The 288,358-nt window shown below is 43.5% G+C and overlaps 9 protein-coding genes across 17 annotated transcripts; 5 read left to right on the forward strand and 4 right to left on the reverse strand.

Annotated features, from left to right (window-relative positions):
* The first annotated feature begins 294 nt into the window (after window positions 1-294).
* On the forward strand, window positions 295-27,384 carry chfr (checkpoint with forkhead and ring finger domains, E3 ubiquitin protein ligase). The gene is made up of 18 exons (XM_080004368.1): window positions 295-401; window positions 1,108-1,232; window positions 4,232-4,331; window positions 16,964-17,073; window positions 17,171-17,230; window positions 17,336-17,527; window positions 18,157-18,243; window positions 18,665-18,830; window positions 18,951-19,105; window positions 21,545-21,707; window positions 22,011-22,219; window positions 22,674-22,790; window positions 22,925-23,008; window positions 24,286-24,356; window positions 24,594-24,681; window positions 26,283-26,390; window positions 26,495-26,567; window positions 27,273-27,384. The coding sequence occupies exons 2-18, from the start codon at window positions 1,124-1,126 to the stop codon at window positions 27,313-27,315; spliced, it is 1,935 nt and encodes a 644-aa protein (XP_079860494.1). The 5' UTR covers window positions 295-401; window positions 1,108-1,123; the 3' UTR covers window positions 27,316-27,384.
* A 23,372-nt stretch (window positions 27,385-50,756) lies between these two features.
* On the forward strand, window positions 50,757-74,099 carry golga3 (golgin A3). Of its 2 annotated transcripts, none has more exons than XM_080003470.1 (24): window positions 50,757-50,783; window positions 52,774-53,035; window positions 53,937-54,224; window positions 55,286-55,398; window positions 56,051-56,772; window positions 57,536-57,644; window positions 57,925-58,231; window positions 59,016-59,218; window positions 59,300-59,437; window positions 60,611-60,772; window positions 61,463-61,831; window positions 62,830-62,907; window positions 63,077-63,340; window positions 64,234-64,328; window positions 64,489-64,705; window positions 66,864-67,007; window positions 67,955-68,152; window positions 70,564-70,680; window positions 70,930-71,069; window positions 71,295-71,427; window positions 71,514-71,636; window positions 71,752-71,916; window positions 72,004-72,173; window positions 72,840-74,099. In XM_080003470.1, the coding sequence occupies exons 2-24, from the start codon at window positions 52,876-52,878 to the stop codon at window positions 73,024-73,026; spliced, it is 4,602 nt and encodes a 1,533-aa protein (XP_079859596.1). In that variant the 5' UTR covers window positions 50,757-50,783; window positions 52,774-52,875; the 3' UTR covers window positions 73,027-74,099. The 2 variants fall into 2 exon arrangements, with proteins under 2 accessions (XP_079859596.1, XP_079859597.1); XM_080003471.1 differs by having other exon boundaries at window positions 72,007-72,173.
* A 1,327-nt stretch (window positions 74,100-75,426) lies between these two features.
* On the forward strand, window positions 75,427-98,162 carry ankle2 (ankyrin repeat and LEM domain containing 2). Its single transcript, XM_080004356.1, has 13 exons — window positions 75,427-75,439; window positions 76,367-76,897; window positions 78,466-78,660; window positions 79,873-80,057; window positions 80,823-81,011; window positions 81,187-81,309; window positions 81,605-81,668; window positions 83,016-83,197; window positions 88,002-88,108; window positions 88,740-88,930; window positions 89,383-90,118; window positions 94,980-95,111; window positions 96,700-98,162. Exons 2-13 carry the CDS (start codon window positions 76,378-76,380, stop codon window positions 96,911-96,913), a joined length of 2,838 nt encoding a protein of 945 aa, XP_079860482.1. The 5' UTR covers window positions 75,427-75,439; window positions 76,367-76,377; the 3' UTR covers window positions 96,914-98,162.
* Window positions 98,163-98,297: 135 nt separating this feature from the next.
* Window positions 98,298-102,421, reverse strand: pgam5 (PGAM family member 5, serine/threonine protein phosphatase, mitochondrial). 4 transcript variants are annotated; one of them, XM_080003792.1, is made up of 6 exons: window positions 101,956-102,421; window positions 101,625-101,797; window positions 101,276-101,401; window positions 100,825-100,913; window positions 100,272-100,402; window positions 98,298-98,902 (listed from the first exon to the last, which is right to left on the reverse strand). In XM_080003792.1, the coding sequence occupies exons 1-6, from the start codon at window positions 102,183-102,185 to the stop codon at window positions 98,752-98,754; spliced, it is 900 nt and encodes a 299-aa protein (XP_079859918.1). In that variant the 5' UTR covers window positions 102,186-102,421; the 3' UTR covers window positions 98,298-98,751. The 4 variants fall into 4 exon arrangements, with proteins under 4 accessions (XP_079859918.1, XP_079859916.1, XP_079859917.1 ...); XM_080003790.1 differs by having other exon boundaries at window positions 100,272-100,405; XM_080003791.1 differs by having other exon boundaries at window positions 100,825-100,916.
* A 1,141-nt stretch (window positions 102,422-103,562) lies between these two features.
* Window positions 103,563-166,691, forward strand: zdhhc8b (zDHHC palmitoyltransferase 8b). Of its 2 annotated transcripts, none has more exons than XM_080003619.1 (11): window positions 103,563-103,764; window positions 148,814-148,935; window positions 155,058-155,215; window positions 156,289-156,461; window positions 157,940-158,042; window positions 158,392-158,483; window positions 158,997-159,129; window positions 160,905-161,001; window positions 162,570-162,676; window positions 162,915-163,990; window positions 164,587-166,691. In XM_080003619.1, exons 1-11 carry the CDS (start codon window positions 103,661-103,663, stop codon window positions 164,726-164,728), a joined length of 2,307 nt encoding a protein of 768 aa, XP_079859745.1. In that variant the 5' UTR covers window positions 103,563-103,660; the 3' UTR covers window positions 164,729-166,691. The 2 variants fall into 2 exon arrangements, with proteins under 2 accessions (XP_079859745.1, XP_079859746.1); XM_080003620.1 differs by lacking the exon at window positions 103,563-103,764 and adding an exon at window positions 104,048-104,159.
* Window positions 166,692-167,664: 973 nt separating this feature from the next.
* On the reverse strand, window positions 167,665-174,210 carry ranbp1 (RAN binding protein 1). The gene is made up of 6 exons (XM_080004666.1): window positions 174,092-174,210; window positions 171,644-171,771; window positions 171,285-171,442; window positions 170,335-170,463; window positions 169,454-169,522; window positions 167,665-168,926 (listed from the first exon to the last, which is right to left on the reverse strand). Exons 1-6 carry the CDS (start codon window positions 174,104-174,106, stop codon window positions 168,814-168,816), a joined length of 612 nt encoding a protein of 203 aa, XP_079860792.1. The 5' UTR covers window positions 174,107-174,210; the 3' UTR covers window positions 167,665-168,813.
* Window positions 174,211-174,695: 485 nt separating this feature from the next.
* trmt2a (tRNA methyltransferase 2 homolog A) lies at window positions 174,696-180,118 on the forward strand. 2 transcript variants are annotated; one of them, XM_080003994.1, is made up of 12 exons: window positions 174,696-175,179; window positions 175,743-176,363; window positions 176,572-176,680; window positions 176,882-177,063; window positions 177,162-177,276; window positions 177,762-177,877; window positions 178,025-178,136; window positions 178,265-178,387; window positions 178,600-178,675; window positions 179,123-179,239; window positions 179,477-179,573; window positions 179,736-180,118. In XM_080003994.1, exons 2-12 carry the CDS (start codon window positions 175,747-175,749, stop codon window positions 179,914-179,916), a joined length of 1,845 nt encoding a protein of 614 aa, XP_079860120.1. In that variant the 5' UTR covers window positions 174,696-175,179; window positions 175,743-175,746; the 3' UTR covers window positions 179,917-180,118. The 2 variants fall into 2 exon arrangements, with proteins under 2 accessions (XP_079860120.1, XP_079860121.1); XM_080003995.1 differs by having other exon boundaries at window positions 174,696-174,850.
* A 69-nt stretch (window positions 180,119-180,187) lies between these two features.
* On the reverse strand, window positions 180,188-189,248 carry dgcr8 (DGCR8 microprocessor complex subunit). The gene is made up of 14 exons (XM_080003993.1): window positions 189,160-189,248; window positions 187,822-188,839; window positions 186,433-186,595; window positions 185,796-185,938; window positions 184,871-185,183; window positions 184,213-184,410; window positions 183,961-184,062; window positions 183,691-183,789; window positions 183,490-183,572; window positions 183,198-183,298; window positions 182,973-183,079; window positions 182,637-182,764; window positions 182,197-182,310; window positions 180,188-182,051 (listed from the first exon to the last, which is right to left on the reverse strand). Exons 2-14 carry the CDS (start codon window positions 188,557-188,559, stop codon window positions 181,968-181,970), a joined length of 2,373 nt encoding a protein of 790 aa, XP_079860119.1. The 5' UTR covers window positions 188,560-188,839; window positions 189,160-189,248; the 3' UTR covers window positions 180,188-181,967.
* A 1,247-nt stretch (window positions 189,249-190,495) lies between these two features.
* tango2 (transport and golgi organization 2 homolog) lies at window positions 190,496-213,508 on the reverse strand. 3 transcript variants are annotated; one of them, XM_080004651.1, is made up of 9 exons: window positions 213,487-213,508; window positions 212,482-212,625; window positions 207,443-207,531; window positions 200,855-200,974; window positions 200,065-200,182; window positions 194,284-194,351; window positions 193,896-194,049; window positions 191,387-191,491; window positions 190,496-191,226 (listed from the first exon to the last, which is right to left on the reverse strand). In XM_080004651.1, exons 2-9 carry the CDS (start codon window positions 212,535-212,537, stop codon window positions 191,112-191,114), a joined length of 825 nt encoding a protein of 274 aa, XP_079860777.1. In that variant the 5' UTR covers window positions 212,538-212,625; window positions 213,487-213,508; the 3' UTR covers window positions 190,496-191,111. The 3 variants fall into 3 exon arrangements, with proteins under 3 accessions (XP_079860777.1, XP_079860775.1, XP_079860776.1); XM_080004649.1 differs by having other exon boundaries at window positions 193,896-194,052; XM_080004650.1 differs by lacking the exon at window positions 213,487-213,508 and adding an exon at window positions 213,357-213,474 and having other exon boundaries at window positions 193,896-194,052.
* Between the last annotated feature and the right edge of the window lie 74,850 nt (window positions 213,509-288,358).

The raw sequence follows: 288,358 nt of genomic DNA on the forward strand, positions 1-288,358 counted from the left end.
GTTGCAATAGTAATGATCAATTATTCAGAAACAACTGACGAGTGTTCCACAGCGCCTTGCACTAACATTTAATAACGCCTTAAATAATTCACAGATGATTTGCCTTGCTCGCTTTGCTGTTATTTTTTACGTTTTTTTTTAGTGTGATTCAAGTTCAAGGTGTCACAGAAATGAATCTGGCGACGGCTAACAATAGCGTCAACAACCTTTCAGATGATGATCATTTTCCGCATGACTTGAACGCAGCATCACTCCTCCTCCATCAGCTGATGTCGGGAATTAAACGCCCGTGCTCTGCCTGTCAGGAAGTGGTCCACGGATGCTGCTACCGCCCTGAAAATGACGAGACAAAACCCCGCTATCACGCAAAATCCCTGTACAGAACAACTGGGATGTTTATGGTAAAGACACGGTTTTAAGACATCATTCTATTATGCCCTCTCTTCGGCGTATCGTGTCCAACTCTTTTGTGGATGGCGTCACTAGCATGGTTAGCTGCTAACAAGCTAACGCTGATAGCACGTTAAGCCTCATGTTGCGAAAACAAAGTTGTGCCGCTCTTTTTCAAACACTTCTGTGCTCGCAAATGTGGCCACAAAGTGCAGTGACGTATCAACAGGCCGGGTTGTAGCAGTGACAGTCCATGTAAAGTAGTTTTAGAATTAGGAGTTTGACATGTTCTTTTAGCTACAATGCAGAGCTAGCACTAGCCTGCCTCCAGCAGGTTTTGCTTTCATTTTTAAAAGAGCAACAAGGCGCTGTTCACTCCTTCAATGCAAAAAAAATCGGTGGTGTTTTCAATTGGTGATTGTGAATTCCTGCCATCGGTGTTCACACTGGATAGCCAAAATATATCGTTTTTCTAATATTTCGTCTGTTGATCAATATAACGCAAGAGAAGAGAATCATCCTATTAAATTATTTATAGTGCAGCTAGTATGGGCAATATTTTAGTTTGTACCTATAATTCAATGTTTTTGTTTGTTCATTTTTTTAACTGAAAATGTGATGTTTTACTCAAAATTCAAAGTTATTTATTCATCTATCTATCTATCTATCTATCTATTTATTTAACCTAAAATGCTTTTTCTCCCACGTTTTATGTAGAAAATCATATCCGGAAATGGAGAGTCGAGAGAGAAGTCAACCGTGGGGAAAACTGGTTAAAGTGGATTCCTGTGAAACCCAAGTTTTGCTTGTCAACAAGGAGTACACAGTTGGACGGCGAAAAGGTGATTATTATTATTATTATTCCTTTTATTATTTTTTTATTTTTATTTTTTTCGGTGTGGTAGAAGCTGAGTAACTTCACATTGGTTTCACTTGAAGGTAGAGAAAATAAATGGGATTACTTTTTGATAAAAGGATACATTTTTGTGTATATCTATATATCTATATATATATATATATATATATATATATATATATATATATATATACACACACACAAATCCAGGCACTCAAGCAGGTTTGAAAAATTAAAAGGTTCTTTAGCAAGTAGGCTAAATATTATTGTATTTATCACAAAGAGTAAAGCTATGAAAGTATTAATACATGTAGTATTAATACTTTCATAGCTTTACTCTTTGTGGTTATAATGTTTCCTCTTTCCTTCTAAGTAGTTTGTGTACTTCCAATGAACATTATTGCAAGGAATTGGGCATTTCAGAGTTAGTTTTTAATTCTGTCTGTGTGTGTGTGTGTGTGTGTGTGTGTGTGTGTGTGTGTGTGTGTGTGTGTGTGTGTGTGTGTGTGTGTGTGTGTGTGTTTTTTTTATTTTAAGATTTATACGGTAAATAATGAAAAAAGGGGTAGTCCTCCTATTGCTGCAGACTTATCTGGCTGGGCAGTGTCTGGACCCTTTCCAAACACAAAGGCTCCTTCAGTTCACCAAACTTATATACCCCCTCTTTGCGACAACAAAAGGCGTCTATTGAGAACATGTGTGTGGAATATTAATTAGTTTTTTTTTTTTTTTTTTGTTAGGATTTCACACAGGGAAAGGTTTGGCCTTTACACATGGCCCTGTTTGTGTCTGCCTTTTTATATTGAGATGCTGGAGTCTACTTTGCGTTACAATGTGAACTGATTGGCCTTAATTGGCCACATGTCTGGGCAAGAAAAAAAAAAGATTGCCAATAGATTGACATTTCAACATAATTTTACCCACTCCTTTCAGTAGTGATTGTTAGAAAAAATATTTGAAACCATAAATATTATTGTCATATCCACTAAAAAAACAAATTCTGAAATGCACAATTCTTTGCAACAAGGTTCATCGAAAGTAGGCAAACTACTAATAAAGAAACAGGAAACATTATAATCACAAAGAGTAATGTATTAGCCTACTTGTTGAAGACCTTTTTATTTTTTCAAACCTTCTTGAGTGCCTGGATCTGTCACCTGAATGTTAATGTACTGCTGATAATGGGGTTCTTACCAGGTCCCAGAGGTGCTTGAAGTGCTTAAATTTTGTTCTCAGAAATTTAAGTACTGGAATACCTTGGAAAAAGCCCCTTTAGGGCTTAAAATGCATGAAAAGTCCTTGGAAAGAAAACACAATCATTGAAAACCTGTGTTATTCCACCTGGTTTCGTTTTTCAAATGGTAACGCAATAACATTTTTCCAGGATCGCTTTAACGGCATAGATGATGCCAGGGAAATGTAAATGTAATCCACCATGGTTGGAAATAGCGTTTGCTGTGGGTACAAGGGAGAGTGCGCCTTTCACCAGCATGTCCAGTAATTCCAAAGATGTAGTGATGAAAGTGGGAAATAAACCCAATCATCACTGACGGAATTTCCTCTAGTGTAGAGGTTCCCAACCACCGGCTCGCGGACCGGGCTGCGGGGTATTTGCCACCGGACCGTGAGAACACAGGCGGGATTTTTTTCAGCGATCTACTCCACAGCAGAGCAGCAACAGGAAACTGAGTAAATTAAATACAACTAGAGTTTTTATTTGCTTTGTTTGGAGAAAAGAGCACTCTGATCGGAGATTCAGATAGTAATTTTCCTTTTACTACCAGTGTTCCCCTCTGGCAAAAATAGCATCAGTTTGTCTGCACTTATTTTGGTGAGTAACTTATTACAAAGTAGTGTAATAAGTAACTTATTGTTTATTATTCTAAAGTCTAGTTTTGCTTAAGCTCTTAACTGTTTAGGTGTGTTGTTTAAATATTCTCATATTTTTGTTAATATTTATAATAAAAAAAGTTTTTTTCAGAAACAAGTGTTTTTCTTTACAAATCAAGACTTGATAGTCGAGCAATGGCATAGCCGTCAGTGCTATGTATTTATGTGAAATGTTTTCATAGTAGTCTGCCACAAATAACTAGCTCCGTGTATGACTGGGGGGAGGGGGAGAAGGGGGTTCAAGTTCATTGGTGGGTTGTTATAATTTGCTCAAGGTCATCTTATTGGAGGGGAGGTGTCTAGGATAGTGGGAAATTAAAGCATTTATTTTTGTTAATATATATTTTAAAAACCTTCGCAATAAAATTAAACCAGTACTATAGTTAGTTATTTTGTGTAGAACAAGTATGAACAGTATTTTTCACACATAAATAATAGTAAAATAATTTATTGACATAAAACTTCATAGTCAGACCAGTGCGTAAGCCCCTTCGCATTGTGAACCTGACGTGACACTGTGTGCGCTCCTTTTTAACCAGGACACCTCCTGGCCAGGGAGGTGCATGGACTCTCTTACATAGAGGGGGAAACATTTGCCGGTGGCAGGAGACGGCAACTTAAACAAACACAACATAAAACTGTAAAACTTGACAAAAAAAAAAGAACAGCTGATCACCCAGCGACCCTTCATTCCTACAAAAGAGCCGTTCAAAAGAATCGGATCATTTGTGAACGACTCGATACTAGTGCAAGTGGTAGCGAGTATCTGAAGAGTAGTCCGTACTAAAGAGGGACACGGCCATCCTAGGGGTCATTTTCCCACTGGACACCTTGATTGATTGCACTCTTTACAAAACATTTGTGTAGTTTTATCTACAGTTTATCTGGAAAAGGCTGCGTAGCCGTGCGCAGTTGCGGAAAAAAAATAGACCTCTCGTGCAAACATAGAGAAATGCTGCACGGACTCCGCACAACTGACGTTGCTGGTGGAGCTGTAACAGTGGAGTGTGTGTACTTAAAGGACTTGAAAGTCCCTGAATTTCATTTTGTACTTCCAGAATGAACCCTGTGATAACAATGTTTTATCTTTGCCAGGGTGCGATCTCTCCTTTCCCGCCAACAAACTAGTCTCAGGGGAGCACTGCAAGATCGTACAGGATGAGGGCTCAGGGGCGGTGTGGCTTGAAGACATGAGGTATGCTCCGTCCACCGAGTTATCTGAGCCCCAGAGCTCACAGCCAGTGGGACTTTGATCAGGGATGACATGTTAAATTACATGTGTTAGATTACATGTGGATTGGGCAAATCCACACTGTAGTGATAGATATAGATATATATATATACATACATACATACATACATACATACACACACACACAGTGGGACAAAAAAGTATTTAGTCACCAATTGTACAAGTTCTCCCACTTAAAAAGATGAGAGAGGCCTGTTATTTTCATCATAGGTAAACCTCAACTATGAGAGACAAAATGAGAAAAAAAAAAATCCAGAAAATCACAATGTCTGATTTTTAAAGAATTTATTTGCAAATTCTGGTGGAAAATAAGTAATTTGGTCAATAACAAAAGTTCATCTCAATACTTTGTTATTTACCCTTTGTTTGCAATGACAGAGGTCAAACGTTTTCTGTAAGTCTTCACAAGGTTTTCACACACTGTTGCTGGTATTTTGGCCCATTCCTCCATGCAGATCTCCTCTAGAGCAGTGATGTTTTGGGGCTGTCGCTGGGCAACACGGACTTTCAACTCCCTCCAAAGATTTTCTATGGGGTTGAGATTTGGAGACTGGCTAGGCCACTCCAGGACCTTGAAATGCTTCTTACGAAGCCACTCCTTCGTTGCCCGGGCGGTGTGTTTGGGATCATTGTCATGCTGAAAGACCCAGCCACGTTTCATCTTCAATGCCCTTGCTGATGGAAGGAGGTTTTCACTCAAAATCTCACGATACATGGCCCCATTCATTCTTTCCTTCACACGGATCAGTCGTCCTGGTCCCTTTGCAGAAAAACAGCCCCAAAGCATGATGTTTCCACCCCCATGCTTCACAGTTGGTATGGTGTTCTTTGGATGCAACTCAGCTTTCTTTCTCCTCCAAACACGACAAGTTGAGTTCTTACCAAAAAGTTCTATTTTGGTTTCATCTGACCATATGACATTCTCCCAATCCTCTTCTGGATCATCCAAATGCTCTCTAGAAAACTTCAGACGGGCCTGGACATGTACTGGCTTAAGCAGGGGGACACGTCTGGCACTGCAGGATTTGAGTCCCTGGCGGCGTAGTGTGTTACTGATGGTAGCCTTTGTTACTTTGGTCCCAGCTCTCTGCAGGTCATTCACTAGGTCCCCCCGTGTGGTTCTGGGATGTTTGCTCACCGTTCTTGTGATCATTTTGACCCCACGGGGTGAGATCTTGCGTGGAGCCCCAGATCGAGGGAGATTATCAGTGGTCTTGTATGTCTTCCATTTTTCTAATAATTGCTCCCACAGTTGATTTCTTCACAACAAGCTGCTTACCTATTGCAGATTCAGTCTTCCCAGCCTGGTGCAGGTCTATAATTTTGTTTCTGGTGTCCTTTGACAGCTCTTTGGTCTTGGCCATAGTGGAGTTTGGAGTGTGACTGTTTGAGGTTGTGGACAGGTGTCTTTTATACTGATAACGAGTTCAAACAGGTGCCATTAATACAGGAAACGAGTGGAGGACAGAGGAGCCTCTTAAAGAAAAAGTTACAGGTCTGTGAAAGCCAGAAATCTTGCCTGTTTGTAGGTGAGCAAATACTTATTTTACCGAGGAATTCACCAATTAATTCATTAGAAATCCTACAATGTGATTTCCTGGATTCTTTCCCCCCATTCTGTCTCTCATAGTCGAAGTGTAGCTATGATGAAAATTACAGGCCTCTCTCATCTTTTTAAGTGGGAGAACTTGCACAATTGGTGGCTGACTAAATACTTTTTTGCCTCACTGTGTGTGTGTGTGTGTGTGTGTGTGTGTGTGTGTGTGTGTGTGTGTGTGTGTGTGTGTGTGTGTGTGTGTGTGTGTGTGTGTGTGTGTGTGTGTGTGTGTGTGTGTGTGTACCCACACACACACACACACACACACACAGTGTGCTGTATATACACTGTGAGGAAAATGAAGAGAACAACCTGAGGTGCATTGTTGACACTTGAAACAAATCAGAAGCTACTTCATCGTTATACTAAGTTGATTACCTACATTGTAGAAGCCATTAATTATGTCTGTGTATTACTGAACCGTATGTCTGTTTATAATTGTAGCCTATATCAAGTTTACCACTGAGTTGCAGTGTAGAATTGTGTTTTAGGTAAAATCTATATTGGCACAGGTGCAAAAAGGCTAATCAGGGCATGGTTGACAGGGAGCTCTCACAGTTTTTACCGCCTGTACACCAGAAAGCCAGCCCAGCCATCATACAGGTGAATACAGTCTGGACATCTACTTATTGAAGCGCATCAAAAACAAGGTCTTGTCCCACACCCAGCAGAGTGGCTAATTGTAGGTCAGGATAAGGGTTGTCATGATTCAATTTGGCTTTTGATTCTAAGGTTTCGATTCCATTTTTGATTTCAACATAGGTTTTATTTTATTTTATTTTTTTCAGCAGGTATGCTATTGTTAAGATCCTTTCACACATAGTTCCCGGTAAATTACAGGGATAATCTTTCCGGCACCACTAGTGAGTTTCACTATTCACACATGCTGCTACATTCAGGAAAATTTCCATCTTTTCACACATGCCATGATAATGCCTGAATAGATGGGGAAGGGACAGTCCAGCAGAAGACACCCGGTGCGGTCCCGGTCCACACCCCCCGCGCTGAAAAGCGACAGACGGAATACGCAAATCAAAATAATATGCCTATGCAATAAATAAACAAGGCAATAATTACATAAATAAATGTAAATATATGGTCGACAGACCAAGCGGAGGCAGTGGTGCATCCGAGACCCCGACGCCGAATCTTTCATTCCGGCTCATTCAGATCTGTCGTCACTTTTATTGCGCAAAGTGAGAAAAAGAAACTCCTGCAGTCTACACTGCGGTGCCTGCGGTGCAGGTACACACTGCTCCCTCTCCCATTTGGAAAACACCACCGTTAGTTTTTTTTATTTTATTTTTAATTATGCTATTTTGGAAAACAGTAACGTTTTCAGAACATTTTGAATTGGACAATACAAAAAAAGGTTTTCGATTTTACTTCCGAAACGGAGACAATCGGTCATTTAGTCGGCACATTTTAACATTTTGTATATGTGTTTAAATAGCATAAATAGACTGTAAATTCCAATAAGTGTTTTATTTATTTATTTATTTGTTTATTTATTTTTCCCGCTGGGACCCCTCAGCGCCCATTGCATTTGTCTACCGGCGGATTTTGACTGCCCTAATTTGGCGACCATGTCAGACAATATTACCCACAAAAATACAGGGAGAATCGCAAACCTGCTTGTGATTTTGAAATTAATTTAGCTCATTTAGATACATTTTAGATTTTGAATTGGAATTTTATACCCCTAGTCAGGATAGTCGCTACACAAGTAAAAACCCAATCTCACCTGGACAATTGGAATCATTTGGGACAACACTCATGGCACTCCAAAGGCCATTCTGTTTGACTTCTGAATAATGGTGAATCCATCATCCTCCTTTAAGCTTCTGGGCCCTGAGGTTCTGAGTAACACAAGCCAAAGGCGGTCCAGTAAGAGCGCGTACACCTGTTTGTTTGGAACGTCATTGCACAGTATACACAGCAGTGGGCTGCTTTGAGGACTATGTTGAATTGCATTCAAGTCGTTATTCATTGTATAGACCTTCTATTAATTTGTGCAAATTGAAAGGAAAAGATTACTGGTCAACTCGTCATGTGATTACGATTGTGTTGTTTGGACAAACTGAAAGTGCACAGGCTTGTGCGCAAGCCCTCAACATAGTGCAACATTCCTTTTGAAGCACCTTCTCTTAATTAAAGCAACAGTACCCATTTGTTGAAAATGGATGATATGCACTATATTACTGTTGAAAAAGTCCACAGAAGTGCAATGTGATGTCACTGAAAAAAAAGGAAAGCCTACCTTTTAAAAGGAATCTCAATGGTAATTGAAAGCCTTCAAAAGGAAAGGAAAATCAAATTTGAACAAGTAAGCTAATTAAAGACAAAAATCACCACTCTCTTGGCTTCCAAGAAAATGTCTCTGTTTAACAAAATCTAAAAAGGTAAAAAAAAAAAAAAATGTCCATAACACATTGCTCACTACGTTTCCCCTTCGAGCAGGAGCAGAGAAAGCAGGAAGCATGGTTTCATTTAAAAAAAGGCTGGCAATGAAATATTTATTGAAGAAATATCAATTTGGTTGAAGGGAAATGGAATTTCAGATGATGATACAAATGATGATGAAAATGTAAAATCTGAGTGCCATGATAACATTAGTCCTGGATATAGTGTGTCAAGCAGAAGAAGCCACTCTAGTAGGCATAGGTTATTTGTTTCTAGTACCTCATCTGCACGCTTAAAGGCAAAGGCAGAGAAAGTGGCATGATGGGAGCAAGCTGCTCTGCAAAGGAGACATAAACTAGAGGCACAAGAGGAGAAACCCAAGACAGGAAGTAGAAAACTGAGGAAAATAAAGGAGCAACTGGAGCTCGATACACAAGTAGCCGCTGCTGCTGGAAGACAGTGATTTTGGAGGAAAGGTCCATTCAAATGGAATGCGTTCCTATGTGAGCAAAAGACTTGAATTCAACCCAATGACATATTAATTTGTACTGGAAAAGAACACCCTGACTTCTTATTTTTATTTATTTATTTTTTACCTGTGCTGTCAGCATGCTGGGCATACAACAGAGTATTTATATGCCATTGCATCTGGGACAGAGTTAGTATGCAAGTGGAGCTCAACTTCTCAACCTGCAATGCCACTCTTCATTCATCTTTAATCATCCAGAACTGCTGCAATAACTCTGTCCTGTGGACAACCTGTGGGATGACAAGAGCAGAGCTTTTTGTTGTACAGAACCGCTACCACACCCCATCTTTGGAGAACGATCTTACCATGTTTTGGTCTAACTAATCACTAGTCCAAGAGGGGGAGATTCACCACAGGTGAGACAAATAAACATAGAACCAAACAAAAACATGTACTGTACATGGAAAAACCTGTGTGTGTGTGCGTGTGTGTGTGTGTGTGTGTGTGCACTCGCGCCGAGGAGCATAAGGTGCAGCTCCTGGGCCGCGGATGCCAGGCACGAACCGCAGGCCTGGAGCCAGGTCCCGCACCGACAGACGGACACCCTGCCCGAACCCTGTGCAAAATCTTATATTGGACTCATTATGGAATTGCGGGTCAGAGAAAAGGTGTTGCAAATAAGCTACTCATTTTGGAATTGTGGGTCATAGAAAAGGTGTTGTTGCAAATAAGCTTCCACAGGTTGATATCGGTGCAAACAGCAGGGTCTCTTTCCCATTCCATGGTAGGTAAAAGATAAAGTGTCATCTATTTTTAATAAAAGTTTGTATATTCTGGAAAAGGGATTTTTTTAAATGACCTATATAAGTAAGAAGTTCAATCATCGGAGGTGGTTGTAGGATGTTGTTCGTGAATTTGATTTGAACTTTTAGGGACTGCTGTAGTTGAAGGAATTGCAGGAAACTGACCACTCATATTTTGCATTTGGGAAAAAGGTAAAATATGAGGTTGGAAAGTATATAAGCTAATTTTTTTCAAAAATGTGTTCCAGATCAGTAATTCCTTGTCCTTTCCAAGACCTAAAGATTATTGGTCTGTTTTTTTACCAGAAAATCTGGGTTGTGCCAGATTGGAGTGAATTTGTTTGGAGATGGAGTGTAACCTGCAACCTGACAGAGTTGTTGCGATGAATGGGTTTTTAAAGCAATTATGTTTCTTTATACATTCAGTAAGGAATGAGAGATCAAATATTGATAAATCCTGACATTCTGTTAGTTTGATGTCTCGCCATCCATGGCCCAGTGTTGTAAGCGATTCATTATAAATTGAAGATGGTTCGCTAAATAGTATCTAAAGGTTGGGGCTGCAAAGCCTCCACAGTCCTTGTTTTTCTGTAGTGTTGCTATTTAAATTATCAGTTTCTTGTGTTTCCAATATAATTTATTGATTATTGAGTCTAGAGTATTAAACCAGTTTGCTGTTGGTTGGACTGGGGTCATTGAAAATATATAGTTTATTTTTGGTAGTATATTCATTTTCACTGCTACCAATAAGTGAGATGGGTAGGTTGTTCCATCGAGTGAGGTCCTCTTCAATGGATTTTAGCAATGGAGTAAAGTTAAGGGGAAACAAATATGACAGATTGGTGGAGATATCAATACCAAGGTATCTAATGTTGCTCGTTGTGATGGTTAAGGGAAGTTTCTGGGTTACAGCATTCCAGTCTTTCCCCCTGAGTGCTAAGACCGTGGTTTTAATCAAATTTATTGAATAGTCTGAGATGGCTGAAAATTTAGATATAAGATTAAATACTTCCAGTAGGGATGATATTGGGTTCTGTAAATATAACAAAATATCGTCTGCACACAAACTGATTCTGTGAACAGAGTTTCCTGTTTGTATGCCAATGATATTACTGTTTGACCAATGGCTGCCACAAGGGGTTCAATTAAGATGGCGAATAGTAAAGGGGAGAGCGGACATCCTTGTCTTGTGCCACATTGTAGAGTGAAACGCTGTGAAGTGTAACTATTGGTGATGACAGAAGCACATGGTGAGTTGTACAGAATTATGATCCATTGAACGAGTAACCCTCCAAAGCCAAATTTGTTGAGGGTGGAAAAGAGATATCCAATTAACTCTGTCAAATGCTTTTTCAGTATCTAAAGAAGCATTAACAGTATTTAAGTTGTTCCTTTGAGATATGCAGATCAGACTGAATAAACGGCGCATGTTGCTGGATGAGTGTCTGCCTTCGACAAAGCCTGTTTGGTCTGGGTGAATTATAAATGGAATTACTTTTTCGATTCTGTTGGTTAGTGTTTTACTTATCATTTTGAAATTGCAATTAATAATGCTTATTGGTCTATAACTGGAGGTGAGGGTTGAGTCCTTATTGGGTTTGAGCAAAACCAAAATGAGAGCGGTATTCATGTGCGGAGGCATGGTGGAGATTGACTTAATCTCTGTAACCATTATGATGAAAAATGGGGATATAAGTGGCCAGAACTGTTAATAGAATTCCACTGGGTAGCCATCTGATCCAGGCGATTTATTGTTGGGCATAGATAAGAGAGCTTTCCTGAGTTCTTCTAGAGCAGGGGTGCCCAATACGTCGATCGCGATCGACCGGTAGATCGCGAAGGTAGTGCGGGTAGATCGCACGCCATTCAAAAAAAATAAAATAAAAATCTGCAAGGAAAAGACAAAACCGTGGTCAACATGATCATCTAGTTCAGTAGTGCAACTTCTGTCCTTAAAGCTGCAGCGCCATGATTTGGGGAACTTTCAAAACCTTGCATCAAAGCTGGAGACCCAAGGGAAGGCAGGGAGGGGAGGGGAGGGGTGCGAGGAGTGCCCCGACAGTGCGCGCTACACAGAGCAGATTGAAAACTGTCTGTCAGACTTTGACAAACAGTTTCAAGGTGCTTTACTCAAGCCAATTGCTACATTTATGTGCTTCCCATTTAGGGAAGATATTGAGGTTGATTCACCCACTTCAAAAATTGCAACACTGTTTCACCTGAACTCGTCTGCAGTGGAGGATGAGATGTTGACACTACAGGCTGACATTCAGCTCAAGTCCAGGGCTCATGGACCGTTTTGGAACTTACTCACAGAGGAAAATTACCCAAACATGAGGAAATGTGCTACCTCCTTGACTGCATTATTCGGCTCTGCTTATTTATGTGAGTCAGCCTTTTCCCACATGAAGATTATTGAGTCTAAATAACATTCCACCATGACGGATGATCATTTGGAAGCCTGCATGAGGCTGGCTATTAGCAGCTACTGTCCGGACTATGCAACCCTGGCTGGCTCCATTCAGTGCAAGTCATCAGAGTAAGGTAGTGACCATAAATGTATATAATGCTATTGTGCTGTAAGGGTTCATGCAGGGATGCAAGGTACGGCAACATATATTGTATATATGAAGTATACTCAGTATATGCATATAAATAAATATATTTAGCATTTTTTAATGAAGGTAGATCATTTTGACCTGGTCATTTTAAAAGTAGCTTGCAAGCCGAAAAAGAGTGGGCAACCCTGTTCTAGAGTAAGTGGTTGATCTAATGTAGTAGCCTGCTCTGTAGACGGTTTAGGGAGTTCGATATCATCGAGGAATGAGTTCATGTTTGATATATTGGGGCCATATATATTAGCTATGGTTAATTTGATGTTCCCAAAAATTCGGTTAATCATTATGTATCGCCCTTCTGTGTCTGATATTGTGGGTTTATTCTGGTATGGGAAACTTTTATTGATCAATCTAGCAACACCTAATTTTTTTAGTTATATGATGCAGAAAACATCTGATTAACCCATTGAGCTTTGAGTTTGAGGTGCTTGGATGCAGTGAGGTGAGTTTCTTGCAGTAGACAGAAGCTGAGGTTCATCCTGGTGAGGTGACTTAGTATTTTGCTACGTTCAGCTGGTGTGTCCAAGCCTCTCACATTCCAACTAGAAAACTTAATGGGTGGGATGTCATTTTTTGTTAGCTGTGGGGGATGGATGTGGATTTGTAGTTTTCCCATGCAGCAGCGCAGTGCATCCAAGGCAAAAGCTACACTACTATGCCCATGTTTTCCCATAGATAGGCCTGAGTTTTTCTCCTTTACATTCCTTTTTACTGTCCTAGTATTGCAGGAAGTTCGTAAGGATACATATCTACACAAACAAATGGCAAATAGACAACGATAAACAAAGAACATTGCAGTCAGACATGCATATAGTGAGAGTGGATAGAGTGAGAGAAGTAGGGAGCGAGGGATTAGGAAGGTGAGATGATGAGACTAGGCAATATTTACAATCCTGACATAGATAGGATGCTAATTTCTACATCTTGCATATCAGAATAATCAGGGGGTGGTGGAGGAGTCTCGGAATAACAGACCGTCTATATATATTTTATCAACAACCAACGATACCCGTTTACCCTTCTGCCAGTTCTCCTTCAGGATGGGGTACAGGACCTTCCGTCGATCGTTGATCTCCCGGGGGAATTCATACCCAGAGTGGTTCCTTTCCATTCTCGTCCCTTGCTTTAAACCAGCTCCTTGTACTTGAAGTGTTCAAACTGAGCAATGATGGAGCAGGCACGGTTCCCCACCCGGTGTCCCAGTCGGTGAACCCGGTCACCGACTGGGACACTGCTGATCTGCTTCACGGTGTCCGTGGGGAGTTTCAGGGCAGTGTGTAGGAAATCTTTCATCATGTTTTCTGGGGTCTCTGTGTTCTCAGGCATCCCGGGAAAGATGAGGTTATCCTGCATACTTCTGGATTGGATATTCAGGATAGTCTCTTTCATTAGGGTTAGGGGTTATTGTCTTTCTTTACAGCCACCATCTCTGTTGTGAGACGCTTCACACAGGTTTTTAGATCCATGTTGTCTTTTGGTATCACGCCGACTGTGCAGTGCAGGAAATCAAGCCTGGCTTTAATCTCGGAAATGACTCTGAGCATTGGACCAAGCATGTCCAGCTCGTTATTTATATCATCCAAGATACTAACCTCTACAGCGCTGAGAATTAAATGGTAGCTGAGTCTGCCTTCTTCCTCTTTGCTAGGTTGTTATGGTCCTTATCCTCCTCCACCACGTACTCGCCAAATTTATTTGACATATATACATTGTATACGCCCACGATCCACACCACGTGCACAGTTATTTTTGTGTACCGTAATTTCTGCACTATTAAGCGCACCTGAATATAAGCCACACCCACTGAATTAAAAAAAATATTTACACATAAATAAGCCGCACATGTCTATAAGCCGCAGGTGCCTACCGGTACATTGAAACAAATGAACTTTACACAGGCTTTAACGAAACACGGCTTGTAACAAAAATAAATAGGCTTTAACAAAACACAGCTTGTAACAAAAATAAATAGGCTTTAACGAAACACGGTTTGTAACAAAAATAAAACATTAGCATTAAACAGTAGCCTATTACATTTCACTGCATATATGTATGAAAGTATGTATATGTATGTGACAAATAAAAAATCTTGAATCTTGAATCTACCAAGAAAGTCATTGGTCACTATCTTCCTCCTCCTGCGCACTGAAACCACTGAAGTCATCTCCTTCGGTGTCGGAGTTGAATAGCCTCAGAATTGCTTCATCCAATGTTGGATCGTTTTCATTGTCGCTCTCTTCACTTTCATCCGGAGGCAAATTCCCCGCTGAGCTCATGCTGCCCTCTTCAACATGCAGCAGTCCAGCTTTTCCAAACCCGTTGATGATAGTGGATTTTTTGACAATGCTCCACGCTGTCAAGACCCACTGGCAGACACCACGATGGTCCACCTCTAAAATCCTTAAACTTCGTTGCGGTGGCGATTGTTTTGGCTTTCAGTCGGATCTGCACAGTTGAAACACCTCGGCCGTCTGCTCTCTGTGTGTTGACCCAGTCTTCAAGCTCATTTTCTAGTTCGGGCCATCTGCTTTTCTTCCCTCTAAAAGCTTCATGCCGCCAAAAAACTGAGCACTGTCACATAATGTGTTTTTTGCTGAGTTTTTTTGGCAGCATGAAGCTTGTGAAAGCGGGAAAAATCCATAAATTAGCCGCGTCATTGGATAAGCCGCGAGGTTCAAAGCGTGGATAAAAAGTAGTGGCTTATAGTCCGGAAATTACGGTGCAATGGGTATAAACAGTATTTTCACACATAAATAATAATAAATATAAAAATAACGTATTGAAATAAAACCTCACAGTCAGACCAATGTGTGTGTGCCTTCGCTTTGTGCACCTGACGTGACAGTGGGTGTGCTCCTTTTCAGCCAGGCCACCTCCCGGCGAAGGAGGAGCATAGGCTATCTCTTTCAGAGAAGAGGAAAAGTTTGCTGATGGCAAGAGACGGCAACTTAAACAAATACAACATAAAACTGTAATACTTGCCAAAAAGAAAAGAACGGCTCATCACCCAGCGAAATTATTTTCCATTCATTCCTACATAAGAGCAGTTCAAAAGAATCGGATTGTTCGAGAAGATCGTAATAAAGAGGGACACTTTTTTCCAACTAGACAACTTGATCGATGGCACTCTTTACAAAAACATCTATGTAGTTTTATCTTGTGTTTCTATGGAAAAGGTTGCGTAGCTGCACACAGTTGAAAAACGAAATAGACCTCTGGCACAAAAATCCCCTACACGGAGAAATGCTACACGGTTCCATGCGGCTGATGGGGTCGGCAGTGGAATTAATAGGAAGCAGCACTTACCAATTGCACCTGAACACTATGACGCGTCCGGTGGACTTGTACCCTAATAATGAAAAACCGCGGTTTATGTGTGCGTGTTCAACCAAAGGGGGCATACCGAACAGTTCGATAACATACTGTGTACCATTGCATCCCTCGTCAGGAAAGTCGCTACGTACATAGCACTATGGAGTTTTTATTTATTTATTAACCTGCATTTATTTTGATTTAATAAGTTTGAGGAAGAAATGTAGGTCAATGGTGAGTGGTAAAAAGCACAGTGACAACAGCTGAGTAGCTAAAGTGTGTGTGTGTGTGTGTGTGTGTGTGTGTGTGTGTGTGTGTGTGTGTGTGTGTGTGTGTGTGTGTGTGTGTGTGTGTGTGTGTGTGTGTTGAGGTGCGGAACATATTCAGTCAAGTGTTCTACATTATCCATATCACTTTGTTTTAATTCCAAATGTGTTTACAGGTAACGCACAGAGCATATACACCGATAAACCACAACATTAAAACCACCACTAATAACTACAAATATTGTGTATCTCCACCTCATGCCGCCATAACAGCTCTGAGTCATTGAGGTATGGACTCCACAAGACCTCAAGGTGTCCTGTGGTATCTGGCACCAAGACGTTAGCAGCAGATCCTTAAAGTCCTGTGAGTTGTGAGGTGGGGCCCCCATGGATTGGACTTGTTGTTCCAGCACATCCCACAGATGCTCAATCGGATCGGACCCTAACCCCAGGCATCCACATAATGTAGAAGAAAACATGATTCATCAGACCAGGCCACCTTCTTCCATTGCTCCATGGTCCAGTTCTGACGCTCGTGTGCCATTGTAGGGGCTTTCGGCGGTGGGTCAGCATGGGCACTCTGACAGGTCTACGGCTAAGTAGCCCCTTACGTAGCAAGCTGCTATCCAATGTATGTTCTTGACACCTTTTTATCATAGCAGCATTAACTTTTTCAGCAATTTGTGCTACAGTAGCTCTTCTGTGGGATCAGACCAGACGGGCTAGACTTCGCTCCCCATGCTCATCAATGAGCCTATGACCCTGTCGCCGGTTTACCGGTTGTCCTTGCTTGGACCGCTTTTGGTAGGTACTAACCACTGCAAGTCAGGTCCCACAAGGCCTGCTGTTTTGGAGATGCTCTGACCCAGTCATCTAGCCATCACAATTTGGCACTTGTCAAAGTTGCTCAGATCATTACACTTGCCCATTTTTCCTGCTTCCAACGCATTAACTTTAAGAACTGACTGTTCACTTGCTGCCTAATGTATCCCACCTCTTGACAGGTGCCACTGGAACAAGATGAGCAATGTTATTCACTTCACCTGTCAGTGGTTTTAATGTTGTGGCTGATAGGTGTATGTTATTCCATAAAAATTTCCCCTGCAGTACCAACGGCACGGTGATCAACATGTCCAAGCTGGTGAAGAAACAGAGCCACGTGCTGCAGAGCGGCGACGTCATCCACTTTGTGTACAGGAAGAATGAGCCGGAGCAAAGTGAGTGCTTCGATTGGACCGATGGGCGGTTTTACTTTAACATCTCAGAGCACACGTGCTGTATAACACCCGTCCTCTTGGTTTGTTTTTTCCCTAGACATTGCTTATGTCTACCATTCCGTCAACCTGGAGCGAGCGGCCTCGCAGGATGGATCTAGTGAGTAGCGAGTCCATGCGCCGTTGTGTTCCCACTCCCCTCCGTTTTATCGCGGCTTACCCTAATCACTTTGCCTAATCGATCTTGAATCTTGCAATCCTCAAGGTGCCAGATCGACGGCTACCGACACGGAGGGCAATGCCGCGTCGCCCTCGGATCTGTCGCTCTCTGTGGAACCAGTGCTGCTGCGGAGTGCCCCGCGGGACCTGACGCAAGAGGAGCCTCAGCCCTCCACTTCCACCTCCGTCTCCCATATCCACATTGAGGGCAGCACCACCTCAACCCCCACAGCCCAAGGTCGGTCCTATGTTAAGCCCCGTTGGTGTTATTCTATTAAGTTGTCTTGGTAGACACCATTTTTAGCTCTAAAATTGACAATATGAAATAAAGTCGCCGTGATGACCAGTGGAGAGCAACACAGCGCTGTGTTGCTGCATTTCAAATGTGAAATAAGAAATCTCATCCTTTAAACAAGAGACCGTTTTTATATAGATAGTAGATATGACACCGAAGTGCGTAAAGAAATCCAAATTGAATTGGGACCTCGGACTTGAAAGTCTAACTTTGCATTACACCCCCTAGTAGTTGTTGGTTGAGAACATATGATTATTTTAGTCATGTACTTTAAGGGTGCAGGTTACAAGGTACAAGGTTTTCCAAGGTTTTGATTATATCTGTCAGGAAGCTCTGGAGGTCTCAGTGGAATTCATGCAGTTTTATGGAAATCTGGTATAAATTCTTCTTCTACCAGCTACAATAAAGCTCTCGCACCATAGTGTATGTCAAAGGAACCAGCATTAAAAAAATAAATAAAAATAAATAAAAGTTAGCTCAGTGGCTGCTGAGCCTTGACAACTCATTTGTATCCAGGGATGCACTCTGTGAATTTAAGTGGCTTTACGGGCTTTTCTTTTCCATTTCACCAGGGCTGTCTGAAGAGCCGGTTCCGGCACTGGAGCAAGAGATAAGAGATGACCTGGAACCAGAGAGGAAGAAAAGGAGAGTGGAAAGCAGTGAGTGCATCAGCCGGAGCTTCTGCTGGGCCATATTTGTGCTTCACACACTGTATCTTCTATCTAAAAATGTCTTAAATTACCCCCAACCTGAGCAGCGCTCATTCAATACCACACCCAGACCATGGAACGCAGCTTTTTTTGTGCGTGTGTAGGGACGTTGTAAAGCCCGAAAGTGCAAATTTGCATACGATTACATTCTTGATAAATGTACTCACGTGATCCAAGCTGCCTGTTTTTCCAGTCTTAATTTTGATGAGAATATGTCTAAAATTCCTCATTATGCTGGTTCTGAAATATTTGGGGGAGTTTTTCTTGGGAAAATATTTAAAATCTCAGACTTTAGATCACCATAGAATGCATTGTGGTGAACCTTCTGCGTTTGACGTCAGAGGAAGGATCAACAGTGATCTCTTTCCAGGTAAGGTTCAGGATTCGGGTCTGCCGCATCCATCCAGGACCGAAGCGGCTAAAGGAAGCCTCCGCGATCTGCTGGGCAAACCTCCAGCGGAAGGGACCAAGACGGACAAGATGGAGGAATCCCTGACCTGCATTATTTGTCAGGACCTGCTGCACGACTGTGTTAGGTGGGTGTCTGGTCAGAGAGACTGTTGTTATTGCAGAGACAAAAGCAAAAGCTGAAATTCTATACTGTTGATATTGTAACGGATATGTAAACTTGTCTCAAATGTCCCATCTCCTCCTAGCCTGCAGCCCTGCATGCACACCTTCTGTGCCGCCTGCTACTCGGGCTGGATGGAGCGCTCATCCCTGTGCCCCACCTGCCGCTGCCCGGTGGAGCGGATCCGCAAGAACCACATCCTCAACAACCTGGTGGAGGCCTACCTCATCCAGCACCCAGGTCTGTCTCATCCAGGCTCTCTGTGCCGTGCTGACATACTTTGTTTTTCCTTGACACCCCCCCCCCCCCCCCCTATTGACTAAATTAATTTATGATGTAAAGGAATTGTGAATTTCACTAGATTTGAAATAGGCTTGGGCAGAATTATGATTACATCATCTATCAGCAATCGACTCCATTGATCGCGATTGACATTGATGACAGGCAAAATCTTTTATCCGCCAGTAAAAATCTGAGCTTTGAAACGGTGTAAGTGTAGTTTGCCGTGTTCTGAAACTGGAGCCGAGTGAGGGGAGGGGGGTGGGGGGCAAAGGCTCTCCCCCTCTCTCCTCAGAGCTGTCGAGTAACCACTGGTGACCCACTGGTGATGAGTCAGTAAAACTAAACAAGCGATATGTTGCTATGTTGATCACTCCAATAAATTATATTTAACTCAATTATTTTGTGTCTGTTATTATATATAAAAATGTTAGTAGTGTTTAATACTTTTATTAGCGTCTCGATGTCCATATCTGCACCAGACTTGATCTGCTACGTAGCATTTGACTCATTCTGTCGCGGAGGATTACAAAATGTTAAAATATTTAACTTGCGCAAGGACGAGTCATAAATATTCCTGTATGCGGGAACCAACTCTTTGAGTCTTTCCTCAAACTTCTCCATTTTGAAATGACCTTTGCACAAAGTCACAAAATTTCAGTGTTGCCCGATGTAGTCTAGGTCCCCAAGCGTCATGGCGCCGACCCCTGGTGATGGCATCAGCTTTTATGTTATCAATTAATCAACTAATTTTTGTTAAGGTTAACAACTATCGATTAGGTAGAAGCTGAAATCGCTTCCGTGTATAGGTGGACACCACACGTTGCTCGTCTATGAGAGACTGCAGGAATTCCAATATAGGAACGACACTGCAGCACAAGGGGTCGACATCACTGTTGATGCACCACCGTTCGAACATGTTCCACTTGGAGGCGTAGAGCCAAGAAGTGGACTGTGTGTGACGGTCCACAATGGTGGAGATCACAGCCTGTGACAGTCCATACTGTTCAAGCCTGCGCCATTCAGGAGACAGGCCAACAGAGGATGTCCCAGGATTGGTGACGAGGGTACCGAGCCCCCGGCCTGCGACTACGCGTTGATGGGGATCTGCCACGGCCCCGGCACGATCAGTGGCTGGAGCTCCGTGAACCAAAGTGACCTGGGGTGATGGGGGGCTACCAGTATCACCAACAGCCCCTCCAAACACACCTGTTATGAGTCTGGGCAACAGACCTGATGGTAGCAATGCCTAAAGGAGATCCTTCGGCCACAGATGGTGCGCGAACACGTCCACCCCCAGGGAATGCATCCACCCCCTGGCATGGATGGAGAACCATAGAGGACACTGAGCAGTCTCCCTTGGCGCTAATATGTCCACTTGTGCCCTCCTGAATAGTATCTACAACTGGAGCACTATATCCTAGTGGAAGCGCCAGTCTGCTTTGCGGAGTCCTCCCTGTGATATAAGGCCCACCCCCAAGTTCACCCATTGAGCTATGCCATCTCTTGGATTCATGTTCAGCCTGATTCCTGTGGCTGATCGACATCGTGGAACGACCCTACCATGTGGAGGATGTCCACCGAAGTCTTTGAGAAGTCCTCTGCCTCCCTGCTGGAGGAACGTTCCGGTGCAACGGAGGCCTGGTCCTCGTCAAACTGCTTTCCACTGGGCCCCAAGACAGATGGAGGAGGTGGCTGGGAGAAGATGTCCCCCTCATCTACAATGGGGGATTTGTCATCCTCCCCGTCTGTGATGTGGGATGGCAACGGCCCCATCATCTCTACGGTGGCATGGCCCGTCGGAACGAGGTCGGTAAAGAATTTTTTCTGGCGGACCCACTCGGCGGCTGAGACGAAGCGACAGGCCTCGCACGCTGGCTCCACGAGGCTGGCGGCAGTGGCGTGCTCCTGTCCCGTCGTGAGCATCGCCTGCTACCGTCAGCGTGGTGCAAATACAGGTGGCTCTAGTAGATTAGCCGTTTTTCAAGATAGCAAGTAAAAGTCTACTTGACAATGGTAATTTTGAACTTGTAAAGAGGTGATTGCTTGAATATCAGTCGCTGCTGAATTGGAAAAGAGGACGAAGAGGGTACTTCAGGGGTTTATATAGGCTATGCTGCTCCATCCTGATTGGCTGAAGCAAGTGCACGTTCAGTAGTTCCGCGACGCGGGGTTGGATGTGTATCAATAGGAGCATAGGCCCTAAGGAGCGGACCCTCCTGACATAGGACTAAAATGATGTATATTTATTGTGATTTAATGCAGTTTTATTTCTTCTGTAAAGCGCTCTAAATTGCACGTGTGTGTGAAATGTGCTTTACATGTGAACTGGCTTGCCTATCGATGAGGTGGTTATTTTTATACGTGGACACAAACAAGCAGGTGCTCTTGTTCCCACAGAGAAGTGTCGCAGTGAGGTCGACCTGAAGAGTATGGACAGCCGTAACAAGATAACTCAGGACATGCTGCAGCCGAAGATCGAGCGCTCCTTTTCTGACGAGGAAGGCAGCTCTGATTATCTCTTCGAGTTCTCTGACAACGACAGTGACGGATCGGACATCAGGTACAGGGGATGCATGTTATGTTTTTGCTTTTGTTGGCCGTAAAAAAGGCCCACCTATGAACAAAATTCATGCTTTTCCTCTTTGGGCGTGAATAATAGGGTTATTTGTGTGTTCAATTGAAGAACACTTGTGGAGCACTAGTCTATCATAATCCGATCAAAACAAATGAAGAACAGCAAGTCAGAATCGCTTATGATATGCTTAATTTTTTTAAAGAATAATAAAAAAATGAAATAATTTTTCATGGAAAGACCTAATTGTATTAACTTGCTGTTTGTCTGTTTGACCCCCCCCCACCCCAGTCAGCCGTTTGTCATGTGCAGGCAGTGTCCAGGCTACAGGAAGGATGACGGTCAGATGCTGTTCGCTACCGCTCCCAGCTACTGGGTCAGTGCTCCACCCACCTTGCCAGTTGTGACGGCACCGGTGCCTCCAGCCGTCCCAGAGACCGAGGAAGGGTCTGGAAGGCCCGCCGGAGAGCAGCCGTCTACCTCCACCAGTAACCCCCCAGGTACCCAGGGTATTTCTGTGAATTCCCTATTGACTGTGAATGGCTCAAAACACTATTGCCCCAAAAACACAGCAGACACACACACAGCGGCAAAAAAGTACAACATATCTAGATAGAAAAGAACCTGGTATTGTAACCTGGAAGTAAAATGGTTAACAACTGCTAGCTTTGGAATTCTCTCTAAGCACTAATGAAACGATCAACATCCCATGAGACATTGAAAGCCAATTTCGAGATCGTCTCATGAGTTTTGCACTAGTGTCAAATGTACTAGATGGAACATTGCCTGGAGATAATACTGCCGCATGCAACATTTTGTAAATAAAAGAAAATTGGCGCAAAATTACAAAAATAAATGGAGAATTCTACTATAGAGCATGATGCAGCAAATTCAGAGTTCCCAGGGAGATTTTCGAGATTGGCTTTGTATCTAAGAACGGTTTCCCCTCCGCAGCTGCCCAGGAGCACCGGTGCCCTCCGCAGGGCTGCCACGTCATCTGCTCCTGCTGCCTTCAGCCAATGCCGGACAGACGGTCAGAAGTGGGCAGCCAGCAGATCCCCGCACAGCAATGTGAGTGGTGGCCATTCAAATTTTAGTTTGCAAAACATCCCGGAGAAACGCAGATTAGAAACCTTTATCGAACCGGAAATTGTTATGTAAAAACATTGTAGGAGTCATAATGGCTACCTGTTGTATGTTGGCAGGTACGGTGTGCCAGCGGCCCTTCTGTCACATGTACTGGGGCTGCCAGAGGATCGGCTGCCAGGGCTGCCTGGCACGTTTCAGTGGTAGGTCTCCTCTTCAGCAACAGCTCTTGCGTGGGTTGGGGGGTATTTCACTGTTAGGCATGGGCCCTACGCGGTCCAGAGCTCGTGCTAGGATTTTTAATTACTAGCCAATGTGTCCGGGAGGATTACATTTTGTCGGACAAATAGTGTAAATACCGGACATATCTATTTTCTGCTCTTAATGACATGTTAGAGCATAATCTTCTATTTTAGCCTGAAAACTGAAAAATATATAGAGAAACGTGTTTATCCTTTTCTCAACTATTCAGGGTTTAATTTCTCAATAATGATCAATCTTAAAGGGGACCTATTATGCTTTTCCTTATTTTTCTGTCATATATATAATGTTACAATGTTGGATGTTTATATTAGATGTGTCCAAAGTGTCAAATAATGAGGTAAACTAATGACAAAGTAATTGCTGTGAGCAAAACACTCAGGCTTCCGAACGTTTGGAACGCTCGATTTCAAAGTTTTTTTTTCTACTCTCTGCACGAGCTGACGTCACCTTGTCACAGATTTCTTTCTTTCTTCCTTTATATGGTCATGAGTTCCGGATCAGCTGTGCATCTCTCCAAACAAAATCAATAAAAATGGTGTTTCTATTATAGATTTATTTATTTTCTGTATTTTATTTTATTTTCCGACTTAACATGAAACAAAAAATCCCCGCGTCCAAGTCCCGTGAGTTGTGGTACGTGTCCGTGTTCCCCACAAGCTTGGAGCATATGACTGAAAATTCAGCAGCTGGATTTTCGCTCCCATTTAAACTGACGCTGCTGATTTAAATGGAGTGTCAGGAACACAATAGATTTAGAGGCATGTTTTAGAATGGCTAAAATGCACAATCTAAGTGGTATTTTTAGCAAAAAAAACTTCAAAAACATGTTTTGGGGACCTCAGAGACCTTTATAACTTGTGTAAAAAGGAGCTTAACAAGTCCACTTTAAACCCAACTGCTTTTTCTACGTGGAATCTGACGAGGGTGAAAAGCTCACTTACTAGTAGTGTGCTCGGTACTGTAAGTGCAGATGGTGCGTTTTTAGGAAAGAGAATGTGAACCTCACACACATCTTGACTGAATGAACCAACTTGATTGGTTGAAGGAATCAAAGTAATACACGTACATGTTAGCACACCTTATTCAAAATCTCTTTTCTAAAAACAAATTTTAAATTTCTGGTTAATCACCTTATTGTGGTTTATGTGTGCATGGGGGAAGTATTAATGTCTTACTAAAAACACCACTATAAACTGATTATCCGTCTTTCATACAGATCTTAATCTGACCGACAAATGCCTGGACGGTGTACTGAACAGCAATAACTATGAATCCGAAATCCTCCAGGTGAGTTTCCCACCAAAATTTACATTTCTTTCATTTATTGAATTTTTTGTTCACGTAAGAAAGCCTGAGTTGTTGTCCTTGACAGCTGGAGGGACTTAAATATGTCACTGACACTACCTAGGTACTCGGAATGTCTGAAATCCTTGGCAGAACCAAAACAAAAAACTAGACGGTGGCAATTCTGTCAGAACCTACTGGATGACCAAAGATTGTGTTCTCTTCCCCGTCGTCCTCTAGAACTACCTGTCTTCAAGAGGGATGACCTGGAGGGATATGCTGCAGGAAGGACTGCAGGGCTTACAGCAAGGAACCTACTATCTCTCTGGTGAGTCCTGGAGTCAGCCTGGAAACCTGGAAACTGTCTCTCTGACACTTAACATACTGACGACTGAGAGCAAAAAGACTGTTAATGCTGAAACATACTTGTTGTTTAGCTTCAGCAAAGGGTTCTGGTTAAACGTTGGTCGCAGAGCCTCAAAAATACGCCGTCAAATCCTTCCTGCTGTCCTCCTACATCAGAGTGAAGGAAGAGGGCGGAGTCTGAAGGAACAAACACCTTTTAGGACTCTCCTTCTAGCCTTCAAATATCTTTAGACTCAGGTTCGGTGGAAAATCAAACCTGCCTTTGATGCACACCAATGCACCGATGTTTTTACCTACGTAGAAATATGCATTGGCCTTCATTTGGAAACGCGTTGTTCCTTCTTTTACCATGGTAGCTATTAAAATGTGGCTGAACTGTCATCTCCACTGCACTGCACTACACTACGCTACACTGCACTGCACTACACTGCACTACGCTACGCTACACTGCACTGCACTACACTACGCTACACTACACTACACTACACTACACTGCACTGCACTGCACTACACTACACTACACTGCACTGCACTGCATTACACTATACTGCACGGCTCTACACTGCACTACACTACACTGTACTACACTGCACTACACTACACTACACTGCACTACACTACACTGCACTGTACTACACTACACTACACTGTACTACACTACACTACACTGTACTACACTACACTACACTACACTGCACTGCACTGTACTGCACTACACTGCACTACACTACACTACACTGTACTGCACTACATTACACTACACTACACTACACTACACTGCACCGCACTACACTACACCGCACCACACTACACTACACTACACTGCACTGCATTACACTATACTGCACGGCTCTACACTACACTACACTGCACTGCACTACACTACACTACACTGCACTGCACTACACTACACTGTACTACACTACACTGCACTGCACTACACTACACTACACTGTACTACACTACACTACACTGCACTACACTGCACTACACTACACTGCACTACACTACACTGCACTGCACTACACTACACTGTACTACACTACACTGCACTGCACTGTACTGCACTACACTGCACTATACTACACTGTACTGCACTACATTACACTACACTGCACTACACTGTACTACACTACACTACACTGCACTACACTACACTGCACTGCACTGCACTACACTACACTGTACTGCACTGCACTGTACTGCACTACACTGCACTACACTACACTGTACTGCACTACATTACACTACACTGCACTACACTACACTGCACCGCACTACACTACACTACACTGTACTGCACTACACTACACTACACTGCACTACACTGTACTGCACTACACTACACTACACTACACTACACTGTACTGCACTACACTACACTACACTGCACTACACTACACTGTACAACACTACACTACACTGCACTGCACTACACTACACTGTACTGCACTACACTACACTACACACACATTGGTGCTTAAATGTACTGACTGCATTTCTTTTTATCTGATTTGAAGATTTGTTTTCAATGAGAACGCTGCGTGTGGCTCCTCTTTGTAGACTATCGCATCTCAGCAAACACCATCCTGTGCCACTGCTGTGGGCTGAGGGCCTTCAAGGAGCTGGCCTACAAGTTCAGGCAGAACATCCCGGTGTCTGACCTGCCAGGTAGGAGAGGGACGGACACCCTGCCCTGCCGTGGGATTAACGCAGGTTGTTGTTGTTTTTGTTTCTTTTTCTCATTATTTCTGTCGTTGTTCTTTTGTCCGCAGCCTCGGTGGCGTCTCGTCCGGACTGTTACTGGGGACGCAACTGCCGGACGCAGGTCAAGGCTCACCACGCAGTGTATGTTCATTTCAGTCCGTTGGAAACAAATTTGGTTTCTCCAGGACGATATCTCCGGGTGCTGTAGAGAAGGAGTGACTGTTTGTGTTTTTATGTTTACATATACTTTTTACAAAGTGAAAGCCTTATAGTCAGGGTTCTTAGAGGTGCCAGAGGTGCTTGAAGGGCTTGAATCTCTTCCTCAGAAATGTAAAGGATTAAAATACCTTGTAAAATAGCCCCTTGAGTGCCGAAGAGCTTGAAAAGTCCTTGGGAAAAAAAAACATGATAATTGAAAATCTGTGATATTTCCCCTGGTTTTGTTCTTCAAATTGTAATGCTAAAAAGAAATCCAGAATCGCTTTTACGACATAGGTCATTCCAGGGATATGTACATTTTATTCAGCATGGTTGGAAATAGGTACTTGTAATATTAGATGACAATGAGAATGGTAATAGATATACTCATATAAATAATAGACAATGAGACTTGAAGATTTTATTATATTTATATAAATACCATCATCGTCACAAATCAATTGAAATATTACTTTTAGGTTTCATGCCATAGTTCTCATTACGCCTGCATTTGTGCGGTTCCCCCCTTTGACCGCTAGAGGGTGCTGGTGTAACACAATTTATATTTATACAGTATTTATGCCATTTTCTGGTGGACTACATGCAGCCCCTTGAAATGTGTGTTTTTCTCTGTTTCTTTCCATTCAGGAGGTTCAACCACATATGTGAGCAGACGCGTTTCAAGAGCTGAAGGAGCGGGAAGTTTCATTCCACTTGCACCACCCGGGAATCTCCCACGCTGGAAGGAAAATTGACCATGATTCACATCCCTCACGGACACAACGCGGGGGCGGGGGGGCGGGGGGGGGGGTTGTATTGTTTTTTTTAGTTTTTTTTTTTTTAGATTCGTTCTCTATTTTTAATTTTAATTTTTTAGGCTTAATCCCTCCCGGGGTTGTTGCTCGTGATGCATCGTCTTGTTGCAGAAATAACAATCAGCATCCTGCTAGAATTATAATTAGTTGGTGGGTGTGTAACATAACGCTATGCACGCTAAATAGTTGAAGCTGCTCTTCAGGTCTGGGTGGGAAGTTGACAGCTGCCACTAGTGGAGGGGGAGGTAAATATTTGCTACGATTGGCACATTTGTCTACCTCACCTGGCAATTTGGCAGCGCTTGCCAGAGAACAGAGGAGGAACCTGTCGATGCCTGAACCTGTCGGTTTCCTGCTCCAATGCCATTTAGAATCATACTGGGATCAAACCCTCTTGCCTCCTATTCCCACATAAAAACAATGTTTTGGCTTCGAAAGACTTTGATACTGTACATCAAACCAGGCGAGTGACGCAATCTGCAATGGATAAGGCCATAATATACATATAGAAGCATGTGTAGGAGCTCTTTTTTTTTTTTAGTTTTCCATCATTCTGTGCCTGAATAATTCAGAGATTTCAAAGGCAATTGCCTGAAGCAGATTTTTTTTCTTCCTTTTTTTTTTGTCATAGAAATAATTTAAATTTTTTTTTTACTATACCGAGTGCTTCCTGCAACACGCACACACTCGCTCACCAGGGATATGGAGGATGTTGACATGTCTCACACACATCAGTGATTTCTATGCATTGCCGTCGAGTCGGGGGGTCTGATGTTAAAGCGTTGACTAGAAACCATATGTCCGACCATGTGTCAAAAGGTCTTTATGGATTTGGGGCGGGGGGGGGGGGGGGATTCTAGCGCAGTGCGACTTTCCCCTTTCCCAGGACGTTTCATGTGGAAAGCCCCCAGATTGGCCGTCGCGGCATTGTCTGATGTGAGGGGCCCCGGGGCCCTTGCTCCTGTGCTTTCGCTGCGGATAATCAACCCCCAAGCTGATTACGCCTGCGTATTATGGATGTTTGTTTCCCCCCTCGGGCCCTTCTAGTCGCCGGAGACGGAGCGCGTTTCGTTTGAGCGCAGAGATACTTGGCAAGCATTAAAACCAGGCGTCCACTCGAGTCGCTTTAGGACTTTGTACGTGCCAATGTTCCCGCGTAACGTGCTTTCGTTTTTTGGTCTATCTGAATTACATCTGAAATGTATTTCGTTTTTGTAATGTTTAATTATTTTTTCTTCTGTTAAGATATCAGGAGATATGAACGAATCTCGACTGTCTATAGGCGGATACGTTTAGACACAATCGTTAAATTGAATCAATTTTCCCTGGTTACTAAGGTAACCACAATTATATCAAAAGTAGTTTTATTTCTTAATTCAGTCCTCCGGTTCCTGTGTTTGGGGATAAGGAGACGGGGCGCTGTCGGCGTGTAGTGAGTGATGAATGTGGTTGACGTTTGCCAACTTTAGACTAATCAACCTACGTACATTTAATCCAGATTTAGGGCCAATCCTGAGGCTAGCCATTATTTTTGATAGACCTTGTATGTATTGAAATAATAGTTGGAGTTAATTGTTTTGTTTTTGTTTGTAAATTTGTAGTGTGAAGAAAATCTAGTGAGGGTAGGTTTTGTATGCAAGTCTTCCACATGTGTTCCAATCTAGAAATGGGAAAGTTATTCCTTAGCCAGAAGCCAGTACATTTTTTACATCTGTATCCTGACTGTGGATCATAGATTTGAGTCAGGTTTATCATTTTGTTCAATAATATATACAGTATATATATTTGAGTTGATATTGTTGTGACATGACTAATTCAGATCTTTAGTTGTAAATTAGGTGTTTTTCCAGCTTGTGTGTTTTACATATAGAGGATTCTTTTTTTTTTTTTTTGCTCATAACTCAGCATACACACATTTAAATGTCACATTTAAGCCGCCATATGCTTACAGCCATGATGAGGAAGGAAGCACCGACTATTTGTACTGCTGTGAGGTATCGCAATGTAATTCACCACTTGACTGTCTTTTGCAGACTGGTTTATTTTATTTTTAAATATGTAACTACCAGAGTATATCAGTAGTGATATCTGTGAATAATTGTTGGAATCATGCAACTGATTTTTTTATTTTTTTAAGAACTGCAGTGTACGCTCCTCAGTTACGTTTTGGTCTTATTTGGATACATATTCATCATTTTTTATTCTTCCGCCTCCCCAAGTGGTGGTGGCTGCACGCTGGCATTCCTTAGCGGCTCAGGCCCTCAGTGCAAGCCCGGCCCCGAGAAAACCAAGTTTTAATTATTCCTCCATCCAGGAATGAGATCTGTGCAAAACTAAGCCAGCAACAGTCGCGAGCCGCCCCAATCAGGACGTGGTGTTAGAGCGGCTTTAAGGGAAGTGCTTTGCATTCCCTTGGGGTGTTGGGGAGGGTGTATGTTGTATTCTGGGCCAAATATTTACTCACTTTTGCGCGAGGAAAACTAGGGACCACATTGCTCCGCTCTTTTAAATACTATTGCCGAGGGTGCGGGCAGGTTGAATTCTACCTCATCAAGGGACAGGCAGGTCTGAGCGGAGAGGCGTTCGTGGTGAATCGAAGCGATGCAGGGCATGCTGGGAAGCACTGTTTGAACAGTTAGTCTTAGAGCTTAGTCCCTAGAGTAGCAATAGGGCAATGCAGGGAAAAAAAAAATTCTATATTGCCTTTAGTGTCCCTGTACACTGTATTAGCAATGCTGATTTAAACAGATCTAACATGCCTGTTAATCTGCACTAATAAAAAGCCTGACTTAGCTTTGTCTCTGGTTTGGACCATGTGCACGTCTTCATTGTTTGGGGCTCTGTCCACATGAAATTTGTTACCAATTTATGAACTATTTTCTAAACAACTTTTGGGTATATTTGACTTCACGTCCCCATTCTGACTGTGTAATACATGATGTTGGTGTTGAATCAAGAAAACAAAGTAGTTGTATGACAAAGCCTTTATTGAAACTTCAAAGAGTTGATTATCTCCTTCCAAACACTATTGCAGATAGTTAATACCATTCATCTAGTTTTCTATATGCCAAACTGCTCTTCATACGATTATCAATTCCCTTTTTATAATTCAATCTCAGCTGTAGACAGACACACACGTTCAGACTGCTGCAACATGATATTGATGTTAATGTAATGAACTTCTCCTTGTATTTTAGTTCTAGCTTAAGCATGTATTACAAACTGAATGAAGACCGTTGGTGAGGTGCAGCACAAAATCCAACAAATGAGCTGATGAACGGAGGGTGCGAATGTTGGGACATTGCAGTTCATTGTACACAAAAAAAAGTGCTCATTATAGTTGGGGGGGTTTTCGTTTTTTTTCCTTTTCATGTTTTCCTTTAACATAAATGACACCATAGCAGTCAATGCCTTGGCACAGTAAGCAGCATTATATTCCATCTTTGTTCAAGGACAAAATATAAAAACAAAGAAATACACGGATCAGAAACAACATATCACTGGTGGGAAGCTACAGACACTGGATGTAGTAATAACTTCTTAAAAAGGTGTTGATTTGAGAAATCAGACAAGTAGGTTATGTTTCACAAATTGTGTCAAAAACCAGAGTTCACGAGTGCTTAACCGAGCCACCACAGAGTCCGAGCTCTTCCCATCCTCATGAAACTGCCTGCTCACATCTCCTTGCCAGTCACCACCGGCTGGCTGAGCGAGGGCGTGGCTGCGCCGTGCACAAAGGCCGTCTTTTCCTCAGCCGCGATGGGGCCGGAGGGGTGATGCGGGCCCCCCCCGGAGTCCTGGCTGGCCCACGGCCTCCACTGCGCTTTGGCGTTCTGCTGCTGCTGGGGATCGTTGGCCTGGCTTTGGGGGCCTCTCGAGGGAGGTCGCTTGCTCTCGAATGGCCCCCTGACAAGTCCATTTAGCGCGGTGGGGGCGCAGGCCTGGCCCGGGTGCTCGGCCGGGACCAGGGGCTGCCGGTCTTCCTCCTCGGAGATGGCGAACACCGGCACGTTGATGTGGTCGCCCTCGCCCTGGACCCGGCCGGTGGAGGGCGACCTGGGGCCCACCTCGGGGGGGGATTGCGCCTGGGGTTGCGTCGCCGCTGCCGCCGCCCCAGGGGTCTTGGTGGGGTCCGCCGTCCCGGAGAGCAGGCCGAAGCAGGCGCCAGTGAAACGGGAGCGCCGCAGGTTGCTGGTAGAGTTGAGGCAGCGCTGTCGGTGCGCGGGCTGCGTCAGCGGGTAGGAGGCGTTGCTTAAGGAGGAGTCGGAGACGGGGCTGACCTCCGGCTTGGACGCCAAGTGGGTGTCAGAGAAGACCTTCCTGCCGCCCTCCCCGCACTCAGTTGCCAGGCCGGTTGGAGTCTGCAACGATATGTGACACTTGATCTAAGGTAGTTTGACAACCAAATGCAGCTCTGGGGGTGCACAGCATCAGTAAATAAACACGACATGACATACTTACAGTGACCAGAGACGGGCATTGAAATATGCTACTTCAGTAGAATCACATTTACTTACATATTGTACCTAATGCCAAATAAAAATAAAATAAAAAATGATGGAATTAATTAGTTGTGCATGAGTTAGAAGTACTAAAGCCCAAAACCGGGCAGAATGTTAGATACTTTTAAAGCACCTATATAATCCTTGCCTCCACGAACAACATTCAGATGATAGGACAGGACACAGCCTCTACAGTATATCAAAAACTTTGGTCAAAACTCGAACGTTAATTACCAACCGGCAACAATATCGATCAAATCAATGAGATTTGATTTAATAACAACAACCATTGTTCTCATGTTTTCTTGGCCTGTCTTGTCCTATTTGGAGTATTTGAGCTTGTCTGATGGTGGCCGTGAAATACTGGTTGAGGAGCACATTTCAGACCCGAGACTGAATACTGTGTCAATCTCTGTTGCACTCGTTCTCGCGCTTAAATAAAAACTGTATGGTGTGGAGTGCGTGTGGGGCGGCGCTACTAACGGTGTCCACCAGCTTGGTGAAGGGACTAGTGGAGTTCCAGCTGCACCACCTCCTATGGAGCTGCGGCGGCAGGAAGTCCTGGAAGGTGCGGACGCTCCATGCCCGGGGCCTGCCACCGCCGCTGCCTCCGCCCTTGACGGACCTGGCCCCCACCAGGGAGGAGGCGCTGTTGGGGTCCGGCGAGGGCCAGTCGCCCACGGGGCCCGTGCCGGTGTCGCTGTGCCGGAGAAACCGCTCGCGCTGCTGAGGTACGAACAAAAAGAAAAACATGCAGATGAAACACACGGATGAAAGTAAATAAAAGAAAACACATTCAAAGGCACAGCGTGTGTGAAATACTGGACTTGAGCAGTGCAGTAGGGAACATGAAACTGGAATCTAAACACAACAGTAAAAAACAATATAAAAACTTAGAATATAGAAAATAATATTTTTATTGTCATTGTACAAGTGAAAAAAAAAAGGGCAGTAAAGCACAACCTATCATGATGCCCACACCTATTAATGAGTACATGAGTACCTTTTTCATATCGAGGATCCCCAATTTAATACACATATTTAATAAGATTGTGTCTCTGGGACCCTAACAGGAGAAGAATTTAGTAAGACAGGATTTAGTCCAAACTTCTATTGACGGGAGCAGAATCGACATCCATCCAGGCCAAGCGCGGGCGAAACATAAATAGCTGGCACAACAAGAGACGGCATTATGCTCAAGCACTCAAGTGCAGCTTGAATGGGTGCTGACCTATAAGAGGGAGGGATCTGTGGCCGCCGAACCTGGCAGCGGCCGGCGTGGGCGCAGACAGTAAACTTCATTATCTCATTCCACACCTTAATAAGACTAAAAGGTCGCGGGTGAATTGGGGTGGGAGGGGGAGGGTTGGAGATATTGGGTGGATTATCAGGCTCAAACGAGCGCGTGGGGCTTATAATATTTTGTCCTTGTTGATAATCACAGTAAAGTGGTCGCATTCGGAGTTTTATCTGCTCAAATAAAAGTTTGGCTCCACTTTCTCGCACGCACGCACGCACACCAATATAATGCAATAATATTGTAATAACTTTGTCTTTAGATACTGCTATAATTTAGGAATGCTAATAATTTTGATCTACTCATTGGTAGATCGCAGGGTGGGCGAGGGAAGACTTGCCGGTGAACGATGAACGAGAGTCAAGGGCTGGGTTGTTCTGGACAACCGGCTGACGGTGTAATCCATCAGCTGCTGTTGGCGCGCGCCACCATTTCCGAGCCGAACCTCCTTAATTGTTCCCTACGACCGATTGTGTGGCTGCGCTGCCTTAATGGATTATTAAGAAAGAACTGTACTGATTAGCCTGGCACACTCAGCCAGTCGCTCAGCCAGCCAGCAAGCCCATTCATTATTTAAGTATATTAAAGCTGTCAAGTGCGTGGGGGGCGGGCATTAGACTGTTTTCCTTTTTTTTTTTTTTTTTTTTAAACCCGTTGCGTTTGAACCGTTTGTGTGGATGGTTCGAGGAGTCCGTTATGGTTCCCCCCTCAGAGGCTGAGGTTCACACTCACCAGAGAGAGAGAGAGAGAGAGAGAGAGAGAGAGAGAGAGAGAGAGAGAGAGAGAGAGAGAGAGAGAGAGAGAGAGAGAGAGAGCCCAGATAATCCTTCCCCACAAAGTCACTAGCAGTTTGCTTTGTCTAGACAAGAATTAGGCGGGGTTTTAAAACCCAAGCGTTCTTTTTGGCCGATAAAGCCCCTCGCAGGACACGATGGAAACGTGTTCTTAATTGACCCCTCTGCCATCCTACTCGTGCGGGCGCACACACACACACACACACACACACACACGTACACACACACACACACACACACACATACACACACACACACACACACACACACACACACACACACACACACACACACACACACACACACACACACACGTACACACACGTACGTTCCGGTAAATAGACATTTCTACTGTGCACAGACCACACACAGACTGTACCATGACTGACACACACACAAACAATTGTGAGCTGGGAATCTGGCTCTGTGAATAATACTCCATTAGCGTGGGCTGCAGAAACGCTTGCCAGTCCTTCAAAAAAGCTGCCAGGTCAGTCTTACGCCAACTCTTATTCCAAGAGAATACAAAAGCAGGATAGGAAATAATGCTGGGTCAATCCCTTGCTTCTTTTTCTATTTCTTCTCTTCTCTTCTCTTTCACCGTGCTCCTTTCCCACGTATCCTCATCATTTTCGTCGCTTCAGGCTACGGCTGGGCGCCACCGTACAATTGGAACTCAGGGTTAAGTAAAGAACGGCTCAAGACCGCCCGATCCAGAGCAAGACCTGATTCTCTTTGATTTTATGCGTCTAGGTGTCTGAGACTGAAGGTCATCAAGTCTGAATCGATTTGAGGACTTTAAGTTTATGAGTCTAAGACGATTGTGGTTGAAAATTGTGAAAAGACCAGAACAGTACAACCTCAAAGTGAACACCATGGTTGTTGGTACTTTTTGGCCATTTTACTTCACCTCTGGTGTCTTTGGCCATCCTTGGACACACAAAAATTTGTAAGATGACCTTCGACAGCTTGTTTGAAAAACAAACCAACTGTTGGCGGGAAGGCGTGCCTCACCGTGTAGGGAGAGAAGGAGAGGCCGACGGGGCCAGGGGCCGAGGACGCGATGAACACCTCGTCCGTCCCCAGGTCCAGCTCAATCAGGCCGCCGGACGAAAGCTCCAGCTCAGGATTCTGGGAGATGTCGCCACTGGCGCTGACTAGGGAGACAGGAGAGAGGCAAGTGCGGGTAAGGGAATACAGCTTCACCAAATGCTTCTTGATCACACTATCAGATATCAAAAACAACTGCTGCCTTGATCATGCGTTTTTTGGACTCCGTTGGTAATAAACGCAACTTGGTTCAAATGTTGGAATTACCTAAATGGTACTTGCATTTCTGCACGACAAAACCTGCATGACCCTCCCCCTCTCGAACGTGGAGTGCCATATCCGTCATTGACTACAAAAGTTATGCAACTCATGCGACTTCCGTTTGGGAAGGGGTACACTGAGATATAATCGGATTAAATGTCTACGTAAGTGGTTCCCAAAAATTTTACACCGTGTACCACCTTAGAAAATATTAGGCTTTCCAAGTACCACCATTATGACCGACGTTAAAATACCCACCGGGTACTGGGTTGGGTACGATGTGGGTTGGAATGGGTGGGGGGGGTGGGGGCTGTGCTGGGGCACGGTTTGTGTCCTGGGTGGGGTCCGTGTGGCCGCTTCCCAGCCTACTGCACCCCTGCGTTGATCTGGTTGTGCTTTGCCTATCTCTCCCAGTTCCAGAACTCAAACTCAGTGCATACACCACACAATAGGCCTAGGGTTTGCAGGACGGGTGGTGTGTAAGCTATGTGGGATGTGGCGGGCGGCTGTAATCTTGCCCGTCACCTTCCTGCCCCGACGTGCTTCTCGTCCGTGCTGCAACTTTAACACTCACTCATATTAGCTTAGAAAACATAAATCTTACGCCGAACAACACTCCACCAGACCAGGGTCTGCGGCTTCGGGGCCATTTTTCTGCTTGGAGGCACTACAATATAATACCGTCCTCATACACCAGAACCAATTGAGATTACGCACGCACACACGCACACACACACACAATTTTAGGAAAATAATGAACACAAATAATGTTAAAAGTTGGCCAGCTGGCCGGCGGGTATTTACTACTTACCTAAGCCTAATGAGAAGGGTGCGCTTGCCTCTGCGAACACAGTCCTGCAATGTGTGGGTCAATCGAGGTTAGCTTCAGTCTCCAGTCTGGCTCAGCATCCATCTTGCTTCTGTATTTCATCTTGATGACGGCGCGAAGTGAAGAGAAGCCTTTCTCGCACAGATATGTGGTCGCAAAAGGAAGGAGAAAGCACCCAGCCAAAAGCGCAGGGTAGTCGCTGTTGTTGTTGTTCCTGACCACATCATCAATGGTCAGGTCGTTGTCAGACAGAAAAACTCTCCAAAGCGAGGAAAGCTGAAAAATCACCCAAAAATCACGGACCTCTCGGTGCAATTCAAAAAGCCTGGAAAGCACTTTCCCTCTTGATAGCCACCTTACGAATGCACGAAGCAAGAGTTGGACATGCTCGCTGCCCAGCTCATCGCAGAGCACGTGAAACAGTCGAGAATTCATCGGTCGGGCTTTAATGAAGTTCACAGTTTTCACAGCCGAGTCCAGCACCGACTTCAATTCTTCGGGCATCTTCCTTCACTGCCAGGGCCTCGCGATGGATGCTACCAGCGTGTCCATCGCATTTCGGGTGCCACCTCGCCAGTCTGCTATACCACTGTGGAGATCTGTCATAGCCCCGGCGCCGTCCGTGCAGACTCCAACACACTTTTTCCAATGAAGTCCATTCTCTTGGACAAACGCGTTCAGTAGCTGGAATATATGCTCAGCTGTAGTTCTTGGAGGCTGGCACGATACGAGGCTTCCTGTGCTTTGGCAGCGGGTGTAACACAAGCTTGAATCGTGGACTTGGACTGCTTCGGTTCGTCACGTTTTCTTTCCAGTAGGTGTTGTTGGACTCATATCTCTACTATTTTGCTGCTAGCAGGTGACACGGAGACTCCACTGGCGCTTGCGCTCGGTTCACTGTCCACTTCAGGTTTGACTGGGCAGCTCCAAATATTGTCCTCACTTATCCGCAATTCTCTTCCTAATAGCCACGATTTCAGTGTTTTTGAACGATTCCTTTTTACCTCAGCTGCTTTCCATCAGAGTTTGAGCTCGTAGAGGGAATGCCGGTAATCATGGACGCCACGAGAGAGATGTATGCATGCGCTACGTCCGTGAACAAAAATATGGCAAAGGAAAGAACGAAAAGGAAAGGCAAAACTTATTTGAAATTACTTTTCAGTTATCTCGTAGATTAAGTATTTTCATTCAAAATTTTGTCGAATTTTGATAGTGTGATATGTTTTTATATTAATTAATTAATTTTAAAATATATATTTCGGAGATTCCTCTGCGTACCACTAGAGGGAGCTTGCGTACCACCAGTGGTACGCGTACTATAGTTTGAGAATAGCCTACGTCTACGTAGTCTACGGCATTAAAGGATAACTCCTGGTACAGTATTCTTTGACAAAAACCTTACTTTCATGTTGTTCAAGTATTGAGAAAACAGCTTCGGCCCACTGCAATTTTGATCATGTCCTATACAAAAAATGTTGCTGTTGTGGAAACTCCTAAATACAAAGGAATAAAATAGGCGAAGGAAATGATTTTCAATCGAATGGACCTTGAGTCCTATGGCCACTTGTTGCAAAGAGCTACGAGGAAAAAGGTGGAAGACACAGCAAGACGTATTTCGACCAAGTATTTTGAAACATGTAGTATGCGAATTGTAAGCCTCCTTTTGGGAGCTTTAAAAAAAAGGTACAATTCATCATAAATTTCCTAATTTAATCAACAGCTCTTTGAACCTTAAAAAGAAAGATCTCTCCACAATTCAATGTTGAGATTTGGAAACGTGCATGACTCACTAAGTCTAAGGTACTCATATGTATCCACAGATGGGTTGTATGTGCGAGTGCATGTGTGTGTGTGTGTGTGTGTGACTTTTCCTGCTACCTCTGTGTGAGCGGCTGCGACTGATGTTAAGGTTGTTGTCGACCCGCTCTGTGGGCACCTCCAGGCCGAGCTCATTAACAGCCACCACCTGCAGCTCGCTGACTTCGGCCGCCGCCCGCTGCACCCCCTCCGGCACCTGCAGCACAGCACATTCACTGTAAGTAAGTATACACACACACACACACACACACACACACACACACAATTTTCTCTACGACTTCCCTTCTAACCCCCTCAGAGGGAATCAACCTCTACCTACTAAGCTGGACAACACACAGAGAACAGCATAATGGCCAGCTCACAAAATTCTACAATTGCCGCGGAGCCGTGGGAGGTGAGGGCCAAAGCCGAACAAAATGGAGGCGTTCGGAGAGGAAGGATTTCCTCCTTCCTTTAATTAACATGAATCAAAGTTCTTTGAGTTGACACTGATAATTAACACAGTCAGTTTTGGTTACTGAATGTATGACCCCCTTCGGGAAATCGATTGAAATGGTGGTGATAAGGTTAGGTTTAGAGTTTCGGGAGGACATTGTTGAAACTACAAATAACAGTGGAGGGTATTGGTCTGAGTAGCAAAAGATATTGAAGGAAATGTCCTGCGATCCAGGCAAAAAATCCTTTGTCCTGCAAAGAGGAATGTCTAGTCCACTCCCTCCCAGGAAGAAGCAGGACGGACATATGAGAGAGAGAGAGCGAGAGAGAAAGAGAGAGAGAGAGAGAGAGAGAGATGATAGAAGGAGGATTTATATAAACACACAGGGAGAAAAGATAACAGTACCTCAGAGTTGTTGGACACGCAGGAGTTGGCTCTTTTTGGACATAGTTTAGGTCTGGAAAACATAAAGCACCGCAGTTTAAAAATGGCTGACCTGGATAAACAACTTAAATGAATGTGTTAAGAATGCACTGGCGTCATCTTATATATCCCTTGTCGCTTATGTTGCGAATCTGACCCCTGAAATGTAAAAATGGACGCCATCCCCGTGCAGCAGCCCTGGCCAGGCTTCGAACAGCGTTGGCCTTCTTTAGGACCTAGTCGGCAACCTTCTGTCTACATACCAGCGCTGTAGATCCAGCATACCTGTGGCCGCTTCGCTCTCTCTCAATTGCTACTCTCTTGTGGTCTTGGACAATCGAGTGGGACGCGCCGCAACCTCCAGTTCACACCACACATAATCCGAGAATCCTAGACCCTGGCCGCTGCCAAACTGTCATTCCTGTTCCTAAACACTGTCCCACACAACCGCTTCCCATCTCCACGACATCCCATCCAATCAACTTCACTGGACCGCAACGGGCTTATTAAGTCAAGTTACTTGGACACAGAATAAAATGATTAGCACCTACTCCATCCTGTGGTCGCTGCACAAACATGCTTTTTGTGTCACTGGAATAGTCTGAGCTGCAAACATTCACACCTACAGCTTTTCCCACTTCTGGCCAAAGAACAGGATTATTTGAAAGGGGGTTGGTGGCACCCTTCTTAATGGAAAGAACTGAGTCACTCATTTGCCGAAGTCACTTGCATAAAAAGGGACATAAGACCTTTTTTTGTTCTCCATTCAGGATCATTGAAACTGTAATTTCTGCCCCACTGGTATTAAGATTCTTCGTTGGCCCTACGAACCAGACGGGGCCAAGCAAGTTGGTCAAAGCGCTGCATTCGACTTAGATCTTTGAGGGGTTCCAGCAAAGTCGTCTAAGCTAAGCGGGTGCATCTGAAAAGGGGAAGGGGAAAAAAAAACAAAGAAATACAGCTACTGGTCAGGCTACTTAAGAGCTTGGCGTTTCATGGTAATGCATTCCCTGGCTTCCTAATGACTTGTGTTGTTGTTCTTGTTAATTACGGTTTCCTTTTTATTGCACATCTGTTTCCAATTTCCCGGTCATTAAAAGTGAGGACCAGCAGACTGCGTGGCCTATTGTCGGCTCATATAAGTGTAGAACGCCCGTGCATCTAGTAGGAATTCTCATGCATTGTTATACATTGTAATGGTCTTCAAAGATAACACGAGGGTCAACATTGAGCCTTCAAAAAGATGTGATCTGTCAATGACCAACGACAGATATTATCGGAAGGGAGAGCACAGCGGCCTTTCTCCAGAGCTTGTCCGGTGGATTAGCCAGCGGGAACAACTTGTGAAAGATGGCTTTTGGGCAGTGTACTTTGGGCTCCAAGTAACACAAAAAAAACATTAAAAAAACCCCATAAAAAAACAATTGTAATTGTAATGGAACTCTCTTGTCTCCCTCCCCTTTCACTTTCAGACCAAACCCTGTGTTTTAGTGTGTTGGAATTGATGCCAGGTGCTGTACCTTGAATGCCCCGCTGTCGACAGTGAGAATGCTCCACATCAAGGAGGCTGCGTGCTTGCAGCCAAACCCGAATAAGCACCGGGGGGCGCAATGGGGGGGGCGTCCACATCACAGACTGGGGACTTCCAGCTGAGTCAACACACCGATGTGCATGTGCGTGTGTGTGTCTAGTTGTGTGTGTCTGTGTTAACTGACACTACTGACAGACTAACCCACTTTCATTCATGAAAGAAATCAAAGATTGAACCTTGCACGGATGTTCTCAGTTCCCATTTCTAGCTCAGTTTGGAATTATTTGTGGCCTAACCTGTCACCTGTTAAATTAAATAAATATGCATAAAGTTGCATAAAATACCCATAATTCTGCTTTTCTAAATAAGAAAGGCAATTCTTGAAATGTAATTGCTAAAACCAGAAAAATGTGATTTCCCTTAAGGAATCCATTCAGAAACCAAAAATTTGTGGGGGGTTTGGTTGCTGTGGTTACCTGAAAATGATGCAGAGGGTACTGGTGAGTATCATGGCGAAGAAGGCGGCTCCGCTCACGGCAGCGAGGAGAGAGTCCAACCTGCCGGTTGCGGGGGCGTGGGCGCGGCGGTCCCTGCCCGGCTCGGTACGGTTGTGGTAGTGGAAGAGGAGGGCGAATCCCCGGCCCCAGTGGGTGGTGGTGATGAGCTCCATGATCACCTCCACCATCTCCTGGCTGGAGCCGAACACCAGCTGGCTGCTAGGAGGCCGGTTGGAGCCGCAGAACCTGGAGGAGAAGGTGATGAGGTCGGATATGTAGAGGACATCGTGGGGGCAGGCGTCCAGCACCGACTGCTGGGTCTCGGGGCTGGCAGCCGGGGTGTCAGAGGGAGACGGGGGAGACGAGCTTGAGGCCCCACCGGGTTTTGGACTGGGGTTGGGGCGGAGGCCTCCTCGTGGGGGGACGGAGGATGTCACGGTGCCGGTGCCAGTAACCTTGTCTCCTGGTGGCTGGGTCCCGGGTATCAGGAGGAGAGAGGGAGGCAGTGGAGGAGTAGGATGAGTAGAGAGTAGATCAGAGGTGTTGTTGGTAGATCTTCTGGCCGAGTTCGAGACTTTCGTAATTTCGACCTTTGATAGTTCCTCCTGAATTACCACTTGCGTCTCTTTCTCACTACGGGAAGACTGCAAAAACTTTGACAGCCTCCCTTTGCTGCGAGGAAGGAAATCTTTAGCCGATGATGAATGCTCATCTGCTGCTGAGACGTCGGGAGTAAGAGCCATTTCTTTGCTTGCTTTTTCCCCCTCAAGAGGAACAGAGGCGTACTGCGCGGCAGACTCGTGACTTTCAAATACGTCAAAGTCAAATATCTCCAGGATGAGTTGGTAATCAATGGGCACAAAGAACTGCCAGACACAGTGTGTCCCTGAGGAGTAGTTGTAGGGGAAGCCGGGGGACAGAATGAGGCCTTGGACATCCACCACATCCACCTTGGCACCGCAGTCGAAGTAAACCTGTGGTATAAATTGCAGGACATCAATTTCGCCATAACTATAAAATCTTACCCCCACATAATTTTGGCACTGCAACCATGGTTGTAGCAGAGATTGAATTAGAATGGAACCAAGCATGTGATAAAGATTACTGTTCCATATGATATATATTCTGGTACAAATGTCACCATAGCCCGATTCTGACATGAGTCATGAAAATAATGGTCACCTAGTATTTCAGCTATCTAGTTAACAATATGTCTACTGTTACAACCAAGGGTTGTATAAGAAAATATTAAACTTGACTTGCATGATGGTCTCAAGGGTCTGATGCTTTCAGCTTTACCCAGGCTGGAGCTGAACTATTCAACCCTGCTGCACTGCCTGTGTTTCAAAGCTTGCGCTTTGCCTGTACAGCCCTGCTTGGGTAACCCTGGGGAGGGCATTTCTTCCAACATGCTGGCTGTAATTCTTCCCAGGTGTGTGGGGATATAGGGGGACCTGGGCCTTAAGCAGAGGCAGATGTGTGGCTGGGCCACAAAGCTCAGACCAGAACATTGTAGGGGTCCCATGTGTTTATGAGAATGGTCTGTGGGAATGACCCAGACCACACCACCAGACAGGTAACTAACCAACACCCCTCGGGCAGCAATGGTGCTCTGGAGTGGACTTGGAGCATGAGAACAAACAGTGAGGGAGCAGTCAAGATGGGTGGGAGAGAGAGAGGAGGCAACAGGGGCACCATGGGGGAAAGTCAGGGTCTACAGAGCCAGATGGGCGTTCTCAATGCCCCATTGGGCCATCTCTCCCCATGTGCATGCATTTATCAAAGGGATTTCTCTTGCTGTTTATTTTGAGTGGCAAAGTCTCAATGTACTTTTTCGTCACAAATGTAAGAAAAGCGTCGCCTTCAAACCCTGAGGCAGAACAGGCCAACCCCGCTATAGAGGATGCAGCTGACAGCCTTCCAAAGTATAGATACAGGCAGGTCAAAGAGGGTGGGAGGGGGCAACATGACCTACGTGTAGCCATATCAAAGAATTATTGCTTTTGTACCAGTCACATTTCTTTCCAATGTTCTTATTAAAGTCCAATGGGCAAGAGTCCTTTGGTGTTCTGCTGACATCTCCCAGCAAATTATTGTCACCACATTTTACCTCAACATTTCAATGACTTATAACATCAACCGTCCTGCTGAGCCGAACTGACAATAATTATGGTGTAAATAAATAAACAAAATGAGCCTTAGACTGCCAATCAATTTAAATCCCCACCAACCTAATTATAGCATAAAAAGGGACGTTTTATTTCATGTACATTTTATGTTCAACTGTGAAGACAACAAAGACTGTAGATGAATGGTGAATTCATTATAACTGTTTTTATAGCCTTGACAAAATTATGCCAAATCTTTACTTAAGCTCAATTTATGTCAAATCTCCTACATGCATTCAAATTCCATTGCATTCCATTCCATTTTGACAGAGTCAAAACAGGATTATTCAACCTCTTACTCCCTCAAATGACATTTAGAGGAAAGTGCATCGCAGCATGACGTGGTGCACTTGTAGCGGTCTCCGACTCACGGGAAATTCATGTGCAACCGCATGGAATTACATGGGTGACATTTGAACTGGTCAAATGCCTTTCCCTCCGAGCTCGGCGAGAGTAAGCCGATTTTGGGTTTTGCCTTGCAGCGTCGAGGTGGAGTTGTGCAACCTCCTATAGAATGCAGGGGTGGAAGCACTTCCATGACGTAGGGGTAGAGAGCGACAAAGTTAATCCTTTGGTTTTTATTCAGAAACTCAAAAACACAATAACACGAGTGGCAATGTTAGTTCCTAGTTGTGGAATACTGCAGGGGAAAGAAAACTCTGTCATGGGCGGAGAGAGAGTGTTGCCTCCGCCACTGGGACAAGCTGATTTGGATTCGGAGGTCCTCGCATCCTGTGCTGTGCATGCAACACCCCACATGAAAGGGCCTCCAGAAAACCACAGTGTCGGATGTAAGTGGAACATTCTTATAATGCCACACATCTCAGTTCTGTTACATCACAGGTCACTCCGCTAGCAGGCTGCTAATTATTTAGGAAAGCATTTTCTCGCACCCCGGCCCCCTGATATTTTAATAAAGCGAGGCTAATAAGTTCAAGGCAAAGTGAAAGTTTTTTTTTTTGTTTTTTTTTTGTTTTAAGAGCCTGACGGGGCTCCTGTCTGACAGTGACAGGGGGGTTCCCCCGGATAGAAGTAGCTCAACCAAGCACATAATTGTTGGAATGACTTGTTCAATGAAACATCATACCAGCCGCTGTCATTAGTCAGAGGCCCCTGACAAATGGTGATGGTTTCATCTTGCTTCATTACGTCCGGTTCTGAACCCGACCCCTTTTCATGTATTAGTTGTTGTGTTTGCAGTGCATCAGGGATCATGCAAATGTACTTTTTTTTTATATAGTAATACATTAATGTCAAATAGTTGCTGAGCATATTTGTTGTAAAATATGTGAAATACCTAAAATTTTTGGTTAAGTGCATTCTTGTGTTGTATAAATACATACTGATACATAATATAATATTGTTTTCGTTATCCCAAACACAATTTCTAACAAAAAAACAAAAAAGCCCATTTTAATACCATCTAACACAACTTTAACATTATGCCACTTTGTCCATTACAACACAGCAAAAACAAAACAAAACAAAACTACCAGCCTGATGACACCACGGCGCAAACTTGATAACTGAGGGGTCCTGCACTGTTTTAAGGTTCTCTGGCTCTCACTCCCCCTTCTCCCTTTTCCTCCGTCCCACATGCACAAACAGCCCCTGACTGGCTCATAAACAGCCAGGCGGGCCCCTCAAAAGGGGGCAGGGATCCTCGCTGGTCCTGTTTACTGGAGGAGAAAAGTGTCATGGCTTCACAGGCTATCTGCCGAGCCCCCCCCCATCCCCGGGGCCCGGACCACCGTGATGGGGTACCGCAGCGTGTCGGGCATTTTGACGCTGTGAGACCTTCTAGGTTGCTTCAGTGGAGTGTGGAGTGGAGGGAGGTAGGGAGTATCAGAAACAGAATACCATCCGTCACCTTTCCTGCTACGGCCAGAAAACCTGCTTCACTCTAGCGCCGGCAATCAGACCCGGATGAGAGCCACGTCCAAGCGCAACAGATGTTAAGGAATGTGTCCGTCCAGCGGCGTTGGGTGCACAATTAATCATCGACAAGGCACAAGGGCGAGGCGACCGGCGTCCTGTCCGAACCGAGCGAGACGTGTCGAACAGCTTCTGTGGGTCACTTTACAAAACACAAGAGACACAGAGGCCCCCCAGAGAGAGAGAGAGAGAGAGAGAGAGAGAGAGAGAGAGAGAGAGAGAGAGAGAGAGAGAGAGAGAGAGAGAGCCTTGAAGTCCATCTCCACAACTGTGAAGAGCTGCCGAGCCAATGACTTATCACATATCTGCCCAGTGATGTCAGTCCCCTCTCCCTGGCAGGCTCACGTCACATTGCCCACATTCAACCGATGGCGAGTTTACAAACAACTGCTGTGCCGGCCTGATTAAGCAGAGGCATTTTCTCTTTTTTTTTGAGAGAGAGGGCTGACCCTGTCAGCGCTGGCTCAGCGCCTTTTCCCCCATCAGTGTGTGCATCGTGAATGACTGTTAAAAAGCTTCGGGAGTCCAGTTTTTACACTAGCCCTCTCGGGCGCTGGGGGGGGGGGCGTTCTATGCTCTGAAATATCGAGAATAATGCAAATTCTCTCTCTCTCTCTCTCTCTCTCTCTCTCTCTCTCTCTCTCTCTCTCTCTCTCTCTCTCTCTCTCTCTCTCTCTCTCTCTCTCTCTCTCTCTCTCTCTCTCTCTCTCTCTCTCTCTCTCTCTCTCTCTCTCTCTCTCTCGGGAACTGTGGGAGTTCCCCGCTGTGCTCCCCACGGTGTGATCCCAACACTTCATGGTCCCACATGAAAAAGTCAATAAATTCTGATTTTGGATTCCAAATGGGATATTTAAGAGCCAGTGTCCGGAATCGTGCAGGTAAAGGGGCTCCCCCTAGGGGGTGGACCCCCAGTTTGGGAACCACTGCCCTAATTTATAGACTTTTTTAAATGAGGGGGACTGTAGGGCATGAGCCACTTAACGTGATATTTGCGTTGGTTGAATAAAGTAAATATAAAATCACTGAACACTTTATTAGGAACACCTGTACACCTACCTATTCATGCAATTATCTAATCAGCCAATCGTGTGGCAGCAGTACAATGCATAAAATCCTGCAGACACGGGTCAGGAGCTTCAGCTAATGTTCACACAACCATCAGAACGGGGAAAAATGTGATCTTGGTGTTTTAGACTGTGGCATGATTGTTGGTGCCAGACAGGCTGGTTTGAGTATTTCTGTAACTGCTCATCTCCTGGGATTTTAACGCACAAATGTCTCCAGAGTTTACTCAGAATGGAGCGAAAAACTAAAATCATCCAGTGAGCAGCAGTTCTGCGGCCGGAAACGCCTTGTTGATAAGAGAGGTCACGGAGAATGGCCAGACTGGTTCCAGCTGACAGAAATGCTGCGGTAACTGAGATAACCACTGTACAATTGCTGTGAGCATAAAAACATTTCAGAATGCCCAACACGTCTAACATTGAGGAGGATGGGCTACAACAGCAGAAGACCATGTCGGGTTCCACCTCTGTCAGCTAAGAACAGAAAGCTGAGGCTGCAGTTGGCACATGCTCACCAAAACTGGATGGTTGAAGACTGGGAAAACGTAGCCCAGTCTGATGAATCTCGATTTCTGCTGAGGCACACAGATGGTAGGGTCAGAATTTGGCGCCAACAGCATGAATCCATGGACCCAACCAGGCTTGTGTCAACAGTCCAGGCTGGTGGTGGTGCCGTAATGGTGTGGGGAATTTTTTCTTGGCACACTTTGGGCCCGTTTAAACCAATCAATCATCACCTGAATGCCAGAGCCTATTTGAGTATTGTTGCTGACCATGTGCATCCCTTCATGGCCACAATTTCCCATCTTCTAATGGCTACTTCCAACATGATGATGCACCAATTCACAAAGCAAAAGTCATCTCAAACTGGTTTCATGAACATGACAAGGAGTTCAATGTTCTTCACTGGCCTTCCCAGTCACCAGATCTGAATCCATTAGAACACCTTTGGGCTGTGAAGGGGGATTCGCAGCATGAGTGCGCAGCTGACAAATCTGCAGGAATTGCGTGAGGCAATCATGTCAAATCTTAAAGGAATGTTTCCAACATCTTGTGGAATCCATACCAAGAGGAATTGAAGCTCCTTTGAGAGAAAAGGGAGGCCCTACCCAGTATTAGTATAGTGCTCCTAATAAAGTGCTCAGTGTATACTGTCTCATGTAGAAATTGATTTGAAAATACAGTAAATACTGTGTAGAAGAACCACGGTCATCTCCTTACTTATTTCACTGGTTCACTTATTTTACTGGTGTTTCACTCACACTCACTATACCAATAACCCAAACTCAAGTTCTCTCTCTTGACCGAGGCATCCATCCGAACCCATCCCATAATAACACCACTGCACAGCATCCTGACAGGGCCTTTCAAATATCTCTGTTGACTGACTAATTTTGGGACGGGAATTAGTGAATTCACAGTTCACTGCAACTCCCTCAATTACAGCTGCATATTCTTCGCTCTTCGCCAAGCCAATTCTGATCGGCATTTTTGGAGTTGTGGCTTTGACAAACTTGAGTGCTTCCCTTTTCCTTTTTTTTCCGGGGGGGGGGAATAAAATTCCAAGCTTGTTTACGCTGTTCCAAAAATCAACTTAATACAAAAGGGGGTTGGAGGACAAAGCCATCATTTACAGTGCCCCCTCAGGCAGATAATTGCAAAGAAGTGAGCAGTGAGCACCCTATGCACAAAGAAACTAAAGCTGGGGACGCTGACAATTCAATTTACGAAGGTCTTTTGTTGTTGGGTTCTAATAATCTAAGCACTGCCGAGCCGTCGTTTCTCCATCGGCAGGACGGGGACAACTCCTGACAGTTGTAAGCCTCGGGGCGGCTCCTGGCTACAAAAAACAAACAAACAATAAAAACCCTGCAGCCACCATGTCTTGAGTGAGACCAGCAGCATCAGGGGCCGTCACTCCAGGGGCCATGACATGAGCCGTGTTCACAGGGACTGACGGTAAAAATTCACCACAAGCAAAAAAACAAGCAAAATAGGACAGTGGAAAAGTAGAACAGTCCTGCATTTTGAGTATCCTGAACAAATATAACTAGATTGTCCAGGTTTTTATATTTTATTTATTTATTTATGGACCAAACTAAATAGGGTCAGCCAGAATCAACAGGAGAGAATGCCCCTCAATACACAGAAATATTTATTTCTACAGCATAATCAGACTACAGCCTAATTATATTTTGAATATGAAACATAAAACAGAGGCATAAAGTTGTTGTTTTTTGTCTAGCCTCAACAACCCCGTTATTGTCAAAAGCCATGACAATGATAAATTAGGTTTCCTAAATGGATAGGCGCTCTTCATTAAGTTTGTTTATGTATGAACGAGGCAGATTGGAGAGGTTGTTTCTATTTTTATATATTTTGCTATTTTCTGTTCTCTATTTTTGGCTATTTGTATATATTTGACAACTTTTTTTAAATTTTAACCTACCTCTCTATTCTACCTTATTTTTTTAATGATTATTCTCCATGTTTTGTACTGTTAAGCTGTTTTCTAATGCTAATGGTCCGTAGAGAAACGCACCAAACCTCACCAGAACAAATTCCTAGTACAGTATATGTAAATGCACATGGAATAAACAAACAAATAAATCGATAAATAAATAAAATGGGCAAATAAAGACAAATAAATAATAGCAAATAATGCCATGGGCAGAACTTTAAAAAGGACCAAAAATCATAATCATCTCGAGACCCTTCTACTGTGATACTACAGGGTCCGATGATCTCAGTGCAAAAAGTAAGTTGTAAAAAGCCGCAGATGTGTCGGGGGAACTTTATTCACAGCGGAGGGGAGAAGAGCAGTTCAGACGGTCAACATGCTCCCAATGTGGTTCTCGTTTTGGCAGTTTTTGTTTTTCCCTCTTGGCATGCCATGCTCTTACTCAGGCGAACAGATGCGTCAAAACACCAAAACAAGCCTCCGAGAGCAACAGGAAAGTGCTTTAGTAATTAGCTGTGACGTGTTAGAATGCCAAATACATCTAAATATTGGGGGGGGGGGGTGAAGGCACGGGAATAACACTCAATATCAAGGCCAAGACATGCGTAGTATTTATTTATTTGTATTTTGAGTATTTATTATTAGTAGTATTTATTATAGGTATATTTTTCTTGTAGCAATGTGATTCTGCACGTTCCGCGCCACACATAATGGTTAAAAAATGTTTTGGGTTAATTTGCAATGTTAATAATAAAAACAAGTCAGTGCATCTTGATAAGAGAAACTGACTGAGATTGACTAGAATACTTTCAAAACGCCGGACGACTTATCTTTATATGATCTTCATCAAGTTGCCGCATTTCGTGCGAGTCCCTGATGCAGACGTTAACTAGTTCCCCCCCCCCCCCCCCTACACACAACAACAACAACAACAACAACAACAACAACAACAACAAGTTTCGCAACTTCAGAAGGCAGCCCGAGTTGACACCGTTGTCAACACGTCCGCTGACGGTTATTATTCCGCTGGGAGCGACACGGCGCGACTTACTTTCTGCGCCGCGCACCCGGTCACGAACAGCAGGTAGATCGCCACGGAGCCGTGTGCCAGGGGCGACGGGAGCGGCGTCATTTTGTGGGGCTGTTGTTTCCACGCTGCGCCCTGGACCCGCGGAGCCTCTTCTCTCCCCATTCACCTGGAGCCTCGGGAGCGCGCCCCCCCCCCCCCCCCCCGCCGCCAGCGCGCACGGGCACGGGCCAACGCACGGCCGTCGCGCCGCGGGGGCTGCAGTCGACACACTCTTTGTATTCGTTTCGTTTTTGTTTTACTTGTCAAGATTAGTATTTTGTGGACAATAAATCATGCCTTGCATATAAATGTTGTTTAGCTACCATCAGTGAAAATATTGAAAATATGTATTAAAAACCAAATAACTGATTTTTAATAACAAAGTTCAAATGAATAAAATACATTTAAGAGTAATGAAAACTGTAATCGTCATAACAATGAAGAGAGCGGAGCAAGGAGAAGAAATAAGGAGAAGTTTTGCTGGAGTTTGCTCATGATTGAGCGTTTCATCTGGAGGCTGTTTAAGGTTACCGAAGTATTGGACCCATTTGAACGTATTTACTTGTTAAAAAGCATTATTGGCACGTTTTCCTTTGCCTTTCTGGAATTTAAACACAGTTTGAAACACAACAGGAGAGAAGTGGGACGATGACGAGCTCGGGGCTTGTGTCCCAGAGCTGTAACGAATGGGCAAAAGCGACAGTACATAAAATATACGGAATGTTTATCTACATAATATAGAGGAAGCTTTGACACAACAACGATATTAATATTAATACATAGAAATACAATAATATATATTAATATGAACAAAATCGTGTTAATATTGCCATGTATACATATATGCAGTGAAATGTCGGGAACTTGAACTCGAAGTGTCATACGCCTGGTCCTCCACAAACTAGGTCGCAGTTTTACCGCATGCCCACAAGAGTGTAGCGCTGCACCGTTTTTAATTGATAAAATTACGCAAGAAATGTCAGTCGGTAACACGAAATATGAAACAGTTTTATTTTATAATAAATACGGTTCAACAATTCCATAATTCAAAAGCGAGATGATTTACCAGCGAGAAAACAATCGGAGAAAATAGGCATCGTTTTATTATTACGGATGGGAACCTTTTGCAGCCCTGTGTCAATTTCCAGTCGGAGCGACAAGAGTGACGGACTCTCACAGCCACGTAGAAGAAGGCGCAGCAGGATTAAGGTTAGCGTTTACTTTCATTTTTCCACCTCTTAGACACATTGTCACTTCGAGGTTTTTACGCACGCCCGCTGAGTCAGTCGCCTCCCAAACGATTATTTAATCGTTTTGTTAAAATACCCAAGTAATCGCCGCTTAATATTATGCGTACGGCGTCAGAAATTTCAGCTAGCGCCAGTGTAGCCTGGCTGTTTACAGTTAGCGTAAGTTAGCTAGCTAGCAGTGCGAGCCGCTCACCTGATCCATCCTCTTAATTAGCTGTCTGTCTGTCTGACAGACACACACTATGTATATATACACATGCTGTATATGTAACAGAATTTATTTGTGCAAACCTGGACAATTTCCAATTTTTGACTGGGTGAATTGATGATAGAGGTTTATTGTTAATTTTTAGGTCTATTGTATTATTTTTTGTGTTTGGATTTAGGTTTATTGCTCTACTATTAATTTATTATTGTTGCGTAGATGTGTACTGCTGCAACACCGCAACATCTAGATATGTTGTTCCTGCAAGCATCCAGCAATTTATTTTTGTACGGTGATGCAGTAGTGTGCAATATGTGCAAAGATGCGGGTGGAATAATGCATGAGTATGTACAAGATATATATCTTAATTTTTCTTGGCCACAGTACATGTCACAATATTTGAATAACTAGTTATTAAGATGACGTGGATTCCTCGGTCCTTGGCAGGGCGGATCGGTATCCGCCCTGCCAAAACGGCTCTGAACAGTTGAGGCACGGACTCCACAAGGCCTCTGAAGGTGTCCTGTGGTATCTGGCACCAAGATGTTAGCAGCAAATCCTTTAAGTCCTGTAAGTTGCGAGGTGGGGTCTCCATGTATCAGGCTTGTTGTTCCAGCACTTACCACAGATGCTCAATCAGTCTCAGATCTGGGGTATTTGGAGGCCAAGTAAACACCTGGAACTCTTTGTCATGTTCCTCAAACCATTCCTGAAACAATTTTTGCAATGTGACATCCGACTATCCACGTGATGTAAAAGAAAACATTATTCATCAGACCAGGCCACCTTTTTCCATTGCTCCGTGGTCCAGTTCTGACGCTCACGTGCCCATTGTAGGTGTTTTCGGCGGAGGACAGGTGTCAGCATGGGCACTCTGTGTGTGTCTACGCAGCCCCATATGCAGCAAGCTGGGATGTGTTCTGACACCTTTCTGTCATAGCCATCATTCACTTTTTCAGTAATTTATGCTGCATTATTTCTTCATTACGATCAGACAGCTAGCGTTGGCTCCTTACGCACATCAAGGAGCTTTGGGCACCCATGACCCTTGCTTGGGTTCATCGGTTGTCCTTCCTTGGGCCATTTTTGGTAGGTACTAACCACTACATACTGGGGACACCCCACAAGACCTTCTGTTTTGGACTTGCTGTATTGACAGCTTGTCTAGCCATCACAATTTAGCCCTAGTCAAAGTCACTCAGATCCTTAGGCTTGTCCATTTTTCCGGTTCCAACACATCAACTTCAAGAACTAACTGTTCACTTGCTGCCTAATATATCCCACCCCTTGACAAGCGCCATTGGAATTGGATCAGCAATGTGATTCACTTCACCTGTTTGGGGTTTTAATGTTGTGGCTGATCGGTGTATATACTTGATCTAACAGTAAACCTTACCATATATTTATGTTAAGTAATCCTTCTTGTTCAGCAAAGGCTAAATTTAACCTGCTGCAATCCACTTAAGCACTGGCTACCAGTAACTTGCTGTGGCGTCTAGGTTTGGTTTACATCTGATCCCATTTGGTTATGTAATGTTGTAACGAGATGGACATAGTTTCTGGCCTTAAAGAGTTACTGACTGCGAAAGATGCTTCTAGAGTGGCAGGTCTTCGTTTGTCGACACTCCTTTCATGCAAGACAATTAACTGCTGTTTAATCATGTCAGACATCATTCGTGTGAATACAAATCATGCTATAGATCAACCATAATGCTATTACTGATCTGCCAACTTATTTTCGCAGTTTTGAGGTGTTCCTGGATACAAATTACTGGCCGTATTACCTGCCTATTAAGAAGATGGTTTAAGACATTTTTCCAAGGAGCCTAATCAATTCCAACTTGAAATGGATAACAAGGCGGACACAGTGGCGATAGAAAGAGAACCTAATCATGAAGACATGATACTTGAATCCAAAGAAAATGAGTCTGATACTGTAGATGTGACTCCATTACTGAAACAAGGGCTGGAGAAGATAAAAGCCACAGTGGGGGATATCCATAATGGTGAGTGCAACAAACTTGACATTGGTCATTTTTATATTTCTATTTTATTTTATTTTTATATATAAAATTGATGTCTCTTTCTGATAGTGTGTGTGTGTGTGTGTGTGTGTGTGTGTGTGTGTGTGTGTGTGTGTGTGTGTGTGTGTGTGTGTGTGTGTGTGTGTGTGTGTGTGTGTGTGTGTGTGTGTGTGTGTGTGTGTGTGTGTGTGTGTGGGTTTCTGTTGTAATTTTTTTTTTCCCCTTTTAGTGCAAAATATACAATAAATGTTTCAGAGTCCTAGTGCTTTTGCATTGTTTCTTTACTAATGAAGCGCATGCTTTTATCATATTAACTCGCTGCTGATTACTGTATGGCCTAAAGTTGTTTACCAATCTCCATAATATAGTATATTTCATAGTCTAAATGTCCTACGCAATGACAATTGCAGCTCCATATTCACTGTTTTTACTGTGCTGATGATATAGGGGGAAAGTGTCCCCCTATATCAAATTGAGTGAAAAGCTCTTTACCCAAATCTCTGCAAATGCTCATCCTGACCGAGTTATACATTTTTCTTTCGTTGTAGGTCTTCGTAATATGAAACAATTTGCGTTGCAAGTTTACCCTGGCAATTCAAATTCATGGAAATGTATATAGGTGTGGCTATTGGTATTGGCTATTGTGGCTATTGGTACACATGGCTGCTGAGCTGTTGTCAACCACCCTTTCCGCTTCCCAGACAATACCTCTTCTAACTTGACAGAGCTTGTCAGGCCAGTTTGCTGCTAAAATTACACCAGCTTTTCCGGTGTAGCAGAATATGATTAATTTATCGTTGCTCTTTGTAAATCCTGTGTGGTGAAATCCATCCAGACTAGACTAACCCCTCCCCCCGGGTTCCTCTCGGATCCCTTCTCTCAGGTCCTGACAATCGACACGCGGTGCCGAACGGAGGTGAGAGGGCTGAGGGGGGCTTGGGCGTGGCTGTGGGGAACGGCCATCTGAATGGCCCCCGACCTCCAGCAACCCCCCCTGACAGCACCAGCTCCTCCATCGAGGCCCCGAGACCAGAGCCGCTCCCAGGTGTGGCAGCACTCCCACCCATGACGCTAGAGAAGTCTGAGGGAGCTAGTGCAGAAGTCACGGGTCACACGAGTGATGCGTTGCAGTCACTCAGACTCAGTATTCCTATGCAGGAGACTGAATTGTGTAAGCATAATGTTTGCAGTGAGTGCCCCTCCCCCTGCTGTAATCCAACCTCCTTGCTATGGATTTTTTTTAAATTTTTTTTTTAGTGGCTGATTAATACTTCCTTTTTGTTTAATCACCTGTACATCCTCTGTTGAATTAACAGATGGAAGTTTGGATATCCCGCTAATTGTTTTCCTTCTTTTTGTGCAACATTCAAAGTTGCTTGATAGGTCTTGGTGTGGTTGCTTTCTTTAAAACGGTAGCAGTGACTGTATTTCCAAGCAGATGCTTGTGTGGTGCGATGCTTGAATGGGTTTTGTCGATATCAGGCATGTAGTGTGCTTCCTCGCTTGTTGGGAGGAACTGGTTGACCGTAGGCAAATTCTCGTGCTTTTGATTGGCTTGCCTTTATGACTCTACGTGTAGACTGTACCATGTGAAGAATGCCCTAGCATCTACATTCCGTGTTGTATATTCCAGATGAACCCATTGTGCATCTGGGTAATGTGTCGCTGCAGTCAAGAAGTCCTCAATTAACCTCTTGTTGAACAGACTGTCACACCGCTTGTTGCAGATTCATCCGAGATCAAGGTTATTGAATGTGTTAAAACTAATGAAGCAAACACATTTTCATATCCTCGTTTTGGACAAAAAACAGTGAAGCAACCATGCATCCATGGAGTGCTTTTGTTTGTAATCAATGAGCTTCGGAAATCCATTTAATCTCTTAAAATCCAGCTCATACTAGACAAATGGTGGCGACATAGTCTTGGTAACCTTGGGACAGAAATGAGTATTGGTAAACAAGAACAAAAATATTATATTGAGTTTCTCAGGGTTTTTGAGGACACTGTTGGATGCAGCTTCACTACTAACCCTCATCTAACAAAGTCATGCCAATCCTCACGTTTTCCTTGTGCTGATCGATGATACTAACTTCCGTGTGGAATTCACATTTTATTGCTTCACATACAGAGCAATATAACTGGAGTTCGACTTAATGGAGTGTTGTGTATTAGGCAGTAGGGCATAGTGGGGAAATGTCTCCCTCTTTTTGTTCTAACATGCTTTCCATGTAGCTAACCAAGAGCCATCGCTGGAGATGGAGAACGAGGAGAAAATTCGCTTGGAAGCTCGCCGGCGCCTGGAGGAGCAGCTCAAGCAGTACCGAGTGCAAAGGCACAAAGAGCGGGTGAGTGTAGTGCTCGAGCTAATACCATTTAGATGATAAATGGGTACTTAATTCATCCCCGGAGGGACATTGCTGCATCAGAGCAGTGCACATCAAATAGGCAATAGAATTTAAAAAACAAAAAAAAACAAAAAAAACCCGGAACAAAATTGCACTAAAAGTGTGAAAAATATACAATAAAAGTTAACAGTTAACTATACACAATAAAAATATGGCAATATATACTAAACCTAATGATGTACATCAGAAATATCAACAAATTACTGCAAAACAATAAATAAATAGACCAAAAAAGTGGTCACATACAATTACTTATGATATAAACCTCAACAGTGAAGCCGACAGATAAATCTAAAGATAAGATAATAGTGGTAAAGTACAATAAACCCAATGAAAGCATTTAATATAAGTCCAAAAATTCTGCCCTGAAAATGTGCCGCCGACACACTTGATTTATGCTGAATCTTGATTGTAACAAATCTTTTTTGTAACTCAAGTAAACTGCTCCATTGACAATTCTTTGTTTTTTATATTGGTAGTTACCAAAGAGTGAATAACACATCCAGCACATTGGACTGCACCACCAAAATTGTTCTCTCTCTCTCTGTCTCTCTCTCTCTCTCTCTCTCTGTCTCTCTCTCTCTCTCTCTAGTCTCACCGCCCAGCCACAAAAAGCAGGCAGTTCAGCACCTTGGATCCGGAGCTAATGCTGCACCCCGAGGCACTGCCCCGTGCCAGCACCGTCGCCATGACCAAGGAGTACTCCTTCCTACGCACCAGTGTCCCCCGCGGTCCCAAACTGGGCAGCCTGGGCATCCCCCCCACCAAGGACCGGAAGTCCAAGCCCACCCGTTCCAGCAAAATCCACTCATTGGCCGATTACAAGACAGCTGAGGACGGAGGCAGCGGGAGTGGGGGCAGAGATGGAGTATGTGCGACAGACAGTACTGTGGGCTCCCTCCACTCCACCATGAGCTCTGTGTCTACCCTCTCTGAGGTCAGCATAGTGTCAGACATGGGGTCCCCCGAAGCTGGCGATGGCTCCCAATCCGCGGGGCTCCAGATTGGGGACAGCCTCTCCGAGATCGATGGTAGCGAATCGGGAATAAGGCCAGGGAACGACGGCAACGACAGCGACAGCTCGTCTTACAGCAGCGTGTCCACCAGGGGCACATACGGCCTGCTCTCCACCGCTGTGGAGAGGCAGAGGGGCTCCTACATGGTGGAGGGCAGGGAGGTGGCCCCCGAGGCCATGGGGCAGTTTCCTTCCCTGCAGGAGGTTCTGCAGGCTGCCAGCGATGAGCAGCGCCTGCTGGAGCTGGAGCGGGACGGCATGTCAGAGCCTCGCAGCCGCAGGGACAGCTTCTCCAGCAGGTGCGTGCTGACACATTCAACTGCTCTTGGTCAACTTCGTTAAAGCTGAATATGATGTTTTTTTTCACACGTGTTTTTTAAATTTTCACCTAAATAATGTAGACCTATAGTGCCTTAGATTGATGAAATGCGACCCTAATAACCACCTCATCTTTGTATGATTGCCTGTGTCTGTTCGAATAGTAACACTCACTGTAGTATTTTCCACCTGCCTACACGAATAATCAGAATGAACAAATCCAAAGCTGTGTCATGTTAGGTTACTGTTTTCATCTGGGCTTGTTAAACCCAGTTCCAAGAAAAGATTTGTATTTTTCTATTTATCGTTCTTTAAATTGAGTTTCCGTATATTTTCTTAATGATTACAAGCTGCAGTTTGAAAAGGGCCTCTTTAAATTTAGTAGCCTCTTCTAGTCAATATTCAGGTCTGTTTTACTTCAAGGTAAACAAAACAATTAGCTAAGTAAAAATCACATTGTTAGATTATTCAAATTCATACTACAAACAGCAGTTTAAAATTGTAAATTTGCTTCTGAATTTGCCAGTCTGCAATGTGGAGACAATGCTGTAATCCTCCAATGTTGTTTGTAGATAATCTTGGAAAACCTCAGACATCACAAATGTTTGAATTTAATTTTACCTCATAACGTTAATGGCTCTTAAGTGAGAATGTATCACATAATAAGAAAAATAATTAATGTCGCTCATTGTTTTGTAGTATCGCTATGCTATACACCCTAGTGACTGACTGTGTTGCCTCTAGTGTGTCTCTGGAAAGTTCAGTGATGGGCCACGACGAGATGCTCCAGGTGCTGAAAGAGAAGATGAGACTAGAAGGCCAGCTGGAGTCTTTGTCCTCAGAGGCCAATCGGGTAAAACAAAAAGCCAGATGTTTCAAACAAGCTTTAAAGAGTTTATTCTCAAACAACTCCCATGCATAGCTGGTAAAAGAGTCTTGGAAATGAAACATCTTTTAAGTGAATTAAAGAAGTTGATGAACTATAAATATTTTTGCTGGGGACCCACTGGAACGTCTATAAGGATCCCTGGAGGTTCCTGGACCTCACGTTGAGAATCATTGGTGTAGAGCATTTTCTATGGACTTCCAGAGTGGACTCTGTATCGCTGACTCTCCCTCCGTCTTGCACGCAGGCTCTCAAGGAGAAGACGGAGCTTCAGGCCCAGCTGGCCACAGTGAACGCTCAGCTCCAGGCTCGGCTGGAGGAGTCCCAGAGCAGCCAGGAGAAGCAGGGAGCCCTGGCCTCGGAGGTGGGCACTCTGCGGCAGAGCTGCAGCCAGCTGGAGAGGGCAATGGTGGAGCTCCAGGGCAGCCTGGAGAATAAGAACGCAAGCCTGGCATCACTGAGCAACGACCTGCAGTTGTCCGAGGAGCAGTACAGCAGGCTGATGGGGAAGGTGGAGGAGATGCAGAAGACAGTCACCTCCAGGGACAACACTGGTGAGCTGTGGAAGCGTTGATTAATGATTTATTCCCTTCAGAACAAACTTTGGATGAACTTTGTTTCCAAAGTTATAAATGTGCTTGAAATTTTTATAAACAGCCTGGAAATTGCTGGAATTATGTTCTATGATACTTATCGCTATATAAGTAAATGATGGAAGAACAACAAATTGGTTAGCATTTCTTTGATGTCGGCATCCTCTCATGGGAAATCAAGGAATGTGCGTATCGAAAGTGCTGGGAAAACTGCTTAAATATCAAAAACTTTTACTGGTACTGAACCTGAATATTGGAATTCGTAGATAAACTTGTTCAAAAATCGCCAAATGTTCACTAGCTTTTTAAGTCTTGACACAAGAGCGTCTAAAAAGAGTTGTTTTGTGTTAGGATGTTTGTACGGTGTTTGTGTCTGCTGCTCAGTAAGTCCGCAAAGTTCTTTTGGCAGACTAACCACCTAATTTTGATGCAAACCACATTAACTGCCCTGAAGATGTAATTTAACCTGGAATATAAACACCCAATTAAGGAAAACCAACAGAACCTCTAATGGAAAGGCTTTACTGAACTGGGTGTAGTTGTTATTTTATTACCTCTTCAGTGTTAATATCTACCCAGAGCAAATCCTTTTAGCAGGTGGATACACTAATCCTCAGATAAACAATAATTACAATAGTTTTCGGGTCTCACGATTACCTCAGTTCTATGTCCGATTGTACTCCCAAATCCTGAAATGGCAATTTTGGAGCTTGCCTCTGGTGTCATTTTGACTTTTCTGGTGCAGTCCAGGAGCTGCGTGTGCAGATGGGTGGTCTCCAGAGCCAGTTGCAGCAGGTCCAGCTGGAGCGCACCACCCTGCAGAGTCGACTCAAGACCTCCCAGGCCGAGATCGACTCTCTGCAGCAGGTCCGCCAGTGGTACCAGCAGCAGCTGGGGCTCGCCCAGGAGGCCAGGGTGCGGCTGCAGGGCGAGATGGCCAACATGCAGGTAGGCACGGTGGTGAGGGTAGAAAGGGTTTCAAACTGGTGTCAGGTTGACTTTTTTTTTTTTTTCCTTTTTCCTCTCCAGACCGGTCAGATGAACCAGTTCGGCATTCTAGAACACCTGAAGTTGGATAATGTGACGCTGTCCCACCAGCTGACCGAAACGCAGCACCGCTCCATCAAGGAGAAGGAGCGCATCGCCGTTCAGCTTCAGAGCATAGAGGTAGATCCTCTAAATCTCCTAACGGCATCTTCAGGTCTGGAGGAAATTTAAAATGCAGGGATATTCTGAAGAACTGCATTCCGATGGTTGGGCAAGGTTATTCAACATGTTACCAGCTCAGGGGCCTGACAAATTTGTAACCTTACACTTGCAAAACAAAATGCAAATGCAAAACCACCTTCATTTTTTTCAAAATGATCTCAGTGATATCATATAAATTTACAAAAAAAGGTTACAGTGATACTGCAGTTTTATTTATTTAATTTAACATTTTTGGAAATTTCACAGTCGCTAGGCTAGTTGATCCCACCCGCAGCATTGCATTGAGCTAACACAGTTAGCATGTGGGCTGTCGCTATCTCAGTTCTGGAGACACAGGAATTAACTTGGTATTGACCTTCTCACCTGAATCTGGTTGAGATGGACAAAAGACAAATTTCCCCCCAAAAACTGTAGTATCCATTGAAATGAAAATTAATTTTATGGTTTTCTCTCAGGTGTTATATTCGTAAAATGGAAACTGCCTTTGAATAGGCCTGGTATAAGCATTTTACTTTAAAAGGAAATACCTGCAAAACGTAGAACATCCGGTTATAAATTGATACTTCAATGCTGATTAACTTTTATATACAGTGGTACCTCGACTTACGCTTGCATCTACTTACGACTAATCCAAGTTACGAGTAGTGATAGTCGCGAAAATTTGTATCGACTTGCAACCGCTGCTCCAAGATACGATACGATCCACGTCGGCGGCCCGTCAGCAGTCAGTCAGCAGGCAACCTACATCGTGTGTGCACGTAGTTTGTGGCTTATCCATATTTTTTTGTGTTTGTGCTGTGTATTTTGTTTATTTTCACCTTTCATGATTTCATAATTTATATGGGAAAAATTACTTCGACATACAACTGTTTTAACATACGACCGTTCTTATAGAACCAACTACAGTTGTAAGTATTAAAGTTGTAAGCTGTAAAATTTTAGAGATGAACCATGACTAACCTCACATTTCAACCACCACACGTTTCAATTTAATGGAAACACATAGGGTAACTGTGTTAAACGACAACAAAAATCCCTTTATTCCCAAAGTCCATTGCCCATTTCTGGATCGTGGCGATGAGTGTTTGATGACACAGGAAGCTAACGCAGTGACTTCTTCCTCCAATGCAGGCCGACATGTTGACCCAGGAAGCCGCTTTCCAGCAGATCCAGGACGCCAAGACCATGGTGGAGCACGATCTGCAGCACAAACTGGAGGAGCTTGAGGAGGAACGCGAACACTTGCTAAAACTGGCCAATGCAGCAGGTGCTCTGGAGATAGAGTTGGAGCAGGTACTCTACTCATCTTGTTTTTGCCAGAAGAGAGAACCCATGCTCATGACTGTTTCTGTTAAGTTTCTGTTTGATTTCCATTTTAGACTGTTGTTTTTGGTTTGTATGTAATTTTTTGTGAATGTATTTTACATTTTGTCTAATGCATATAATTGCATGCATTATTCATAATTCATTATTTCTATTTTACAAAACTTGATATCTCAAATGGACAAGAAAGCCTCACTTTTAGCAGGTGGGCGGGATGAAGGAATTTATCACTCGAATCATTGGGACTTTTACACAATGTTGATGCAGGTCACAGTATCTTTTGATATTTGAAATTCCACATTTAAGATTGCAACTACACTTAAGTATTTGGTAATGTAAAGTGTGATATCAAACCAAACCTAGTTTTCATAGAAAACTCTTAAGATATTCATTTAATATTGAGAGTCCTGCAGAAAAAAACCAAGTCTGGAGATAAGAGGGAATATAAATGTTGTTGGGTGTTTTTGGGACTTTTTTTTATATGTTCAGTAGACCTTTTGGAATGCTAAATTATTGTAATTGAATTATTATTATTTTTTAATCTAGAATCCAAAATTGTCTTACTCAAACTGCGATTACTTAATAACACAATCACACAAATTATCGTCAAGCCCACAGTTCTATGTTAATGCTTAGGTTTCGCTGCCCCCCCGCCCTCAGGTGAAGCTGACCCTTTCCCAGAAGGACCTGCAGCTGGAGTCCCTGCAGAGGGAGCATCTGGAGCTGATGCGTCAGCTGACCACCACTCAGGAGAGCTTGCACACCAAAGAGCAGTCCATCAATCAGCTGGAGGCACGCTACCTAGAGCTGGAGGCTCAGCTGGCCGAACTGCAGGCGGAGAACGGCACTAAGGACGACAGCATTGAATACCTGCAGAACGAGAAGATCGTCCTGGAGGTGGCTCTGCAGGCGGCCCGCGCCGACAAGAGCCAGCTGGACGAGGGCGCCGAGCGGCTGGGGGAGGAGGTGCTGGTGGCCTCGGACGTCCTGGACCAGCTGCGGCAGGAGGTCCAGGTCAAAGCCGCTCAGGTGAGAGGCAATGTCTCTAGAGGCTACACCAGTACTCCCACTACTTGAAATGATCAGGCTACGACAGGAATTAGGCTGCAGTGTCGGTGCTGGTTGGCCGGTGTCTCAGTTATTACATGAACCGTCAAACTTGTGCGCAGGGTTTGCTCTATTGTGGATAACATGTAGCATGTTCTATACTATTCGAGCTTTACCACACAATTTCAAAGCTGTAGAACACAAGTGCTCTTCTTTGACACCAATACACTTTTTGGATGGAAGTTATTTATTTATTTAAAAAAAATATATTATTTTTATTATTTATAATGTACTGAAACGAAAATCCTTGTCTCACATTGAGGGGTCTTTTTCTATTTTATTTTACCCAATCTGCCACAGCTATGCATTCTGCTCCGTAAAACGAATTAGTCCTTCTTTGGGTGCTTTCATTGGTAAATAATTTTGCTTGCAATGGTATAAGATATTAGGATTTCATCTGTAGAGATGAGAAATAATGTCACATACAGTACAAGTACGGTAACATGGTTGCATATGAATATAATATTTTGCCTTCCAAGTACCTAACTACAGCCTTATCGTGGCCTTTGACATGCTTTGTTGTCAAATGCTTCCATACCGCTGTCATGTTAAATTTCCAAAATAGTCATCATTCACTTCCACATAAACAGATGTACTGTAGGTATAAACCAATGGGTTTCTGGCGGTGCTGTACAAAAACACAAATTTTGTTAAATGTTCAACATTTTTTAAATAACACTGTAATAATCCTTGGGGAGAAAATGTAGGTGTTTAAATTAATTTACTCCTTCAAATACCAAATATTACCTCTTTTTTTGGCGTGCCTTTCATCTTTATCAGTAGCCATATATATAGTTTGGTCAAGTTCCCATTACTTCCCATTCCCATTACTGTTACTGAAAAAAAACCAGTCAAAACTGATTCCCATCGGTAATAATAAGGGCACCCAGTAGAAAACTAACTGTGTGCTTTGCCTTTAGATTGAATGTCTGCAGAAGGAAAACAGCACTTTAAAGAAGCAAACTCAGAAGTTAAAAGAACAGTTCCAACAACAAAAGGTAATTGATGTTATTCTTTCTTTGGAAAATAATAAAATATAATTGGAAAACAATGTAAAAGGTACAGGGGTTATAAGTGGCATGGCAAATAATATTAATTGTATCTGAATCCCCATGCCCTCCCTAAAGGACTGGAACAAAAAAACAAAACATCTTGTTGGTTCTGCAGGTGATGGTAGAGGCCTACCGCCGGGACGCCAGCTCCAAGGAGCAGCTGATCAGTGAGCTGAAGTCCACCAAGAAGCGTCTGATGTCGGAGGTGAAGGATCTGAAGCAGGAGCTGCTGAGCGCCCAGGGGGAGCGGCAGCAGGCGGAGCGGGAACAGGCCCGGCTGCAGAAGGAGGCGGCACGGGTTCAGGAGCAGATGAGTGGACTGGAGACCCACCTGCTGGCCGTACAGAGGGAGCGGGACCAGCTGGAGACCCAGATACAGGTGCATATTATATTTTATTTTTAATTCTAATGTCTAATAGTTTCAGTACCCTAGTCTTCTGCTGTTTGTTTGTACTTTTATTTATTGGATTTTTGTATGTTAAACTTCACAGTTAACTGTACACAATAAAATGTGGCAGGATAATGGAGAATAAACCAGAAATTTTGAATATGTATGCAATATGAATTTAAAAAATGAACTTTGACATGGATTCTGCATAATACAATCCCCCAGTCTAGAAAAGTTGTAAAATGTAATTTTGCCACCGACAAAAAAAAGATTGTATGAAGTATAACTAATGGAAAGAGAAAAAACTAAATTCAACTACTTGATTAAAACTGATGTCTATTACATTGCAGAACATAGGAGGACAATATGACCACACAGAAGGCTATGTTAGTGAAAAAAAAAAAAATGTTGATGCCTGATTGGGTACGTCACTAATCAATCAATCCCATAGTAGCCCTGGGGTATGGGGCCGTCCTCATTGTCAAGTCCTGCTAAGGCGAAATTCTTAGATGTATCAAGAAACCGATAGGCTTAGACAGCTTCACTTCTGCTTTGCTGCCCTGGATGATTGGATGACCATTAGGTTTTGTCCTGCTCCCGTACTTTTGATTGGACGGAGATATAATCTGATGATATAATGATATTCTGAACTAGTGTAGGAATATCTGTACGTCTAAAACATACATTTCAAGCCATTACCATACAGTCAATCATTGTAGTACTCCCACTAGACCTATATTTAGGCCAGATTTTGACCGCAGAAAACAAGGGGAAATGCTAGTTTTGGCCTTCACATACATTTCATATCGGAGTGCCGCTGGAGGAATAAATATAAAAGATTGTGGTGTGCCATCAACCACGTTTGTGTTTGGTTGCCTCTGCAGTCCATACAATTTGACCAGAGCCAGCTCGCAGCCGTGACGGAGGAGAACGAGGGACTCAGGAAGCAGCTGGAGCAAATGCAGTCTGAAGCCAAAAAGTGAGTCCCGTTCCCCCAGTGTCCTCGGCTTTCGAGTACCAGAACGACTCCCAGGGCCCGAAACATCTGACCGCATGTTCACTTTATTCGATACGCTTCAAACTGACCAAACATCACTTAACAACTCATGGTTTTTTTTCCGACATCTCACTTTGAACAGGGCCATCTCGGATCAGAAAGTGCGCATGAAGCGGCTGGGGACAGATTTGAGCAGCGCACAGAAGGACATGAAGGCCAAGCACAAGGCGTACGAGAACGCTGTGGGTATCCTGAGCCGGCGGCTGCAGGAGGCGCTGACCGAGAAGGAGAGCACCGAGGCCGAGCTTGTCAAACTCAAAGCCCAGCTGTCAGACAGCGGCAACAGCCTGGCCCTGCAGGTAGAGCAACGTCAACATGTGTGATTTAAAATGAAGGGGTTGTGGACAGGAAAGACTTGTGAAATTACTGAGGAGTGCAAAAAACCATTCACAAGAGTTTCAACAACATTCTTTATCTCCATCTAACTTCTCAAGGTGAATTGATACATTACACGGTTTGGCGGACACAGATTAGGCCAAATCTGACTAAATCACACTTTTAATCTGGGCTAATTGAAATGGCCTTTCTCACTCATGGTTTAAAATAGTCTCAGACTTATTTTAGAAAAAAATCTGATTTCTAGAAGGAAGATGAGAGCTAATCAAGTTCTAATCTTCCTTCTGAGTGAAGGCTCAAATTAAACCTGGCCTGGAGCAGGTTTGTTTTGAGATGAATACATGTGCCTCCAATAGACACTTTTAAGTTGCAACCAGCATAATATTTCTGTATTATTTCACATTTTTACACACTATTTTCATGATGTACATAGATAGATATACTTTATTGATAGCTGGAGGGAAATTTCCGTTTCACGACAGCTTGCAAAAGGCAATAATAATAATAACACAATAATACAAACACAAAAAAGGAAATGGTAGTATGTAATAAATCTGTCGATCACCTGGAATTGGTGATATGCACTAAAGCTAATGATTAATATGCTTATCTCATTAAGATAAGATAAAGGGAATGTTCGACAAACAATAAAAATAAACCAAAGATAAACAATAAAAAATAAAATTGGCTATTACAACAACCTACTGATAGACAATAAGTGTAAACCTATAATTAAGAAAAACACTGAAATAAGCCTAGAAATCAACAAAAAGCAAGAAGAACTGGCAATATACACTAACCTAGAATCAACTAGAAGACAGGGAACATTCTTCGATATACAATAACCTTACGAACATAAAGTAAACAAATATCAAACGATAAACCAGAAAAATAAACCTAAGAATGACGAACAATGAATAATATAAAATGTGCAATATAATATATTGCACATCATATACAATAACCTTGATGATCACCAATAAATATAATCTAGAAACCTAAAAAGAGGGGATGGTAGCTCAGGCGGTAGAGCTGGTGGTCTAGTGATCTAAAGGTTGCTGGTTCGATACCAGGCTCCTCCTGCTAGCATGCTGTAGTGTCCTTGAGCAAGACACTTAACCCCTAATTGCTCCTGATGGCTGCGTCCGTCGGTGATTGAACAATTGTAAGTCGCTTTGGATAAAAGCGTCTGCTAAATGACTAAATGTAAATGTAATGTAAAAAATTAAGCAACACAATAAAATAAATCTAACAATAACAGACAAAAGAATTTGGCAATATATAATAAAATATACCTACCGAAAAGAAATAAGCAATAAGAAAAAGGTAAGCAACAAACTTAAAGTAAGCCATATACTCTAAAAGAAATGAACAATACTTCACATAGCAGAACACCACAGCTGCAGCAGGGTTTAAATGCTCAGAGGAACACGCTGTGGACTGAACCATTCAGTTTCACCTCATGGGGGCAATGGTTTATTTTTATTTCACAGTAATACCCTTGATAGATTAAAGTTCTTGTATTTATTTTGCAGTTATTTTAACAGGCTGAGAGTTCTTTCTTACCTTATATTTTTAATCCCCTGTTATGTAGTATTAAGCATTAATGATTTGTTGCTGTTTGGCTCACACCCCTCTTGTGTCCCTTTTGGTTTGGCCATGTCCCTTTATATGTCCCCTCCCCCTTACCTGCGATTCCTTGTGTCGTAATGGCTCGGTTCTTCAGAAGTCCCAATGGCAGGATAGCAGGGAGGTTGAGCTCCCTGCTATCCAGCTATCCACCAAAAAGAACACCTCTTCGATAGCTTTTTATCACTCTCTGAGGTTGAATTCCCTGCTATCCACCTGAAATGATTTTGGTACCTTCTATTACATATTAAACATATCTTCTAATCCAGCATGCATATAATATAGTATGAGAGACAGAGAGAGCTCTTATAAATAATAGACAATGAGGCCAAGTTTATCTTATATTTTAAAAAGATCACATTTGAAATTGGTGACATTTGTTTTGCGTCCTTGAAAATGAAATAGTGCTAAAAAGTACTTAAATTTCATTTTGTAGTGCCAGAATAATCCTTGTATTGACTATTTATGAATCTTATCTTATTCCTCCTCCAGGAGAAGATCGAGGCCCTGCAGGCCGAACTGCATGCGGTGAGCCACAACAAAAGCATGCTGGAGAAGGAGCTGCAGGAGGTCATCACCCTCACCTCCACCGAGCTGGAGGAGTACCAGGAGAAGGTCCTGGAGCTGGAGGACGAGGTACGAGATAGTGGGCCTCATGTAGGAAACCTGAGCCGTCTTCAGCCTGTTAGGCCAGATGTGGGTGGAAAATTCAGGGTAGTATGCATTACTCTAATTACAGAGTTAAAAAATTCAACTTTAGACCTTTTCTGTTGGACTGTCAAGACAATCGGGCTCTTTATTTCTAACGTCTGTGACATTTATTTATTTACTTTATTAATTTACTTTGCTTCAGATTCGTGACTTCCCAGTGTCTTATTTATCGCTGGAATCGGTTTTTCCTTGCATTATATTGCTGCGCTAATGTTTCCCTGGTGACTAATAAAGTTCATTCATCAGAACAAATTTGCACATAAAATGTTGATTGGAGACATTTCTACACATTTGCGCATGATTTCATCTCTAAGTAGCTCTTGAAAAAAAACCCCAATTGAATTTTACACCTACTCAATTGCGCGCATGTGTGCCTGTGTGTGTGTGTGTGTGTATAGTCAAAATCTATCTAAAGCTTGTTTTAAGTCAAAATTTGTAGCTTGAAATGCACATTTGTGTTACTATATAAACCATTTAATTTAATAAAAATAATGCCCTTAAAGAGGCAGCTACTAAAATATAACATAAATATTACCTTGTTTTATATTTTGGTGTATTCTATATTTATATTTTGAAATATGCTAATCTTATTTTAATGACAAAAGTTGCATTTCCCAGTCACTCAACATCATTGTTGTCCCGTTTTTGACCCTTTTGTGTGATATAATAATCCAGAAAACCTCATCATTTTTTTATTATTATTATTATTATTATTATTATTATTACATTTCACTGCATATATGTATGAAAGTATGTATATGTATGTGATGAATAAACCTCTTGAATCTTGAATCTATTTATTTTTTTAATGATTTGGCTGCTTTTTTGATTGTTTGAACCTTTTTAAAAAAAAAATATATTTTTATTCACAGCTTCAAGAGGCGAGATGCTTCAAGAGGCGGATTCGTAAGTTGGAGGACGCCAACAAGAAGCTGGCGCTGGAGCTTGAACACGAAAAAGGAAAATTGACCGGATTAGGGCAATCCCACAATGCACTGCGGGAGCATGCCAACATTCTGGAGACTGCCTTGGCGAAGAGGGAGGCAGATCTGTTCCAATTAAACTTACAGGTGTGTGTGTGTGTGTGTGTGTGTGTGTGTGTGTGTGTGTGTGTGTGTGTGTGTGTGTGTGTGTGTGTGTGTGTGTGTGTGTGTGTGTGTGTGTGTGTGTGTGTGTGTGTGAGATTTTATTTTTTATTTATTTTTTTTTTAAATAAGAAATTCACTTTTGCCTTCGCAATATTCCAGTAGATTTTGAATGACACCTCTGTAATGTTGTCACGGTAATGCTGCCAAACATGAAAGCACGACAAAGGGAAATCGCTGTCTGGATAGATGATAGAACTCTAAAGCCGATCATGGTGATGCTGCAGATTAGCTGCTTTGACATGCCTTTGTTTTTTGACAGATGAGACACATTGGTTCCATGTTTCTCCGCAAAAAAAAAATCTGTTTCAACAGAAGGCTTGAAAACTACTGATGCAGGACTCGCGAACGAGACTGTTGAGAAATCTTTGATAGAAGTCAAGAGTCACTCTGCAAAAGTGACTTTTCGACTCACAAATTGAAAATTATTACTGAGCACCTAGGCAAAAACAGACCAAGGCATTAACACACCAAAACAAATAACTCATTTGATTACAGTGGCCTCAGAAAGTACACCTTCACTTTATTGTATTGTAGATGTAATTTTAAATTGATAAAATTGCCATTTTTGTCTTTCAATCTACACCCAATAACCCATAATGACAAAGTGAAAACATGTTTTTAGAAAATTTAGCAAATTTATTAAAAATCTAAAACTGAAATCTCTCATTTACATAAGTATTCAGACCCTTAATTCAATACTTTGTAAAAGCCCTACTGGCAGCAATTACAGCCTCAAGTGTTCTTGGGTAAGTCTCTACAAGTGTTGAACAACTGGATTTGGAACGTTTATCCCATTCTTCCTGGAAGAGCCTCTCGAGTTCTGTCAGATTGAATGGAAAGCGTCTGTGAACTACCATCTCCAGGTTTCTCCACAGATGTTCTATGGGGTTTAAGTCTGGGCTTTCGCTGGGCCACTCAAGGACAGTCAGAGACAGTGCCGAAGCCACTGCATTGTAGTCTTGACTGTATGCTTCGGGTCATTGTCGTGCTGAAAGGTGGACCTTGGTCTCAGTCTGAGGTAACGTGTACTCTGGAGCAGGTTTTCTTCAAGGACCTCCTTGTATTTGGCTGCATTCATCCTTCCCTCATTTCTGACCAGTCTCGCTGCCGCTGAGAAGCACCCCCTTAGCATGACGTTGCCACCACCATGCTTCACCGTAGGGATGGTATTAGTCAGCTGATGAGCAGTACTGCCTGGTGTTCGCCAGACATAGTGCTTGGAGTCCAAAGAGTTGAACTTTTGTCTCATCAGAGCAGGGAATCATTTTCCTCATGTCCGAGTCCTTTAAATGCCGTTTGGAAAACTCACCCATCTAGTCTAGCCTCTCTACCATAACGGCCTGATTGATGGAGAGCTGCTGAGATGGTCGTCCTTCCGGCAGGTTTTCCCATCTCTGTGGACACTTCGGAAGGCTCTTTTTCGCAGGTCACTCAGTTTGGCCGGATGGCCAACTCCAGGAAGAGGCCTGGTGGTTTGAAACTTCTTCCATTTCACAATTATTGAGGCCACTGCGCTCCTGGGAACACTCAGAGCTTTATAAATGGTTTTAGATCCATGCCCTGATCTATGCATCGCCACAATTTAATCGCAGAGGTCTACAGACAGTTCCTTGGACTTCATGGCTTGTTATATTGTCCTGACATGCAGTGTGAATTGTGCGACCTTATATACACAGATGTGTGGCTTTGTCCAACTATGTCCGATCAATTCAATTTCCAATCCACTTCTAGACATCTCAAACATAATTGAAGCAAACAGGATTTCTCCTGACCACAATTTGGAGTGCCAAAGGCTTTGAATTCCTATGTAAATGAGAGAGATCAGTTTTGGATTTTTAATAAATTTGTAAAACTTTCTAAAAACATGTTTTCACTTTGTTATTGAGTGTAGTTTGGTGGGCAAAAATGGCAATTTTAGCCATTTAAAATTACATCTACAAGACATATATAATCTTAATATAACATGTTATAATTCTGACAGAATTAAATGAGACAACCAACTCTTCTGACTTTCGTTCACCGGAAGTCATCCCTCGCTCAACGTGCACTAAACCAGTTGAATCAAATCAAACGACTTTAACCTGAGTGACTTGTCAGCAGAATCTGAACATGGAGTTGAACCTTTCATCACTATCAAAAACCCAGTTTTCACCACTTTGTCGCCATATTCAACAAACGTGCATTTTTTTCCGGCTTGTCATATAAGTAATCCACTCAAGAAGTGAATACCTTGCAAACGTGCAGTTTCTGAAGGGAGTGATCATGACTGTTTTGTCTTTTATTTATTTATTTATTTATTTATTTATTTTTATTTCACTGTTCCTTATCTTCAGGTCCAGACTGTTTTGAAACGCAAAGAGGAGGAGGACCAACAGATGAAGCAGATAGTACAAACTCTGCAGCTGGCATTGGAAAAGGAGAAGGCTAATGTCAAGGACCTCAAAGACCAGGTGAGAATTGTCCAAAAGGTCAGATGTTTTTTGTTTTTTTGATTAATACTCAGTGCTCTCTCAATTGCCTTCAAAGGAGAGATACTGTATTTTATTTAGTATTTCTTTCTCTTATGTGAAAAAATATAGTTATGTTTTCGATGTGGCATTATCGCAAGTTATCTGTTCACCCTCCACGTGGACGTTTATTGTTGTAGACCACGAGTCTCTGGACCGTACAGTGGTGTCATTGCGTATCTTGTCCCGTAGGTGGCAGCAGCGAAGGCTGAAGCGGCCCACAGCAGGAGACACTACAGAGCAGCCATGCTGGAACTGTGTGAGATCAAGAAGGATCTGCAGACCAAAGAGGAGCTCGTCAAAGCCTTGCAAAGCGAAGCCCACAAACTACAGTATTTTTACCTTTTAGAACTTTCTCCTTGATGTAAATGTTTTTAAGTCATTGTGTGATAGAAGTTTGATAGTAATAGACCTGTTGTGCTACTGTAGAGCTTTATCCAACATTCATGTGCAAGCTGCTTTTTACCAACATACTTTTTCCATGCTCTTCACCGAATTGCACATCCTGCTGTTCCACATATGCCATTCGAACGCTCTTCCCTTCCTTCTTCTCGCAGAGCCCAGGACAAGCAGCACTCCCAGGAGGTGTCCCGCTTTCAAGAGGAGCTGTCCGAGGCCCACTCCAAGCTGCAGATCCTGCAGAAACAGCTGGACGAGGAACTGGCAAAACAGCCTCTTACCAATCAAGAGGTAGGCAAGGACTGCTGGACATTGCAGGGGCAAAGTACATTCTCAGTGGAACGGTTTAAATACTCTTGTTCACCCCCCCAAATTAGGTTGAAGATTTGAAGTGGGAGGTAGAGCAGAGACAGAGGGAGATTGAGGCTCAGAAGCAGCAGCTGGAGATGATGGAGCAGTGTAACTACAGGGAGCTGGACAATCTGCAGACGGCACTACAGGTTGGGTCACTTTCCTCTTGAAACCTACACATCTTGAAATGTCCCTGTGGCCCCGTGGATGAATCCCCAAGTGAAGTCCTTGTCCTTAACGGTCAACTTCTCTCCCTCGCCTCAGAACATCAAGGTGGAGTTGGAGTCTGTGCAAGAAGATCTCGGCAGCACAAGGAAGGACAAGTTCATTCTGCAGGCCAAGGTGGGCGAGCTGAGGAATAGCATGAAGACGGTGCTGCTGCAGAACCAGCAGCTCAAGCTGGACCTCAAACAGAACCGCCTAAAAACGGTAACTTGAAACAGGCATTTACGCTCAGTAGGAAGGACACGAAGAGTTGTTGTTATTACTCGTAATGATGTTTCTTGCTCCATTGAGCAGCAGCGCATGGAGCTCCAAGGCGAGGGGAACCCTTCCAACCCAGTGACGCCGGTGAAGATCCCAGACTGCCCCGTGCCTGCCTCCCTGCTGGATGAGTTGCTAAAACCGTCAGCTTCTGTCAACAAGGAGCCACTCAACAACCTACACAACTGTCTACGGCAGCTCAAGTAAGATTGTCTGTTCTACCTGAATTGGTTTCTCCTAGCATGGTTTTGGAAGTGAAAGGGAGAAGAACCTGGCATATACAGAATATGCACATTATTCAGCAGAGGTTACTATTAAAGGACAGGATCGCTATTTCGAATTGTTCATATTGCAACCTTGCCTAACGCTTTTCTGTTGAGGAACTACAACTCTGCATTTAAGCCTTAAGCTCAAAAAAACAAAACAACGTTCACTCATTGAAGAAAAAATTCTAAAACGCTCACAATACAGTTAAACAGTCTTTATATGATATACCAGCAACAAATGCATGCATATTGTGCATTTTATCAGGTTCTTAAGAGTTTAATTCACTCTTTTAAACTTCCACAAATCAGATGTTGTGGCTACATTCGCACTCACGTAAGAGACTAGAAACGCGGGGAAATATACTAAGAAATGTGACTGATGTGATTTTACTATTTTCGAAAATAAGATTTTACTGTGTTTTTGTACCGCCTGCATGTTCACCCCATTTTAAGCTGCAGCAGAGTGGTAAGTTTCTCAATAGTAAAGCGTTCAGCGAGGTTGATATGAACAGTTATAAATGATGGGAACAAACATTTTATTCAGGCATGGGTCAGAAACGGCGGACCTATCCTTTTTTTTATAAACATTTTTTCCCCCCTCAGGGAGGAGATGGACAGCCTTCAAAAACAAATGGAAGAACACACGGTAACAGTACATGAGTCCATGAGCTCATGGACCAACACGGAGGAGGAGCTGGCTCGACTTGGAGTGGTGAACGACTCCGAATTCTCTGCTCCTCTTAACAATAACTTGGCGGATAATAACAACAAAGTGGAAGAGGAGGCGTAGCCATCATAACGCAGGAACTTTTCTCAGGCCAACGGAGGGACAGTTGAAGTTAATCCATAAGGGCAAGTTTCAGTTTTTAAGGTTCATGAGGCTGTTTACTTTTTTTTGTTTTGTAATAATTGCTGCCAACATTTGGCATTTCCTGACAGCACACAAATGCTTATTGAAAGTAATACTTATCTACCATAGCTTTATTCTTAAATCTTAATTTGACTATTGTTTATATATATTTCTTTGCTTACACTGTTCACTTTAATATTTATTTTCATTTCAGGAATTCTAACAATGAATCTCACAGCCTCTGTAAGAGACTTTCCAATCGTAAGCCTTGTAGTACATTAATACAGTTACAGTAAGGTGTAGTTGTAAAACTTTTCAAAGTGGTCACTGCTGCCAGAAAGTGGCCATTAATAATAAAAAAAAAAGAGAAAAGAACGAAAAGCACTTCTTGGCCACACAAACGGGGGAACGTCTCCCATCGCCTCAGCTATTAACCGTGCTTCCACTTTCTGGTGCCTGCGTAGAAATGAGTTCACTCATACTTCAGTTCACTTTGAGTAAAGACAACATACATTTGTCTTTTTTTCTCATATTGCCTCTTGTCTAAATGCAGTGTTTCAGTTCTCGAGCTTGCTGTAACCATATTGTCTTGAGTTTTTTGAATCTACGAAATTGTTTTCTCAGCTATGTATGGATGTGTGTGTTGTCTTACTTGGACTGCAGTGATGTGTATGGAAGAAGCCTTAAGGAAAATAATATGCTGTAAAAGGACTTGAGTTAAATGGACATGTTTCTAATGAAAGCGTATGGGGAAAACTGTAATATAGGATATACTGACTGGTCATGCTGTGTGCACCTCCATGTTGAGTGATTTGTTAAATGTTTGGGTTGCATCAACTGACACAAAATTATCAAAGGCAAATATGGTTTAATGTGCGGGAGAAAATTGAGAGTGAAGCAAAAATGTTACTACTTCTAATACTTGTGTGCAATCAAAAGTATTTCTTTCTGTTGTTACTGTTATTTTATATTTACAGAAAATCTTTAGCCCATTAAAGTAGTTGTTGATTTTATTTTTTTTGCGGGTATTTGATTAAGGGGAAATGTTAATTCTTTGCAGAGGTTAATATATGAATATACTTCCTTTTTTCCAATATTTTAAATTCATAATTGATTGATAGTTTGAAGGGGTGACATTATTTTAAACATAAATAATTAGAATGAACAATAGTTTGCAGGACACGCTGCTGCAGAGTTAATCTTCATTTCCAAAAAGTCTTGCCTTGTTTCTCACAGTGATATAATCTTAGGCATTTCCAAAGGGACGATCGACATTTTGAGGGACATGTAAATTGAACCCAGACTAATGACAAACAATAATATCAATATACTGTGTAATGAGCTATTATTTTTGGAACTTGGGACAGCAATGACTATCTTCCAAAGCAAACCTTTCCCTGTTGTCTGTACATAACGCTGGGGCACCTGGATGCTGTGCATAAAACCTTGCTGTATTTGCTATTCAGTCTTTTAATCCGCAAAAGTTGGAATAGTTTCATTCCAGTGTTTAACATTTGTATTGGGAGATGTCATTGTATTTATCTCATAAAATTGCACTATTCGTCAGCCATTCTGTGGTCTTTTATTCAATGGTTATTAACTGGGCATTTGTTAAAGTGGAAATCCATAAGATCATTTGTGTTGAGTGGATTACCCTGCATGTCCCAGAATTACAAACGGCTATTTTTTGTATTTTGCAACTCTATTCTGTTCTTCAGCCAAGGGTGCGTTTTTTTTGGTGGGGGGTTGTTGTGAGTGATCATCCACTTAAAAAGTTCACCCACCACAACTGCCATGACTGCCTTTTACTTTGTTTCTTGCATGGCTGATTTTTTGCCAGGAAAGGTGGACCCCGCCACCAACAAAGATAACGGCATGAGATGAGATTTTTTTATGAAGATGGGTACTTTATTCATCCCCATAGGGAAATTGCAGCGTTACAAAAGCTCACATAAAAATAACACACAATAATAATGAAGTAATATAAAAAGGCAATAGTTGTCAATTGGCAAAAAAAACAAAAAATGACCTTAAAGAATGTGGTAAAAAAACAACAACAAACCTAGAAATAAACACTATCAATTCAAAGTTTCAAAAATAGTAAATTGTGCAAGTTTGCTCACATATGGAATAGCGTGTGCAGGCTGTTTACTATATTACCAATTAATTTAAAATTGTACTACTTCTTTAAACGTTTGCATTATCCCGCGACAGACGTATTGGCTTTGACTTGTGGACGGACGTTCTCTATCATTTTGTTCAGGCAACTATGGGCCCGAACTGGGGTCCTTTACGCGGAGCATTTTGAAAGCGTCGCGGTGAGCAGGCAGCTATCTGGGAGAGAGTCGCGGAGGTGGGCACGTAACACATGATAATATGTTCAAGCTTTGAAAAAGGGTTTTTTGATACAGGTTAACATCTGCATGCATGGGCGCCGGTTGTGTGCTTCCCTTTTGAAATGTCTGCGCTTTCGTGTGTCCTCATTACGAAGCTAACGTTTAGCCGCTAGCTAATGCTAGCGTATCTGCTATATGAGGAGCGTGAACCCTCCCTTTATACTGCGCATGCGCACAACGTGTTGTAAGCAATGGGACTATTCCAGACCATCTTGAGCGTTTTGTTTGTCCAACTGTTTATATTTGGGGAAAAATAACGGCTTTATATAGCTCCTGTCGGAAATAAAATGATCATCGGTAAGTAAGTGGTACATATATTATTCTACAACTGTCATCACATGCAGGTTGTTTTGTTTCCGCACCATCACCGAGAAGAGCTGTCAAACCGAAAAGCCAGACCTCGGATGGTCTACTTGGGCGTGACAGCACATCACCAGTCTGATGGTGTTTTACTATTATTTATCTATTTATTTTTACCTCTGGTGTTTTAGGGATGCTTGCATTTTGTTTCCTCTGTGTTATATATGATGTAGATTGTGATCTGGGCGGCTGTCCTCTCCCAGCAGTACATTACTTGCACGTTGGTTAGCTTGGGAGCTATCTGCTGGTGGATGATCTTAAATTACTGTGGCTTATTTTATGGAACTGTTTTTATTTTTCGTCATAAGAAATGGCTATATAGGTTGACAATGTGCTAATTTCTACTACGTGCTTGCGATTTTGTTAATGGTTTGCATCTTTCCCAAACCATTTTATATTCTATTAGTTTTAGATTGATTCTAAATGACAGATTAAAAATTACTTGTAATTATCTTAGAAATAGTTGTGCATGACATCTTCAGTGCTCCCTAACGTCATCAGACTTGTGTTGTGATGTGTTGCAGGTAGCTGAAGCATGGAGGCAGTTCTGAGCAGGCTGAGGGAGCTGAGTGCCGACGAGCTGCGCCAGGAGTTTGCCAGGGCAGACCTCAAATGTGGCCCCATTACCGCCACCACCCGGGCTCTCTTTGAGAGAAAGCTGGCCAGAGTCCTCGCCGGGCCGGAAGGCAGTGCCACAGAAACTGACAGTAACTCAGCTGCAGGTGACTCCGTGCAGGGCGGTTTGGCCTCCAGGCCTAATCAGAGCAAACCTGCGCCATGTACCGCTTCTGCAGCTGTGAGCAGCAGCAGCAGCAGCAACACTGGTAGCTCCGTTGTACAGGCTGCTGGCGACGAGGCAGACTTTGGTTATGGCATGGGTCTCAATCCTCCAGAGGAGGAGGAGATCTCGGTGCAGTCAAGGACCAGCTCGAATATCTATGTCGAGGACAGTCTCTCCCATCCTAAGACGGAAACACCTTCAAAGCCCGCACAAGCGTCCCCAACCTTCTTTTATGGAGTATGCCCCCTATGGGATGATGTTTTGGCAAGAAATGGTAAGTCAAATCCATTTAACTTTGAGTAATTATATATGTTATGATTTTGAATGACCTAGCTTAGACTTCTGGGGAACTGCAACCTAAAGGCAGGTGAGACTGATGAATGTCAGGTCCTAAATTCTAAGGAATAGGAGGGAACAAGTTTTGCATGTAAAGATAAAAAAGATTATTCCAACAGGCATAACTTCATATTTTTTTACATTATATCTATTGGCATTCTACAAATTCTGATATTAAACTTTACACTATTATTCCCATCTATTATGTGTGTACAGAATACAGAACTTAAAGACAAATGTTTTTATCAAATAATGATTATTTTAATTTATGCATCTATTACCTGTTTACTGTAGTCCTTTGCCTTTTTTTACTCAAGACCAAAGTCCATTTTAAAGAGAGAGAAAGTTGCTTGTTTGTTTGTCGATGATTACCGCTGTGTTGTTGAAAGCTGGCTTCTGTTGTCGCTTTGGTCAAAGGATAGAATTTGTTGTTTTGAAGTGAGTGGCATGACACCAAACAAGGTGACATCTCAGGAATACAACCACTATTGATCCAAATTCACGTTTAGCTAATGGCTATACTGGAAATTAATGTTATTAGTAGTATTCTCATTGCACAGGTATCTAGAGAAATTTTGTCAGGCCACATTTTTCTAGAAACTGCATAAAAAGGTTCAATATTTTCTGGGGTTCACAGTAAAACAAGACATTACATGTATGGCTGGACAAACATACCCTCGACAAATGGATTGTGAATGTTAGTGACATTACTCACCACTGTGGACAAACACAGTTTCCATCTTCATTATCTCCCGTTACCAGGAGTTATTTGACTTTGGCATCATCAATATTTTCACTGAAGATAAAAAAATTTGTACACATGCCATGATTCTATTGCACATGTCATAAAGTGTAATTGGATGCGCTGCAATCAAACCACAGCAAACTCTGCATAAATGTGCTATCAAAGACCTGGACAAAAAGACCACCCAATATCAGCACTTTAATATACTTAAGATGTATAATCTGTTTTGAGTGTCCGATTTGACTCAGATCAGTGTCTATTATACAGGATTCTACACAGTCTACCCCCCCTCCCCATTTTAGAATGTATTACATCAGACATAGACGGTGATACCAGATCTACCAGGACATCTTCTAGAGGGGATGGTGCAATACCCATGCAATGTACAACATTTCGTCCCTCTGTCTTCTGTTTTAAGGTCCACCAACAATTAGAAGAATTGCAGTTCCTGTGTAAACATGGTTAAATGTGGCTAAACAAACATGTCATTACTAATGTCTATATTGCATCTGGTGTATGTCCATGGTGTCATTTTAAATTACTATTAAATTTAAAACACTTTCATACATGTGTGCATTTTATACACTTGATACACTTTCACATCCCCCAGTGTCTATTGTCTGTCTATATATAACAAATAAATTGAGGAACTGATTCACTGGTGTATGTGGTGGGAAAATCCTCCTTGTCTAAAGTAAAATAATAATAACAAATCATGGATTGTGTTGTTGTGATTCTCAATTTCATTTTTGCCCATGTAGAAAGAGCACATGTTTACACGGATAAGAAGGACGCCCTTCAGGTTGTGAAGATGATGAAGGGAGCCCGCTTCAAAGCCTTTCCCAATCGTGAGGATGCCGAGAGGTTCGCCATGGGCATATGCGACTATTATCCATCCCCCAGCAAATCCACACCCTGCCTGTCCCCCATCAAGCCTGGCCTGGTCCTCTGTAAGGGTGAGTAGAAAAACTTTAAAGGGGGGCCCACTGACCTCTTCACTCACCTTGCTTTCAGTTTCCCAGAAATCTTTTTGATCTCCTGACTTGAATCGTTTTTATGATACATGATATATGCTACAGCATATATACCCGAAAGCAGGGCTATTCAACTTCAATAGCAAGTACTTTACTTTGTACTACAAGTACTATACTTTGTCCATGAATGGCTACAAATAACTCTGGTTACAGTAATGTTAGATATATTTCTACATGGAATAAACTAGTCACACGCATCCCTTTCACTGTGATTGTATCATTACAATAACAGTGAAATTACAAGAACATTATTTTTCAAGAAAATTATGGTTACAAGGTTTGAAAACTTCAAAAAGTTGCATCTTTAAAACCGAGGAGACATGAGGTGTTTTTCCGACTGGTCCATATCTACAAATGGAGAAAAAAAGCTGAATATAGTAAAACACTATCCATCACACAAACAGTAAGTACGCCTGTTTAGAATATCCTCAACAACACCTCCATGTATACATAAGGTGCTTTTAAAATGGCAATATATTAGTTGCACAATAAACATACCGGTTTATTATTTGTTGCAGCTTGCAAAATAAATAAATACTTTGCACTGGAATTGACAATGTTTTCTATCAAATTTACGTTTCTTTGGCTTTGACAGAGACATTTTGACGCTTGTTAGCTTAGCTAAGCTGAGTTTATCTGTGGCCTGCCAGCTCAGCGTGCAACGGGAACTTGACTGAGCAACTCCGGTGCGGAGCGGGTCATGTCTGTGAGTCCTGTTGCAGCCAATCTGCAGCAATGCGATCTTACTCTGCGTTCAATGGGAACTCTGAAAAGTGTAACTCGGGTGCGAGCGAAGTGATGCTGCGTTCAATGAGAACTCAGCGTATTTAATATAGAGCTGTAAGGTTATAATCATTTTTGCATCTCTACCTGCAGAAATGGAAACTCTTAAAGTCTTAAATTGTAACTAGCTTTGAACATTTTTTTTAACACAATTCACCTTTCTGCCTATTTGAACCCAAACTAAACAAATAATGAAATCAAAATCATTTTGTGTGCTTGACAATGTTGCCACACCTATTTATATTGAAGGTCCTTCCCCCACATGTGTGGGGGTAGGATGTGAGCAAAAAGGAAGTCTGAACAATTACTTAGAACAGCCACCCTCACCTTACCCCCTGTCGACACGCTCAGACAACATTGAGGTGGACGCAGCCAACCGGGAGCGGGCCAACAGCTTCAAGAGCCCCCGCACACAGGACCTCACAGCCAAGCTGAGGATATCAGTGGAGAAGGGAGACGAAACGGCCTTCAGTGAGCTGGTCTGGAGCAACCCGCGGTATCTCATCGGCTCAGGGGACAATCCTACCATTGTGCAGGTGAAGGGCATGGGCACACGCGCACACACACACACACACACACACACACAATCCCCACCCTGCAGTGGTTCTTATTTTTGGCTCAATAACGCGTTATAATGTTATACTCTAATGCACATGAACATACAAGTGTCTCTTATCTCCCCCTGTGAAAAAGCTTATTTTCTTCCACTCTTCCATATCTCACTTGCTGTCACCATATTCCAGGAACTTAACCTCCTTTCTAAAGCCCGTTTGGCATACGCTGTAGTCTTTTGTTGATATGTCAACATTCCAGCTTCACCAGTCCCAGCCTTTTATAGTGACTTATTTCATCACGGTGGCAAGATAAACTGATATAATTACACATACAACTTGTAGACACAGTGAATAACCTTTCATGCATCGTTTGAGTTTCAAACGCTAAGTGTCAACTTGTGAAAAAATTTGAATAAAAAGAACCAACGTTTCTTTGATATGTAATCATTTTTATTATTAATTTAATGCAATCAGCTATCCTTTGTTTGCCAATAATTTATATTCTGGGACAACTATAAAATATATGGATGGCCAGTATTGTGTGGATGTGGAAGTTATTGCACCTACCTAATGTCCTTGTGCCTATTCTTTTGGCCTTCATTTGTGAGTAGTTAATGTGTTTGTTTATTATGTAATCTGTTCAAATAAAAGTCAGCCTCGCTGGTACAAACAAATTCACCTCATGCAGTGGATCTGACTCTGATGCGAAACACCTCTAGTAACGACCTCAGGGTTTCTTCATTTCAGGAGGGCTGCAGGTACAACGTGATGCACGTGGCAGCCAAGGAGAACCAGGCGGCTGTTGTTCAGCTGCTGCTGGACACCCTGGAGAACCCGGACTTCATGCGCCTCATGTACCCGGACGACCAGGAGCTCATGCTGCAGAAACGCATCCGTTACATCATCGACCTTTACCTCAACACTCCTGACAAGGCAGTGAGTTCTTAAACCAGGGATCCGGATTAAGTCCAACCCAAACAGAAAGCATAGCACAAATTTCTCATGGATCATGAATTTGTGGAGTGGGGGGGGGGGGCGGGGGCGACGGCAACGGCTACGGCCACGATGGCGACGACTCATTTTTTTATGTCTTGTTCCATTTCTGCCCCAGGGCTTTGAGACTCCCCTCCACTTCGCCTGTAAATTTGGCTGCCCGGAAGTTGTCAACGTCCTCTGCTCGTATCCGGACATTGATAAGAATTGCAAGAACAAATATGGCCAAAAGCCTTGTGAAGTAAGTCTGTTTTTCTGTTTTCTTTCTATGCTTACTGCCAAAGTGCATTGTGGCAGTAGATGCCAAGGCAGGATTTCGTGCCCACCCACAGGAGTTGCTTTACAGACTTATTTTTGGACTGTTGGTCTTCGATGAGTTTTATAAGAAGTGTTATGCGTAGGGGAAAGGTTTCTTTTCTTTTTTTCCTTATTTTCCTTATTCCTTATACATTATGCATATTGCTTAGTCGAACAACCAACATTTTAATGTAGTGAAATGCATTAGCTTGGCTGACTGCTACTTTATTTTACCACAGGTTGTTTGTGATAGGAAAAACAAAACCCAAGAAGTGAAGCAGAAGATACTGGACTACTTGGAAGGTAAGGACATTTCCTTGTTGCTTGATTCGTTTTTAGGTTCTAATTCTGTGATTAGGAATGTCACAATACCAGAAATTTGATAGTTGAAACCAATACCAGTTTATTTCCGTAACTCTCAATATCCAATTCAGTATCATGGTTAAAAAACAAAAAGCAACACCCATGAAAATCAGCATGCAGGAGTTGTTGGCTACGCATCAGTGCCAGCTGTCAGCTATTTTAGTTGTCAATTAATTGTCATGCAAATAATTGCAATCAATAATGTGATTATCTATATTCATTGAATGCCACTAATTATATAATAATACACTCCACTCAAGGAACATTGGAGCATAATCATTTAGGAAGACTGAATTGTTCTCAGCCCAACTGCTGAAAATGTTGTAATTATGTTAGAAAGGCAAAAAACATTTCTAACATTGGCTCAAAATTCCCACAAAATTTTGATGGAAACATGTGATTGGAAAATCTTGCGATTCTACAAAATGATTGCAATCAGCGGAAATAAGTTAGATTAGGGATGCCATGGTGAGGAATTTTTCCAACCGGTTAATAAACTCATGACAACACCGGTGTAACACAGGGCATTTTACAATGGGGGGGGGGGGGGGGGGGGGGTGCACACGGAGTGTCCCCGTTATGCACGGGCACTAATAACGCATGGAGGGATCTAGACCTGATCTAAGCTCTTCTATAGCCTTCTTTCTCTCCTCTCCGCGCACAAAGCCACTTTCACTTTTGTAGCGTCCGATTTATAACACGCTTAGTTGGCGCTCATAAACAAAAATTAACTAAATGGGTTTTATTTCTATTAAAAAAAAAAAGCAACACGACAGGCCGGGCGGTGGGAAAGTAGCGCAATCGATGTATGCTCTAACACCGGCAACACCGACAACCACAGCAACACTTACTGAGATCAAACAGAAAAGAATGGTCAAGCAAATTTCAGCATCAGAGCGCTTTCATAATCCATTAAATAATGGGTTACATCACCTGTTACTAATGTGGATTGAAACTCACTGACCCGTGTTTGGACCGAGGCTCGGCAAGGTTCAGCGTGTTCCTTTCATTTGAAATGCTTGACGGCTCCCGAGCATCTGTGATCATCCCTTAATCGTCTGCCTCGAATGCAAAGTGCTTTCAGGAATGGCTGTTGCCATGCCGCCTTTCTTCTCAACAGGCCTTCTATTTGGTGGAGCTGTTGCTGCTAGAGCTCTACAGTGCACTACTGTTCACTATCTCCATGCATTATTCTCTGCTGTTTTTGTTTTTCACAGTATCACAGTACCATGAACTGTTCCATTTGGGGGGGGTCAACTTTACAATAAACTTTTCCTTGTGTCTCAGACCGCTGCTACATACCTTTACTGAGGGCAACGGACAACTCTTCTCAGCCCATAATTGGCACGCCGTGGTCGCCCGAGCCGTCAGACAGCATGTCCCATGCGCTGTCCCCACGCCACGTGCGGAGTCCCATTGATCCAGTGATGACCGTCAAGGCCTACGCTGGTCCCCTGAGCCCTTCCAAAGCAAGTCTCACATTTAATGGCAGTTCGTGACAGTTGTAATGTATCCATATTAGGGATGGATCAAGTGCTGCTTCTACGTGAAAACCGGTTTTAAATACCTCAAATCTGAGAATCTGAAAAAATCTGCTCTTGCTTGATCAAGCGTGTGGGTGTCTTGTTCAAATATACATTTTTGCTTGTTAGCGTTCAAGTCCAACAGTTGTGTAGTTTCATTACAATAATAATAATAAATATAGCTACAGGCAGCAATACATTTTAAGTACACATAGGTTTCTTTATTTTATGTGAAATGCGTCACATTTACTTAACGTACAAACATCAAACATGGTGGAGTTACATTGTGCAGTTATGTCCATTAGAATTTTTATTTTGTGACTGATTTTCAGAATTACCTGGACATATAAGCATAACGTAGTTACGTCCATGTAATTTCATGAATCTAACTTTCATGGCATTACGTATGAAGCAATTACATTTCAACCAGACTTAAAACATTAATTTTAATTTGTAATTAAAAGTCTATTAAAAGTATGAGATCAGGTCAGTTCTAAATAGCGGAGTTATAGTCTTAATATTGTATGGAAGTTCCAAAGTAGATTCATTAATAAATTAGCACAACAAATGCCCAAACAAGTCAGATAATTGTTTTATTAAACAGTTGTCCAAAACATTTGGACAAAATTATTAAACAAATATCACAGTATTTCTAAAGATCACATGTCAAATACAGAATTCATATTAATTAAAATGGCAATCTTAAGAAAAAAAAGAATGGAAAATAGACAAATTATATGAAATTCTCAAAGTAAAGTTTATAAATGTGTTATATGTAGTTTTTTTTAACTCACTCAACAAGGTTTTCAGCAATACACAGGGTCCAACAATTGCATACCATGACCATTTTTGGATAACTGCACATGAATTACTGGAGATAGTTAATAAACATGCACCATCATTATCTAAAAGTAATTTCTTAAGTGCTGTATCAATTTGCTTAGCGATATTACACAACGCAGAGTCATAGTGAGGTACACCAATACAGCCAGCAAATGGGTCTGCATGTGTTAGTTGTATGAAACATAATTTGTCTTTTTGGCAATTCTGTTATGGCAACATAATCGCTTCCTGGAACATTATCATTTATTCTACCAGACTTTTTCATATCCTGATAAAGATTATTTATTGTAATCAAAAAATCATCTAGGTAATTTTGTGTCCAGGTGCAAACATTCTGAATCTTGTTTTTCAGAATTGCTGTTAAACTCATAGCTGCACGTTGTTTATTTTTGGAGTCTCCAAATTGTAAATCATCCTGGTGAAATGACGCTCTCAACACCGATATGTATGGGGAATCAACACTTAGATTGAAAGTTTTTCCATTAGCGTGTTTTTCATCAGATCTTTCTTCTGTACTTTCTTTTTTTATTATTATTGTGACTGACCTTGGCGACTGGATTTTTGGACAGTGGCTTCTTCATTGTCTTAGATTTTGGGCTATTTTTCAGCATCTGTAAGAATAACAAAAATAACTTTTCTAATTACTTTTCATAACAATATATATACATTAAATAAAAAAATATATATAAATACATGTTATTTGTAATTACTACTTGATTGTACTTTTAAAGTTAGTAATGTACAATTTGAAAATTCAGTTTAATAGATAACCTGTCTATATTGTAATGCAGACAACATTTATGTAACTTTAATGTTAATTTGGAATTTTAATTATTATGGAATCATTTGTCAATATCACACAATATAACACTTTATGCCTTTTCATGAGAGTTTGTTAAGTTTAGGTCAGAAAAATGTTTATACATGACGTTTATTACAAAAAAGGATTTTATTTTTTTATTTTAAACAATTTCTTGTCATTGTTATATCTTACCTTTTTGTAGTACATCCGGAGTCTCGGTGATGGTAGATGGCGTTGTGTCTCGTATACGTCTCGTATATGATATTCACGTTGATTTACGATAGCAGTCAAATTTACGTAATTGTTTTGGAAAGTTGAGTTATTTACTTGGATTGCATCTTCAGTAAGTCACGTTTCCATGAAATACCAAAAATGTTGTGGTATTTTTGTGGGTAATTACCATTGCACCGCGTTTATTTTTCCGTTGCGTCGCTGGATCTTGAACGCATCACAAAGTCGCACATTTCAGTGTTTTTGAGCGGACACGGTGACAAATTGGCAAGGATTACTTTTTATTCTATTTTTCATTAATCCGGCAAAGTACTCTGGACCACGGATTTTAAATATCAATCCAACAGATCTACTGATATCTGCCAGGTAAGAAGCTATATAAATACATACGTAAATTCCATAGTTTGGTAATGTCGAAATACTACAGAGTGACAAAGTCCACGCCGTACAACTTGACACAGACATTGGACAACTGGACATTCCCAATCACAATCTGTACATTTATATTAAATCATGTGATGACGTCATAAAGCGTCTTCCTGTAAATCTCATCTCTTTCGTATTAGAACAAGATGTGTGACGTGTCAGTCCAGACAAACTGAATATTTTGGGTCAAATTTGTATGGTTTTTCACTAATATCTGCTCCGTATGTGGATAAATTTGGATTAAATTTAAACCAAGGGATCCTTGTGACATAGCGGTTTAAATTACACCTTAACCGTGTCCGTAGCTTATGCCAAAGTTTGTGTTCCAGATAGTTTTAGGCTTCAAAATTAAGAGAATTAGCGCCTACAGTCTGGATCCCTAATAATAATAATAATAATAATAATAATAATAATAATAATAATAATAATAATAATAATAATAAATATAGCTGCAGGCAGCAATACATAGGGTCCATTATCAACAACAATTCCAAATTTTTGAGATCCTATGGAAAGCAGCATCAGTTAGTGCTGTCGCTAAGGTCTAAAACAAGTTAAATTTTCTGTTTCCATTGAATGCAACATTGTCTCATGTAATTATGCGGCGAGTCCTGGTGACCCACTGAATTACTAATACAAGGATACACTTATTGCGTGTTATGACTTTATCTTAAAACTTAGAAGGTGGCTGTCTACTAACTTGTAGTCCATGGAGTCCTGCTTCATGGTGTCACTATGGAAGGAAATCACTCCCTGTGGAAGTTCCCAACAATACAGTTCCATTCAAACAGATTAAACACTGCATGTCCCTCAGAGACATTTCATCAACTTTTTAAACTTTTGTGACTAAAAACAAAAGGATACGATTCGGACTCAGTTTTCATGTTACGACTGACTCGAATGCTGTGGGAGGTACACAGCACCAGGTTCGATGGAACACAATGCGTTGATATTTACAAAAAGGGCAATATAATAAATTATCAAATGAAACACCGACATCAAGCACGTAAGACAATACACATGCACACAGACACACACACATACACACACACACACACACATGCACAGTTTGCAACTACTACGGAGCAATTGAGTCTACACCAGCACCTCGCACGGTGGAAATGGACGTTTGTAGCCACAACCTGCACAAAATAGCGAATTTGATGTTGATGTCAAAGTGTCTTACTCCAATTACCCATCTTAGTCCACTTCCTGGCCGGAAGTTTTCGAACGTTGCCAAGTCGGTGATGCGTGAGGATTTGGGTACTTCTGGTCAAATTATTTGGTTTTTCACTAATTCCTGGGCCGTACCTTCCTGGATCAATTTGGATGAAATCTGCGTGCTGCCAAGCAGAGGAAGCACCGGCGCTCCTGCTGTACGATTGGCTGTTTGTGAAGTGACTTATTTATGGAGGTTTACAAAGGTCGTCGAACTTACATAATTTTAGTGTCGACTTTTTTCCTTGAATTACATTTTCAATAAGTTACATTTCCATGAAATACAAAAAACACTGTGGTATTTCTGTGACGAATTACCATATCACGGCTCCTATTTTTCCGATGCCTCGCCGGATCTTGAACGCATCACTCAGTTGTACATGCGAGTGAATTCGACCTGATGTGGTCGCAAGTTTTTGTAGGCTACTTTTTTTTGGTATTTTTAATGAAGTCAAGTAAGTAATAATAGTAATAGGGACCAAAGAGATAAAATATCAATTGAACAGATCCGTAGACATCTACCAGTTAAGAAAGTACATAAATATACACGTAAACGCATAGTTTGTAATGTTGAACCACTACAGAGCCACCAAGTCTACGCAACACACTGGACACGGTCGGAATGGACATTCTGAATCAGAATCTTGACATTTATAGTAAATAGTATGATGAAGTCATAAAGCGTCTTACTTTAAAGCTCATCTCGTTCATTTTGTTTATGAATAGTGCCATGTCAAGCAGGACCAGTTGAATACTTGGGGTCAAAGTTTGTTTTTTTATTAATATTTACTTCGTATGTGGATCGATTTGTATGAAACTTAAAACATGAGATGCTTATGACATACCGGTTCAAACGACACTCATACGGCGCTCATAATTACAATGTTTATAATTTTCTGGCACCATCTCTGTATTCTAGAAACACCCACAGGTCTGGCACATACTTGGAACACAATCAATGACCAGAGTGAAACAGCAGAATCATCATACTACTCCAGCAAATAGGAGCAATCTTATAAATGCTGTAGCAATAGATTAGTTCAAATTAGATAGTTCTAGATTAAGTCTTTGGAATCGATTAAAATCGAAATGATCATCATCCTTATCCGTAAGGTTCAGTTTGTCTGTTTGGGCATGAAGATAAAGAAAACGATTGGACTCCCTTTCACCTAAAACCAGATAAATAAAGATTTTCCTCTAAGCATGTTCTGTATTTGGTTCCCCCTGCAGGCGGATGAGTTTCGCCGGGCATGGAAGACACCACCCAGAGACAGAGCGGAGCTTTTTCACCACATCCTGAAGTCAGACCCAGACCGCGGGGCAGAGAGAGTGGGCAGGTATTTTATTTTTTATTTTCTATTTATTTATTTACGTTAAACCTCTCCCAAGTAGTTGTTTTTGGGAACGGCAAGTAAGGATGAACTATAAAGTTTGGTCTATGTTACGCCTTGGACTTAAATAAATTGTTCCGGTTCTAATGGAAATGTTGGCAGACATGAGTTTGTGATGGGAAAAATTGCATTACAAACCTCAATCCAGTCATCATCCTAGTTCATATACCATGTGTACTGTATAGTCTGGCCTTACTATTTTATTTTACATTGGCTATAAAACCTATTTGGTAATTTGAGTAAAAATTACATAACTGAGATCAGAATGGTTTCAGCTCATGTGCTTGTGTGTTTCTATTTTTATACCTTTGCATTTGTTCCAGAAGTGCCCCGTGTGGGTTTGGCTGCATGCCAATGCTTCTCTGTTGCTCATTCTGCGTTAGCTTGCATCCAGCACCGCATGAATCATTTCTGCTCCTTTCCCGGGTCCTTGGCACTGTCAGACTGGGTACTATACGCGTCTCAAGGGTCCATAATTGTCATTTCAGCCTGTATTTGCGAAGACCCTGTCACCAAAGTGTCTGATGCCCCCTTCCCCGCCCTCTAATTTCCCTCCCCTCCAACTCCCCCCTCACAGAAACCTGGCTCACGAGCTGGGTCACCCGTGGGCCGAGTACTGGGACTTCCTGGACAGCTTTGTGGACCTGTCATCAGCGGAAGGCCTCCGCAAGTTGGAGGAGTACCTCAGCAAGAAGGACTTCAGCCAGCGGGCGCACGACGAGGCCGGGGAGAACGAGGCCAGCAATAGGTTCCGAACCCCGTCCCCAGGTACACTTTATCCAAAATGCACCACCACATCCACGCATACCACACCTATTTTGTATCTGAGCAGTCAGTGCTTGTAGCTAACTTTAAGTCATCTTTGGTCGGCTGATTTAAAAAAGACAAAATATATATATATATATATATATATATATATATAAATAAAAGGCATTGACATCATATGGGGTTTTCTGAAAACGTTGGACCATTTTGGAAGTACTCCACGCTGCCAGGTGCTTCTGTGCACCTTGTTTCCTCATCCTATGATCTGTGTAAATTCAACAGTCGATCCAGCAGTCTTCAAATTCACATAAGCGGCATAAAAAATACGCTGTAAAAATGCAAAACATTCTATTGAAAGAGATCTTACGATTTACCCAACATGACCTTTCATCAGACATGTGGTCGAATAACAGATGTGGCAGTGAAAGTTTCCTCTGTGATGTTTTCGGCCGCAGGCAAGCCCAAGAAGTTCTGCAACTCCATCTCAGTGGGCGCATTCCTGGACGAGGGTGATGACATCAGCCTGGAGGAGATGAATAACCGGCATAATGCGGCACTCACCTCCTCGCCCTGCTCCAAGGAATCCCTGCAGGGCGCCGTGGGTGGCCACGAGTTCCACATCCTGCCGAGGACCAGGGCCGACCTGATCGAGACGGCAGCCGAGCACGATCTGCTGTGCTGCTGCCATGAGGGGCTGCTGTCGCCCGGCGACGCCTGCAAGGACGGACTGTGCAGCGCCGCCTCCACGCGGGACAGGACTCACAATGGAGTTAAGGCTTCCTCGCGCCTCTCTCCTTCCTCTTCCTCCTCCTCCTCTTCCTCCTCGGCAGAGCTGAGTGGCGGCCTGAGCCGGCTGGCACTGGGCCCGGGCAGGGACGGGCCAACGGGGGGCAGCGAGAGGGAAGCCGAGGAGCAGGGACAGGCCCGGAGGACGGAGGTGGGGGCGGGGGACAGGGCTGGAAGCGGCTCCGACGAGAGCTTCGACACGCTGGACGGCCCCGAGGGGTCCGGGCAGAGGACTAGAGGGCCGGTGGTGGGACGCACCTTCTGCGCCCGCTCCAAGTCGTGGGACCACGGCGGGAGAGACCTGAGCAGTTCAGCGTCACCCGGATCCCACAAGTCCTTCGACAGCTCCAGCGAGTTTCTCAGCAGGACACCGCCGCGCATCAGGAGAGGACTTTTCATCGATGGGTGAGTGTCTGCGTGAGGTTGAATTAAGGCAGAATCAAATATCGCAATATCGACAAAGACCTCCATATTTGTGATCCACTGCGTACTTAAGGGTCATTTGGCGGTTTTCGAGATTTTTTTTTTTTTGTTTTTTGTTTTTTTTGCATCTTGAAAGTGGAGAAACAGGGCTTCCAAACAAGGTGTCACTTGTGCAAATCAAGTACATATAATTAAAGCTATGACTTGTTAATGGCAAGTGTGTGGCAAACTGTGATTCTGAGATAATCACCACCAAAGTTTTACCCACACCAGGTTCATTCAGCCAGCTCCCAGAATGCAAATGGCGTTGGTGGATAAACAAAGCCTTAATGGCTACTTAACATACTGCTGAATGGGCCAATCATGAACAGCTCAACAACCCAACTGATTTTGCTTTTTTTAAAAAAGCTTTTATTTAACAGTAAGAATAAACATGTTTTATAAAAGTGGAATTATTTTGGAGTTTCAAAGTACGGACAACACAAGTAAATGTAGAGTATCAATATTATGAGTCTCAGAAAATCTGAAATCGGACTTCGTCAAGTAATCAACTTCTTCCGTTGTAACAACAACGGACGTATCGTCGGTTTCAACCGGTGGTTCTTGAAAATATTCAGTTTCATCGTCACATTAAGTTTGAAATCAGCTGTTTGAAATGTTCTCCAAGTCTGGGATACTATTGGATTCAGAAGCGCTGTCGTTCTCAGCGTCGCTGTTGGAGAACTGACTATCATCGTGGAAAATGAAGTCCAGTACGCGCTGCTAACACTGACTTGGATCTATTGCACTGTTCACATTAAGGTCTGAAATATGATTGAGAGCTTCCGAAGTGCGGAAGTGGAAGTGACGTAGGTGCGTGCCGCAAAGGGTTTTTCTTCTTCGCAGTTTTACAACAGTGGGTGTAAGAGTAGTACGATTTAAAGGTTGAACTCTATCAAAATGGTTTCACATTGTGACTTCACATCACATGGAATATGGATGAATGATCTTCACCTGGACGGTCGCTTTCAAGGAAACGATCGATCTGCATTTTTCAGTGCTGTTCCGCGTCCCGGTAAGTGAACTGCATTTCCCGATGTAATCTAACGGGAATATTTAACTCCACAGTTTAACATTTTTCTACTATTTATAAATCAAACTTGGTTTTGAAAATACGTTGAGAGATAAAAAAAACAAACACAAAAGAACACAAATCTGGAAAAATCTCATTTTCCTCCAAGAAAGGTTTTATCAACTTATTTGGCTGCTCCTGGAGATTTTAGAAATGCGCGAAATGGCAGCTTCTGTTGTGGTAGGACACATTTGGTGATATTTTACTTAGTGCTTTCATAAGATATTTATAAGTGGCTGACCGATTAATCCAATATTTGGGCATTTTGAGATAATCTGCATCGGTCGAGGCCTGCGCTCATGAGGCTGATAAACAAAAAATGTCTGCAGAGTAGTTAGAAATATACATTTTTCTATAAATATAGATTCTGAATATTTAAATCTGTTTCAATACAAATTTTCTGCACTATCGATATACAGGTACCAGCTGAGCTTCCTCGCTCTCTCTTCTCTCCGACAGCGAGTTGACACACGCTGCTGCAGTTTCCACATAACACCTCCCCCTCTCATTCAGTTCTGTCTTCTCCTCACACATCTCATTCGCTCCAGTTTGTTATGGTGTTTGCTCATTAAAGATGGCAAGTGCAGAGCCTCTGCGACCGGTTTTGGTTGACAAAGAAAACAGGAGTGGTGGTCTTTGGAAATACTTTGCATTTGAGGCAAAATGTAACCCTAACTAAGAAAATTGGAGTTGGGGGTTTTTTTCTCCTCCTTCATTTTAGATCTATTGATTTTCATGTTTCCATTTGTATTAGACACATTATTTTAACACAACTGAGTTAAGGGACTGTCCCGTTCCGGCCCCTAACAATAAAAACCTGTGTTAGGCTTGGGTGATTGTGCAAAATTCCAATCGGCAATCGCTGGAGGGCAGTAATTGCTGATTGTCAAAATTGTCAATTACCAATTGGCGATTTTGTGGCTAATGTGGTCTCCCCTTTACAGAAGTGCAGGATTTGCTTTTGAGAAGTAAAGTTTTTGCACAAAAACATCCAGATTTCACTAAATTAAGTCATATAGCAACGGAAAGCAATGTGTGTTTGAAATAAATTGTTTCATAAATGTAGGAAACTAACTCAAATAAATAGATCTAAAATAAAAACACAGGCCTAGGAACCGGCGCACACGCACTGGAGCTCGGTGTACGCTGTCTGGAGGAGAAATAAAAAAAACTCCACTCCAGTTCTCTGAGTTAGTGTTTATGTATTTCATTTTCCATTGTATTAGGCTTGGACTATCGTGCTAAATTCCAATAAAGGGTGCATAGAAAGTAATGTAATGTAGCAAATGTGGTCTCTCTGTTAAAGAAGTGCAGGCTTTATTATTCACAAGTTAAGTATATACATCTACTGATGCACTTAGACACATCGTCAGTGATGGAACCTGGGCGCATTGGGTGTTTTGGGTCTTTCAACATCATACACCCTCACCCAGGTGACTGAGCCGGGATTGATCAAGTCCCGACCTGTGTCTAAGTAGCATGTACCCACGGATCGCCCTTCTTGATCCACAGCCATCTAGAGGCCTTCTCAGCTGCTTCTGTGGTGTTTACACAAAAACATCCAGCTTTTACTAAATTACTTCCCATACCGACGGGGGAAAAAAAGGGGGAGACGCGTGTCGGCAGATTATTTTTTTTTTTGGAACGAGACGGAGCGGGACAGTCCCTTAACTCAGTTGTCTTTGTGTGAAATAGTAAAATAAAAAGACGGCACAGGAGCCTGCGCACACCAATGTCTGCCGGAGAAAAAACTGCGCTCCAATTCTTTGAGTCAGGTTTACCTTTTTTCATTTTCCATACAAGTAAGAAACTAAAGAAATAAAATACATCTAAATCTTTCTCAATGATATGATATTACATTTCATTTAGCAGACGCTTTTATCCAAAGCGACTTCCAATTGTTCAATCACCGACGGACGCAGCCATCAGGAGCAATTAGGGGTTAAGTGTCTTGCTCAAGGACGCTACAACATGCTAGCAGGAGGAGCCTGGGATCAAACCAGCAACTTTTAGATCACTAGACCACCAGCTCACCAGCTCTACCGCCTGAGCTACCATCCCCTATTATATATATTGTTATATTTTAATCACAAGATTTGCCTATAGAGCGGCAGGCAAGTGTGGGGGGGTTGGGCGGGCGGAGGGTGCCTGAGAACCTGCCCCTTGATTTACCCCATGGTACCCTTTTTATCAGACGCCTATTTTATTATTATTTTTAACATTTCTTTTTATTTTGTTTTGCATGAATGGGCATCGAGGTAGCAGATTGTCTGGGCAAGATAGAGACGGTGTGCGTACAGCGGAGCACAGATTATGCCCGGCACAATGCGCACCATTCTGGGCACCCATGACCTGCGTTCCGCCATGCCGCTCCCTTTGCCCAGAGCAGCAAAATACCTAAAACTGGAGCTGGGGGGGTCCTTGTGCCTTATCTTTTCTTCTTGTTTCTTTATTGGCACCTGCCCCTCTTAAAGTCTCTGTACAGGCCTGTAGAGCGGGGAATAAGATCCGATTACCAGTGGTTACTCGACAGCTCCAAGCGGAGAGGGGGAGAGCCTCCGCCCCCTCTCTCTCCCCCTCTCCCCCTCTCCGCTCCAGTTTCAGAATACGGTAAACTGCACTTACACCGTTTCAATGCTTGGATTTTTCCTGTCGCATAAAATTTTTTTTACAAATCATCTGTCATCAATGTCAATTGCCGATAGATGATTTAATTGTAAATCTGCCCAAGTATAGATTATATTATATATTGCTATATTATAATCACCAGATTTGCATATAGAGCAGGGAAGTGAGATTCAATCGCAAGTGGTTACTCGACAGCTCTGAGCGGAGAGGGCCAGAGCCTCCACTCCCTCTCCTCCCCTCTCACTCTCTCCTTCTCCTCTCCAGTTTAAATACACGGTAAACTGCACATAAACCATTTCAAAACTCTTGAGTTTTCCTGCCGGATAAATCAATTGTAAAATTTGTCATCAATGTCATGATCAACTCCATTGATCGTGATTGATGATGTGATTGTATATCTGCCCAAGCCTACCCTGTGTGTCCCGAGCGTCACGTCTCCTTGATGCTGTATAATTTGGTAATAACTGGATGCTTTGTGTAAATACTTTATTTGTAAAAAATAAATCCTGCACTTCTGCTGATCTACTTAAGCAAACAGAGACCGAATCCAGAAGACAGAAGCAATACAGACAATAACATTAGTGTTAAATAAATGTTTAATTTTTTGTCTCATTTGTTATTATTATTCAATTATGTATTTAATCAGATGCAAAAAACATGATATCGGCATTATACTGTATATCGACCATCGACTCCCCCTCGACCATCGACTCTGCATCGGCCACTGAAAAACCCATATCAGTCAACCACTGATATTTACACATCATTAGTAATGTTGATATTAGGTAGAGGAATTTCCACAGGTAGAAGCATTAACTACAAGAGAACAGTCTATTAATTTAATCAAATGACATTATAGACAACATTTAACTACATTGCATTTGCGATAATTCGTTAACCAAAATCCCAGACGATATCCTGTCTGACATCACAATATTGATTTTATATCTATATTTGAACTTTCTTAGAGCCGAGTATTTTCTTGCTGTATTGGTGTGTTATCCTATATGTCTGTCTCTATCTCTTTCTACATATCTGTATCCATCTGATCTGTCCTACTGTTAGTGGCTGTTCATATCTGAGAATGTCTTCCATGTTCCTCAGGGATCTGCCGAGCAAGTTGGACACAGAGGTCATGTTAGCGATAGAGACCATAGACGTGGATCCTCAGAAGTATCCCAGTATTCACAAGTGGAAGAGGACACTGGGGAGCTACTCACATGCTGACATGCAAAGGTTAGTTGTTGAAAATGGAGGCAAATGGACGTATGCTGTTGCGCCACTATTCGTGATTGTTAGTGAAATGGTTATTGGTCTCGTTATCACTGAAATGATGGCTATGCCGAAGAAACTCTAAAGTGCTTGAAAGTGGATATGTATTTCTGTACTAAACCCTCACCAAGGGGGGCAGAGGGAGAGAGCGGAGAGGCTCTCTACTCTCTCTCTGCCCCCTCTCGCCCTCTCCGCTCTCAGCCCAGAGCTGTTTTTGATTTATTATTGATTACTAGTACATGCCTGTTCCATACACCTGCCAAGTTTGAAGTAGATCGGCTGAACGGTTGTCGAGGCAATCGAAGGACATACATACAACAGACAGACTCCCTCCAGTGCATGCCCATTCAAATGGCACAGCTCAACAAAATGTAAGGACGACTTTGCAATAAATAGGAATAGTCGAGTGCAGGTTTCTCCAGTAAGTGATTTAGTGACGTTTATATGACTGCCAGGGGCTCAACTGTCCATGCAGGGGTGTCCTCCTCTTGTGTGCATGTGTGACGTTGGAGGTGGCACGCCTGGCACGCCTGGCACTCTGTTCCCATTCCAGCACTTCCTCTCCCCTCATGTTAGCAATGCCTGCAGCGTTGCTTGCCGGGCATCTATCTTGTGCGTCACATATTGGATGATTATGTCACAAAGCACCCCAGCCGCAGAGAGCGGCTCGCTGTTCGATTGTTTATTCAAAGTTTATTAATATAACACGTGTCGCGTGTCTAAATTGGACCAAACACGGCATGTCCTTGGGTCCGCAGAACTACACTCGCCAAGTGTGAAGTAGATCGGATGAACGGTTGTCGAGATAATCGAAGGACATAGATTCCTAGAATTATAGATAGATAGAATTATAGATAGATAGAATTATAGATAGATAGAGAGAGATTTGTATTGTTCATTGTGTAAAAGTGTTCTTGTATTGCATGTGAAAAAAAAAAAATACTGTGACGCTTTAGCGCTTGTAGTTGTGACTTTGTGTTCTTCTAACCCTCATTGTGAAGTGTACTGTACTGGAATTTTGCATGATCGCCTAAGCCTAACGTAGGAGGGCGCTTTCACGAGCATTCATTTGTTCTTCGGTTCCATCATATGTGTATGGTATGTGCATTTGGGAACATGCAGGAAGGCATTATACTCAGAAAGGATTAGGGTTGAGCCTTATTCCTCATTGTTTTTACCTATTTGAGCAAATTTGAGTGCTTGTGTAAAATCGTTAATTTCTATAATTATGTTTCATTCAAACTCCATTCAAAGGGAAATTCAGTCTACATGAATATTATAATAGCTCTTCTTCATAAGGTGAATATGTGTTGTTTTTACACAATTTCAGGGCATGACCCTGACAGACATTTCATAATCACATTTCTATGACAATCAGCAGCTAAAATGTCATTATCGTGACAGCCCCTACACATGTTTTTTGTTGTTGTAGGTATTTTCTCAAAAACACAAGAGCTTTGTGAACGAGGCTGGTTGCGTCCTGAAAATGCATTTCCATACGTAAAAGGAACTCAATGTTTTTTATTGACCAGTGTTCTCTCCGGCCCTTCAGCTGGCCCAGCCCAGCCGTGCTGAAATCCCGTCCCCGGCTGCCGCCTCCCGCGCCTGGCTCCCCCGCCGGCGCCCTGGCATCCCCCACGGGCCGCTTCAGCCCTGCCCGTCACGCCTACTCCTCGCCGGATTTCAGCCCCGGCCGCTACAGCCCGGGGCACGCCAGCTACATCCAACGCATCCGCCTCAAGCACTTCAGCGAGCCACCTGTCTAGCGGCTCCACCGCCTCCCCAACCCAAATATGCACAAAGTGTCTCCAAGGTTTGTAGTAGTGTTTGGTACGACTCCTATATATGGCATCACGTTGGGTTGTGATGTACGCCTGAGACAAAACAACACAAAAGAATATCTGTACTGTATGGATGTGGACCACTTTGATAACAGTGGTAACAGTGTTGTTTGTGGAAAGTGTGACGCACCTGTATCATAAAAGAAGTCAATTGTTTTTTGAATAACCCTTAATACAAGCGGCACTCCCCAAACAAGCTAGTTCTGCACAAAAAAAAAACCCTTAGTGTCGATTTGTATTTATTTATTTTTTTGTATATCGGCCCGTAGCACAAAGGTTCACTGTTTTTAGTACGCGTGTGTAAAAAAAATAAAAATAAAAATACTGCCAGTTCCCATTTTATCCTCGGTTCAGGAATTGCCTTAACTTTCAAGCTCATTCACCTAAGTATCCTGAAATTCGGTGGAGTTTCAGAACACGATGATACACTATGATCTTACATGGTTTTTAATTTTCATCAAGTCAATAAATGTGTACATCTTATCCCCCTCCTCGTCATCTCTCGATGGTTCCTGGACACCACGTGGTTATATTTTGTTAGTCTAAAACACTTTATTTTATATAAAAACTAGTGAAATAGCAATCAAAAGCACCTAACTCAGTGTTAATTACAATAACAAAACACATGACGTGACGTATTGCTACAACGCTCAAGCGTTATCCTCACCTTTTTCGGGGACTGGATCGCCACTCGGACACTACCTAGCAAAGATAGCTTTCATGAGACTGGTCTCAATTTGCCTAAATTAAAGAAACCGTTGAAACTAAACCGAACGGGTTCTTGGGTCTAACGACTGGATGAGGGGGCGGAAAAACATCTGGGAGATAAATTTGCTGCTGAAGTCAGAATACCAGGGCAACATTATAACCGCTGTGGTTTTTAAACCACCCCCCCCCTTTCGCCATTGAGCGTGTGTATGTCGAGGAACAGAATGTAAAATGACCGTCACCTGAACCTTTTTACTAGAGAGCACAAAACAACTTCAGTGAGAGGATTGTAACGTTCTACCCGTGCTCTCAGGTAGACGACAGATCTCCTTCTGGTCTCTTGAATGTTCTGAATGTGGAACTTTGCAAAAAAGGCACCTCAATACTTAAAAACATGCTTATTGTGCTTTTGGCATTCTGTGTTCTCGCTCTAAGAAAAAACCTTTCATGATGGGATTCTCCTTTTCTGTACGTCTAGATTGTTTGCTTTCGACTGATCAATAAAACTTTACTCCTACCTTGACGCCGATGTGTCCAAACCGTAGCTTCTCTCGATCGAATAAATCAGCGTTAGAGGAACGGCAACAAGCGAAGCTTTCATAACTCATTTATTGCGTACTACACAATACAAAACTGATACTTTTCTAACCCCGCCTTCAGGGCACCGGAATATATGTATGAAAAGGTCAAGCAGAATGTGCTTTAAACGACAACTGTAGAAACCAAGCACAATTTTATTAATTTTTGGGGTTAAAAAAAATAATAATCAGTGTCTTTTCGTTTACATTCAAGAGAAGCTTTGACGCGTTAGGAGCATCAGCGAGAAGCTCCATCGGTGTTCACTCCCTTGTACTGGCAGACTATGGCACAAGAGTGATCACGACAAAACACTACAGAGTTAGTATCTTGCTGCACAACGGTAGTTAGTTAATTTACAAAAAACACAGTTACATTTCAAGACACTTGAGGAGTAAATGAGTTGCCCCTGACAAGGCATCTGAGTGGATCCTTGTGCCACGTGTGTGTGTGTGTTTGAGGTAGGGGTGGGGGTCTCATCAGGTCCTTGTGAGCTTGTCGACGGGCATGAATCCTGAGTCTCCCAGAGATCTGAGAGCCACCCTGCCGCTGGGGCGGATGGTGAGCCAGGTGATGCTGCCGTTGTTGAGCCCCATGCGCAGCCAGCCCTCCGGGGGGAACTGGAGAGCCCTGGCACACGGCAACAAGAAACACTCGTTAGAGTGTCCATGCACTTCACCCAACAGAAAAAAACAAAAAGTGAATCTCACGCCTGCTACAGATTTGTTTGCGTAACCGTACATAAATGTTGCATTTCATTGTATTGTGTTAAGATAAGTTGGCTATTTTTCAACCCGCACCACATTAAAATGCTGGTTCTCCTCATTTATAACTCCCAGAACAAACTTGTTGAATTCTTCACTACGGAGTAGCTTACCATTCTGCTATCTCTTCTCACTGTGCTTAAATGCAGTCAAGCGTAAGAAACATTATTTTTTTAGAACATGCCTTCAGCAAAAGTTATTAACTACAGGTACTCCTCACTTAAAGACCGAGTTCTGTTCCTACCACCAGCTCATCAAGCAAACTGGTTTATAAGCGAGGACCCGCCGTTATTTCGGTCTTGGAGATTGCGAATGCTAGTGTGGTGAATACTGATAGATTGCAGGAACGAGAATGCAACTGAGAACAGTGATGCGCAATGAAATGTATACAGTGTATACAGCATATAAAGGGTGATGCACGATGAGTTGCTTGACGCTTAGACGCCGCGGTATTTTAATCCTTCAGGAAATAGAAAAAGATGTTTGAACTCCGTGGCTTTGAGGTACAATAGAGACTGGTCAGAGAGCTGGTGTACCTGTACTACTTTTTGTGATTGCTGCAGCACATCCAAAGTGTAATGTTGGCTACAGTAGGAAGTGGTGCTACTTCCTGTTTCTAGGCTGTTATGTGCAAATGGAGCCAAAAGAGCTGATTTATGGCAAATCTGGTAAAAATCTGGTTCAGTCAGGTTATATTCTTGTGGGCTTCTCGTTAAAAAAAAAAAAAAAAAAAAGTAGAGTTAATGTTTTTTTTTTAAGGTTTAAACATGTTCCCCATTGGACTGCATTTAAGCACAGTGAGAAGCTGCAGTAGAGTGATAAGTTTCTCAATAGTAACACGTTCAGCGAAGTTGTTATGAACAGTTATGAATTATGAGAACAAACGTGGGAACATTTTAATCAGGCCTGGGTAGAAAAACTGCCAACCTATGCTTTAATGTTAAAAGAATTTGGAAGCAGGTAATATCCAGGCCAAGACATTAAACCAGAGTTGCTCGATAGCACTGAATGAAATGATAAAGCAGGAATGTAGAACGGTGGAATAAACCATTAAGCAGTGCGCTTCAGCTACATGAAGCTACCTTGTTTACTTGCGCCACAGTCACACAAGCAAGTGCAAACTTGACCGTAAAACTCTTTTTGACAAAATGAGTGACGTCAGTTTTGCTATTTAAGAAGCACAAAAAAAGCTAGAAAGATTTGGGAACACTCGTGGAGCTGGTGGCGACACACACCTGCAGACAAAATAGCGGATGACATTGGCATGACAGACGATGATCTCATAGCTGTCTTCCTTCTGCTTGGGGTCGGCGCGGTGGATGTAGCGGCGGAAGGCGGCCTCGATCCGAGCTCCGTCCTCGTGGTACTGCTGGAGGATGGCACAGAGGTTGACAGCTGCCACATCAGTACGGAGCGGGCTTCCATTTAAAGACGGCCCCACATCATCGACGGTGTGACAGAGCCAATACATTCTCTACTCCGCACCGCCCAGGGAATGCATGAAGTTTTATTTCAAAAATTGCACGGACTTATCTTGGAAGCTAAATTTAAGGCAAGAATTTTTTATATATTTTTTTTCTTCGCCAAAACAGATTTATAGTGTTTTCAGAAATAAACTATTCATTTGAGCCATTCCCGTGGCAGTGATGTATTGGCAGACTGCTGCTTTCTCAGGGTTGTGAAACAGGCTTTTTGCGCAGACTGCACACAAGCAAAAAGTCAAACTTGGCTTGAGTATGAGAGGAACAAGACATATGGGACCAGACCGCTCTGAGCTCGTTCTCTCACCACAGCATCGGGCTTCCAGTGCGTCACGGGGGGGACGGGCTCGATGGGCGCGCCCTCTCTCAGCAGGTCGCAGCTCACCAGCTCCACCCCTACTGTGGTGGTGGGGGAGGAGGAAAAAGCAGAGTCAAACTAAAGAATCCCAACCACGCTCAGTTCAACATTCTATGAGTTTAATTTCCTCCATCTTGAATTTCCTGATCGGATTGTAAAGTTTTGGGTTGGCGTCATTGTTGCTCGGCAACAATTATGCATTTTAATTTAATGTGCAATAAGAATACTATGACCCTGCTTCTCCAAGTCAGATACAAGAAAATGACCTAAATGTTCTCCCAGTCGCTGTAGATGTTAGAGTATAATCCACTGCCGCACTCGGAAATGTCCCCAGTCACTGTCCATGAATGAAGCCTTAAGATACACAGCCGGGATTGTTTGTTGACCAATGTCCACTGACCTGGAAGGTACTTGCTGATAATGTTTGCGGTCTCTGTGGCCCTGGCCATGGTGGAGTGGATCAAAACGTCGTATTTCAGTCCCAGGGCGGCTAGCCGCTGGCCCGTCAATTCAGCCTGCTCTCGCCCTAGAGACGGATCAGGCATATCAGGTTTAAACACCAGAAACAGGAAGAATTGTGTGACAGGGAAATGCGTGCCGCCTGACCTCCTGTCAGTAAGACTGTAAATCCCCAGGTGGCCCAGGAACTTCCAGACAGCAACAACACAAGATTTTGTTCTTGGCAATAAGCCCAGTTGTCAACAAGGTTTAGTCATGTACACCGAGCGCTGTTCTTTGGTATACGCCACCTAAGGGGGTGAGAATCCTCTCCTTGTCCCCGTTTCCGCTGAGGTTGTACTGGGAGTGTCTGATGAGCAGGACGTTCCTTGTCGCCTTGGGTTTCCCGTTGTCCTGCTCAGAGGAGGGGTCTTCCGCCGCGGTCTCCTTCTTCCTCCCATTGGAGAAGGAGGAAGGATCCCTCCTGTGCACGGGGGAAGAGGACAGGTGGTCAGATAAGAGGCTTGTCCTGTCACTGGGACTCATGTATGACCGTTCATTTCGTAGTACACACGATCACCAGAACGACCTCCATTCATTCGCTCATTCGAGTCTCTACCGTTAAGTCGTGAGGGCTCGTACTTATCCCAGTTGAAGTCCCAGGTGTGTCCGGACGGTGCCGGCGTGTGTCCCGCTGTGCTCCACGCCGGCTGCGCCGCTTGGAGGACGCCGAACCTCCCCCAGACACCGACCGGTTCGCCTTCCTTCTCACCGAAATACCCCCGCGATTCGGCAGCGGCCGCCGCTAACACCAGAGCGGTGGACCCCCCGGCGATCCCGCATATCAACCTGAGGCTCTTCCTGTACGACATGCTAATGTTAGCAGGCTAGCCGGTTGTCTACGTTAACTAGCTGTGACGCACGACAACGCATGGGTGTGCAGAAGCCTGTTGTCCCAGTTCGTAATTCGGTGGCCGTGAAGCGCGTCTCCGGCCGACGGGAATAACGTCGACTCGGGATCTCTAAGCGGCGGCTGAACGTAATCCCGCAGGGAGACAGTTATGGGATGGCTGCTGGGGACCGCTAACCCTGGCTGCTTCCGAGGCAGGGCGCGCATGGAAGGACGGTACGGCGTCGCGGTTGGGTCAAAACAGTTGACTATCGGGGCTCGCGAAACACGCTGTCGACCTCCCAGCAGAGGGCGCGCGTGTCCCACGCCGGTTGGCACGGACTCGCGCTGCATTCCAGCGGAGGGGTTGAGCCCCGGGGACGCCAACCGGGTGTAAAGGAATGAGAATTTAAACCGGGATCACGCGGCGGATCGCTGGCGTCCGAGATGACAGGCGTCCTTGTGCGCGGCGGGCGTCCGTTGTTTTCCCAGCAGCCGACGAACGAAGCCACCTTCACCCCGGGAAAGCGGAGCACTCAATCGGAATGGCCGGTTTCCGAGTTTGACGTGAACGCAGCATCAGAGACTCAAAGGTGAAGTGGATGAGTGCACGTGGGAACATTTTAATGTACAAAATAAGAAGAAGCGGAATTCACCAAATGTACGTTTGCATATAAAACAAATCATTTTAGCATTTTTTTTTTAACACTGCTAATGTGTTGAATAGAGATAGAGGAATAACCACCAAACTGAGCGGTTTTTCGATCACGTGGTACAAAATTAAATCAGGAAAAACCCCAAAAATGCATGGAATTCACTACATGTGCCCCTGAAATAAAACGAATAAATACTCACATACACACCAGGGCCAGCACACTCTTATGTCTCCAGGCATTTTCTAGTTTTTATTTTTTTCTATATAATTTAAAGATGTGAAGTACTCCTAACCACTGCACGTTTTTTTATTAATTATTTTTATTGTTGTTGTTGTTGTTATTATTGTTATTATTATTATTATTATTATTAATAATTATAATAACAATCATAATTATTTATTTATTAATTAATTGTTTTATGTTCATGTGAAAAAAAAAATAATGTTTAAAAAAAAAAATAAGAAAAGGGGAGACGTGGAATATCCCAAATGTGTCTTTGAATTGAAAATAATAATAATAATAAAAAAAATTTTTTTTAAAAAGAAATCCTGTACAACCAGCGGGTCGAGGCTCCACCTTCCGAGCGGGCCAGTGAGCTCCCCTCGCCGCCAGTGGGGCTGGAGCCTGGATCGCAAAGGGTGGGATTTCGATTCCAAGCCGTGCTGCTCGCCGCCTCCCCTTACCCCGGGATCCGTGCAGAAGAACCCCCTGACCGCTCCTCCTGTAGTCCGCACGGTGTCCATCGGATGTTTACGCGCGTCTCCCACTGGAACAAATAAGTGAGGAATGTGGAAATTACAGAATGCCCAACAGCACTGGAAAGAGATTTAAACCCACCAAATACATCCCGGTGTCCACAGCTGCCACACTTCTCGTGGGATCCACTACTTTATTCTTCGTTTTCACGTAAGTTTGCTGAGTGTGTGTGTGTGTGTGTGTGTGTGTGTGTGTGTGTGTGTGTGTGTGTGTGTGTGTGTGTGTGTGTGTGTCTTCCTCCTCGTCTTTTTTTTTTTTTTTTTTTTTTTTCCCAGAACGTGCGCGTTTCAACCTGTCAATCGCATAGACTTTGATGCACTGCAAAACAATGAACATGTGCTGGATCGAGGCTTTTGGAGAGAATAACCAAAACAGATTTATGGAATTTCACATGCCTACGGGAGACACAGTTACAGAACTGTTCTTTTTTTCTTCTAATATCAGCAGTAAAACTTCATATATTGACATATAACTAGACCTATATATATATGGCTGCAGGTTGTCTTCCATTTAGACTTGGAACATGAGGTCCCTCTCCTGCCAAGGTAGGATGTATTTTTTTGCCTCCTTAAAACCAGTGTTTCTCAACATGGGGTCCGCACACCGCCGGGGGTCCTTCCAAAGGGCCCATGAGGCCCCCTCCGCAACCTAATTAATAGTTAAATTTCACCCCTGGTGTCAAGATTATTAGAGAATGTACAATAGTGAATTCTTTCCCTTACTGTAGTACAGACAGGTGTGGAAGTTAGGACTAAATCATCATTGTATGACTAAAATTTTCCAGAGACCAAATCATCTCATGAAATGGGGGTCCATGGCCTATTCTGTGTTAAATTGAGGGTCCTTGATGTGAAAAAGCTTGCAAATCGGTGTTGGAAACAAGCCCCAACACACCCTGGTCGGCAGCTTTACATTCAAACGACCTGCCTTTGATGGTTATGTGTTTGATGTAGCACGGACGAATAATTCACTATTGCATCTGAGATCCGTAACCCCCCCCCAATACTCAAGGGGTGGGGGGAGTCTTGTCCCAGCAGATGGGTAGGAGTGGAGGCTGGGGGATTAAATCTTAACTGTATTACAATTTGATTTCCCAGTAAAACCCACACAAAAAGGGCAAAGAGGATTGAGCTGTTTATAATGCAACATCCCGCTGGGAAACTGCAGGACCCCATCTAGGCCACGCGAACACATTCTGATCCGCCAGCCGCTCCGTGCATTGTTGTTTCTTCGTCCAGAGTGGCAAGCGTTCGAAAAAGCCTTGCATCCGTAGATCGCTAACGTAACCTGCAGCCAATGCTAAAGAGGGCAAAGGTCATATTATTCATGCTTGCCTTGAACGCATTACTTGAATATTCATCGTCGGAGGTGGATTCAGTACCGATCTAGCTCGATCTATCCAGGACCAAAGTGGAAAAAGTTATTTCTTTTTTTCTATTTTGGTCACAGTGTCTAAACGGCCTTTCTGTTGCTGGCAGCTCTTTTAGGTGTCATATGGGCCGTGGAGAAGCAGTCTCTTGGCCAGCGCTGGCACAAGCACGGCCCGGTGGTGTCACGGTGCCTGGCTTACTGACGCCTGACAGTTTGTGTTCCCCTGAGCGATAGAATTAGAACACATTATTAGGGAATTATTTATATCGACCCAGCAGGACTACAGCTCTTCACACCCGACGGTAAATTAAGATGTCGGTCATGGTTGTACCCGTCATAATGTTATTTCCACCATGGAGCCGGCTCTATAAAACCCCAAACACATCCAAAGCTCACGCGCCTTCCACCGGCTAACGGAGCAGTTCAGTTCAGTTTTGACAGGCTGCCGCTGTTGTTTTGAGGCAGAATATCTCCACGCCGCCCGGGAGAACTTTGCATGGGAGCGGGGGATTGACAGGAATCTAATCTTCGCCTTCGGCATCTGTTTCCTCCCTTTCACTGGATGCACTCGATTGGACTCGATTCAGATTCCCCCCCGAAAGCCATTGTTTGCGCACAGAGCACTTTCCTGTTTGTTCTGCTCAGAGTCATAATCTGTTCTTTTTCTGATGTCTTAGATATGGGGATAGAGTTTAAAGTCACACCTGGTTGTTCTGGTGTTGGAACTGGGAGCTGTCTTATTCACCGCAGTGTTATAAACCCCTGTAGCCACATCAGCCGAGGCATAATCAAACATGTTGTTATTGATCGGATCCACAACCGAGCGTGGTTGCTTCGGCTGAACTGCTGATGTTGTCATCTTGCAGGTCCTTAAAGTTAATGCCTCTTTGCTGCTCCGTATTAAGAGTCCTTCAGTGTCGGTTCACCCCTCTCCTGCGAGATGTTTCGGGAGCCACGAGGCCGCGTGTGTCGTAATTGGCATCTAATGAGTTGTTCTCATTGCATTTTAATTGTCTCGTCTCATCTGACTTATTTGTGGCTGATATGGCAGGGAGACACTCCATTTAATATACCATGATTGATGTGAGTGTAGCCGGATTTGTTCAATGTCTTTGGGGTTATTTTGGATGTGTCGATGCAGTTAAGCCGCCATGGTGTTACCAGCTGCGTTTAAAATCTGCAGTGATCATTGAAGGGATGTTGATTTGATTTAACAATGTGGGAAGAAGACTCATCCAGCACCCATCGTTACGCCTAATTGGGCGGCGGTATCAATATCCAAAACTAAAGTTAGACACATTTGAATTCTGTCCAAACAGCAGTGGCGGTTCCTTTCCGACCGCGGATGGCTCCTATCCTCCTATCTAGGATTGGAAGCGAGGTTTACTAATGATCCTCCTGAACTCGGTCTGCTCACACACAGCCGTAATGAATAAGCGCTGGCGAGATAACATTATTTTGGAGCGTGGCGCTCTCCAGAAGCCACTCAGCCGGGGTGGATAAGGCAGGGATCATGTCTTCTCGTCACATAGAGGATCAACGCAGATAATCTAACCGGCAACGGCTTAAAGTAGTCTGGGAAGATCTACTTCCTCCACCCAGGCCAGAAGGACTAGGATCCAGATTGAACCTGTGAAATAAGGGGCACGGATAACACTTAATGCAGAAAACATGAACATTGTTGTTCTTTGCACTGTTGCTCATGACATGTTAAATTCTCTGTAAACCACCTGTCTAGTTTAAATTGCCTAACGATCGACATCCCCTTACATCAAGGCATGACGGCTTTAATTTAGGCTACATTGCAATGACATTCTCAGAGCCCATGGTCTGATCGATCACCTTGAGGAAAGACTAGCTTTAGATTTAGTAGGAGGAGTAGGGTTTTTTACGCCTTGTGACTTTGAGTGTGACTAAGTCGTTGTCCTGCAGAAGGTGGAACTGGACAAACTGAAATCACAAAGCGGTGACTCAAACTGGGAGCTTTGTGTGTCTGATTTTTTTTTTTTTTTTTTATGGTTGCTAGCAGAACGTTAATCTCTCCCTGTGGTCTTGAAGTGATTTGGATGTGGCCCATTACATATGGTCCATACGTCCAGGATGTGGACACGTACACTGTTGGACAAACACATGGCGTATCCAAGCCTGTTGGCCATGACAGGGGAGCAGCCATACTTAACAAGCCCTCGCCCCCTGACTGGCCAATGCCTGTTGAGCTGTAGGCCAGGTTCCTCCAAATAATAATTTTGAGCCATGCATGGACGTAATCAAACACCATGTTAATAACAGCATTCTGCATTATTTGAAAATCAGTTCTTTGTGAATCTGCATTCTAAGACGGAATTGGAATTGTGGCTTCCAGTTGTGATTTGGTCCACCTGCGACCAGTTTCCGGACAAACAACAAGAGGTGGCAACTCCCTCTTCCCAGGGGCAGTCTTATTGATTTGGAAGCCCTAGGAAAAACCTATTTGAGGCCTCTTCTCCACCTCGCTTAATGCAATCATGCAGTGGTGCAGGTTTTGTGTGAACATTGGGGGGGGGACACATTAAGTAGGGGGTCTGGGAAATTTTGAGTGTCAAACACTTCATTTTGTGCATTCTGGTAAATATTTATGCAACAATTTGTGCATTTTCTTTATCAATTCAATTTATGGTGGAAATGTCTTTATTTATGGAAAGGAAAACACAAAATGTAGGCACCAGGTGAAAATTCTAAATATAATAGAATTTAAAGCTGTGTGTGTGTGTGTGTGTGTGTGTGTGTGTGTGTGTGTGTGTGTGTGTGTGTGTGTGTGTGTGTGTGTGTGTGTGTGTGTGTGTGTGTGTGTGTGTGTGTGTGTGTGTGTGTGTGTGTGTATTGAGGGGGACGTATCCCCTGCATTCTACTCATCAGGTATAAGTGATGCACAGCACTGATTGCTGGAGTGATTTATGAAAAATAATAATCCACACAAATTGACGAGGCCCCCCAGTTCGCGAGGCCCCGAGCAATTGCCTACCCATGCCTTATGGTAAAACCGCCTTTGCCTCTTGGCCTCTATCGGCTCTCCTGCCTCTTCTCCAGTTCGTGGTCCACGGTGATGAAGACAGACAACGCCGCCTTGCTTCTCTGCATGGCTTGGTATTGAGTAAAGGGCACTAATCATAATCTAATCAGGTCATCTAATCTCATTCCAGTCCCCGGTACAATCAGTCACTGGACTGACGACGCGGCTGAGATTACTCTGACAGATCTGGTTCTGCCTCCTGGAAGCTTCTCCGAGACGCTACCCCACATTGAAAACAGTTATCAACCAGAATATCTGAATGGCGGGCAACTTGTGATGTGGCTTGTGGCTTACGCCTTATCACCCAGACGGTGGTTGTACCTGATGTTGAATCTATCACCTGAATACTGACCTCTGACCTCATAAGCCTCAGTGTCCATTCTGTATCCATCTGTGGTTTCGCCAAAGCTTAGTTAACGTGCATTTTTCAAGCTTGACAAAAGAATGAAAGACACTTCTTGGTATATTTGACTTAATCTTTGCAGCTTTAGAGATTACTGCTTTAAAATAAGTGTGATTTACTAAGGATCCACGGAACATCTTGAACTTTATTGTGGGTCGCATATCATATCGTCTATTGGAAAGGACAAATGAAATGCTCCCTTAAAAAACAGGGAGGAACTATTCAGAGAGTATCCTTAGATGCTATCCTTTAGATCCATGGTGTGGAGCCTTAAACCCAAACTTGCCGTGTGTCTATTTTGGGCTTTTTTCTGAAGTGGTGACTTTTTAGTGCTCGGGTCCCTGCCAAATAAATTTAAATTGGGCCTTGTGATGCCATAGCCCAGCTAAATGGATCCATCTGTACTCGGTGCAGAGCAGTGTGTGGGTGGAAAGCGCGGGAAAAGGGAGGTAGGTGCTTTTTCAGAGACTGCCCGGCTCCTCTGACCGACCCCACCCCACAAAACACTACCCCTATATACGTGCGTGCACACACACACACACACACACACACACACACACACACACACACACACACACACACACACACACACTCTTACCAGCAGCACAGTCCTTCTATAGGCCGTCTAGAGTTTACTTTTTTTTTTCTTCTTTTTTTTTTTTCTGGGAACATGTGGGATTAATTTAGACCTCCAGCCTCTCCCTCAATGGGTGTCTCCACCCTGCCCTCCCCCGGTGTTTTGTCAGAGGGAGACCATGACCGGTAATAAGTAGAAACAGAACTCCAGCCCTCCCCACCCATCCCCCCCCTCGAGAGACGGAGTAGGCCGTACCAAGACCAATCCCAATCTGCAAGCGCAAGATGTCCCGTGTGTGTGAGCTGGGCTGAAAGCTTGTTGACCTGGAGCGAGAGGGGACGACGGACTGTGATTATATGGGCAGAGTCCTTCATATCTCCGGAGGGCCTTTTCCCTTTTTCTTTTTTTTTAAGTCAACAGATCAAAACGTCCCCAGGGGCGGCACGGATCAGCCAGTCCAGCAAACGTTCATCCGTGTCAAGTGGGGGGACGAAAAAGCGAAAAATATGAGAAGTCGCACAAGACCTTGAAGTCATGGATCCATCAGAGCTCTGGTCTTCTCTCTTTGTGCCGAGGACCCCTCGTCCTGTCACAGCTGTCACATACTGTTATTCCACACCTCTCTGAGCAGTTCATGAATAAGAATCAGTTCCATATTAAAATGTATAAGTCTGTATGTAAGTCCCCCACGGTCAAGCAGCGTATGCACCACGATAGAGACGTCCCTTTTCTCTTCTAATACACGCGCATGTGCATGCGCACGCACGCACGCAAGCACGCAAGCACCCACACACACACACATTTCCGGAAAGCCTGATGATACAGAGGAGATGGTATGTACAGAGTGGAGATAGCTCCGTTGGAATTTGAACCGCATTATCTCTGAGTAGTAAGCCCTGTTCTGACGCAGTACACCGACATTTATTATGCTGTAACATACAGGAGATTGTGTTTTTCCTGGGGTTCCGATCCACTCGGTTGTACTTAACCTCATCGGATGTTTCCTGAATGTGAAAGGTCGGAGGATGCCTGTTCTGTACATTTGGTACTGCCCGGTGCCATTCATTATCACTGCCGTCTCTTTTTTCGCGTTCTCAATTATAATATAATACTGTAGTAAACTAAGGGCCACCTATTTTGGAGGTTGACTATTGGTGCTTTCCTGACAGAAAAAGGATCATTAGTACTGTGGATAGTGTAACCACCGAACAGGTAGAGGTATGGATTGGAAATGGCAGAACAGTCTTTGAAGTTCAGAAAATTAAATAACTTTACTGTAATTCAGCCTTAAAAACATCATTTAACAATATCACAATAACGAAATTTTCAGATGATATCTTGATAGTGGTGTAACAGAATTTAGATGATCCATGATCAGTACGAATCGCCCTCCAAGTTTCGGCACGCATGTGAACCGCGGACCAATTGCAAAATTTAAGCATCATCTCGTAATAGAATTTTACTGCCGCTGTTACTTTTTAAAGTCATGATCTCATAAATCTTGACGCAGAGTTGCAGTGAAAAGAAGAGACAAGACCGATGCGTTCTGTGTTTTAGTCTGAAGCGCAAAGATCGGTTCATAGGAATGTCACGATTCCGTGAATCGATCGAAATGAACGTTCGATTTCAAAATCACAGTCAAGTTTGCAATTCTCCTTTAATTTTGTGGGCAATCTTGTCCGAAATGAATGTGGTCTCTAATGTAACGTTATCTGAAAATAAACTGTGTACTGTATCACTGAGGCGAAGCTTTGGGTGGGTGGGTGGGTGGGTGGGTGGGGCGAACCAAAGCCGGAGCTCAGCTGGAGCGCAGCGCGTGCATTCTAATAATTTAAGGAAAACGTGCGCTCCGATTCAATTAAATCTGATATTTTACAATATGTCCATTTGATTTGTCCACTTGAGAGGACAGAACACAGACCAGCTGCTTGTGAGAAGGGCTTGTAGTTAACGTTATGGATATGATTTTGACTGTGATTTCAAAGATAAGATAATCATGTCAAACGGAACATGATGCTGTGATATGACGAATAGAATTAGGAAAAAAAAAAAAAGTCAGATTAGAGAAGAACGTACAGAGGGGATACGGACGCAGCGGGCGGAGGAGAAGAGACGCACATGCAGTGTGTTGAAAAGTTTGTCTCTTTCCATATGAGCCGGATCATCCCGGCGTGGCTTTCCAGTCAAACTTGAAAAGGATTTGACTCTTGCATCTATTTGAATGTGTGATCAGTCACACAAAGGATATCATTTGGTTCCCTACACATCAAATGTATACTCTTCAAATGTGCAGATTACAACAACCGTATTAAAAGTAATTTCACTTTTCTTTAACCCCACAGACTGCTTTGGGGCGTTTATGACACAATTTCACATTTCAAGGAACGAAAGGGCGTCAGTTAATACTTAAATCTACGGTGAGATGTGTTGCCAAGCCGTTGTGGACGTCCACCCTGAAACATCTCAGCGTTCATCTGGAGAACAGCCAGCCAACTCCTTGGTGTAGGGCCTGGATTCCCTCTGCTGGATATGATTTGCTTGGCATGAACCTGCATGGCATGTTTTGCAGAATATCCCTCAATCTGTGGTTGTGTTTATTTAAATCCCCTTAATACAGCGAGCGTTGTATCCCTTAATCCATATTAAGTGCAGGAAGTTTGCTTTAGCGCTGGAACCTATGAACAGAGGATTGTGATAGTTAACACTTATTTCTAGCTTGGGAATTTGTCATCAAGCGATACTTCCTTGATGACTTACAGTAGGCGACCCCACGATGGCTTACTAAAATGAAATGATAAGCCTTTATCCCTGTGTTATTCTTGGTGTTATGTACAAAGTGCTGAACACTGTGTGCTTGTGAATGTAATTGGGCCCGTCCAAGCTATTTCTACAAACTAATTGGGGTGTCTGGTTGTTTGTTTTTGGTGTGCAGCTTTACAGTAGCTGGCTCTGCAGCTTCCCATGTGACCCGTGTTTGAAGGGGGAGGAGGGCTTTATCTCGCCTTATTACTTCCAGGGTGGATGAGGATGTTTGCTGTTTGTTTAGCCTCTTTTCTCTGCGGTATTCACATATATTGTCCATCTGGCGATATTGGCCGGGACTCTGTATCTGTCACTGCTGCCATTAGCCTTTTCAACCTTATAGCATTTTGATTGGCACTGAAACAGTCATGCAAGGTGACACATTAAAAGGTAGACTTTTCTGCCTGGGCCAAACTCTGTCATTGCTAATAATCAACTGGCTGGAAGCCCAGTGAGCCGCTCCCTTACACCTGGCACTGATGTGCTGGTGCAAACAGCTCCATCGTTACCCTGTATCTCAATGAGCTCACTTAACACCTAATGGATCCCTGGCCTTATCTGACCCTGGTCATTATCCGGTCTAATTCTTTGACCCGGTTGAAGCCAGTCAATTTTGGTAATCTAGCCGATTTTACTTGTGACTACGTCAAAGGTGGACCTCGTGATTGTGCATGTGAACCACCGCCATGTCTGCGTGTGCTCTCAGCAGTGTGAATAATCGCTAAAATCCTGATAAAACTGCTGTGGGTTCATTAGACACCCTGCCAAATCCAGCCGATCCCTTAAAATGACTGTAAATAGTCGTCTCATCAACACCACAGCCATCTTCAGGATGGTGAACTCCAGTCACTCCACTGAACCACAATGAATAGGCCATCAACTGGAGGAGCATGAGGGAGTCATTTGGCTGCACTGTGTGTGTGTGTGTGTGTGTGTGTGTGTGTGTGTGTGTGTGTGTGTGTGTGTGTGTGTGTGTGTGTGTGTGTGTGTGTGTGTGTGTGTGTGTGTGTGTGTGTGTGTGTGTCTGTGGGGGGGGTAAGGTAGATGCACCAAACGGAACTGTTGAGTGCAAAATAACATGTTTTTCCCATTTGGTACATTGACATAGTACTATGTGGGCGGAAAGAAAGAATCATGTAACTGATTTGCGCTAATCAGCTGGGCCCCATCTTAAAAATTAAAACAAACCAAGGCCGGAAACAAGGAAATGCTCACCAACAAATAGTTCATTGGTGACACAGGTGATAACATACTAATGACTTACAGCAGCAATCTAATAACGCTGCTATTAAATTAAAGCAAAGATCAATTTTCTCTTCCCCAGTCCAAATATTGTAATTTCATCAGCGCCATATGAATTCCCGCAGTGGAAAAATTTAGAACATTGGCAGTTGTGCTGATTCGTAGTTTTTCGCCTCTAGAGTTCTCTGGGTAGAGGTTCCACTGAGAATACATCTTCCTGCTGCACCATCAGAAAGGATGCTACTCCATATACCTCCATAATCCTCGAGGGCCTGTGCATTTCTGCAACGTGCCATAGCTTCCAGTGTTCATCAAAAGCCGATCGCATCCCTCTGATCTTTAAATATAATTTTGGTTATTGATCTCATTATAGTGTTCACCAAGCTCTGCATCCCTCTGTCTGCCATTCTCCTCTTCCTCTTCTTGAAAACGCAAAAGTTTGGCAATCGCTGAATATCAGCCAAAATAACTTGTGAATAAAAGAGCTACTGCACACTACAACTCTTGTCTCTTGAGCTGTAAACTGCAATATAGGACTGTTCTTCATGGGACGTTTCTTTACTAATGTGATCAAATCGGAGAATAAGTGTGGCTCAGCACACCATCCACTGGAAATCAGCAAGACGTGTGCAGGGAGGATTCCTACGTAGGTTCGTACTTTTAGTGGCTCTCTGCATCACAAATAAAATAAATGTACTTCTTGTCATTTTTCAAAATTGCACATTGGTGGAGTGAGCTTCACGCCAAGGTGAAATTTCTCTTTAACTTCTATGACTGGGAATCATTCAAGGCCAGCTTTGTAATGCCCTACCAATTTATTTTTCTGTGACTTTACTTTACCAGTATACGTTACTGTATACTTTATCTGGGCTTATTTTCAGCCATTTTCAACTTTCTGGAGTTGACTTTTAATCTGTCCGATCTTTGCCGTGGTCTGTTTGAAGAGCAGAATGCTGCAATTAGGGAAGTTGGATAAACTGGGACAAGGCCTGAACCTCCGGCTTAGATGAGCTCCTCAGATGAGTAAATTATTGTCTCGATATCAATGTATATATTTTTTGTCAAAGCGCATTTGTCTTCAGGGGAAGAAGTGGTCCTTTGACATTGGTTATTGAGCTGAGATGAGACATTGACTCAGACATCCCAGTGAAAGGACACAAGTCCATTTACTGGGGAGAAATTTTCCCCCTTGTTACCTTATGTAAAACTACCATGAGGAAACTAGGCTTTGGCAGACCGTTTTGTGACGAGGCAATTCCTCTTCTTGGAGATAGAGGAGACAGCCTCTCAGATTATTGCCTGCTTGGTTTAACCTGCACAATCTATTTTCCTTTTGCGTTCATGAAATCATTTGGGGCTGTGGCGCTTATCTCCAACAAGGCTCTATATTTTTCATTCCTAAGCACATTTCAGCACAAATTAATCCCTGGCGAAAAAAAAAAAAAGAACCACAACTGACAATGTGTACAGAATGATATCAGTGAGGTTTTCTGTAGACCTCCATTTATTGCATTCCTAATTAATATTTGCTTGCCAAAGTAGTGAGAGCCTTTTGTGGGGGGAAGTAATTTATAGATATGGAGTGTGATTCCCACATGCAGGTGTATGCAGGTGTATGCATACCATATGCAGGTGGTATATGGTAAGCACACTCAGAATCCTGAAGAAATCCTTAAGTCCTTCATATAGTATTGGAGTAAATCTTCATTACAAAGCATATCTTCTTAAAGAATATTCAGAAGGCAACACACAAGTCCCCTTAGACCACTATGTTGTACAGTCTCGCTATTTACCTACAGCCAAGGAAGTCTGTGCCAGAGCCTTATTGTCCGAAACAAAAGCTGTAATGTGAAATATTGGCTGAATTAGCCCACTCACAAAAGAACCATCTCAACCTTTTTCCACGGTTGAGGTTTTGTGATTCATGCACTGTAAACACAGGGAGCTTTGTGCCACAGGAATCGAGTGCATTTTAGTTAATCCTAACTGGAATTGGCTGCGTGGCCGCTGTAATCGTGCAGAGAGACCTCAGCGGAGGAGTCCAGGTGCAGATAGATCAACAGGCCATTGTATTCCCTTCAAGAGTACTTTGGTTTGACTTTTAATCAAAATAAGCACTCAAAAAGGCTTCACGTAGAAACTGCTGAGCAATTAATAGTAAGAAATTGGTGGTGGTGGGCAGGGGGGGTTCATGGTCCTTGCTCTAAATCTGCTATAGGGCCTGAATGTCATGTTTCATTCTGCACTCCTCAGCACAACCTTTGCAGGGTTTCTTTGTGTTATTTTGGCAAAGAGTCGGCGTTGTTGTGTCTGGATAAGGGACAAGAGTCTTGCTACAGCAGGGGGTGGCAGGGAATGTGAGGACAGCTGGCCATGCGGTCTCTTCTCATGTGACGCCATTGAAGTATGGTGGCAGGTGGGGTTAGAATGCATAGATATACACCCAACACCGATGAGGCTAAATGGAGGGGGAATAAAACTCTCAAGAGAGATAAGCACTTGTCCCAAACTTGTAGATTTGCAAGGTCAGCTAAAATTGAGATGTCTAGTCATTTTTAGGTAACAAATAGACCATAAACATATACCCAGAGCTGTCAACCCTCCTGTTTTTCCTGGGGTTCCCTGTATTTTACCCATCTTTTCTGCTGTCCTCCTGGTTGTTTATTTTCCTGATAATACCTGTATTTTTGACCTTTCTAAAAAAAAAAAAAAAAAAAAAGGTCAGCAGCACTGCCCATCTCCAATCTCCACTGGCCGCCGCGCCATCCGCTGTGCGTCCCTGCTCCCCGTTTCTCCAAACAAAACGAATAACAGTGGGTTTTTTATTGTAGGTGTATTTATTGTGATTCAGTGCGAACAAAGAAAACACAGTCCAAAACAGGGACACTTTGTCGGTTACTCTCTTACCCTTCAAGTTTCTCTTATTTTCAAATCCCAATGTTGACAGGTATGCATATACCAAGGCAAGGACTACAGCAGGCAGGGATTGAGACAGCAGGTAGTTAAGAAGTGAGCTGTGCTGTCTTGGTACAGAATGTAAGCTCCTAGGTGAACCAGGTTTTTGTGCCACTAATAGATCCAATGGCACGGTCTCGCAGATTGGCACCACTAGCAAAGTGCTGTTGACATTGATAATAAATGTGCATATTTGATCTGAGATAGAAGACATGATTGCTTTTAAAGCTTACAATTTACATGCGTTCTAAAAAGTAGAATGACCATTTTAAGCTTTTACACTGCCGATGGTCCTATGATTGTCTTACTATCCCAACAACTATGAATAGCAAGTAATTTGCCTTGCAGATGTAATGCTATTAACTGACCTTTTGACTCATGACGCATGTCGTGATACGCTTGTGAAGTCACCTTTTCTTCTATGCTGCAGGATTTAAATAAATCCAGTGGGTCTGAACCCCTGTGGGTAAGTGGGCACAGTTGCATATCGGTGCTACGATTCCTCTTCTGCCCCCGAGGCAGTTCTATGTTAATACAAAGCACTTAGCGCAAGTGTTGGCGGACATGTGGCACTACCCTGAGAGGAACGTTGCGTGGGCGTGAGGCCTCTTGGTGTCTGCCAGCCACACATTTTTCAAGGTGCAATGTAACGCTGCCTGGTGGTGCGCTTAATGAAGCGCAGTCGGTGTGAGAATGATGGTATCGATTCACCCTCATAGATTATACATGAAGTATGAGCTAATTATTTTTTGACGTATAGGGCGTGCGACGGCGGGGGGTTAAAATGCAGAGTGAGAACGAGGGATTGACCGACACCACTTTTTACAATGTAGAATTGGTTTGGGGTCCTTAGAATCAAATGGTTGGCAATGGCATATAATATTCTTTCTCCACTTTAATATCGGAGATCTTCATATGGCTCTTGGGAATATTGTCCTATACCAATACAACTACTAGTCATTTTAGCCCGAGATCAAACATATGCATTTTATCAGTATAAGTATCTTAGTAAGGGCAGAATTTCCATATTTTGGTAAGTGTAACCGTTTTTCATTTTTAATAAGAACTTAGTCTGACTAACAGGATAGAGACCACAGGGATGAAGTCTCGGAAACTCCCAATGGCCGCTCCATTCTAGCAGCTTTTCGCGCACTTCTATCGAAAACTTCCAAAGATCTGGATTGTACATTAGGCAGTCCTGCTTGGTTCATTGTGTAGAATATTTATGTGATAGACATTCAGAATATGTTGATGAAAATCTACTGTATAAAGGACATTCATTCATGTTTGTCGACCGGTTGGTTGTTTCTTTTATCTGTAAAACCTTTAACCTTTATCTGCCTCTTTATCTCCTGGATATGCAGGACTTGCCCGTGAGTGGTAGAACTATAAAGATGCTATACTAGTTAGTTTGAAGGAAAACTGTCACTTTACATTTCATACCACACCCCCTTCATCTACGACATGGATAAAATTAAACTTTTACAGCAAGTTGGAGGCCGATTTCACTGAATGCCAACATGCACAGTATTGATTGATAGCACGAGGCTGTGTGTCTCAATCGCTCCATGATTAGGTCAAATAACAGTGCAGCAGTACTATCATTGGGGTTATTTACTTTATTTGTTAATACTCACCAAGTGATCATCTGCAATTTGCAACATATGTAAGAGAACCAAATGCATACTCAAAAGGTAAGGCGTTTTCCCACCGCACAATCTTTTCCATACTTCTAAGAACTTTTTGGAGGAACCCTACCTATTTTTTGTGTCTACACTACAGGAACTAGGATATAACACTACGTTCGTACTTCTTAGAACTCCATTTTAAGGAACTTTTTTAGCTCCTACTCCAGGGCAGGGACTTAACCGGCACAAGAGGAACCATCCGTGACGTAAGTGCCAGTGATTGGTCCAGACGTAAGTGCACGGTCCCTCGACCCCGGTGCACCGAGGACAGTCCACCAGGTCCAGTCGCATGACTCAGGGTGCAGACCAGCCCACGTACCCTCAGCGGTAATAACAAAATAACCCGAAAAAATAAAAATAGTATTTTTATTGTAGATGTAGTTATTTAATTTATTTTATTTTATGACGTTAATTGAATAAAATAACGTGTGCCCCTTATTCCCCATGCGGTGTCCTGATGCGAGCCTGTTTCTTAGGAAAGTCGGAACTTACTTTTTAATTTAGTCTCGTAGATCTAATATGAGTGAAGATTCACCCAATGGATTGTTTATTTCTCGCCTCATATTTGTTCAGAAACAGACTTGGTGGGCTGATAAGGTGAAATCAGTGAAGGTTACGGAATAAAATCAACACGGAACTCGTCCTGAAACCCTGTCAGCTGACATCACTTCAGCGTCACTTCAGAGTTCTAGTGCGAATACAACCAGAAAAAAAGCCCATGAATGTATCTAGTGCTCGGGGGACCCTCCCAGTTCCTAGTTCCCCACAGGGAGTCCCCAGAACACCTTTTGAACACGAAGAAGGAATTTTTAAGAACAAGGGCTTACTAAAATAACTCGTAGGGTCTTTAAAATGAGAAACTTGTTGAGAAATTCTCACCAGTGGTGTCGGTGCACGGTGTAACACACATGTTTGCATTTAAGTGCTTTGTCTGGTGCTTGAGTGAGGAGGAGGAAGAGGAGATGACAGGGAGGGAGGATGACAGGGAAAATGAGAATGGAAGGACTCTGGAGGGAGAGTATCAGCAGTATACGCTGGTCTGTGACATTCCCTATGGCTCAGAGGAAACACTTCACTTCTCTGTGTCAGGTCGCCGGGCCTTGGGGGAATGCCTTGCCCACGGATTCTGCCATTACCTCATCATGGCATATGTAATGTTTTTCAGGTGTTGATTGAATTGAATGATTAATTGTTAAGCTTCACCATTATTTCATTTATGAGACCTCAGCATCATACAATGATGAAAGATAATGTATAATAATAACTTTTTGAACACGTTTTACTGTTATCTCCCTCACTTTAGAATAGACAGGTATGGGGTTTAGCTTGAAATCGTATCTAACTGTGAAAATCTTCCCAGATTGTGCTTCCGGAGATAGAATGTTGGGATCCGTGACATAATGCGTATCAAATTCATGTCCTTGATTTGAAAAAGGTTGAGAATCACTGTCCTAAGAGAGTCTTTTGCAACAGCTGCCAAGAAAACATCTCCTAACACGTGTGACTAGGCAGTCTTTTTCCACACCGGGAGGTGTGTACTTGCTGAACAACAGTCACCCCGTTGTATTTATCCATTCCACATCCAGACGCTTGATGTGTGACAAGCACGTTCGCAGCTCTGCCGGCTCCCAGTGTGTCTCGCAGCTTTGGTTTCAGCCATCGTGCTGGAAGCCCAGTGAGCCAGCCACAAGGGCTGCCTTTCAAGCACCTCACTGTGCTCATTTACAATCTGCTCTCTGCATTGGCAGGCTGAATGGTGACTGAGGGAGGCCTATTTTTACACTCCGTGCCACGTAACTGGAGCACATTGCAATCTTATTGAAGCAGGGCTAGCAGGACCGAGGGGCACTCGGTCGTCATTTGGCCGTCAGTCGGCAGTCAGTCGTCCGACACAAGTTACGGGTTCAGCTGGTTTGCATCTCATCCCTGACCAGACGCTCCTTGATGGATTGATTCAAAGGCAGACAAGTGGTCTTGAGAGTACCTCCTTATTTTCCCAAATACAGGCTGATATAATGGACACCTGAGTAGTCCTGCCAGCTCTTCTGTTACTCTTAGGTTGCAGGGTTTGCTCAAGGCAACCCCTGCAGCCTTTACTTTTTGAACAGTTTTTGTTTGCATCCCCAGTTACTGAATACACCAGCCAAAGTATTAAAGGTTTGCTCAGTGTGACTTTCCCCTCTACGGTACGTGTGTTTATAGTAGCTGAGCCCTGCCAGGTTGGTGCGGGAGGCTGTCCCGCCTCGGCCGTGCCTCTCAGGAATCCCGGACAGCCTAGAGTTTGCTGAGCTGGCTGCCTGCCAGCCCTTATCTCCAGACTACATCCAGGGAACATTATTATCATCCCTCTATGAGTACAAACTCAAGAGCTTAACAAGGCCCGGCCAGTTCGCTCTGTAAACACACCTTGTCTGATACGCCGTCAAGTTTAGGAAAGTGATGTGAGCTCATCAAACATCCATAAATCTCTGTGGGCTCTTTAACATGTTGATGGTGGTGTGTCCAACCGGCTTTATCCCGCTGATTGTCGATACAGCGAAACTTCCCAAGATGCTCGGTTGCTGCATCTTGCCCGAGCACCTGGTGGGTGATCGTCATTCGACTGGTGATGTCTGGCTGTTCCCTTGGAAAGGTCTCCTCTGGGCATGAATGGAACAGATGGAGATTTTGGAGGGGGTGAATCGGGGAAGCGCATCCGCTGAGGGCACCTGTGCAATACTAGTGCTCTTCTGGGTCTGGGACTCGAGCACACACACACACACACACACAAGCACTCACTCTCTGATCTGGCAGGCTGAGGAGGGATCAGTCCCCACCAGATGGGCACAATCGGTTGATGGGACGGTGTCCAACTGCAAGTGTTTCGGAGACAAGCAAAATATTTATAAGAGCAACGTAAAATATTGATGTTATTTTTCCCACTCCGTTGAAGTCGTTGCTGGTTTTATCTTTTGCATTATATTTTTAAGGGAATGCAGCTGAGATAGCCGTTTTAGGCTCCAGCGGTGATTTCAAATACTGAAGACTGAAATATAAAAGGACCACATCATTTGAAACGTGGCGCAGCGGAGCATTATTTTTAGGGCTGTTGAACAAAAATAGATGTAATACATTCATCTTTATTTGAGATATCAAACAAAGATCAAACAGCTTTCAGTTTTCCGTGTCCTTGAAATGGGCTTTAAAGACTGCATTCTGAAGTCCAATGCATTGGACTTAAGATATTTACAAGACCATAGTCTGGGGCCCGACTCAGGAATATTGGTATCTGTTAGAGGAGCTATAGGATTTAATCTCCTCTACCTTGGAGACCAGACCAGGACATTTGAGAGTTATTCCGTGGGTTTTTGGATAGGCCTGTGAATGTGAACCGCGTCTATGTTGATCTGGATTGTTAAACAAGGCGACTAATTGTAAATTTCCCGGGTGTGGGACTAATAAAGGGTTATCTTATCTTATTTATTTAGATTGTCGGTTTACAGTTAGAATGAGCTTATCATTAACACCAGCAGGGCCCCCTGATATTTGCATAAAAAAACAACAAAAACTACTTGCGGCCACCTGGAGAATTGACAGAAGAAATGTGGACAGACTGACCTAGCACAGTGGGAGGATTGTTTCCAGCCACCGTTGGAGCACAGTCCAGGTCAACACATCTACACTGGCACACCTGTTGGCGGGAAAACACACACACGGACACACACAGACACAGCCGTCATGTATAAATTCAGTCTGCTGAAAAAACAGTGGCAGATGGTGCAACTTGAAACCGCTTTGTTTGAAAGGGTTAAATGTTATAAAGCGGTGGGTGGATTGTAACATTTTGTCCCTAAACCAAAGTTCATGAATAATAATAATACAAAACAAATTGACTCCAGAGGAACAGCTTAACTCCTGCTGAGAGTAAAAATGACCACTTATCAATCCTCAACTCCAGTGCAGTTCAAGTATTTACTCTCTTTAAAGGCAACACAGATGTTGATCTGTTGAGCACCATTTGGAAAAGGTGCGGTGTACCTACCCTCATGTCTGCATTTTATTCTTTGAAAAGTATAGAGCATTTTATTGCCGTAATTCTTAGCCCTGCTGTCAAATGCTACAGGAAAGTGTCCTATAATGCAATGGTCACCGCATTTACTATGTCACGTTGTCATGAGAGACTGTCTTCGGGCTATGTTTGTCTGTGTTAATTTTGTGTATCCATCTGTGTTATAGTCATTTTTTGTCAAATATAAAGAGACTGGAGCAGTTCTAATTGACAGTTACAATATTATCACGGCACAATTTTTACAATGCATTGCCATTTCATCATATTCATCCTGGTTATTGTAAAATGTGATGTATCACAACACCCCTAGTGTGTGTTTCCTATCTGAGGTGTGTTACCCGAGAAAATACCACCTTTACATACAGTATGTGCCTTTTTTGCTCCCTATACCCCATTCTTACAACAATTTAAAGGCTATTGTATGTTTGTCAACAGGCCATCAATGCCGACGTGCATGGGTTAGTGACCGACAGTGGGTTCAGGGGGTCATGCTCGGGCTGTTTCATGAGGCTGACCCCCGATGGGGCTGAGGTGATCACAGAATCACAGCGCTGAGTCAGCGTCATGGAGAAACTTGGGGTCTATTCAGCCTCGTGCAGCCTCCAAATATATTCATTTAAAAGCAACGCTATGTCCTCTTTTAAATTTTTATTTTTATTTTTTTTATTTATTCTTTTATTTTTTTAACCCTTCTGTTAGACATGATGTGTGTAGGTTCACATGTGTGTGTCTGAGAGATTGTGACCCTTCACTGCTTTATCAGGGAGTGGAGTCACGGCAAAGTGATGGTGAGCTAAAGGTCTAGATTCACCCCGTTTAAGGCAGAAGCTGCAATCCAAACAGCAGAGTGAGCTGAGCTTCACATCTCAGAGTGCACGCCATGTGCTCCTCTGTCTATATGTCTATCTATCTGTCAAAAACTATTATCATTATTAGAGCTACCACTGTTATTATATAATCGGCTGATGGCAATTGTTTGAGCTGATTGCAATGATTTTGCAATGTTGTCAGTTTGGTCCAAATTGAAGGGGAATTTTGAACCAATGGTAGAAATGTTTCAAAGAATATATTTTGAACGTATTGTGAATTTGGCACATTTCCAGCAGTTGAATTGAGGATCTATAATATTCAATGCTAATATGTCTGTAATACTCAATGTACAGGAACCCCTCACTTAACGACCGAGTTCTGTTCCTAAAACCAGGTCGTTTAGTGAATTGGTCGATAAGCGAGGACCCGCTGTTATTTCACGGTAAGGGGGCGTGGTGATAGCGAACGCTGTGTGTGTAGTGTAGTGAATACTGACAAACTGTGGGAACGAGACTGAAACTGAGAACGGTGATGAGATGAGATGTATTTATAGTTATATACTAATATAGTTTATATAGTGTATATAGTATATATAGTGTATATAGTATCTAAAGTATATATAATGTTTATAGTTTATATAGTGTATATAGTGTATCAAGTGTTGTTTACAGCGCCACACAAGTGTTAGAACTTGCGAACCCCGAAAACCCTAATATTTGCAGTCCCACGCTCCCTTCATTTCCAGTAGAAAGAGGGGTTGAGGTGCAAAGTGGGACGTCAGGCTCTCAGCTTCCGATTAATGTTTAGCCACGCACGCTAAATGAATTAGAGGAGCGTACGACACCTGCACAGGAGTAATACAGAGACTTTATTTACCCATGGAGATGTCATCTTTTGGGGTAACTGATAGGTTGTGGGAATCGCAGAGTAAATCACGATACGTTGCCCACGATAACAATGGTATCACCATACAGCGACTTCTTCAGTTACACAATATCTGTGTAACTGAAGAAGAAAAATACCCCTAAAAAGGCAAAAAAGCAGGAATTATGTAGTTATTCACTATACTTAATTTACAGAATTTGACAACTGAGATGAAACTATGTACACCAAAAAGATGTTTAAATAATATCTTAAAATATGTAAAATATCCAGTCAATTGTTGAATGAAAGCTTGAAGCAATATGAGGCACTCATGATACCTTCTTCCTTTAAACTAGTAGTGAACGGAAAAAATCACGACATCTTCTGCCTTCTCATCCAGGACGGGATTATATGGGGTGAATCTAGCCGTACGCATCTATGTTCTGTTACACCGCTACTTAAAATATTCATATTTGGCGCCAGTGTCGATAACGTATCACAAGAGGAAGTATCGCGATATATACCAGTATCGATATTTTGTCCCACCCTTAGTAACTGCACGGTTCAGAAGGTTACACTGCCACATCTTTCAACGCTCCACAGTTGCAGCTGTAAGAATCTGAACGGAATGTCAATGCAGACATTCCCCCCCGATTCCATCCCAGGCTGTGACGGTGAGGGCATTTGAAGCCCTACCCGCCCCTTTGATCGGCTCCGCCTTTCATATTCGAGTCCCTTCAAGCGGCTGCCTCTCCGCATAATCGGACTCCTAATTAGAATAACGGGCGGTCACGGGATGGGGCGGCACAGATGGGTGTGAGGGAACAAGAGGTCGTGGCTGTGAAGTGTGGCGAATGTCGCTAAAAGGCTCCTTAGCAAGCTGACCAAAATAGAACGAGCTCCGTGCTGACCTCGAATCCTGCAGAATCAATTAAGAGCTCCAATCCCCTCCCATTATGCGGGACAGCTCTCAATATTTCACCGCCTCAGATATAAACCTCACTTTGTCCTTCCTCTCGCCGCGATTTCACTGAGATCCAGCCGTCTCCATTCTGTCGGATGACTCAAGGGCTGACTTTTCGAATAATGAAGGAAGAAAGACAAATGCAGGAGATTGAAGAGCTGACAGCTGGCAGAATGCGTAAATTGATGAAGTAGTTGTATTAATAGAAAGATTCTGTCAATGTACTTCCTTTTCCGCCACGGGCACAACCTTTTTAGTAATTGAATGTGCTGTCAACGTCTTTGCCGTGTGTGTGTGTGTGTGTGTGTGTGTGTGTGTGTGTGTGTGTGTGTGTGTGTGTGTGTGTGTGTGTGTGTGTGTGTGTGTGTGTGTGTGTGTGTGTGTGTGTGTGTGTGTGTGTGTGTCTGGAAGCCATTTAGATTGGATAAATCCTGTCAGCAAAGGATCTTTCCAAAGGATCTTTCTTCTTTCTCTCTAAATGTCTGCTTTCATGACACAGTTGACGGCAAGTGATGGAAAAGGCTCTTTCTGTGGGTCCTTGGTTGTCTGTAGGCCTGTTGTTGTAACCTTAACCTTATCCCAGTCGCGGAAGAACGTGGTCGCGATTGCCACATTGACTCCAATGGGAACTTTCCTTTTAGTGAAAATGGATTACTTCTGTGATGTAAGGCCAGTTCACCTGTGATGAGACATTTGAGATCAAATCCCTTTTCAGTCTGGTGTTGTGCTGTCATGTCTCGTCCTATGTTGGAGAGGTGTCAGCAATCCGCAGTCAGTCTAATATAGACAGGCGTAGAGCGGGACTGGAGGAGAGATGGAGTATAAGTTTCCCAAAGTTTCCAAACCCGCGTGTGATCACACAGCGCTGCCATCTAGCTATTCATAACCCTGCTGCTTATGTTGTCATGCACACTATGTTAATAACTGAAATGGATTCTCTCGGTTGAAACACGCCATACATAATAACGTGTAACAGGAAAATGGAAAAACAAACCCCTGTGCCTGGCTATGTTTTCAATACCAGACACTGGTATTGAAAAATTCGGGGAACGATTGTTAAATTTTATGCTCAGGCACCAGGGCTGTGACATTTTGCGCTTCTCCCCACCAGTTGCCACTTCGAGTGACAATTTTCTTGTAACTCTAGTGGGTGAACCCCTTTGTAAGTCGCTCTGGAAAGCCACATCGGCTGAACACCTACGACGGGATACAGTCGACTGCGCTGAAATTGCCGGTGTCCGTGGTACAGACCTCCCACCCTTGCCATCCCCAAAAGGCTTTCTTTCTCCTACCTGCTGCAGGCTTGTCATATTTTCCACAGTGGGCCGAAGCAACGGCCTATCCAGGTTTTAATAGAGCGTCCATTCATTCAGCGACCTGATCTTGGGGGAGGGGGAGGTCAAGGCCGCTAAGTGAGAGCAGGCTCTCTCCTCTGATGAATGGACACAGACGTAAGAGGGCCGTTTTCCAGTGTATCAACTGTTTGCTTAATTCATCGCTTGGTGGAGATTCCGAGCTGGCTGTAATCCAGGCTCTGGGGGATGTTGTGTCCATTGTTAGATTCCGCGGAAGAGATAAGAGCCTAGGCACCATATGCGTGCAAATGTCTGTGTAAATGTCTTTGGAGTCTGGAATGAGGTCTTCTTTCCTGTGAGTACTTCACCATTTCACACCCACCGACCCACCCATTGTGATCAGCTTTCTGGGGCTACTAAAGTGCCTTCATGCATATTCGATTTTTTTTTTTTCTTCCTCTGCTTGCCTTGTGCCCCTACTCATATTTTGATTAATGGTTTGAAGATGAGAGTGCCTCCCTATGGATGACAGAGGCAACAATTAGGACCCTTCGGACAGAATGAGACTGAACCTCCCCCTTACTGCAAACTGTCATGACGGGGGGGGCAGTAAACAAGAAAATGTAATCTTTTAATTACATGAGTAATTCAAATCCTGCGTCTTTAAAGACGCTCACGTTAATGGAAACAGGTCAAGACAATTTCCATTTCAAAGGCTCCTGACCGTGATCTCCCTCCCTTCTTGTCTCTTCGCTGCTTATAAAGCGCTTTGCCACAATCCCAGCACCCCCACCCAACCCTGACAAAACCTCCCCTAAGCACATACATATGTACACAAAAACACACACACGTGGTCTTATTTCACCAGTCTCAAGAGACATACTGCAACGTCCCCATAGCCTCTGCTCCACTTGGCTGCCTGCCACTGTCACAAATAGGGAAAGAGAATTAAAGCGTCCTATTTCTCTCTGCTTGGAGAATAGATGCATGCAATGCCATGGCAGGTGCGTTATTTTTCTGCAGGAAAACAATTCCAAGTGAATACCCATAGTGGTACATGCTGCAAACCATCAATGTCTGACATGAAGTAAAACATGTACATGTAATTTCCACAGTAGAGAGCTAATTTCATTTCCAGAAATGGCATTTCTGGTGCAGAAATTTCCATAAAGCTGCATTGCCTTAACACATTCTGCTAGCAGGATGAGAGCTTGGCAAGTCAAAATCATGGAATAACTCCATTTGAAAATATTCCATGTGACTACCAGATACATCTTACCAATTGTTATCCTTTGAGGAAATGTCAGATTTCACACCTTGTTCACTGTTAATGTATGACATGTTGCTAGACAGACCTAAAAAGAACTGGTGCTGCCACCAGGGTGTCTCCTGGATGGATGTAGGAAACCTCCAGTGTCCCAGCTCCCAGAACACAAATCAGCCGATAATGAAAATTGATGGATGGGCAGATGGACGTCATCGTCACAATTCCTTCATGTATTGCCATTGAAGAGTCTATATTTTGAAGGATTTGCTGGGCTATGATTTTTTTTCTTTACAAATTTTGCAGAGTTTTCCTATGATAAATATAACAAGTAATCATTTGACTTTAGAATGATAACATAGGATAGAGAGGTTCTGTGTAGCGGTGGACTTTGGGGGGAGGGGTATGATTTATTGGAGTCAGACGGAACCGAAAGTTCTGAAAATGAAATCTTTATTGAAAGGTTTTTTTTTAAGCTTCCAATAGTTGACGGGGGTATAAATGTCCCCACTTAGAAGCCAGCAGAGTGAGCGCTTAGTGGTAGCAGACTGCCAGGGATGGGCCTGAGTAAGGGCTGAACCTTTTACTGACGGGGAAAAGTAAAGGATGTTTTTTACACCAGTGCTTCTTTGTGCTATGGCCAGTGGATTTTTTGGCTGGATTACTTTTATCCCTGGAAGGAGGATCAGAATTGGCCGTCCTGTTGCAACAAACCGTGTTTATGGGCAGGGCTCGGTGTGTCAGTGTGTTCCACTGAGGTTACCGAAAGGAGACCCGCTGGTCAATGAGTTTTCTCCAAATCTCTAGAGTAAAGGTTATCAGTTGTAGTGAAGAAATGGCTTCCAACCATCATCATGTTGCCAACTGGGTTCACCTTTTAAAACTTTTTTTATGGCCACAAAATGTTACTTTAAATCATAAAATGCAAGTGCCTTCTGGCTGTGAAAGAGCTCCCTGGAGGCCCCCCTGTCCCCTTACACGGTGTTTCCGGTAGAATTGATGTCTTGGTGTATTGGTGGGAGTCGGAATTGTAGTTGGAGATCTGGGAGCTCTCCCCTAGAGAAGTAAAACAGACTTTCTGCATGGTTTATTTCTTCACATTTTCAATACATTGTCTAGAGGGTATGCTGATGATGGTGTCGGACCTATTCCAGTATCTTTCCCCATAATGAGTAGGCACTGTAAGCCATATAACTAAGCCAAGAAGGGTTGGTGACTGGAATTATGAATGGAGAATATACATACATTCATAGACAGAAATCACTATTGGTAAAATGCATTAAAAAAAGTGTATTGTAAAAAGCTTGACCTCTCCTTGATCCTTTTGACCAAAGGATTTGCAATTCATTTCATAGCCATCAGTGTGAAACATAGTTGTCAAAAACCACAGCAAGTTTGTTGTCCAGACGAAACCAAACCTGGATCTAATTGTTTACGCGGTAGTGATGTGTTTAATTTATAATTCACTCATAAAGGCACACAGACAGAAGGCCCTGCGAAAATAAATGACACAGCTTTTAGATTCTCATTAAAAACCGTGTATTTTCCGAAACAAATCAAAATGTCTCCTTTGTATATGTAGTCGCCTGGAATTTTGACCTTGTCTGTGTTTTTGTCTGTCGGTGCTGTCAGCAGACAGTATAATGGCACAAATGAATAATGTGCTATTGCTGGCGTGCATCATTAAGCCATGAAGGGTACAGCCCCACACACAACCCCATGTTGAGGTCTTTTTTTACCCCAAGTATGCTGGAATGATTTAAGCAGTATTCCCTCTAGATCTATTCCTGCTAAAAAGGCAGTCCTGTTAGCACAGCATGTGTCAATTCCTGATCTTTACCCAAAGCACCATCACAAGTGGATACATTTTGAGCATGGGTGGCACGGTTTGCTGGAATCTAACCCATAGCCTTGTTTGTGTCAGGTTCTTTTCATTTATGCGTTGCAGAGTGCTCTGCTCCTGAGCTCGTCATCTGAGGTCGACTGTGACAGCCGACCTTTTCTGCACATATTCAAAAGTGTCAGGTCAGGTTGGGTCAGTCAGGGGAAAGAAAGGGAAGAATGTTTCCCCTCGGCCAGTGTCCACCACTCACCCGCCTCTCGCGGTCCTTTTATGCGAGCGCTCAGCTGATGCTGCCCATTTCTGTGTCACTGTGTCCCTGGCAAAAGCCAAGACTGCAGAGGACAAAAAGAAAACCATATTCCAAGAGGTTTAGATTCTTCTTGCGTCAATAGATGCTCCTCAGACTGGCACCAGGGGCCTGTGAGGCTTCCTCCCCTTTAACAACATATCACATTCAGACTGCTAGACTATCATTTATAGGCGTTTGCCCCCCTGGCATTGCAGCCCGTATAAAGCCGTGGGTCAGGACGAGGTTGCACTTTGTTAATTGTCATGGGGCAGCATTGAGACCCTGCTATTCATGGAAGAAAATGTTTTCAGTACAACTTTGCAAATGGCCCCCAAAGCCATTCCTTTCAATGTGATAGGGAACATTGTTGGTTTTTATAGAAATGAGGCAAATTGGACTGTAGCCCAAGGGGAGAATTGTAATTAGTGCAGCCGAAACTCCCAGAGATTTTTCGCTCTTCCCTCCGCGCCTCTACCATTCCACTCCACCTGCCTCTTGAAGGGCGGGATCAATCCTTCTGCGTTTGCCGCTGTCAAAGCCAGACCCTGCGCCACATTGTCCTGTCACTCACCGTCTGCCAGGTGTCGGTTATTTATATGCTTTTGCCCAAGAGGCCTAGAGGTGAAGAGAAACAGAACAAACACAATCGTCCCCCACACACCTCGGCACTCTGAGTGAACCCTCCCATGACGTTTCCTTATATGTTTCCAAATGAGAACGGGATCACGGAAATCTCCTCTGCCGCCTTTTTTTAATGGCTTGACTTCCTACAATGCGAATGGAATCAAAGACGGCGCCAATAGAAGTGATAAAATGCTTTCTCCCCGCCTCCCATTTAGAAACGCGCCTGCCGTATCCTCTGCTCTCAACTGCTTGGCAGAAATCCCCTCCTATGCTCAGGAACTATAGACTGGAACAAATTGCCTTCAGATGCCTGGGTAATCATTAAACAATGTCCATTTTAGAATACAAGTCAGATAATGTCTCCTGGAGATCGGTGCCTTTATGATTAAGTTGTCCAATTGTAACTTATTTTCAAAAGAAAATGTCCTTGCTTCACCGTGGTCGCTGCAATCGCAAGTCTCGATTAGAATAATAGGCTATTTTACAAAGAATCTATTGCAGGCTGCATACTGTATATCCAGTGGCATGGAGGCACTGTCATTGTTATTTGTAAGATGGCTATGTAAGATGACAGATTTTGATTTACTCGAATAAATAACGATCACTTATGCCTGGGAAGCAGACATCACGACCGGATGAAGGTGTTTCCTCAGTCTTAAAGTGTAACCATGTCATTTATTTCTAGAGAATCCATGTGGGGTTGTTCAGTCTCAGAGCCGATTCATTCATTGTACATGGGCATGCATGAGCATGGCACGCCTCCTCAAGGACTCTCTCTCCCATTCGACTCTGAGGGGAAGGGTGGCGGAAAACTAGGAAAGCCCTGGTTTCCTAAGTTATTTTCTTCAAGCGGTTCTCTCGCCGCTAATCCTCGGAACCCGGGCCATTGTTTCCCTGCCCGGTGGCTTCCACATGCAGAAAGAAACCCCTGTGAGAGGGACAGGGAGGGAGAGAAAAGGGAGAGACGGAGAGAAGAAACAAAAAAAACAGGGTTGGGGATGCCAGGAGTGGATTGTAGAGGATTTGGGCCTTTAAATAGGAACACCTGTTCATCTGGGATTAGGGGGAAGTAGTGCTCTATTTTGGTTGGGTGGGGATATTCATACACCGTGCCCTGGGTCCTCCTATTATGGCTGCCTGGGTGTAAAAACTGAAGTGCTAGGTATTATTTTTTTTATTGGAGGATCACTGTTTCATATCCCTGGATCAAAGGGTTCATGGGAATGGGTTAAGTGAATTAGTGCTTCCCTCCCTCACCAACTATGATATAAAAGCAGGGTTTCCTTCAGAAAAGTTGGCAAGTTGGCTGCTGGAAAGTATGGGCCGGGGGGCGGGGGGTGATGCTGAGGGTGTCACCGTTACGAATAGTGATTTTTTTTTTTTTGTTTCATCCGATAAGGCAATTCAGTAAAATAAAATACAAAAATGTGACCCACCGCATACTTTCGGGTAATTTCTTCTAATCATTTGAAAGTGGAGAATCAGAGCTTCCAAACAAGGTGTCCGTGTGCAAATCAAGCAAATATTTTTAAAGCTAGGTAAATGTTATTGTTGTCATTGTTAATGACATTGTTAATGACAAGGGTGATTCTGAGATAATCACCTTCAAAGTTTTACCCACACTTGGTTTATTCAGCCAGCTCCCAGAATGCAAATGGGGTTGCAAACAAAGCCACATGGCTACTTAACATCCTGGTGAATGGGGCAATCACTGCTTTGTTCATGTGTTTTGAGGGAATTTTGAACAGCGTCATCAACACACAACTATTTTTGTTTTTAAAAAAGCTTTTATTTAACGGTAATAATATAGATGTGTAGAGTCTCTCAAAAATGAGTCTCGGAAATCTGAAATCTGAAAATCTGCCAATCACCAACCTCAATGGATTTCATCACGTCATCAACTTCTTGCGTTGTAACAACAACGGGCGTATCGTCTGTCTCCTCCGGTGGTTCTTGAAAATATTCAGTTTCATCCTCACATTAAGTTTGAAATCCGCTGTTTGAAATGTTCTCCCAAGTCCGGGATACTATTGGATTCAGCAGCGCTGTCGTTCACAGCGTCGCTGTTGGAGAACTGACTATCATCGTGGAAAATGAAGTCCAGTATGCGCTGCTAACACTGACTTGGATCTATCGCACTGGTCACATTAAGGTCTGAAATCTGATTCAGAGCTTCCTCCATCCGCTTTGCGTAGTCCATAATGATACAGCGAACAAAGTTTTCACAGACAAGTGAAACCAGATCCACGTCTTGTTTACGGAAGTGACGTCAGTGATGTCAGGATTTCTTCTCCGATGGTAGACGTTGGTACACGCCCCCTCCACAATGACGTCTCTGTGTGTGTATATGAGTAGTACGATTTAAAGGTTGAATTCTATCAAAAACGGTTTCACATTGTGACTTCACATCACATGGAATATGGATGAATGATCTTCACCTGGACTGTCTCTTTAAAGGAAACCATCGATCGGCGTTGTTCAGTGCTATTCAGCATCTCAGTAAGTGAACTACGTTTCCCCATGTAATCTAACCGGAATATTTAGCTCCACGGTTTAACATTTTTCTACTATTTATAAATCAAACTGAGTTTTGAAAATACGTTGAGAGATTAAAAAAAAAATACAAAGGAACACGAATCTGGAAAAATCTCATTTTCCTTCAAGAAAGGTTTTTTTCAACTTATTTGGCTGCTCCTGGCGATTTTAGAAATACGCGAGATGGCGGGTTTTGCTGCGGTAGGTCACAAATTAGATTGTGGCTATTTCAGAGATTTTTTTATGAACTAACCCCATTTGTCCTTCATTACTTTTCGTATACGTTTCACATGTCAACAAATAACTGACAGCTTGTATGAACCGGTTGTTATCTGTTGTGAAAACTTATGCGACCTCTGGTTAAGTGAGCATAATGTGACATTGACGACTGCCGCTGCTGTTTGGCTCTCGACCAAGAAGGTGAGTCACACGGGAGAGGGAGCAGCGGTGCGTTGTACGGGAAATACAGATTATTTCAAACGGCGCGCTCCAAAACCATAATGTTTATTGAAGGCACGTGTGAGGGCAGATATTTCAATCGGCAGCTCGGGTGTCGCACCAAAATTAGGTACCGAAATTTGCGTTGCGATTTAGTCTGGTAGATACCGATCGTATAGGAATTGGTGCCCCCGGTGGATTTCGGTACCCAACTCAATGGGATGTTTTAAACATCCCACGCATGAACATATTTTGATATGGAGTGGAGGGGCTATTTACAGATGGATAGAGAGAGAGAATCAATGCGCTGCGCGCTACAATGAAATATGTTTTTACCCATTTTAAATAGTAAAAAAATATATACGTTAAAATCAATATGTGGTGGTCAGTGTTAATATTTTGATTAAAAAAAACAAAAAACAAAAAATCCTTAAAAAATATTTAGGAAAAAAACCAAAACACAGATGCTTAGGCCTGGTGGGGGGTCACCTCAAACCCGTGCTTGCAATACACTGGGGGGAAACACTGAGAAGGAACTTCCCACTAAATCCCGTAATTAAGCAGTTGGTGTCCAGCAAAAACAGCCCAGTGGCAGCTGCTCAGCTGACTGATGTGAATATGCCGTAATTGTGTGAAAATTTGTTCTCCAAAAAAAAAAAAAGAACACGCATATTAAACAGGCCTTCCTCAGAGACATAATTGTTGAAACCCTGTTAACGAACATTTTTGATTGAAAATAGCAAAGGCTTTATTTGAAGGAACTGTGATATGGTGTCGATCAACATCATGCGTCATCCATCTATGGTGAGGGTTTGGTTGGTTTATTGGTTTTGGTCGTGGTTATATCATTGCAACATTGCAGAATGAAAGTATGTATACGTATGTGACAAATAAACCTCTTGAATCTTGAATTCATGGTGTTTGTAAAGAAGCATAATGTTATGGGGGAAGGGGAGCACCCTATACAGTTTGTTGAGATTTTGTGGCAGATCGGAACAGCCAGCTGCATGTTGGGTAGAACAATAGCCAATGGAAGACCGGTAGTGAGAGGGTCAAAGGTTGCATTAATGCCGGAATGAGCAATGCTGTTAATAAATGTTAAATCTTTATTGTATAATCTTAAATGATCAACCTGATACAGAAGCAAATCTAATACAGACAAAAAGCCAAGATTTAACATCCAGCCACCCTTGTTCCTCATGCAGCAGAAAGCCTTTTCAGAACCAGAAACCTGATGAACAATTAACTCAATTCAAACTGTATCCGTGTCAAAGAAATCCCTTCGATAAAAATGGCAGATTTATCTATCTCAACCGCACCCAACGGCTTTGGAGGTCGTTTTTTTTTTTTGTTTTTTTCCTTTGTTTTTTTCCCATCCTTTTGGAAACAGCTTTTTACAGTCTAAATCACAAATCATATATATAGCCATTTTCTCTCTCCCCGTAACATATTAAAGACAAAGCTGCGCTGGTGGCTTTAAATAGCCTGGATTGTGTGCTCGCCGCACACCGCCAATTGTTATTTACTCTCATTAACCTCCCGTTAAATAACCGTTTAAAGCATCAGTGTCGCCCAAAAACCAAACACAAGAGCTGGGAAGAGCTTACATTGAAACATTAATGTTCATGTTGGCTGCGAGATTAATCTGTGTCAAACGTAGGAGTAGTGAAACAAGCCTCCTACTCATCCCATCTTTTCAAGGACTGGATCCCCACTTTCATTTAGGCCAACAAGCTGCCAGCGAGAGCTTTTCTCAGGAATCGCTAAACAATCCAGTAATGACATGGCACACCCTCCTTCCACTGCGCCGACCTTGTTGATGTGAGAGCCGACTGTAGCCCACTGGCCTTGGAAGTCCCTCTTATTGAATTAGAAGTGAACTGACATCAGCGATTATCTTGCATATGGCTCTGAGCCCCAGGCACTCACCCCTGCCAAGCACACGGGGCCAGGCCTATAGACACACACACACACACACACACACACACACACACACACACACACACACACACACACACACACACACACACACACACCTCTGTGCAGCCCAAACCTCAGATATTGCTTCACCCTTTAATTTGTGGCTTAATAAAGTCCCCAATGCAGCTACGGCAAACAGTGTCTCCGGAGCGTCAGGTGGGCCACTCTGAGGCGTCCAGAGGAATGCCTGTAATAAGAAAACAGGCCATCGCAATGGCAGACCTGTGTAAGGCATGTTTATTACCACTGATGTAATTCCGACATATACTGTGTGTGTGTGTGTGTGTGTGTGTGTGTGTGTGTGTGTGTGTGTGTGTGTGTATGTGTATGTATGTATGTATATATATATATAGTATACACACACAAATTAAACAAAACGTATCTGATACACTTCATTCTTTAGTGATATTTAGATTATCCAGCAATCACAGCATACGTCCTTAATCAACATTCAGGCGAATTACATCTCTTTTCCTGAACACAGTGGAACTGTTGATGTGCTCCAAGCCCACTTCATTTCTTAAGGAGCCCCGATTCCGTCAAAACCTTCTGCTATTATTTCACCTCTTCACACTCTGTTGCTGATTTTGGCGTGAAATTATGCTCTACTGTCTCTGCTCTGTTTTGCTTCAGCGCTGCAATTGCCTCATCAGTCTACCAGTGGCCTTCTCTGATAGATGAACAAAACACCACTACACCGTTATTATTTTGGTAGATATGACGAGCATGAAATTGTTTGCCGCTCCTATATTCATTTTTCAATTTCAAAGCACCGGGTAAACAGGCTAAAAATAATCCAATCGCTGATGCTTGTAAAGCCAGCTGCAGTTGTAACGTAGTAGTTTCCCTCGATACAGCTGCATTAGAGGCCACTACTTTGCTGTTATTAGTGCGGCCACACATGCATTTTTAGCCCGGGCTCCTCTCTAGGCATTCCATCCCTCTTATGTTTCAGTTGGACGCAGCAGGTTTATAAATAATAACCATTTTATTTCAGGTGTTTTTGAGAGTCAAACGCCTATATTTAACTCTGCCCAATGCCAACCAGACTGCCGAGTAGAGCGGGCCTCAGTGATTGGCGACATGACGCATTGCCAATGTCGGACACTTTATGCAGCTGAGTGCTCGCCTTGAGAGTATGTCCATGTTCCTTGTTAAAGAACTTTACTGCAGCACCAGCAGTTACGCAACCCTCTCCCACTGCCTTGCTTGTACCCGGTAAAACGTGGCCTCCCATTGTTGCGTGGCGCGGCTCCGTGTGGGACGGAAACGGGGGGCCTACGCCAGCCCTGCATCAGTTCCACTGAGTTTACTGCCCCTCCCACCCTCTGTCTGCCCCTCTCTTTGTACCCCAGTTCCCAGAGGACACTGGGCAGGAGTCTACCCAGCAGCGCTCCCAGGCTTTATGTCCTAAAAGGAGCCATTGTCCTGTCTGCTTTTCCAGGCCCGGCGAAATCAATGGGAGCCTTTGTTCTGTCTGCCCCTTCAAGTCGGTGGCGTGTAGGGCGCAGGACCCAGCACTGACGTGTCATGACGGTGTGAGGCGAAGCACGAACACTCAGCAGGTTGTGTCCGTGCATCTGTCGTGCCCACAAGGGAAGTCTTAAGAGCGGGGCTGCCCCGTCGCCACAGTTCACCCTCGTCGCCACGGCTTTCCGACCAGAGTTGTTCTCAGAGATGAGAGGGGCAGGGTGACTGACTAGGCTATCACGAAAACAGCCGTGCTCAGTCTCCTCTAGCTCTCTCTCGGTCTCTCTCCCTCTCCCCGAGCCGCTGTGTACTTGTATTTATTTATGCTGCCTCTGGTATCTGTGCAAGCATCTGTGTGTATGTGTGTGCTTTCACACATTGATAAGAGAGTGTGTGTGTGCGTGTGCTCGCGTGTGCGTGCGTCTGTGTGCGTGTGTGTGCAGCGCCTCGGCTGATCTCGGATCATCTCCCCGATAAGATCCCTGTTTGACAATATACAATTAAGAGTCCTGCGGCTGTGAAGGGGCCGCTGATGAGTTCCTTCAGCCTGAAGGAGAGAGGAAGGGGTGTGGAGGCGTGGAAAGAGTTCATGAAGCTGTGGGGGTTGGGGGCTTCTTTGGGGAGATATATGGAGTGGCAGGGGCAGGGAGGGTTCAGAAACGTGCTTTATTTCTAAACTGGAAATGAAGAACCATTCGGTGAGCTATCGACAGTCTGGGTTGGGTCTTGGTGCACTTGACGGTCACAATTCAGGAAATGTATTTTTCTCTTGAAAACCCATACCCTGGATTAGGTAAGCTGTAAACAGAAAGATGGTGCTCCGGTTGAGTCCTGGTCTCCTAATCCAAATCAGAGCCTTCAGGTGTGAACTGAGAACGAAGGCTCAAAAGTTCAAACCATATCCTATGCGCACATAAACATATGCAAATGAGTCCTGTCACTTGTCACTGTACAAATGCAATGATGTGCATCGTACGTTTATTGTCCAGCACAGCATTCATTCTCCAGCACACTTTCTTACCATAAATGACTAAAGGAAAATGACGCACCGCATCCCAAAGAGAAGCCTCCTAACCCTAACCCCACCACACTGATACTTTGGTGGCTTATTTCTAACGTTAATTGACTGCTCTTCACTTACGTTTCATAGTCATTTCTGTTACTTCCGTCCTTTCTTCCATACTTATTTCCATGTTAGTTACAGTATATGGTGTCCAGTTACAGGTTGCATTATACTGAAACTTGGTGACAGTCCCATTTTCTGTTTTATTGGAACTCAGTGACTGTTCCATGTTGTATTATTGTTCTACAGTGAATAATGAACAATAATAAACATACAGTGTCCAAATCAGCAATCTGCTGTGGTCTGTATGTGCAGCTGTCCTATCACGTGAGCGTGATCAGATCACGTGATGTATTTGTCATTGACGTACAGCAGAGATACCCAGTGAGACCAAATGATAAGAAAATTTGATTTCTCCGATCATGCATATAAACTCAAAATGATCGCACGACAATTTTAAAAATATTTAATCGTTTTTTTTATTATGAACATACAGTTTAATGAAAATCAGAATCGGCCAAATCGGATCAGCGGGTCCAATTTATTTTTAATTGGAATCGGCCAAGAAAATTGTATTCGGTGCATCTCTCATTGGTAAACATGTTCGGTAACTTTACGAGATATGGAGGTATCAAGAACAGGTTCCTAGTTGGAACCAGTTTCAAATTTCCAAGAACAGTAGATTCAATAAGACACATGCATTTCGATTCTGCTTATCGGTCGCGGCGCGGTAGCAGACGAGCAAATGTTGTAATAATCCATTCAATGATTGATGTCCCCAAGTGCCACATTGTTTCGATTGCTCCCACATGCAGATGATGTAAAGCACCGTAGAGTAAAATATTGCTATAAAGCTTCTGCTTTTGTTTTTGTTGATTGTTCTGTATAAGAAAGAGTAATATTTGTTTTTTGTAAATATTACGGGAAAAATAAACCTTGCTGTCACAGTTGACAGTTTACTGATTATAGCCTTAATGTGCCAAGACTGAAGATATTATTATTTTTATTCTATGCAGATGCACTACCTTACAAAATCACCCCAATCATTATAGAATGATTATTTCTGTCCAAATAGGGCTATTCAAGTCATCTGGTGAAAATTCCCTTTTTCTTTTAATATCGCAGAAAAAAATATATTGCAATGCAGTTGCACTGTAGTTTTTCCAATATCGTGCAGTCCTAGATTACATATCTTCACAGATTGAGAAAGGTAGGCATCAATGTAGGCCTGATTGCATTATACTGAGATGCTTAGCTGCTGAATTACATGTTCACCAAAACCAAGGTGTTGGATTAGGGTTAGGCAAGCATTTGACCAACAATGAAACAATATACTTTTTATTAAACACCTCAATATGTAGAAACCATCAAATCAATATTGTCTTTTGCACATACAGACCTTCAGAGGCCTCCTTTGTTCACACATACTTCCAAATCATTTTCTCTTGCTGTGCCAAATCCCTAGCCCACAGCCTCCGTCTGTCCATCATCCACCCCTGTTGGCTCTTTCCTGGCAAAGATAACCAAACATTGTCATATGGTATTACGCATGTAAGCAATGGAGTTATTAGTGGTGCACAGTCAATTTGCAAATGTTGATCCAATCCTTTCCCCCCTCCATCTGACATATTAGCGATTCGGAAGGGGAAGGTATGCCCTTATGACCTACATATGGGCGAGTTCTTGGGGATTATGGATTTTTCATATTCCAAGTTCTGGCTCTGAATATTTCATCACATCAAATTGTCCTGCGGGAATGTCCAGCAATGACTTTCACCATGATGTCAAATCCGTTCGAGATGGACAGCCAAATCTGGACAAGTGAAATCCCCCTAGGTGTTAAGCCCTGTGACGGGGTTTGGCCAAGCATACTGTATGTCGGAATGGAAACGGCAACATTCCTGTCACAGTTCATGAAGTCTTGGGCCAATGTGTATTGCCGGCTTGATTGCACAGCCTTTTTGAGTCGCAAGTTTTGTCGCTACTTGCGTTTGCTTGTTACTGCTGGACAATATGGACAAATTCATTATGATTGTCTTCGAGAATTTCACTCGATGTCGAGGTATGAAATTCCCATGTTTTAAGAGTCTAACATAGGCCCTATCTAGACTGTTAGATCTACTGTAAATTCTCCCTTAAATAACACCGACCTTACCACGACCCCCTACAATATTTCAGAAGATATCTTCAATATTTAATATTTCAGGTTTTATCTTACCCTCATTAATTTAGACTATAAAAGGATGTCTTTGCCTGTGTGTGTGGTCCTGTGCAGATAAACCCCCCATCCTCCAGTTTTACTACTGATGGAGCCTCCTACCATCCATCTCTGCCAACCTCTGCACGGGCCAGGGCTGTGTGAGGTCGATGGCAGGGCCTGTGTGTGCATCTACATTAAACTGATTGATGAACAGTTCATTAGGCTGATGGGCTCCGCCGAGACAGCAGCTCCCATTTCAAAGGGGAAGCAGATACGACACTACGGTTTGAGACCGGCAGCGTCGGCACTATGTGATGACTCTGCAGCCTCCACACAAGATAATTTTTTCTGATTCCTTAGGTTTGACTACACGCAGGCCTCAGGAATAATATCATCAGTCCGTCGGTCAGTTACTGGGGGGAGGAAAAGAGTCGTTATGAACGGTTAAAGTTGTCATTTTATATAGTATAAAAAAAAAAGAGGAGTAAGGGCAAGTTATGGGTCTTGGATGTGTGATTAAAGGTCGGATCATGATCATGGCTTTACAGCAAGGCCACGCTGACAATTTGGAAATGGTGGCCTTATGCTCCTCTTAATCTCTCTGTGTTCATGGGCAGTTTGTTGTACTGTGAATATCAGCAGCAGCAGAAGGTGAGGCCAGGGGCATGACGTACCAGCGTCTGCTCACTCTACCAGCAGATGAGCGTCCTGTGCGGCGCGTGTTGATGTTCCGTACTATTCGTTTAATTTAAATACAGGTGTTCTCAACTGGAAGCCTCTCCGCTTTTCTGCTGCTGATCCTCCTGAGAAGTCCATTCTTGTTCGAGGAGATTTTATTCACTGCTTCGCTGCACTCCAGCCCCAAAAACGCAGCACGAGCTTCCCATCACAAGACCCAGATTTCCAAACTGCACCTACAGTATGTGTTATGATGGTGATGATGAACTGTGTATTTAATACCTTGTATGAGCTTAAACATGAACAAACACCTGTGTGGTCCTTTAAGTGTGTGTGTGTGTGTGTGTGTGTGTGTGTGTGTGTGTGTGTGTGTGTGTGTGTGTGTGTGTGTGTGTGTGTGTGTGTGTGTGTGTGTGTGTGTGTGTGTGTGTGTGTGTGTGGTACTTAGTAATTCTTCACAGAATTACCAAGTATTGGTTTAAAGTGTGTTTGCATCCTTACTTTTAGCTTTCCAACTTCTCCATTGTCTGTTCCAGGCAGAGGGAAAATGGCCTTTGTTCAATGAAGAAGCTACAGAAGGGTGTGTGTGTGTGTGTGTGTGTGTGTGTGTGTGTGTGTGTGTGTGTGTGTGTGTGTGTGTGTGTGTGTGTGTGTGTGTGTGTGTGTGTGTGTGTGTGTGTGTGTGTGTGTGTGTGTGTGTACAGTATGTGTTAGTGAGTGAGCGTCCACTATAAGCTCGAGCCAGGCTTCCTGCAGGAAGCTAGAGGAGAATTGGGCTGAGCTCGCTGGCTTTCCAAGCGACTCGCTGATGGCATTGGCAGATAAAGTGGCATAACAGATTTGAGATTTCCTCAGAGGGTGGAAGGTGTGTGTGTGTGTGTGTGTGTGTGTGTGTGTGTGTGTGTGTGTGTGTGTGTGTGTGTGTGTGTGGGTGTGTGGGTGTGTGGGGGGTGTGTGTGTGAGGGGTGTGGCTATTACAATGAACTAGTCAGGAACAGAGGCAAAACTTTCTTCATACCCCATCCCAGTATCAGTTTGTCTTTTGCTGTCTGTCTGTCTGTCTCTCTCGCTGAGAACAGCAAGACACCACACCATGGCACAGAATGGTCATGGACGTCTCTCTCTCTCTCTCTCTCTCTCTCTCTCTCTCTCTCTCTCTCTCTCTCTCTCTCTCTCTCTCTCTCTCTCTCTCTCTCTCTCTCTCTCTCTCTCTCTCTCTCTCTCTCTCTCTCTCGCTCTCTCGCTCTCTCTCTCTCTCTCTCTCTCTCTCTCACTACAAGTGTCCCGCTACCATCTGCTGTATTTCTGGAGTAGTTCCTCCTCAAGTTTCAGCTTAGTTCCACCGCCCCCTATCCTCCCCAGTGCTGCTAAATCCTGAGTGCTGTGGCGCCAGCAGCAGGTAACCGCTTGGCCTTGGCTGTAAACTGAGCTGGACTTCTTACTCGCCTATATTAGAACTGAATATGTAACTTAGGGATGGGAAAAAAATTAAGAACTAAGACTTAGGCACTTAGGTTCTAGTTAAGTGCATATGTTGAAGTTGTTAAACATGGACACAGATGGCGCTATTGGTGTAAAAACCATGGTAAAGATGGTGGCTTCCGTTAAACTTCACATTTCTAATCACTTTTCCAATTACACCAGCCAAAGAAATGATGATGCACAGACTATTCAGCTTGCTTCTAGGTCTTTAGGCACTGTATAGAGATGACTATCGTACTCCTTCATTAGGATCTGAGTTTCTAGGAGCGTAAGGCATGGATAAACCTATTGTCCGACACAGCCCAAAAATCCACATCCATCGATACCCACTCAACCACTGATTTGACATTCATTCCTCAAAGCAGGCAGAGTTCCATTACGCAGCAAATTTTTGATTTCTAAAAAGCATCGCCACACAAACACCAACGTTGGCACTGGCAGATGTACACAGAAACAGCAGAAGAGCTGGCTTGATTAACCCTGCTAAATATCTCTTAAAAACCCACAGATATTTTGTTGTTGTGTTTGTTGTTAAGCCCCAATATATTAAAAAATAAAAAATAAAATGATCCATAAGCCCTTGCTTATAGTACATGGTCAAGATCATTGCACTGGTTCTCAATTTCTCATGCTTAACCAGCGTCCAGGGGGGTCATGAAATCACACGTGTGATTTCCTCTTTGGGTCGTTATGCTACAGACCGTGGGTGTGGGTGGGGAGGTGGTTGTGTGATATCTTCCAAATAAGACCGTGTACTCCACTGTTATTTGGGTTTTTGAATTGATTTTCTGACCCCGAGGAGCTCTTGTGTAATTAAAACCTCTCAATTATACATTTTCCTCTCTTGGCTGAGACATGAAGACAGAATGCCTACCATGGCTTCTGTCCTGCAGTTGATGCTCTGGAGCACATTTATTATTTGATAGGAATCGGCACTCTGTAAGCTGGTGATAATGACTTTTACTAAAACCTCATTTAAGGCTTTCAGGATTATACTGTTGTTTTGTTGTGACAGCCGCCCTCTATTCTCTCTTCACACACAAAATGAGGGAGTCATAAATATGTAAATATGGGAGGGTGGCGGGCGACAGGGGGCCAGTGGCTTTTTTATTTCATTGCAAATGGGCTTCTGATGCAATTATGCAAATATCACTTACGGATTAAATACAGTACAGAGGGAATAGATAGCGTGCACTGGAGCGGAGGTCGTCGCCTCTTCACCCAAACGCCGCTTCCTCTTCAGAGAGGCTTCGCTGATGCCGGGCAAGGCACCCTATGCACTCACCCCAATCTCCATCCGTTTATATGAAGTTGTGAGTGTCTTTACGCCTAGAAAATGAATCGGCAGTAAAAGCAATAGGAAGACGAAATTGTCATTTGGCTCAACTCCACTTCTTGAAATTGATCTGTTGTCATTTGTTCTCATCCAGGAATTTAGATTACTGTATTTTCCTGTCTCAGCTGCCAACAGGGCCACCAATGTATGCTGTAACATGAATTCACCCTTCCAAAAGTTTAACTGAAGCCACAGGTCACGGTGGGAGAGTCTCCATTTGTAGTTTTGTCTGATTGAATAGAAATATCTCAGCTTGTCCGTCATGGATTTTGAAGACAAGACTTTCAGGATCTATTAATTTGCAGAGTGAATGGAGTGCATCGGACAGATTCCGTTTTGGAGCTAGTGTTAATTTGGGATTCAACTAATGCGGCCACACTAATCTGGCCTTTGCTGTTTTCAGAGGGTCAGGGGGCATGGCTTTCCTTATCTGGGGTTTTTCGGATCAGTGGGCGTCAGCGGGAAGTCTGCATAATCACATTCCTACCATCTATGTCCCACTCGCTTTCGGCCTTTCAGCCTTAATGAATTAAACAATATGATGGAATTCCCAGCACCAGCTGATTACTTTTCTCTAAGTGTCCCCAAGGGGCGCTTAGAGTTAACAGCAACAGAATTGGCTCTGTTTCTAAAAATTGTTTCATTTTATAAAATATATTTTGTCTACCGGTAAACCTACACTCGTGGATGCATTTGTGCAAATTGGTCGCCTCTCCATAATTTTAGGTGCACTGCACCCCCACTCCCCTGCTAGAACGTCCCTTCCCTCGAGCAGTTTTCTAATAATTACTCAAATCACCATGGCTGAGCTCCAGCATATACAGAACTAAATCAACAGCACACTCTCCCACTGAAAGTATTTGAGAGTATTTCCCCTGGAAAATCGGTTGTGATTTCTCCATTTTTCTTCAGTCTGCCGATGGTTGGAGGTTCTCCTCTCTGTTCAACATTGCACAAATCCTCTCGCTGTCAGCTCAAACTGGGCTTGCTCCTGCATTTACTGTATGAACTGTGTCACGCACGTAGGCCTTAACATGGAGGATAAGTTGTGGATTTGAACAGACATAGGTATGAGACAGGGGTATGAGAGGATATAAGTGGATAGCAAGAATTCTCAAGCCTTTTACACACCGGAACTCAAACGCGGAACAAAACTACCTTTCTTCCAAACTTGCATGTCAAATATTTTGTTTTGCCTTGGAGAAAGAACACACAGGCTTCCGTCAAGACAGAAATGGGGCACGGTGGAAAATGTTCACGTCCCGATATTTGGCCGGTGACAGCAGCTACCTGCGCGTGTGTCTGCTGGCAGATGAAAGCGTGCCAAGAGCTCTCCAGATTGACTAGGGCTTCTCTTTGATGGCTCTTCAGACTCTGCCCTCGCACAATCGTCTATCCCAGAGCCACTTAGAGAACAGATAAGAGGAACTTCAAAGGCAACGCTGCCTTTTCCGCCACAGCCCAAGAGCAGGAAAATGAAGGACTGGCAGATTTTGGTAGTCAAAATAGCTCCTGTGTGTGTGTGTGTGTGTGTGTGTGTGTGTGTGTGTGTGTGTGTGTGTGTGTGTGTGTGTGTGTGTGTGTGTGTGTGTGTGTGTGTGTGTGTGTGTGTGTGTGTGTGTGTGTGTGTGTGTGTGTGTGTGGAAGGCTTTTCATGCTAGATGTGATTGATTACTATAGCCCCATTTAAGCGTGCGGCCAACGATCAGCCAATCCAACTCCCTGCGTATAGTTTTACACCCCTTCACAGAATTACCAAGTATTGGTTTAAAGTTTCACGTTAATGTCTTAAATTGCTCTCCAAAGATCTTTACCGCTATATACTGTAGATTTTCTGGCTTTAATCCTTTCAGGATTTATTTCAAGATTTTGTTCAATCAACACATTCGAACCTTTTAGGCCTTAAGATGGTTGGCTGGCCACGGGGCTGAATTTCCGGAGACAGGATTTGTATCCCGGCTTTTGTGGAAAGGCAGCTGGGCAATCTCCTCTAAGACAGCCATGGTGTTTTCTTTAATCTTAATACCCAAGAATAGCATCTACCACAATGCCCCATCCCCCTCCCGAAGCAGAGATTGAGAGGCACTATCAGATTCCTAAAGCTAATATTCTGCCATTCTGTCCCTAAACTGGCATTGGATTAGACCAGGATGGTGTGATATGATCTACCAGGTGTAGGGTAGGTGTTGGCATATCGGCAACATAGTTGTTCAAAAGGCACCAGGTGAGAAGTTACAGCAAAATAAAAACACTTGGTATTATCAGATCTAGAGCAGGGCTCTGTAGTTGGTGGCCCACAGGTTCCTCCTGCCCTCCAAGCCTTTTAACACCATTATATGACCCCTGCCTATTCAAAGGTGTCTAAACATACAAGAAGAACTTGATGCAGGTGAGTTTTGGCCCTAATTGTATTGATGTGCCCTGATCTAGACCTTAGTATTTCTTTGTCAGACACATTTATAAAATCAATACAAAGCATGATGTGCTTACGATTACCACTTCATTATCACTGCTCTTGAAGCATCCTGTAGATGGTGGAAGCCATCCTTAGCTGAAGCCATCTGTAGTCAAATCTGTGGCATGGCCCTCGGAGTGAAGGGCTGGTTATACTTTGAAATCGAGGAGGTGGGCCGTGGCTCCAGTGCCTTATGATGTAATTTGCCTCATCATCTGCCTCGCGCCCTAGCGCTTGCAGCAAGCATAAACCTCGCTTTAGGTGCGCTGGACCAGCCAGTTAAAATGGAAACAGGAAAATCATCTATAACGATGGTTTGAATGATGCTGAGCTTAAAATCTACCTTTTACTCTTCAGACTAGGGTTAGATAGGTTTAGCATAGGGTTGGATAGTCAAAATGATAGAAAAAAATCGATTTGAGCGTGTTGCTTGAATGCTGATTGGCCGTGGGCTGGCCACTTCCCTACCTTCTCAGTGCCTCTCCCAGACGGTCTAGTTACTGTGGAGATTCATGGCCTCCCCCTTCTCTACGGTTGGTTGGATCGCTTCAGGACTTGATGCCAGGAAGCAGACAAACTCATTACGTTACTTCACTTTTTTGCCAGGAAAAACAACATGAAAAGGCCCCTCAGCTTGATAGACTCAGGGCTGTCTGACAAAGTTTGGAAGCTTCTTCCGCCGCTGTCTGGGTTACCCGAGCGGTAAAAGTGTCTCGTAGGTCGGCGTCAATACGAGCTCTTAAAGTTATTTGTTGCTTCCACACAACTTACCAGTGTCTGCGGCTTTAATCAGGCTTTTTCTTTGGTCACATTGTCCTACCACCGTGTCTGCTCTGGGCCTTTTAAAATGGCCGCTTTTGCTTTGCTTCTATGCTGCCATTGACCTTTCAATACTTCTTCAAAAATGTCCCCAATAATCAGCCAAAAAGCAAACTGAGGATGGAGTGAGGTTGTCAAAGGTCATTGACACATCTATTCTGACTAACAATAGTTTCAATTCTTTCCTTTCCACTATTTCCCAGAGAAAGTCAATTGGTTTGGATGAGACAATTCGAGGCAAACTCAGGGTATATTTCTAAAGTATTTTACAGATATAGGTAATTATAGATATATGGTTTATATAATAAAGGGTGGTTTGGTACAATAGGATAGAATATCCACCTGTATGGGAGAACAAAAAACAAAAAAAATTTACTGAGGTAAATGTCGTTTGGCTACAGAGTGTGCAGCGTTGGCTGTCTTCGCTGGACACTAATCCACTCGCTCTTGGCAGCCATTACTCTGAATAATTCAACAAAACAAAAGACAGCCAGGCAGAGAGAGAGAGATGAGGTATGGATTGAAGACGATATCAGGGTGCTGATACAAGGAAATTTACTTGTTTGACGTCAGAGTGGGCTGGACCTGCCTAGTGTGTGTTGTACAAGGTATATTCTAAATGGATGTATTTCTTAGTGTTGCTTGTGAAAGTGTATGTGCATATTCCTGCAAACAAGCGTTTTAAAGGCCCTGTGTCTACCAGGGGACTCTTTATTAATTAATATAGTCATATTTTCGCTTTCTCACCCTTTCATTGGAATATCCGCGCATTCCAATTGTACACTTGTGGTTGTTAACACATTTTCATTCTTAGGGATGTGAATCGCCAGAGAAAGCGACCGCACCAGAACTGCTGGCAAGGAATAGTCACAGCCTGAGGATTTCAGGGCGTCCCAACAGAAGGATGCACATGGATGGGAATAATGGTTATTTCACTTATGCCGGAGAAGCCGCCGTCTCCCCGAGGTCCTAATTTGGCCTCCGTCTTCGCGGTTGACTATTTCACAGAAGAACGTCTCGACCTGCGCGAGTTGATGTCTTGAGCTAGAACGTGCCAGGGAGAGTTCGACTGGTTGATGGCTCCCTGGAGCCATTGTGACCAACTCCATTGAAAAATGATCGGAGGTTCCCACTATTCCTCAAGTTCTTCCATCTGAGATTGGTTCTGCTGGAGATGAAACGGCGTAGCCATTATATCTCAACATGCGCTCTAATTGGATTTTAAAAAGGGTTGCAATGTAATTTCTAACCTATACATTTGTTATATCAGTAGTTCTAACATTGGTACCCTCATTTTTGAAATGATGCAATGCAGATTACCTGGCATCCCCTGTGTAATGAAACTAGGATGATGAAATGGCCCTGAGCTACCAATGTTTCTTCTTCATTTCTGAGAAATTATATTTTTCCTCTCAGTTAAATTTTTCCTCTCCCCCCCAGAAGGAACCATGATTTATTTCTACAGCATATGTTAATTGTTTGTACTGCGACATACCAAGTCTTGGAGATGGCGGAACGGCTGTTCACGTAACGTCGTCTATGGTGGGGGGTGGGATGGGATTTTTACTTCCCGGACAGACATAGCCAGGGCCACCTTAATGGAGAGAAGAGTTATTAAGACAGTTGATTAAAACAGGCTTAGCAACAGTTCAACTGGAGTGGACTTTCTAAGCATCTGTTTATATGTTGTATTACTTTAAGTGAATCCTCTTTTCCTCCCAAACTATACAAAGGAAAATTAAGTGCAGGCCTTTGGAGTGGGCCTAGACTATAGGGTTCTGAGCTAAATGCTTATATGCACAACAGGAGCAAACCGGGTCCATAAATGATCCTTAATGTGTCTGTCTATCTGTGTTTCTTTCTAGCCAGGACTCCTGGAATCTCCAGTCGTGTTCCAGGGAATGGACAGGCTCTCCTCTGTAACATTGTAATATAGCTCAACGTTGCTGGCCCGAGTATAGCTCTGGTGGAGTCAACTCATCAACTGGCCTAGCTGAGGCTGGAGGTGACAGGTTTAGGGTCCTTTATTGTCCTTGTACAATGTCTTGCCAAGAAGGTATTGTGTTTGATCTCATCTGAAGACGCACAATTAGAGTAAGGATTGTGAACATTTTTGCAGATCCGTCTTAGCTACTAGGTACGGTTGAAGGACAACAAGCGAATATTCCCCAACGCCTTCCCTGACACAGTCGTTGCTGCCCCGACCCTTATCATGCATGCAAGATTAAATGCAGCTTAGTGCACGCTGCTGAATTATAGCACATGGTTGATTTTGCTGCTGCTCCAGAATGGACGTGATTGTTGAACCGATTCAGGCTGTTGGTTTTCTTCCAGAAGCAAATTACGGCGCGGCGGCGCTATGGCTGGAGCTGACATTCTGGTCATGCTATCTGACTCCTTTATGTTCGCCCAATATTGGGATCACTTTGGCTGAATATGAAAGGGAAAGTAAACTAATAAAAAACTTTGTAAAGCCTTGTGTAGGTTGAAGGGGGATTAGCAAACAGTTAATTTTCCGTGGGAGGATGCGCTCGTTTGTGTTTGTGTCTGTGTGTGAGAGAGATACCGCAGTTTCATTATCTCTCAAAGCTTATGTTGAACATTACTTGAATGAAAAGTCCTAACTTCTCTCTCTCGCTCTCTCTCTCTGATCAGGTGCCCCTGGTTGACCAAGGCAGTCTCGCCCGCTGTGCCTCTCTACAATGGCCTGGTCTTCCTCTTCGTCTTGGCCAACTTCAGCATGGCTACATTCATGGACCCAGGGGTCTACCCCCGAGGTCAGCATCCAAATTGGAGTGTGTGTGTGTGTGTGTGTGTGTGTGTGTGTGTGTGTGTGTGTGTGTGTGTGTGTATGTGTGTGTGTGTGTGTGTGTGTGTGTGTGTGTGTGTGTGTGTGTGTGTGTGTGTGAGAATAATGTACACCTTTACAAGCATACAGAGTACAATTCCTTCCTCTGTACAAACGTGAAGTTGTAGCAAAGTGTAAACACCTCCGCTACCACCACATTCATCACATGCCCCCTGGGTGAGTTTTTTACGCCCCTATCATTACCTTTGACAGCCCGTTAAGAACTCTCTGCCTGCCCCCCGCCCCCCCCCGCCCCCGCCCCCCCAGGCCTGATCTCAGAATTGAATTGCGAGCAGCACCAAGTGGTGGAAGTAATACCAAGTCTTGTATTCAACAATCCTACTCCTCCACCCCCCTGAACTGTCTGCCGTTAAGTGTGGTGGACCCAGCCGTGCAACATATGCTCCGCTGTCCCCACTCTGCCCCACGTCAAGGTCGGCTCTGTCTGTTGTGTATAAACGGGAGCGAAAGCCGTTTCCCAGGTAAATGGCTCGTTTAAAGAGCTCGTAAATGCTAAGCACCTGTCTTTTGAAAAGTGCTTTCTGCGGCCATAAAGGAGTAATGATCATTAAGCTGGAGGTGTCTGCTGCCTAGAGCTGTGCTATCTTTAGTTTGTTTGTTTTTGTTTTCCTGTGTTTTTTTATAGAGGTGGAGCTTATGTATCTCTCGACATTACCTCTAGGAAACCCAAAAAACGGAAGCACTTAAAGAGCGCAGTGGCATGATGGCTACAATTTTCATTTTTGCTTCCTCTTTTGCTCCTTAATCAACTACGTTAATCTGCTTTTTCTAGCATATGAATACTGTATAATATTGAGCATATTATACAGTACATATACATTATCGGGGAAATTTCTAGGACTCAAAGACATCAGGGGCTTATCCCAAGCAGAGGGGGGGGTTGCCATGCATGACACGGCATGGATCGCACTGTGTTTTTTTTCTTCTTTCAATTAGGAAACTGAAAAAGGAAAATACATGATCTAAGATTAAAAATACACAGTTCTTTCTGGTTTTGTTTAGAGAAACGGGGAGGAAATCTGGCAGGGAGTGGACTTGGAAGTGATTTGGAGGCCCCACGTAAAACCTATTTGAGACCCCTTCTGCCCCTTCCCCTTCACTTTGTTCCACCACATCCCACAGTACTACATCAAATCGACAGTAATCGGATCAGACCCTAACCCCGTCCATCCACATGATGTAGAAGAAAACGTGATTCATCAGACCCTGCCACCTTCTTCCATTGCTCGATGGTCCACTTCTGACGTTCACGTGCCCATTGTATGCACTTTCGGCGATGGACAGGGGTCAGCGTGGACACCGGTCTGCGGCTACGCAGCCCCTTACACAGCAAGCTGCGATGTACTGTGTGTTCTGACACCTTTCTGTCATAGCAGCATTAACTTTTTCAGCAACTTGTGCTGATCGAACAAGAAGGGCTAGACTTCGCTCCCCATGTGCATCAATGAACCCATGGGCGCCCATGACACTATTGCCCGTTCACCCGTTGTCCTTCCTTGGACCACTTTTGCTAGGTATTAACCACTGCATACTGGGAATACCCCAGAAGACCTGCCGTTTTGGAGACGCTCTGACCCAGTTATCTAGCCATCACAATTTGGCCCCCTGCCCATTTTTCCTGCTTCCAACACGTCAGCTTCAAGAACTGACTGTTCACTTGCTACCTAATATATCCCACCCCTTGACAGGTGCCATAGGAACAAGATGAGCAACATTAAAACCACCTGTCAGTGGTTTTAATGTTATGGCACATCTGTGTAACATTTCATTACAGGTACTCCTCACTTAACAAACAAGTTCCATTCCTAGGACTAGGTCGTTAAGCGAGGACCCGTGTTATTTTACGGTAAGGGATGTGGTGATTGCGTAGTGAATACTGACAGACTGCGGGAACGAGACAGACTGAGAACGGTGATGAGATGAGATGTATATAGTGTATATAGTATATATAGTGTATAATCTAGCCACTGGGGGTGTACAAGCCAGTGTTTCAATCAGTGCCGGTCCCAAGCCCGGATGAATAGAGACTGTTGCGTCAGGAAGGGCATCCGGCGTAAAAACCATGCCAAATCTAGGCTAACAACGACCGCCACTGGTGCCGTTAGCCAACAGGGTGCCAGTGGAAATTGTGCTATTGTCGGCCGAAAAAGAAGAAGAGAGGAGAGACGTGTCTAGAGACAGCAGGAGAGGAAGAAGGGTAGGAGAGTAGAGTTGAGAGTAGGAACTTTGAACTTTGGCACTATGAAGGGTAAAGAGAGAGAGCTGGCTGACATGATGGAGAGAAGGAAGGAAGATGTACTATGTGTACAAGAGACCAGGTGGAAGGGGAGTAAGGAGCCGGGTACAAACTGTTCTACCATTGAGTGGATGGCATGAGAAATGGGGGAGGGATAGTCTTGAAGGAAGAATATGTGTTTTGGAGGTGACGAGAGTGTCGGACAGAGTGATGAGCATGAAGCTGGAAATTGACATGTGGCATGGTGGCGCAGTGCATTGCACTGCTGCCTCACAGTAAGAAGGCCCTGGGTTTGATTCCCGCCTGGGGCGCTGTTGGCACCGTGCTCCCGGCGGGTTATCTCCCAAAATAGGAGCCTTTCTGTGTGGAGTTTGCGTGTTCTCCCCGTGCTCACATGGGGTTTCCTCCATATAACGTCAGTAAGGACCCCCCCAAAAACATGCTACACATCATCGTCTGACCAGCGATGGACACTCATCACCTGGTCCCCGGGCGCGTCCACGAATGCTGCCCACTGGTCCTGGCTGTGCCCCCAGAGGAAGGACAAGCCAGGACGGGTTAAACGCAGAGGCCTCATTTCACCAGCCACCATCCAAAAGCATGTGCGTGTGTGTGTGTGTGTGTGTGTGTGTGTGTGTGTGTGGTGTGCTGTGTGACGATTAAAGATTGTTGTTCTTCTGATAATGAATGTGGTCAGTGCATCTGCTCCCCAAGTTTGGTGTGAGATGGAAGAGAAAGAAGAATTCTTTAGTGAGTTGGATGTAGTGGTGGAGAGCATCCCCAAGGGTCGTTGTAGCAGATCTCAATGGGCATGTTGGCGAAGGGATCAGAGACATAGGTGATGAGAGGTGATGGGTAGGTATGGTGTCAAGGAGAGGAATGTGGAAGCACAGATGGTGGTGGATTTCGCCAAAAGGATGGAATTGGCTGTTGTGAATACGTATTTCAAGAAGAGGGAGGAACACAGGGTGACATACAAGAGTAGAGGAAGGTGCACACAGGTGGACTACAGTTTATGGACTACAGGAGGTGCAATCTAAAAGAGATTGGTGACTGCAAAGTGGTAGTAGGGGAGTGTATTGCTAGGCAGCATCGGATGGTGGTCTGTAGGATGACTCTGGAGGCCAAGAAGAGGAAGAGAGTGAAAGAAGAGCCAAAGATAAAATGGTGGAAGTTGAAAAAGGGGAAGTGTTGCATGCAATTTAGGGAAGAGGTAAGGCAGGCCATAGGTGGGAATGAACAGTTACCAGATGACTGAGAAACAAGTGCAGAAGTGGTGAGGGAGGCGTACAAGAAGGTACTCGTGTATCATGCGGGAAGAGGAAGGAAGGACTCTTGGTGGTGGGGACCACGGATCAGAGTGGCCTCATACCTGTTGGTTGGTCTAACGAGCAGCAGGTAAAACCCCCATCCCCACACTCACTCAAAAGAGAGGAGCCCTGTCATGACCTGTGTCCATCATCTCCGGGGCTTGTTCTATCAAGCACCCTCTCCACAATAAACTGGTGTGTCTACAACCCCGTCTTCTGTGTCTCTGTGCCGGAGGTCCCTGAACACGGCAGTTGGGTGAAGCGTGGTAGGCGAAACTGCCACAGTGGCACCTGAACAGGGACTCTCCAGCATGGGGAAGGGAGACAGAGGGGCCGTCCGAAGACGCCCTGGAGCCACCAGCGGGTCAACAGGCGGCCCTCTAGCAACCCTCTCCCAACTGACAGCAGCAGCACCCAGGGGGTCTGGTGGAGTACCGAGGGAGAAGCAGCCACAGCAAACATCACAGGTGCCTGCAGCTAGCTCCTCCCCCCGACAGCCACCGCCGGGACCATCCAGCAGCCCAGCAGCCAGGTCACCCCTCCAAGCAGCCACCGCAACAGCCAAGTCCGGCCACGCCTTCACCAGCCAGCATAGCAGACTGAGGCCCCACACTCCTGAAGGGAGGAGGGGGCAGTCTGTCGTCACCCTCGGGGAAGGAAGCCAGTGGACTATGCTGCTCTTGGAAATTTTTGGACATTTGTTGGTTTGAGGCAGGGAACCCTGTGTCAGAGTCCGGTGTTTTATTATTTTAAGGTATAGCAGCCCTGTGTCAGTCTGTCCTTTTCAGGTATAGCAACCCTGTTTCACAGTCTGTGTTTTAGGCATTTTTTCTTTCTTTTTTTTCCTCTGCTTGGGGGAGTAGGCTTCGGCCAGGTATTCTCCCTGGCCTAAGTTTGGTGTCGGGGTATGTGGTGTGAGGATGGTGTGGTTTGAGCAACCACACCTGACCTGGATCTAGATAATTGGGGACCCAGAATCAGAGTGGCTGGATACGTGTTGTTCATTGGTTGGTGTAACGAACAACAGGTATCCCCATCCCCCCCCCCCATCCCCACACACACTCAGAAGAGGAGCCCTTGTCATGACACATGTTCATCTGCTCCTGGGCTAATTCCATTTTACCCACTCACTACAATAAACTGGTGTGTCTACAACCCCGTCTTCTGTGTCTCTGTGTTAGAGGTCACTGAACATTCGTGGTGTGAAACTGCAACAGTCGGTATTGGCCACCAGCCAAATTGTTATTTTAAATTAATTAAATTTATCAATATTGGCCCAGAATTTCACAATCTGTGCATTCCTAGTGTTTGTTTTGGAGCCAAAAAATGAAGCTACTTCAGGAGGTACGGATAGCTTTTCATCCGAGGCTGCTGTTTGGGAAAGGCAGACCCCGCGACCAAGAGTGGAGACATAGATGCATATCTCTAACACATTTAATGGCTGTTTCTTGTAAAATCCCAGCTAAAATCTCACGGATTACTACCTTCAAATGTTAATATCTGCTCAATGTAGCACCGTGTACAGTCGTAATGTTTGCCAGTTTTTTTGTCTCAATATTTATCTTTGTATACTTTTAGATATTTTAGTTATAAAACAAGGTGCTTGCATGTTATTTAGGTATTTGGATGTTTCCTAAGTTGTCTTTTTATTTTCTTTTGGAAGGTGGCTTGACCTTTAAAATCCATTGGAAGTGACTTAGGTGCCATAATGACAGAGTAATCTCAGCCATAAGGCGCAGTGTAATCCTGTGGTCGGTCTCTCTCTCTCTCTCTCTCTCTCTCTCTCACACTACTATAGTTTTCCATTTCCTAGCCTTTTGTCTCTGTCATGCCTGCTGTCTTTTTCCTTTATATATTCGAATCTTTATAACTTTGTCACTCTTCATCATTTATTTTATGTACCACCATCTTTTGTTTCTCTCCCACTCTTCTTTTCTCTCTCTGCAAATCATTTCTCTCTCTCTTACCGCTGTTTCAGTTAAATCATACCGGTTTTTCTTCTCCACTGAAGTCAGCCTGTGCAGGTTTTTGCACGAAAAATCAACAACCCAACAACAACACGCTTTACACCGACTGGGGGAGGGAAGATTTACGGGGAACGTTACGAGTTACTGGGTCCACAGAGGCCTAAAAATAGAAGTTGTAGTTGTCTATGAGTCACATCAGAGGGGAGTGTTTAGCTTATGATTTAAATACATCTCAACGTGCTTGTTAAGCAGCCGCGGTGTCAGAATTGTAAAATATATATTCCGCCGGCTTTTCCCTCCTCATCCGGAGAGCAAGCAGTGGCGGCGACTGTCAAATGTCAAATGGAATCACAACTGTGTATTTGTGCAGCTCTGTATCTGTGCATTTGTTTGTAAGTATTTGTGCGTGCTCAAAAATCTCCACTAATGCATCGAGAAAACGGAGAGAGAGAGGGTGAATGTTAGCCTCCAGCCTAGAGTCATATTTTCTATTTTGCGTGTGTGGGTGCGCTCACAGCCGACGAGGATGAGGACAAGGACGACGACTTCCGGGCCCCGCTCTACAAGAATGTGGAGATCAAGGGCATCCAGGTGCGGATGAAGTGGTGCGCCACCTGCCACTTCTACCGGCCGCCGCGCTGCTCGCACTGCAGCGTCTGCGACAACTGTGTGGAGGTGAGGAGGGACGCACACAAAAAACCGAAAGGTCCCAGGGGGTTTTATATTTGACTTTCTCGCTAAAAGTGCGACAGATGGTCCCGTAATTTAAAGCCTCTATCTCGTCATTATTACATCATTTATCATTGCTTCTGTCTTTATTGTTTTATTTAATATTGGATGTTCATCTTTGTCTTCTAATTGAGACACTAGGGTTTAACCAATCATTTAGCCTTTAAAACTCATTAGAATTATATTTGTTTGGAATTTCATTTATATTCCCATTATACTTTTTGTGATATTTATATATATTTTTTTATATCATTTATAAAATTGCTATTAGCCACTATTGCCATTGCTACTTTTTATTTAAACTTTTTCTCAATGCCTTGATTATGTTATATACGGGACCTAACCCTTACGGAATAAATACATTTTAAAAAGTGTATCAAATGTGTATTAAACTCCTAACTAGTCAGCGTTCGCTTTTATTTGATATATTTTATTTGTATTTTATTTACTAATCCAGCGTCCCCCACAATCCATACCCATGTGTTGCTGCGCTTTGCCGACTCAGCCAACGGACTTACCAAGTCAGAAGGAAGGTGTTCATAGCGATTTAGGGGATATTTTCAACACTAGTTGTAGTAAGTTACAGCACCTGCTAGCGTATATAACATTTATTTCAATGACTTCACCTCCCCTTCCAGCTTGTTTTATCCGCCACACTGCTTCAACATTAGCTTCCTCCTGCTCAGCAGCCAACCCACCCCCCCTAAAAGCTGTGTCTGTGGCCCCCGTTTGCCCGCAGTCTTTTGCCCTGCAATTGATGATATGAAAGGAAGAAAATGAAACGGGTGTTTAATTACCACTTAGAGCTCAGAGGCAGCGAGGAGGCCACAGGACGGACCCCACAACCAAGGATTTTTCATCTTTCAAGACTTGGCATTTGAAAAATGAATTTTTCAAATACCTAATGCTCACAACAGCTCAGAAACGATGAACGAGAACACGATTGAAACTAGAAAATGGTGGGGGATGGGATGTTGGCGGGATGTTTCTTCATGTTCCACTCCTCCTCCTCCGCCCAGGACTTCGACCACCACTGTCCCTGGGTCAACAACTGCATCGGCCGGCGGAACTACCGCTACTTCTTCCTCTTCCTGCTGTCGCTCAGCGTGCACATGGTGGGCGTCTTCTCCTTCGGCCTCATCTTCGTGCTGCACCACCGGGAGAGGCTGGCGACGCTGCACACCACAGTCACGTATCCTTCCACTGGCCTGGGTGGGTTGTGGGACTAGATTTTTCCGCTTGAAAGGGAAAGTCAGGGAAGAAAAAAGGTAGTAGTGACAAAAGCGGTTGGCTGTTTATTTTTTATTTTTTTAGAGACTGGGTTCTTGATGAGTCGTTTTGCAAAAAGATGTGTTCAATTTCTTGACTTTGCAAATTGAGAGTTGAGAAGCAGTGAATTCCTGAGTACCCGGCCGAACGACTGAACGAAGGGATACTTTGGCTTGAGTGACTCCTTCCTCCGAAGTCATTTAAAAGACTTGTTCAATATGAACGAGTCACTCACCAGAAACGGTTCGTTCACTACAACGAATCGTTCTCATCAAATGATCGTTCAGTCTTGAATCACGGGAAGGTAGAGGGAATGGACTGAGGGAAATGGTGAATTAACTACATTCAACGTTTTAATCCGCTGTGACCAGTCAAAGCACTTGTTTTGCCGGAGTGACTCCTGACTCTAGAGTCATTTAAAAGATATGTTCGCTATAAACAAATCGTTTGTGAGTCTTGCATCACAATGAGGTAGAGGAGACGTAGGGAGGGAAGGAGAGGGAATTGGACTTAACCCCGTTTGGTGTTAAGTGCTTTGCTCATGGACACCTCAAGGGTCTTTGGTCTGTGAGCTGGAGAACCACAACTGCGTCAATTCAAGTCTCAAAATAAGTTCCCAGCAATTATTTGGCGTCCAAAGTGCATTCGTTAGTACGACAAGGCACAACGCTGCACTGTTGATTTCCATAGTATCCCAGTGCAGTGTGCTAGAATCTAGTGGTGTAACGGAAAGTAGTACAGACCCCCCCACGGTTCGGCTCGCATGTGAACCGCGGAGCAATCGCAAAAGTTAACCATCATAGTGAAATACAGTTTTACTGCCGCTGTTACTTTTTGAAGTCATAATTCCCTAAATCTTGATGCAGATTTGCAGTGAAAAGAAGATAGACAAGACAGATGCGTGCTGTGTTTCACTCTAAAACGCAATGATTGCTTTACAATACATCGTGCACCGTCGCTGATATTTTATGACATGTCCTGAATGAGCTGCTGTATGTCGCTGCTATGCGTCTGCGTGTCCCTCATATTGGAACGATCAAGATCCGCAAGTAAACAAATACCATGTTTTGAAAGATGCAGACTTCTCTTCAAAACCGACTGCAACTCGCTTAATTCTGAACAGATTTTCATGAAATTTAGTTTGTTATAAACATGAGTAATTGATATGTTAATATGATAGTGTAGTAGTAGTTTTAAGCTGTGTGTAGTAATGTAGTTACTGGGGGCGGATCTAATCACATTTTTTCATTCACTACCATGTTTAAAGGAAGAAGGTATCATGTGTGCCTCATATTGCACTTAAATTTAACAATTGAGTATTGAATATTTTAATATTTTATTCAAACATTGTAGTTGTCGTAATCAAAGTTGCCGCTTTGCCCCTGACGTTCTTGTGTCCAGCCTGGTGGTCATGTGTATCGCCGGGCTCTTCTTCATCCCCGTCATGGGGCTCGCGGGTTTCCACATGGTGCTCGTGGCGAGGGGGCGCACCACAAACGAACAGGTGAGTAGAGTACACAATGAGAGCTACACACACACACGCACACACACACAGATAGGCCTTATTATTGGGCTTGATGCTCCAACAGCCTCCCCTTCCTCCCTCAACTGTTTAAAGCCAAGGATTTATCTGTCTGCCTGTGTGAGAGAGGGAGATTGTGTGTGTGTGTGTGTGTGTGTGTGTGTGTGTGTGTGTGTGTGTGTGTGTGTGTGTGTGTGTGTGTGTGTGTGTGTGTGTGTGTGTGTGTGCTTCCATCCATCCATGCCTCTGTGCGTGTGTGTCCTGCGGGCGCCTGTGGCCTTGTCTCTGCGCCGCTGCCCACTCTAAAAGGAAGACACTCTGTGTTGCACAGGTGACGGGCAAGTTCCGAGGAGGAGTAAATCCGTTCACTCGAGGTTGCTGTGGCAACGTGGAGTATGTCTTATGCAGTCCCCTGGCTCCCAGGTAAGAAAGGTCTCTGCATTCGTGTGTGTGTGTGTGTGTGTGTGTGTGTGTGTGTGTGTGCGTGTGCGTGCGTGTGCGCGTGCGGGCCGCCTCTTTTTCCTGGTGCAAACACACTTTTCGTCAGAACAGAGACTGCGGTGATGTTTGTGAGGGGTGGCGAGGTGTGTGTCCATAGTTCTGCCTGGATGCAGCCAACTACCATGGTGGGGTCAGGGGGCTGAGAGAATGGAATCACTTTGTTGAACCACAGTTAATGGGAAAGAGGAGTTATGTGGATGTTTGTGTTTATTTATTTTAAATATTTATGTATTATTTATTTAAAAAATAATATTTATTATTTATTCCGACGATGCATTTGAGGGACAAAGTAAAAGATTAAGAGATGCTGTGTTACCTCAGATGCCTTTAAAGTCATGTTCAAGTCCCCAGAGGAATGTCATTTCATGACTAAGCCACTGAACCATGGCGACATTGTCCTTGTACGCCTGTCAACGCTCCGCTGCCCTCTCTTAGGTACGTGGTGGTCTCCAGGAAGAAGCCCCCCATCAAGATCCAGCCCCCTTTCCTCCGCCCGGACCTCTCGGACCGGCAGATCACCATCAAGGTCAGCGACAACGGCATCCACAGCACCATCGTGGGCTCCAAGGTGAGTGGCTTGACGAGGCGTGAGCTGTGTAAACAATTCTGAATGAATGCCTCGCGAAAGCTTCACATTCAGGGAAATTCTTGATCATTCTTACCAAGTAGCATCATACTCTTTAATAAGTAAACGCTCCTTGTGTTTCCAATCGTGAGCCTACTTCACAATCAATAGGACAAACGCCAACAACAAACCCGAAGTCCATTCATTCCATGGAGAGTCGGACTCTGCAGGCGATAAACTGTGACGCACTGTGGTGCTGAGATGGCATCACATAACGTCACATATTATGTGACGTTATGCGATGCCAAACTCAGATGCCGTTAATCTGACGGCCACTAGGGAGAGCATTCAATTGCCGGGTGCGGATACGGATTAGTTGTGAAGCAGCCTTTCGTCTTGGATTCAGATTTTGATGTTAAAACACTTTTGTGCTTGAACACTCGGAGAACAAATTACATCTTTAATCCCACTCACCTCTAAATGTAGAATTTTAGTTTACCTTTCATATTGTTGCAATTGTTACCCAGTATTAAAATATATTACCGATTTTCTCGTCACATGAAAGTGAAGTTGAACAGTGTGTTGGTTTTCTTCTGCTTTTCATTTGATACATATTTTTCCCATATTGTTTTCAATGCCGATCTCAGACCTGCTAACCTTGGGAAAAGATTTTTAGTACCACAATAGTGAAACAGGGAGTCTCCGTGGCTTTGGATTTACTGCAGCTAAATGACTCCATCAGTTATTCACACCATAGACGTCTCGTAACAAGGCTAATTACATCGTAAGCAAGCTACTACGGCCAACTATATACAGTATACAAATTCAGTCATTAGGATATACCCCTTAAAATGCATCATCTTGTTAAGTTACTGAACATGTTTACCAACTAGAGATGCAATTTTCTTGACCGATTCAGATTAAAAAAAAATCTGACCTGCCAATTCTGATTTTCATTCAACTGTATGTTCATGATAAAACATTGACTTTTAAATACATTTTACAGTGTCATCTGATCATTTAGAGTTTATATCCGTGATCGAAGAAATACAATTTTCTTATCATTTGGTCTCATTGGGTATACCTGCTGTACGTCTATGACAAATACATCGCGTGACCTGATCACGTGATAGCACAGCTGCACATACAGACTACCACTGCAATTTTCAGTTACCACAATAGTGAGATTTCTGATTTGGACACTGATCAAGCTGAAAACTGACCGACTGATTCGTGCATCTCTATTACCAACACTTTATATGTTAACATTGCCGTCACATTTTGTGATTTTTACTCCCCTACTTCCCATTTTACCTCAGCAATGCAGCTTGGGTGGATAATATAGTAGTGCTTCGCTCAGTGCGCTGCGTATCAGTGGATGTTGAGTGAGAGGAGAGGGAGGGGAGGGCTTACACAACCACAGGTCGTAGCATCTGGTCCAATCCCAGGGATGTAGTGTAAATACCCAATGTACGGTATTGTTATTTATTGACTGATTTATTGTTTTCCGTTTTTTTTGTTTTTTTTTGCTTAGCCTCAGCTGGCATTTCATACCTGCATATTTTGACCAAAAATTGTGTGGTTGGTACACAAAATGCGTGCAGGTTGGCAGGTCTACAAACTGATTGTTTAGTCATTTATTCAAAAATTACTCATCGGCCCATCGAGTTAATCCGTGTTTCTAGCTGATACTTCTGAATCGCCCGTGGGGGGGGAAAGGATCTTGTTGTGTACCGTATGCATTGTGAGTAGTTTTAATCACCACCCCCACTTTCCAGTCCAAAAGCAGCCTGGACGACAAAGACGCTCAGCCTCCCCTGCCCCCCAAGGCTGACAGGTACAACCAGCTGAAGAGCCAGCTGACCTCCAGCGAAGGTAAAAGGACCCAACAGCTGATCCACACACCCCCCTCGAACACACATACATTCACACGCACGACCCCATTTTTCTCCTTTTCGTTCACTGTTATACTTTTACTTCCTGACTTGTGGACTACCAAACCCATAGATAGATAGATATACAGTACATACACGCACACACACACACAAATCCAGCCTCTCCATCCCATCAGCACTGCACCAAACCGCTGTCTCACCAAACCTGATTCTTAAATCAGCCGTGTGACAATGTGTCTGACGTAGTGCTGGTTTAGCCTGATGGATGCCCGTGCCTGTGGCAGGTCATCGGCTTCTTTGGAAAATAAACGAATCTATACTACTGAGGTTACAGCACCTGGCAATGCCGTTTGAACGAGCCAGGGGATGGAGGACGGGAGGCTGTTATTTCAGGGCGGGTTTTGTAATCGCTTTCGATAAAGATGATGATGATGATACATTGAGGACCTGTTCTGTAAAGCTATATGAGGAGCCAGATCTCTATGGTGGATCTCTAGTAACATGCTGCATTGTCAGGGAGTGAACCAGTGTGTCTCCTCCGAGGAGTACTACCGCCTCCTGGTGGTGGTCGGTGGTACTGCGTCTGCATTTGCCACACCTCTTGGATGGATTTCACCTGTAAGCCCTGGTGAAATCTTGGAAGAGGGCGTCCTCCCCGAGTACGGCAACGCTCCCCTGCACCGCACCTTCCAGTCCTCCCCTCTCCAGCTCGAATCCTACCCCATCGGCACCCGCACGCTGCGCTTGAAACAGGCGCACAAGTGGGTGGATAAGGGCCAGCTCCCTACCCTGCAGCCGGAGACACTTCCACCCCCTACAAAAGCGTCTTCACTCCCGGCACCCTGTCCAACCGAAACGGTAGCCTGTCCTCCGACAGCCTGCTGAACCCCAACATTTCCCCCGGCGGGGGCCACCGAGTACATGACCCACCCAGGGATTTCCTCCATGGGGTTGCACTCGCCCTACCTGCCCACCAAAACGTGCCACAACCGGGAAGCCAAACTGCAGAGGCAGCAGGCCCCCCCTACGTACAGCCCGGTGATGCAGGCCAGAGGACTGGGCAGGCGCTCGTCCCACCCAAGGGACAGGGACCCTTCCCCCGTGCGCTACGATAACCTCTCCCAGACCATCATGGCTTCCATCCAGGAGCAGAAGGACATGGAGAGGGAGAAGCTGCAGATGCTGCACGGGCGCTCCCAGGCCCAGGCCTACGCCCACGACTCGGGCATGTTTGACAGCCCGGGGGGCTACGGGCTTCCCCACGGCTCGTGCTACCAGGACAGGCCCCGCGGGCCCTCCTCCAGAGGCCCCACACCCCCGGCCTACGGAGGCTCCAGGAACAACATGATGGGGGTGGGGCTGGTGGGCTACGGCCCTAAGTCAGGCCGTGTATTGCTCAAGGAGGCTTAAAAAACATATATATTAATCTGCAGCTCCCTGTTTTCAGTACATGCACTGTAGCACCATTTTATATCTTGGCCCACATAATCATTATCAAATACTAAATCTGGTCTTCTTTCTTTGTGTGTGCATGTGTGCGTGTTCTAGAGAGTTCTCTGTCTGGTAAAACACACCCCTCCACCCCAGCCATGTACAAATACAGGCCCTCCTTCGGCACCATGCCAAAGGTCCACTACCATGCTGCTGGAGAGAAGGTAGGAAATGCAAACAAACTTGTTTATAAATTGTTTTGAACATTCAATACTTGTGCAAGGCTATGGACAAAACAGAGCGACATAAGGTTTGGATGCACTTTAGTGTGAAAACATAGTGTGTAATGCAATGATATGGTTCCGTCTGGCACTTTACTTACCCCTGAGTATGTGAAGGCTCAACAGCAGCGCACTGTTTCTGAACGACTTGAACCCTTTGTCTCGTGCTCACCCATTTTAGATTGTGATGCCCGATGACCTTAAGACGCCGGCCATCTTGGAAGAGGGCGTCCGCGGTCACGACTACCGCTCGGAGCCCAACCTGGACCTCCCCGAGTACGGCAACGCTCCCCTGCACCGCACCTTCCAGTCCTCCCCTCTCCAGCTCGACTCCTACCCCATCGGCACCCGCACGCTGAGCTTGAAACAGGCGCACCGGCGGGTGGACAAGGGCCAGCTCCCTGCCCTGCAGCCGGAGACACTCACCTCCACCCCCTACAAAAGCGTCTTCACTCCCGGCACCCTGTCCAACCGAAACGGTAGCCTGTCCTACGACAGCCTGCTGAACCCCAACGTTTCCCCGGCGGGGGCCACCGAGTGCATGGCCCACCCAGGGATTTCCTCCATGGGGTTCCACTCGCCCTACCTGCCCACCAAAATGTGCCACAACCGGGAAGCCGAACTGCAAAGACAGCAGGCCCCCCCTACGTACAGCCCGGTGATGCAGGCCAGAGGACTGGGCAGGCGCTCGCCCCACCTGAGGGACAGGGACCCTTCCCCCGTGCGCTACGATAACCTCTCCCAGACCATCATGGCTTCCATCCAGGAGCGGAAGGAGATGGAGGAGAGGGAGAAGCTGCAGATGCTGCACGGGCGCTCCCAGGCCCAGGCCTACGCCCACGACTCGGGCATGTTTGACAGCCCGGGGGGCTACGGGCTTCCCCACGGCTCGTGCTACCAGGACAGGCCCCGCGGGCCCTCCTCCAGAGGCCCCACACCCCCGGCCTACGGAGGCTCCAGGGACAACCTGATGGGGGTGGGGCTGGTGGGCTACGGCCAGCGCACCCCTGTGCTGCGCCACGCCGGCTCCACGCTGGGCCGTGCCCCCAGGACTTCATCCACCTCCCTGCACACAGATCACAGCAGCACTAACAGCAGCCAGGGCCGGACCACTGGCCCCGAGCCGCTGTACCGCTCCCCGGCCCACCAGTCGCCCCACTCCCCCGCCATGCCCCGCTCGCCCTCTTACACCCACCAGAAACTGTCCTATATCGGCAACCTGGAGAGGACAGACTCCCCCCGCCTGGGAGGCCCAAGGTACGAATCCTAACATACCCCCTTTCTGGGACTGCGCATGCATGTTGTTGGGCAGTGGAGGAGCATTGAAGCCTGGCGCCCTCTGTTGTGAGTCTAAGTCTTGTGATGGCTGAGGACTTATACATATAACTTCTTTGCATATTTGACACTTCAAAGACTTCATAAATACTGTCTGGTGTGTACTATGTACTGGATTTCTTTTCTTTTTGCCATCATAGAAAAATGTTTTCGTTCGCATTTTGTATTACTTTCCTAATATGCCATCTGTTGAATAAAGTTGATGGACTGCACGTTTTCATTTGCATGTTTTTTCAACACACCCATAACACCTAACAATACTAACAAACACACCCTTACACCTCATCTTCTTTAAAATCATTTAATTTATTTTCTTCTGCTCTTTGTGATTCCCTTCCGAGACAGCTCCATTGCCCGCATACATGCGGCCCCAATGGACCCGCTCACCTTGTGGTTTGACGTACTAACTCACTCCACCCCTTAACAACTTTGGTGTTTTGTAACCCCCCCCCCCCCCCCGAACGTTGACCCGTCGTTTTGAATCCCTCTCTTGTCCTATTTCTCCTTCCCCCTTTCAGGGAGGCCGTGATGCAGAGCAAAGTCAACGGCCAAAAGGACTGCCACCTCAGCTCCCAGGGCACGCCCCTCAGCCCCGGTCGCCACAATAACGTCAAAAAGGTCACGGGGGTGGGCGGCACCACTTACGAGATCTCTGTGTGAGTGGCGCGGGGGGCAACAGCGGCCATCACCCCTGCTGTGGGCAGAAACACTCTCCAGTTGTTTCCAGGTATTGAACAATACCGAGAAATAACCTGCTACGGGGCTCCTAGCACTTCCGGCTTTGGACACCACCTCCACGCCGAGGACTTCTCCGCTCCTGATGGTCGGCTCCTGACTGCCTGTGTGTTTGTCCTACAGGGGCCAATAGGGAGCCCAACCAGTACGTCCGAGGGCTGTCGTTTTTGAGTGGAGTGGAGTGTCGTGTCGTGATATTTCGTGGCTTGTCGTGTCGATCATCAGAGTGAACTGTCCAGCCAGCGCCTAATGATATCCCTGTAGTCTCTCGGTTGTGGCCTGTTGTATTACTTTGGCGGTCATGCAACCACATGTTCACACCAACGCACGCACACACACACACTTTACTAGAACAAGCACTATAGGTATAACTGCAACACTGCAGATGATTTGTTTTTTTACGCATTATCTCTTTACATCCGTCAGAAGAATAATGCCCTTTATCAAGGGTGGGTTGACCTCAACAAGTCAAGGTGCTTAACATAGACGCGTACTGTTCCGCTCATTCCAATCCCGTTTTATTCAGGAGACGATAAAACTGATCAGTGGTGAACCGCCGCCGACTGAAAGTACAGACAACACAGGACACTTTGAGATCGGAAGCAGAGGAAAAGAATCACGTCGCCCCCCCCCCAGGTGGCCGCGTTGGAAGCCCAGAAAGGCCTGACTCCCACTCTAGGTATTGAATGCCATTCAAATAGCGTCAGATTGGATCTTCTTACAACGAAAGGATTACGACGACGACAAGAACCGAACTCGGTTCTTTGCGGATCGTTGTCGCTTGTGGCACGCTTGAGTCATTTAGTGTTGTTTTATTTTACCAGGAGCTTCATCCAAGGTTAAATGTGATAGTTGATTTCCCCTTAAGTTGCTATGTTAGTTATACATCTTTTGATTGTGATATACAATATATCTTAGTGAAAAGGAAGAGGGGGGTTCTCCTCAGGGATGAGTACAAAGTTGTCATTATCGGCGGCAGATTCATAGATGATGAACGGTCTCTGGCGAAGGTTTAGGCTCTATCGGAGGTACAGCCCCGCCTCTCTAAGTTGTATCGCAAATGAGAATTCTGAGGGGACTTGATGGATGGTTTACCATTATTATTATTATTATTATTATTCCGAAATGTTCCGCTTTCAACATTAGCCACGCAGCACACAGTGTCCGCGTCGTGAAAATGTCGAAAATACCTCATGGAACGTGGGCCCCGCTGGGAGTTCGGGGCCTGGTCAGCCTCAACGCAGCTTCTATCTTGTGACTTTCTAGCCCCCGTAACGGTGCCCGCTATTCAAACCCAAATAGTCAATAATGAATGGAAGTACGGCGCACTTTGCAACGCCAACGTCCCCGCAGGACTCGCATAACATATTGGTGTTAACCCGGCGCGACGGCGCGACGTGTCGGTTGTGTGTGGACGCCCCAAAAAGAAGCGCTAGGGACGACGAGTCGAGCGTGGAGCCGGGAGGCTTCTTCGACTGCACCGCTCGCATTGTTGCCGCTGCTGCCCCCGGTGGCCGGAGGACGTCGTGCCGTACGTCTCACAGCCAGCAGCTGCGGCAGCGAAGCGTCTGGCGGCGAAGCAGCAGCCGCTCCGCTCCGAGCCCGTGTTTGTTTGGTTGTTTTTTGATCGCTTGTTTGGGGCATTTACACACAACCGACACATGTTTGAGAAGCCTGCGTGGTCGTTTTGTGTTGTGTATACGTTTTTGCGGGGTTATGAGTAGCGGCTTTGCCAACGACGGGTGCGACTCTGCGGGGACCGTTACGGGGCTAGTGACTCTGTGTAGTTTTCGGTTTGCGTTGTGTTAAAAACATGTCCGGGTTCGGAAAGGACGCGGAGAAAACAAAAGCCATCGTCACGTAGTAAACAACAACAAAAAAAAAAAAATGAAGTCAACTGGATCTTGGCCGTTTCGTTGAAATTGTTTTTATCGGTGTATTTCCTTTTTTTTATATAGCCGACTTCTCAAATCTATGTTTGATACATCTTTTTTTATACAGATACTTAAAAGCTCGGAATGGGTGTTTGTTATTTTTTTTGATAATTTATAACGTCGGTGAGTAAAACGAGATACTCAAGGAAAGATCAATTCACCTATATGAAGATGTTATAGAAGCTGTTCTATCTTGCGGTGTGAACTATAATTGTATGATGAGGAAAATGTATTCTGCGAGAGGTCGTGTCGAGTTGAAATGTTGATCACGATATTGTCGACAATAATAAAGCTGCCTTGAGATTTCAGTGCCAAAAGTGACCACTCAAGAAGCCCCGCTGGGAAGCAGGGGTTGCTCTGGAACGGCCCCGGGTTATAAGCCCAAACTGTCCGATCGACTCGGCTGTCTGGTACAGCGAACAGTGTTAAAAACTAGTGTGAGGGTTTGAAGTGGGATGTTACTGTCAAAGATTAAAGATAAAAAAATATATATAGTTTCATAGGTACATCTATTATTTTTGTCCATCCCAACCATCTGATTAATAAAATCTATCTTGAAAGCTGCCACTTTGTTTTGAATCTTCTTTTTCCCCCAAAATCTCAATTACAAACTGTGCAGATGAGGTCATTCCCCTCCTGCCTGATGGTTCTAACTTTAATGAGGAGCTGTTGCGTCACAACTGTGGGATGAAAGGTTGAGGATGTGCCGACTACAGCGACTAGAGCGTGTGAAGCACATTGGGTGGAAAGAGAAATGCCACTCAAGTTAAAAGTGACAGTCACAAATGGGAGTATGAATAGCCAGCATCCAAAAAGTTTTCAGATACAAAGAACCTTTGCCCTCGCCTATGTACAAACCATGTACCTAGCTTGTTACAGTACAGAGAGTCAAGTGGAGGATTTTCAAAACCACAGCCAACAACAGCATGGTCTTTGAGAAATTTTATTGGAAGGTGGAGAAAACCCTTTCACACCATTTAAGTGCAACTGAAAAGCAACATTTCATTCATCATACGAGTGGTGATCAAAAAGAAAGTCTTGATTCAGCACCGGGTACAAGTGATGCACAAAACTGCCAAAATCAATGCCTTTACACTTTTGTATCAGCCCTCGTACATGTATTTACAGATGCACTGGCACTTGGATGCACTTTATGAAGGAAATGGGGGGGGGAACTCAGTGGGGGTAGATTCATGGTAGTGAGCACAGACATCTGGTAGGGCATAGACACAATCTTCCATTATACATAATCTACATGCTTTAAATCTGCGGGAATGTTACGGTGTAAAAATAACAGTACAGACTAGTTCTCCCAGCCTACACCAAAATCTGATGAACCGTTGCCTTTGGATTTTTGTTGAATGACTTTGCTGAGAAAATAAGAAATGAAATACAGAACTAAGCATCTGATCATCTGCAATTCCTCATATGCAGCTGCATCTCCACTGTTTCAGTGGCTTCCTTCTTGTGGTCTGTCCTGTCTGAGCAACATGGTAACCTGGAAAGTGAAACCTGCTACAAGGCATCCACCAAGAGTGCCCACCTGACTGCGTGCATCTAGGCGGTGGAGTTGCGGACGAGGGGAAGGAAGGCCGGGCAGGGACGCATCGCGGGCCCCTGACCCTGTGTTGCTAACAAGCAGGCTCTGACATCCTCTCTTCCTACAAAAACTAACTTTGCTTCAGAGTAACAAAAAAAAAAAAAAAAAAAAAAAAACCCGAACAAAACACGCTTACCCCAATGTGGGACTAATCAATATCACAAGCCTCAGATCAGTTTGTCCGAAAACATTAAACTGCAGATGGAAAGAATGGAAAGTGAGGCGTTCCATGATGCAAACAGGAGACCAGTGGGAGGGAATAGACTATTCGACTTTTCTTTTTGTGGCGATTCTCCCCCACAAGCGGCACCAAGAACATGTGTGATCTTGAGGAAAAAAAAACAAAAACAAGACAGTTAAAAAAAAATAACTAAATTCAAAATTCAAGTGTCCAAATTCAGTTCCTTTAGAGTCTATTGTAGAAAAAGAGGAAAAAAAGAAAGAAAAATTGGGTCAGCAAAGCAAGTTCCTGGTTCTTAGTTCTTCTCCTCTGCCTTCTCCCTTTTCTCCTCTTCTTTCTTTTCCTCTGTCGTGCCTTCCTTCACAGAGAGCTCTTCCAGCTTTTCCGCCACCTTGTCCGCAGTTTCGCCTGGGGCCAAAGAGTTCATCAATAAAACGCTGAGGCTTGGAAGACTGAACGGCAACCAGTTGTACAACAACCACTGACCAACATGTTAGTCTTATAAAATAGTATCAAAGCAATAACTGCTAAGAGCTGAGTGCAGGTAAAGGCACCTGCTGCAAAGAGCTTTGTTGAAAACATCTCAACAGTGTTGCAGAACATATGGACACTGGCTCCTCAGAAAAGCCAGTCAGTGCTACATTCTACATGTTGATGTAGCAGACAGAAAAAGTTCCAGGCTGGAGTGAACAGCAAAGAACAGAGTGAGTCTGCGCATTCAGTGTGTAAAAAAATATATTTTAAATGTAATGAGTGTTACATCCAGACATGCTTCGAAAGAGTCAATCATGCACTCCATAATGATTAACGCATGACAAATACAGACTAGTAGTACGTCTACCGCAAAGAGGCTACTCTATGAACAGAGCACAGCTCACTCAGATCTTGATGGTTGGGAGAAGCCGTGTCAGTATCTTAGTTCCTTGTTAACTTACCAGCTCCATTTTCAGACTTTCTTGCTTCCTCCTTGCACTCATCAAACTTCACCTTGAATTTCTGAGCATCTGGAAAAAGAACTGTGTTAGTCCACATGGCTGCTCTCTCCGTCTACAGCTTGGTGAACCTAGCTGCCTTTAAAACAGTAAGCATGAGATCACATGCTGCTAAGTAGGATGGTAAAATGCAGAGAAATGCATTTGGCTAACTCAGTACATGTACTTATTAGTTGAACGTAATCTAAGTTGGATTGGAGCAGAGCTCAGCCCAAAATGTTATTATTTTTCATTTCCATTTTTAAACACCAGAGGGCAAAACCACCAATCTAACTTTGTGTTGGATGACACCACCATAGATATGAAACTTAAAACACTTTGCTACAGATCCCTGTCTGAGTGAACTACAGAATTTAGTGATCAAAGCAGGAAAACACAGTGCGATTGAAACAGGTGAAGATTGCTGACGCCGGCCGGGCGTTAAATTAGTCTTAGGTAGGGATGGCACTGAGGAATGTTTCCAACCAGTAAAGAACATTAACATGACATTTTTCAATGGGGGGGGGCATGGAGTGTCCCTGTCACGGGGAAGCCACTTTCACTTTTGTAGCGTCCAATTGATAACATGCTTAGTATTTAAGGTTTTTAATTTTTTTTCGGATTAACATCGGGACTGATAGGCGAAAGTTATCCAACACCGGTATCTGCGGCAACTCTAGTCCAAGGCCAAAAAACTCTAGTGAACGCACTTGCAGCTCTGCTTCTTGCAACAACGCAGCGGGCAAACTATGTGATACGGGGAAATGGAAAAAAAAAATATTTGAAATTTTACAAGCATAAGCAGATTTACTCTGTCAACACAAACAGAGAGAATGGATACTCACTTTCTGCATTGAGGAAGCGAATTGCCAAAAGTTCAGGTTTTGGGCTTTCATCCGCAAAATCTGCTAGTGTGTTCCATACCCAGGCCCTGTCGCTACCAGCGTTGGGCTTCAGCTCCATCGAGGGAAGAACTGAAATCCAATAAAAAGTGGAAAGGTGAAGACACTCAAGACAAACCCCTCAAATACCAATCGTAAGATTGTGCCATTTCTAGCATTGAGCAAGTTTTACCACATGCAGGTGGTGCAGGCTTATTTACCCTGATTGTTAACACATACATCCACATAGAAAACAGTCACAGAAACAACATTTCAGTTAATTTCAGTCCATTTTCCATTCAATTCCGAATATCGAAAGCATCAGGAGGAATCAGATTAGGCAACTGTCACATGATTTACATTTAAAACAATTCAGATATAAGACCAGCACTCATCGAGATGACGACAGTTTGACCTGTTCATAGTGTTGACAAACTAGTTGTTATTAAAAAAAAACAAAAAACAACATTGGGTGGAGATCGGGTTTGCTACAGCAAAATTGAAAACTGTCTTTGCCGTCCCAACAGCATGCAGCTGGTCGACATCAATAAGAGCAATCATTTGTGTGGGGGGCTTATAGATTCTGGTGAATGAAGCATGTTTGGACAGAATCCATATCTGTACGTGTTTTTTTTTTTTTATTTCAAGCCTTAACTACTAACACAGTAAATTAATTTGGAATAGTGAAGGGATGACAGCCAAAATGTCACAGAATATAGATATTCAATAACTAAGAGGCCCCGGTTTCCCACACAACATATTAAGCTAAGCCAAACACTTATTCCTGGAGCCATTGTCGGCATTTACAACATCTCCAAGATTTTGTTTTATTCACTTTGCGTAAAGAGTTTTTATAGAACCAGACCTGCCAAAACCACTGACACTACACAGAAGCAACCTCATGATTTTCTCACCGTGGTGATTCGCACAGATCTTCAGGGTCCGGTCTCGTCTCATCAGTAAGCGGATCGTGCCCTTCTCTTTATGTTTCAGTAGCTTGACATCACCAGTGCCACGCTCCTTCCACTCAGGAGGGTCATTCTCAGAGGCAAAGCGATACAGTTTGGCCCGCCTTGAAGGGAGACAAAGACATGTTTATTTCACAGCATCACTGCTACAACCAACAAACAGACCATGTTAACCACACACACACACACACACACACACACACACACACACACACACACACACACACACACACACACACACACACACACACACACACACACACACACACACACACACACACACACACCTTGCTGAAAGAACTTACATTTTAAAAAGCTCCTCCTCATCCTCCTCTAATGTCTTCACCTCCTGCTCTGGAAGAGACACGATGGGCTCAAAGTGGGGGTCATGGTTCGTGTCCTCTGCATTGTCTGTGGTTGTTTCTTGTTCTTCCTGGTGAGGGAAATAAAGACAAAACATTTATTCAAATAAATAAGTCAAATTAAAGTCAATACTGTTCCAGGCACTTTTAAAATAACATTTTTGATACCATATGGTCATTTACATCTAATTGATTTATCGAGTGTGCAGTTAGTCTTACAGAGTTCCTTTGTGAGTATGTTTGCCTTTTTTACATTGATCTGAGGTTTTATTACTTCTTTTGATCCGTTTTTAGATTTTTATTTCTATGCTTTTATTATTCTTTTGATGTACACTGTACATGGCTGAGTTGGTGTACTGGATTATACAGGTGTACCTAATAAAGTGCACACCGAGTGTGTAAATTTATATATATATATATATATATATATATATATATATATATATATATATATATATATATATATATATATATATATATAATGGCTTATGCGAAGCACTTTGACTTGCCCCCATCTATAATTCTAGGAATCTGTCCGTATGTCGTTCGAGTATTTCGACAACCGTTCAACTTCACACTTGGCCGGTGTAGTTCTGGGGACCCAAGGATGCGTAGTGTCGAATTTGGTGCAATTTGAACACAAGACGTGCAATAATAATTATCTTTGAATAAACACGTGAACAGCCTAGGTTAACAGAGCCACTCTATGACAACATCCAATTCCACTATGCTGGACGATTTGTGACATCATCCAATATGTAAAGCACCAGAGGAAGTGCTGGAAATGCGAGCCGAGCGCCAGGCATGTAATCTCCAACGTCAAACACGCACAGGACACCCCTGTGCGGCAAGAAGTCCATATAAATGTTACTAAATCATTCATTGAAGAAACCTGGACTCGACTATTCCTCCTGAAGTTGTAATATGCCTATATTGTCACATTTGGGGTCCTTACATTTTGTTGAACTGCACCATTTTGAACGGGCTCAGGGTTGAATCATTGACATTTTGTTAAACTGACATTAAAATGTCTTAGAATATTGTCACATTTGGGGTCCTTACATTTTGTTGAACTGCACCATTTTGAACGGGCTCAGGGTTGAATCATTGACATTTTGTTAAACTGACATTAAAATGTCTTAGAAAGTTTGAAATTTCAAGCGGGCGTGTACTAATGTATGTAATGTGCTACACAAATAAACTTGCCTAGCCAGTGACTCACTATAGGTTTGTCTAGATGGTCGGTTCCATTAACCAATTCCTGGCCTGTGTCAATAGAGGGATTTAAGCGCGAGTGGCTTTTGTTGGAGTAGGCAATGCCTTTTGTATCTGGCTGTTGCTGGTGCTGAGCCAAGCATCTTTGATGTGAGACAGAATGTAGTGTTATAACAACACCATAGGAAGGGGGGAAATGGATGAATACGTTTAGTCATTGTTAGAATCTAGCAGGAAGAGCGGCCAAGTCGAGAACTGGGAATTTTAAGATCAAAGATAAACTTGGCAGCAATCAAACTAATGGTCAATGCAGCATTTCGTGGGGGAACTCATCTGGAGATATTTGCAAAGGGACAGAATAAACTAGACTATTTCGGCTGCCGTGTAACGGGAAATTCGAACATCTCCCCTGTGAGGTAACTCAAGCTAACTACCATTAGGCCCGTCGCGGCTAGCCCTGGCTTGCTAGTCCAGTGAACCAGCGGCTGGGCTCCGGGAGTCCTAAACGAGTACGGTTCACAGATAATGGCACATGACAGCTACTGCAAACATCTAATTGACTCCGTGCTTTTGGTTCAAGGGAGTAGTACACACGATTGTTGGGTCTATCTCGCAGCGACTGGCTGTTAGATGGTAAAGTAGCTAGCTAAAGTAGGCTAACGTTAGCACGCTAGCAGCCGTCGCAATTCCTATCAAGGGGGGGGCAGACAAAGCCAAAGTGCCCGTTTTACCTCTTCTTACAGCGGCATTTCATTCCAACACTGTCCACGGTGGTCATTGGGCCTCGTGGATGCTGGTGCTAAGGGAGCTACAAAGCTAGCTGGCTGGGTCCCTGGTGGGGAGCATGCCGTCCAGTTGTTACTTCGGACCACTCCTGGTCCAACTCAAATAAGGCGGCAAAGGACCGAGTCGCACATTTAAACCGCTCGACAGAAAACTCCCCAGTGTAACCAACGATTGAGTGGTATTTCTACACACATCTCCCAGCGTATGTTACCGATATCGTCGCGAATGACACGAATAGTGTGGACTCGTTACCGGCATTTTTTTTTTTTTTTGTTCCGCGCCTCCCTCCACAAAGTTAGACGAACGTCGACCAAAACGCGCTTTTCGCTCATTAATTTCCCAACCGGCGCCGGGGCGACGGCCGCCGCGAGGCTCGCGGGGCGGCCTCACCTTGGGATCTGCCATGTTACTGTGGATGTTGTTCGATGAGGTGGCGGTGGTGGTGGCGGTGCCGCTGCTGCTGCTGCTGCTGCTGCTTCCACTCGGCGCGTCCTCTCCCTTCGTGCTCATCCCGCCGCTGCAGCTTTCCCGCCCAATTTCCTGCGCGTGCCCTCGCCCGCGTTCCAGCCCACGCCTCCGTCCATAATATTTAAAATGATTAATAATTATAGTCATTCGGGATTATTTTATTATTGAAACACCGCGTTCTGGAAAAACATCTGTTTCAATGTTTTTTTTTTTGTTTTTTTTTCCAATGTATATATTTTTTTATTCGTTGTATTATTATTATTGTTTTTTTTTATTACCCCCCCCACCCCCCCCACTCGTGTCAAGTCATTTAAACTGACGTATGTTTAGAAATAATAAAACCACGATGATGTCACAATTAAAGATCGTGGGTTCGACGAAACGTTTGGAATTGATGTATTTGCGATTTCCGGTTTCTCACTTCCTGTGCGCGCGCGCGTGTGTGCGTGCGTGCGTGTGCGTGTGTGTGTGTGTGTGTGTGTGTGTGTGTGTGTGTGCGTGTGTGTGCGTGCGTGTGTGTGTATGATTGACATGTGTTTTTCTGTTTTTCCTCTTGGATTCATTCCTTGTTCTTTCGTGTTTCGTCCTTTGTAATGATCCGTCTTCGCTCTGTGTTGTTTACACGCGGGGGCCGTGTGTTGTCTTCGGGTAACGTGCGTTTCCAAATAGGCGACGCCAGCGGTAAGTGTTGACTTGAAGGCCGTCGCTGTCTTTGTGCCGCGTACTGCTAAACGGCATTACGGGGAGCGGTGTAGCGGCTCTGATCGGGGCGTTTGTGAAGACAGAACGTATGTTGCACGTTCCAAACAAACCCCCATTGCAAAGGGCGCTTTGTGCACCTTTTACTCTACGATTGAGGCGCCTTCGCACGTTTTCCAAGTCGGAGATTTGGATTTCTCCGAGTTCTGGTTCTATCGGAATGCAGCACTAAGGTCAAAGTTCACCGAATGTTGCACGTGTCTAAACATGGCGGCGCCCAGATGGTGAGAAGAGAAATCCAATCTGCGAAGGTACTCACCCCATGCTCACATGCGTGGTATCATCATTTTTGGTTTTAATTTGTATCCCAGGAGGCGATTTTTAGCCATAATGTCAACAATTTATGATACGCATATCGGAGCCGCGGACATAGCTCATTTAACGCTGCCTGTCGTTTAAAATATTGTGCTAAGAAAGGAAAGTTCACCTAAATAGACTAGTAATTCGCAACATGGCAGACCATAAGACGACAGTCGAAAAGAACAAAATAAACGTAATCAATAAAAGACACGAACAATAAAAGCAAAAAAATACAATAAAAAAATCTCCCATAGTCAAAAATACATGTATGTGCAGTATGCACAGTGTATTAACGGTGTACAACAATGTATCGGGTTTTAATAGGGAATAATAACCTACAGTGTGTAACGTACTGTACAAGGGGCACAATGATACAAATCAAAGATATACAAATTGATTGATTATTGTAGATTAATACAAAACTAGAGAGTGTGTGTGTGTTTATTGAAGTCTATTGGATATGTTTGTACAGATGAATACCTATTCAAGATGTTGACCTTTTTACCCTGTCCAGAAACATGGCTGATGTAAGTTGCAACCCCCTGGCCGAAGCGTCACCCTCTACTGAGGAAAAGTCTGGTGACAACAAAAAGGATACCATGCGCAGTGAAAAAACAGAATCCCAGCAGGAAGGAGAAGAGAAGTCTGGCTCCGATACCAGTGTGTACCGTTACATCAAAGGGGACCTCTTCACCTCTGAGATCTATAAAGTGGAGATCCAGAATCTGCCCAAGTTTACCGGCTTCAACGACCTCAAGAAGTTCCTGGCCAAGCACGGCCTCAACCCGCACAAGATCAAGTTGTTTGGCAAGCAGACATTTGCCTTTGTCACGTTCAAGAATGAGGAGGAGCGCGACAAGGCCATGAAGATGGTGCACGGCATGCTGTGGAAGGGCCAGGTGCTCAGCGTGAGGCTGGCCAAGCCCAAGGCCGACCCCCTCTTGAGGAAGAGGAGGCAGGAGGAGGGAGAAGGAGCGGGTCAACCGCCCTCCAAGAGACAGGAGGCGGATGAGGGCGAGGAACCCTTTAGCGTGCAGATAGCCAATGTGGTGACGCCTCTGTGGAACGTGCCCTATGAGGAGCAGCTCCGCCGAAAGCAACTGGAGGTGGAAGGGGTTCTGCAGAGGTTGGCCAAGTAAGAGCTATTCCCATTGAATCATCCACCAAAATGAATGGCACAGCACTGTAACTGCACTGGTCCAACTTTAGGTTTTGCACCCGCTTCTTTTTTTTTTTTTTTTTTAATCATTTAAAATTGGGCAGGTGTCATCCTGTACAATCAATGTACCTTCTACAGATCTCAGGTGTGGTTTAAGTTTTACACCTGTGTCATTGCTTTTCAGGGAAATCGGCAGCACCAACAAAGCGATGTTGCCTTGGCTTTTTTCACAGAAAGGGAAATATAACAATATGTGTTGTTCTCTGGAAGCAATTCGACCATCTCCTTCCCAGGTAGGATTGGCACCCACCACACCAGTCATTGAGATACACATATAAGGGCTTCTATTGACAAGCAACACAAACCTTTTATAATGTACGTATCTTATCATATTTAAACAAATATATTAAGGGGTCTACCACAATCGACCCCTTGCACATTGAAGCCCACATCAAAATCATTATTAGAATATTTTGTCTACTGTGTCCCTGCAGACCGAATACAGAAACAAGTGCGAGTTCCTCATCTCAATGGGCGCCGACGGCGAAGACAAGACGATCGGTTTTCGCCTGGGAAAATATAAGGGTGGCTCCTGTGCCGTGGTGGGGCCGGCCGAGACCACCCACGTCTCAGCCGAAGCCAAGAGAGTAGTCAGCGAGTTTCAGAAGTTCATCAGGTACCGAGTGTCGATGGAGTGCCATGTTGGGACGGCGAGTTTTGCTGTTGTGATATACTCCCATCTAGCCGGACTTTTACCACTTTATCACTCCACAGGACCACACCGTACTCCGTGTACAGCCCTGAGACCTATGAAGGGCACTGGAAGCAGCTGACTGTGAGGACCACAAGGACCAAGCAGGCTATGGCTATGGTGTTCTTCAACCCACAGGTGCTGAAATGAAAATAAGATTTTTTAAAATGCAATGAAGAGGTATTTAATTCTCACTTCCAAGTCTTTTTCTTCGTTGTGGATATGTATTGTGACACCTGTGTAGCAACATCGTCCATCAGTAGCATTGTATCGTATTAAAATTTGTCTAAATTTGGGATACGGAGAAACTGAAATCGGTATCTGGTCAGATACTGTGCTCGTGTATTTGTGGAACTGCTCGAATACCTGATATCAGTCGTGGAATTGAGTTCCCTTTTTCACCATTTATTTTCGGTACAACTTAAAACACTCACTGTGAAACTGCACGCACACTCTCCTCTTGAAGGGTTTACTTATTTTTTGCTGACAGGTTTTATTTGCAGGACCAAAAAAAACTAACTTTGTGAGAAATCTCTTTATTTATAACAGTACCATCAACATTTCATATGGGTCTTGTATGTTTACATTTTGCTCTTATTTATCTCACCGATGACTTACTGCAGAAACTTGAAGAGAAGGAACTGGACGCACTGAAGAGCGCATTGAGGAAGCACTTCACCGACGGAGAGGGAAAAGACAGTGGAGTGACCTCCCTGTACTTCGTTAGAGAGGGACAAAGGTGAGAAACGCACCACTCAGTTAAAATGTGTCTCGATTGAGAGGATCAGAATCAGCCCGACTCTCCGAAAATAAATGTTCGGAAAAACCATGTCAGACTATGAAAAATCACTTGCCTGTATGTACAATACCTTTTGGATTTGTTAAGGACATCCCCAAACCCGGAGGACCTGCCCTGCGAGCTGGTGGCCGGAGAAGGTTACATTCATGAGGAGCTCCTGGGTCTGACTTTCAGAGTCTCCCCCCATTCCTTCTTCCAGGTAATTTGAATCACCATGATAGATATTATATATATATATATATATATATATATATATATTTATTTTCATCGCCGTTATGCAGATGTTCACAGGGTAGATGTGAAAGCGTTTTTGTGTGTCCCCACCAGGTGAACACGGGAGCGGCAGAGCTGCTGTACTCGGCCGTGGGGGAGTGGGCGCAGTTGGACGAGGACAGCACGGTGCTGGACGTCTGCTGCGGCACGGGAACCATCGGCATCTCTCTGGCTAAGGTATGTTCGTGGCCTCGTTCCAAAGACTGAATTTGAGTCAAGTGCCTCATCGACTCCTGAAGCGTCGTCATTTCAGATTTTTGTATTTATTTACAGGAAATAAGTTTATTCTGAATGTATTCGATTTTTTTTGTTTTATTTTACAAAAATCATTATTTTGTTATTTTGCTGACGAGTTTTGACCCACTTTATTTTCTCCTGCCTGTCCCCAGAGGGTAAAGAAAGTGATTGGTATTGAGCTTTGCCAAGAAGCGGTGCAGGACGCCAAACACAACGCCAAACTCAATGGTAGGTTGCCTCGTCTCTAGTTGGGAGTTAACTCTTATTCTACTAATAAAACCCAAGAGAAAAAGGTTTAGAGTGTGGCAATCCAAACTAAACCAAGATGAATGATACATGAAATATACATTACTCCAATGTGTAAAGACCGACTGGCATGCTGTTACAATGGATATTTTGAGGAATGTAGAAGCCATCATCCCTGCACAAAAATATACTGTTCTGCAACCAAGGTAAACAAATCTGTGTCAAATGGTAGCACAAGTCTAAGAAATACCTGATTACAATCATTTCAGCCAGAGACATTTTGAAAGGACTCTAGGCATGGCAGAACCAAATATAAAATCAAAGTAATTGGGTGTTAAGCTTATGTAACGGTGGTGTAGATGCTATTGGTCTGAAAATATATATTTTTTTACACATTGAATGACTGACTTGCGTCTCTTTTCAATTAAGGCCTTGACAACGTTGAATTTCACTGCGGGAAGGCAGAGGACGTGTTCCCCAGCATTCTCAATGCTCTTGTGTCGCCCAACATCACTGCTATTGTGGACCCGCCAAGAGCAGGCCTGCGTGAGTAAAAAGAACGAGTGGATTTATGGAAGGTTAGCTGGTGTTAATGGAAGTGTGGACAGCATCATTGTAGGTCCTTTTTGGGATAACAAAATGACGTATGTGCCAGAAAGCTACTGTGGAGGTTGTCTTGAGGGCAAATCTTTGGAGAACCCCAACTGCTAATATCCGGAATGCAGTCAATGTATCAATCCTTCCTTATCCACTCAATTTATACTGTTTGACTATTTAAATCAGATTCCAAAGTGGTCCTGGCGATTCGGAGAGCAGAACATCTGAAGAGGCTGGTTTATGTGTCATGCAACGCCAAGGCGGCCATGACCAATTTCATTGAGTGAGTTTTGTTTTTTTCATTGTCCTGCCTGAATGGCTAACACTGCGGCAATTGCGTAGATGTACACAATTATATTAACCTTTTTGGGCAATTAAGTGACTTTCTGGAAGTTGGTCATACCCATTCTTCATTGAAATGTAAAGTCCTCGGTTTCTCTTTCAGCCTGTGTAGAGCGCCATCCAACAGAGTGCACGGAGCACCGTTCCGCCCCGTCCGAGCCATGGCGGTGGATCTCTTCCCGCAGACCATGCACATGGAGATGCTGCTGCTCCTGGAGAGGGTGGACTACAGCTCCCAGAAGGCACCTGGGGACAAGCAAGCAGAGGCTGCACAAACACAGTAGTGTCAGATGTTACTAAGCAATTACACAAGTCCAAGAGATTACACAAGGCCTAGATAGTACTAGGGCTTTTGTTAAAATAACTCATAGATTACTTCTCATGTTGTTTGTTCAGGGTTATGTAGTTTAAAGTTGATGGAAAGAACAGCAACACCAAAGTGGATGTGATGGAAAGTCTTTCTTTATTAAAGCCACAATTGTTCAATTCCTTTGTTTCTGTGTTTTAATGAGTAAAACTTGAATGATTAAAAAAAATAAAAAATACCAGGACCAATTCAAGTTAGTCAAGACAATTTATTTGCATAACAAATATCACTTTAGTCATAGTCGAGTCAAGTTGCAATCATTACTTCATTTTCTAGGCAGCAACATCTCAAGTGAACAATCCATTAGAACTCCATCTTTTTAAAAACAGGTTTTTATTTCTTCACACAGACACACTTGGCAAGACAGAACACAAGGAAAAAAAAAAAAGGAAAGCACATTCTCCAAGCGATCTACTGCACTGGGACAGCCCTCCGCCGTCGAGCTGAAGTACTCACCAACGCAATGAACATTCAAGAAAAGAAAGAATAAGCACAGGCCAAATACTTCACGAGTGCACAGCAGTTTCTATTTTGTTCCAGCAGGTATTGCATCTATGTTTTCCTGTTTAAATACTTTATCCTATGTAGTTTTCAGCAACATTTAAAGTTCTCTAAAATGCATAAGACTGTAATTTAAGCTTTGGTATGCACGGTTTCTTTAGCTTTTATTGGACTTAAAAATGACACTTTTTGTTTGAGGTAAGTGTACCGACTGCATTTTGGCAGCAGATCGTCCTGCTCCTGGTTAGAAAAGACGATGGATCTGGGCACGCGATCAACTGTCACAATGATGGCAAATCTACACGAGCATGATGCACAATCCATTAAGACATTAAAATATGCACATGCTTTAGGCAAGATTTTTTTTAATTGAATGTTATCAATGACGAATAGGCATTTAACCAATGAAAATACTAAATTGGCTAAAAAATAAATGCTTCATCAAGTTACCCTTCCCACTGGCATTTTTTTTTTTTTTAGGTCCAAAGTACACTCAGAGCCCTTCATGAAATGGATCAACTAAGGCAACAAGAAGCTCGAGTCAATAAGGGCACTGGAAATGAAAAGGTGTGCAAAGCAACTTAACTATCAAGCGACCGGTTGAATTGCATGGCATTGCTCGTTCTCGACAAAAGCTAAGCATGGTGAAGAGTGACCTACATTTAAAAACCTTAAACACAAACTCTTAACTTGCACCCTTTACAGTACTAAGTGGCCCTGTGCTTCGGTTTTCTGCACTGCTAGTGTATAGAACAAAATGCTAGCGTGACAGAGCAGCCTTTACGGCAGTCTGCTGATATGTTTCCAAAAGGCAATAAGTCCATGTAAGTTACTCAATATTGTGAAAAATGCAGTACTCTCTGTGGCAACCGCAAAATCAGATGCGGGGGCGTCATTGGGACACAAATGCATAAAGATAGTTCAAAGTGGTGACCAATTCACCACAGACATTTTTACGGTGCAAACCAAGCCATAAATCGGCCATTCAAAAGAATGTCTTAAAAAAAGCATTTTTGCTATTATCACCTACAAATACTCAACACCAACAAGTAAAATACCCAACAAACAACACACTTCACTTTGTTTTCCCAATTAAAATGAATGGTTTAAGTGTACAAGTGTGAGCAATCCCTTTTTAAAGATTTTGAGCGCAACCATACTCTGTACTGAGATGGCTGAAAAAGGAACTAAAGTAGATAGCTTAGCTTGTAACAGATGAAAAGCGCCATTTTCATCAAGTTCACGCCTGGGAGTTGTGCCAGCATCGCTGGATGAACACATCTAGAGAGGTAGACGTTGCTCTACTGTCTTGCAAGTGCATTACGCCTTTAAACCCCAAGCAACATAAGAATAGGGAAATGAGAGGTTCGATGAGAGTTTTCTGGTATTGCCATTTTGACTCTGAAGTGTACTTTAAGTGGAAGATGGTGTTTGATGACAGTGTTTGGGCTTCAGTGCTTTCTAGACTTAGACGTCGACAGTGCAAAGGGGCTCGCTCCCTGGCTGGGCGGACTCCATGACGGTCATCTTGGGCTTCTTCCTGGTCTCCTCCTGTAACAGGCAGGCAAGGTGGCTTATTAGGTTTGGAATGTGTAAGATGAGGCTGCATTTCAACATCATGATGCTTGAGTGTTAATATCATACACTGTGGATGAAAATTCTATTTGAAATGGGAGGATTAGTAAACAGTCTGTACCCTCTCCTTGGCCAGCTTGGTCATCTCTTCTTGCAGTTTGTTCAGGATGTGAAGGTTTGGCTTGTTCTTTTTGGCATACTGCTGAAGCTCAATCACACTCTTGTCAGAGTTTTCCTGCAAAAGGAGGATTTGTTTTGAAGTAAATTAGTGTGAGAGCACGCCTGGCTTATTACCTGCAGCTAGACAAGGGACAGAATATCCATCCAAAAAAAATGTGCAAGGAACCCTCTGGAATTGTAGGGTGGAGGGGAAAAAACCTTGACTCACCAAGTGTATTTATAATTAGACGATAGATATTTTCAATGTAGCTACCTGTTAACAACTATCAAGATGGATGAATTAGAAGACGGGTTGCTAAAATAAAAAAGGAAGCTTTCTGATATAAATTTTCCACAACAGAGCTAACTTAATGCACAAACCCCTGAGTTGCTTCAGCTTACCTTCTTCACCATCTTATTGCTCTCTCGGCCGTACATACGCAGCAGGGAGCCCCAGTTCTTCACATGGGGGTGAAGCATTTGCAGGATCTTCTGAGACGCCAGCTGCTTGCCTACCCTCTTGTTCTTGCCTGCAGATGGAGAGATTTGCAAACATGACCATGACCTGCAGCACACGGCAGGCCCCACATCTAAAGAAGCAGCTGGCTTCAGGCCATGAAGCTTAGAGCTCAGCAGCAAAAACAGGTCAATCTTTATACTGGTATAAATTGTAATTTATAGTTACTATAGGGATGAATAGTCAACAGGAACTCAAACGGTCTTGTCATTTGCACTTACACCAGCCACGCACGGTGTGCTTGCCACATGCCATCACATATTCACTCTTCTGGTTCTTCCCTGGAATCACTTCAAACTTAATGCTGGTGTCTCCCATTCCATGGTTTCTGTGAGCATAAAATAGAAAAGGTTTCCTTCCTAAACAGACACATTGGCTCTGAAGAGAGACGCCGTTTGCTTTATTTGCTGGAGATCTCACACCCCGATTGGACTGGCGGTTCTTACCTTTTAAGGCACTCATGGAGAATCTGATAGGGCGAGAGGAGACCTGCCTTGTTGGTCAGCTCATACACCCGCGAGTCTTCAATACTGATATGATTAAAATACTGTGGATGGGAACACCGTTCAATTAAGAACACACATATTGGGCTAAGCGCTTTCTTGATGACACCAGGAGCGTTTTGGTGGATGGCAAAATACAAAAGAATCAACTGCTTATCCCACTGACAATAGTTCTACAGCTGCATATTTTGCGTTAAAGCACAGACTGAAAAGAGTCCTCGGCCACTAAGATTACCTCCAGTTCGTCGCCCTCAACAGGCTTCTCCTCAGACGCCTGCTTCACAAAGTCAGGGATGAGGATTTCCAGTGTGGCTCGAGCTGCAGGAAAACAGTTGGAAAAGCCACTCATTTATGTTTCTGCATAAAAACTAAAAAAGGCAACAACAAACAGACATATATACAGTCTTAGGACAACTTAACAGTTGGCAGAACCCACCAGCTTTATTCTTGGCAAGTTTTTTACTGCTTGCAGTTCCTGTGCCGTACGTTACTCCATCTATAATGACTGAGGCACCGAAGGGTTCACTTGGGTTCTCTGTGGGATATGAAGTCACAAGTCAACCAGTGTTGGAACAGAACAATGTCATTTCGTAACAAATAATTACATTCATGCGTACTTCTTCCATTATCTTCTTGCCTTAGAGGGCTGATATTTCAGATAACTTAGAATGTACAAAATCTTGGAAAGCCCTTTGAGAAAACTCACCACATTCAAAGAAGTTGTAAACGGGTCGGACCTTTAGGACACGTTGCATATATTCGTGAAGGATGCAAACTTCGGATTTTCCATTGGGGTTGATAACAAATTCTGAAAAGACAGACACAAGGCTCGGCATCAGACGAGTAACAACACAATAAATATGAACACTGACACACCAGTTAACAGATTGGGGGGAGGTTCTTCCCGCAGGCAGACTTTTAAACAGTAATTAAACGCCTGTTTATGTGGGGGTTTTACCTTTCTTGGTGGGCGCGTCTTGGACAGAGAGGGTGATGAGCTTCTGGTTGGCAGGGAGGATGGGCCTCTCCGACTCGGCCTGCTTCCTCTTCATGTCCCTGTTGAACTGCCGGCGCTCGGCCCAGGTGCGGAACTTCTTCACGGTCACTTGCTCAAAGTCAAAACACTTCTCTAAGTAACCACGGAACTCCTCGATGTCTGGGCGACGACGGGCCGATGGGAGGAAAACAATATATTAAACAGCAACCCCTTACAATTTCATCGATGGGAGAGAGTAGAAACCATAACAAATTAGCTTAACTATCCTAAAGTTGTTTGTGGTATTTTCCAATGGCCATGCTGATACTTGAATAAATATTTCCCCTTTTGTTGGTTACTGAACTTAAAGACAAAGTTAAATGATGAATCAAAATATTTATGGGAACCGGTGCAAAACTGCAACATTTGCAGAATAATTATAATAGTGTCAGCGCTAATATACTGTTTATGTATGAAGGTTACATAATAAGATTCCTCCACAGACATTTTCCCTGTGAAAGGACTAAATGACTTATATGGACTGATATGACTTACTAAGAAGTGTCCTTTGTGGTCAAATCAAAATAAATTATGAAAAAACTCCTGCAGAGCTGCCTTCAACACCGTAACAAGCACGCACCTATGGACTCGTCCTTGCACACCTCCACCTTGGCCTTGACCTGTCCCAGGGCTCCTTGGGCCGTGTCGAAGGCGCGGGTCTCCTTGACCTGCGTGCCGGGCAAGGAGTCACCCGGGGGTGGGGTGGGGGTGGGGCCATCCTCCTGCTCCTGGGCCGTAGAATCCGGCTCCTCAGCCCTCTCGCCCTCATCGACCGCCTTGGCGGGAGACACCTCGGCTGCGGGCGTCACCTCGCCGTTGAGCTCCCGCTCCTCCTGCGCCTTCATTTTCTTGTAGTGCAGACAGGGAACGCTGCTGGTGGGAGGGTCGTGTTTCTGTGCCGGGAGAATGGAATAGATTGCGATGCATTGCAGTCGGTGGAAGCTTTTGGGTTTGTATACATTTATAATCCTTGATTTCTCCCCATTTGAAGGTCAGAGTTTAGTGTGGTGTACGACATGAAAACAATGACTATGATCGAGGGCTTGTGACTTAACTCTCAATTATTCTTCACTACAAAAACATAAGATTACTGGATCTACAAATCATATCTGGGACCAGTGCTACATAAAGTGCCGATCTCATTTTACACCCTTGAAATATTTTAGGCATTTCCCTGTGTTTCAACGGTCCTTTCCCTGCCAAAGAAACTAATTTGCAAATCAGAAAGATATCTCTCAATTGGAGTAACAATTTTCACCTGATCAGTTGCAGAACAAGGTTGTTAATTATTTAATGTGACTTTCCAAGCTGTCCGTTGGCCGGGAGAATTTATAAAGTTAACATAAGACTGGTATTAGTATATGACTGATAAAATTCTTAATTTAAAAACTATATTTACAAGTCTGTGATTGGGAACAATGCCGGTAGTATATTTTCTAGACCTAAAAAATGTGGTATTATTCAAAATACCCAAACATGGAGACCACTATATTGCTCCATCTCACCCTGATGCTACCAGTGCCCAGGAAGTATGGTCTGGACCAGGTGACCACCCTGGTCTCCCTGTGCAGATACACTGGAATGCCCGAGTTATGGAATGTCATGATCCATCCGTCAGGAAGTGGCTCAGTGGGTGGCCGCCCCCGACCTTAGAGAAGGGAGCACAATCACTACAATGGTACAGTTTCTATGAGAGATTTGAGGAAAAAACTACATGCGGACAACCATAGACAGGCATCTACACACAGAAATGTCTCATTGTTAACCACCGTTTCAGCAGCTGAAAAGAATGAAACTACAATATTTGTTGGGAAAATAAACACCACAACCCAAGCTTCAAAGCAGCGAATTTTGTGGATAAAAGGGCAAAGCCTTCCTTCCAGAACAAATCCTGCATCGGAAAAATTTTCCAATCATGTGGATCAACAGAAAGGTAACTTGCCTAGTGACAGTTCAAGGGGGGGGGGGGGGGTAGAAAGACACCAAGGGCAGCACAGTACATCATCTTGTTCAGAAAATTTTACAAAAACAGATTGCGAGGAAGGTTATGCTACAACCTTCACCATTACCGTTAAAAAAAAAAAAAACCCTGGCCACTTTCCAGAACTCGGCACACTGACACCAGCAAATCCACCCACTCACTCTTCAAGACAGTCTTTATTTTGGTCATCATGGGCTGAACGCCTCCTTCCCCATCCGACGGGTGGTCACTGTCACCGGCATACTTGTCCTCGGCCAGACGCATCTTTTTGGCAACCGGCAGGCCTTCCTCCAGCAGAGCGTCCACGTCGTTGTCAAACTCCTCCTGAAAGAGGTGACGGTTAGCTCCGAGACGGAAGACACGGCCTGTGGACTCCAGTCCAGGCAGCCCTTAAAAGCCTCAAAATAAATTGGAATCTATCACTAAAACTTTGGGATATACACCGATCAGCCACAACATTAAAGCCACCACTAATTACCACTAATATTGTGTAACTCCCCCATGTGCCGCCAAAACAGCTCTGACCCGTCAAGGCACAGACTCCACAAGACCGCTGAAGGTGTCCTGTGGTATCCCCAGGTAAACAATGCACACGCACCTGGCCATCCACGTGACACATCAGACCAGGCCACCTTCTTCCATTACTACATGGTCCAGTTCTGACGCTCACGTGCCCATTGTAGGCACTTTTGGCAGTGGACAGGGGTCAGCATGGGCACGCTGATCAGTCTGCGGCTACGCAGCCTCATACGCAGCAAGCTGTGATGCACTGTGTGTTCTGACACCTTTCTATCATAGCAGCATTAACTTTTTCAGCAATTTGTGCAACAGTAGCTCTTCTGTGGGATCGGACTAGAGGGCTAGACTTCACTCCCCACACTCATCAATAAGCCCATTACCCTGTCAGCAGTTGACCTGTTTTCCACTTTTGGTTGGTCCTAACCATTACATACTTGGAACACCCCACAGGACCTGCCGTTTTGGAGATGCTCTGACAGTCGTCTTGCCGTCACAATTTGGTCCTTGTCAAAGCCGCTCAGATCATTACACTTGCCCATTTTTCCTGCTTCCAAAACATCAACTTCAAGAACTGACTCTTCACTTGCTGCCTAATATATCCCACCCCTTGACAGATACCATTGGAACGAGATGAGCAGTGTTACTCACTTCACCTGGCAGTGGTTTTAATGTTGTGGCTGATCGTGTATGTATGTATGTATGTATGTATGTGTGTATGTATAGATAGGTTTTTTTTTTAGCATTAGGTAATCCCGTTGTATCCGTCAATGTATTTTTGGACATTTGTTTATAAGAAAGGATGTGTCCCATGTAGCGTCCCTGCAAACCACCAAATGAATCCCTTGAAAACCTTAACTGAAAGGACAAAAAAGTCCTTCTAAGAGTTCCCTCATTACTTCTGAAGATTCTTGTGTCCAAGCAGCATCAAACGTCTGGCAACAACAAATAGGACAAAATGATGAACCAGGCGAATGTGTGCACCATAACTAGCAGATGGTGTCAAGACAATTATTATTTTTTTTAATACGTACCTCGTAGGAGTAAGTTACGCCTTCCTCGTCGGCTTGCTCTTGCTGCGCTATCACCTCAGACCTAAAGCCGCCGCGCTCGCCCTCATCGGGATCCAGGAAGTTGTCACAGAAGTCGTCCAACTCGTCCAGCACTGCAAACTCTACCTTGTTCTCCATGTCTACCTCGACCTCCTCCAACCCGCCTCCTTCGACCGCCCCGTTCCCTACGCTGTAGCTACCCTGCGCCGCCACCAGCTCACTGCAGGCTAGCAACTCACCATTCAGGGCTCCTGCACTCGCTTCCCCACCCGCACCCTCCTGCCCTATGCCCGTGTACAACACCTTCCTGTCTTTACTGGCGCTGGCACTGTTGCTGCTGCTCTCGGTGAAGCTGACGCGGATCTTAACGTCTCGAAGCAGTTTGAGGTTGGGGAGGAACTTGGTGACTGGGGGCGCGTGCCGTGCCGTCCTGGGGCAGGGGGCACCGGGGGCGGCCTCATCTGAGAGGTGGCTACAGAAGGTTAGGGCTCCTTTGGCAAGGAGCTGCGGCTGCTGTTGAAGGTGCTGGGACTGTTCGTCCCCGTTCCCTGCTGGGGTGTGTGTGTATCCATCACCACCAGAGCTAACGTCCATTACCTCTGCGTCACTGGACGTTTGCAGGGGAGGTGGTGGAGGTGCTCTGCCGCCATCCTGGCCAAAATCGACAGGCGGCTCCAAGGGGAGGGGGGGTAGAATATCGTCTATGTCATCTATTTCCATTACTTCTATTTGACCCTGCACCTAACAACACGAACAGGTGGAACAATCCTAAATCTGACTCGTTTGGAGGCTTACACTTAAACTAAATGTAACTCCTGAACACATGCAGCAACACATCCCTGTATAGCCCGCGTTACCAGTGTTGGATATGCTAAGCTGACTACATTGTTCTTTTCATTAATGTAGACAGCTTTTAGAATCACTGTCTCAATTATTGGAAATCACAATGCGTTCAGCTTAATGCGGGGTCTGGCCTCTGATCATCCTCAGCTGGAGTCCTCTGAGCGGGGGGTGGGGGGGGAAAGGCAGAAAAGAAAATGAGTTAACGCGCTTAACGGCGGCCCTGTTGAGAGTGAAATGCTTGCTACAATATCAAGGACGACGTCTTCACACACGTTCCAAGTTACTAGAGAAGCTGATAGCAAATGATGCCATTTGTAAATGTAATTCCACTGGCTGGGCTTAACGGTACGTGTTGAACCTGCAGCAGCGCCAGGCCCCATCATCACGGCTAACGAGCCACAGTCATCATGCAGGAGCCCGCAAATATTCCATATTTTTAAGCGACACAAACCAAGAACCGGCGGTGGGAATACTCACCGATATACGAAACAATTGCTCCCTTCTGCCCGAACTCCTAATTACCCATTAAAACCATTTTAATCTCGAGGCGGCCCCGTGCAGCTTCGCCACTCGCTCCGCCATCTTGCAGACTCCTGCGAAACGCAAAGGAACCCGGGAGGCCCGCCCTGGCGCCGGCTATACAAAAGGCGATTGGTCCGAAGGTCGAGTCGCGTTGACTAATCGGGAGCGCGAACGACTGCCGACAGGAAACGCTGTCAAAGGGACCGAGCCAATCAAACCAAACAGCGGCTCGCTCTTGGCCAATGGGCGGCATGCGCGTCTGGGTGCGGCGCATTGGATCCCCGCTGGATGCTGCTCGCCGCCACGCTGCGGCCGGGCCCCGCCGACGCCGCGCCCCGCCGGCGCCGGGCCCCGCGAATAGAGGGGAGAAGGGGGAGAAGCAGCCCTCCCACTGGGTAACGTGTAAGAGGAGGAGCCACTCAAGTCGCAATCCCAAGTCTTTTCATTCAAATTCATAATTCTAAATCATATCCGGTCAGCCGCCGCATGGTAAGGAGTTTGTTTTTAATGATGACCCTTCACTCCAAAGCTGTCTTTAATTTATGAGCGTTCATCAATTTTTAGCACGATTATCAAACCACATCCTTAAACATTTAGAAAGAAAAGGTGCTGATTGCTTAATTATTCAAGGGGGTGTTTGTTTTTTAGGGATTCAAGCTCATAGGAATCAAACCATCGTTCTTGTTTAGTATATGCTGTATATATATATATATATACACACACTTGTTTTTTTTTTTTGTATATAATAATTCATAATATTGCTAAAAGCCCAAACAGGATACATAAACACAGAACAGGAGTCAAATCAATCAACGCAAAAATGTCTATGAAAAGCAGAATACAATTCAATATCTAACGGCACATCAAGATAACCATACAAGGTGATGTTTTATTGTGAACATTTGGTTCCTACCAATGCAACTTTTGTTATGCATACGCTGAGGCTGACTGTATCAGCTGCCATCATTCCAAATCCTTGCTGTTGTACCGTGTGCTTAGATTGTTTTTCAGCGGCAGGCAGTTCTGCAATGCATCACCCTACCATGGAAGAGGTCAAAGCTGTAGTGCCAGAAACATTTTCAACACTCAGAGCTCCACCCAACTTGGCAAAGCAGATGCTAATACCTACTGAGAAGAAAAGGGAAGTAACTGATGACACGAAACACAGTTACAGTAAACAGTCTGTAACAATGATCATCTGGTTACTGTAAACACAACCATAACATTAATTGTTATTTTTTTCCATATAAAATTGTGTGCTTTTCTCAATCAATGAAAGTGAGTTTCAGGTAAAAAATTATTTTAATTGAGAGAGTGGAACAGGGAGTACAGCTGTACATAGCTTGAAATGGTAGCAGATATACTGTACGAGGCCAAGAAAATCAAGACTTGTCATGAGGTAATCACAAAATTTAAACCCAATGTGTTGATTGATTACATTTTTAAAGCAGGACGTACATGTACGTGATCGGCAATGGATGAAAAGGTGAACAGTGAAAACCACAAACCCGCATGTTTGACCACTTTCTCCAACTGCATAATGGTCATTCTTTGGCAATGCTTTTAATCATGATCTACACCAACACCCCCCCCATAAATCAACAAGGTGATCACAGAAATTGATCAAATTGATTCAAATAACTCAGTAAAAATTAAATCAAAAAACGCAAATTAAATAGACTTAGGATGAGCATTTTTTTTTCTTTTTGCAATGAGAAAAGTGCAATTAATCTCCCTTTCCCTGGAAAGTGATACTTTCACCTCTATATCACAGCTTAGGCGACCGATGAGTCCTCATGGTTTCACGTCGCTACGGTGAAAGTAGGATGACTGAGTCTGTCATTTGGGGAGCGCTGAGAGTAAGTAATGCCGAAAAGGCGAAGGGTTGCATCTGGTGGCGGTCACTCCTAGAGCTTGAACTGGAAGGAACTGGTGCTCCACTGGCTGGTGTCACAGTTGAGCATGGTGCGCTCGGTGAAGGTCACATTTCCCGCAGTGTCTATCAGAATGATGGTATTGGTCCTGGAGAGAGGTGGGGACAAAGGAAGGGAAGTGAAGTTACAGGAGCAACAACAAATTACCTCATTCCATAACAGCTTGGTGTGGCTTTACATCTGGAACATTAAGTTCCATCAAGATATAATAGGTATTGGTGTGTGGCTGTGTGTCCCCACGCACTTACCTTGTGCCGTAATGAGGAGAGCGAACACACACGGCCGACAGGGCCTGGAGCATGGACTTGGTGTAGCCGTCTCCCTGGCTTTCCTGGGCGGGGTCAGGGTTGTTGCTGTGAAAACAGGCGCATCTTATTGAAATTGTTTGGCTATGCTTTAATTGCCCGACTCATAAAAATTGATATTTAATTTGTGTACAGGTACTGCTCACTTAACGACCGAGGTCCGTTCCTAGGACCAAGTCGTTAAGCGGATTGGTCGATGAGCGAAGACCCGTGTTATTTCACCGATAAGGGGGTGTGGTGATGGTGATAGCGAACGCTAGTGTAGTGAATACTGACAAACTACAGGAACGAGACTGAGAACAGTGATGAGATAGGATGTACAGTAGATAGTATATTTACAGTGTATATAGTATATATAGTGTATAAAGTAAATATAGTGTATACAGTTTTATATAGTGTATAAAGGGTGATGCGCGATGAGAAGCTTGGCGCTGAGACGCCGCGCATGCAGTGCGTACGCCGGTGTTGTACGCAGAGTACAATACAGACTGGTCAGAGAGCTGGTTATAAGTCCCAACGGTTGTTTAACAGGTAGGTCGTTAAGTGAGGAGTACCTGTGTATATATATATATATAAAATACTATTTTTCTTGATTTTAGATCAGACAAAAAACGCTAAAGCTACTGATGAGTTATCCCCTGCAGTTGCTCCATTATAAACTAGTGAAGATGAGAATTTCCCCACAAATGTTCATGCTGCATCCACCCAGTTTACATTCAGTGTGGAAGAACATCGAGGGGAAGTGCTTCTAGGCTTTGTTTTTTTTCAATTATTCATTGTTTAAAATAAATAAATAAAAAATCTTGTGAAATTGTAAAACTGAACAGCAATACCTACAGAGGCGCAATACCAGAGTCTTTCAGGTTCATGTGAGAAATAGGGACTTCCCTGCCCACTGCTTTCCCTCTTATTAAAACCAGTTAACAGAATATTGTATTGTTGATATTCATTAGGCCATAAAGCCTCACAGACCATCCAAGGTAAACTACTAGCAATATTTTAGATTATTTTCTTGGAAAGACAGAGAGAAAATATGAATTCGTATTGGGGGCAACAGCAGGTGGGAGGCTGGAAACAGCAAACCCCATCCCGCTGCCGCACAGAGCTGAGCGGCTTGCTGTTCGCTTATTTGTTCACAGTTTATTAATATTACACGTCGCATGTCCAAATTGCATCAAATTCAACACTTCACGTCCTTCGGTCCCCAGCAATACACCCGGCAAGTGTGAAATTGATCGGATGAATGGTTGTCGAAAGAATCGAAGGACATACAGACAGAGATTGGACAGACAGAACAGAGATTCCTTACTTTATAGTTAGATGATGAGGTCCAGAAATACACTGCTTGAGCCTCGTTGGACTCGTAGAGAGACAGGGAGAAGTACTTGGGAGGGGTGTAGAAGAGTTCACCGCCTAAAAGCTCAGCGATTAGGGATAATGAATTTGGGGTACTAAACCCTCTTAAGGGCGACTGGTGCTCCACTCTTCCTGGCTTGTACGTCTTGTGCAGTCGCTTTGTGAATTTTACATTCTCCGTGCTGCGGTTTGGGTGGAATTTTTAGCTTTCTTTAACAATGCGAGAGTGTGAACTTGGGGGGGGGGGGGGGGGGCTGAGGGTTATTCGCACCGAAGTGTCTCATAAAGAATACGTTTTTTTATTGATTTAAGGATCGTGCGTCGTCAAACTAAAACCAGCTGCAGCACTTCGGTTTTTGTAGGTTTCCGCCAATGTCTATTTTAATGGTCGCCATTTCCCCCCAATAACTTAGAACCGTAAACTGCAATATTCTGATAATGGTAGTAATTGGTAATTGGTGGTAAGTAATTTCACTGTGGATAGCTTATGATGTTATTATTTCCCATAACATAAATGGTAAATACCAATATATATATTTTATTTTTACTTACAACATATCAAACATAACATTTGCTATGTTTGATAACACACAACACTTTTGTTTGGACTAAAGCTAAAATGTTTTATAAATAACGGGGGTGTAATGGTGTGAGGAATGTGGTCAACTTAATCTAGGTCAGTGGTTCTCAGCTGGTGGGTCCCGATCCAGAACTGGGTCATGGGTCCATTTTACCTGAATCACAGGAGTAGGCAGCTACTTCTTGAAAAATCTGATAAACAACCAATATACTATATATAGAAGCGTACCAAATTTATACGCTTATATTTTGAAATACACTTTCCAACTGTGGAGTGTGGCTGTCATGAGCTCATCTCATGAACATCCCACAAGTCACACCTTCATAGTACACTTGTTAGCCAAAATTAAGATTATCAGATCATCACTTGGTACACTCAAGCTTTGTGACTAAATGACTAAGGCCAAATGTGGATCCTGAGCCTCGACCAGTTGAGAACCACGGAGCTAGGTACTACATTTTCCTTATCGGGGAGGGAAACAAACCAAGCCTGAGCCTGAAGCGTCTCGAGACTCACAGCTCCTGGTTATTGAGCACATGGAGCAGCTCCTGCACCAGGCCATCGCAGGAAAGCTGCGGCTGCCTGTCGACTACACTGGTGAACAGACGCTTGCCGTGCTGCAGTTTTCTCCAAGGACTCTCCAGCAGCGAGTTGCTCAAGCCGTAGATTCCTGCTAGAGCATTGACAAAACGTGCATGAGCAGCATATCCACCAATAAAGACTAGGCAGTCACAAACATTTACCCAGCATGCAATCTTGTACAGTTGCTCCATAGTAAGTGACCCGATATTATTCTATAAACCTACAAACACATTATCAACATAAAGGTAACAGGCCCCAGGGCTGGACGAGGAGGTATAATTATATTTTCAACGGTTACTAGAGCAACATTTCAAATACAGACCTGGATTTAGATACATAGGCTGGGGGCTGCCTCTGTTTCCATAGTAACACACAATGTCTTCTTTGGCTCTGGATGGGACACAGTGAGATTGGAAATTAGAGTGGCCATTTACTATAAATTTAATTTTCTTTATGTCTACTTATCAGGGCCACTCAAAGTGCCATCTTTGCTACTTTGCCCCAGTCCATTAAAGAACAAGTTCAAGGAGCCTGTTTTCCCATGCTCGGTGAATGCTCTTTCATCTTCTGGAGGAAAAATTTGTTCCAAGAAAGAAGCACACTGTGTTTATGACACTGAATATTCCTGGAAATGTTTGATTCTGTTTCCTTTGTACCATCGAACAAAGAAGAAACAAATAATGATTCTTTTTTTTCCCATTTGCAGGGGGCATTGTAATTATTATTTTTCAACTTGGCCAATTTCAGTGTTAAAATCCTTAATACGGTTGCAGGCCCCTGTGGTAGTTTGGTTCCATCCCTTGTTAAAGGAAATTAAATTGTTCTGCATATAGACTTCTCACATCGAGGGCATATATCACTGCTTCAGCACGGGACACTGAATAACGAACAAAAAAGTCCTGCCATGTGCTTCACTCACGCACAGAGCCAGCTAATTTCCATCATTAGTTGTCATTCTAAGATGCTGATTAGCAGATCCAGATTGCCAACTCAAAAAACTGGGGGGGGTTTCATTTCTGAACATGGGTTGTCCAGCCTGGTATGAGTTTGGCATATTTTAAATGTTTTATTTGCAGGTAAAAAGGTCAGATAATATGTCAAATGTCTGACATTTGAGAGACAGACGTTATCAATTGGGTAGACGTGATGCTGAATGGCGTCCAGTTGCTGTTTAGTCCTCTTCCATGACACTAGCGATACATTCAGCGATACATTCAATTAAGGGCACATCTGCTTAGAATTCTTAACACACAAGACCAACAAGACCCATAAAATATTATTAGGGGAGGGCTTTCTAATATTATTTTTGCCTTTTCTGTAAAGTGGAGGGCAGTCTTTTTCCAAGTTTTCCTACAAATCTAACTTTTACTTTGACACAAGATTGACCCACAACAATGATTTAAGGATGTTTTTCCATCTGATATTATTATCAACAATAGAAAATGGATAGAGAGTGGAAGCATTACTAATGTGCGTCTCTGGTGACATTACATTCACTTTCAACCCTTTCCCTTGGGAATTGGAGACCAAATAATTACTGGAAACATATCTAACTCAAAACATGATAATAAGCGAACCCAGAGTCATAGCAGTTAACCTTTTATGATTGGTGAAAATGATTGTTGATCGAGGAGCTTGTCCTACTTTTAAATGTAAATGTGTAGACATCACATCACATTATGCGACTCTAACACGAGGGTGCTGATATGAAGTGCAGGGAAAGACTCTCTCAAACTCAAGGTCATTGCTGTGGTCATATTACTATTCCGAGCTAATATAATGAAGGGGTAGGGTTATTTTTATAAAAATATCAGTGACAGATTAAGTGGAAATTAATCATATAGGGGGCGGACATAGCTTTAAAGAAAAAAAACAAAAAGAAAGGAAAATAACATTCACCCACCCACCCGCAACCGATAATATTCATACAGCCCGTTAATGACTGGTGAGCCATTGAGCAGTGTAGAGAAAGTTGCTTTTGTGAACGACAACTTGTGTCTGCTTGCCAGAGAGCTTAGCTTATCTAACTTTCTCAGGCAGAGAATTTTACAAGGCAGGTCACTGTGCTTCCAAGAAGCCAACGTAAAAAAAAAAAAAATACAAGTTGAGATGACATTCTTTCCAGTAACACATGAAAAACCCCAGACTCATAGCTTAAATGAAAGGAAACTGTTGAGAGAACTGAGAACTCAAACACAAAGCTGCACCTGCCACTGTTGACCCAAATGATTCTGCCAGACAACATCCTCCCCTTGTGAACCATATAGCTGAATGTGCAAATAAGGATACGGAGAAGTATTCCAGTATGCCATTGTCCCATTCTGCGAGCAGCAAAAGCAAAGCATGAGATACAATATAGATTCAGGTGTTACAGCTTACACTCGACCCGCTACCCAAGGGCCACCTGGTGCGTTGGTTGATAGCACGAGTCGACAACGTCCATCAAATTAGAAATAATTTCGATTTAATACGCAGGAAGCTGAGGGCCGGTCTTGGAGAGCGATGGCTCCAATTCTTTATGCTTGAAGCCGGCCAGAATAACCCATTGTGTACGCTGTGGATTAATTTGGGTTGGGATGAGGTAACAGTGGGAAGCAGGGGCCACGGAGCTGAGGCAAAATGAGGGAGAGATGAGTGGCGGCTGGCTGCTCAGATTTGTGTCTGGTGGTGAGCAGCATGCCGGCACTATAACAGGATTCTGTGCTGAAGCTGCAGTGCGGTTTCCCCACCGCCAGCTTGGATGTGGTTAACATGGAGGGGGTTGGAAGAGCTTTCAACATCAGCAGGGCTTGGAATGTAGACGAGTGTGAGGGGGAGCTTCATGGGTGAAGGCAACATTAACTCACATCTCCCAACTCTGAATCTGGACTAGATTAAAAAGCATCTTTTCTTTTTAACTGTGGTGTGTGGATGGTGTGGTTTGAGCAGCCACACCTGACCTGGATCTAGATAATTGGGGACCCAGGATCAGTGTGGCTGCATACCTGTTGCTCGTTGGTTGGTCTTACAAGGAACAGGTAAAACCCCCATCCCCACACACACAGTCAGGAGAGGAGCCCTTGCCATGGCACATGTCCATCTGCTCCTGGGTTATTCCAACTAGCCCACTCTAAAATAAACTGGTGTCTACAACCCCGTCTTCTGTCTCTCTGTGCTGGAAGTCCCTGAACATGCCACTTGGGTGGTGTGTCGTGTTTGTATGTTTTGTCAAGTCCACCTGTGTAAATAACAAAAAGTACTGTATGCCATAAAAAGTCCTCATTCTGGGAATGCCGCTGCATTAGAAGGTGAACTATAAGTCCAAGCCACAACTGAGATAATACTAATAATAAAATATGGCGGATGGGATCTTTGGAGCCTAGTCTAAGAATAGCAAAATTAATCTGCATTCAATCTTGATGTCTTTCGCTGCAGACAGGAATGTCGGGGAAATGTGATGGGTCACAGTGCTCATATCTAAAAATGTGACACCGTGCTAACAACCGCAAAGCCAAAATTAACAGAGCTATATTTCACTCTGACATCTGGAATCTCTTATTAGACTCTGAAGTACGACTATTTACCTGCGGGGGTGTCAAACACCCATTTTCCCTTATGGGTTATCAATACCAGCAAGCATTGGCAATCAAAACAAACATCCACGCCTGTTCCTTTGTCTAAATAAATAAAACAAAATAAACATTAATCAGCCTCAGAGGCCGGTTGTGGAATGTGCATACTTACACATACATCACCATTTTTTTTTTCCACCAGGCAGCTGCCAAAAACTACAACAAATGGTTTCAGGCCATAAGATCAAAACGAGCTATGAACTTGCTTTTCAGAAAATATACACACTGCTTAACTGAAAGCTTCACACTCGGGCACGGATTATGGTTTTTTTTCAAGATTATCTCTCTGAACACCGACATTCATTTAAGAGTGGGGAACAGTTTAAAGTCACAAGTAAAGAAATTCGTAGATATGTTGCCTTCACAGCACTGATCTGTGATCCTAAGAGATAAAAGTCTGTGCATACAGCACGCTTGGCATATGTTCCTTCTGTGCATTCTCTCGGAAAAGTATGATTTCCACTGGCTCTACCAGATGGATACGAGAGTCAGTCCGACATGGTCATAGATAACCAATCCAAGCAATAGATTTGAAAATGACAAACATAAGTGTTCATCCTCTCCCTTATCTGCATCCTAATGAAGAGGACCGCACACATTTTATTTAATAGCAGAAATCGCCTGATAGATCCCACCCCTTAGTATCTCAAGCTCATAAATCATGTCTCAGAAACCGCTCTCCTTTTTAAGAGCTACTTCCCATTCACAAGACACACTTAATGATTTGGAAACAAAATATAACGCCTTATTTCCTCCTGGGGGTTTTGGCGACGACATTACCTCGGAAAACAAATAGGCCATTAACGACGCATTTTATGGGGTGCCTTTTATTCTGACACAGCTCATCAGCGGCTGGGGGGGCAGCTGCCATTGGAAACGCCATCTCGCCAGGCATCTGGTGGGATTCCAAATGATGCAAACACCTAAGCTGCTTTCACACATGCACTGCAACCCTGAAATTATCCAGACATTACCCGGAGGAGCTGTATGTGTGAACGCAAATGTCTGAATCAGTTTGAGTGTAGCTGCTCCTTACTCCTATCCGCTTTGCTTTATATTCCTTTCACTCTTTCGTTTATATTGTGGATACGTCCAAATAGATGGAGTATCAACGCAAAAAGTCACAATTACTGATAAGTCGGTAGCCTCGTCCGCCATCTTGGGTATGCTGTAAAACCGCAGCGTCATGTCTTGCCTCCTGCGCGCTCTACTCAGGCTCCGCCCCTCGTCTAAACCAAACTGTAGTAGTTTCCAGTAGGTGTAAACGCGTGAACGCGTGTAAACCCTGCCTGAATCTGCAGCGACAGCTTACACCTTCATTAAAGCAACGCAGCTGTGGGGTCAGCACGAACGGAGGGCCGCCACGAAAGGCTCGTCTTTTAACAAGCGTATTTGCATATCTTCACCCCTTTAACCTAGCGGAGAAACTGACTGCCGAGCTACCTGACTGCTCTATGAAAGCAGCCATGCAGACGTGACGTTCTCCATGAATGCTGGCGAACAATATTGAACCAACAAAAGAAAAAAAAAAAAAAGAAAAAAGGATTGTGTGTGCATGCGTGTGTGTGTGAAAGGGATAAGGAGGTGGGGGACAGGGGGCAGTTCCTGGGAGAGGCCAGGTTACCAGGATACACGGATCACGACACTCAGGCTCACTGGGAAAACACTGAATCACATCCCTGCCGCCCACCCCGCAGGAAGACAGAGAGGGAGGATAGAGGTTGCAGCTGAAACTCCAACCTCTCAATGACAAACCCAGAGACTTGTTGCCATGCCAATAAAATGTCTACAGGGGCCTCCCGGATGACAAGGCGCCTCTGTTTGTACGCTCCCACTTTGATTCCTCTTTCGCCCCGTCTCGCTCCTCACCAGGTCACAAAATTAAATCATGTCAGGCGGCTGGAGACGCGCAAAGCCAGTGTGTTGAGAGGGGAGAAGAAAAAAAAAAAAAAAATACAAAAAAACTTGACATGAAACACTGTATAGCTTTTCTATTCTTTGTCTAAAACCCCAGATATTTTAACAGGTATCCACTCAGAATTCTAATGCAGTCTCTTTCTCACAGCTTACGGGTTTTCTTTGAGGGGAGCTTTTGCCTTCGATTAGGTCCTTTCCATTAAGCACTCCAGAGTTCAAAATGCTGCCGGAGCGGTTTCATCCCCTGGTTTAGAGAGGAGCAGAACACCAGCTAAGAAGGGATAAAGCTCCTTTCTTCTGGAGACCACACAGGAGACTCTCACTTTTGTCTCTGGGCTGCTGACCTTGGAAGTCATTGCTGCTTTCTGTACATATTTACCCACAGTGGGACATCCCCGGTCTTTTTGGGTCCAACTATAAGGGGAATTTCAACCTTCACAATGCAGAAAGTATCTTGCAGACAGCTTGGGAGAGATTCATAAGAACATGAGTGGAAAAACATCCACTGTGTCCACCCATCCTGTTCTCAGCTCAAATACATACAGCCCAGTGATTTCACTCCACTGTTCACTCACTTGAACTCTGCCGTTAAGAGGTTGAAGCCGTTATACAAGTGGCCTTCTGCTGACACCTTCTTCAGGTAGGAGTAGCTGTCCAGGTCCCTGTCTGACAAGTAGTTGGACACCAGGAACCCTGCGGGGCATAAAACAATTTTGTAAAGTGCCAACCAAGAGCATTTGCTGGGGGGGGGGGGGAATAAAAAAAAAAAATAAATCACACGCCTCAATGTAGACAGATTGAGGAAAAATGGAATGGAAACAGAAAATTGAAACCTTCGATGAGAGTACACATGGAAGTTCTTGTCAGTCAGAAGACGGTTATTTCAAACGTCAATAAACGGACATGTGAGTTTGAAATGGTCAAGATCTGGCCTTTTAGGGTAGTACACATTTAATAAACTGCGGTTAAAGTGTGTTTTCTCCTCAGGGAATTGAGTTTGACAACAGGGAGAAGCCTGGAGAGATGTCACTGGGAGGCAGCAAAGGAGACACACCAACAAAGGCAGACCCACAGCCTGGAGAACAGGTCAGAGGGAGCCTTCGAGAAGCCACTTAAAACAAATTTCCTTTCAGTAATCCATTTATTTGTAAACATGCACACCATTTGGTCGGACTAAAACACTTGAGAATGCATGAGTGGTGGGAAAAAAATGAACACAGTATTAAAAGTTCTAATTATTTCATCATGACAAGACACCAAAGACTTGGTGAGAGTGCAAGCATGCTTTTATGCCACGTTTTTAAAGAAAGAGAATATTGACATATTTTAGTTTCCCCTAGTTTAATCACTGACAAATTGCCCCACCTCGTCCATGTGCTTCAGGGTTGATCTTGTTTTCCAGGTAGTTGGTGATGGCAGCGAGCTTGCCCCTCTTGGTGATCCCCAGCCATGAGCCGCCTTCTTTGCCACATTCTAGGTCCAGTCCTGAAAACCACAGGGTAAAAGGTTGGCTATTTATACCAGATCTTACGTACATCCATGAAAAAATGGGTTCAAGACGCATCCTGAAAAAAAGTAGCTGTTGTACTCTTTGTACAGAAAAATCATCAACTAATTTAAGGCTATTGTCACTGTTTTGTTTCAGACCTTCAGGACTATACAATGATTTCAAATGTTCCAAATACTCGTCACCGGTCAGATTTCCCACAAAACATGAAAATTTGGGGCATATATATTATGTCAGAGGATGGTAATGAGCAAGCCTCGGCAGCACACATTCAGAAAGAGGCCCAGTAAATGATGTGTTAGACCTTGGAATGCTTAGTTAGATAAAGCGTACTTAAACAGCAACTTTGTCTCCAGTGCTTTGATGTTAACCCACAGGCAGACTCCAAGGGAATAAGAGAACTACAAGGTTTGTAAAACAATATAAATAGATTAAAACATACTCTCTGGTGTGATTACACTGTTGTGAAAACAAAATGGATCAGACTGAACTTGAAATAAGATTGTTCTGTAGCTTAATAGCATCGGGACTTTGAAAGATATAGTCAGCATAGATCAAAGATCTCCTTCCTTTGAACAAATACAATGCATGAAACTTGATTTACTGCAAAGTCGCTTCTTCAAATTCCTCCACGTTTGTAATTAAATTAAGTTAAACTATTCCCCAGATGGATAATCAAGAGGTAGTTATTCACCTTTGATCCCACTACTTATGGTACAGTCTCTAATGACCAATATATGTGACCAATTCTCATTTAAAGCATCTGTCCACTCCGAAAGCAGCCTGAAAGATGTCCTCTGGTTGACGATAACAAGAACAGTGGAGAGAAGCTCATGAGGGTGTATACACAGGCTCTATCTATATAAGGCACAGACTGAAAAAGTTGAACTAGCTCCTCAATACTGTATGTACCAATGTGAATTCCACCTGTGACTGATGGAGACCATTCCTAGTTCTACCTATCTGGGGGCAGTAGGACACGACACGACGTCCGAAAATATTTTGAAGTCCAACATATTTAAATCCATCCGGTCATAATGTCCGTATATCTGTTCATTTCCGCGCTCGGTGAGTTGCAACAGATTCATTTTATGTGGCCCATGAGAGCTTAAAAGGCATATGATCGTCTTAAAATAAAAGTCTAGACTCGCGAAATGACAGAATTCTGCCGCTAGATTGCCGTGTTTCCATATCGGCGTTTAACTAAAGCGGTTTTCTAACAAGTGATGAAGTTGAAAAAGACCTACAAATAATCCCAAAATGTCCAACAAGAGAAATATTGATGCAGAGGGAAGGCAGTTTAATGAAAGATGGGAGAGCGAATACATGTTTGTGCTTCAAGGAGAAAAAACGGTATGTCTTCTATGTTACGAGGCAGTGTCAGTGATGAAGGAATACAATTTACATTGTATTGGCATTTTGACACCAAACACGGAGCCAAGTACGCTAAATTTAGCCTCCAAGAAAAACATCAAATTGTCCAAGAATTAAAATGCAGACTGCAATCGCAGCAGAATATGTTTACAAAAGCTACAGCCAAAAAATATGCAGCAGTGAAAGCTAGCTTTATGGCTGAAGAAATCGCCCGAGCTTCCAAGTGTTTTTTAGAGGGTGCATTTTTGAAGCGATGCATGCTAAAGGTATGTGAGCAGGTGTGCCCTGACCAGATACACTTTTCAAAATGTCAGTTTGTCAAGAAACACCATCGCAGAGTTAAGGAACTAGCAGGCAATCTGACAACACAGCTGGCCGAAGAGACAAGCTGGCTTTTTCATGAGCTGTTGATGAAAGCACAGACAACACGGATACAGCGCATCTATCCATTTTTATAAGAGGCGTGAAGGCAGACTTCACTGTCAGTGAGGAGCTCTTGGATGTAGCTGCCATGCATGGGACGACGACGGGGAGGGACATTTTTGATGCGGTGGAGAGGTCCGTAAGTAAAACTAAATGACCCTGGGAAAAGCTGGTGCGGCTAACTACCGATGGCGCACCTGCAATGTGTGCATCACCTCATCAACTTCACCCAGAACTTGACCAATATAGTTGTGAACTGAGACAACCCTTATTGTTTTTTTTGAGTTAATTACTTATACTACATTGTATGTGTAGCAGCGTTTTCAGTGCGTTTACAGGTGTGTGTGTGTGTGTGTTCATGCAGCCAAATGTTTACTGTCATCAAAACCATCTATCATTAGTTGGATGTATGCCCTCTGCAAAGCTGTCCGCAGCCATTTCTTGTTGTAAAATGCTGTCACACATGTTCATAGCAGCTCACAATTATTTGTTGTACCATAGTTCTGCCCCTCTCAACTGGGACATAAAGTTTTCAACAAAGTTGATGTAATAACTTGTGTTTGATGATATTTGTCTTTGTTATTCACTTGAAAGGTTTGATCTTTGATTGATGGAGTAATGTGGGTTTCTTAACCTGATAAATTAAAGGGACTTATGTTATCATAACACAGAGCAATGTGCTTCCATATATTTTTACATTCATGTAAATGCATGTATAATATTTTTACATTTGAATAAATAATAATCAAATGCAGAGACAGTTATTTAACAATATGTTAAGGAGTCGTTACATTTATACAGTCATACAGTTACAACTGGCCCTTTGAGGGCAACCATAATGCTGATGTGGCCCAGGGTGAAAATGAGTTTGACACCCCTGACATACATCCATAGTTTGGTGGGTTTTTTTATATTTAAGTTCCATCCTAAAGCAGACGGTAAATATTAATTGTGTAAAATATGTAAACGGGTTGTCCCGACGAAGACAGACAACACCACAAACTTTATTATTATTTATTATTTTCAGAAATGAGCTAATGTTGGCTATGATAGAAAGGTGTCAGAAAACACAGTGCATCACAGCTTACCGTGTATTGGGCCCACAGACCGGTCCAAGTGGAAATGCTGACCCCTGTCCACCACCGAAAGCGCCTACAATGGGCACGTGAACCTCAGAACTGAACCATGGAGCAATGGAAGAAGGTGGCCTGGTCTGATGAATCACGTTTCCTTCTACATCATGTGGATGCCCGGGGTTAGGGTTCGATCGAGCATCTGTTGGATGTGCTGGAACAACAAGCCTGATCCATGGGGGCCCCACCTCACATCTTACAGGACTCAAAGGATCTGCTGCTAACGTCTTGGTGCTAGATACAACAGGACACCTTCAGAGGTCTTGTGGAGTCCATGCCTCGACGGGTCAGAGCTGTTTTGGCAGCACGAGGGAGAGCTACACAATATTGGTGGTTATTAGTGGTGGTTTTAATGTCGTGGGCGATTGGTGTATAGACAGACAATCACCATTATATAGACACTCCATAAAACGTGTTAAATTCGGTGGCAGCAAGAGTCTCCACCAGTTCCTGGTTGATCGATAACGACGGGAACAATTAGCCAGACAGCGATCTAAAGAGTGTGTGTGTGTGTGTGTGTGTGAGGGGGGGCGGGGGTATTCCTCAGAGAGCTAGCAGTATCCTATACACTTCCTTCTCATCATGCTATGCCTCCTTTAGGCCGCTGCTTGCCGCCCTCCAGTCTCTCGGATAAGGCACGGCCATTTATTTGTGTCACACCGCATAAAGGCGGCCATCAATTAAGGACCCACTTCTAGAGTCCTGACCCTCCATTACAGAGGGGAGAAAGAGTGATGGACCACAGGGCTATCTCTCTTGTGTTTCCTCCCTCAGCAGAAAAGGGGATGATTGATTTCTCAGACAGGGCAGTATTGTGTATTGGACTGGAACATCAGTCAATTACAGATAGTTTACTGCATGCTGGGTGACACCCTGTAGAGGGAGTGGAGGAGAATTGGATTCAGAAGTGACGGGGACAGATATGTAGTTGAATATTAAAAAGGCGCACACATCCCCGAATACAGCCTGGGTCAAATACAGCAAAAGAAAAATGCAAACCTAAGGTATTTTTGAATGTTCTAGTTGTTCCGAGTACTACAGCAGCAAGGGATATACACAGGGCTTGAAGTGGTACTTATTTCTGACCGAGACCTATTTCTGAATACTGGCACTTCTCATGCTCTCGTGGCATGGCATGCCATGCCGTATGTTTTCTTTTTGTTCTTTTTTCTGTTTATGCCTATCTTTTTTCTTCCCGAGCAGAGTACCGCCACTAATTTATTTTCCACCTCATACACTGACTTAGGATTAAATGTTCTTAATAGTGCAACATTTGATCGGTAGTTTACAACGTAAGCACATCCTTCAGAACAGCAATGAGGCCATCATGTGATATGGAATGTGTGGGGCGTGGTTCAGCAGCGGCTGCAGACGGCAGCATGGCTTCCTTTCCCATGGCCTCACGGCGCTGGTTGGTCCGATCCGGGGCAGGGAGCTTTCTTAATGTTTGTCTGTCTTGCAGAGAGGACCGGGGCACCGCCTCGTCAGCTGACCAGGAGCCAGATCTCAGCTTAATTCCTCCTGCGCCCAAACGCATTATTCTTCATCATTTATCCTGTTGGCCAGTGAGCCTTTTTCTTCACTTTTATAATAAAAACTCTCGCCATGTCCGCAACCCACAGCAAGAAAGAATCTGTCTCCCTCCCTACCAGTGGGCAGAATCCCACAGAAGGCTAGAAACACACGTTTTTATTCTACCACTAACTATTACTACAGAAGTTTAACTCGGTGAGAGAATCCTCCCTTTACAGAAAAAGGTGTGCTGATCAATACATTCAGCTGGTTTAGTGACTGACTGATGGCCCTTCATGACATTACACACCAATTTCTGAAGAACAAATAACTGTTCTGTCCTATAGGGCTGGGGGATATTAACCAAATCAAATATCGCAATATTGTTGACCCATACCTATTTGATGATTTTGGGCAATGAATATTTGTACTTTCATAAGATATTATACACAAGAAATCTTTGAGAAGCAATCATTACTAATGTGGATATTTTGGGCAAGAAGATAAAGGCATTGATTAGAACAGCTGGAACAGCCTAAAGAGTTAAATAAATGCGATAACTTTATAGACCCTATAATAACTTTGTACAGCCTTTATAACCCGGAAAAGACAACGTTGAACTATTTCTACTAAACAAAAAGTCTCAGACAGCATATTCAAGTTCAAGAGATTATTTGTCACATACATATACATATGGTCATGGTATGTGACCCCCATACTTTAGAGTCATTTGGCGGCTTTCGAGTTTGTTTTTTGCATCATTTGAAAGTGGAGAATCCGAGCTTCCAAACAAGGTTTCACTTGTGCAAATCAAGCAAATATTTTTAAAGCTATGACTTATGAGTCTCAGAAAATCTGAAATCTGAAAATCTGTCACCAACCTCGTCATCGTGGAAAATGAAGTCCAGTACGCGCTGCTAACACTGACTTGGATCTATCGCACTGGTCACATTAAGGTCCGAAATATGATTCAGAGCTTCCGCCACCCGCTTCACATAATCCATAACGATATGGAGAAGAAAGTTTTCACAGACAAGTGAGACCAAAACACCCCCATGATGCGCTTTAACCGTCTGTTTACGGAAGTGACGTAGGTGCGTGACGCGAAGGGTTCTTCTTCACCGTTTCACAACAGTGGCTCCATGTGTGTAAGAGTAGCACGATTTAAAGGTTGAATTCTATCAAAACGGTTTCACATTGTGACTTCATATCACATGGAACATGGATGAATGATCTTCACCTGGACGGTTGCTTTAAAGGAAACCATCGATTGGCGTTGTTCAGTGCTGTTCAGCGTCTCGGTAAGTGAACTGCGTTTCCCCATGTAATCTAACGGGAATTTTTAACTCCACGGTTTAACAATTTTCTACTATTTATAAATCAAACTCAATTTTGAAAATACGTTGAGATTAAAAAAAACAAAACACAAAGGAACACAAATCTGGAAAAATTTAATTTTCCTTCGAGAAAGGTTTTTTTCAACTTATTTGGCTCCTCCTGGCGATTTTAGAAATGTGCGAGATGGCAGCTTTTGTTGTGTTGGGACACATACAGTATTTGCAGTGAAATGTCATGACACCTGCATTTTATCACATATCACAATATTGAGATCACATCGATATATTGCCTAGTCCTACTGTCCTGCATATGTTCCAACACAATTTTTTGATCCAAATAAGGGGTTGGTAGGAGCTTATTCAAGCTTAAAAAAAAAAAAAAAAAAAAAAAAAAAAAAAACACATGAAAAAAGAAGAACAAAGCATAAAACACCCACTTTAATTTTGTAGCCAGGGTACAATCCCCCTTTACAGAACTGTACTGAGTGAAGGGGACTCAAAGGTCCCAGAGACCAGACCATTGGTGTGTTGATCTGGATAGATGTGTTCTCGTGAACCGACCACACAGTGCAAAGGAAACAGACGGCACCCCTCTGTTGGCCATCTTTCCGTGGCCAGACAGCCCTTCCTGCTGCCAGCTTGTTAGAAATGAAAGGCGCACACTCACCGCTGAGGATCTCGCTGTTCGACGCCCAAAAGTCTGCAGCTTTGGAAGGCCTGTTGTAGAACTCATCTCTGTTTGCAGCCAAGATTAGCCTGGAGAGAGAAACAAAGAGACGGTGTGTGGGCCAGCTGTTGTTTTGCCGTAACCATTGATTCATTCTCAACAACTTTCCGGTGAGGTGTCTGGAAAGGTTTCGACAAGCGCCTCAACGGCAAAATCAATAACTGAGGAGTCCATCCATCGTGGTGGAGAGGACGCGCACATCCCGTCCCATCGCATCTCTGAAGTCAACCACTTATCTCCACATTAATCATAATTATTCTGGAGACAATTGCTGTAGCCATAACAAATATCCCCAACCAATGTTGGCATTGTGGCTGTATCCTTTATGCATTTTACCAAAAGTTGTCATGCAAGTGGCCTCAGAATTTTGGCATGTTCTACCGTTCCCCTCACAGTCACTATGAATGAGAACTTCACATTACCTAAACCAGGGGTTCTCAAACTTTTTTCAACTATGAGAACTTGACGCCACTTGCAGAACCACTCTGTCCCAGATGCAATGACATACAAATACTCTGTTTAATATGCCACGCATGAAGACAGCATTGGTAAAAAAATTTAACCAAGGACCCCTGATTTGAGGGGGAAAATAAACGCCCTCAAATAAACCCCCTCACGCATATGAGAGAAAATAAACCACCCTCCCAAAATAATATTTGATATTATTTGATATTCAATACGATATTTCTAACACTAATGGAAACATTCAATGTTCATTCAAATGTATTAGAATTATTTGTATCGCACCATTTCAAAACACAGAATATTAAAACAATGTATTCAATTCAATTAACATTGTAGCTACACAGAAAATCAAACACAAATCAAGAGAAATGCACTACAGAGACAGGCGTGTGTACGGTGGCGAGGAGGTGCACATGGCAGGATTTGTCTAAGAGGAGATAATTATATAGGTTTTATTGCATAAAAACTTTTTTTTTTTTTTTTTTCCACAGGCCAAGTGCACTGATTAATTGCCATGAACTTCACTTTGAGGATCACTGACCTAAATCGTAAACGTTAGTCGATCCATCATCGGTAAAAACCAAAAAACCTTTTTGGGTACATAATCTGAGAAATGAGTGCTCTGCCCATTCATCCCCACTGCTGCAGGCATTTATTCCCCCTGGTTGGGAGTTTATAATTATGGTGATGAGCTGGCGGCAGGCCTTCGATTGATTGATTGATTGCGAATGCCAGCGTCTCCACTGTCCCTGGAAGCAGAGCTGTGGACTGGCCGCTGTGGCCCTGTCCCCCACCCGCTCGCACAGAGGCATCATGTTCTGCCAGGAGCCTCCAAGCGGAGAGCATTTGTGTGTTAATAGACTAAGCAGGATCTAGCGGATGGGAGAGGTAGAGTTTGGCAGCAGAGGAGCAGCCTTTGATGATGACCAAAGGGAAGAGGATCAAAGTCAGGAGACGGCAAAAGAGCCAGAGTCTGAATACAGCTCTCAACAGCCAAGCTTACAAAATGGGAAATGGAGAGAGAAGGGAGGGAAAAAATCGTTCACAATCTGATATATATATATCCACTATATTGCAGCCCACTACTCATAGGTATGTCAGTTACTAGGATGGGTAAAATGCAGAGAAATGCATTTAGTTGGCTCAGTACTTGTACTCTGTGCAATGACAATTAGTTGAATCAATCTATCTTTTCACACACACACACACACACACACACACACACACACACACACACACACACACACACACACACACACACACACACACACACACACACACACACCGTAATCTATCAGACCAGCCAACCTTCTTCGATTGCTCCATGGTCCAGTTCTGACACTCGTGTGCCCATTGTAGGCACTTTCAGCGGTGAACAGGGGTCAGCATGGCCACTCTGACTGGTCTGCTACGCAGCTCCATACACAGCAAGCTGTGATGCACTGTGTGTTCTCACACCATTCCATCATAGAAGCATTTACTTTTTCAGCAATTTGTGCTACGGTAGCTCTTCTGTGGGATGGGACCAGACCGGCTCGTTATCTTGCTGTAGGATGAACCCCTGACCAAGTAGGCGTAGACCAGAGGGCATTGCTTGGCGCTATAAAATGCTGTGCTAGCCCTTCTAATTCAGGGTGCCAGTTAGTCTGTGCAAGTTGCCGATTCTGGCTCTAGCAAAAGAGCCCCAGACCATTACGCTTCCTTGTCCATGTTTGACAGTTGGTGTCACACAGAGAAACCATCCTTTCACTAACTCGACGGCATGCAAAAACCATATGTGATGAACTGGAAATTTCATATTTTGATTAATTTGTCCATAAGACCTTCTTCTGGTCTTCAGTAGTCCATCGGCAGTGCTTCATGGCCCAGGCAAGCCTCATTTTCTTATTTTGTCATCTTAGCAATGGTTTTCTTACCGCCACTCGACTTGTAAAACCTACAGCTCCAAGACTCCTCTTCACAGTTGAAACTTGCTCACTCAGACCATTCTTAAGCTCTGCTTGAAGCTGTTGTCCCTTGAGCCGCCTATCATGCAAGCTGTTGGCTCTCAGAAACTTGTCTTCTGATTCTGTTGTGGCTTTGGTCTTCCAAAACCCTCCCTGTCAGAGTTCCCTCCAGGTTTCAAGTGCCTTTTGATGGTGTAGTAAACTAACCACCAACACCTTGGCTTTCTTTGCAATTTATTTAAAGGAAAGACCTATACTTTTAAGGGTTATAATGTTCTGTGTCTTCCTTTGGTAATTGTCTTTTTCTCGCAATTATGATAGCAATATGCATTGCAATATTTTGCAAATAATGCTTCAGAGGGTGTCATAACAGTTTGTTCCAACACTGCTTTTTTACAGACAGGGGGTTTGGAGGTAAAAAAAAAAAAGTTGGAACACCTGTATGAATTGTTTGCAACAACTTTCAAGGTTTAATTTACTTCCGGCGCAGGAGCAGCTGTGCTTGGCGCTTCCCTAGCTCCCCCTCTGCAAGACGGCAAGAATTAAGAAATTTTCCTGTCCCAAATCGGGATTTGGGATAGTTGTGAGGCCATGGGAAGGAAGCTGCATATGGAAAAGCAGACACAAATAATGTAGAAGAATCAGTGTATCAATGTGGTTATTTAACACCTTATTTAGGGAGGCAAAACTTTGTTGTCTCTTTCAGGGAAACACCCTGCGTCAACTTCCTAAGGGCAAAAACACTGACAACAACCACACTGCTGCATGCTGAGCCGCTTTGGTGGTGTTAGACTTATTTACACACTTACTCACCAAGATCAAACAGCATCTTCAATTAATTTCAGTTAAAACCCATTCCAAAATACTCAGGTTCTCAGTCCAAAATACACATTACTGGACCAACACAAGATGGTTAATAATTTACTTTGTAGATTAATTAATCTATTTGCATTGGGGATAAATACTGTCCTACTGTACCGTTACAACGTGTCAGTATGTGAGGTAGTAATGGAGCAGTTGATCTGCTTCACAAAATCAAATTGCTGTTTGCCCAACACTGTTGAACAAAGCAATAAAGTGACTGATACCATTTTGGGGATTTTAATCTCATTACCCGAGAGGTTGCTAGGGGAGTGCAAGTAGTCTAGGACATTTTATTTATTCTGAGGATGTAGCCAGAGTAACACACAAATGCTCTCCTGGCCCAGTGTTAGAATTTACATTGGTCAGGATAATTTTTCACTCGCCTTTTTCTCCCCCTCCGCTTCAACACAGACAAACACAAAACCCTTAATGCTCAATTTGAGGCATTTTTACATGTGCCCTTCTCTTCGCCCGCAAAGTGCCTTTCTGTGCAAAAGGTCAAGGAAATATGGAATTAAACACTCCACTGTGGCATCTATTCAGCGCGAATGACTCAGGAAGGTGGAAGAAAAATAAAAGTAAAGAGGCCAGTGACATTTTTTGACTGCCACAATAGCTGCATCTTCCCTGTGAGCTTGGTGACAGCATCCTTCAATTCATCTTTAACAGAGGAACGAGAGCGTTTATCACAGTCGGAGCAAACACATAGACCGAAAAGAGATGCAATCGGGGATAATCTTGCTCTGTACAGCAAAGGCTAAGGAAGCCAATTCTCATGGCATTCCATAACTAGGGAAAGAGAGATGACAATTTAATACTGACTTTACAAGTAGGGACCTATATGTTTCAAAAACCCTTTATCAGGTCATTCAATTCAGACCTTTTTTTCTGATTCAATCACGAAGTAGAGAACACAAGGGAGCGGTCTATATTTAGCGCCTTTGTAACCCTATTAGGACACAGGACGTTTCACCGCTCCTGAGGCTTGAGTCCGCTCTCACAGACACCTCCGCTGTGATCTCTTTGGGCCAGACACCCAGAGCGAAGGGCAGAGATGGACCGAGGCCAGGTGGGGAGCCGGCTCCGGTGGTTCAGGGGGATTATAATACGATCCTCTTGACAGCGCAGCAAAAAATCACACTGACCGCTCCTAGTCCACTAGTCTGTGCTAGCAACTAAAGGAAAATCGTCAGTTTTAACCGAGGCCCAGGGCAGATAATGTAGGGCGTGCAGGGATGTTGCCTAAAATGAATAAAAGTATATATTTCTTATGCCAATACATCACAATAAGGAAACTACAAAAAAAACATGACATTTTGCATCACCTGCGCAGCCTCAGCATTTTAGACTGGTAGAAAACAGATTTTGTTAGTGAGGTTACAGCAGAGGAGACAGTTTCAAGCACCCTACGTGTTTGAAAGAAAAATGCACCCCGCTGAGGTGTCCTTCAACAAGACATCCACTGCTGAGCTCTGACCTTCATGGAGGCGTGGGGGGGGGTCGGCAGTAACAGAATGGAAAGAGCTGCAGTCACATCATGTTTTCAATAATACTTTGACATCAACTTTTTTTGTTTAGAAATGTCACGCTTCTGTGCGACTCTGTGCTACAACAACTCTAAAGCCAATCCTGTTTCAGTGCATTTCTGAGTACCAACTGTATAAAATCACATTGAGGACATGAATTAGCCATTGGCCGTCTTACCTGTAGGCATTTTTGGATGCAGGCCGCGGGTCGAACTTGAAGAAGATGATGCACATGGATGTGTTGAGGTGTAGAAGACACGTGTTCACTCTGTTCAGTTGCTTTCAAAGCTTGCTCATGCTTGCAATGTTGGATCTGAACCAGCTAAGCAAACAGGTAAAGCGAGTGAGTGTCTTGCAAGGTAAAAATAAAGGTTCTGTTTTGGAAGATCGTGTGCCAAGTTGTGAAGAGACACGAAAGACAGTGTGAGCAACCGAGTGAACGAGCGCCGTAATAAAAAGAGAAAAATAGATTAAGAAAAAAATGTGATAAATGGGTTATTAGTTAATTGTGAAAGCAGTTTAGGCATGTTGTTCACCCAACATCTGGCACACATTTGCAATAATTTAACAATGTGAAATTGGAAAATATAACTTTGTCAACACTGAGAATATTTTCTGCATTATGGGTGAATCTCCCAGTTGGGTTTGAGTCCTGCCATATTTGAGGATCTAGTTGTGTTTTAAATTGATCTATTATGTTCTCGTTTGTGTCCTTTCGTTGGTTTTACCACTTTGTTTCTATACTTGCCTTAGTATAAACAGAAAATAACCGCCATGCCTATATGTCGTCTTACTACCACTGTCAAAGTTAATGTTACCGAACATGGAACAAAACAAAAATCAGCTTTGCCAACGAGGCTGGATCACATACGATGGCATTAAGACCTTGTCGGTAAGACTGTTGACAATAACATTTAAGAAGTTAACCTGACGCTGACAATCTGACAACTGTCTGCCATGTTTAAGTAGCACTTGTTAAATTAGCCTAATGCTAGCCAGGGTTTCGGCTAGCACTATTTTGTGAGCAGTGACTGCACAGACAACACAGCGGACCTTCACTCCCTTCCGCTGTTGGGCTTAATCACTGACAGACTTCTTCGCAGTGTGATCGTCCGCATTATCGTTTACTTTGGCCGGGTATGAAACTAGTAAGCTAACACCACTCAGCGCTGACAATACTCACTGCCCCTCTCCGCTCGTGGTCGTCAACTTGTGCTGCGTTCCGGCGAAACTCGGAAATCGGCAATTCCGAGATAAATGTGTTAAATTTTCTCCGTTCCGGAAAAATAGACGCCCGCAGCACTGGACTTATTTTTTCATATATATATATATATATAACCCCAGCTATCGCCGCTTGTATATATATTGTATATTTGTTGTTCTTTTTAAAATTTATTTTTTGTTAATTAATTTTTATTTTGTGTGTCTGGCCGATCATTTGCGCTTCTACCAAGAGGCGTTCGGATTTGTCCAGGTTCCAAACTCGATGGAATGCAGCATTGACAGCTGAGCCGTCTCGTCAAACGAGCTTTACTGGATGTGGACTCCAGCTGCTGCCTGTATCTATACCCTTTACTCCACTGCATTTCAATATCTATACCCTTTACTCCACTGCATTTCAATATCTATACCCTTTACTCCACTGCTTTTCAATATCTATACCCTTTACTCCACTGCATTTCAATATCTATACCCTTTACTCCACTGCTTTTCAATATCTATACCCTTTACTCCACTGCATTTCAATATCTATACCCTTTACTCCACTGCATTTCAATATCTATACCCTTTACTCCACTGCATTTCAATATCTATACCCTTTACTCCACTGCATTTCAATATCTATACCCTTTACTCCACTGCATTTCAATATCTATACCCTTTACTCCACTGCATTTCAATATCTATACCTTTTACTCCACTGCATTTCAATATCTATACCCTTTACTCCACTGCATTTCAATATCTATACCCTTTACTCCACTGCATTTCAATATCTATACCTTTTACTCCACTGCATTTCAATATACATACCTTTTACTCCACTGCATTTCAATATCTATACCTTTTACTCCACTGCATTTCAGTACTGATACGTTTTACTCCACTGCATTTCAATATCTATACCTTTTACTCCACTGCATTTCAGTACTGATATGTTTTACTCCACTGCATTTCAATATCTATACCTTTTACTCCACTGCATTTCAATATCTATACGTTTTACTCCACTGCATTTCAATATCTATACCTTTTACTCCACTGCATTTCAATATCTATACGTTTTACTCCACTGCATTTCAATATCTATACCTTTTACTCCACTGCATTTCAATATCTATACGTTTTACTCCACTTCATTTCATTGTCTATACATTTTTTTCCACTACATTTCGACATCTATACCTTTTACTCCACTACATTTTAATATCTATATCTTGTACTCCATTACATTTCAATATTTATACCTTTTACACGACTACATTTCTAGCAAAGTCGTGTTACTTTTATTTGAACATGTTTAATTATTATTATTATCAGAATTGTGCACATATCATTTGTATATCTTTACAAAACAGCTGTGGCTTGACCCATAAATCTGCTGATTTAGAACTGCTCTGAATGATCAATAACAATAAGATTCAATTTCATTGAGTGTTTTATTTTCATTATGTTATATTATTAAATATATTATATGATAATATTTTATATTATCACCAATACTTACTTTTGTTACTTGTAATCATGACGTGCATGAGCGCTATCTGCAGAACAAAATGTACAGTAGGCACTTTAGGCACCTTATTCAAGGCTCTTTTTTATCATCTATACTTTTACCTTTAACTTAAGTAGAAATGTCAATGTGGTACTTTCACTTTTACTAGAGCCATGTTGTATATATATATATATATATATATATATATATACAGTATATGTGTGTATTTATGTATATATATATATATATATATATATATATATATACAGTATATGTGTGTATTTATGTATATATATATATATATATATATATATATATATATATATATATATATATATATATATATATATATATATGTATGTATATGTGACGAATAAACCTCTTGAATCTTGTATAAACCACCTGAATGTATGTAAATATATATATATGTATGCACATATTTATACACAACCCAATAATATATAGTAATATTATATATAGTAACTATACTATAATATACACTCACCGGCCACTTTATTAGGTACACCTGTTCAATTGCTTGTGAACACAATAGCTAATCAGCCAATGACATGGCAGCAACTCATTGCATTTAGACATGTAGACATGGTGAGGATGACTTGCTGAAGTTCAAACCCAGCATCAGAATGGGGAAGAAAGGGCATTTAAGTGACTTTGAAGGTGGCATGGTTGTTGGTGCCAGACGGGCTGGTCTGAGTATTTCAGAAACTGCTGACCTACTGGGATTTTCACATTTACAGAGAATGGTCCGAAAAAGAGAAAATATCCAGTGAGCGGCCGTTGTGTGGACGGAAATGCCTTGTTGATGTCAGAGGAGCATAGGCAGACTGGTTCGAGACGACAGGAAGGCAACAGTAACTCAAATAACCACTCGTTACAACCAAGGTATGCAGAATACCATCTCTGAACACACAACACGTCCAACCTTGAAGCAGATGGGCTACAGCAGCAGGAGACCACACCGGGTGCCACTCCTGTCAGCTAAGAACAGGAAACTACAGGAGGCTACAATTCACACAGGCTCACAACAAATGGACAAAAGAAGATTGGAAAAACGTTGCCTGGTCTGATGAGTCTCAATTTCAGATGGTACGGTCAGAATTTGGCGTAAACAACATAAAAGCATGGATCCATCCTGCCTTGTATCAAGGGTTCCGGCTGGTGGTGGTGGTGTAATGGTGTGGGGGATATTTTCTTGGCACACTTTGGGCCCCTTATTACCAATTGAGCATGGTTTAAACGCCACAGCAGACCTGAGTATTGTTGCTGACCATGTCCATCCCTTTCTGAGCACAGTGGACCCATCTTCTGATGGCTACTTCCAGCAGGATAATGCACCATGTCACAAAGCTCAAATATTCTCAAACTGGTTTCATGAACATGACAATGAGTTCACTCTACTCCAATGGCCTCCGCAGTCACCAGATCTCAATCCAATAGAGCACCTTTGGGATGTGGTGGAACCGGAGATTCGCATCCTGGATGTGCAGCCGACAAATCTGCAGCAACTGTGTGATGCCATCATGTCAGTATGAACCAAAATCTGTGAGGAATGTTTCCAACACCTTGTTGAATCTCTGCCATGAAGAATTAAGGCTGTTCTGAAGGCAAAAGGGGGTCCAACCCCCTACTAGCAAGGTGTACCTAATAAAGTGGCCGGTGAGTGTATATAAATAAATAAATAAAAAATAATAAATAAATAAATAAATATATATTGTATAGTTACTATATATAATATAGTAACATTATATATATTATAAATTCGACATATTATTTATTTATAAATGTATTTAATGATTTAACATTTAATTATTTATTTATTTGTTTGTTTACTTGTTTGTTTGTTTGTTTATTAATTAATAAATTAATGAATTAATTAATGTATTTATTTGTTTGTTTGTTTGTTGATTTATTTGTTTATTTATTCGTTTATTTATTGATGGTGAATATTTATTCGTTATTTATAAGTCTAAAGAATAATCATTTATTTATGATAACAATCTCTCAATTGTGATATAGTTTTAATGTCATCAACGTTATAGTTCTTCCAGCGCTGCGCAGGGGGTGATGGACGGGGCGGAGACTTGCGCTGACCCGCAGCGACAGGCACCGTCTTTCTTGGATGGAGGAATAAGGACCTCGAGCCAGAGGGACTGTTACAACAGTAGAGAATGAGTTGTTGTTATTATTACTTTGATTGTTATTAATACGGTAGCCGAATTTTCAACTCTCATTCAGCTCCTGGAGCACTGCGGTGTTGCACGGATAAAGGACTAGCACGTTTCCCAACCCCGTCGCCTCCACTCCTCCAACTTGCACCGCCCCGCATCCACAGCAACGTGATCCGGCTGCAGGTCCCTGTGCAGAAGGCAGTGCACCTTGGAGAGGAACACAACTACAGGAAAGGTAAATGCCACGGGGGGGGGGGGGGGACCCCGCATTGCATTCATTCCGCTTCACAACGGTCATCTGGTGATTATCTCTGCATAAGCAAGTTTTTTTTTTTACGGGCTGTAGTAGCTGCACCGTCACAACTCAACTGAGGGAGATCTGCAGCGTCCTCAATCAAATTAAGCATTTCAAATATTCAGACAATCACATGTATGTATTTCGACGAGGCGGGCAGTGGTGTGCGTATGCGCGCACGCGTGCATCCTATTTGTCTTGCACTCTCCTCGGAATCATTGTTTTGACGTGTCGCCTTTGCTGCAGACAGGAGTCGATTTTTGTCTTGCCCTGTGCGCCAGGCGCATACAACTAGTGATTTATCACAGCGGCTCGAGTCTATTTCCTAAGTCCATTTTCTTTAAAAACAAGACAAAACAAAACCAAAACCCTTATCAGTGGCAGTGGCGAGCTGTCAATGATGTGAGCTTACCGTCTCCTATTGTTCAGCTCCCTCTGTTGTGAGTGAGTAACCATGGAGCGTCTTCCTCCTCCTACTCTCCTGCAATTACCTTGGATGGAGAAGTTGTGACTGCAGGGTTTTTGTTGTTGTTGTTGTTGTTGTTGTTGTTGTTGTTGTTGTTGTTGTTGTTGCTGGGATACTCATTTTACTTTTAAATATGATGCACACGCTCCTTGTGCATGGTAGAAACACAGTATGTGCAAAAGATGAAAGATTAGAAAGTTTGGTTGATTCTCATCCCATCCCATCCTCATATCAGGGACCCTGAATTTCATACACATGTGGCCACATCAAATGGGGTCGGTGGCCCGTCTATGCGATACAGTAAGGGAAAGTGGTTATTGTATTGTACCTTCTGAAATTATGTCCTATAAATGAAATGATGGGTGATGTTTACCTAGTAATCATTTTGCTGGGGACCCCCTGGAACTTCTTTAAGTACCCCTGGGGGGTCCAACAGCCCCCACTGTGAGAACTACTGCCCCAGGTAATGCATGGCAACATATACATCTATTTGGTCAGAAGTGACTGTTAAGGAAGGCAGGAGGTTGTTATAATATAGTGCTATGGTGTCTTGTGTATTTCAGTAGTACTCGTGAAAATACCACTATGCTACATATATGCTGTCGATTTATTTATGAAAATCCTTAATGTGTAGATGACCAGAGTCAGTTTCGAAATGCTGTCTGGAAAAAAATCATTATGGGGCTGGCCTTAGCCTTTTTCTAAATCTAGGGATGCCGATCTGAAATGTGTTCGATCTTGGCCTTAAATACCGGATTTGGTATTGTTCACAGTGACGGCTGTAATTTACCCCAGAGTAAACAGTTCCATATAAAAATGAGCCTTAGTGGTGCGTGTGATGCAATCGACTGCAAAGTTATGGAGCGGCATTTTTTTTTTTTTTACTGTTTCTAGCAGGGAATTGATGATCAGTATTGGCAGACACTCCCAGTTCTCTGCGGTTTGCGGATTGGAATTTAAAAAGTATTCCTAAAAATTGAGCAGCACAAATCAAAGACAAGAAATGTGTTATTGTCTCATGAAAACATTCATTGTGCAAACTATGAGGTAAGTTCCTATCACTTAAGATGGCGATGCGACACTCCACTATAAATCCAACTTGATTTAGCTTTAAGGAGCCAATAGATGTATCTGATCTACTAACATGCCAATCTACTAACTAATCCAGAATATTACGATATAAATGCAAGTTGAGAGTATGTAGCTAAAAAAAATTATATAGCACAGGGTAATAATGTCTCCCAATTTTTTTTTTCTTCTTTTTTTTTTTACATCTTCCTAGACACATATAAACCCTTGAATTCCCACATGGATTTACCTACCAAATTGATCTTCTTATCGCGATAATAACTGTACAATTAATTTTTTTTTGATTAAGCTGGAGGATGAAGTACTTGAATTGAAGGACTTGAAATTGTAGAATTTATTTCCATCGTAGGGGCCGGCCACTTTGTGGGGGTTGGGCAAGTCGTGTGTGCCCGCGTGAAGCCCGGGCGATCCGAGAATTAGTGGCTTCCTGTTAGACGAAATCAAACCACGTTGCTGCCAAACAATAGCTATTATTTTGGCACCGGGAGATCCAGGTCACCTGGGATTGATCGAGTATTATATGACTGTGGATAAAACACACAGAAGGATTTCGTTTATTACTCTTTCTTATCCCTAATTAAGAACAGACAAGCGTGGATCACAGTGTTATTTAATGCGGTAATTAACTCTTATGTCCCGTAGAACCCAATTTCAGGCGGTTTTAGTAGCCTATTAGTCAAGTAAGTAATTCCCACACATTATCCAGATAGGCAGTGCGGAAAGCCGAAAACATGGAGATCCCCCCTTGGCTTTCTAGTATTAAAAATGTATTCTTCATGTTTTCAGTGTAGTTTTTTTGAGGTAGCAGTCTTTCAATGGTAACAAGAGATTTAATTACCCTATAAAAATCAAAATAAACACAGTATGTTATGTATTGTATTGTATGATACGGTCGTAATTGTTCTACTAATCATTTTGGATTTATATCTGTGCCTGGTTATTTTACTAGTTTCATTGTTGTTTTATTACTGAATACAACTCAGTTCTGTGGCTTAAGGGGTCTGAGATATTGTGTTAATTATATATGGTATATTGCAATGCATAATACATGCTAGTGTGTGTGTGTAAGTTTGCTGTTGTGTGAAACATGACTGCACAATTCTATAACAATAAGGAGTAACGAAAGCATAATTTATCACAGGAATGTCAAAATATTGAAATCAAATGAGCATGCTGATGTTACTGCTGTTTGTTACTACTGTGTTCAAATTCAGCTTGGATTAGTCAAGTTGAGAGCCGTCACCGGCAGTACTCCACAAAAAGACAAGTATTGTTTTTTGACTTCTGCAACGAAGACATGGGTCCGAAAATATGCACAAGCTGTAAATTGCTTCATGCATTAGGGTTCAATAATACAATATGGCAGTGCTGCTGCATAGTTTTGTCATGGATCATTGGTGGACTGGGGTCTTTTACTGGTGTGTGCTGGATGAAGCTCTTGAGCTGGTGACGGGTCTTGGAAGCCAAGCAGGACTCACAGTGAATGACTCTTTTGTGGGATTGGCACCTGCAGAGCTGTGCCCCCCCCCCCCCCCCCAATAACCCAACCCATTAAAATGGACCTCTGACACGTATCGGGCCCTCGCCTGCCCCGTCCTGGCACAGCTCTGTTAGCACCTGTTCTTTATCACCCACCTTGCAAAGAAAATAACCCCTAACACAGCATCCCTGCAGGTCTGCGTGGAGGCTATGTTGATCATGGCTGTCGAAGGGTTACATTGAAATGTTCTGAGGCATAGGAAGTCGGACCGGATCACTTTGATCGGAAGGTTGAGATGAGATGCCTGATGTGGTTACTGGTTTTTTTTTTTAGTTTTTTTTTTAGTTTTTTTTAATGTAAGCGCTCTGAAAGTGATTGTACTCGCAAATGTAGACAAGATTTACAAACCTACTTTGTCCTTTTCTGTGTTTGGTTCTGGCTCCCTTTTGCGCCGTCTTGTAAAAGCCGATTTGTGTTTTCAGTAACATTTTATTTGTTCGTTGTGCAAGACTGACCGTTATATATCAGGGCAAATGTTGTCGATCAATGCCAGTCAGTCAACTGTTCCCTAGTTGGTTGCTGGGATTTTAGTCTCTCTGTATTTTCTGTTTAGGAGGAAATGCCCCTTACCCCCTGTCATGTCAATCTCCGCTCAATCCCCGCCCCCTGACCTTCCCCCGCTTGCATCCTTGTTAAACACTAAACTTGCTTCAGTTTAATCTGCGGCGGCGTGGATGAATTTAGAGCCACCAGATGACCGGCGTAGAAGACCCCTCTGTTGCGAAGCCGAAAAAGCTTTGTTCTTAGGCCAACAAAGCCTGTGCGAATACCAGAGTGCAGAATAGAACACTAGTGCAGAATAGCACGAGTGACACCATTGAACTTTAATGGAATTTAGCAGTTACTACTTTGTGTCAATTTGAGGACAGGGATGAGAGTAGGCCCTCGCCTACTCTCAGTGGCTTAAGTTTGGGGAGGAGACACGTTTGCCGATTAACGTAGTTCCAATGGCTTCCTTCAGTGCCTCCATTGGTGCTGATTGGTCCTTTAAAGCAGTGTTTGTCAAATAGGGGTTCTCGTACCCTTAGGTGTACTGCAGGGGGTACTGCAGGGGGTAGTCCGAAATTTTAAAAAGATGTGTTAAAAATGCTGGTTATATATAATGTTTGAAAAAACACGACGCACATACAGTACATCATTTATGTTAATTGAATATGTTGATTGAATGTGTTTTTCTCCAATGCCAGTGAAGGGGCAACTCAGTTGAAAAAATATCTTAGGGGGTACACTGCTAAAAAAAAGTTTGAGAACCGCTGCTTTAAAGGACCACTGTGTAGAATTTAGTGGCATCTAGTGAAACAGACTTGGCAGAAATGGAATGTAATATTCATAAGTGTGTTTTAACTAGTGTATAATCCCGTAAAAATGAGAATCGTGTTTTCGTTACCTTAGAATGAGCCGTTTTTTTTTACACAGGGTACGCTTCCACAGAGGCCGCCACCTTGCGCCGCCATGTTACTACGGTAGCCCAGAACGGACAAACCGGATTTTGGACGACTCTGTAAACGGATGATTAAATATTTATCCTGCTAACGCTATCTCGCTATCAGACCACACACCTCCAATAACACAAGCATTACTTTGCTAATGTCAGCTTGTAGCCACCGTAGCTTCTCGTACTTCAATGGAAAGGGAGGAGTAGGGGGAGTGGTTTGGTGTGTTGCAATGTGCAACCTCACCGCTAGATGTCACGAAATTCTACGCACTGCAGCTTTAACTCTTTTGAGCTTTTTTGGTGTTAAATTCAATCATGACGGTCAATATTCTGCAATTTCCAAAATACATAATGATCAAAGAGCAAAACAAAATTTCTTCATTGTTATTCACATAACCCCCTGTTGTATTTTTTTATTTCGATACATGGTTTTGCCTGTCTGCAGCAGTTTGCTATTTTGATCATTCATTCCCTCACCGGGCCTACAGTTGTAATTCCGCAGTCCTGGCGACGCATCCCTCAAAAATGCAAGGTTTGTTTGTCTCTGTGGGCGGCTTTTTTCGGGCCAGACAGACGTGCGACGACTACTGTGTCAAAATTGGTTTAAAATCAGATTGCTTCCCTACCCAATTTGTTGGGGAACCCGGGTTGTGTCGTTATTAGAATATCAGTGGGCCTGTAGTCTCTTAACACACGGAGAGGTCCCTGTTCGTAACCCTTCTACCACTCCTGTCCATGTCACACAGCTCTTAACTCGAGTTCCTCTCCGTAATAAGCCCCCACCCCCATTCTGAAGGGCAACAGTAACCGCCTGTTTTATTTTATTTTCACCTCATTTGTCCTTGGTAATATTATGGCTCCACACCCACAGGGGCAATCAGATTTTGCACTTTCGCTGCGCTGCTGTTCTGACCTCTTGTAAAGGCTTAGCCCAAAATAAGCCCAGCAGCTGCAAACCTTTGTTGGTGTCCAGAATTTATATTAAACATCATCAGAATAGCCACACACTTCTGTGTTCCCTCCCTATACTACACACACATGTGCGAATACTCTCATATAGAGAACTCCCAGACCCATGGTAGTAAGCCGCGGTTGAGTGGTGTTGTATCAATGCTCAAACAGAATCCTGCACGTCTATGTGTCTATCTCTCTTTCCACCACATCCCCCTCCCCAAGCCAGAGGATTAACCCTGCCCGCTAGGCTGTGGCCTGCCTTGATTATGTCCAGGGATAAGAGCTGCTTAATTGTAATCACTGGGACTGTCCTGAGCATGGTAAACACAGGAGCAGTGGACGTAACACTGAAGCTGCCTATGAAATCTGGAATGCCTTTCCTTTTATTTTACCCCCATTCTTTCACTCTCGTGTTTCGCGGATGAATTTTCTAATGTATCTGTTGTTTTGCACTGATGGTATTACCAGTACTATATCATACACCAGAGGCTTTTGCTTGGCCTAATAGGGATCCAAATAAATCAAAATGATACAATTACAAGATACAGTTGTCTTGTTCTGATGCCCGTTGGTCTAGTGACATCTGTCAGGAAATGCAATCTCAATGGCGAATAAACAAAAATGATGGAAGAATTGTGGTATACAATGTGCCATTCATTTTTGGATTTCTAAAAAATAATGTGCTTCCTATCTGTGGCAGTTCCGCCTGCCACACGCCGCACAAATGGCATTTTCAGGGCCCTCCAACACAGAGACACAGGCGACGGGGTTGAAAACAGACCAATTTTATTGCAGAAAGTGGGCAAGTGGAACAAGTCTGCAGCAGATGGAAGACATGACAAGAGCTCCTCCTGTGTGTGTGTGGGGATGGGGGTTTTACCTGTTGCTCGTTGATTGCTCTAACAAGCAACAGGTGTACAGCCACTCTGATCCTGGGCCCGATTGCCTAGACCCAAGACAGACAGACCACCTCCACACCATACCGTCTTAATAATGCAGGTTTTCTTGAAGCGATTTTTGCCTGTACCTCATCTGATTGTTCCTATTTGACGGTTGCAGCAGAGCTTAAAGATGTGAAATGAAGGCGGCACATCATTAGATGGCTCAAGGGGAAAATGGAACGCCTCAGCAGTCAGGATAATTTCCTAAATTTTGGTGAGCAACAATGAGAGGGGCAAGGAACGTGATGGCATTTCACCGTGCTCACTGTTTCTGCATTGTCTTTGGTGAAACAGTGTGAGTCTGTGGGAAAACTCTGTCCTATTGAACCTATGTGCTTAGTGGAGGGCCGGCCCGCCGCAGAGTGAAGCTTGATCCCTGCTCCAGAGGGAAAGGGCATTCGGATCCAAAACAAAACCCTTTGGTAAATATGTTTGGAAGTATAAGTCAATCAAATAAATCCCCCTGTCTTCAAAGCAGCCGAGTGAAAAACTTTGTCTATATGTCATTTTCGTAGTGTAGATCTGATAGTCGGCTAATGTCTGTTGTTCGACTGCTCTGCTGACAGCCAGTTAGCTCCCGATTCCAACTTTCTCTCATTATTCTAAGATGTCCTGTAGAAGCAAGTAGATGGCATTGAAAGGAGATCAGTTGTTTCCAATAGGCGACTGAAATGAATCAATGAATCAATGAAGAAATAGCCTTGAAATGGATGGATTCATGTTCTTATTGCTCATTAAGTTGCTGTACTGTGTCTACAATAACTATATATTAAAATCAGCACAGGCCAGGTAACTCAATTATCATCGTAGTTTAGGAAATAACAGATATTCAATTGATAATTTTTGGAATTCTAGAGAAATCGGAGCAATATAACTCCGATTCTCATATATATGAGATCTCTCTCTCTCTCTCTCTCTCTCCCTCTCTCTCTCTCTCTCTCTCAGTAATTATTGTTGTGCTATACGGTAATCGAATGGAATGATATATAAATATTTTTTAACTATATCCCCAAAACCTTTATTGTAAATATATATATATATATTGTATATATTTATATATATAAATAAATGCATAAATGTTTATTGCAACTCTTCGCAACTCATTTTAAAATTGTCACAGGGGACTCAAGAGCGCTGGTGGACATCGATACGCAGTGTTGCAGTTAAGACATTTTCAAAAGAAAAAAACCTTTTTATTTCATCCTTCTTTTGATAAATGGCTCACATCCAGCAATGAGTATAACTTTGTCCCCTACACATGTATCCAACGCGGTCCAGTTCCAGAATTTAATACCCGGTCCAGCGGCCAAGCGACAGCTGATTTATGTGGGGGTGAAATGACATGGCCTCATGAAGAGGCTGTCAAATAGAGACAGGAAAATGTTTTTCTCTTCCTACTTAAGTCTTGGCAGTCAATATAAAGGCATACTGTCAGAACATGAATGTGGCAGAGGAGATGCCAGGGCATTTATCAATTCAGGGCTTTATGCAAAAGGAGGGTTTTTGATGTGCAGGGCTTGGGACGCAGAGGGCCTCCGTGGAGAGTGAAAGCGAGAGGCCTTGACCAGCTGTGACTGAATAATGGTGGGTGCACAGCTTTCTCTCTCGCCTGCCTGCATTAACGGCAGAATATTCTTCTAGAAAGTTGGGGTGAAATCGACTAGAGAAAGGGTGTGTTTTACTGTCCCTCAGAAACGGGGGTTGGGGGGGTTCAGTTAGTTTAGATGACTTGATTTAAATATGCAACACCTGAATGGGGAACTCATCCAAGTGGATCTTTAGTTGGTCCATCAATAACCTTTTCTTTCCTTATCTTTCCCTTCATCGGAATAGAGCATCAATCGCTATTTGTACTTTGTAACCAGGGCAACCCACTTAGAAAACACGATGTCTGGGCTATCCAATATTGAGGATATAATGAAATCAATTCAGGGCTGCTGCAGAGCTATGCAGAATAGAGGGCAATGCAGCAGTGTGTATGACTTCAGCCATGAAACTCTGTATGCTGCACCACAAGCATCCATGGTATACTGTACAGCCACCCAATTCCTCCGCCAATGAAACACCAAGTCAGATTACATATTCCCCAAGCTTTCACGCCACTACTGGAGGAGTTGAGCTTAGTCAGCATGAGAAAACACATCAATTAACCTTACTGAATGGCTGATAATTCTCCAACAGGAAAAGCTTAGTAAAGCATTTTTTTATGCCCTACTTTGATGGTTGTGCTGGAAATAAATTCAGTCATTTCACACATTATTTTTCCTGCCCTAGTGTCTGCCATAATATTTTTTTAGCAATATATCATCTGGAAATTGCCAGTGCTATGCCACTGTCTTCCAACTGCAAAATAATTAATATTCAATCAGGCCTGAGCCAAGCTCCTGCTCTGTGTGTGCGTGCGTGCGTGTCTTCAATTTCTCTCCAGTAAGCACACTTGTGCACCATGTTGAGAGAACAGCCTGCAGCTGCAGAACCACGGACTGCCACGGCATGAAATGATGCGGATCGATCCGCTCCAAAAATTGTGCATCTCTGCATGCCTCCGTTCCTCTGCAGAAATAAGCCACCGGAGTTGCAGAAATAGAGCTGTTGCTGCAAGCAACTGAAGCACAGAGCCACCTATTCGTTTAAACGGAAGCACTTGATTGTGCTGCAAGCCTGCGGGTGGGTGGATGGGTGTGTGGGTTGGCGAAAGTATGGATGTAGTTGGATGGGTGAGCCAGCTGCAGAACCCCAGCGGGAGGCCTGAGCTTGCACAGGTCCAGGGAGAGTGAGGGAATGAGAGATGGCGGGAGAGATGGATGGAGGGAGGGAGACAGGATGAGAAGCAATGGGAGGGAAGAGAAACTGCAAGAAGCAACATTTGGCATCAAGGGGCTTGGATGGATTTCATCTGTTTGTGTGTGTGTGTGTGTGTGTGGGTGCATGTGTGCGTGTGTGCAAGTATCGGGATGTGGGTTGCTAGTGAGGGTAGAATAGCTGCTTCTTGAAAAACACTCGTCAGTGATGATGGGATGGGGAGGTCAGCAGCCTCTGATCAGTTTGAATTGACTCTCCTCACTTTGGCTATGATCTACGCCCATGACTTCCATGTTAACCATTTTCCAATGCCAGCACGCATGTACTGCAATGCACATCCACATCTCTACAAAATAGTCTTTATCGCAAGCCACATGGTCAAGCTCATATAATTTTGCTGCGCCATACTTGGAAGACTGCATGTGACAACTAAAGAACCTGGAATATCACATAATTTATGTAGATGAAGGTAAATGAGACACAAAAACATACATTTTAATGCAGGTGCATTCAAATGAAGTGTAAGAGTAAAACTGATGTAAAATCCCCAACAGCATTCTTTTCTGGAACGGAGAGTATGGGTTTGGGAAATAAGAACAATTAGTCTGTGCAAGAAGGTTTAAAGTGCTCATTTGATACCTTAGTTGTGGGACTCATAACAATGACCCTGCCAACACTTTAAATGACATATTCCATATTCCTAGGCTACGATAGTCATGGCCATCCAATACAGTCTGGATCAGTGTACTAAATAAAGTGTAATCTATCATCAGTTGTGTTTGTGTGGGCATAATGATTTGGGGAGGTACATTCCTGCTAGGACTGAAGGATATTAATAAAAATAAGGTGTAATCCTACTGTAATACTTTAGCTTTGTTAAGCAAATGTATAATTTTCAATCTCCATTTTTTCCGTCCTTTTTAGTAGGGAGTCATTTTAAGCAAAATCTTCATTCATGACCCTTTTTACAACCTTTCCAAGTGCAAAGAATAAAAATAAACAAAGTTGCAATTTTCATACAAATATGCCCTTGTTGACATTAATTTAAGCTCCAAAGCAGCACTCTTATAGTCCTTCACCATACGCTTGGATCCTGGGCACTTCCTCCACAAACATACGCTTCACCCCTTAGCTCTCACACCCCAAGATGTTTCTCCACTGACACTGTTTAATATGCAGGAAGAAGATCTGAAAATAATTAAACTGTATGACAAGCGACCCCAATTACTTCATCCTAGCTGGGGTGGAGGGGCATAGAGGTCTGAAATTACAGCACAATGGTGTAAGATTTGGAAGTAGCAAATGTCAGATTCTGCGGGATTTTACAGACTGGTATCACATTTAGGATCAAAAGCTCAAGGTTACAAGGTGTAAACAGCTCATTAGGAACCTTTTCACCCAGAGATGTTCCATCGTGTAAGTGCTGCTCTCCATTTTTATCAAAATATTACTGATTGACATCGCAGTTGACTTCAAGTAATGCAAATTGTTGTAAGCGTTATCGATTATGATTGTGAATAAAATATTTATTTTTGAAGATGGGTGCATCAGAGTTTTCACAGCTTTTAAGAAGAATAATCTTTTATCCTATTGCCTGTAAAAAGATTTAAAAAAAAAAAAGCAGTGGCTTGACCAACATGAATCAGAATGTAGAGCATGTTTGGCACGGCAGTTATTGGTCAGTTTTACTTGCTTAGGGTACCACAAGTAAAACAGTCGCCCAAGTGCAGTGTTTGATGCCAATACCAAATGGCATGACTGTCCTGTGTTTCTCCTCTTTTTGAAGGCTCCCACTGTCTTTGAAACCCGCATTCAGCTGCTTTCGATAATGTATGAATATTCTGAGAAGCTCCTCTGCATATAGAGGAAAGCAAACCCCAAGAAGATCCTTGTAAATTCTGGCATTTGCCAAAGGACGCCGAGAGGCAAGTTGTTGTTTGAGAGCTTGGTGCACAAGGGATGGCACACATGGCGCCTGTTGTGCTCCCTCCGCAGGATCTACTTCTCTGCACGCTGATTGACAGCTCCTTGGCATTGTAGCAGCCAGGACTTTTCCATGTTCTGCATGTATGATGAAATTCTTACCCCCATCGTCCCCTCCTCCTCCTTCCATCCATCCTAATCTGCTCTTATGGGTCTCAGCCCATGGCGTCTTAAACCCCTCCATCTCCAGCAGCTGCTGAGGACAGGGAGGTATAGATTAAAGGAGTCTCTTGAGTGCCCCAACCCCTCCACCTCCCCCGGCCCAGAGAATCCTAACACGCCTCTCTTCCTCTAGCTCCTCCTAGTGTTCTTCCACTATGTGTTCTGAGATGATCCTGTGTCCTGTACATGCCATCCTACCTCGTCTTTAGACTCCATTGAGTTGTTCAGTAAAGGGCGATAAAACAATGGCTACTGCCTGAAGACAGTTTGTGTTTGCACCTCTAGACCTAAAGCAAATTTCCCATTTTAAGGGATCTTAAAGATGTAGCATCCCAATTCAGATGGTCACACTGTTGCTGCCCACAACAAGCGTCCCCTGCCACTGAGCAAGATCATTTATCCGTCAGCTGCAACCGGCACTTCTGTCCGGGCCACCTTTATGACAAAAACATGACCATTATTGTCTCCTATTTGGAGTTAACATGCATTCTAGGTGGTAAGACTGGTCAGATAGAGCACATGTTGACACCATGTGTAAATGTCCTACTTTTTATTTTATTTTTCACAATAACACATTACACCTTGGCAAAATGAAGAGAAAAAAAACCCCCACATTGACAGAGACAAGTTGAATGATGATGGCCAAACCAATCCCCGGGGAACACCTGCTACCCCATATTAATGATCATCACTAATAAACGGCCAATTAAACTTGATTGAATATAGATTCAAGGCACGCACACACAAGCATGTACGTAGAAATACATAGCTTCCCAAAGAAGCATGACAGTAAATATCAGAGCAGCAAATTTGAATGGCCGCCAGACAACAATATTTCTATATTGTTGATGACATTGATTGGTAGAATATGATTTTGCATGCCAGCCATTGTATACTGTATCGGAGCAGTGCTCATGCATGATGAAGACAGAAAACAAGCATTTATTTATATATTTTTTTACCTTTCATGGAAATGAAAGCTGTGCATGCAAAACCATAGTGCTGCTGTAACCGTGGTAACGTTAAGTGGAAATTTGCATGGATGGGTGATGCATTGTGCTCAGTGAGCATCAGCTTAGATAATGGCATAGTGAGCAGTTGGTTGTTTGCGATTGTCACTTGACGCTCATGCCGGTCTCTTCCCTCTGCTGTCATCAACGCGTATTGGAATGGATACACATCGACTGGAATAAATTACGGTGGATCGTCAGGAGGTCCTTGTGACTTCTGAGGAGCGGAGATGAATTCCAGTGTGTGTTAATCCAACTTACATGGTAATTTAAAGTGTTTGGAGGGTCAACAACCTAATCGGCAGTTCTAACATCACAAACAGTAGCAACAGTAGATGTTGCCTCCGTAATATTACATCACAATTTGTTTTCCCCTTTTAATTTAATATTAAGATAAGTGCCCATATTGATCAATGGTAATCAAATGATCCAAAGACTATTTGGACATTTTGAAAGAGATAGATGACAGTTGTAGGCACCAAAGTGGTGTTAAGACTCTAATATCTTAAGTGTTTTGCCATCCAAGGGTATTCATAAATGACCTTCCAAATGATTAAAATATTGATGTCAAGGAAAGAGGGAAAACCTTGACCAAGTAATTCCGTATTTGTGTACATACATTTTTCTGCAGTTACAACTAATTGCTTTTGCTTTATCCAATACCGCCCTTCATGTTTTAGAAAATGCCTTGGCTTATTGTCTGCTTTGAGCAAACCGATCATGTGAGTCAGAACTAGAATGCAATACAAATGAATGAGGATACCACGAGGAATCAACATCCGGTTCTTCCTCAGCACACATTTACCGTGCGGTTCATCGAGATTTCAATTTGCATATTCACATTCGGATACCTATTTTCCGCCGATTGCAAAGAAATCTCAAAATAGCAATATTTGTACTGTACTTGTACTGCCTGTGCTGATCCGATTCATGAATCATAATTATACTGGTGAGCAATAGAGGAGGAACTGATTTGTGATGCCGTTTTAAGCTTTATCGAACAGGTAAGGATGGCCCTTCTCATTCTACTCCTGGGATTCATCAAAAAATTCTGATCTATGATCAAACTGTGGTTAACAGCCAAGGAGGAGACGTACTGCATCGTGTAATTCGGGGTTCTGTTCTTTCAGTTGTTGAAATGTTCCCTATTCATAAGATGAGTGCTTTCATTGCATTTTGAATGTTGATTTCACTGTCTTTCACTGTGTTGCGCGACCTGTATATTCTATTCTCCAAACATTGTCTGTTGTCCTTGTGGGATTTTGGATTATTAGTTGTCAAGACGTGTCATCATGGTTGTTCCCATTTGCCGTACACCGCAATTAAAGTGATTGAGAGGAAAGCAATTGAGCTCTGAAAGGGATTTAATTGCTGATGGTTTCAATGGAAAGTTTCATTGTTGGTGGAATGCTATTGGAAATGATTTTTTTTTTTTGGACCACTCATTAATATTTCTGAGAGTTAAAAGGCTTTGCAGTTCAAATATTTTGCGTTTACCATGAGGTTTCTTTAAGACCTGTGCTCTCCCATGGCTGCAAATCTCCTTTACGTATTAACTTCTGGTCTGGTGGTGGGCCCGCCTCCTCCTAGACCTCCTGCATTCTATATTCTATTCTAAATCTTTACACTCAACTGGCTTCCCTACAGCTTTATTCACTTCCTCGAGGCTTCACAGCTATCATTGCACCGGTGTAAAAATACACTAGCTCTTATTAGAGTCCAGTAAGCCTGCCTCCATCTGCTCCAAGCAGAGGGATTCATTAAATGACTCCGCCTGGCCTTTTACCTGGTTCTGTCAAACTGTTGAAGATGCAGAGAGGCTGCAGCGCTCCATCTTTTCTTTTTATTATTTTAGGCCTACATGTCAGGTTTCAATTCATGGCCAATTCGATTCAACCTTCATGTGGCGTTCTTCAGGCCCACAGGAAAGTCACGAAGGGGCCATTATTGAAATTGAGGAAGTGTGATTTATAAAGTACAGTAGAGGCAATTTATTGTCATTTTCTATTATGATGAGGACTGTGTGGAAGTCCGTATAAAACATTTATTCAACATTACGGCCTTCCATGATGTCCCTGTTTGCTTTTGGTTTTGTTCCTTCTCACACAGGTGGCGACGTAACCAGTTATCCTTATGTGCCAGTCGTGCACAATCAGGATTCCAAGGACCACTTGATGTTCACACCTCCAGAGCGCTTCTAAGTGTGTTTTATGTCCTTATTACATGTTAATGATGAGGCGTTCACCTAGTCTAGTTTTTTTTTTTAACTGTTTCTCAAACAAGACAAAACAGAATACTGATGCAAAACAGGCGGGCACAGAGTACAAAGTGAGGTTCCACTTACGGTACTGTTCGGTGTCATTTGCTCAGGATGGAAAGGAACGATTCATGCGTGGGTCGGTTTTACATTTGTTGCATGAAATCTACGTGTTTGTTCTGGAAGTGGCGGGAACTAAAACTGTCTCGGCAGCAGTCATAAGGGAAGGAATGTTTTTTCTTTGAGTGTATCATTTTCTATTATTTCTTTTTATTTTTTCGCATGGTGGAAAGGAAAATAAATATCCTTTAGGGGGGATGTTCTTTGAGCGGTGCAGAAACAGAATTTTCCAGTGACGGAGCTCAGAATTTAGATCCGCGACATCAGAATGCAGGCGTGCAATTCTAATTTGGACTTAATTTGATTTGCATTCCTTTGGAAGTCCTAAATTTCCCCACTGACTGTGGAACTGAGCCGCCATCGAGGCAGTCGATGGACCCCCTCAGAAAAGAGATATGATCTGGAATTGATTTAATTATTGGCTCATTGATTCGTTTAATTGTATGAATTGTAATTATGTACACCTTATCTAGAATAAATTGCATTTTTTTCTTACAGAATCCAGTCCCTAATAATTGAACAAGACCAATCAGGAATTTTACAATCTGAAACCCAGTATGTTAAGTCAACCACATGCAAGCACACACTAAAATCCAATGCATTCCAAACTGATGCTACTCTTTGTTTGTACTGGTCAGTATGTGTCAGATACTTTCTATGAGAGATGCTGTTCAAGATTTGGAGATTAAAAGGTTTAGTAAAAAGAGCTAATTATAGCAGATGGGAAACTCCACTCCCTCACACACACACACACACACACACACACACACACACACACACACACACACACACACACACGGCTATAAAGACTCTTCACAATGAACATTCTTTGTGATTTTGTCAACATTTCTTATTGAACAAAACATATATTTTAGTCATTTACAACACTGTAAAATAATCACATAATTTCAATTTGGGTGTCTGTTATCAATGCATGATTGAACCTAGATTCAGGGCACTATGAGAACCCAGTTATAAAATGGCCAGAGAAACACATTTTGTAACCAACATAAATGGCAGAGAAAATGTGTCAGACAATTCCATCACTCCTCTCACTGTGGGTGTGATTGTTGGATGTGTAATTATGTGTTTTAAAATGTAATTTTGACATAATGCACTCAAAAAATATGACTACTTATAATATATATATTGCACTAACAAAAAAAAAAATATATATATATATATATATATATATATATATATTAATAGCACAACTTTTATTCAGATTCCTTCCAGCGTCTTGCACTTGGCACTTGGTGGCTGAATTTACTAACAGGTGATCAGTCACTTCAATTTCAGGTTGCTCCAATGGATGATGAATGCTTTCATTGTTTCTCCCTCTCATGTAAGTCGCTTTGGACATCAGTGTCTGCTAAATGAATAAATGTAAATGTAAAATCTGGATATTCAATATTTAGTGTGGGTGCTCATTCTCTTTATTGTTCTTTACTGCTGTTTATTTTATTGCTGTGTGTCTTTGCCCAGCGCTTCCGTCTGAAGAGCCTGTAATATAGAGATGGCCCTTGTGGGCCATCTTTGAAGTTTGAATTCCACTCAAACCGTAATCATTTACTTACTGTAATCCAAAAAACTGCCTTTCTGAAATGAAAAGAGCAAATTTGTTTAAAATTGTTTAATTAGCGGTAAAATTGTCATGTTTTGGCATTTCTCAAACTTCTTGTTGCTACAATTGTTTTTTCCATGTCCATCTGTGAGACCATAAGCATATTACAATGAGTCTGTCACATGTGTAAATTGTGAATCCACTTCAAATGTATTTCCTTTTTTAATAAACACCCTATGATTAATTTCAGAAAACATATTAATTGAAACGAAATGTTCACATTCCTTTCCAGTCCCATTTCAATCTCCTCAATTTCAATTGTCTTTGGACATCACATGTTTTTAGGCGTGCTCATTTATGATTGATTGGTATATGTTAACACCAACAAATTGTTGTACATAATAATCCGCCCTTTTTGTCCCAGAGTCGGACTACAACTTCTGTTATGACCTCCTTGAAGGCCGAAAGCTGTTGACCAACTGGCCACATGGCTCACAACCCAGCCCTTAACTCCTGATGACACCGCATTTAAGCGAGGCTGACTCGACCATGCTTTCCCGTTAGCCCCACAGCCATCAATGTGACCTGCCTGGAAATATCGAGGTCAGGCCCGGCCGCTCCAAAACAGTTTCTAGGGCACGACACACATCAGGACTGCAGCAGGGTTGAAATCTAGTTCAAACAGCAGCCGCTGGGGCGGGGCTGTTGATGGTTGCTAAATCCCCCAAATACTTCATTGTAAACCGCTTCAGTCCGCCAGGGTGAACACTCTCAATAAACTGACCTCCAATGGGCTGTCTGTCGTGTTAAACGGAGCGGCAGGAGTGGCGCTGAGCGATTGAACCTTTCAGAACGCTGTTTCACAACGCATGCGCTCCAAAAATGAAAGCGATAAGATGATAAGAGTCATCTTGAGATCGTGGATCCGTATGGATGTGCCTTGCCTCTATGCATAAGCCACTTTAATTGTTCTCTGCTTAAAGCTCCTTATGTCTCCCTGACTTTATTTTACCCTCAGCTAGGACAGTGATTTTTAAGTAACTTGGCTTATACTTGGCCACAAGTTTCAGTGTTGTGTTATTTTTCTGACTACCGTTGCCGTTGCTCCGAGAGAACGAAATGGCGTTGTACTCCCTGTGCATGTAAATGTTATCCCTCCCCAAGCAGCGAGTGAGAGGAGAGAACATTGCGGTGACTTCTCTGGCTTTTTCCTGGCAGGCTCAACAGGAGGGAGGCTCGCAGGTTATTATCTTCAAGTGAAAGGTTACAAATCAATACTTGTCGTGACAGAAAATGCTGGCTTTTTATCAAGCTGCCATGAAATGAAAATCTGTAATCCCCCCCTCCCCACCCCCGTTTCTGCAAAGCTCTGGATGTAATAATCCGACCGAAGGGCGAGATTGGTACGTCTTCTTGCCTGCTTTTGGTAGAATGTTGCGGCTTCTTTGATTTTATATCTGCGGTCCGGTAGAACGGCACAATGAAACAGCAGGAGATTCTCTCTGGTTGTTCTGCCCTCGCTTCTCTCTCTTAAGCCTAAACCTTCTCCCTCATCCTTTTTCAATTCTCTCCCTAGACTGTTTCCATTGCCTCAAAATAATCGTAGGAATACCTGCCCGTATACGTGGTGTTTACTGGATTCCTGCTCTGTCAGCTTCCATTTTCTCTGTAATACAGTACATAGCTATCTGCATCCCATCATCCGCTTCACCCACCACCTCTCTGTCCCCTGGATTCTTAGAAAGCACTCTGGATTTTTCTCTTTAAAGAGAGACGAAAATGGAGGGGTCAAAAGTCTTTTGTCTTTTGCCTCAAGGTCCAACGGATTACTGTGCCGGGCTGGGTGATATTTCTCTTATTCTGTAAATGTTAAAGGGAAAGCCTTTCTCATTTGTCATTCCTCAGGTATGTTAGGGCGGAAACACTATTGCAGGATTGTATTTTTCTGTTAGATTGTATTCAATATTCCTATCTTCTTGGAGATACAGATTTCCCAGATGTTTATGATATCCACTTTAACTCTACAGTCGGGTGTGGGAGCCCTCCCACCCAGGCTGAGGGTGTGTAGAACAGGCTCGGTGGAGTTTGCCGCCTTGCCTGGAATTTGGGGCATTTTCCCCTGGGTTTTTATCCTTTGTAAATTATTGGACACAGGACATACAGTACGTGTCAGACCTGATATCTGAGCAGGGGGGTGAAGGAGGTGTCTTCCCCCCTGGGAATACGACCACAGCTCTGCCCTGGACCAACGTGAAACATGGAGTTGTCACAGTAACGGCTCCATATGGATGACGATTTGTCTCGTTGTAGCGGGTGACTGAAAGGAATAATGGACCGGGCTGACACCTCTCACCCCTCGCTCCCTTTATTCCACTCTCTCTGGGCATCCGGATAAATCTGTGTTGATTCTTTTGAATCGGTTTCTGCAGATTCACACCTCAGCGTATTTAAAGGTGGACTCGATATAGCTTTCATGCCATCTACAGTATATATTCATTTTTGGCATAATGTATTCTCATCACGTTTTAACATACAAGCTTGCTTGCGACGTAATCACAAATGCTACCCAGTCGTGGGCATGATAACTGTGGCAGACGAGGGGGCGTGGTTAAGCCATGATCTGCGGGTGATGGCGCTGGCTTCTTCCTGCCACGACGCAGCTGTACCGGGTGCGCCATCAGCCTCATTAGCGCTGACTGGTCGGCCCTGGCTGGGAGAGCTTCCTTATGTGACGTCTTGTCTTACAGTGGGGATCGCCTGGTGCAGGACGCTGCAATGCCTGCGGACCAGACCGCGACTGAGGAAATCCGCACCCTGTTTATTCTTGTTATTTTTTGTCCTCGGTTTTCCCAGTGAGCCTTTTTGTTTTGCAAATATTAATAAACTCTCGCCATATCGGTGCTCCACTGCCAGAAAGACTCCATCTCCCTCCCTAAACCTGTACCTGTGGGTAGACACACCCACAATAACATTTCTGAAGGGCTTTATGACTACTTTTCCACGCCAGATTCAGCTTTGAAACTCTTCCAGTCATTTCTAATACGGTGCCGATTAGGGGAGTCTTAGCACTCATACCCCTTTCCCACTGCGCCAAAAACCCGTTAACATCCGCTAACATCTGGCATTTGTCATTAGTGGGAAAGGTAACACCAGATTTCAGTCCCGGTTCAAATGACCCTGCAACAGACACAAGTGTTCATAAGCTCTAGCTCCTCTCGGCTCTAAAATCAGAAGTTATTGAATTTTTTCCCGCTTGGGGTACCAGATGTTTATTTTTTTTTTCTCCGAGCCACTCCAGCAATGCCCCAAGCCAGAAAAAAGAACGCCATTTTCCTGGCAATGGGAAAGGCGTCAATCACCTATTTTTAGTGGGCATACCCGCTTTTAAAAAACCCGGGTATGCCCCCTAATTTTGGTGTTAAAACAGTATGAGTCTCCCTCAGCTGCAACTCTCTCTGCTTCATCCAGTTTTCAGTTTTCACTTGTATCACACCGTATCCATGTTAATTTTTTATTGTTTAAATGTAATGTATTGCTACAGTAGTAAAGACTTTATTTACTTGGGCTATATGGGCACAAGTCAATAGCCACCAGCTTCAAAATTGTCAGGTTTCATTAGATGTGTGGCCTGTGATGCCTGCAGTGCCAACCTGCTGCCCCTTAAATTGAAATTGTTAACATGATTACTAAGTGGTCAGGGCTGGGAACAGTAAATCAGCAATGATGGCGCTGTAACCAGGGCCCCCCTAGGGTACTATCTGAATTCAAATATAAACAAATGAGATGAGCCTGAAAGATGAACATGGGGACATTGACTGCCATCAAGTTAAAGTGAACTTTATTGATGGCCACAAACCTCCACCTTTGCAAATGAAGCTGACCAACGGAAATATTTTTGTCTTTGGCTTAGAGAAGGAGAGGGAGCGCCACCCACCCACCATTGGGTGGGTGAGTGGGGACAGATCCCTGCAGGAAGAAAGACATAACCTACCTGCGTCCAAGATTATTTTATCCCTATATATTTACACATCTGATGCATTGTCTAATGTCGAAGGAAGAATTTTCAAGTCAAACAGAGAAATAAATAATGAAAGAAAAGGATAAAGTGCAGTGAAGCCCCTAATGTGTTTCCATGATGAAAGTCTCCATTGCAAAATCTTTCATTCCATGCAGATTAGATATAATTCATAATTTTGCCAGTGATATTTGAAGAGGGCATGGAAGCCTATTTTACTGTTGACACCACATTTCCCCGGTCTTAGCCATAATGTAAATGAAAGACACAGAGGATTTAGGATGAATTATGTTGACCTTTCCTGTGTTAAAATACAGTGCCCGGGTATCAAATTCCACAGAGCTGAAGGCCAATTATTTTGAACGTCTGTGATAATATATGCTTTTAGGAGTAGGAAAAAGTGATTAAAATGTTTGAAAAGCCCAGAACTTTAATGTGCAATGTGCGATAAGGTTCATTTCATTTAATTTCGATTCATTATTTATGAACCTGGAAATGGTTGGAAATGGAATGGAAATGGTTTAATGGTTTTTTTGCACGACTATTTTAGCTCTACCAAGCCAGGCATTTTAGCGATTGTTATTTCTGCCCTAGATATATACTTCAGTTATTTAACTTGGAATAGGGCTCGGCATATTTATGGCAGTAAAGTTAGTGTTTACGTTGCTTCAGGCACTGTACCGTGGATTATTCAAGCACAACCATAGAATTCCCGCTTTTGCGGTTTGTACATTTATTCTAAGATACCAGTTTTAATAGAGGGCATATTCCCTTTCAGATTGATATCTCTATGGGTGATCCGTGTATAACAAACTGGCTGTTTTAGTTCCCCCTGTGATATCACGTATGCAGGCCTTTTAGAGGACAAAGCTGCTAACCCTAACACTCTTTTAAAGAAAACCATGAAACTATACCAGAAAGACCCTCATATCCCCAACCCCATGGCCAACCCCCAGAACCCTGCACTGCCAGTTGGACCTCGTCAACGTGTCAGCCAACGAGTGGTCAGGCACGCATGCTGGAAAATGACTGTGGCCACGCTCTCCCAGAGGGCGCGTTGTGCTGTTGAGGAGTTGTGCTGTTGCTTGTGGAAACCTACCTACCATTGGCACCTTGTCCCCTCGGAGCTGTGACAGCCCACGGTGTCTGATTGAGATCAGGGCCACTTCTAGGATGGTGCTGCTGGCAATATTTAGCTTCGCTGAAATCGAAGCAGAGGGATTCGAAGACATTCTAACGTGTTTATGTGTGCATGTATGTGTGTTTGTGTGTGTGTGTGTGTATGTATGTGTGTGTCTTTTGTCTTAGGTATCAGGCTCGCTCAACACTCTCGACTGTCTCGAGTGAACCAGCCAGACAAGAGAGGCCCCCCCCTCCCAATCCCCTTGCCGTTGCTTTCAAGCTAGAGTGACCGTCCATTTCCCATTCACTTACTCAGAACCTCTGCTAGATCTCTGCAGCGGATGATAGGGCTCAAGAAAGGAGCCCGATTTCCTGCCTCCCTCCATCCTAATGGAGGAATTTATGCAGTCTTCATAATGCCAGAAGTGGGAAAATTTGCTTTGTGTATGGACTGATTGATATGCCAAGTGGGCGGCTAAAGTGTCAATTTGCATCTTGTCAGGCAAACACTATATATGATTCACTTTCTGTGCTTTTTAAAAGGACTTGCAGGACTTTAAACGCTGTTTACCTTCCGATGGAAAATTGGTTAAATATATGGCTGGCACCAAGGAAAGTCGTCATCCTCTTCAATGCTTAAAATCATACTTCTTGCAGATAATTTCAGCTAAAGAACTGATTTGACTTCTAACGTCCTGTCACATCTTCAGCAGTGAGCACGCCAGTGGGAGCTGGTGTCCACATGATGTGTTGTGTTAAGGTCACGCATGCATTGGCCCCTGGCAGAAGTATTCACAGAACGCCGTATTGCATCGCAATTAGGTGGCGATATATTCCCACCGGTGCGTTCCATCTTTTTTGCCGCCTGGGCTTTTTTCCTTCCTTTCACCACATTCTGGGGTTCATCACTGAGAGGCACTCATTTGCCAGAACTTACAATATGTATGCTTTATTTTAGTTTAGACTTTTTTTTATATATCTTTATAATTTCAAAGGCTTGCAATACTTGGGATTAATACATTTACTGTACATTCTGTGGGAATTTAGCCTTTCAACCACAGCCGTATACATTAATGCAAGCACAGGACTCTGTAGCATGTTACAATTTTACATTGGTCCAAAGAAAACCAACAACATGGCTGCCTTGACATGGAGATCAAATGTTTTTGGAGACAAACCAGCATGGGGTGGATCTATACAGTTTACAGGCTCTCCCCAGAGGAATAGGCTTCCTGCTAGGAGACAAACATAGACGTATCAGACCCATTCTTTGGGTCTACACACTATAAAATCCAGGATTGGACACTCGTCACGCCTCTTTACATCCTGCACGTCTCTGCCTCGTATTTTATGGTTTGTTTCCTTAGTGTGGGCTGGACAGGAGAATGACAAGACAAACGGCGCCGGTCTTCTGTGCCGTATTGAACTTGGCGCGCAAGGGTTTGTAACCGACCCTGGAGATTTGTAAGCTCACCACAGCGACAGCGGTGGGGGGGGGGGGAAAAGATATATGACAAATATGTGAATGCATTTTTTTATTAAAAAAAAAGTTCCAGCATAGCAGACGGCGATCCAACAATAGCACCTTTCCGTTCCTTCCAGCTATGATGCAGCAGCAGCAGCACGCCGAGTAGTGCCTCTCTCTGTGCTGTTGTCTATATGTATTTTTTTTCACCCGTAGAGGGCAGCTGTGTTCTCCACAACGAGAGAGAGAGAGAGAGAGAGAGAGAGCGAGAGAGAGAGAGAGAATCGTGACTGGTCAACAGCCCCGAAAAAGGAAAGGACTCCAACAATGCGTGGCCTCCACTTTATTGGTTGTGTCTGATGGAGTGTGTGTAGAGTGACATAAACATCCCTCATGGAGTCAGGCATCTGCTGGCAACAGTGGAGGAGCTGGATTTGAAACTCATCAGTGCCTTACTTACAGTACAGTGTCATCACTCTTTTTTTTTTATCTCTCTCTCGCTATGTCTAGCTCTCTCTCTGGCTCAATACAACTTGTTAAAAGCAGTATGCAAGTGCACTTGCGAGGCGGCGTTTCAGCAAGACGGACACTGATTACAATTCTCTCAAATAACTGAAAGTAATGGGACCTAACACAGTAAATGGTTGCTGACTCTGCCACAGCCTATGAAAAAGCTACAGCTTACTACAGCTTACAGCAGGTGTCCGCAGCCACGCCACTGCAGTCTATTGAATACCGGTGCTCCGGGAAAAAAAGGTTCGGACTCTCTCTTTCTGACCGTGTGAAAAGGAAGCCATGGGAGAGACAAGCGTGTGGGAATGACAAGCAATGAAACATAGTGTGAGAGAGAGAGAGAGAGAAGGGGAGAGTGGGCGAGAGAGTGTTGGCATCAGATCACTGTGCCAGCCCTCTGTAGTCAGTTTTTTGGCACGCAGAGGGCTGTAATAAACCAAACAATATCACATTAACACTCAAGGTCTACAATTAATGGGTCCGGCACCGGCCAGCAGGCCATGTCGCACGCACACACACACAGATGCACGCACGCACGCACACACACACGCACACAGGGCGTGCATGTGGATGTACAGGCCACTGCTGTAAGTACCCCACTCCCGCTGCACTGACTATTTAATTCCTCGGCTGATAATTATAACTGTTATCTGTAGCCCCTGAAAAATTATTGAGCTTGTCAGCAGCCATTAATTCCAACTGTATCATAAATGAAGTGGGTCTGGCTGCATTTTTATCCGCTCTCGCAGGAGTCTTTCCAGAGGCCAAGTCTGTCTTGCTTAACTCCACAGTATGTCACACACCCCTTTTTTTAAATTAAACTTCTTATTTACCTTTTGTTTAAAACAAACAAAAGAAATCTGACGATTCGGCCACTGTCGGTGTATGGGAGTGTGACCGGAGGTGAGGACGTGTCGTCTAAGTCGCACTTGACCCTCAACAATTTATCTTGGGTGAACTGACCATGGAGGTTCCTGACCCTGTGACTAAAATACGCTCCATATCCTAGCCAAAATCCAGTTCATTTTCTGAAACAAGATGAATTTCAACAGTTGCAAAAGCCTTTGTTGCCCTGTTTCATTGTTTGCCATGAAGTCCACAGACCAAAATAATGCCCAAAACATTAGCCTCAACAATGGTCTAGCAACCAATTAAGTGGTATTTTTCACAGTTGTTTTAGTGGTTAGTGAAAAGATATTGGCAACTAAAGTAAAGCTCCTGTCTCTTAAAAATGATTAAGGGTATAGTATGCAGTTATTTCAGATCAAGATCTATTCCAATGCATTGAGCATTTACACCCTAATCTAAGAATACCTGCTAATCAGATTGCCCCACAAAATGCTAATGACACACTCCCTGCAAGTGCTGCATGCCAGAGAGAAAGAAGATACTAATGGAGGCCTTTATGAAGCTCATAACGGCCCAAACTATGGCTCTACCTCTCCAGTGTTTCCCTGTATGTGTGCATACCTCCATTGGTGTTGGAGACCTGACTTAAAGGTGCTTTATGTAAGGCTTAAAAATAATGGAGATTAATTCCCCTCCTCCCCTTCTCTCGCCTACCTGAATACCACCATGAGTCAGCCACCTCGACCTGTCTCTCCTGCCTACCTAGCAGACCACCATGAGTCAGCATGGTGGTCTGCTAGAGTACTAAGAACGGTGCTGAAACGCCGACTTGTTTATTGTCACCAGACATGGAGATCTTGCTGTAAATATATCAATCTCACCCGCTGATGCTTAAGACACTTGGTACTACCCGTTGGCACCTCAAAAGTCGACCCCCGTTGGCTTTGGATCAAGATAATGATCCAATCCATGTGAGTAACGTAACCTATGCAATATCAAATCCTAGTTTAAATCTATGCTGTAGACTTTTTGACTGTCCTCATCTGACCACCGTAGAGGATCTTTCTGGGACCACCTCTGCAGTCACGATGCCCCAGTAGCATTATTTGTTCGTGCATACAACATCAAAGTTGTTGAACATTACATTATGTCCAGACAATTTCCAAGGAGTCCAATAGCCCTGATAGGTTGCCTTTGAAGTATGCGCTGATTTGGTAAAAAGTGAAGAAAGGATTCTGGAGGAGGGTGGGGGTTGTGATGAAAATAGCCCCTACTCTGTTTAACATAGAGATGGAGAAGTTCGATGCTCTCTGTCATATAATCCCTATCCTGAGGTTTATTACTCTAACTTATCCAGCCTAACTCCCCTCCTCTTCAGGTATGTGAATGGGGGGAAAAAAGGGGGAGAAATGTCCAGTTCTGTGTTCATCTGGATTTTGCATGTTGAAATGAAATGGAAGATTTTCGGCCAAGGGAACAGTTCGGGAAACATTAAGCCAAATGACGCACAGTGAAGCCCAGGTCCCGGTACTTTATAATTTATTTTATCTGTTTTTGTATCGTTGCATTGAATAAAAACACTTTGGTTGTCATTTAGACTTTTTAGTGGAATTCAATTACAAATCCACAACATGATGAAAAAATATATTATTGAACGGTGAGTCCTTTTTGTGCAATAGATTTGTCTATATTTTCTTTCGGAGTGAAGGCGTATCACATTCCAATTCTCAACTGTTGCTCGATGAATTCTGCTCTGTATGAATAAATTACTGATTAGCATGATTAGGTAGTGTGATACTAGTAGGAACAGCTATTATTACCGAATAATAATATTGTTTTTGCTCAGATTTATATTATTATTTTTATCCTTGGAATTTTTCTGGCTAAAAGGCCCACAACAACCGCTGAGCCCACAGATGTCTCAGACGGACGTCTCAGACGTCTTGTGGTTCAAGTTTGATCCATATCGATCTACATTTGGAGCAGAAATTTGTGAAAAGTGAAAAGTCATAATTTCATGAGTTTCAGGAGCAGGCCCCGTTGTGACATCATCATCCAAAGTTAGTCCAAACTTCATCTCTCGGAAGTCATTCCCCTCCAGCCACTTGCGCCAGCCACTTGGACTGCTTGGACAACCCACGCAGACAGACAACCCGAGCGGGACTCAAGACTAAGGGCGTCCCGTTGTCCCGGGGATAGTGCAAAATTTGTTTAGGACGAAGCGAGATAGTCATGAAAGGGAAAGAATTTTTGTCTGTATGTATTAGGACACCACACCCAGCTGTGTGTGTGTGTGTGTGTGTGTGTGTGTGTGTGTGTGTGTGTGTGTGTGTGTGTGTGTGTGTGTGTGTGTGTGTGTGTGTGTGTGTGTGTGTGTGTGTGTGTGTGTGTGTGTGTGTATTGTTGTAAATCGGTATGTGTGCTTTGCCATGTGTGCTTTGGTTTTGAATGCAATAAAAAGTTGCAATTAACTTCTTTCCCATCGAATTGTGAGAATGTATGTCGCTGTAAATATCTGCCACGTCTGGCATTGTGAGAAACGATCCGCCATCCCTGTGTTTTTCAAAGTTGAGCTGCGCGAAGGCAAATTCCAATCAACCGCGTTGGCATGGCAATAAAGCATTGAAGCTAGAATCTCGAAAGCTAGACAGACTCCCGTGCTGGAGAGGGGGCGGGGGAATGTAAGTCTTTGACCAGGCTATGAGAGAATGCGCAGAATTTTTGTTCGCATTTGGAGTGCCCTTATAGTGGTGGGCGGGGTGGGGGATTCCATGGCACATTAAGTCCCTCTGAATGGGTTTTCACACTGGCGTGGCACGTTGCGCTCCAGCTTTCACAACAGTAATGAATCACCACTTCTATTTTCCTGATTCTTTTCTGTCTTTTGTTGCGAGCCGCAGACTTGGCTCACTGCCTGTGCTGAGGAGTTCTCTGTGATGTGTGTGTGTGTGTGTGTGTGTGTGTGTGTGTGTGTGTGTGTGTGTGGGTGTGGGTGTGTGTGTATGTGTTTCAAGGGGTTGTGACCGGCTAATCCATAAACCATTATAGGGTACTGCGCTTTACATTAAGCAATTTGGCGGAAGTGTCTCCATTCGTGTTTCTTTCTGGGAGCATCCATTCTCCCAGCCATTAGAGGTGTAAAGGAGGCTCTTTGAAGCCCCATGTGATTCCAGGAAGTGGCTCATTAGAGAGGCTTTGCAAAGCCTCCCTTTTTCGGGTCAAATCCTTGTCTCTTCTAAAAGTCGGTCCAGAATGAAAGTGAAATTGACCCCAGTAGAATTACATCAGGTTTATGTATAAGGGCATAGAAATTAATTAGTCTGTGTGTCAATGGACGATGAATTTCAATGAATGAAGTAATATACTTTTTTGTGGCCAAAGATGTTTAAAACAGTTGTTCTGCCGAATGTTGATGTAGAGGAGTTGTTTAAATCTGCACCTCAACCGGCGTTCTAGTCACTCATTCTAAACTGCAGGTACTGAAGCCTTAAATCTCAGAACCATCACACAGTTCAAAACCACCATCCTGCCTGGGGCACTTTTGTTTTTGTACCATGCGGCCATGGAATCCTTTTTTTGAACAGGAAAAGATAGTACTGTTTAGCTCAGGAAGTCATTCAAATTCATAAGAAAAATGTACGACATTGCCACAATATGGGGACACATCTAGAATAATAACAGGAAGGTGGGGGGCAAACGCAAATGTGTCATTAGTCTTTAAGTCCCAGGAGAAGAAGGTTTCCTTTTTTCCCCCTGAAATCCAGTACCACGGAGGTCTTACTGGATTTCATTTGGGAGAAAAGAAATCCCTGATCCTGATCCCATTAGTGGATCACTTGTATGACCTCTGATCAGCCGTGCAAGGTCAACAAGCCATTAAGGAAAATAGATTTCAAGAATGACTTTCAATGATTTTCAACACACAAATTTGTAATTTGAGAATGATGTCCAAATTACAATTTGGACATAACTTGGGGTCGCCACAGCGGATCATCTGCCTCCATAATACCTCTCTAAAGTACAGTAACGTAGGTTGGCATAACTGGGCTGTGATTCATCAACTCCTCAAACTTGGAATGGAAAACCCTTTCTGTCGCATTTGAAAATTGATGTAGTTAACATTAACTCTGGCTTTGCATCCTTGCATCTTTGGGGACACTACTAGCCTAACAGCCAAGACAGTTGCATGCAAAGCCTAATGCGTAAAAGGTATCTTGATCAAGGCAACCATAATTCCGTTGCATTAAATAAACAATGTTGCTAACTTAAAGAGGAGCTATTACACAAGTTAGTGAAGGTCTCTGATGTCCCTAAAACATGTCCCAAACATTTTTTGCTGAAAATACCACTCATATTATGCATTCTAGCCATTCTAACATGCCTATAAATACATTTTGTTCCTGACGCTCTGTTTCAGTGGGAGGAGTCACCCTCGCGAGGCCACAAGGTCTGTGAGCCGATGGGGTTTGAGCACAAGTTCTGGGTTCTGTGAGCCAATGGTACTTGAGCATGGCTTAAGCTAAGATAAGATAAGATAAACCTTTATTAGTCCCACAATGGGGAAATTTGCACCGTTACAGCAGCAAAAAGTGACAGCAGAAAATAGAGCATATCAGGGTAAGCACTATAAACAATATAAAATATTTAGAAAATATATACCCAAGTAGAAACAACATAAATAGGAATCAGAATAAAGAAGAATAAAGAGCGTATTGCACATATTTCAACACACTTTTTATTTTTTGTTTCGATAAAAAAAAACCTTCCGGGTTTTGTTCTATTTACTCCGTAATTTTAACTGGTTTCACCTTATAAGTGCACCAAAATCTGTTTCTGAGCAAATTTGAGGCGAGGAATAAGCAATCCAGTTGATGAATCTTCACTGATATTAGATTGTAGATCTAATATCAGTGAAGATTCGGCAACTCAAGGCCTCATTTAAAAGTTTGTTCCGACTTTCGTTGTCGTGCTCCAAGCATGTGGGAGACACAGACACCGTACCGTGATGCTCTGGGACTCTCGGCTGCGGGAATTTTTTTTTCATGTAAATGTCGGAAAATAAAATAAAGTAAATAAATACATCTACAATAAAACACACAATCTTTATTGGTTTTGATTGGAGAAAGGCACGGCGGAGTGGAGATGATGACCAAATAAAGATATCTGACGTCAGCGCCTAAAGAGAGTAGAAAAAACCTTTGAAAACCAAGGGTTCCGAGCGGTCGAAAGCCTGAGCATTTTCTTCATAGCGATTACTTTGTCATTAGTTGACCTCATTTCACCTCGTGAAATATTTCAAACCTTTTATTTCTTGAAATGTTGATGATTGTGGCTATAGATAATGAAAACCCAAAATTCAGTGACTCAGAAAATTTGAATATTGTGGAAAAAGTACAATATTGGAAAGTCATGGTGTCACACCCTAATCAGCTAATGAGCTCTAAATACCTGCAAAGGTTTCCTGAGCCTTGAAATGGTCTCTCAGTCTGGGTCAGTAGGCTACACAATCATGGGGAAGACCGCTGACTTGACAGAAGTCCAGAAGACAGTCATTGACACTCTCCACAAGGAGGGTAAAGCCACAAAAGGTCATTGCTAAAGAAGCTGGTTGTTCACAGCATACTGTATCCAAGCATATTCATATAAAGTTGAGTGGAAGGAAAAAGTGTGGAAGGAAAAGGTGCACCAGCAAAAGGAATAACCGCAGCCTTGAGAGGATTGTCAAGCAAAATCCATTCAAGAATTTGGGGGAAGCTTCACAAGGAGTGGACTGAGGCTGGAGTCAGCGCATCAAGAGCCACTACGCACAGACGAATTCTAGGTATGGGCTACAAATGTCGCATTCCCTGTGTCAAGCCACTCCTGAACCAGAGCCAATGTCAGAAGCGTCTCACCTGGGCTGTGGAGAAAAAGAACTGGACTGTTGATCAGTCCAAAATCCTCTTTTCAAATGAAAGTAAATTTGTCAAGTCCTTTGTGAAATCAAGGTCCCAGAGTCTGGAGGAAAAGTAGAGAGGCACAGAATCCACATTGCTTGAAGTCCAGTGTGAAGCTTCCACAGTCAGTGATGATTTGGGCTGCCCTGTCATCTGCTGGTGTTGGTCCACTGTGTTTTCTGAAGTCCACAGTCAACACAGCCATCTACCAGGACATTTTAGAGCACTTCATGCTTCCTTCTGCTGACAAGCTTTATGGAGATGCTGATTTCATTTTCCAGCAGGACTTGGCACCTGCCCACACTGCCAAAGGTACCAAAAGCTGGTTCGATGACCATGGTGTTACTGTGCTTGATTGGCCAGCAAACTCGCCTGATCTGAACCCCATAGAGAATCTATGGGGTATTGTCAAGAGGAAGATGAGAGACACCAGACCCAACAATGCAGATGACCTGAAGGCTGCTATCAAAGCAACCTGGGCTTCCATTACACCTGAGCAGTGCCACAGGCTGATCACCCCCATGCCACGCCGCATTGATGCAGTTATTCATGCAAAAGGAGGCCCAACCAAGAATTGAGTGCATAGAAATGAACATACTTTTCAGAAGCCTGACATTTCTGTTTCAAATATAATTTTTTTATTGATCTTATTCAAATTTTCCGAGGCACTGAATTTTGGGTTTTCATTATCTTTAGCACAATCATCAAAATTTCAAGAAATAAAGGCTTGAAATATTTCCCTCTGTGTAATGAATCCATATAATACTGTATATGGGTTTCAATTTCTGAAATGAGTGATAAAAAATATTGAACTTTTTCATGATATTCTAATTTTATGAGATGTACCTGTATAAACATCCGACATTGTTATATTATATATATGACAGAAAATAAGGAAAAGCATCATAGGTCCCCTTAAATAAGCCTATACTTGCATTTAGTCTCCTTTTTAGTGTGATGGAACTCACCTTTTGCAAACTTGCCATTAATTCTGTTGCTGCTGTAATACAGTAGCTCTCAAAAATAATGCAATCAAGCTGTCTGCGATCCATATTGTTCATGTGATAACTAGGCAAATATGGATTTGTAACTCTAAACAAACTGGAACCCAATCTTCTAAGTTTCAAATCCAGCTACAGTTACACCAACTCGTGGCCGAATTTGCAGCAGGGTCTTTCTTCCTGAATCGCTCTCCTGTCAACCGCCTGGTCCTGTTCTCTGTCTCGGAGGAGTATAGGTAATGTCACTGATAAATAAGCCAGACCTCCCTCTAATGGAGCTCTGGACAAATCAATTCCAAGTTACATCATCCGTCAGTATCAATGTACTTTCAGTAGCTCCATCCAAGGATCTCGGTGCCCAAGCTGAGGCCCACCGGCAGTGAAGAGAGTCAGGCTTGAAGTAAAACAACTGTAAATGGTTAAAGTGGCGGAATTGCAATTGTGGTTTGGGGATGGTGTGGTTTGAGCAGCCACTCCTGTCCTGGGTCGAGGTTTTTGGGGCTCAGGATGAGAGTGACTGCATGACTGTTGCTCGTTGGTTGGTCTAAAGAGCAACAGGTAAAGCCCCCATCCCCACACACACTCAGGATAGGAGCCCTTGTCATGACAAATGTCCATCTGCTCCTTGGCTGCTGGATGGTCCCGGCGGTGGCTGCTGGGCGGAGTAGCTTGCTGATGGGGGTAGAGTAAGGCAGTTTTCAAGACACTGATTGGGGGGTTTTCTCACAGTAATTGGTAACTCTAAATGTGTAGCATGTGTCCATATGGTGCTGCGTGCCTCTTCCTTTCCCCATCCCCCACGTTGGGATTCCCTGCATCCATTTACCAGCAGGTAACCAGATTGGGCAGATAAGATAGACGCAGCTTTGCTTGGTCTCTGTTTGTGGAAATGAGGCAAAGGATCGGGCCGCATGTTTTCTTTTATTGTAAGTATGTTTTTTTTTTTTTTAATTGAGGCAGAATTATTTCACTTAAACAAATACAACACTAAACAAAACAAGTTTATATGATTTTGGCTGGCCAAGGGGGTGCAGTGATGGTAGTGAAAACAAAATACTTTTTTAAAAATTATTATGTGGTGGCTTCCTTCTTTCATTATTCAATATCTTTTTTCTGGTGTACAAAAGGATGTTTATTCATTTAAACGACGCCTCTGAGAGAGGGATGTTCAGATTTCCAGTTTTGAAGAATAATTTTTTCCCAGCCGTGCCCGAGAGCAAAACAGGATATTTTATCACATTCACGAGTCCTTGTACACCTCAAAATCTGGGAGTGTTCCATTTTACATAAATTTTCAATATTTCTATGGATTGCCATGGATGGATTTTATATTTCCGATTTGACCATAGTGTTGACGATTACTTAGTAACATTTATTTAAATTCAACATTGTATTGCAATATCAGATGGGTCTTGTCTCCAACAGATTATTGAACATATGAACATATTCTCTTTCAGATTCATTGCATTATATATTTACAAAAAGCAAATCTTTAACTAATTGTTTTTAAAATATAAAACTAATGGATGCTAAAGTGACCTAGTCACAGTCTCTGTTATTTATGATTATCACTGCTTATGCATATCAGGCAACACTAATAAAATCTTTTTTTGGGGGGTTTTATTTGGAAATTAATTAATTAAACAGTGAACAGTTCCAATTTTGAACCGTGAAGCCTAAAGCCTAAATAAATACCTGCCAACCCAACATAAATGCTTTGATTAAATTAACTGACTTAGATTTGGTACATACTTACATTTTTTGACACATAGGTTGAATGCGTCATGCTAAATAAGACTTTGCTCAATTATATGCCACTTTTAGGGTATAATAATCCAATCGGTATGCATGCAGTATGTATTTGAGGCAGTATTTTAACAGTATTTAAAGGTCAAATCAAGATACTAAAACTATGAATCTATGAATCTATGAATGATGGATTGGTAAAAAAAAATAAAAATCAGTAGCCAACTGTAAATAAAAGTGAATGACTGAACAATGATGACATTTTCTTATGTTCGACCTGAACATAACCAGCCACCGAGCAAGTTAACTGTGCAGCATATCATTGCAATGGTGATCGACCCCCAATTAAACGTAAGCCACCGTCTTGTCCCGGGAAACCCCCAAGTTGAACCTAAAGCTACCCAGCCAACACTATTACCGCGTGGTAATAAACCCCCTCGGTTCCCTCGGCGATATGCAGAGAGGGATTGGTGGTGCTTCGCTCGGGTTTACTTAGATCCTTTCATCTTTTCCCCGGGTAATGTACGGTGTATAGGCTGTTTGTCTGCGTGTCTTTAACCTCTGCCCTGACCGCTATTTCCGTCTTCCTACACATATGTTAGGGCAGAGGAGCGCTCTTCTGACAGGGCCAGTCTGCAGGCTTCTGCATGAGCGCCTGCCAGGTGCCAAGCAGACTGTGACCGTGGCTTAGAGCCGGATCGGTGGGGGTCGGGGGGGGGGGGACAGGCAGGCAGTCCCCTCTGTGCTCCATCTGGAGCAAGGAAGCCATCGTTAAGGAGTGCGGGGACAGACCTCGGCAGCAAATTGCTTTTTAATCGATTGTAGCCTGAGCAAATGCCACTCCCCCTGAGCCCTTTTAAAAGTTCTGTCCTTCCTGCCCCACACGCCTCATCCTTATTTAAGTGCGGCGGGCCAAGTTTATTCTCAAAACCGCCGTCTACGTGTGTGTCATCAAACTCCAGGTGGATTAGAACGAACCAAGCTCCCCACGCATCATCAAGCTGTGATACGGGTGTTTAAAGGTGACACGGAGGGACCCGGACTATTTGCTGTGTACTGTACTGTGTATGTCCATGGTAGTGAAACTCAAGCTTCGACCCCCAACAGAACCCCTGTCGTTAAAAGGAAAAACAAACGGCTTACTTATTCCACCTGCATGGTATAAACCCAACAATGCCGTAATGTGATTACTTCCACAGCGCTGACTTCTCTTCGTCTTATTTTGATCCCTGTTTTGTCTGGCATGTAACAGGCGCTTCTGTGCTCTGTGCACGGGGTAATAAAACGATGACTCACGCAGACACTGTGATCCTCGGATCCATCCCTCTAAAGATGCTGTTGTGTCAATCTAATCTGTACCCTGGGGCTCTTTAACAGAAAGTTTTGCCCGCATTTGCTTGCTCTGTAGAACAATTTGTGCTTCTTTAGAAAGAGCTCTTTGTGGAAAAAGGGCACTCACTTTAATGGTGTTGAAAATGAACAGTACCCCAGAACGAGGCCACCACTGGAAAAGCACTCCTGTCAGTTTTCCTTCACAGGCCTCGAAGGAATTGTAAACGTTGTCGCATTTTCGACAAGACCAGCTTTTTTGTGTTTAGCCGCAAATTAGTTTCCAGGCAAGCTTTCTCTTCCACCCCAGCAAGACAACAGATTTATCACTATTTAATTTGACATCACAACTGTAAAGACAGCAACTCAATTATTTAAAGATTACTTCAAAGATCCATATGCAAAGAAGAAAACATTTGCAGGCTTGTCTGCATGTGTCCTCCAGTGTCAAATTATTTTGAAATTGTCAAATTTCACATGGAGCTCATGCCACCACGTCCAAAAAGTAGATGCAGTTAAGACAATCCCAACTGAGACCGGTCAAGACCAAGACAAGGCCAAGACTTATTGACTCCAATCCAAAAGTTTGTCAGATTTGACCAAAAGTGATCAAAAGTGGTCAAGAAAAAGTTAGATGGCAATAGTAATGTGTAGTATATTATAGTAATCTGTATTACACTCAAAAGAACTGTCTTTATTAGTCTTTATTACTGCATAATATCCAATGACAGAAAATTGGTGCATGATGAATTACAATAAGGTGATGTTATTTGCATGGTCAACTAGACCTGTTTTATTGAGGTCTTAAACCATATTTCAATAGTATGTGGTGCTGTATGAACACTGCTTATACTCTTGGATGTGCTACTAAATGCACTCTGCATTTGTTAATTCTCTGTGATCCAAGATCCAAGGTGAACATCGGCAGATGATGCCGATCTCACTGCCTTAATTATCTGCTCTATGTCAGCTAATGAAAAATTCAGTGCGGTCTTGGGAACTAAGCCCTCTCAACCAGTTGACTGAGTGGAGTGAAAGTAATAGCTGCAATAATAATAATATAATAATGAAAAAGTAATTCACTTGATTCGTATCACCCTTCACTAAATGGGCCACAAAAAGTCTAAATAATCAATTTAAAAAAATGTTGAGCACAGACATCGTTGAATTAACCTCATTCATTTGGAAAATAAAGGCACAGTGGCCACCCTGCCAACTATGACTTTCACCCAATAACAAACTCAACACATTACGAGATGGGGTGCAAATGTAAATGTCAAAACACAAGTGTTAAAAGCTTGTGTTTTGATTTAAGTCCTGTCTTCCACATGTCAAACCAAAGATGGGTCCAAGATCCAACTGAATGTGAAACATGATGCTTGTATGGCATCATTGCGACGAGGAAAATACAAATATGTAATTATATATATATATATCATTATAATTTTTTGTTTCTTAAATATTTCTTGTGTGTAAATATCTTACGAGAGTACAAATAGTCATCTCCAAAATACTGTCAAACTATTGACATCAAGGTATTTGTTAGAACCTATTCAGCCCTACCACTGACTCCTGTCGTGGAAAAAAACACAGAGTTAAAATGAGACACCAAAATGTCTCTCGTCCTTCTTTTTCAGGTGAAGCAGCGCTGGTGCCGTGTCTCCTGTCTGGTAAATGTCAACCTGCCCTGACATTTGTATGGGTCTTTTCCTTCATTCAAAGGTGAGTTTACACTCTTTCCAAACATGTCCGCTCGGATGTGAAGAGGTCACCGACGGATATATGTCACGGTTGCAGCACCAGGCTGCGCAAAGTTCTACTGGTGCCTGTTTCTGCTCCGGACCGTATCCACATGTACTCATCTCACATGTGGAGATTGCAGTTCCATTGTGCAAAGAAACTAAACAGTGAGGCCAAGATAAGATACACAGCAGCTTGGCGTTCACTGCCAGTTGCTACAATCCAGAAAGCAATTGAATTGCAAAGTCAACACTACGAAACGATTTGTTTTCTTTTAATACTCAGCTCTAAAGAAGTATGTACTATCATTCTAAAAATAAAAGAATGAGAAAAGAGAAAGATCTACTCTGTAATTTTATGTTTTAGTTTCATTGACTGTTAAAATAGGTCTTCAACAAAAACAAAGCGTTTTGGGCTTTCTTGAAATAAGGCTCTTGCTTTCACTGAAGCACTAATCTTGTTTCTAAGTGTTGGAATAGCAGTTTTTTTTCTCACATAGCAAACATCTCAGGCCCTACTGCTCATTACCCTGGAGATGTATGCCTAGGTAACCTAAACTTAAGTTGAACCTGTTTGTGGAGGCAGTTTCTTCTTTTGCCAATAGTTTACGTGCAGCATATTATTTGGTCTCTCTTTAGCTTCTGATGTGCTGGAACTGTTGTTCTTTTTCTCCCGGGGTTAATCTTATTTCTGCCCATTTAAAACTAGACACTTAGTGATCTTGGCCGTGCCTCAATGATCACACAATGTGTACCTGGAGGCCAGCTGATTGTTTTGGGTATATATTGGTTTATAACTTCATTTGATGGCACTGAGCTGTTTCCTTGGATCTTTCTTGTCACCAGGGTGGCATTTGCACATCACGGTGAGGCAGATATGTGCTGACCGTGAGATCTCAGCTTTTGGGCCTGGCATGGGAGGGAGCTTTAATGAAGTAGTAGTTAAAACACTCAAAAATGACTGATAATGCATTGCTTTCAATGCTTGGTTTGGTTTTGGGGCTTGGGAGATATTCCCCCTTGTCCTTCGTACCACATTAGCACTGCGATTGTCCTCCTTCTGCTCTATTTCAATGAGAGACAGTGTGTTATGATCTGAACAAAACGCATGTGTCTGCGGACCCTCTGACTCAACATCACTTATCGCCACAGACGCTTTGACCCTCTAAGCATGGTTGCACAATCGAACAAGCATTGTGAGGTTGTTGTCTCAGCCTTGTTGCTCCATTACCACAAACCCAATGGCCTCAAAAGGGATCCTTTCCTTTGTGTGAGTGAGTGGTAATTTGTGAATTAGTTATATGCAGCAGTTTGGCTGTTGGGAGGCTCAAGTCAGGACCACACATTCACTCAGGCTTGCTTTTGAAGAACATTGCAATTCAAACTGGAGCCCTTATGCCTCGTACTGTACTGTATATACCGACAAAGGACTTTCCTAGGATTTTCGAATCCCTTACAAATTTTCAGGATCCTAAGATGAATCATACAGAGATCTCTTGTCTTGAGGGTCTCATCACAGGCGTATGGTTTGAGACGGTGAGAATGGTCAGAATCTCTTGTCATCATTCCCAGACTTGTTGCAGTATTAGGATCAGGTTGGTGTGATATTATCTTAAGTCTTAAGTCTTCAGTCTTGACGTAAATAGTGCGTGCTAGAATCCCAAGGTGTGTGATCCTGTGTGCTGAATCTGAGAGTGTGTGCACTGCTTGGATGGAAAAAAAAAAGAGTCAATAAATGTGTGACGTGTGACTTTTGAAAGTCCTTGGTGTGTCCTTGCCATAAATGGGACCATTCAAGACCTGTCAAGGAGTGTCATAATTTGTGACAGTGCATTGCTATTCATGAAAATTTTTTAAAATGTATACACAGGGTAGTTTTAATAATAATAAATTATTGTTGTATGTTGTCTCTGAAAAGGAATGCCATCTTACTAAGATTTTTCTTCCCATTTTAATAACCATATCCACTTTGACCATTTTTGTAACCCATTGCATGCAGGACATGACCACTGGCACTTAAACATTTCTTAAACATTTATGCTTGATTTTATCCAAGGTGTATTCAGCAAAAGCTAAAAGGCCAGGTACACTAAACCCCATGTACTGGTAGACATGTCCTAAAAGCAAGAACTAAATAATGGATTTTCACTCTGGAACAACTTTTATCTCTCTTTCTAGGCGATTTTCACTCAGGAAGTTTTATCTCTTCCAAGTAACCCCTATTCACTAAAGCCTTTCTAAACTACTTATGGGATAAAACTTAAGCAGCTGCCCCATGGACATATCAAATCTTCATATTGGCTTTCATTGAAGGTGAGTTTTTGGGGGGAGGTTGACGTCTTATCGTTAACTGTGTGTGATTAGTCAGTGCAGGATAATACTCAGGCTAGTACTCACTTTACAATACTGCTTCCTTCCTTCTGAAACAAGGTCACTTTGAAATAAAATCCCAGGCTCTCCAAAAAAAGACACTGGTTTTAATTAAGTCTCAGGAGCCTCATTATGAAAGGCCACTTTTAAAATAGTTTTGTAGTGCATATGAATCTACCGGCCAATTAATGCTGACTGTCATCACATGCTTCTGTTCCTTTGCTGAGGCAAAGATGCAAGCCTTTGCGAACCCCTGCACCAATTTGATCAATATTTTCGTTGTTGAAGTGCAGATATTTTGTGATGATTTGATTGGTAGGCACTTTTGATATCTTTGCTATACCACCAATTTATCATTCGGACAAGAATGTTCATACGTCACATGCTGTCCGTCTGTAAAAATTATGTCTCTAAGTGGACCTGTGTGGTTAGATTCACCAAGCGTTAAACATATAGGATTGCCTCTTCCCCACCGACATCTCCAATCAAACAAATGCAGTGCACTCACAATGCTATTGCAACTTGAGTTTGACTCAGGTTACACTTTAATGTAAAATTGCTTCGAAAATTTTCTGAGGTTGGTACGAATCCTGACAGTTGTGTTGAATGTGCAGAGGAAGACTTTTAATAAGGCAGCCATAGCCAGAAGCCACAGAGACTGTCTCTACGGGCCACAGGCCCATAGCCACGGGTTTGCTGGCTTTCGCACTAATGTACTACGTTAACTCTTGCTCCCTCACTCTCTTTTTCTCGACACGATTGGGAACCCAGTGTGTTTTGTTATTATGTGAAAGAAGACACCAGTGGCCTGCAGCCCACTTCTTCCCCGAGCCCTTTCTTTCCCTATAATTAAGATTTAGGAGAATCTATTAATGTTAATCACACTTGGAATTTAGAAGAATTATGATATGCAGATGTCCAATTTTGACGTCTTTGCTGTCTATTTCCCATTACTTTTTGGGCATTGATTAATTTGATCAATTTCACAAGAGAATTGTGAAACCCCCATAGACATTTAGACCATGTATTCTGCAAAATGATTTCCTGTCATCTGGTCCCCAAGGCTAAGGAAGTGTTCAAGTATTGTTTATAACTCATTTTGATTCATAAGTTGTCCGACTGAGCCAGAGGCCTCTGCTTATCATTTCACGCAGAGAGGGCATATTAATGGGTCAGGGGAATAAGACTTTAATAAGTTAATGCACAGCGAGTGAGAGGAGATTCTTTTATAGCTTGACTTGACGCAACACAAGCTGGATACAAGCTAAAATGGGTCTGGCATATGCCCAGTGAGCTCCTGTCTACACAGTGAGATTTTCAATCCTTTTAGACAATCACTGGTTGAATGGCGAAGCCCTCAAACGCTTCCTGTCTGCATTTACCCTAGTTAGAAGCCAAACCTACATCGTAACGTGTCATTTCCAACATTTCCATCCAGAGCACTTACTGTATACACAGCCAACGTTTGAAAACGAGGTAAAAGCTGAGATTTTCACCCTCTTTAGAAGACTGCATGTTGGACTTTATTGAGAACCGAAAAGAATTGTGCTTTAAAGCCAAGCTGTTATGCACTAAAACCACTGATTTAAATGTAGCTTAGGTTGATTTGGCACTTTGCACTAAGGTTATTATGCATTTTTGCACATTCTAGCTGGAATGCAGTTTCTTTGGAACTTACCGCACTTGTTTTAACCACTTTCTATAATACCCGGAGTGGTAGAGAGAATGCACTTGGGAATAACCCCAGTAGTCCTTGGTTTTTGAAGTACAGGTAAAATACAGGTGGTTTATTGAATGGTTAAAAATTTATAAAATGCCAAACCAAAAAGAATGTCCTCTTCACGTCGTGCCACTGCTACACTTCTGGCCTACTCCATTGCAGTTATTTATTCTGTCCTGTGATAGTGACCTGGAATTAAAAAGGGAATTTAATATTTGAATTGTGGGTTGGGGTTAAGACCTGCCCACAAGTGGGTTATTGTATTAATCTCTTATCTCTTCTATATACAGTATATAGTCATATACAGTACAGTACAGTATGTTAATTTTAGTGGCCCATGAGGATGTGCTGGTTCACTATAAGATTACGAAAATTTAAGGTTATAGATTGGTATGCAGAAAATCCCTTGCAAGAGACGCATGTCGTGCGTTATTTGGAGACTATTTGTTGCGCTTGGTACCCGCGGTCTCGGTTGATGCCCTTTCATTTCTCAGTGATTGTCTACTCTCAACACTGTGCATACGGTGGTAGAGCTCATGATTTATTCCTCCATTGTGGTTGCTGAATAGCCAGCTGTAGCGCTGCCCTTCCTGTGCGGTGTTTGTGTGAGGCTGGATTGGGATGCACGGGGCCGATGTCGCAGGCAGAGCAGCGGCGGCAGCAGCAGTAGCTCAGGGCCGGCGAGCGTGACTAATCCAGGGATCTCCTGTGCGGCGTGTGTGGCTGGCTGTCCTTCACAGCCCGCGCCCCGTCGATCACTAATGGGGTCAGAGACCTCCCACTAAAGGCAGAACCTGGGAGTATGGGTTTGAACAATATGTGTAGGTTTTTTAAAGGGTTTTTGTCTCATGCTAAGTGATGGTAATGGTCATCCCCGAAAACCACCCACCTAACATGTTAACCAGACACTTTGAATTGGCCATTTCTGAGTCTCTTGCTGCGTCCGGACTGGTGTACGGGCATACTATCTTATACAAGGGGGTGGTAGCTCAGGAGGTAGAGCTGGTCGTCTAGTGATCTAAAGGTTGCTGGTTTGATCCCAGGCTCCTCCTGCTAGCTACCCCTGATGGCTGTGTCCATCAGTGTTTGAATAATTGTAAGTCACTTTGGATAAAAGCGTCTGCTAAATGTAATGTAAAGCAAATAAGCATTCAGTATGTCTGAAACCATGGAATGTGAAAAGTGTGACAACATCCGGTGAAATATTGTAGCTGGCAAGCGTATCCCACAATGTATTATGCAGGCCAATAAAAGTTTCTATCCAGCATCGTCATCAACCCGCTTAAAGTTCATTCTTCAACCTCTATTTATCATCGAAAATCATTGAGGGCATGACCCCAATTACAATGATGACGAGAGCATATCTGAATAAATAGTGCATCTGAATAAATGGTTAAATGAACACAAAAAAACAACCAATAAGAGAACAAACACGAACAACGACAGAACAAGGTCAAACAACTGTTAAAAACAGTTACATCCATGGGTGGAGCAGTTTGCAATCATGGAACTAAATTGACCAATAGGTATAATTGTGTCAAGTTTCAATGTGTGTTGTAAACTGTTCCAAGTGTGTGCAGCACAGAAACTAAAAGCAGTTTTTCCATATTAAGTGTTTGTATGCGGGACTTAGCATTAGGATGAGCATTAGGCAATCATTTGAGCGAGTTGAATATTAACTATAGGACTAATTTAATAATGAGGTGATATACTGTATGATGGCAACTTGCCACTTAGGGCTTTATAAATAGAGATGCCCACCCAACCTTTTCATACAAGATGCAGTGATGAGTGGCATAACCGGTGTCACCGGTAATAAACGTAGCACACACCTGGCTGTAAGCAAATGGTCACAGGTTAAATCTCCCCCAGTTCTGTATGGCATTTGTATTCCCTTGCTTCAAAGGCAGGACTGGCTCATTAATGGTCTTATAAAACTGTAAGGGTCTTTAATGCCATATTTAATTTTCTGCATTCATTTTCCCCCACTTATAAAAAACAAAAAACGTTAAAACACTGAACAAATAATGCACAAGAGCACTGAACAAAAGCTTGCTTTCATTAGTACCAATAGGGAGAAATTGGGAATTTGTTAGGCTCTCTATGTTTCATCGCGGGAAAAAATAACAGTGGTGCCCTCTTACACGAGGCCGCACTAAATCTTTCAGTGCCGGCCTTGGACGAGCACAACCACGGTGCATTTTTTTTTATTCTGCTGGAAGTCTCGGCAGCAGCGACTTCTCTTCCTTCTGCTGAACACTGTGTTCTCCCCTATGTGTCAGAGGCCCGTCAACAACACATACGGTGTGCAGATGTGCATGTGTTCTCGTCTCTTCATTGACACGCTTTTCAAATACGTGTGTGTATGTGTGTGTGTGTGTGTGTGTGTGTGTGTGTGTGTGTATGGGACATGGTCTTGAATGTAACTGAGAGGGAGGAAATAGGGGTCTCTTTTGCTTTTCTTAGGCTCACAATCTGCCCTAGAATTAAAATCGCTGTGACGCTGTCTCAGAGATAAGGTGCTCTCAGGGGGGGGGTTGATCTAGGTCACTATCATTGTCATGAATCTCCCGGTATTTATATTTGCTTTCATCTGGTCATTTCCTCATGCCATGTCACTAACCTCCATGTGGTTTCAGATCCATCCTCTCCCTTTTGCTTGGCCGTCACTCCCTTCCCCTCACAAGGCTTCCCCCGCCTGCAGCTTATTCTCTTGTTGGTCCCTCAGTATAAATACCAGTCCACTTCCCTTGTTCTCTGTCAGATTCTCTCTAGCATTACGCTGGGCTTTCCGGCACTACTACCTGTTTCCTGTACCTTCCATCCAATCGTCTGCCTGATTCCCTGGACCCTGATTCCCTGCTGGGCAAGTTAACCTTCTCTGGCTGATCTCCTGGCTTTAACCCCTGCCTGTCTATTGGAATAAACCTTGTGGACTTCGACCTCATACCTGATTGTTTTTGTGCTGTTCTTTTGGGTTCATATCAACAACAGTGAGCGTAATAATCATCAGGAACAATCATGTACAGTATATATTTAATAATACAGCAGCATTTCTAACATTGACTAAAAAGCCCCCTTTAATTTGGATGAGAACATTTTACAAAGCATTTTTGCAGAACAATCAAAATCATCTCAAACAACCGCAATCAAATCGCAATGGAATAATTGCGACAGCTCTTGCCACAACTCCTGTGCTCACTCGTTGGGGAGGTTCGGCATCACCACAGTGCCACAAGAGAAGTGGGGTGTGTGGGATCGAGTCAGCCACGGCCACGGCAATATACGATGCAATAGATTCTCATCACCACAGTCCCAATTTTACCACACACAGTCTCATACTTTTGTATGGCACCAAATCTTTTTAAGTTTTGTGAAAATGGAAAGAATTGCATCAGAAAATGTTTCATGGGTAAAACAAAGATATTCCATCTTTGCTATGATCATATCGGGGAGGTTTTTTTCATTGACCCCAGAATCTTGATATTGAAATCTCATCGTAGTATCAGGCCTTCAACGGTCATCAGTAGGATCTCTGAATATCACACTGGATTTGTGTACTGTGGATGTGACAAGCAAGATGACTCCTCTTTGGCTCACACCTGTACAATAATCTAAATAATACAAAGAATTTAAAGCGTGGCAATGAGCTCCCCACGCATTGTTTTTTTTCGAAAGTATTTCAAAGTGCTTTCATTTTCAAACGCCTGAGATCAACACAGAGGCAAAGCCGTTGTTTTGCCGCTCTGTGCTAGAAGTGCGTTCATTCTAAATTCCTGGTTTGATGAACACTAAAGCAATGTCTTATTTCAAGGCCTTATTTTAGATTTAGTTAGTACAGTGTGTCTCTTCTGACTATGACTAGAAAGAAAAAAAAAGACAGAATAATATGAGTAAATATGATATTTACCTGTTGATACAGTACAACACACACAAACACATGATAATAGTATTTTCATGTGTCTTCTCATTATAGTCTGAGCGACTGCTAGACAACTTTCAATGTCGGGTGAGGGTGTTTCCTCAGCAAGCTACTGTAGCAAGACCAAGCACAAGATAAGCCACAGCCAGAGAAAACCTAAAAGCGTTGATATAGTCACCGCAAGTGAGCTGTGCGGCTGGCATACGCATACTACCAGAGAGCACAAGCATACTGTACAGTGGGGCAAAAAAGTATTTAGTCAGCCACCAATTGTGCAAGTTCTCCCACTTAAAAAGATGAGAGAGGCCTGTAATTTTCATCATAGGTTCACTTCGACTATGAGAGACAGAATGGGGGGAAAGAATCCAGGAAATCACACTGTAGGATTTTTAATGAATTAATTGGTAAATTCCTTGGTAAAATAAGTATTTGGTCACCTACAAACAAGCAAGATTTCTGGCTTTCACAGACCTGTAACTTTTTCTTTAAGAGGCTCCTCTGTCCTCCACTCGTTTCCTGTATTAATGGCACCTGTTTGAACTCGTTATCAGTATAAAAGACACCTGTCCACAACCTCAAACAGTCACACTCCAAACTCCACTATGGCCAAGACCAAAGAGCTGTCAAAGGACACCAGAAACAAAATTGTAGACCTGCACCAGGCTGGGAAGACTGAATCTGCAATAGGTAAGCAGCTTGTTGTGAAGAAATCAACTGTGGGAGCAATTATTAGAAAATGGAAGACATACAAGACCACCGATAATCTCCCTCGATCTGGGGCTCCACGCATGATCTCACCCCGTGGGGTCAAAATGATCACAAGAACGGTGAGCAAACATCCCAGAACCACACGGGGGGACCTAGTGAATGACCTGCAGAGAACTGGGACCAAAGTAACAAAGGCTACCATCAGTAACACACTACGCCGCCAGGGACTCAAATCCTGCAGTGCCAGACGTGTCCCCCTGCTTAAGCCAGTACATGTCCAGGCCCGTCTGAAGTTTGCTAGAGAGCATTTGGATGATCCAGAAGAGGATTGGGAGAATGTCATATGGTCAGATGAAACCAAAATAGAACTTTTTGGTAAAAACTCAACTTGTCGTGTTTGGAGGAGAAAGAAAGCTGAGTTGCATCCAAAGAACACCGTACCTACTGTGAAGCATGGGGGTGGAAACATCATGCTTTGGGGCTGTTTTTCTGCAAAGGGACCAGGACGACTGATCTGTGTAAAGGAAAGAATGAATGGGGCCATGTATCGTGAGATTTTGAGTGAAAACCTCCTTCCATCAGCAAGGGCATTGAAGATGAAACGTGGCTGGGTCTTTCAGCATGACAATGATCCCAAACACACCGCCCGAGCAACGAAGGAGTGGCTTCGTAAGAAGCATTTCAAGGTCCTGGAGTGGCCTAGCCAGTCTCCAGATCTCAACCCCATAGAAAATCTTTGGAGGGAGTTGAAAGTCTGTGTTGCCCAGCGACAGCCCCAAAACATCACTGCTCTAGAGGAGATCTGCATGGAGGAATGGGCCAAAATACCAGCAACAGTGTGTGAAAACCTTGTGAAGACTTACAGAAAACATTTGACCTCTGTCATTGCAAACAAACGGTATATAACAAAGTATTGAGATTAACTCTTGTTATTGACCAAATACTTATTTTCCACCATAATTTGCAAATAAATTCTTTAAAAATCAGACAATTTGATTTTCTGGATTTTTTTTCTCATTTTGTCTCTCATAGTTGACCTATGAGACCTATGATGAAAATTACAGGCCTCTCTCATCTTTTTAAGTGGGAGAACTTGCACAATTGGTGGCTGACTAAATACTTTTTTGCCCCACTGTATATACAGTAGTTGACGCAGTGCCGTGTAGATGCTGTGGTGATATCCTCCTGAAAGACAGGGGTCGCTGTGCACAAACCACCAGGAGAAACTGAAAGATATATATATATATATATATATATATATATATATATATATATATATATCGAAAGATATATATATATATATATATCTCGCTATCTCCTCCCATGAATTCAACGCCATCTGGTTATTTTTGTGGTCATGCATGGATGGACAGTACCGATTGATCCTGCGGACCTCTTCGCACAACCCACCTTCAGAATGTGTCCATCTTGGACCATCTTACCTGAAGCGCCTGGCATGGAGTTCCAAAAATTGGAATGTCACTTTGTAAATTGTAGAGGTAGTAATAAAAAAAAGAAAAAAATTGTCAGATGGGTACGATGTGATCTTATATCTGGCCACCTGAAGCTCAGCATTCCGACGTAATTGTGCATATAAGTGCCATTCCAAGTTCACATCTTTTAACAAGCTTGACCTTCAACTGCCCCTCAGATCTGTCCTCTGTGGGCTAGATAACGTAAATGAAGAGCACTTAGCATTTGAAGAGGCCGCAGATATGTCAGAAATTATGCATCTGATGTAAATTTGGGGGGCCCCATTGTGTCTTTATTCATCCCGTGCATCCAAAACAGCGAGTTGGATGAGTAACGGGTGGGGGTGAGGGCGGGATGTTAACTCAACCCTCTGGCATTTTCTCCAGGAGAACTTATTTTGTTTGATTGTTGCGGATGACAATTTCTGCCCTCCACTGACTCTCAGTAGGGGCCAACAGTGGAGCCTCCGGTTCCGGAGAGGCCACCCGTCGACGAGGGAGAGGGGGATAGTCGAAGGGGGGTCGGGGTGGGTGATTTCCTGGCCATTGATCCCTGACGCACTACCAAGTGCACGGGAGTGTCCATCATTGTACATTGTCAGTCCATCTCAGTTTAATTTGTTTTTGACCAAACCTGTGTGGACAGTCCCCCTGTTTTTGGCAGGTCTTCATAAATCTTACAGCATCTCAGTAGCTCACCACAGCCAAATGAGGTTAAAAGGTGTAGGAGTGGGGAAGAAATCATGGTTCACCAACTGAGGGGCCTCCCCCTCCCTTCTAGTTTCCCCACCCGACCATACCGTGCCCACATGAGCCCATTGGAGATCGGCCAAGGTTGACCATTCCTACTATTTCCTCTCCCTCATCCTCCAGTGTCCTCTTTTTTATACCATCGAACAAAACTAACAGCAACATTGCCCACACCAGTCCCTACCCCCATTCCCGCCTGTCCATCCATCCCTAGTGCTTACCCCGAATTGGCTTCGTTGAACACAGAGGATCAGAGTATGAAAATAAGTTCACAAGTGTTCATGTTAAATTCTTCCTACGTCTCCGGGGGGACACAGGGGTAAGGGAATCAATAGTTTTTCATTAACATTAACCAATAAGTTTTTATTTTTTTGATTTGATTGGTACACATTGTACACAGCTGTCAAGGTCAACGACACATGATTGGTTGAAGAACAGCGCACAATAGAGAGTAATTTGTGGGTCCTTATGTACCTTCACCTGCCCGATAACCATGACTGTTCTGAGAATGATTGGGTAACACCATTTGAATGCCGTATGTGTTCATAAATGAATAATAATAAGAATAATAATGCCTGGAAAAGTTCAGCATAGAAAGTGGAAGAAGTGGTTCATATACATTTCACAATTAACAGCTTGGGAGTTACTTTCAATTCCTATGTTTCGAGAAGTAAGAGTGGAATAATTGATCGAAGTCAATAAGGACTGAAACTTAGATAATGATTAGGATTGGATTTATTATCAGTACTTAATCATATGCGTGTAATACTGGGCAGTAAACTTGATGCATTGACTTCTTGAAATCTTTGTTGTGGATCACAGTGCCAACCACAACAAGGAGGTGAAATACTATACATGGCTTGACGTTAACACGCAAGCCCCAGTGGAGATGGTGCCAACATGAAACCAGTAAAAGTAGAGACACTAGTAAGTAGTAGAGCAAGAGGGGAGTAGCAGGTTTAATCAAAACAAAATGCTCAAACTACTTAAATGATTAAAGGCATGTATTTATATTATTATAAGGCATGGTAAATTGTAATCCGCCTGTATCCTTGATACAACTTCAACACCTTACTTAGCAACAACAACTCTGTTGCAGCAACTCCATTTAGATTTTCCAAGTACCAGTTGTTTTGTTTTTTTACAATTCCATATAACTTGCACTGAATACACAGAATACATTCACGATATCAATGTCCATTTGCATCATTACCGAGGTAGGGTCCTAGGGTCTGTGTACTGTAGGTCAGTATTTACTGTCTGTATTGTGCATGTATTATGTGTCAGTATTTACTGTCAGTTCCTGCATGAATGCCAGCAAAACAAAATGTCGGCGCTTTATTGTGCCGGAAGACTAATGTGACTTTCATTCTGATTTTGAATTAAAATTATTGTTTTGAGAACTCCAGGAAACAATGGGTTGAGGAGACATCTAGAGTAGTTCTGTCTCGGGAAAAAGGGGGAAAGTCCCATCGGAGAGCATGCAGCGAGGTCTCACCTCAGCTCCTGGGGAGACAAAGTCTTTGAACTAGAGCTATATATATATATATATATATATATATATATATATATATATATATATATATATATATATATATATATATATATATATATATATATATACACGGATCAGCCACAACATTAAAACCACTGACAGGTGAAGTGTATAACATTGCTCATCTCATTTCAGTTGTATCTGTCAAGAGGTGGGATATATTAGGCAGCTAGTGAACAGTCAGCTCGTGAAGTTGATGTGTTGGAAGCAGGAAAAATGGACAAGCATAAGGATCTGAGTGACTTTGACAAGTGCCAAATTGTGATGGCTAGACGACTGGGTCAGAATATCTCCAAAACAGCAGGTCTTATGGGGTTTTCCCGGTATGCAGTGGTTAGTACCTACCAAAAGTGGTCAAAGGAAGGACAACTGCCGACATGGGCGCCCATGGGCTCATTGATGCGCATGGGGAGTAAAGTCTAGCATGTCTGGTCCCATCCCACAGAAGAGCTACTGGTGCACAAATTGCTGAAAAAGTTAATGCTGCTATGATAGAAAGGTGTCATAACACAGTACATCACAGCTTGCTGTGTATGGGGCTGCGTAGCCGCTGACCGGTCAGAATGGCCATGCTGACCCCTGTCCACCGCCGAAAGCGCCTACAATGGGCATGTGAGTGTCAGAACTGGACCATGGAGGAATGAAGGAAGGTGGCCAACTTCCTCCATTGCTGGTCTGATGAATAAAGTCATTTTTATACACCATGTGGATGGCCGGGGTTAGATCTGTTGGATGTGCTAGAACAATAAGCCCAATCCATGGATGCCCAACCTCGCAATTTACAGGACTTAAAGGATCTGCAGCTAACGTCTTGGTGATTGATACCACAGGACACCTTCAGAGGTCTTGTGGAGTCCATGCCTTGACGGGTCAGAGCTCTTTCGGTGGCACGGGGGGGGCTACACAATATTAGTAGTTATTAGTAGTGGTTTTAAATGTTCTGGCTGATCGGTGTATAATCTGACTAGATGAGACTCACGGACATGCCCGACTACATGGCAGCATTCTGTTCCAAAATAAGATGCCCTGCCTCCAAACAAGGAAATACCAAAGGGAATCTGTATAACTGTATTGGATGTGAAAAAGACAGAAGCCAATCGCAGAAAATGTTGTCACTTCACACACCTGCTACTAAGTGCTCAGGGTATTCTGTTTGCATCGTCTGTTCTACACCTAGGATTAACAAGGATTCAGAGACGGACTGGCATGTATTTAGCACTCAACGCCCTGATCAGAGCTATTAAGGTGAGTCGTCCTTATTAAACAAAAGGTTTTGCATCCACACCCCAAGCCATGACACAGAGATAATTTGTTTTGATGTAGTGCACCACAGCTGCTGACTCTTAAACATCTGAAGTACCTCCCGAGTAATGGAGCAATTTGGACCATAGGGCTTCAGCTGTGATGAGAATACTGTAGATCATTTAGAAATTGGATGGCCCTGTCCCTACTTTGTATTTATTTCCCTAGGTGCCCCTATAATTGCTGCTCCCCGATTGCTGTTTGGATCCTGTTACGGGCTGGGCCAGCTATCTGCTCTTGAATAGCGGCCAGGAATGATTTGGCCCATTCATTGTGATAAACAATACCGCCCCATATTCCACAAAGTTACTATCTACTCCTGGCACATGGTTACAGAAGGTCTACGTTGATCCACAAGTGTAAACAATATATATCTTTCTCTCGCATGGAGAGACTTCTGATTAATTAGAATGTTGGAGTATGAGCGATCACAATTATAAAATTGACTAAGTGAAGTCCTATGTTCTTTTTTCAACGTTCTATCTTTTTTTTTCTCAGAAGATTTGGTATAATTATACTAGCTCTAAGCTCTCCGCTAAAATCTAGGCTTAAACTTCATTTTCCTCCCCTAAGCAGTCAATAATTTAGTAGTTCTGCTCTGCAAGACTTATTTCAGTAATTTCCTCCACAAAGCCACCCCCTCATGGATCAATAATGTTCATTGTCTGTGTAATAGCATTTATTGGAAAACATTGCGACAGCAGAAGAGACATGCAGGCAAAACTCTAAGTGGGTCCATTAAGATATTTGTCGATGCCTGCCGCGGCCTTCACAACTGTATATCAGTGGGATCAGTTCCTGATCCCCCTTTTGCTTTGTGTTATCCTGCGTGTTGATAGACACACTTTTTAGCCTGTTTTCACAGGTGTGATTGGGATGTGTTCCAGCATCACAGCAGTCAGACAGAATGTCCACAGAAGCTGTGACAGATCATCCGCTTGATGAATGAGCCTGAGCTAGCACTGGCTCAATCACTGCCACTTCCCTCCCAGGCCCCGTGTCCTCCTCCCTCCATCCCTCCATCCCATTCACCAGGTGCACCAACATGCCAACTTAGACCAAATCACTCACCTCCAATTAGACTGACCTTAATGCCTTTTGACCTTGATGATGGTGTTTGCGTACGTCTTTGGTTTTGCGTTGTGTGCGTCAATGGGATTGCGTTGCAAGGTACTTTACACACAAACACAGGGTTTGACTCAGTTTGTTGTGGGGCTGTGCTGCTGGGCTTGCAGTCCCATAGTGAAGATGGAGTCCTGCTTACTGCCGTGTGCACACCACATTCAGGAGAATTATGGACTTGCTAGCACCCACACACTCTATCACACACATAGCCATTCAGATATGCAAAATACGTGTGCTTAAGTGCACTCCAAGTGTGTGTGTGTGTGTGTGTGTGTGTGTGTGTGTGTGTGTGTGTGTGTGTGTGTGTGTGTGTGTGTGTGTGTGTGTGTGTGTGCGTGTGTGCGATTGTTGCCTGAGCTCTGACACCATGCATCCCCTCGAAGAGAGCAGCAGTACATCTTCTCCCAGGGGGGGTCGACGTGCTGACCCAAGAGGGGAGCCGAGGCAGCGTAGGGTCAATGGAGATGTAACGCTTCAGCTGCACAATCTGACAGGCCTAATGCAGCCATTTGTAATGAGATTCTCCAGCACAGTTCCAGCTATCTGTTTACAGCCTGCTGTGGCACCAGGCTACGCTGCCCATTCTTCAGCATTCCCTTTCATTACACGGCCTGTGTCTTCTGGGCTGCTAAACAAGTGATTGCATCTGAGAGATGTTTTCGCTCACTGCATTGAAGCTGTTTATTGCGCAATAAAATTTGCTGTCCGGAAACTCATGGTTCGACGAATCTTATTCTGACAGCAGGGGGGAGTTTGTTTTTTTTAGCCGACCTGCCTGTGTTTGACTTTAAACACATTTTAATACATGCAGGTGTTGCAGCATTAAAGGTTCTCACCAGCTGTGAATTCCAAACTAAGTCATGATGGATCAGTTGGTATAAGATCAACAATAAGCTTTCAAAATATAGGACTGCATTGATCATCATGTTTGATATTTTCCATTGCCTTTATTACTAACCTGGCATGATTGACATTTTAGGAGACAATATCCGTTTTATCATCCCAACTCCCCCCATGCATTTTTTTTTTTTGGCAACCGATAATGCTAGACAGCCGGCCTTGAAAACTTCCTCCTGAATGGTTTTGCAATGTCAACTATTAGTCATTGCAATGAAGGAAGTATCCTGGGGTTTTTTTTACACAGTGAATATTAATGTGTGGCAGTTCCGCTTGCCACACACCACCCAAGTGGCGTTTTCAGGGCCCTCGGACCCAGAGACACAGGCGATGGGGTTGAAAACACACCCGTTTTATTTTAGAGCAGGGGTCTCAAACTTGCGGCCCACGGGCCAATTGAGGCCCGCGGGACGATATTTTGTGGCCCTCTACTTGACATCGAAGTTTATTGTTAGTGCGGCCTGCGCGTTTTTCTCACACGCACCTTGTTGCCGAGTTGTTGCGCGAGTCATTGCCCTGGGCGTTTTGTATTTATTTTAGCACTTATGGGCTACCATAGCTCAGGCTCGTGACAGCTTCCGGTGGGGTTTGTTGACAAGTTAGCCAACGTGTTAGTCACTTGGTTGAAACGTGATTCCGGAGTGACACTTAGCGGAAGGAAAATATATCCTGTCAGCCAGTGCAAGGTACAGAGGACTTAGGAAGAAAGAAGAAGAAGAAACAGTCTTTATTCATCATACAACACACCACACTATAACACATGCTTGCACACACACACACATGCACATGCTTTGATGGTGGCCGGTGAAATGTATTCTCTGCATTTAACCCGTCCTGGCTTGTCCTTCCTCTGGGGGCACAGCCAGGAGCAGTGGGCAGCATACGTGGACGCGCCCGGGGACCAGGTGATAAATGTCCATCGCTGGTCAGACGATGATGGGTGCATGTTTTTTAGTGGGGGTCCTTACTGACGTGAGGTGGAGGAAACCCCATGTGAGCACGGGGAGAACATGCAAACTCCACACAGAAAGGCTCCTATTTGGGAGATAACCCGCCGGAGCACGGAGTGGGCGGACTCAACAAGAGTAATCAGTGACCTAATAAAGACAGCAGAGTGTTGCAATAGGAAAGGGAAAAGAAGTTGTACTTTTTTTGTGGAATACTTGATGCGGCCCAGCCTCCCCCAGACTCTACCTCCAGAGGCCCCCAGGTTAGTTGAGTTTGAGACCCCTGTTTTAGAGGCTCGGTGGAACAAGCCCCGAGCAGATGGAAAACATGTCTTTAAAAGGGCTCCTCTCTTGTGTGTGAAAGTATGAAAGTAAATACTATGAAAGTATAACACATATAAATGTAGATGGATAATGAAGAGTTAAGTACACAAGCACAATCAGGTATAGTATAAATGTTAAAGGGGAGCTTGGGAAACCTTTTCCCAAACCCGAATGTAAAAATATGGATTCAGTGATGTTGTGATTCAGTGATGTTGTTACATTTATGATGTAGTTATCGAAGACATGCTGATGTTTGCTCTGTGGGCAATTCCAGGTTCGTCCCATCAATGGCAGAGGGTGTTAAGCTCCTGAAATATTACACCTGGCTGCGCAAACAGAGGCTGGCTCTCTCATTCTGATCACCGCCCCCACCACAATTCCTGAGCTTTCGTTCTCTTTCAGTTAGTTGTTTTTCAGCGCTGATACGCCGTGTCATCTGATGCCTATCACACAGTGGAGAGTTGTTTTTCTTTCATTAAAACCTGACAGAGTTGAACACACTGGCCAGAGAACCCGAGGACACAACAAAGGATGGATGCAAACCTGCACAATCGGACCCTTCTGCATTCACTGCTATCAATCTCTCGTACACACTATCTAGAATAGGCATTTGGCAAAAATAAAAGAATCGCCAGCAGCAGGTTTTTTTTTTGTTGTTGTTTTTTTTTGCAGAAAACAGTGATGTTTTCCAGGAGGATCAATTATTTCATTGTGTAAACAAAGATCTGTCCGTTCGTCCAGCTGAGCTATTGTCGAAAGGCTGATATTAAATCATAGCTATAAAACTCTGGGCAACACTGAATTGCGTTAGCCATACGAAGATGGAGTAGTGTGCATAGCTTGACAGGATGTCTGACCCTTGGGCCAAACCAGAAGTGACACGTCACTGTCACGAAATCGGTGCAAAAAGCGCAATTTTATCGATTGGTCAATTCACACGGGGTCTGTCTTCATTCTGTCTATGACGCCCTACCGAAAGCAGCACTCTCCAGACTTTCTACTGAAACTACAAATTGCGGAATGGAACAAGCTTTAATGGGTTAAAGTGAATCTTTGCTTTTCGCCTTCGCTTTTCATTTCATTCGCATTTCCAGTCAGGTCAGCTGGCTGGTGGCGGCCATTCTGAGTGACTGGCAGTTGGTGCGTAAAGATTCCTACAGAGCTGGACGGGCACTAGGACCCCCGAGACTACTAAATTTCAGGGTGAAATAACGCAAACACAACTGAAATATAACAGGGAATCCAGAACTACCTCCCAAGTATGAAGTTTAAGTCTAATCCACCGAAACAGCCCTGTTGTCTGTGACAGAGGCCTTAAAAACTGCTAGAGCTGCTGCCAAATCCTCGGTTCTCATTCTGCTAGACTTATCAGCTGCTTTTGACACTGTCAATCATTCCATACTCCTGTCCATACTCTCAAGTATGGACATAACGGGCAGTGCACTTTCCTGGTTCGAATCTTACCTTACTGGGCGCTCGTTCAGTGTGACATGGCGAGGCCAGCTGTCTGTGCCTCACAACCTCACCACAGGGGTGCCCCAAGGCTCGGTGCTAGGACCCCTCCTCTTTGCCATATACACCACCTCACTGGGCCCGATCATCCGCTCACATGGCTTTTCATATCACTGCTATGCGGATGATACTCAACTCTATCTGTCCTTCCCGCCCGACGACCCTACTGTCTCGACGCGGATCTCGGATTGTCTCGCTGACATATCCACATGGATGAAGGACTATCATCTTCAACTAAATCTGGCGAAAACGGAACTGCTGGTCTTCCCGGCCAAACAAGGTATTTATCACAACATTGATATTAAAATCGACTCTCTATCTCTTGTTTCTACCAAGGCTGCAAGGAATCTTGGTGTCATTATTGATGACCAACTGACATTCTCAGACTATGTTGCCGCCGTCTCCCGGTCCTGCCGCTTCGCACTACTCAACATCCGAAAAGTCAGGCCGTACCTGACCCAATATGCCACTCAACTGCTGGTACAAACCTTGGTGATGTCCCGTCTCGACTACTGCAACGCCCTCTTAACAGGCTTGCCGGCCTGTGCGGTGAAGCCACTACAGATGATACAGAATGCGGCGGCGCGACTGGTGTTCAACCAGCCAAAGAGGGCACATGTCACTCCGCTGCTCATCGAGCTCCACTGGTTACCTGTAGCCGCACATGTTGCCCCCCGGATGCTGCGCTCGTCAAATGAGCGTCGCCTGGCTCTGCCGGCCATACAGCCACGGCAATCCAGGCTATTCTCATTTGTAGTTCCACGTTGGTGGAACGAGCTGCCAAAAATGACCAGAGCGGGGACCTCCCTCTCTGTCTTTAAGAAGCACCTGAAGACCCAGCTCTTCAGTGAGTACCTCCTGTCCTAACCTACAATTACTTAGCACCACCTTGCAGTATTTATTGTTACACGAATGTTGTTGTTACACTAATCTCTGTCGCAATGTAGCTTGAATGTTATTCTCCCTTGTAAGTCGCTTTGGATAAAAGCGTCTGCTAAATGACTAAATGTAAATGTAAATGTAATCCTGGACGTGATATTTGTTTTCCTGCTGAAATTATAATATTTTCTTTACACAACTGAGTTTTCATTTGTTGTGGGGGAAAATGTATTAGTTTGTTTATTTAACTCAGTGATCTAAGTAAGGGCCGCACATCAGCGATTTTATATATGTGGTTGATGCATACCAGGCTTGTTAATTCAATATTTTCACGAAATAAATGGGATCTACGCTCCAGTTTACGCTTTGCGCCCAGAAAAATAGGGCCAAGGTGTTTTGGAGCCTCCCGGCATGACACATTCACGACGGTGACACTTCCGCTTGATGTGACCTTCCATATTGATTAACATGGCAGCATATCTGAAGCGCTTTTGTGACGTTGAAGTGTGGCTTCTGGTGTGGTCCAGGGGTTAGGGTAGGGGTATGTCTGAGATAAGGCTAAAATAGCAAATCAGCACTGCTTGCACAAGAGAAGAGGATGCTGTCGCTGACTTAGATACAAAATAGAAGAAATGTTTGCAAAGGTTTGGAAGTTCACAACCTTGAAGATCACAACCTGGCTCAGCAGCAGCAATAGTTGTGGTGAGGGAGAACCTCTAAAATCTGTGAATAGACCCACACATTATATTTTCCAAAAGCCATCAGTTGACATTGACTGTTATTGAGGAAGCCTGAGGGGTTGAAATACCCAAACAGTCTCTGAGTTACCGTATGTACACAAAGACAGATGTTGTCGTGCTTTCTGTGGTGGTTTTCATTCTTTTTTTTTCAGCATCCAGAACTCCATGCCAAAGCCAACACAAGTTACACCGCACCGGTACAGTAAGTAACACAGGTTCAGTGGCAGACATGAAGTCCAAAAGTCAAGCAACAATTGTTCACTAAACTGTCGGAATGATTTCTACTCACTTTCGGCCCAGTGGCTTTTCTCTGAGCATCTACTGAAACGCAGACTTGCAAAAGGAGGCATTGTTTTGTTTTGGTGTGGAAAGGTGAAAGGGTGTAATACTCAGGGACCGTGTGCGATGGACGGATGGATGCTGACTGACGCTGCTGTCGGCAGCAGACCTCTCAGAGACTTTGGGATCCCTTTCTCCTCTCCCATCCTTCCCCATCCTGCCCCCTTCTCCTGCCCCAACCTCTGGATCCTGACAGATAAGCTGCCAAACATACACCTACTCACATCGCCCAACAACTTTCTCAACCTTCTTCTTTCGCATTTTTATTTTTTGTACCTTGCCCTTCAGTCTTTCTCAATACTTTCTTCATCCTCGTCCTCTGTTCCCCCACTCTTCCTCTTCTATTTCTTTTTCACCCTGGAGTGTGGGGGAGTATATTGAAAACCTACCATGAATACATTATGAAGGACACATCAGTCTGCCTTTAACCACAAGAACGGTGCATTTGTAAACCAGGAATTCTTCTCACCATCATCTACTCAAACAGCAGAATCTGACACTTTTGTAACATAGATTTGGTATAGCTTTTCAGCTTAAATCTTAGGACTCTCTGTGTTGTCCCAACAGGTCTTTGTATGTGTGGCAGTTCTGCCTGTCACACGCCTTCCAAGTGGCCTTTTCAGGGCCCTCTGTCACAGAGGCACACAGGCAGAGGTGGTGCAAACACACCAGTTTATTGTAGAAAGTTGGAAAGATGTAACAAGCCGGGAGCAGATAGATACACGTCATGACAGAGGCTCTCAAAGAATGACAAAGACCCTTCATTAATGTGTGTGTGTGTCTGTGTGTGTGTGTGTGTGTGTGTGTGTGTGTGTGTGTGTGTGTGTGTGTGTGTGTGTGTGTGTGTGTGTGTGTGTGTGTGTGTGTGTGTGTGCGTGTGTGTGCGTGTGTGTGTGTGCGTGTGTGCGTGTGTGTGTCAAACCCAGGAAGTCTGATTGTGAATTCAACCCATCAGTGCTCCACATCACCTGCACCATATGGAAGATCAGTCTTCCCTGATGGAGTTACAGAACTTTTCCTGGGAGGAATTTTTAACACTCCGTCGCTCTGAATAAAAGATGCATGCAGGGATTTGCATGGACGGCCTAAGCCTGGCGCTTGTCAATTATGTAATTCGCGCAACTGCTGCCTGGTGAAACACTTTGCTCTCCAAAAAGACAATACGAGATTCTAAAGATTTTTTTTGACATTTTCATGCTTTATTCAATAGTGACAGTGCGGCGAGAAAGGGAAGGCAGGGGACAAAGAGAGATGGGATGACATGCGACAAATGGCCTCGTGCCGGAATCGAACCCCGGCGGCTGCAATAAGGACTCAGCCTTGTATATGGTACGCTCTACCCGGTCAGCCTTGTGGGCGCCCCCACAACATGAGATTCTTATCACAGGTGTTGGAGAATGAGGGGGAAAAAGGGGAGAGAACAAAAGACAATATTGGAACAGAGGAAGGGCAAATAGGACGTTGGGGGACAAATTGAGAGAGGCGGGGGAGAGGAGGTATCATAGTTGAAGGGGGATCAAACATGGTGTTGGGATGTTATCAGCGGGATCTATTTGCCACAGTGGTGGAGGAAAGCATCAAGACAGCCATCCCCCGCTACACTAAATTAAAGGTGACCCACATGCAGGAGCGTTTTATTATTTTCTTTTTTTTTTACCGACTACGGTGCCACAGTTCATTACACAACAATAACCACTGTGTTTACGCCTATTATTGTGTAATTAAGAAGGACATACTGCTCGCACCAGCGAGCGGATACAAACTCTGGGAGAGAACAACAAAATAATTGTTGACACTATCCTATCTAATTGCAGTTAATCTGTGGAAAAACTAGCGACGCATCAATTTATGTGGAGAGGATGCAAAGTGTGCCTGTCCGCCTAAAGTCACCACCAGGTCATGTTAATTCCTTCAGGTCCCTAAAAAGCACCCGGGATGAATACATCTCAAATGATCAACCATCAACCCTCATTCGTATCTAAACCAACTCATGGAACGAGAAAGTTGGACCATATGTTTATTTTTTATTTTTTTTACAGCAATTACCATAAGCGATGGTTTAGGCCTTGTAATTACTGCCCGGATTGTGCTGCAAAGGGAGGAAAATGGTAAAAGAAAAAGGCATTTTTAGAAAGGTAGGCTAGGTGCTGTTTTGTGAATAAGACAGGAAAACCCAGCAAACCGGGGTGTAGAAGAGCGCACAGGAGCCAAGGCTCTAACATCTTATCAGACTCTTTCCAACACACTGATTACGCTGCCGACCCGGAGCCTCCTTTCATTTCTGCATTTAAACTAAAGCAAATAAATGAATTCCTCGCACGGTTTTCAAATGGAGGTTTCGGCATGCTAAGGTTCAGTGATTGGATTCAAAGGGATTTTTTTTCTTTCCTTTTGCAATGATGACATTTCTCTTTCAAAGCAACGTTCAAAAGAAATACGCCTGCATTACATTGTTTACATAATGGCCTGTTGCATGGTTTCTACGTGCATAGGTTCTAAAAATATCCATAATGTATTGTGATAGACTGCAGTTCTTTGTTGGACATTGCCATTCTATATCTAAAATACTGTATATAATATGCAGTCAGTCAAATTCTTTCATTGTTTCCTGCTCTTTGTAAACATCACTATCGTAAGAATCAATTATTTCCCAGTAGCTATGGATGTGTCATTGTAAAATAGAATGTGCTACTGCATTAGAAGTCTTTTTTTAAATATCCCCATTTTAAATATTCTTATATTTTTCTTGAGACATTCTTACCTTTTTAGGCGACTGAGCGGTAATGTGATAATTGCACGACATGGCAGGCAACACTGTACAGATGTGGTGTGCGTGAGCTAAACATGAGCTGCCACGTCCTGTTTCCTCCTCGACCAGAATCATCCTCATCAGACGAGACCTCACCAGGTCCTCACAAACCCCCCTCCTGGCTGAACCAATTCTCTATGTACTCAGCATCCATCCTATAGATTCACGTCACGCCATATCTGTCATAGAGGGGATCATCAGCTGGCGGGAAAAGGAAGAAAGAGTTCAGTTGGAAACAAAATTTCCCACTGAAATTCCCTACCTCTGCCACCTCACCCCAACCCCCCTGTGGATCCTGCCGTCAAAATCTGATGAAATTAGTGGAGGCGAGACTGAAAGATGAATGTAACTCCAGCGTACCTCTCTGTTAGAGTACCTCTGTGTTAGTGTACCTCTCTGTTAGAGTACCTCTGTGTTAGCGTACCACTCTGTTAGGGTAGCCCTGTGTTAGAGTACCTCTCTGTTAGGGTACCTCTGTGTTAGCGTACCACTCTGTTAGGGTACCTCTGTGTTAGCGTGCCACTCTGTTAGGGTACCTCTGTGTTAGCGTGCCACTCTGTTAGGGTACCTCTGTGTTAGCGTGCCACTCTGTTAGGGTACCTCTGTGTTAGCGTGCCACTCTGTTAGGGTACCTCTGTGTTAGCGTACCACTCTGTTAGGGTACCTCTGTGTTAGCGTGCCACTCTGTTAGGGTAGCCCTGTGTTAGTGTACCTCTCTGTTAGGGTACCTCTGTGTTAGCATACCACTCTGTTGGGGTACCTCTGTGTTAGCATACCACTGTAAGGGTACCTCTGTGTTGGCTTACCTCTCTGTTAGGGTACCTCTGTGTTAGCATGCCACTCTGTTAGGGTACCTCTAGGTTAGCATACCTCTCTGTTAGGGTACCTCTGTGTTAGCATACCCCTCTGTTGGGGTACCTCTGTATTAGTGTACCACTCCGTTAGAGTACCTCTGTGTTAGTGAACCTCTGTTAAGGCACACAGCTCTTCCAGGAAAAGGGGGATTATAGCCAGATCAACAGAAATGTTAATGGATACAAGACTAATAGGTACTTCTTTCTTTCTTTCTTTCGCTGTCTTTCTGTCTGTCTGTCTGTCTGTCTGTCTTATGAACTCAACATAATATACAACACAGTATAGACAGGAAAGTAAAAAGATCATTGCAAAGAATGCAATTCTATGAAATTGACAAATTGACTGCATCACACTTGGCGCCCGAGGGGTTAGAAAATTTGTTATAGAATGGAAAACATTACAATACTCTTGAGGAAAGAAAAGTCTTGTATTTTTGTATGTTTGCCTTTTAAATGCATACTATAACCAGTCATATGGAAATGATTTACCGTAGACTTAACGTTTATTCTGTTGAAGTTTAGCATTTCTGTGAAAACTTGTTACTGATAACAAAATAACCTTCCCAAATGAAAACCCCCCCAGAAACCTTTGCACTGTGGCCGCTCTGAACTCCACTCTTTCGTCCGGGAGAATGAACTCAAACACCCCCATCAATTTACTCTTCCAACTGCCCCTCAGTTCTTCACGCTCTTTTTTTAATTACTTTGTGATGGCAGGAAATCTTTCTCCCCTTGTTTCCCCCCGGATGCTTTTGAGTCACTTTCCCTCTACTTTCCTCTTGAGGAGCGGTGATTCTAATGGGAGCGTTTAATCGAAGGTGGCGTCCACCAAGGTCAGCTCTCTCGGATGAGCACGGAGAGCGCTTACGTTGAGCCGTCTTTTTTTGTCTTTTTTTGTCCCCCCTGATAAAAGCTGGCGACCAACAGTTATGGACTATGATTCTTTCTCGGAATACTCGATGAGCTGCTGCTCACCGCAAACTCCGCCTTGAAGTCAGCTCTACTTTTGGTCACGCTTCAAAGGTGAACCGACTACCTGGAATAACAGAAGATGTTGGGTCACAAGCGACGATAAAGAGAGAGAGAGAGAGAAGCTTCTTGAAACCGGAAGAGATGGTGGGCAGCACTTATTTTCAAGAGTTTCATCCATGCTGTGGTCCCTTTCCTGGGACCACAACAGGCCCAACGCCACACGCATGCTGATGAACTACTTTTAGACGTTGATGAACTACTACCGTAGCCCATCATTCCCAGCTCTCCATGATGCAGCAATTCTGCTAAAGCCAGACCGAGTTGGTGGTTTTGGCTGGAGTAGGAGTAGATAGCTCTGGCTTATCCATGATGTTTTTTTCAAAGGCTACACAAGAATCGAGGGCTCGTGCAGGTTGCTCTGCCAAACCAGAGCAAGTAAAAATAGTCGGAATCCACAGCAGCAGTACATAAAGTAAAGGCTCGAGGCTGGATATGTATTAATCATGGCGGTTCAATGTGCTAAGGTGCCGGTCACCATTTAGCAGAGTCCACCCTTCCACGGGGGGACGGGGGGCTGAGGCTTCTGCCTTACACCCATCTCAATCCAACCCTTCTCATGCTGTCTGCCCTGACCCCCAAACGCTACTATTTTTATTATTCTTTATACAAACATGGATTCAAATCCTACATCAAAATGGTAATCCCTTTTTGTGACCTACTTTCTTTTACAAGGTGTACCACACAACAGGATGATAGAATTCAATCGTGTCTCCAAAAAAGGTCGGAATTGAATGTAGAGCCAAATGGACTAGACTAGTTCCACCCTTATTGGAAGTACTACTACCATGTTTTAAATACTTAATACCGTCCTTGACATTTCTTCTAATCTTCACGTCATTGTCGCCTCCTGTACAAAGTTGCCCTGACAACTTGTAAAACTCACACATCCATGGACACAAGGCTGACCTCTACGGGGAGGAGCAAGCGCGGTCATTCCTCCAGAGTGGTTCTGCACAGTGGCGCTGGCGGCTGTAGAAAGGCCCTGATCACTCCAACATTCCCACAGGCAGCCAGCCAGCCAGTCAGTCAGCATTTATTTATTATTAATCATAGAGTCACACTTTGCCTTCTCTCCTAACAATGCGGGCATATAAGGGACAAGTACCACTGAAATATGCAATAGTCTGAAGAGCACCGATCAGGAGGAGGCATATATTTTTCATGACTGCCGTGTTATTACTGTGAATTGGAGAACTTGTGTTTCTTGTTCGAATTAGTTTGAAACCAAAGTAAATTTTACTGTATATTACCCGCTTTATTTCTGTTTTGTGGGCTGTGCCTCTGTCAAATTGGGTGTGTACATAATGTGTTACATTTCACTGTTGTTATATTCCATGCCCCTCCAAGAGCAGTTCACCTTGAGCACATAATAAATTCAGTTAGATGAAGTGTTAGTGGAGGTTGAAAGTATCCCATTTGTGCAGATTTATCTCCTATTTAATAACCATGAATCAAGATTGTAAAGTCGAAATTTGCAGTCTTTTACCATTGCTGCTACACTGTAACACTGGAACATACTGTATGTGGGTGGCTCAAATGCAGCTGAAATAGGCCGTTGTTGAGGTCCAGCATAGTGTTAGCCAGTGCCTCGCTCAACGAGTCACTCAATCATGTTCCCAGAGAAGGTTTCGGTGGAAGGCTGGCTGGTCGTGCCTTCGGGTCACCTTGCCAAACCGGGGGGAGATGGTGACCGCGAGGGCGGCAGGGTCACGCCAAACAGTGCAAAAAGCAGTGGTGATTTAGAGTTACCTGGGATCGCCATTGTGTGCGATTTGGATAATCTCCGTCAATGAGCCACGCCAGGACTCGCCGGAAGCGAGCGAGACGGGCGGAGAGAAAGGGAGAGAGCGAGACAGAGAGAGCAGATGATAACAAATTCAGCCGGGCTTAGCGCCACCTTTGATGTTCGCACCAGAAATCCAAGGTGCTCAAAGCCTATCTGTCCTTGAAGTTGAAGCAGCCCAGTGTCCCCGGAGAGGAATTGTTATTCTAATCCCACAACCGGCCGGAAGTTGGAGAGAAAAGTTGACTTTTTATTTTTATTTCTCTGGTGGTGAAATACCTTTCTATGGTCAGTGATACACGGCTGCTCATTGGGGGGTCAGGGATCAGAATGGGTTTTGGAGACCACTTAAGTGCGTTGAATTAGATTAACCCGCCCACCGTCAATACCTATCTTTACGTTAAATCCTCAAGATTGCAGCTTGTTAGCATTCAACTCTCATTTATATTAATTTTGAAAAACCGCAATCATTTAGCAGGTTATCATGATGTACAGTACTTTAAACAATATTAACTGTTCTTAATGAAGTCATGTATTTAATTTCTTCTTTTCTTTTCCTTATTCTTCTTCTTTTAAAAATGAATATAGTTTAATACTGATTACGGTGTGAGAAACTCATTATAATGGGATGGCCATCTTTTCATTTGGTCAATTCTGACTTTCTGACTTGGTCAAATCTGTGTTGTTCTGTGTGCGAGCTCCGGGTTTGGACTAATATATAACAGGCCAATTTGGATACTCAGGCTGGGTATAACAATTCAATAGTTGTATTGAATAAATGTAATATATACATATATTTTTAATGTTTAAGCTTAAACTTGCTTATACTTATTACTTATGCTTAGACTTTGCCCAGCATATTACAACAATAGCAGCATATGAATTTGCTATTGTTCAGTGTATTTATTATCATATCTTCAGTTGTCCGAAAAACATAATTTCCGTGTTGTGGTTCTTATTCAGCTGCTGTGCCAGGCAGATATCCGCGAGTGGCTGGAAGGACGGCGTCGACTCTAACGGAGCCTCAGTCCACTAGTGATCTGACTCCACCCACTGACATTAAAGGTATTCCTACTCTCTCTCCCCCAGTGTTCTGGGAGAGAAAGACCGCTTTTTTTCTTTACATTATCTGAATTTGACTTTGTTCAAACACTGTGTGTGTGTGGGGGGGGGGGGGGGTTCTCCTTCCTGTTTCCTATTCCAAAACCCTTTTTTTTCCCGTCCTTCTTGAACTTATCTGTAATTTCAGTAATTTCACACAGTTGATTCAGCTTGGGTAAGTGATCGATTAAAAAAAAACCCCACCGTCAGTTTTGAAAAATTGTGTTCTTTTGCTTCCCCTCTCAGATTTCCACGTCTTTTAAATTCACGTTCAAAGTCACCTTGAATTTTGTCCCGTGAACCCCTTTTCTAAAGACATACTCAACTGTGTAATTGAGTTATTGAAGTCTGCCATGTGTGTTCAGAGACGTCGCTCGACAGTTAATTGCAATGGCGATATCTTGTGCTTTACATAAGATGTTTTTCTGTCTTATTTTCCTTTGTGCTGAAAACTATTTCAAGTTTTATTTTTATTTATCTGTTTTTTCTTCGAATTGCCTTAAGACATGATCTTTTTATTCTCCTTCATGATGAAGGTAATGCCTAAAATTAGCTGAGGAAATCAGTCACTGTGCTGAACAGGCTTTGGTCGGTGTCTTGGATTTAATAGTTCTTTCCAGCATTTTGCCCATAAAAATGACAAAGTTACTACAGGTCTCATTTCTCCAGTGCAGTGCTTCTCATGACTCCTTATGCTGAAAGTCCTTGCACATTTCTCCACTTGTGGCCGACATGATTTGTCTTCCGTGACTCTTAATAGTGCCGTTCAATTTCCCAAAATGAGTGTTTTGCAGAAAATAACATCAATTCACAGACATACTTCATTGTTTTCAGAAACTTTAAAGTGCACGCCTATGTCGGCATTCCAGACCGAAGAGCCGAATCTGAGTTATAACGAATATGCTGTCTACAGCTCCATCAATCCCCCCACAACCATTTGATTCCAGTCTTGTTTTTTCCACAAAGACTGACAAAGACACGTGTATTTGTGTGTTCAAACGGCTTCAATAATGTGTGTGCATTTTTGCCTGCGTGTGTGTGTGTGTGTGTGTGTGTGTGTGTGTGTGTGTGTGTGTGTGTGTGTGTGTGTGTGTGTGTGTGTGTGTGTCTGTCTGTCTGTCTGTCTGTCTGTCTGTGTGTGTGTGTTTGCGTGTGTTTGCCAGTCTTTCTGGACCCTTAGATCCTCTACACAGCGATTCAGTTCAAAAGAAAGCAGGAGAGCGAGTGTTGGTGGTAAACAGAAACTCCTTTCTTTTGCTGCTCGAGAAATCTTATCGGCAACAGGCTCCGCACACCTCACCTAGCAATGCTTATCCTGGCATCAGTCTGCAGAAGCCAGTGCTGTGGATTAACACTCACTTTAATGTTCCATAGAGGAACGATGCCTTGGAAACCTAAACCGGAGGATAAGGCTGACTGCCCAGACCCGTTGCATCAAGTGGTTGCAGCAGAATAATGATCATTTCGCTCACCGCCATCCTGGCATGAAGCTGTCAAACAATTTCATTTTGTTTCATGTCTTTTTTTCCGCCAATCAACCGTTTTTCCATAACAAAATCTGACCAGCAAAATGAACACCCCCCCCCCCCCCCCCCCGCTTATTTCAACTTTTACATTTCTTCAGAAAGGCAATACTAAATACTAAATATTGTCTTATATATACTGCCGTGGTTTACAAGAATGCTTTACACATAATGCAATGCTTAAGTCATTATGAGTTATTATGTGTAATTGTCATGCGTGGCAGCCAGTGAAAGCACAAGGCATATATTTTTTCATATTTTTTTCATAACCATGAACCACCTAACTTATAAGTACGTGCTTGATTGCTTTAAATGTAATAAATAAATAAAACTTTAATATATTTAAAAAACCACCTACTGTATTTAGCGAGCATTAATTCTCCCAGAATAGCTGTCACTATAATGAATGATTTAACTGTGGGACACTCTATATAAGAGCTTTGACATATTGGACTGGCCAAGGAGAACACTTTTCCTAAGAGCCCGAAAATTACAGGCTCTGAAATCGCATTTTAAAATGGAAAGATGTCCCTAATATAGCCGGTTCGCTCTTACTGGATCCTGTAAATGCGTTGTCTCAGGCAAGGTTGAAGACCCTGCAGCCTCCTCCCCACCACCATCCACACACACGCACACACACACACACACACACACACACACACACACACACACACACACACACACACACACACACACACACACACACACACACACACACACACACACACACACACACACACACACACACACACAGAAGCAGGTGTTTCTTAACACCAGATTGTGCCTCTGAAAGCTGCGTTCTTACATGGGCATCAGATGGCTTTTGACAAGGAATTAATTTAAGCTGCAATTATACCCCCCCCCCACAGAATGGGGCAAATTTAGTGATGAGAGTGAATAAGAGGAAGCCCCCCCCCCAACACCCCCAATCCTCTAATCAGGTAAACGTGTCCGACACAATAGCGGCCAACCATAGATGCTCCTACTCAATTACCCAATTATCCTCCACTCGTAGCCCCCCGATGGTTTACTCCCCTCTGACCTATAAGCCCATTTCCCAACCACCCCTCCCCGAAACACACAGTACCACACCACAGCCTGGTCTGCCCCCTTACTGGGAGTCTAACTGGGAGACAGGACCCTCTTTGTCTCTGTGTTGAGCCCTCTCGAAGCAAGCACTGGTGGAAATAACTCTGCGTTTAGGCTCACGTGGCTGTCCGCCATGCTGAGATGCCTATTAGGGCGTGGCCACGCACGACTCAACCCATCTGAGTGATCACGTTGGGCTTGTGGGTATTTGTGTGGGTGTGGGGTTGGAAGGGTGTGGGGTGGGGCTGGCGTTGTTCAACACACATTCTGAAATCTGGTCCGGCTGCCGAAAGTGCAAATTAACCATCTCACCCACATACACACGCATTTATATTTTTGTGTTCTTATTATAATGGTTGATACTGCTTCATTACAGTAAGGCGTCTTTCTGAAGGCAATGGTGTGGAGATGACAGAGTGTGTGTGTGTGTGTGTGTGTGTGTGTGTGTGGGGGTGGTTCCAGTAGTCGTCTCTCTATTGTAGCGGCTTGTAGGATTAGTCCAAAGTGTCTGGTGAATAACGGGCCATGGATTTACGGCACAAATTTTCCAGTGAGGCTTTGAAGTGAGCGACCGCTGCATCTCATCTGCCCGTCCACCCTGGAAATGGTGGCAGCGTGCAGCTATATTTATTACCAGTTATTTTTAGAGTTGGGGGAGGTTTTGGGGGGTGTTGTGCTGAAACCCATTCATCCTTGCTGGCGAAACCGAGGCTCGTAGCAAGGTACGAATCCTTTTGTCGGTCACAAGCCTGTTTTAGCCTTTTTAATGAAGGTGATTTACATCTAACACACTCTTCGCAGACACAATCGAGAACCTGTTCTTATTTCTCCTCACGTCGCGGCCCTCGTCCGCTGATAAGAAGACGACCGGCAGCGAGATGGGGTTTAACTCAAAAGCCCAAACACCTTTCAAAATAACAGTGGTTCTTGTGGCGATGATGGTGGTGGGTAGTGCCGACAAGCCCCTGACACACACACACACACACACACACACACACACACACACACACACACACACCCACATACACACATTCCATACTATTTTGAGCCAGGCCAGAAGTCGGTGCTTAATGATAAGCTGAGGGACATGCCTGCCATGTTACTGCTTGTGTGACTCAGGAAGTAATAGCTTCATAGCTTCCCGCCCCTCCAAACCCCTCTCCTTGGGGAGCATGAATCATACAGAGTCTGTCATCATGAATGTCCAATCAGGATGACTTATCGTACCCAATCAATCTAAGTGACGGAGACAACTGTTATCTCCTAAAGTTGTCATCCAGGCCCCACAAACTCACGGCAGTGACACTTCATAGGACTGGCTTTTCTTTCCCAACACATCAAGGATTTCCGTCCTGAATAACTGGAGACACAGAAGAGGCGAGACAAAGCATATGAGGCCGTAATTTAAATACTTCCCATAGCTTTCAACTCAAACACTTTGGTACCGTTATAGCGGGCTTTATTTTAACTGTCAGAATTGGAATGGAAATAATTGTTGACAGTGGAAAGGGGACAATTAAAAGCTTTGGAATGGAAGACTTGTTTATGTCAGAGGTTTGGCAAAACTACAGAACTAAAAGTTGCAGGCAAGGCGATGAGGAAACCTTGATACTTGGCAGGCGTTACTTTTCAAACAGGGAATCCATACAGTACCTCTCTCGAGTTCCGCCACGCCTGTTTCGCTAGGAGGGAAGGAACACAAATAAGAGGAGCTCCTCTCCTCCCTTCTCCTCCCCGTGTACGTCTTTGACAGCGCCGGCTCCTCGGCACGGCCTGCTTTGCGAGGGAGAGCGGTGTCAGCCGAGACTTCATTCTAGATAAATAAATGATCAGCTGCAAACAAACATCAAAGAGGGATTGTGCGCTTCAAAGAGAATAAGGGCCTGACGCCCACCAAGTCCTATACCAGAAGATGGAGTCCTGTTTACTGCCGTGTGCACACCGCATTCAGGAGAATTATGGACTTGCTCACACCCACACACTCTATCGCACACACAGGCATTCAGATATGCAAAATACGTGTGCTTAAGCGCACTCCAAGTGTGTGTGTGTGTGTGTGTGTCTGTGTGTGTGTGTGTGCGTATGTGCGCGTGCGTGCGTGCGTGTGTGTGTGTAATTCAGCGTGTCTTGTATTTTAATCATTGCATCAGAATTGATTATCCCCCTGCTGAGGAAAACCCCTTTGCTCTCAGCTTCTCCCTGTTTGAGTGTGAGAGCAGCTCAGAGATTTGCCCACGAGGCTTTGACAGAACGTTCCCCCTTCTGGCTTTGTCTTGGCTCGGAGGAACTTCACACTTTGCTTCACACACACTTACTTTCACCGTGCTGTGTGCTGAAATAATTATTTGCTGTGCGTTCCTGTTTTCAAGCGTAAGTCTGTAATCATGGTGCAATGCATTTAGACTCACTGGCTGAACACTACCCTCACGGTTGCCTTCATTTTTTGATTTGCCCTTGGTCGAGCGCATGTATGAAGACATGTATTTTCCATGTGTAATAGATTCACTGATTCATGAATACAAAAGTACAGATAAAAGTCTTCATCCAAATCATTAACATCAAAACGTCTTGCTCATCTGAAAATTTGATTCTTCTCTGTTCCATAACTCGAAAACTTGAAAACTTTCCCTATCCTGTTTGTTGTGTTAACCTTTAACCTGAGCTGTGGAGTCTAATGGAAATTGTACATTATACATACCTGTGTTACTCCAAATATCTAATTGTTGTCAAAACCAACTTCAAGAAATGATTTTGTGTTTATAAATCTAGCAAATTGTGAAAATTGTCATACAGTGTGAGTTAAACTATTTTGAGTTATAAGCTTTTAATATGAAGTAAAATGAAATTTGTTAAATATTGTTCTTAAAGCAGCACTATGTAACTTTTGGTGTTTGGGATTTGGCGCCCCTACAGTTTCTGAGCGCAATTGCATTTTTACGCCACTGTCGTAAAACTCGGTCCGGTGTCCGATAATCATTTATTTCACCGGACAAATTTGAACCTTATCGGTCACGTTTCAATAACTACCTGTGTTACAAAATAAAATAAATAAATATAATGTACGCCTAGGTTACAGCGCCCCTTGCACGGACCTCGCCGCTTCCAGCGAGCGCTCAGTCCACGGCTCTCAGGGAGCGCCTGGATCAGCCCCCAGCTCCCGATCCCTGTAGCCACAGAGGGTGAAACAAACCCTGTGGCGCAATGAAAGTGCAGGCCAGCGTGCGCCGGCTGAGGTGAGGTGGGTTCCTGGCCCTGCGGGTACCGCACCACCACTGGCCTGTCTTGCCCGCGCCGTTAGGAAGGTGGAGCGGCTACATTTTGTATGAGTATTATTACCAGACATTTTGAACGGAAAGTTTACAATCCATCAGGGTATTTTTCAAAGATTCTACCAGAGAAAAAAAATGGAAACCCAGAGCCAAATATCAAGCAAGTGACGTAGTGCTGTAAAGCGTAACGCACTTTTCCTGCAGTTTCAAACTCGAACACAGAAGTTACATAGTGTAAGAACATGTGTTTTGGGAGGCGAGTGGGAATGAATGAGGTGCCATTCTATAAGTCGGTGTACCAAGCTGTTATTTTAAGGTAAGAAGTTACATGGTGTTGCTTTATAAAAGGGAATATTGTTTTCATTTTGATTGTAACCAAGGGCTTTTGTCTTTTCTTCCTTCCTCTTCCTTGCTCTCTCCCTTTTTCCAGATTTATCTTCTTCTAGTTCTCCTGTCCTTCGGCTTCTAGTCTGTCACTACGGCTGGGGATGTCTATTTTCTAACTCCTCTCAGCCTGTTTATCTACGAGGCCTCGGATTGGTATTCCAAACCTCATTTGTTACTGTGCTGTCAGCCCCTTTTCTGTCATCCCGCCATCAGTAATGAATTTCAGTGTGTCTGTGACAGTGATACATTCGTTGGCTTGCATCATCTTTATCCTGAAAAATAATGATTGTTTATCAAGGCATTGTGTGACACCAGGCACAGATGTCCTCCCTGATATCAGCGACCCAGGGAAGGAGCTTGCATGTGCTGGATGCCTGCCTGCAACAGTGCTTGTATGTCCAGATGCAT

This window comes from Zeus faber, assembly GCF_960531495.2.
Source record: "Zeus faber genome assembly, chromosome: 7".
NCBI lineage: Eukaryota > Metazoa > Chordata > Actinopteri > Zeiformes > Zeidae > Zeus > Zeus faber.

Coding starts and splice junctions, on each gene's coding strand:
- golga3 (XM_080003470.1), top strand. CDS start 52,876: ATGGATAACAAGGCGGACACAGTGGCGATAGAAAGAGAACCTAATCAT. Junction 59,219..59,299: donor GCGAGATGGCCAACATGCAG/GTAGGCACGGTG, acceptor TTTCCTCTCCAG/ACCGGTCAGATGAACCAGTT. Junction 60,773..61,462: donor TGGAGATAGAGTTGGAGCAG/GTACTCTACTCA, acceptor CCCCGCCCTCAG/GTGAAGCTGACCCTTTCCCA.
- pgam5 (XM_080003789.1), bottom strand. CDS start 102,185: ATGTCGTACAGGAAGAGCCTCAGGTTGATATGCGGGATCGCCGGGGGG. Junction 101,402..101,624: donor GAGGATTCTCACCCCCTTAG/GTGGCGTATACC, acceptor ATCCGTCTCTAG/GGCGAGAGCAGGCTGAATTG. Junction 98,903..100,271: donor ATCCGCTATTTTGTCTGCAG/GTGTGTGTCGCC, acceptor GCCGTGTGCCAG/GGCTCTCCAGTTCCCCCCGG.
- trmt2a (XM_080003994.1), top strand. CDS start 175,747: ATGGCTGATGTAAGTTGCAACCCCCTGGCCGAAGCGTCACCCTCTACT. Junction 177,064..177,161: donor GAGTTTCAGAAGTTCATCAG/GTACCGAGTGTC, acceptor ATCACTCCACAG/GACCACACCGTACTCCGTGT. Junction 179,240..179,476: donor CCCGCCAAGAGCAGGCCTGC/GTGAGTAAAAAG, acceptor TATTTAAATCAG/ATTCCAAAGTGGTCCTGGCG.
- dgcr8 (XM_080003993.1), bottom strand. CDS start 188,559: ATGGAAATAGATGACATAGACGATATTCTACCCCCCCTCCCCTTGGAG. Junction 182,765..182,972: donor GCACACCGTGCGTGGCTGGT/GTAAGTGCAAAT, acceptor CTCCATCTGCAG/GCAAGAACAAGAGGGTAGGC. Junction 182,311..182,636: donor GCAATAAGATGGTGAAGAAG/GTAAGCTGAAGC, acceptor CTCCTTTTGCAG/GAAAACTCTGACAAGAGTGT.
- ranbp1 (XM_080004666.1), bottom strand. Junction 171,443..171,643: donor GAGGAGGAGCTTTTTAAAAT/GTAAGTTCTTTC, acceptor TCTCCCTTCAAG/GCGGGCCAAACTGTATCGCT. Junction 169,523..170,334: donor TCGCTTCCTCAATGCAGAAA/GTGAGTATCCAT, acceptor TTCTTTTTCCAG/ATGCTCAGAAATTCAAGGTG.
- zdhhc8b (XM_080003619.1), top strand. CDS start 103,661: ATGCCCAACAGCACTGGAAAGAGATTTAAACCCACCAAATACATCCCG. Junction 158,484..158,996: donor TGCAGTCCCCTGGCTCCCAG/GTAAGAAAGGTC, acceptor GCCCTCTCTTAG/GTACGTGGTGGTCTCCAGGA. Junction 159,130..160,904: donor GCACCATCGTGGGCTCCAAG/GTGAGTGGCTTG, acceptor CCCACTTTCCAG/TCCAAAAGCAGCCTGGACGA.
- ankle2 (XM_080004356.1), top strand. CDS start 76,378: ATGGAGGCAGTTCTGAGCAGGCTGAGGGAGCTGAGTGCCGACGAGCTG. Junction 90,119..94,979: donor AGAGGACTTTTCATCGATGG/GTGAGTGTCTGC, acceptor CATGTTCCTCAG/GGATCTGCCGAGCAAGTTGG. Junction 95,112..96,699: donor TCACATGCTGACATGCAAAG/GTTAGTTGTTGA, acceptor CCGGCCCTTCAG/CTGGCCCAGCCCAGCCGTGC.
- tango2 (XM_080004649.1), bottom strand. CDS start 212,537: ATGTGCATCATCTTCTTCAAGTTCGACCCGCGGCCTGCATCCAAAAAT. Junction 207,532..212,481: donor GCATCCAAAAATGCCTACAG/GTAAGACGGCCA, acceptor TTCTCTCTCCAG/GCTAATCTTGGCTGCAAACA. Junction 191,227..191,386: donor TCTCCTCATTACGGCACAAG/GTAAGTGCGTGG, acceptor ACCTCTCTCCAG/GACCAATACCATCATTCTGA.
- chfr (XM_080004368.1), top strand. CDS start 1,124: ATGGAGAGTCGAGAGAGAAGTCAACCGTGGGGAAAACTGGTTAAAGTG. Junction 1,233..4,231: donor CACAGTTGGACGGCGAAAAG/GTGATTATTATT, acceptor TATCTTTGCCAG/GGTGCGATCTCTCCTTTCCC. Junction 23,009..24,285: donor CTGCCTGGCACGTTTCAGTG/GTAGGTCTCCTC, acceptor TCTTTCATACAG/ATCTTAATCTGACCGACAAA.